The sequence below is a fragment of the Prionailurus viverrinus genome, chromosome B2 (genome assembly GCF_022837055.1).
Source record: "Prionailurus viverrinus isolate Anna chromosome B2, UM_Priviv_1.0, whole genome shotgun sequence".
Classification (NCBI taxonomy): Eukaryota; Metazoa; Chordata; class Mammalia; order Carnivora; family Felidae; genus Prionailurus; species Prionailurus viverrinus.
The window spans coordinates 5,210,133-5,498,490 of NC_062565.1; the positions used below are offsets into that span (position 1 = coordinate 5,210,133).

General features: G+C 44.0%; 2 protein-coding genes across 3 annotated transcripts; one reads left to right on the plus strand and one right to left on the minus strand.

The window, feature by feature from the left end:
• The first annotated feature begins 14,239 nt into the window (after positions 1–14,239).
• Positions 14,240–180,944, plus strand: DCDC2 (doublecortin domain containing 2). Its single transcript, XM_047859342.1, has 11 exons — positions 14,240–14,387; positions 15,138–15,529; positions 20,254–20,308; positions 65,285–65,361; positions 65,508–65,639; positions 71,075–71,221; positions 73,317–73,371; positions 79,640–79,802; positions 153,592–153,692; positions 174,357–174,659; positions 179,241–180,944. The coding sequence occupies exons 2-11, from the start codon at positions 15,237–15,239 to the stop codon at positions 179,343–179,345; spliced, it is 1,431 nt and encodes a 476-aa protein (XP_047715298.1). The 5' UTR covers positions 14,240–14,387; positions 15,138–15,236; the 3' UTR covers positions 179,346–180,944.
• Positions 180,945–212,068: 31,124 nt separating this feature from the next.
• Positions 212,069–231,746, minus strand: NRSN1 (neurensin 1). 2 transcript variants are annotated; one of them, XM_047859766.1, is made up of 4 exons: positions 231,642–231,746; positions 229,807–229,885; positions 222,813–223,010; positions 212,069–213,509 (listed from the first exon to the last, which is right to left on the minus strand). In XM_047859766.1, the coding sequence occupies exons 3-4, from the start codon at positions 222,999–223,001 to the stop codon at positions 213,111–213,113; spliced, it is 588 nt and encodes a 195-aa protein (XP_047715722.1). In that variant the 5' UTR covers positions 223,002–223,010; positions 229,807–229,885; positions 231,642–231,746; the 3' UTR covers positions 212,069–213,110. The 2 variants fall into 2 exon arrangements, with proteins under 2 accessions (XP_047715722.1, XP_047715721.1); XM_047859765.1 differs by lacking the exons at positions 229,807–229,885; positions 231,642–231,746 and having other exon boundaries at positions 222,813–223,025.
• Between the last annotated feature and the right edge of the window lie 56,612 nt (positions 231,747–288,358).

Here is a 288,358-nt window from a genome sequence, read left to right on the forward strand (position 1 = left end):
ACAATCCCAACCAGGCTCTGCACTGTCAGCGCACAGCCCGATGAGGGGCTTGATCCCACGAACTGGGATATCATGACCTGAGCCAAAATCAAGAGTTGGATGCTTAACCAACTAAGCCACCCATGTGCCCCTTATTTTTTATTTTAGTTTTTTTTTTTTAGAGAGAAAGCGAGTGCGTGCAAGAGAGTGTGGAGGGGCAGATGGAGAGGGAGAGAGAGAATCTCAAGCAGCTCCATGTTCAGCCTGGAGTCCGACAAGGGGCTCAATCCCATTACCCTGGGATCTTGACCTGAGCTGAAATAAAGAATCAGACGCCCAACCGACTGAGCCACCCAGACGCCCCTGCAGAATTTTTTATTGTATTAGTTTTCAAATGTATTGGTATAATGTTGTATATACATGCTCTGATTTTCTTTTCAATATCTGGAGCAACTTCAATTATCCTCTCCTTTTTCATTTCCAATTTAATTTATTTAACCTATCTCTTTTTGTTATGGGGGAGTAAAATACCAAAAATATCCTTAAAAAAAAAAAAAAAAAAGAAAAATGTGTTAGGACATGCCTCACAAAAATATCAGGACTTCTTATAAGCCATAATACTTAAGATGGCATAGTTTTACTGCAAGCCTAGCTAATTGGACCAATGGAACAGAGGAGAAAGCAGACACAGATCCACATTATATTTGGACAGTTGGCATATGATAGAGGTACCAACATACTATAGAGGTAGCAGCATATTATATTGGACACTATATAATAAACTATGGCAACAACTTTTTGTCCATGTGAACAAAATGAAATTTGATCCCTCTCTCACAACACACAAAAATCAATTCATGGTGAATTAACCCTAAATGCCATAGCAAAACTGTAAAGCTTTTAGAAGGTAATGTAAGAGAATATCATCCTGATCCCAAGATAGAAAGAATTGCTTAAATAATACACAGAAAGCACAAAGCTCAAAGGAAAATATTTACACATCTAATTTAATTAAAATTAAGAACTTCAGTTCCAAGAAAGCCATAAATAGAAAACAAAAACTCCACAAACAAGGAGGTGATATTGGTAAAATATATAACCAATACAGGACTGCATATATTGAGAATATCTGAAGAGCTACTCAATATCCAGAAAGTTAAGGAGAAAAAAATACCTCACAGCTCCATTTTTAAAATAGGCAAAAGGTTTGAACAGGCTCTTAACAAAAGAGGAAACTTAAGTGACCGATAAATACATGTGAAAGAATATTTAACTTCATAGAAATCAAAGAAATTCTAACTAAACCCTCCAAGATTTTGCCTCCACATCGGCAAAAATTAAGAGATGACAGACTGAGGTCATGAAGGATGTGGAGCCCCAGGAGCGCTCATCCACCACTGGTGAGACTTTAAACTAGGACAACCACTCTGGAAGTCATTTGGCATTTCTGTAAAGTTGTATATGTGTGTACTCTTAGAACTGGCATTTCTAATACTTTGTGTACATATCTTGGAGAAACTCCCACACAGATGCATCAAGAGACATCTACAAGAATGCTTATAGAGGTATAGCTCATAATTAAGAATACAGACAATCCTAATGTGGAAGAACAACAGAATGGATAAACAAATAATGATGCAGTCATCCCAAGGACACCATACAGCAGTGAAAATGAACTCAGCAGCATGCACCAACATGGAAGGACGTTCGCAAACAAAATGCAGAGTCCAAAAAATAATGCACAAAACAAGTACCTATAGTAAAATTCTACTGGTGTAAAATTGAAAAGCATGCAGAACTAAATCATTCACTGGTTAGAGATAGAAAGTGGTGAAACTACAAAGAAAAGTAAGGGAGAATGATAGACACAACGTTCGGGATAGTGGTTACCTGTCGCAGACTATGAGTCTGGAGTTCTCTCTTGTCCAGCAAGAGAGCATGGACACAGAATTGAAAATGAGAGAGGCTAATGTCTGGGAGGAGGCAAGAGCCCCCAAACAGGCTTTTTGTCTCTATTTATTGAGTTCTTAAGATCTTACACACGTGATGAATGTGAAGAAAACAATCAGATGGTAATCATTAACTTGTGTGTGCAAGAAACAAAGGGTCTGGGGGACAAGTGGAGCTTGTAATTAAAGCATATTGGCACCAGATGGCAAGTCGTTGCCTGCAGGTGATATAACAAGTTACCCGTGATCCAATCATAATATCTCACTAACTAACCTTGGGCACTTTCGCCCTGTGGTGGCAGCTTTCCACCCTAAGCTTTTTTTTAACCCATTTATGTAAGTATAAGGAATTCTTGAACTTATTTCCCCACAGTTACCCATTGGGGTAGGGTGGGCAGGAAAGCACTGAGATATCATGGGAAATGGTAATATTTTGTTCTTTTTAAACATTTTTAAAAAAGTTTATTTAGAGAGAGAGCAAGTGAGCGTGAGCAGTGCATGTGTGTGCACGAGTGGGGGAGGGGCAGAGAGAGGGAAGAGAAAATCCCAGGCAGGCTCCCTGCTGTAAGCACAGGGCCCAATGCGGGGCTAGAAGTCACGAACCATGAGATCATGACCTGAGCCAAGATCAAGAGTGGGGCATTAAAACTACTGAGCCACCAGGCACCCCTGGTAATATTTTGTTCTTGAGCTGGTGTGTGGTGGGGGGCATACATATCTTTGGATTATTGGTAATGTTCTTTAAGCTTATTTATTTTGGGAGAGAGAAAGAGAAAACAAGTGGGGGAGGGGCAGAGAGAGGAAGAGAGAGAGAGCGAGACAGAATCCCAAGCAGGCTCCATGCTGTTAGCACAGAGCCGGAGTTGGGGCTTGATCCCACGAACCCTGAGATCATGACCTGAGCCGAGATCAAGAGTCTGACACTCAACTGACTGTGCCGCCCATGTGCCCCTATTGTGAATGTTTTATACCCCTCACATATGTTTGAAATGTTATCATTACACATTCCAAATTTAGTAATAACTTTTTTCAAAAAGGGTTGAGATGAGTAAGTTTATTATTAAGAAGGAAGGAAGGAAGGAAAAGAAGAAAGTGGGGAGGGAGGAAGTGAGGAAGAGAGGGTATGAATAAGAGGGTATGAATAAGAGGGCATTCAGCCAAGAAGACATTAATGAAGTAACAGCACTCAGGGAGGGCCGCCCAGCCGAGGTGAGTTCTGAGGTGGGTCTTGAAGAACTGATTGGATATGATACCCTGAAGAGATGGGAGAGGAAATGGAAGGAATCCTCATGAGGAAAAGAAAATGAGCAAAGACAATCTGGAGGAATGAGCCCAGGAAGAATCCAGAAGGCAAATAGTCCTCTCTCCCCATACTCAAAAGACATCACTGCAGAGATGGCTAAGCCCCGTCAGGGAGGGCCCTGAAAGCCAGGAACGATCAGTGAGGCTGCCTGAGAGGAGGCCCAGCCGGTGCTGACCACTGTCCCCTCTGACCCTCGTAGGGGCACAAGAGCCCTGAGTCCCTTACTCCTCTTGGGGAATCCGGGTTTTATGCTCCTGCTCTATCAGAATGTCCTCCAGGGATTGGAGAAATTTCCACTCTTCGTCTTCCAGAGCTTAGATATGCAGAGTCTGGAATTCCCTAAAAGCAAGGGAGGAGGGCTTCCTGCTGGCTTTTCCTTGCTGTGATTCTGCACCTAGGCTGGGATTTCCCTGAAGTTCCCCTCCCTGTGGAATGAGGTTAGAAACCCTGAAAACCATATGCCCAGAGGCCCCATGAGAGCGTGCAGTAGGTTGGAAATATGGCTGTGCCCCAAGAGGGATCTGGTGGAGGGTCCCCACAGCTGAGGGCCCTGTGAGTCGCGGTCTCCCATTTGGGGTGCCGCTCAAGGTGGATTCCAGCATCCTACCTGGGTGAGTGGAACAAGCCAACCAGGGATGGGTTCTGTGTAAAATCCCACTTCTTCCATCTTTAGGGGTGAGGGAAGCTCTCAGATTATGGCATATAATATATAAGATATAACATGTACACTGCTGTTTTCTTTGTATGGAATGCTTACATGCCAGGTTTTTGCACAGCTGAGTATCTCTTGTCATTTAGCCGAGCTGAATGTTCACCTCATCAGAAAGACCTTCCTCAGGGGCACCTGGGCTGCTCAGTCAGTTAAGTGTCTGGCTCTTGATTTCTGCTCAGGTCATGATCTCATGGTTCGTGAGTTTGAGCCCCAAGTCAGGCTCTACACTGACCATGCGGAGGCTGCTTGGGATTCTCTGTCTCTCTCTCTCTCTCTCTGCCCCTTCCTCACTCACATGCGCACTCTCTCTCAAAATAAATAAATAAACTTAAAAAAAAAAAAGATCTTCAGTGGCTGCACGAGTTTGCGTTCCCATCACCAGGTTTAAGGGGTTCCCCTTTCTCCACATCTTTGCCAACCACTGCTATTTCCTGTGTTCTTAAGTTTAGCCATTGTGACAGGTGTGAGGTGGTATCTCATTGTAGTTTTGATTTGTATTTCCCTGATGATGAGTGATGGTGAGCATCTTTTCATGTATCTGTTAGCCATCTGGATGTCTTCTTTAAAAAAAACGCCTATGCATGTCTTCTATCCATTTTTTAACTGGATTATTTGGTTTTTTGGAGGGGTGTTGAGTTTTACACATTCTTTATGAACTGGTATAGCCACTCTGGAAAGCAGTATGGAAATCCCTCAAAAAGTTAAAAATGGTGGCTCAGTCGGTTGAGCATCCAGATCTTGATTTTGGCTCAGGTCGTGATCCCAGGATTGTGGGATCGAGCCCCATTCAGACTCTGCACTGAGTAAGCCTGCTTAAGATTCTCTCTCTCTGTCCCTCTGCCCCCCTTCCCTGCTCACGCTCTCTAAAAAACAAAAACCAAAACAAAACAAAAAACACAAGTAGATGGGGACTAAGGAGTGAGTACCAGATGATGTATGGAATCCAAAAAAATCCAACTGTACACATGAAACTAATATTACACTACATGTTAACTAACTGGAATTTAAATAAAAAGAAAGAAAGGAAGGCCTTCCTTAATCCACGTAAAGTATCCCGTAGTCACTGTCTGTCACAACCCTTTTCCTGTTCATAGCACTTGCCATGCCATTCTCTAAAATGTCCAGAAGGGTGACACATTGTCTATTTTGTCACTGCTCCAAGTGCTTAGAACAGTGCTTGCCAAATAGTTGAGCAAATGAATGTTATATGTGTGTGTGTGCAAAAGGAGAGACACAGAAAGGGGGAGGAGGAGAGAGAAGGGAAGGGAGGGAAGGAGAGAAGTGGGGGTGGCAGGAAGGCGTCCTAGCTCAGGTCTCAGCTATGTCCACTACAGGGATTCACATGCATCTGAACACGTCTGCTAGACTGTCAGGTGGACCTGCTAGGAATGTGTTCTTATGAGAAACTGAGGCATCACCAGAGAAAAACACACACCGTAGAGTAAAGGTGGGAAGGGAAGTAAATTTGGTCCCAATAACAAAGGCTGGAACACGGGGCATGGGACAGTGTGAGGATTAGCATTTCACTTGTCAGCTTCCAATTCCCATGTAAATTCAAATGTGGTATCCCCACTCGTCAGCTGATGGTGTTGTTTTCACTTTGAGGCTGTTATAAACGCTGTTTCTGTGAACATTTGTATACACATTTTTGTGCCAACATATGTTTTCAATTCTCTTCGGTATATGCCTAGAAATGAAATTGCTGGGTCATATGGTACACTATGTCTAACTTTTGAGTAACTGCCAGACTCTTTTCCAAAGAGGCTACACCATTTTGCATTCCCCCCAGAAATGTATGAGTGTTCTAACTCCTCCACATACTCATTAACACTCATTTTCTTTAAAATTTTTTTTAACATTTATTTATTTTTGAGACAGAGAGAGAGAAAGCACGAACAGGGGAAGGTCAGAAAGAGGGAGACACAGAATCGGAAACAGGCTCCAGACTCTGAGCTGTCAGCACAGAGCCCGACGCGGGGTTTGAACCCACGGACCGTGAGATCATGACCTGAGCCAAAGTCGGATGCTTAACCGACTGAGCCACCCAGGTGCCCCCCAACACTCATTTTTATGTGCTTTAAATTCTCACAACCATCCTCGTGGGTGTGAAAGTTCTTATAATACTTAAACTTTTGCCGCCACTCCCCTCTCTATTTATATGCAATTATTTTCCAGTATGTTAGTTCAAATTGTGTCGTAAACACCATACATCAGACATTGTTCTTACTGTGTTATGTAATTGTTAAAAATGTTGACCACATAGTTAATGATGTCTTTGTCTTTGTTCATCAGTCCTACTTGCCTTTTGGACTTTTATTCAAGATCATTTCTTTTATGCTTGAGTTAAGTTCTTTGAAATTTTCTTCAGAGAATTCCTACTGGTGGAAAATGCTCTTAATTTGCACTCATTCTTGAGAAAGATAATTTTGCTGGGGGAGAAATCTCATATTTAGAATTATTTCCTCAACACATTGAAGATCTTAGTTCACCGTCTTCTTATTTCTATTGTTGCTTTTGAGAAGTCAGCCATTAATGTGTTTCATTTGTGGTAATTTGTATTTTTCCACAAACCGCTTTTAAGATCATATTTTGTATATTTTCTATGGCAGAATCACTTCAATGTACCTAGATGGTGATTCTTTGAATTTATCCTACCTGGGACTCATTTGACTTCCTGAATATGAGGATTTATATCTTTCAGCCATTCTGGAAAACATTTCAAATAATGCCTCTGTTCCATTGTATCTATTTCTCCTTCTGGAACTTTGATCAGACATGGCAAATAGTCTCAATTTGGCCTTTGACTGGGACGCCTGGATGGCTCAGTCAGTTAGGGGTCTAACTCTTGATTTCGGCTCAGGTCATGATCTCGGGGTTCAAGTCCCGAGTCAGGCTCTGCACTGGTGTGGAGCCTGCTTGGAATTTTCTCTCCCTTTCTCTCTGCACCCCCCCCCCCCTTTCTCTCAAAATAAATAAATTTTAAAAAATTGAAAAAGAACATGAGTCTCAGGTCACCAGGGCATGGGCAGGTGTTCTTAGGGTTGAAGCTGATTTCAGTGCTTGATTACCTCCGCAGCTTTCTGTTTTCACTCAGCTTTTGGCTTTTCTGAATGATTTTCATTCTTGCTAAATTGGCAATGCATTTCGAAAGCCTTAAATATTTTTAAATCCAGCATTTTGTAATTGTTTTACAAGGAGAGTGATTCAGGATATTTAGCTCATGTTGGAAATGGGATTCTATAAATATCCTTTTTAAGGGATCCATAAAGGCAGAAATCATCTATGAACAAATACATTTCACATTAGCACCTAACACAACATTGGGTTTATCATAGTAGCTGTTCGGCTCTCCTCAAGATACCTTGGTTCTTTCTTATGTCTGCATCACCCTTAACTCTTAGATTAATTCAGGTAACAGGTATTTATTAAATACCTGCCTTTACCATGATGCTAAATGCCAGAAGATTCCGGCAAGATAATATTTCCTTCTGCAGTTCAGAGAAAATAGAAACCCTCTGTGTGAATTCTCTCAACTTCTCTCTGCCTCTAAACTTGCCATTTTACCATGGGGCTTGCAGATCATACCCTAATGAACTGAAGCTTTTCACTGATATTAAATCTCTTGCCATGAAATTGTATGTTTTTCAGAAGAAGAAAATAGTAACTTAGAAAAATGTGACATTTGGTTTATATAGAATTAAAATTTTTTAATGTTTATTTATTTTTTAAGAGACAGAGAGACAGAGTGTGAGTGGGGAAGGGGCAGAGGGAGATACAGAATCCGAAGCAGGCTCCAGGCTCTGAGCTGTCAGCGCAGAGCCTGATGCGAGGCTCGAACCCACCAGCCATGAGATCATGACCTGAGCTGAGGTTGGATGCTTAACCTACTGAGCCACCCAGGTGCCCCTGGTTTATGTAGAATTTAAAGACAAATTGCTATAGGTTTCTGTGGGTTTGCATTATGACAGGAAGCTACATAAAAAATGAAGGTTCAAGTTTATTGTTTCAGGAGATTGTGATTACTCATCTTATACTCTAAATGGCACCAAATCAACTAAAGTAGGAAATGATTACTTTTTATTACTCATAACTCCTTAAATACATAGTGATGTATAGAGCAAGCATTCTTACTAAGCTCTAAACCTCGGTAGGGCGAGGGGGTAAATGAAAAGGGGAAGGCTTAGGGCATGTTAAGTAGAATCTACATGATTTGGCTGTGAATAGGAGGTAAGGACAGTCCTTCTTACACTTTTGGGTACTTTAGATACAGCCACCTGGGGTAGGCAACTCAGTACACAGACATGAAGAAGAGTTTGGTCATTACTGACATCAGCTGAGTTAATGGGACAAGAGGAATGCATGGCTTATCAGAAGCAGCCACCGTTATTCAAATGCATGTCCAAGAAACAGTCTCAAGAAGCTGAAGGTGTTCGTTCTGAGATTGAGATGAGAACACCAGTTGTAACGGTGAGGACGTTCTTCAAAGGAAAACTAGCAGAATATGTTCCACATGTCATAAATATCTCTATTGCCTTGACAGACTGTCAAAACTCAGTGGTGGGTAAGAGTCTGGCATCCTGTGCAGGTGCATTCCTCCCCATCTGGCTGTGTCCATCTGTCCTTCCTTTCTCCCTTTCTCCCTTTCTCCCTCCCTTCCTTCCTTCCTTCCTTCCTTCCTTCCTTCCTTCCTTCCTTTCTCCCTATATTTAATTTTAAGTGAGCAAAGGTCTTTGTACCATTGGACAAAGAGGAAATTCAGTTCTTTACTAGAATGGCACTACCAACTCACTTAAAATTTTTTAAGTGTTTATTTCTGAGAGAGAGGAGAAACAGAGTATGAGTGGGGGAGGGGCAGAGCGAGAGGGAGACAAAGAATCCCAAGCAGGCTCCAGACTCTGAGTTGTTAGTACAGAGCCAAGGTGGTGCTTGAACTCACAAACCTCAAGATCATCACCTGAGCCAAAGTTGGATGCCCAACTGACTGAGCCATCCAGGCACCACAAACTTACTTTTGCATCATAATAATCAAGGCACTACCCCTCAAGACACAGGACAAAAAGAAAAGAATGCAGAGAGTAATACATACTTGCTTCTCTTGAACGTGAGCAGCAGAAGCAGGACTTTCTTACAATGCTCTTGAAAATACTTATGCAAAAAGATGTTTAGGAATCCAGGGACCTGACACATCAGCTTTCAAACACTCCTCAAGTTGTTTCATCTTCTCAGATGGATAAGGAAAAATGCTCACTGTTCCAAACTACTCCTCATTGAGTGAGGGGTGTGGTGGAGGAGGGGAGGTGCTCGCAGCCTCACTTCTCAGGTGGAGACTCTGAAGCTGAGACCCGGACATAGCGGTCACGCCGCGGTGACGCCAAGCTGAGGCTGCGTGGGTAGTGACGGGCCTGAATGTGTCAGATCTGTTTACTTTCCCAAGGTCCTATGTAGACTCCTCTCGCTAAGGGATGCCCAGCACACTGCATGCATGCAGAACACTTTTGCTAAGGTAATAAAAGCTGGAAGAGAGGCAGGTACGGTGGTTCGTGGGTGGCTCCCTCCACCTGCAGGTTTTCAGAGACCCTCACCTCAGGCACGATGTTTCTGGTGCCAGTTTGCCAGGCTCAGGAACATGCTCTTCACCCGATTCTGTACACGGGGGCTGTCCGAAGATGGTGATTTCCATCAAGTCCCCAGAGTTAACTATGTCCACCGTCAGCAGGACTTGGCTCATCCACTCCATTTCTGGAACTACGGCTCGGTCGGGGCTTAAGCAGCAGAAGAGAGACTTTGAGGGGAAACATACATGGTGGGAGGTCAGCGGGAGCTAGACGTGAAGGGAATGTTGGCCGGGACAGAGAAAAGCTGGAAGGTGGGCATCTTGGCGTCAAATGTGGACTGCAAATCCGGCAGAGAGTGCACAGGGTTGCTCTGCGGGGTCCCTCTCGGACTGGAGGGTTACAGCACCAGCACACGTAGGGTGTTAAGGTGGAAGATGGAGTCAGCCAGCCACGTCTCGACGGAAAACACAGTTCCTGCACAGGAAACCATCAGAGCCGGGTACAAACCCCGGCGGTGAACGTGGTAACCTCAGAGCCTGCCGGGGACTGGAAGGGAGTCCACTGGTCCCCCTGGGCCTCGGCAGCAGCTACGTCATCTACTGTGCTAGGTCCAGGAGCTCAAGAAGAGCAAGGGCCAGGGAGCCCCGGCAGAGCTCCGGGAGGCACGAAGCCTGTGCCCCTTGTAAGTTTCCTGGCTGGCCCCGCCTCTTCCTGCGACTCCACGTGGGGGTTCCGGGTGGGTCCACCCACTTGACACCGGATGCTCTTGCCTGGTGGCTCTGAGGGGCCGGACCTCCTGCCCGGATCCGGAAGTGGCATTTAACTCAGGCATCAACCCGAGTCAGACGCTTAAAAAATGGTGCCCCAGCTTAATTTATAAACTGAAAATTATTTAGTACTTACTATTATATATATATATATATATTACATATATATCAGCCTCTGTGCTAGGCACTGGGGATATATGGATGGATAAAATGGACACAAGTCTTTTCCTTCAGGGTATTTATAGGTCTACACATATAATTATAGAAAGACTAAACATCTAATTATACAAAGACAAAAATTAAACATGTAATTATACAAAGGTTTATCATTACAATCAGTAAGAACTGTGGAGGAAAATATAAAATATGTGCAGAGCTATTCTGATCTGGGAACTGAGGTAGTAAATCTTTCCTGGGGAAATAACATTTAATTGGGACTTGGTTGCAAGGAGCCAAAAAGGCAGTGGGGGATAATGAGCTGTAAAGTATGTGCAAAGGAATATTCAAGGACGTGGAAGGATAAGTCTTGACTTTGGGAAGCTGCAGGGAGAATCGAGCGAGAAGAGAAAGGGATTCAAGCATTATAAGCCAGCAAAGCCAGGCTGTTGTGATCACTGTTGGTGATATTGGATATTATCGTACAAAAAATGGGGGACATCCAATAAGTTTTCAGCTGCAAAGTGACATGATTAGATGTGTGTTTTCCAACAGTCTTCCAGGCTCTTCTGTGGAGAATGGATAGTAGGGAAACACAGGTGGAGACAAGGTGACATTTTAGGTGATGACGGTGCCCTGAATTCAGAAAGTGGAAATGGATTTGGAGATGTACGAATGGATTTACTCATCAAGAAATATTTGAGAGGGAGAATGGATAGAACTTGGTGACTAAAGAAACATTATGTAATTTTTTTAAATGTTTATTTATTTTTGAGAGAGAGAGGGAGAGAGAGAGGGAGGGGCAGAGAGAGAGGGAGACACAGATTCTGAAGCAGGCTCCAGGCCCTGAGCTGTCAGCATAGATCCCGACCTGGGGCTTGAACTCACAGACCTCGAGATCATGACCTGAGCTGAAGTTGGATACTTAACCGACTGAGACACCCACGTACCCCTGAAGAACCCTTATAAAACTCGGGATGCAGTGTGGTCTGGTTTCAGCACAGTATTACATTGAAATAATAATTTATTATTTTTTAAATTTTATTTAAAAATGTTTTAATGTTTATTTTTGAGAGAGAGAGACACACACACAGAGTGTGAATGGGGGAAGGGCAGAGAGAGAGGGAGACACAGAATCTGAGGCAGGCTCCAGGCTCTGAGCTGTCAGCACAGAGCCCGATGTGGGGCTCAAACCCACGAACCATGAGATCATGACCTCAGTCAAAGTCGGACACTAAGTTTACTGAGCGACCCAGGCTCCCCCTTAAATTTTTATTTTAGAGTGAGAGAGAGCATGTGCACCTATCTGTGTGCACATGAGTGGAGGAGGGGCAGAGAGAGAAACAGAGGGAGAGAGACAGGGAGAGAGAGAGAATCCCAAGCAGGTTCCACAGTCGGTGAGGAACTGGACCTGGGGCTCAATCCCATGACTGTGGGATTATGACCTGAGCCAAAATCAAGAATCAGACACTCAACCAACTGAGCCAACCAGGCGCCCCTACCTTGAAATAATTATTATTTCCACAGAAAGACAGAATCAGAAGCATTTCAGAAATTTATTCAGGCTCTTGAAGAAACGCCAAATACCTTTATGGCAATATTTTTGATGCACAGTAAAACTTCTTTGAGAATCTCTTGCCATCTCTCACTCCCGATATCTTTCTCACACTTAGGAAGAAGCATAGAAACAAAACTCTCCTGTGTGTGACCGCTCGAGCATTCCCCAGCATCCACCTGAAGTGGCTCCTCATTCCACCTCAGCCCTTCGTGATCAGGGTTTCTGTAACCTTTGTGGCTTCTGAAATCCTCCCTTGGCTCAGTTTTGGGTTTCTGCATAAGAGAGGACAGCTCCCAAACAAATTCAACAAACAGAAGGAGCAGAGAGACTGAATAGGTGGCTATGTTGTTGTGTCTCTGCAGTTAAATGTGTTCTGTGAGGAAGAGAAATGTGCATGTTCAGATGGGTAGATGAGGGTCCATTTATGGAGACAGAGAATATAGGAAAAGAGGTGGTGTTGGTGAAAACATGCGATCATGTCAACGTGTTGAGTCTAGACTGCCTTTTGCTAGCATAGGGTAGCTGTTCAGGAACATGGCTGCTGAGAGCTGCCTTCTACTGCCTTGTGAGAGGCAGTTGTTAAATTTTCAAAAATCTCAAACATAGCCACTAAAACAATTAAATTGTAGAAATGTACAGTTAAATAAGTTATATTAAAAACAAAGGTAATAGACGCTCAAAATTCATCACCACCTAGATTTTACTATTTTATCTGTGAAGTTCCATGTCTACTGTAATGATATGGTGGAAATACCAAATAATGGCATGCAACCGTGCATCTCTTGCCTTCAGTGACCACAAATTGGTAGCTGGAAACCAGCCACATTTGCAGTATTTTAACCACAAAAATTGGCAAAAGCTATGAATCAAGGCCTTCCCCTCCCCAATAGCCAGTAATTAGATACTAAGTGGTCCAAAGGTTGCTCGGTTTACTGCCTTCCATCCCTCAAAACAGGTATTCTGTCTTACTTCTCACTTGGTAGCATATTTGCACAGATATTTTCCCTGCTCATTCCTGCAACCTGTACATTGTTTATAACTGGTTCAAAGAATTCCTTTCTCTTTTTTTCCTCTGCATTATTCCCTTGTCTTTGGTCTTCTTTTGAAAACTGTTAAGTTTCAGGGCGCCTGGGTGGCTCAGTTGGTTGAACCTCTGATTCTTGATTTTCGCTCAGGTCATGATCCCAGGGTCATGGGATCCAGTCCCCCAACAAGCTCCTCGCTGAGTACGGAGCCTGTTTGGGATTCTCTCTCTCACCCTCTGCCTCTCCCCTGCTCACACTCTCTTTCTTCCTAAAAAAAAAAAAAAAAAAAAAAATAAATTAAAAAAGAAAACCTGTTTACTTCCAAGGAATTAATGTATTAGGAAACTTTAATAAAAATGTTTCTGCTCCCCAGACTGCAATGTTTTACACGTTCACTTTTTAGATTACTATGACACGGTGGTCAAAGTAGTTCTGGAATCCCAGAGAACCAGGTTTGAATTTTTGTGTGTGACCTGAGGTAAGCTTCTTTGGTATCTCTACCTCTCGGTTTCCTCATCTGAGCAAAGAATAATACTTACCTCTGAAGGCTATTGTGAACATCAGGCAGTTTACTTAAAGTCCCTAACACAATGCCTGCTACATGCAAAAACATTCAATTAATGGTAGTTATTATCAGTATTACTTTTACTCGTATTTGATGCAAGAGCAACAGCGGGTGATGAAATTTGCACATGACAGGTAGCAGCAAGGTCTTAGGAGAAATAAAGGGAATCCAGGCAGGAATGAGCTGAAAGAGTTCAACTTTTTAAAGAGAATTTTCTTGGTCCCACAAGACATATGTCCCAGAGTGCACTGGACAACACCTCTTTCCTAGAATTCTTAAAGCTCCCCTCCCCTGTCGCACCCAGGCACTGATGCAAGGATGTGGGGTCTGGGGCACACACAGCTGTTTAGCCATTTAGCCTTCTAAAGTAGGCGGTGGTAGGCGCGCAAAACATCTCAGGTTGTCCTCTTTACCGCCTTATCGCCAGCTTCCAGCATAGCGCCTGGCACACAGTAGGCGTCCATTCGGAGAATGACCGCCCGATAACCCAGACTTTCCCTCCACCCCCGCCCCCAACCCTCACTTCTCCACTCTCTTCCCGGAGCCTGCGGGCAAAGCCCAAGGGGCTCGGGCGCGCGCTTGGACTCGTTCGCGGACTCGGCTCCGCGCGTGGCTGCAGTTGCTATGGAAACGGCGAGAAGTAACAAGTCCATCCCCCCCGGGGCGAGGGAGGCCCGCAGAGACAACGGCAGCGGAGGAACAGCGGGAGTGCCGCGCCACCGCGGAGTTGAGGGCTGTGCGGGCGGAGCCGCCGCGCTGCGCCGCCGCCGGGCCCGCCCGAGCCGCTCCTCCCCCAGCCGGCCCTCCAGTGTCGCCAGGTACCCCAGCGGCGGGCGGCCCCACCCCACCCACCGCCTCCCGTCCTGGGACTCGGTTGCGCGCCGCTGCCCGCAGTGTTCAAACGGTGCCCACGGGACCTTGGCCGGCGGCGGCGCGGAGGGTCGCGGGAGGGGGCTAGGGGTCCCGGAAGCTCGAGCCTCCCCCCATAGCCCTCAAGTCTTCTCTCTCTCTCTATCTCTCTCTATCTCTCTCTCTCTCTCTCTCTCTCTCTCTCTCTCTCTCTCTCTCTCTCTCTCTCAGTGCACGTTAGGCTATTACTTTTCAGCAAATAAGAATCTGGGCAATTCCAGGCAGAACTTAATTGCTTTCATTTGGGGGAGCAAGCAGGAGACAGAAGTGAGGAAGCAAGGCGAGAAAAGCCTTTTGGAAAGAGTAACACGAATATGATATTAGAAATGGAGCTTGGGCATCTTTCTAATCCGTGTGTGCGTGTGAGCGCGCGTGCCCACCTCTCCTTCCGGCGCCCTCTCCGCTTGCCTGCGTAAAGCCCCTCGCGCGCTCCTGTCCCGCGGCGGCTGCATCTGGGCTCGGCCGGTGGCCTGCGAAGCAGGTGTGGTGCGTGCACGGCGAGCGCTGATTGGCTGTCCAGACTTTGGTGAAACACCTGGACGTGGCCCGCGAGTCCGCAGCCCGCAGGGTCTCGGCTGGGTGCACGCCAGGCGCCCTGCAGCTGCTCCTTTTTTTTTTTTTTTTTTTTTTTTAACCGCGGGCTTGTCTGTTTCGCGTAGGTTTCAGGAAGCGACCCCCACGGGGTGCGTGCTGTGAGGCCGCCGGGCAGCAGAGGCGCCTCCCCCGAGGAGCCAGCCGGGCGGCGTCCCGCGGGGAAGATGAGCGGCACCGGCGCCAGGTCCAGCCACCTGTCCCAGCCGGTCGTGAAGAGCGTGCTGGTGTACCGCAACGGGGACCCCTTCTTCGCCGGCCGCCGCGTCGTCATCCATGAGAAGAAGGTGTCCAGCTTCGACGTCTTTCTGAAGGAGGTGACGGGCGGCGTTCAGGCGCCCTTTGGAGCCGTCAGGAACATCTACACCCCGCGCACCGGGCACCGCATCCGGAAGCTAGACCAGATCCAGAGCGGGGGCAACTACGTGGCCGGAGGCCAGGAAGCCTTCAAGAAACTCAAGTGAGTCTGTCTGTCCCCACCGTCGCCCACCACTGTATGTTGCGTGAAAGTGTGGGGTTGGCTTGGGGGAAGCAGTGAGCCCCGCCTCGCCCACCCTCGGCGCGTCCAGGGACTGTGACTGCGCGGAGCCCCTGCTGCAGGTGGGGTGGGGGGTTGAAAGTGTGACTGGAGAAGGAATTTCACTTGGGCAGCAGGAGGAACAGGAATCTTAGAAAAGTATTCAGTGACCAGACTGGTAATTTAGCACTTTCCGTTCTGTTTATCCTTTCCTCTTTTTTCCTTTTTCTTGGAACCTGCCCTTTTGAGTTTAAAGATTTCTAGAGATTATTTAGAAGTATTGGATAGTGTGTCACCAGAGGAGAAAATTGTTTTCTGCATTTCACCCCCCTACTGTTTAAGTTCTTCCAGACTTGCATTCCGAGTAGAGCTGACCACGCCCCCACGGTTGTGACCCTCTCCAGCCCGCACAGCCTGCACGTTTATGCTATTAGCCTTATGTTTGGAAAAGCTTATTGGCTTACTGTGTTTGTCTACGGGTCTGTCTCTAGGTACTTGAGGGCTAAAACCTTCAAGCACGGGGGTCAGTGTTGGTGCTTATTCCCAGGTCCTGGCAGAGAGGTCGCTCATAGTAGGTGTTCAGTGAGTGAGCAAACTGCTTAGGTCTGTGAAGAGAAGGATGATAAGCAAGATGTGACTGCTTGCCTTTAAGAGTTTATGATCTAACAGGAGAGAGACTACATGCACTCAGGAGTAACTGCGCTTAGAAAAAAAATAAAGTCCTGTGGAAGTTCACAGTTGAGGGAGATTATTCCTGGTGGGGGTGGGTATTGCAGGGCAGGTAGATTTTTAATAGTGCATAGTTTTTTGTTTTGTTTTTACTGTGTTAATTGAAATATATTTCACATAGCATAAAGTTCACCTATTTTAATGTTAGGTTCATGGAGTTTTGCAATATCACTACAGGCTAATATTAAAACATTTCCATCAGTCCAAAATGAAACCCCATCCCAATTTCCCTTTCTCCCCATCCTCTTGATGAGGGAACTTCAGGCAAGCTGAGGGCAAAGGACAGACTAACAGTCCTGCCCCTTCCTCCCCCACCCCCAGGTGGAATATGTGTGATATTCCTCAGACACTCCTGGCTACTCAAGAACAAAGGAAAGGGGTTTAAGTGTTTGCCTTGGTGGTGGAGGAAAGTAAGGCAAATGAGAAATTAAATTCCCTTACTGCCTACAGCCCATTGACAAGTCCTTGAAACTAACAGAGTAACCTCCTTCTAGGAGCTCAGCTGCCTGGATGATGACACTTTGCTGGGGGCAATAGGGAATCTTGGCTTAACAGTATCCTGACCACCCCTCCCCCCAGCCCCCCAGGATCCTGTAAGTCTACTTTAACATATAAAAATTCCTTTGGAAACGTCCTTTATCTCAACTCTGCCATAAAATATATGCTGACAATCATACTTCAAGCTTATGGCCCCTCATATACATCTGAAGGGCCTCATGACTTGAGGTTTTACTAAACAGCAGTAAATGGCATTTTCCTAACAACCGCTAGACCCTCAAAGTTCTGGAAACCTTGCGTCCAAAATATCTTAGAGACTTACTCTATCCCTAACCCCCTCCCAACCTGAGGGCATATAATAATCGGTTACCCGTCACAACCCCAGTGCAACCCTTCCTGCCCACGGGTCCTGTCCCTGTGCTTTAATAAAATCACCTTTTGGCACCAAAGACATCTTCAGGAATTCTTTCTTGGCCGTCAGTTCCGACCCCCCCCCCCCCCCCATCAGCCCCAAACCCCATCCGTCTGGCATCTGCTTATCTATGCTCTGCCCTCTATGGATTTGTCTGTTCTGGATATTTCATATCAATGGAATCACACAATATGTGGCCCTTTGTGTTGCTGGCTTCTTTCACTTGGCCTGAATGTTTCCCAGACTCATGCATATTGTAGTGTGTATCACAACTTCATTCTTTTTATTGTTGAAGAACATTCCATGGTATGGCTGTGCCACATTTTGTTTCTCCATTAATCAGGTGATAGATATTTGGGCTATTATGAAGTGATGCTGCCAGAAAAAATCGTGTGCAAGTTTCCACTTTTCTTGTTTATATACCTAGGAGTGGGATTCCTGGATTGTGTGGAAACTTTATATTTCATAGCTTTTAATATATTTTAATTGAAATTGAGCTTGGGCCTCAGGATAGCAAAAACTATCTTCAGCGTAAAGTGTGTGCTTGTGAATTCTGGTTTTAACTGTATAGAAATATTTTCCCAAATAACACTAGTGTCGTCAAATACCATTTTTCTTTTCCTAAATTTGCTTAAACTGAGTTCTGAATGTTCTGCCTTTTCTTCTGCTGGACATTCTTTTTATGCGAGGTGAGGGATACATTTGGATTTCGTTTTCCCTTCTTGGAAACCTCCTTTACTCCTTTAGCACGCTTTGTCTAACTTCATAGAAAAGAACTAAGTGAAACGATGTTCAAGACACTTAGATCTTGAGTCTCAAAATCAGACCTGAGACTGAGCTGATCATTAGCTGTGTATCCTTGAGCCACAGGACTCAGCTGGTGCCTCTTCCTGATGCGGACGAGGAGTGTAAACCGTTCCTACCTCCCAGGGTTGTTAGAAAAGCGAATGGTGCGGATGTCAATGTGCTTTGTGAACACCAAAATGTCGTAGAAAATGCAAACCATCTGTACATCCAGTTCCTTCCATCACGTACTTTGTTGATTTTTCTTTTATTAAATAATTCCTGTAAAAAGCAATGTCATGGGAATGGAAGTATATTTCAGAATCTATTAACAGCTCAAAGTTGCAGACTCACTTTTGTAACTCCCTGTTTTTTTGGTTTACTTGGCCCTGCCCACTCAAAAGATAAAAAGAGGTCCAGTCAGAGTCATTATGTATAGGTAAGAGATCTGCATGGTTGTTTTTGCTTTTAGTTGACATACAAAAAAACTGAGTTTGTCATGACAGTTTCCATTGCAAGTTTTCCATGCTGACGGATGAATAGTGGATTCATTTCAGTTAAAGGAGTAGTATCTATGGTTATCATGATTAGAAGCCAAGAAGATTTTTTTTTTTTAATTTTTTTTCAACGTTTATTTATTTTTGGGACAGAGAGAGACAGAGCATGAACGGGGGAGGGGCAGAGAGAGAGGGAGACACAGAATCGGAAACTGGCTCCAGGCTCTGAGCCATCAGCCCAGAGCCCGACGCGGGGCTCGAACTCCCAGACCGCGAGATCGTGACCTGGCTGAAGTCGGACGCTTAACCGACTGCGCCACCCAGGCGCCCCCAAAGCCAAGAAGATTTAAGTAATGAATATATTTGAAGCCTAGCAGTTGCAAGTTTACCTAGCGGTTGAGGCAACTGGCAGAACAAAAGACAGGCCAGAAGATATTGAGGGTAATTTGTGTCATTTAGACCCTAAATGATGTTGGAGAATTTAGCATTGGTGGAAAAATAGTCCTCAAATGAAAATGATCATCTTCCTTCTTGAATTTCTTTTACTCAGATTTTTCCTAATATTGTTGAAACCATAATTAAACTCGAGGTAGTTATTAAACTTTTATTGTATAGCACAGGATTGTAAAGGTAGTTATTTTCCCCAAAGTTTTCCTATGCATTTTTGGAAGTTGACTCTGCTTCATTAATCTTGTGGATCCAGGATCGCTTTTCTTCACATGATAGTTAACATGTTTTGCTGTTATGTCAGAAAGCAGTCCCTCCCTGCCGATTTGCAAAAGAGCCATTTTATTGCTAAGCAAAGGGAGTTCTGCACTGTTCTATGTAAACACTATTCATGTAAGAAAAATGTAATTTCCAGTGGTATTGATTAACTGAAGCATCCTATCCCCAAATGGAAGCAAAATAATAAAACATAGCTATAATTAATCCTAATATAAACTTTTTTTTTGCAACTCAGCGATTACAGTAATTGAGGTATCTGTCTTTGTATTTATGGTTATAAATTAAATGCTAGATTTATACTTTTTTATACTGAAACATTTATTTAGCACCTGCTCTGTATGAATCACAGTGGGGACCAGATCACAGTGGTGGACTTAGGGCTTGACGTTGACCAAAGTATACAGTGTGTAGAATGATCACTAGTTAATATCTATAGCAAGTAGCAATGGAGCAATAGGGGTCTCCAGAGGTTAACTAGTCCAGCGATGTGCATTTTAGCCGAACCAATGCCTAAACCATCCTACATGGCTGAGCATTTCTGTATCATGAAGGTGCTTTCAAAGGGAAGAAGATTCCCCAGCCTTTCACAGATGGTCTAATGCCGTGCTATAGCAGTACTTTCTTTGTTTTGATCTAAAGGCTGTGTTTAATGGAACCATTAAGCACCATCACAGGCAAACCACTCTTTATGTCAAAATTGACATAAGAATTAGAAACACCACATATATAGTCAGGGGCCAAACATTGTTGGGGGAAAATGTCCCCCCTAAGAAGTATGTATTTCCAAGCCTTCAGTTTCATTGAAGTTGAGACCAGAGGACATATATCTGCTCTGGTTGTTGATACTGAAAGCAGTTCCTACCACCACAATTGCTTTTAATTAGTAGCCACTGATTTTTTGCTTTAGGCGTAAGTATTTCCTATGGCTTGCTTTGCTTTTTAAAAATTTTTAGTAAGAAAATTATATAACTGACTCAAAAGCAATAAAAGAAACCCTTATTGTTTTTCTTTTTCTCCCCCAGTTACTTGGACATAGGAGAAACCAAGAAAAGACCTATGGAAGTTGTTAACACAGAGGTAACCTAAATCACATTTTGAAGGTTCAAGTTAATAACAGGTGCCATGTTTCTGGGTCTTAGAATTTGGATGACGCTCTAATCGTTTATAGACAAAGGTATAAATTTTTCAGGTTTTGCTTATGTTCTAGCTAATGAATGACCACTAGAGTTTAGTATGTGTAGCAAATACAAAGTGCATTAGTGAATTGGTTCTGGGTGTAATTTTGTTTGAAGGATCCACGACCGTTCAAAGTAGGCTGCCTTGCTTGAACTTGGTGACCGAGGCTGAATTTCTGGGCTAGAATGTGAGATGTGTGAATTCTTTAAAAACGAGCATCTATTTGCTCTGGATTCTGGGTCTCTGATGAAGACATTGTGCCTGGCAAAGTGCAACAGGTGTGCAATGAATCTTTCTAATATACTTTTTAAAAAACAATTGTCCTTAATAAGGGAAGCATTCACCAGGATTCTCATTAACTTAACTTCTAATTGTTCTTGCACTTCGGAGCAGTGGCTGCTGTTTTCTCTTTAGCAAGGTCTGTGCCCCAGCCACACAGACCAGACTCTGATCTAGCAATGCACATCTTCCCTGTGAGAAACTCACCCCTTCCCTTCAGCCAGGAGACTATATCTCTTTCATTCTAACTGGTGACTCCCTCCGCTTCTTTCTTCTTGCTGCATGGACCCTGCTGTGCTAATAACCCACAAAGACTTCCAGAGGGGATAAAGAGGAAGAAGGAGCAGAAATTTGGGTTTGCAGAGGAGTTGGGAGAGGTGGCAAGAAACAGCGTGTCTGTGCTCGTGGACTACCCAAGTCCTCCCCTTCCACTTGTTCCCCTGGGCCCTCTGCCCCACTTCTGTCCTCCCCCGCCCACCTTCCTGGTCTGGATGAATAGGTCTTCATCCACTGTACTATGCATTCCCAGCCTCATCTTCAACACAGAGACCTTCCTCCCCAAAGTCCACACCATGACCACCCTCAACGCCTGCTTTGAGCAAGGGGAGTCCCTACTTTCATTGCCAGAAAGGGAGAGTTTTCTGTTCCTGCCCCCCCCCCCCCCAAAGGGAACCGTGAATGTACTTTGCTGTAAAGGTATCGCTTCAACAGTTGGTTCTACAGTGTTCTTACTGTTGTTTTGAGGTAACACGCAAGCTCTTGTGAGTTGTTCTGAGAGCCTATTACGTGTGTAGTTCCTACTGTGGGGAAGTACCTCTCTCTCTTCCACAGCCAATATACAGGCAAACTTTTAGAATTCAACAATTGGGAAAGTTAGAGGATGATCTATGTTCAGAATTTGACAACAGACTATCAATAGACACTGGCCTTTCACAAAAATTGTAGATGCTGTTTTCTTGCTCTAAGGGGGTGATTCCATTCAACATTCGTGTCTTTGGAGAAAAGCTTGCACACTATGTTAAAGTCTATTGGTGACCCCTGTTCTTTGGAGGAAGATAGCCTGTCTTATTCCTAACCACAGGGAGGGGTTCACAGAATCCTTGAAGTCGGTCCAGAATATGAATACCTAGTACCGGAGGGTAGCGAACAGTTTCAAAGGGGAGACGTTTCAATGCGCATTCAAAGATGTCCCAGTATGAAGGGTGAGTCAAATTGCTTATCGGAATTGGGGGCATTTCCCTCAAGTCTGAGGTCATGCCATACTGTTAGAGTTGTCTGGGTTGGGTACGTAATAAAGGCCATGACACTAATGCACATGATTCAGTTATCATAATTGCTTAAAACATATTGGTTCTAGGAATTCCCGGTACGTGGTACTCTAGGAAGACCCCTGTAGTTCAGTTGGATGTGTAGCACTGTGTCCTAGCCACCGTGGTTCCATTTGCACACGGCGGCAGGAAGCCCAGGCAGTGGGCGCTGGGAGTTAGTGGCACTCCTTCCCTTCTCCCAGAGCGTCCTCACCCACGTCCATGATATGACCTGGGTGCTCTTTAGATAGTTCAGAATTCAGACACCATGGTATCCACTTGCTGACCGCAGGTCACGGTAACAAGAAGGTACAGGTCACCTTGACATTGGAAGTCCTTTTGTGGTTTCTGTCATTGCTTTTCTGTTCCACGAGGCTCATCTTTGAAGAGACACTGACAGGACAGCCAGGCCTGTTCTTGGTGGCCATATCACTGGGGCGGAGAGAGGCAGACCTCTACTGGACCTCTTCTGCTAACCCCGAAGAAGTCCATGGTCTTATTCAGCCAACACTTAGGGCAGCAGGAGGAAGTGGGGGTGAAATAGGAAGAAAGGGGAAGAAAAAGGAGATAGGAATGAGAAAATGACAAGGTGGCTGTGTGGTGGTTTGCACCTGCTCCAAGGTGAGATAGCACTGTGGGCTCAGAACAGACTTCTAATGCCTCCCTACGTGCAGGTCTTGTTTTTACTAATATCCGGGTAACGAAAGCTCCTGGACTCTGCTTGTACTCTTGCCCCCAGTCCTCAGCCACTGAGGACCTTGGTAGCCTATCTCTTATTTACATTCCCCATCTTCTCCTTGCTTCCTTCTCCCCTCCTCTCAGCCCAGGTACAGATCTCTTGTGATGTGTCTACGTTCCAAGTCAACTCACCAGTGTCTCTCTTTCCTCTGTCACCTAAGCAGAGGAGTCCTCTATCCTCCAGTGCTAGAAGCCTCTGGTCTGCATCTGGGACACCTTTTCTCTCTTCCTTACCAGCCTGCACTGTGCTCTTGCCTTTTTGCTTTACCCGAATGAGCTTTTTCTTACTTTCCCAATAACTGCTTTGCTTTCACGGGACTGGATGCCGATACCGAGCAGCATGGTGGCCAGAGCGCTGGGGGGTGGGGTGGGGTGCAAAACTCAAGAAGACCTGCGTAACCCCTCACCCTGAGGAACAACAGTCTTACCGAAAAGACGGATATACAAACATCTCTAGTACCGCCTGATAAGCGATTTCATTTGTTAGGGATTCAGTCCTGTTCGTGTCGCGTGTCGAGCTGTTTAAGTGCTTTTGACTCCATCCTGTTGTGACAAAGCCATTCATGAGCACTTCAAGTGGAAGCTTCCTTCTTTGACGTAGTGTTGTAGATCGTTCCAGTCCTCCTGTGCTGTATTTCACCCATGTAGTGGCATCCTGTAGATTGTGACATTCTTAATGTCACGCTGTGTTACTGTTTGGGAGGCCTTGGTGTATGTTATATAGGAGGGGACTAGCAGACAAATGGCTACAGAACACAGGTGCTATGCTGGGGGCCGGTTGGGGGGGGTGTCCAGGCAGAAGTGAAGACTTCCCTGCTCTTTCTTTTGGGGGATTTGGGGTCCAGGGGAGAGGACGGGGGATCAAACCCACCATTGTTACCCAGGGCCCGGGTGCTGGGCTAGAGGTTTGCTGGGAGGACTGTCGAGTTGCAGGTGCTAGGTTTAGGGTTATGGGTCAGGGTCGTTTCTTTTCCATCTGCTTCTCTTAAGGTTTTGAGAACGTCTCTTCCTACAACTTGATTAAGGGAGATTATTTAATGCTCCCGTCCGTGTAAGAGGCACAGCGTGTCTCCCACTGAAAGAGTAGAAGTCAACCGGGGATAGAAGAGAGCGGACCCACAGCAAGGCGGCCGCAAAGTGAGCGCACGATGTGGCTTCTCCCACAGGTGTGCTGTGCGCCAGCCGTAAGATGCCAAAAGGACCCCTCTTTCAGTGATTCCCGCCCTTTTACCGCTGACCTTCCAGACCTGCTTTGCGGTGCCCGTATTTTCCTGGGGATCTTGAATCGCTGAACCGCCTTCTCCTCATCACCACCCCCGCGTTATTCTCCGCTTCTCCTCATCTCACCTCCAGACCGCGATCCATCCAGAACTGAATCTGCTTCCCTGAGACACCTCCTCGGACTCCTCCGAGGAGGACCCGAACCTTACCTAAGATGCTCCCCCTCCCCCCGTCTCAGCCTCCCTGCGCTTTCTCCAAGGGCCACCCCTTGCTGCACCAAGTCAATGAATGCGGTTTCGTGGGACCGCAGGTGGGTTCCTGTTCTAGCTGCTTAGGCTTGGGGGGGGGGGTGGTGGTGTGTGTGTGTGTGTGTGTGTGTGTGTGTGTGTGTGTGCGTGTGTGTGTGTGTGTGTGTGTGTGTGTCAGAGCTGAGCGTTCGGTTGTGAGTCTCCGGGAGGTCTGTGGGTTCTGCGCCGAACCCGGCAGAAATGGGCCGGTAATGGTTGTAATTCCCTACAGTCTGCATACTCCTTATCAACAGTTAAGGGAGGCGTCTCGTGCCTCCTGCGTGCCTCCTGCGTGCCTCACTTCGCACGTGAGTGGGATGTTGCTAATGGCTAAAAGGTCTTACCAGCCACCATCTATTTCGATTTTGTTTCAGGGATAAAGTTAGTTGCAGGTAAACCTTTGTTTGTGTCCTAAGACACATTTATTGTCTCTGGAGCGTAATTTGGAGCTGTAGTAAATGAACGTTATTCAAGTAGCCAGGGTTGATTGTGTGCCCGCTGTGTGCCAGGCGGTGTGCTCCTGACCCACGAGCCAAGCCACAGGGCCCCTGTCCTCATGGACTGGACGGACGCTCTTTAGCTTCTCTTGCTTGCTGTGGTTGACTTTAACTCTGTAGACAGTGATCTTTGTTGAAGAACTTGTACATTTCCCTGGTTGGGGGGGGGGGTCCCTTGTTTGGTGGGCTAAACAGTTTTTGCACTGAATATCAGACTTCCTTGTCCTTTTTTTTTTTTTTAACTTTTTGAACGTTTTTAAATTTATTTTTGAGAGACAGAGAAAGAGCATGACTGGGGGAGGGGCAGAGAGAGAGGGAGACACAGAATCTGAAGGAAGCAGGCTCCAGGCTCTGAGCGGTCAGCACAGAGCCAGACGCAGGGCTCGAACCCCCGAACCATGAGATCATGACTTGAGCCGAACTGAACCACCCAGGGGTAACCGACTGAACCACCAGGCATCCCCAAACTTCCTCATTCTTAAAGGTACCTTGGTCTCATGTTCCAGTTCAGGCTCTGGCCTTTGACCTTCCTTGTTGGCTTCCTCTGTGGGATTCTCCCTCTGTGGGCTCTTCTCAACCCCCAGTGAAAGTTTCTATCGATGCCTAATACAGAAGAACTTGGAGCTTTATTTTATTTTCTTGAATACTGCTCATGTGTGTTCTCAGAGTCCTCAGAAAAGATCATTTTTACCCCCTTCCTCACATTTATATTTTTTAAAAAATCAAGGATCAGTTTGGTTTTCTTCTTCTTTTATCTGTTCTTTCTCATCTGCTAGTGGAGGTGCCAGAACACGTGCAGTGACAGGCAGAGGTCACGCTCGCCTCATTCTATATGATCTATCCAGGAATGAGTGTGCCGTCTGTAGTTCTGAGAGGTGGTGCCTTAAAAAGAAATCTGCAGATTCAAATCTGAGAGAAGATCCCAGTGAATGCCTTTCCAGAGAGATGGGAGCCTCCTTGTTGGATAAACCGTCAGGTTGAATCCTCCTGAGTATGTGTCCCTCATCTTTAGACTGTTCAGTTATGCAGAATTTGAGTAAACCTTGTGTCTTCCTAGTGGGGAGGAACCCTTGCAGGACCACCTTGGAGAGGAGGAGAGGTAGGGAGAGAGTTTTCTGGAACATCAAAGCTTTAGCTCCTCTGACAAGTTTGCGATAATGGGGGTTGTCTGCCCTTCAGGTCAGCTACCCTGGTGCACGTCTTTAAGGTTTTGAATATAACCTTTAAAACTTCATATCTCAGCTTAATCATTAATGCATACTCTCTAATGAAACATACTATGAAATTTGCTACTTAAAGGCTCTTGGTTGGAAATGGGATTCTAGACATTAAATTGGGTGTAATTATTAACCATACTGTGGGGAAGGCATGGGGCTCTGTGGTTTAACTCACTAATCGTTAGCCTGGGAATTCTGGGTTCAAAGGGGGAATGACTAAATAGTTAAAGTCCTAAATATTTCTTTAACTTAGGGAAAGATTTCCAGATTATGGTAGACAGGTTTGCTGACTTAATGAGGAATCAAAGAAGATAAAGCCCACTTCAGTGAGTTCTTTCCACAGTAATTGAAGCCCCTCCCCGGTCTTTTATTTCCCCCCTTCCCCCACTTCTCTGAGGCAACTGCTAAGTAAGAGGCATTTTTTTCCCAGGATAGCTAGTTCCCATCATGGTCATGGTGACTATGACCTTGCCAAGGCTCTATGAAGACACAGTTTTCTATTAAAGCACAACTGGCTATATTTCATTTTTCTTTCACACTTTCTTGTGTTACCTTTTTCTCAGTATTGAGCTGTGTGTGTTTGAACAAGAGAGACATGTGTTTAGGTCAATCTGGAAAATATTGGTTTAGTGAAAACTGTCTGTTAATAACCCTAATCAGCTCTGATCAAAAGCTGAAAGGTTGGTCTATTAGTTGGTTAGTTGGTCTATTAGCATGAATCATGACATTTATTCCAAGTATTTTGTATTCTGTCTATCTGGTATTTAATTTTTTTTAAGTTTATGTATTTATTTTGAGAGGGGGAGAGAGAGAAAGAGAGAGAGAATGCTCATGCAGTTGGGGGAGGGGCAGAGAGAGGGGGAGAGAGAACCCCAAGTAGGCTCCTCACTGTCAGCACAGAGCCCAGCGTGGGGCTCCATCCCATGAACCCTGAGATCATGACCTGAGCTGAAACTAAGAGTCGACGCTTAACCGACTACCCAGGCACCCCTTCTTCAGCTGTCATTTAGACATGATTTTAGGAAATTGAATGTGAAAGCATAAGACATGTGAATTAGAACATGTATCATTTTAAAATTTCTAGTAATAAGCTATTATAAGCAAGCACAAGAATATAATGAACATTTACAAAATAATTATCAACCTTTTGAGAGGAAAACAGAAAAAGTATCTCATAAAATAAATTCCTAACCAAGTGTGTATGTTTAAAAATACCATTTGGATGAGGTATCAAACTATTCTCAGTAAGACATTTCATGTAAGTCCCCACTAAACAGCAAAACCTATTGAACAGAGAAAAACTTCTTGTTCTTGACACCGCATGGGACTCAGACACACACAGGATGAGATTTTCAAGTTCTGTCAAAGCGTGCCAAGCTTTCAGTTGTACGCTTACCAAGAGGAGCTTTTGGAGTTGTCTGGAAAGGTCAAAGGGACTATTCAGGATGAAAGCATGATGATTTCCATAAGGCAGGAATCATAGGGAAATGACGACCAAATAAATAGCCAAAGATAGCCAAGGTAGACAAATGAATCATGCCCAGCCATTTATTGATTACTGCTCATGTGCAATTTCACATTCTCTCAAGACTATTTATCAAGAGCCAGGCAGTGGGCTAGATTCCAGCCATATGGACATAAAAAGACATTTGCCAGGTGCCAATCATAAAGTACAACAAGGTAATGTTGTAGGAAGACTCTAGAAAGAGTCTGAAGAGCTAAGCTACACCAGAAAGAATAAAAAAATTGAAACAATACCAGAGGTTGTTACTCCGAGGGGATAAAACGATTTACTCAGACCTAGTCAATAATTGGCTTCGGTACCTACAAAGAATATGGTGACTAGCTCTTCTCCATCACAGCTGGTTACCAAAAAGGGAGAGCCAAAATTATAACGTGAGGGTTGAAGAGTTTGGGTCAGATTGATTGAAAGAAAACTTAAAAAAAACCCAACAAACCACAACATTGGTGAAGACTACTAACCACTTATTGAAAGTCATGTCTCCTTTCTGTCCATTTCTAATTATGAACCCAGTTCTTCCCACTTGCATATTTCAGTTGCATAACCAAGATGGCGGAGCTGGATTGAGGTTGACTTGAGTTTCAAAATGCCCTTGAATCCAGGGCTTCGTGGGAGGCTTCCTGGGAAGCCTGGGAAGACCAAGTGCTTGGGCTGTCACACCCCCTCCACGGAGCAGGCGGTATGTGGGAGAGAGCTGCGCGAGTGACTGGCAGTGACCTATGCTGGTGCCGTGTGCCAGGATCTCTCATTTCAGGGAGTTCTTCGTTGTAAATAAGCGTGCAGTGCTGTGATGGCACTGGCACTTCCAGTCAGAATTTTTGAAAAAAGCAACAAAATTTGAAGCAACATCGTGAAAGTAAAGGTTTTGGAGAATATTCCTGATTTGGAGTGTGGCTTTTGTATTTAGAACTGAAGGTAGCCTAACATCCTCGACCAATGCAGCAACCATCCAGATCGATGTTTCAGATTTTTTCCACTCACTATACAGATCGATGTTTCATATTTTTCCCACACACTATTTAAGTCCCTAAAAGAAGAGGGTGACACGTTAGAAGAATAACAGAAGTGAAATCCAGAGGAATCGGTACTAAGAAACAGGCACGTAACATCATCTGTGATCATAACATTGATTTTTGGTTATGATATTGAAGCTTCATCGGTGTAGGTCTAATTTAAAATTTTATTTCGCTTTAATTTAGAACAAATTTTCTGTGTTTACTGTTCCCATTTTACTTTTACACGCGCTACTTGTAAAAACTTTGTTTCAAAGATCCAGAGTTGTGTAGAGTAGCAATAAATCCTTGGACTTTAGCTGGTGGAATAGAATGGGAAGAATGCCATGCTAGTGAAGCTAAGGGGTTTGTGCTTGGACCCATGGGTCTTTTGGTTCTGCTAAGTCCCTGGCCCCAGACTGAACCTGAAGCATCACCCTGCCTTCTCGAGTGCAGTGCTGGTTAAGACGCGGGTGAGAACCTACACGTAACGTGGCTTACCTGTATCGCGGTACTGAAAAAACGACTTTCAAGGTCTCTGTCTAGTAGGTAGGTAACAGGCTAATATGCTAGTCTTATCCTTTTATACAAAGGAACAGATTTCAGTGTACTTCACAATGAGTGGATAGAAGTGTTTTTTGTTGTTGTTGTTGTTAAAGATAGGGCTGTTTATTTGCATTTGGTTGATTTCAGCAGGAAGCATGCAAGTGTCTGGCTTAGTCAACAATGAAAATTCCCGTTTATCATTGTGAAAGACTCCTTTATAAGCAGCCAGCCACATCAAGCTCAGATGTCATCCCATGATTACGTAGTTTGGATGTTTGGTTTGTTGGAACAAGGTTTATTTCAGCCCACCTGCTAGCTGGGGGCAAAGCTCTCAGTGGTAAGGGATGGTGGGAGAGTGAAAACTAAATTACTTGGTATATTTGCAGTGTCTAATGTTTAACCCAGAGCATTCTGTCCAGGAAATTTCTTATGGCAGTCTATGCCGCTTTGTATTTTTTTCCTCACCTTGTAGCAGTAAGTATTATTGAGTTTCAGAGATTTATGGACTTCCATGGCCATCTTTTTCAGATTTATTTTTTTAACATTTATTTATTTTTGAGAGAAGAGAGAGACCGAGCGTGAGCAGGGGAGGGGCAGAGAGAGACGGGGAGACACAGAATCCGATGCAGGCTCCAGGCTCCGAGCTGTCAGCACAGAGCCTGACATGGGGCCTGAACCCACGAACTGTGAGATCATGACCTGAGCTGAAATCGGATGCTGAACCGACTGGGCCACCCTGGGGGGCCCCTCCAATTATGCGTCCTAATGTAACTCTGCTGCTGACTTTTAGAAATTTCTGTGAAACAAGTCACCTGATAATCACCCAACTTGTACTTTGTAGAGTGTATGTTAATTGGTAAAAACTCCATATTCACAGCCTGTTTTTCTAGAAACAGATAACTCAATTTCCAGTGCTACAAGTTTTGCATTAGCTAGTATGGGCTCTCCCACAGCTGCTTTTAAAAACTGGATTAAAAGAGTGATTGTAAATATCAATTTAAAATTATATGTCTATTTACTGTATTACTGTTTCTATGTATATATAGATATATATGTATATATAGATATATATGTATATGTATATACATACATATATATGTATATATGTATGTATATGTATGTATATGTGTATATATATGTATATATATGTATATATATATGTATGTATGTACATATTACTATAAAAAGAGATTCTTTTTTAAAAAAAATTTATTTTCAAGTAATCCCTACACTGGACATGGGGCTGGAACTCACAACCCCCGAGATCAAGAGTCCTCATACTCCTCTGACTGAGCTGGCCAGGCTCAGCACCTGCCTCCCGAAGAGGGATTCCCTTAGTATGGCTTTTGGAGCTGGATATTGTGTTTCTCATGAATGCTCAATTGGCTGATACTTAATTTACTCAAAGAGTATGTGGAAATTGAATTAAATTACCTTTCTGCTGGCTGGTGCTTCTCCTGGTCAGGTTGCTGTTCCCTTGTGCTATTCCTGTGTCAATTATTTTATCAATAGTATTGATTAACTCTGGCTCTTCTCACCTATTAGTCTATGTAAATGGGTGTACATAGTTATGTATATAGTGAAGAGAAGGTGATGTCATTTGTCACTGGAAACTTTCAGCATTTTTACTCATGATTGTAGTTTCTTTTCTTTCTTTTTTTTTAAAAAAAATTTTTTTTTTCAACGTTTATTTATTTTTGGGACAGAGAGAGACAGAGCATGAACGGGGGAGGGGCAGAGAGAGAGGGAGACACAGAATCGGAAACAGGCTCCAGGCTCTGAGCCATCAGCCCAGAGCCTGACGCGGGGCTCGAACTCCCGGACCGCGAGATCGTGACCTGGCTGAAGTCGGACGCTTAACCGACTGCGCCACCCAGGTGCCCCTTCTTTCTTTTTTTAAATTAAAGCTTGTTTACTTATTTTGAGACAGAGGAGGGGCAGAGGCGGGGGGGGGGGTGGGGTGGGGAGAGGGACTCCCAGGCAGTCTCCACACTCGGCACAGAGTCTGATGCGGGGCTCGATCCCACAAGCCTGGGAGCATGACCTGAGCCAAAACAAGAGTCAGATGCTCAACCCAGTGAGCCACCCAGGTGACCCTGTAATTTATATCTAAACTCTCCTCCCCTCCCCACTTCTCTAATTCACTTGCTTCCATATAACCATGTTCAGATTGTGGTTCCCCCTCTGGGCATTCTCTTTGCTCTGCCTTCTGGTACAAAGGTAGTGGAGTCATGGGCGTCAAATTTGGTATCAACAGCACATGCCCAGTGCTTCTCATAAATGCATTCATTCATAGAAAGACAGTTTGGGCTCGATGTGTGCATTTTATTTTATTTTATTTTATTTTTTCAACGTTTTATTTATTTTTGGGACAGAGAGAGACAGAGCATGAACGGGGGAGGGGCAGAGAGAGAGGGAGACACAGAATCTGAAACGGGCTCCAGGCTCTGAGCCATCAGCCCAGAGCCTGACGCGGGGCTTGAACTCACGGACCGCGAGATCGTGACCTGGCTGAAGTCGGACGCTTAACCGACTGCGCCACCCAGGCGCCCCTCGATGTGTGCATTTTAATCTGTGGCAGTGTCAGTTTCACTTGTGTGTCCCAGACACCGTGAGACGACGCTGAGTATACAGGTGGAATTAGGAATGCTAATGGTGGTCTTTGTGCGCTCCACCAAAGCCGTTCTGCAGAATTAAAGCAGATGGCTTGGGGTAGGGCAGTCTGGAGATGAAATGCTCTGTGTCTGAGCCATTATTTTAGGCCATCTTTCATGTAGGAGGGTTTGGAGCTTAAGGGAATGACACGAATCACAAGTTTATGGCTCTTTTTGGTAGTAAAAAATTAATACCACAATTTTTTTTTCATAAAAAAAAAAGTTTTGAGCACCAGGCATCATGCTAATTGGATTTACAGCAGCAAGGAAGCCAGGCAAGGGCACGGCCTTCATGAAGCTCACTGTTTAGTGGAGGCAGACAAGCCGCATAACGAAGCCTGTGGCACAGGTGGTACGGGGGCCTGGAGGGGCAGCTCCCAGAGCCGGGGCAATCCTGGAAAGCCTCCTGGAAGAAATGGCGTGTAAGTTGAGCCCCAAAGGGATGAGGGGGTGTCAGGCAGGCCAGCAGGGGAGGAAGAGGTCCCTGCACACGCAACAGCGTGGGTGAGCATCTGCAGATGAGACAACATAGGGCATTGTTCACAAACTCACACAAATTGTGTTTGGCTGAAGAATGGGAAGGCGCCCGAGTGGAGATGTGTGACAGACCAGAGGACCCAGCCATAAAGGGATTTTAAAGGTGGGGCGCCTGGGTGGCTCAGTTGCTGAAGCAACTGACTCTTGATTTTGGCTCAGGTCATGATCTCATGGTTCGTGGGTTTGAAGCACAGAGCCTGCTTGGGATTCTGGCTCGCTCTCTCTCTCTCCCTGCCCCTCCCCTGCTTATGTTCTCTCTCTGTCTCAAAAATAAATAAATGTTAAAAAAATTTTTAAGAAAGGGTTTGTATTTATTTTATTTAAAAAAAATTTTTTTTAATGTTTTATTGTTGAGACAGAGACAGAGGATGGATGGGGAAGGGTCAGAGAGAGAGACACACAGAGACTCCGAAGCAGGCTCCAGGCTCTGAGCTGTCAGCACAGAGCCCGACGTGGGGCTTGAACTCACAGACTGTGAGGTCATGACCTGAGCCGAAGTTGGAAGCTCAACCGACTGAGCCACCCAGGCTCCCCAGTATTTATTTTATTTAAAAAATTTTTTTTTAATGTTTACTTTCGAGAGGGAGAGAGAGAGAGATAGAACATGAGTGGGGGAGGAGCAGAGAGAGAGAGAGAGAGAGAGGGAGACACAGAATCTGAAGCAGGCTCCAGACTCTGACAGTGAGATCATGACCTGAGCCCAAGTCAGATGCTTAACCGACTGAGCCATCCAAGCACCCCAAGAAAAGGTTTTTTTGAAGGAGTTTTGACTTTCTCCTAAAACCGTTGGAAGTTCCAGAAAGGGTTCAGCAGGGAGCTGGCATGGTGACTTTTGCTGTCACAGCAAGGCTGGAGCCCGGAGACCACTTAGTGGGGAGGAATGTGGGGCTCACGGGGCGCGAGGCTGAGGGGATGGTGGAGGGACCAGACTTGAGAGGCAGGGCCTAGTGGCTGGTTGGGTGTGGGAATAACAAGGGGAGATCAGTGGGGTGACTGTGGGATTTCTGGCCCCGGCAGCGGGATAGATGGTTCTATCATCACTGGGCCGATACAGTCCCCTTTGTGGTGACAGGGAGAACACTTTGTTTGTTGTTTGATAACCGTGACCGTCAGAAGTATTTGAAGTCTTAACTGTTTGGATATCAAGCCAACCCAAGTGTTGGAAGTTTAATAAAACCAGAGACCCACACTGGGCAGGGAGCAGGGGGAGTGGGGAGTGGAGAGAGAGAGAGAGAGAGAGAGAGAGAGAGAGAGAGAATTTAATCCTTATGCAGTAGGGTTGTCAGTATTTCCATTTTGCAGAGGAAGACACTGGTGACCAAGACCTGGGCCTGCAGAGCTCACGGTGACGGGGCACGAACTGTGCCCCCTGTTGGTTTTGAAGGGGCATCGAGAGGGCAAAGGGCCTTATTTACTTTTTATACTTTGATTTAACGATGATAGGAAAGAGAAGACACACAAAGAAGCCTCAAGTTTGGAAGTGAATCCAGAAGAGGGGCACAATTTCCTTTTAATATCCTTAATATTCTTTTTTCAAAAAAATGTTTATTTATTTTGGGAGGGGAGGAGGGGCAGAGGGAGAGAGACAGAGCATGGGCAGGGGAGGGGCAGAGAGAGAGACGGAGACACAGAATCCGAAGCAGGCTTCAGGCTCTGAGCTGTCAGCACAGAGCCCGACGTGGGGCTCGAACTCACAGACCGTGAGATCGTGACCTGAGCCGAAATAAAGCCACCCAGGCACCCCTTTATCTTTAATATTCCTTAACCAGTTACCATTAGTCACAAAACCTAGAATTATTTTAGTTATATTCTCAATTGACTTTTTCTTTTTTTTTGACCTTTGCTAATATTCCCTATAGGACAGGATATTTATGCTGAATGTTTCCAATACAGCCCTCGAAGTGGCTTTGGCATGTATACTAACAGCTCCCACAGGAAGTCTAAGAGACTTTCACATGGAAATTTACTACAGGGTGTGAAGAGGTAGAGGAGGAGACACTGAACCAAGAACCATGCGTGAATATTTAATTGTCATCACGTTTACTGTCAGAGGGCCATTTGGTTTCTTTAGCCGTTTCTGACCAGATGTTTTGAGTGACAGCTGCCAGGTAACCAGGCAGACAGAGCGACCTTCAGGATCCGAGGAAGGGAGTAGGGAGGGCATCACGTGCGGGACACAAATTGCATTTGCCTCGCCCAAGGTCTCAACGTTTATTTATTTTTGGGACAGAGAGAGACAGAGCATGAACGGGGGAGGGGCAGAGAGAGAGGGAGACACAGAATCGGAAACAGGCTCCAGGCTCTGAGCCATCAGCCCAGAGCCTGACGCGGGGCTCGAACCCACGGACCGCGAGATGGTGACCTGGCTGAAGTCGGACGCTTAACCGACTGCGCCACCCAGGCGCCCCTAATTACACTTTTAAAGTGACTCCCATGGGGCACTTGGGTGGCTCAGTTGGTTAAGTGTCAGACTCTTGCTTTCGGCTCACTGACAGTGTGGAACTTGCTTGGGATTCTCTGTCTTCCTCCCTCTCTGCCCCTCCCCTGCTCATGCTGTTTTTGTCTCGCTCAAACTTTAAAAAAATAATAAAATGATCCCCTTTTCCCTCTATCCGGGTTAACTTATAAGTGATACATTCTTTTACAAGAAAGTGTCAACTAAATAGCCTGCTCCCTCTTTGTAATTAACAATATGGATTAGCATATTCAAATCTCTAAAAATATTCACATAAAAAAAAAGACCCGTTTGACATAATTTAATCCAGTGATTTTTAAAAAAATTTTTTTTTAACGTTTATTTATTTTTGAGACAGAGAGAGACAGATCATGAACGGAGGAGGGTCAGAGAGAGGGAGACACAGAATCGGAAACAGGCTCCAGGCTCTGAGCCATCAGCCCAGAGCCCGACGCGGGGCTCGAACTCCCGGACCGCGAGATCGTGACCTGGCTGAAGTCGGACGCTTAACCGACTGCGCCACCCAGGCGCCCCTCGCCCAAGGTCTCAAAGTGTAACGCACTTGATCTCTGTGGGCCTCACATTCTTCATCTGCAACGTGGAAATTATCGTACCTTCTCCTAAGAAGGTCAGTAAAGGCCCTGTGAGTTGAGTAGCTGGTAAGCGGAATAAGAAATCACATTGGCTGTGTCTACAGGCTGTGGCCAGAAGGGGACAACGTAAACGCGAACGCTCTGTCAACTACAAACCCTGTATGCGTGCGGCGTGCTACTTCTCGCTCCTTCTGACGGTGGTGACCACAGAGTAAGGGCTTGACAAGTGGTAGGTGAAAAAGGAAATACGTCAGCACATAAAATAACACACGGTTAACTTCTTTGTGCGACTGAATCTTGGAATTGTTCTTCAACGTCAAAACTTAGTCATGGAAAACAATGGTGTAGTTTGCTTATGGGTCCTGTGTGTTGGGAACTCAGGGAGGGAGGGCACGGCAGAGATACTTTTCTCGGCCTCACGATGTCCGAGAGGCTGAAGACTGGCTGAGTCCAGGCTGAAGACTGGACCCTTGCACCCTGGAGTCCTTTGAAGGCTTGTTCAGGCACGTGAGTGGCGACTGCTGTTGGTCATCTGCTGGGCGTTCATTCCCCCCTCACCTGCCCGGTCTCGTGCGGTCTCTCCGTGTGGGCAAGACGGAGCATCTTCACGGTATGGCGGTGGGGTTCCAGGGGCAAGTGTGGAGAGAGCGGGAGGGAGGCAGTGAGGTGGGGAGACAGAAGAAAAAGGAGGAGAAGAGGAAGGAGAAGGTGATGACGACGATGAAGATGATGGAGAAGAAGGCGATAAAGATGATGAAGAGGAGGAAGACGAAGATGATGAAGGGAGAGGAGGAGGCGATGGCCACAGTGAACAGGAAGAAGAAGGTGGTGATGAAGATGAACAAGAAGATGAGGGAGAGGAGGACAGAGAGAGGACAGAGAGAGAAGGGGGAGAGAGGGAAAGAGGGAGAGAAGAGAGAAAGGGAGAGAGGGAGAGAGAAGAGGTGGAGGAGGAAGGGACAGAGAGAGAAAGGACAGAGAAGGAGAGAGAGGGAAAGGGAGGGGGAGAGAGAGATGGGGAGGAGAGGGAGAGAGAAGAGGAGGAACAGGTGGAGGAGGAGGGGACAGGGAGAGAGGACAGAGAAGGGGGGAGAGAGGGAAAGAGGGAGAGGAAGAGAGACAGATGGGGAGAAGAAGGAGAGGAAGAGAGAAAGGGAGAAAGAAGAAGAGGAAGAGGTGGAGGAGGAGGGGACAGGGAGAGAGGGAGAAAGACTCAGAGTCACTTCCATTACATTCTTATCTTCCAGTTGGTCCAAGGCCCTGTCTGGGATTTCCGGGAGGGGAAATAGACTTTATCTCTTGGTGGAGAGTGGCAAGATTCTAGCAAAAGAAGTGGGCCAAGTATATTTTTGTGGCCATTTTTGGAAAAGATAGTCTGCCACACTGAAAATTTCTTTTGCTTACAACATTTAGGTATGATTAATGGCCTACCTTCAGGGGTCAATAGATTTGGTGATAACTTTGTGAATTAGCCCACAGGCTCTCCTCTCTCTCTCTGTATCTTTTAGCATACTGAAGAATTGATTTTTTCACTTAATTGCTTCCAGAACTAGCTATACTATATGTATGGTTTATTCCATTCCATAAACACATTCTCATTGTTGGTGTTCTGGTTCCCAAAGAAGCACCACACTGTCCTGGGAACTTTTTCCTGTAGAGTATTGCCAGTACAGGGCAGAGAACATGAAGGAACCATTTAATTTGATCTCCCGCAATACAATTTGTCACTACAACTGAGTAGAAACATATTATTAATATGTAGAATTTAATCTGCTAAATTTGAACGTTCATCCAAAAGAGTGACTTCATATGATTATGGCAAAAATATTTGAAAGCATTTAGATAATTCTCAATATATCTAAATATTTTTATTCTGTCCAAATAGATGTATTTACATCTAAGAAATAGAGAAATGTTGGGGTGCCTGGATGGCTCAGTTGGTTAAGTATACGACTCTTGATTGCGGCTCAGGTCACGATCTCAAGGTTCATGGGTTCGAACCCCGCGTCGGTCTCTGTGCTGATGGTGCGGAGCCTGCTTGGGATTCTCTCTCTCTCTCCCCCTCCCTCCCTCTTTCTCTGCCCCTCTGCTGTACGTTCTCTATGTCAGATAAATAAACATTAAAAAAAAGAGAAAGGATAATTCTAAACATAATTATTTAATAATTTTTTTGCTTAATTAATTTTTTATCAGACCACATTTACTTTTTTTCCAAGTATTTTTTTTCTCTCCTTTGTTCATATATATTCAGCATTTTGGATATCTCCATCCAAATTTATGTTAATCTCTTCCAACTTTTCTTCATTTTCTCCCTTACTTTATTCATTGATCTTTAAGCTGTTTGCATGTTTCTCTTCTAACCTTTACTGTGCTTATTAAACATGATTTAAAAAAAGCACAAAAACTTAAGGCACCTTCTCACTTCATCTCTTTGCAGTGTGTCCTGTGCCTTATTTTTAAAGTTAAAAATATCTATATGCCATGATGTCTTGATTAAATGCAATTCTTTTGGCCAAGTACAAGCATTGTTGACTCCCCTCCCCCCAGCTGAGTTTTATTTCTTAATAACAGTTTTATTTACATGTTAATTTTGGCCAAAAGTACTCCATGTCATTCCAGCAAGTGGTCTTTGAAGTTGACATGAGTTAATGATTAGAATAGAAAAAGAATTAAAACACCATGAGTAAAAATTTTAGGTAACATAAAAACAAATTACGATTGGCCAAAATGAATGAATGAAATCACTTGAATGAATGAATGAGTGAATGGCGATTAGGTAACCCTTGATAATCCCATGCTGACCCGACGGTCCTCTGTATGTCCCTAAATCTGCACCAATGTTCAGAAAATTGTCATGATATCCAATAAAAAGTGTTGGATTTAAAATATTACCAATTTGTATATGCTCAGTGGTCCATCCTGATTAAAGGCAATAGTTATCTGTTGATGCATATGGCAGGTTTTGGAGTCTTAAAAAGCACGTCCAGAAGTTATATTCAGCCCAGGGTTGTTTGGTTGTCGGTAACCTGGAAACCTAATTGCAACAACAAGCCAGCCAAACACAGCTATTCTGAGTGCTGAAAGCAATACCGGGAGGGATCAGCCAGGAATTGACTCCCCTGTCCTCGCAAACAAAACCAGCTTCTAGCTTATGATTCTTGCTAATTGGGGTACAGTAATTCTGAAGCATGTGTAGTGGAACTTCTTTTAAAAAACATAATGAATTCCACCGTCCCTGGTAATATGTTTGCTGAAGACTTGATCAGGGACTGAGACTGGTTGAAGTGTCCTTTTTCATTGGAAGGTTAATGCAGCTGTTTTTTCTCCATATCCAGGAGAAGCGGGTGAGGCTTTGCTTTCTTTAATAAATGCGCTTTTTTCCCCCCCTTCGGTATTTCAGATTAGGTGAGCACTACAATTAAATGGAAAGGAACACAGCATGGAAATTTGAGTACAAGGAACCCCTCTCCATTTTATTCATTCACGTCTTCAATTTGGCGTTATGAATACAGACGCTGGTGGACAGCAGATTAGTGTGGGGAAGATTCAGTATTTCACCTGGGGCTGATTTTGTGTCGTGGCTTTGGTGCCTTGCATTATTTGTCCTGAATGTAATTAAAGCACCAACTGAGCTGGACCGCTGGTAAAAACCTAGGTCAAGCATGGGAATAGATTGCTTCCAACCTGGGGGCCGCTGGAAGGACTCCCTCCTTCATCTCGCGTTCTGTTTGGGAGTTAGGCGGCTGCTGCGGAGTGCTGCCCGAGCTGCCTCCTCCATCCAGCATCTCTGTGGTTCCAAGTCGCCACCTTTTTCGTTTTGTGATTGCAGGGCAAAGATGAGGAGTTGAAAGGAAGCAGAAATGCAGTGGTCATTGTGTCCAACGAGTGTTTCCACAAACCTAAGTTGATAAAAGGTTTCACTGATTTTTTCTTAATATGATGCTTTATGCTCAGGAGAATAAAGTTGGTAAAGACTTTCCAAGAAATCTATCTTTGGGTGAAGGGAATAAGAATTCTTCGAGCTTTCTCAAAGGAGAAAAGGAGAACAAGCTTTCTCCTTCAGTTACGTCATTTTTTAATTTTGCACGTCTCCCAGCTTACTCCCCACCTACGTACGTTCTGGGTAACAAAGCATATCTACGCTGAATTATGTCGCCAGGCCTTAATTTGTATGCTTCCATCAGTAAGGGAATGGCCGTGTGTGTTTTTGTTTTTGTTTTTGTTTTTTGTTTTTTGTTTTTTTTTTAACATTTATTTATTTTTGAGACAGAGAGAGAGCATGAACGGGGCAGGGTCAGAGAGAGAGAGGGAGACACAGAATCTGAAACAGGCTCCAGGCTCTGAGCCGTCAGCACAGAGCCCGACGCGGGGCTCGAACTCACGAACCGCGAGATCATGACCTGAGCCGAAGTCAGACGCTTAACCGACTGAGCCACCCAGGCACCAAGGCCGTGTGTTTTTATGTGAATGTCTCAGGTTAGCGTTGTTTATCCTGGAGAGATGGCATGGAGGAAAGAACGTGAATTTTGGAACCAGACAGGCCTGGGTTTTAATCCCAATTGTAGGCTCTAAAGTAGTTTCCTCATTGGAAACTGAACAAAAGTTTTATCTGTCTTGGCGCTCAGTTATTAAGAAACATTAAGTGGACATCTGCCATGTGCTAGCTGCTGAACTGGGTGAAAAATGAAAAATATGTGGTCCCTATTGTCCAGGCATTATCCTTTTTTAAGCAAGAATAATAGACATGCGGACAAGTGACAGTCATACCTGTGGTAAGCGCATCACAGGTAAGCCAAAGTTGATGAGTGTTCCGAGGGGAATGTGATTAAGATTGTATAGCAAGGGGATCAGAGAGAGGACACTTTGGACAGGGGCTCGGTCTTAAAAAATTAGTAGTAGTTCAGTAGACATACTGAGGATGAGATAAGAATCCGGGAGCGAGGACACAGAATCATGGCTGCCACGGTCACCTGTTTGTTCAACAGACCTTTGGGGTATTCTAGGGTATTCTAGGTCAAGGGTATTCTATTCCCTTGATAGAAATGCCCCCTGGCTATAACCTGTCCTCAAAGCAGTGATTCACGATTCCTAGGACGTTCAGACTCTATAAACTCCCCCTGTGCCCAGAGATGTTCAGATAGAAGTTGTGGCCTCAGTTCGTCGAATTTGCAAGCATTGCATATTTATTTGCATGTCCAGAGCACAGCCAGTTTTGCATCCCTTATGGTGTGCTTTACAGGAATCTAAGCCCTCCCTTACCTGGAGATCAGCTAACTGCAAAGGTAAATCTACACAGGGGAATCCACTTTAAAATCCTCAGTTGGCGACAACTCCATGCCAATAGGCAGGGGATTTAGAATTACCCTGTGACCCGAGCAGGAGAGCTTCTGTATATACAGAGAAAGTGTTCCTCTGTGGTTCTTGAACAAATCCCGCGTATTAGACATCTTTGGACACATTTACACCATTTTTGTTCATTGTCAGGGAATTTATCCTTTGATCAGAAAGTAGTCTACATCATCTTCCTTGAAAGGGAAGAACATTCATCTAGATCTCATTTTCTTGTGCGTGGCATTTTAGCCATCTGTTGGAGAGCAACCGATGGTGGTCATTAACGTGTAAATCGAGGGGCACCTGGGTGGCTTAGTTGGTTAAGCATCCAAACTTCAGCTTGGGTCATGATCTCAAGGTTCATGAGTTCAAGCCCCACATCTGGCTGTCTGCTGTCAGCATGGAGCCCACTTCAGATCCTCTGTTCCCCTGTCCCTCTAGCCCTCCCCCTCTTATGTTTGTTCTCTCTCTCTCTCTCTCTCTCTCAAAAATAAACAAACATAAAAAAATAAAGTGTAAATCGAGCTAGATACATATTAAGCGAGACTAATAAATTCAAGGGGAAAGACCCGTTAGCATAGAGACTAGGCTTTCAAAAATTCTGTATTTAAAGAATATTCATTTTGCTTACTAGAAACACCCCATTTCTTTATTACAAGTTTATAACATTAGAAGATGGATTACGAGTGGATTGCGGCAGTGGAAGCTAATTACATATATGTGAGATTCAGACCCATTACACGCTGAAGACTCTGAAGATGTTAGCATGGACTGGTCTCGAGTTAGTGGGTCAATAAAGACAGTGTCAGTAGAAACGAAAACAAAATGCTTGTGTCACGTCGAAGGATCTCAGGATTAGTAGTCCAAGGTCCTGGCCTGGGTTGCCTCGTGTCCTCGGTTTCCTCAACTGTGAATTAGTGATGTGGTATAAACCTTACCTTTCCTAACCTAGGCTACACATCGTGCTTGGTTACTTGTGAGCTCTGCTAGTCCAGGAGGCCTGACTGGCTTGTTCGTAGCCCGTGGACGGCTCCGTGGACGGCTCCGCAGGTGTTTGCTGCTGTGGCTGGCAGGGCACCAGGCACTGGATGCACCGGGTGTGATAGAGCATCCCTGGGCTCACGGCGTGAGGTCTGGGGAGACAGCAGTCAACAAACACTATAACCACAGTGCATGGTGCTGCGGGTTAAATGAGTCTGGAAGTGGGAGTTCTTCATACCTTCTTGTGGTTTGTTTTTGTTTTTCATTCTTAGTTTTTATTGATTATGGCCACTAGTGGGTATTGTTTTGCTTATCACATGCTAGATAAACTATGGCTTCTTTTCTATGTTTTCTTGAAAAAAATTTTTTTTAGGTTTATTTATTTTGAGAGACAGCATGAGCAGGGGAGAGGCAGAGTGGGGGTGGGCGGAGAGAATCCCAAGCAGTCTCTGTGCTGTGAGGGCAGAGCCTGATGCAGGGCTTGATCCCACCACCACAAGATCATGACCCAAGCCAAAACCAAGAGTCAGATGCTTCACCGGCTGAACCACCCTGGCAGCCCATGTCCACCAACTCTTAATAATCTTTGTGCAATTTTTTTTTTTTTATGGATCGTTCATAGTACCCTTTAAAATTTGGACTGATTTTCTACTATCATGGAAGCATTTGAGGGGATTTTCTTTTGGTGGTTGATATGTTCTAAAAAGGAAGACTCGTTTAAACATTAGCTTGAGCTGAAAAGGGAGATAGTAAATACATCGTAAATGCTGATTTTAATGAGTTTTAAATTTTTTTTTTTTATTTAAAAAATTTTTTTTTCAACGTTTATTTATTTTTGCGACAGAGAGAGACAGAGCATGAACGGGGGAGGGGCAGAGAGAGAGGGAGACACAGAATCGGAAACAGGCTCCAGGCTCTGAGCCATCAGCCCAGAGCCCGACGCGGGGCTCGAACTCCCGGACCGCAAGATCGTGACCTGGCTGAAGTCGGACGCTTAACCGACTGCGCCACCCAGGCGCCCCTAATAAGTTTTAATTTTAAATGACTCTTGGATTAGTCAGTGTTTTGATTATCTGTATCCCTTCTTTTTTTCCATCAATAGAGAGAATTGGAGGTTTTGGGAAGGTGTGCTTACTAACAAAATTGCAAATTATGTGTAGGTACATATGCTTCTTCAGTTACTTCATTTGGTCAGAGCAGAAATTTTCTTTTTTTCCTTCCTCCCTTTCTTCCTCCTTTCCTTCCTTTCCCCTTCTTTCCTCCCTTTATTCCTCCCTACCTTCATCCTTCCTTCCTTTTTCTTCCTTCTTCCTTGCTTCCTTTCTTCCCTTCCTTCCTTCTTCCCTCCCTCCCTCCCTTCCTTCCTTTATTTGGAATTTCCTGTGAAACCTGATCAATAATTTCAACTCTCATATGAGGTTTCCACATAGGATGGCATTAAAGAAAAATTATACTGGTTTCTGGTCTGGGATTCAACAATGGGAGTGGGAGAAGGAGGCCAGAAATAATGGCAGGAAATATGTGGTAGTAAGAATGGTGAGGTTGTGTGACTGAAAACAGCTTTTGGTCCTCTCACTTTTATTTAAAAAGCAGAGACATGGTGAAATAAATGGGACTCATCTGACCCTTAAAGGTATGCATTTGTTTTCTGAAAACCTTGCTACTATGCTAAGGAATATACCCTATTGTGGTCTGAGAAAGTGATGACAGAGGAGAGAGACAGAAAAATGTTCTCCAGTAATTTATTTTTATTTTTAATTAATTTTTTAGAGAGAAAGAGAGAGAGTGTGTGAGTGGGGTAGGGGCAGAGAGAGGATCTCAAGCAGGCTCCACACTCAGCACAGAGCTCAGTGTGGAGCTTGATCCCACGACCCTAGGATCATGACCTGAGCAGAAATCAGTTGGACACTCAACTGACTGAGCCACCCAGGCGCCCCCACTAATTTATTTTTAAAACTAATAAACCAATAAACTAATAAAACTAATAAAATTAATAAAACTTAATTTATAAAAATTTATAATTTATAATTTATAAAAAAACGATTATTTATAAAAAATAATAAAATTATTTAAAACTAATAAAACTAATAAAAATCCACACCACCTGCTTGGGATTGTAGACGATTTTGTGGAACACATTTGTTGAAAACTCCCGGACAAGGACGCGGTGCTGACGTAACTGAAATCTTTAATTTGCTCTTTGTACAACAGCCTTGCAGAAATGGCCTCTGGTGTGACATGTGAGGGACAGTTAAATTAGCCCTCAGTGTGGAGGGCACAATGTCCCCCTGTCTTCGCAGTGGGTGGGAAGGTCCAAGTTAATTACCCTTCCAAGATGGCTAGTTGGTTAAGGCATCAAGACTTCCAGAGTTTCTCCAGAGGGTGCAATAGAAGCAGAGGACCCTACATGCCACACTGCTTTTCCTGTCCCCAGGAGGACCTCCTGAGCCGCCTGCTTGCAGTAATGCAAAAGCTGTTCCTGCAGTAGTCAAAGATGGTGGCCTGCGAGAGCTGTTATCTGGAAAGAAAAGGGGGCGGTTTGGGAGGAAGTGGTGTTCGGTGGGGTGTTGGGTGTGGACCAGGCAGCTCTGGAGATGCTGGTTTGGGATTATCCCACGAGGTGAGGTTCACTCCAGGGACCCCCTGGTTCCTAGGCTTTCCCTGGGATCGGCAGACTGGGAGTGAGAAGAACTTGGCCTCCCTCAGTTGTGTTTGCTGTGAAACTCTTCTGTCTGTTGTCTTCTTTGATTCCGTCAAACATATTTTAGATGCCAAAGTGCCCAGGCTCTTCATTGAGCCACCTTCACCCAGGCAATCCAGATGGAGAAGGGACAGAAATATGAAAAAGTGGCAAGTGACGATGATTCATGAGTGAGACACAAAGTAACAAAGTATCGATCAACTTTTTTTTTTTTTTTTTAACAAATCTTAAGTCTTTAATGGGCCAAATACAGAGTTTATTTCTTCCTGCGTCTTCCTTAAAAGGGTTGTTGCCCTGTCATTAATCTTCTGTTCTTAGGTGAAGGTATCTCATTCAGGTGGGCAGGAGGTAAGCTCACAGTGGGCTAATTACATAAAAGGGGGCATCACTGGGCCAGTGATCATTTTGAACTGTGACTTTTTGAGATTTTTTTAATGCTTTTAATTAAGAAAAAAATCCTCACTGTACCTTCTGGACATCATGTGCTTTGACCTCCTGGGTGGTGCAGTTTTGATACAACAGTGAGGTTCTTTTGACCTAGCTCTACCCTAAGGGAATGCAAATATATTTCCAGTTAAGCCAGGTTCACTGGTTCAGACAAACCATTGTTTGTAAGCTGCTTTGCATATTGGTGACCAAACCCATGACCTGACTGATCTTTGGGGGAGTAACTGTACTTTCTTCCCTGATTTAGGAGTGCCAGAAATAAGTAATTTCATGTCAGATATAGCTTGGCTATTTTTTTTCTTCTTCTTTTCAACTTGTCTCTTGGCTTAACAAAGTGATAAGAGGGTCAGCTTTCTCTGAAACTAGAACGAAAACCGAATGTAATCACATGACAGATGCTTAAACTTAGTCTGAGTACAAATGGAGGCTATTGTTGGTTTTCTCAAAAGGTATTTATTTTTACTTTCTGTTACATTTTAAATGCAGAGTTGTGGCTGATGATTGGGGGAGGACCGGGCAGGGGAGGTGCAGACAGGGTGGGGGAGGCCTACTATATGTTAGATTTTTAGTTATGATAAGGAGTATTAAACACTACATTTGTTTAGCTTTCTATTTTGAAGTTGTTTTAGACAAAAGTTGCCAAATAATACAGAGAATCTTTTATATGCTTTACTGCATCTGGCTTCCTTTGTGAACACCTTACACGACCATAGTATAGTTATTGATAGCAGGAATTTAAAAAGGATACAGTCTCCTCTTTTACAGATTTTATGTAAATTTTGTCAGTTTTGACGCTGATGTCTTTTTTTTTTCTGGTCCAAGATCCAATCCAGGAGCCCCCACTGCTTTTAGTTGTTATTATGTCTCTTTACTTTCTACTAACCTGGTACTGTTCCTCCATTTTTCATGACCTTGACCACTTTGAAGGTCAGTTATCTTGTAGAATGTCCTTCCGTTTGGGTTTGCCTGATGTTTTCTTGTGATTGAGTTGAGGTTGTGCCTGCTCAGTGCGTATCAGTGGATACTGCTGGAGAAATATATTTAAAAGCAAACATTTCTGGGGCACCTGTCACCTGGGTGACTCAGTCGGTTGAGCACCCAGCTCTTGATTTCAGCTCGGGTCATGATCTCATGGTTCGTGGGTTCAAGCCCCGCGTCTGGCTCAGCACTGACAGTGCGGAGCCTGCTTGAGATTCTCTGTCTCCCTCTCTCTCTGCCCCACCCCTGCTCTCTCTCTCTCTCTCTCAGAAATAAATAAATATTAAAAAAAACCCACAAAAAAATCCCAAATCTCTTTTTAATCCAGAAATCCTCTTCACAAAGGTAGTAGAGAAAGAAAGCACTAATATTATTGAATATGCATTAAACCAGGATACGATGTGTATCACAGGCCAGAGATTGCAAAGACAGAAGGAAATCTGACTCTTTCATATACCCAGGCAGATGCAGGCCCTCACACACATTTTGAAGATCAAAAATAACTGGTCTTTAGGCAGAGGACTTGAGAGCACAATTTGTCACACATGGTTCATCCTAAATTCACCTGGTAATTGGGGTGACCAATCTGTGTGAGCTCGTTGGCCTTACTCAGAAGAAAACCAAGCTATCTTTATAATAGGAGGTAGTTTTGCAACTTGGAGCAAAGTGCCCAGAGAATTTAGGCTCCTGTCCACCTACTTGAAACCGGGAAATAGTGGTGCTGTGTGGCTTGATGTTGACATTCTTGGTACCTGAGAAGGACTTGGGACATGAAGTGGACTAAAGGGTACCTAATCTTTAGAAACGTTTCGCGTACGTTTCAAAGCCAGGAGAAAGTACTTGCAAGTGCAGGTTTTCTAAAGTAAATCCTCTGAGAAGAGGTGGGGAGGAAAGCTTTTATTTTCATGGGACAACTAACCCTCTTGTTTTGTACATTTAGAGTACATGACGGTGATAGGCCTTCTCGTTAGCGATACTTGTTTTGGGCACTTGACTAAGGTGATGTCCTGTCTACGGTGCGCGGTGTAGATGTAATTTTATCTTTCTCCCAAGACACCAGGGTTACCCAGTTCTCAGTATCATTTATTGAAAATCTGTCTCTGCCCCCGTGATTTGAGATCCCAATTTTACCATATACTAAACTGCCAGTATGCTCACTTTGGTTTGTTTTTGGACTTTGTTTATTCATGCACAGGTACCACCTTGCTAAAATTAATTTTTAAAATAGCAGCTTAAAAATGATCAAAATACTAGTTTAGAATAAGTAAAAAACAATTTAGTGAAAACTGTATTTTCCCTGGGACTGTCACTGAAACAATTGGATTTCATTTTTGTAAATTCTCTTCCACTTTTTCTCCATACATACGTCTGTCTTTTATCTACTTATGCATAACGTTGTAATCACAGAATACATCTTACACAAATTTTATACGTATCTTACATACATTTTATGCATACCTTATGTTATTCACTGTATTTTACTTATATTGTTTCTCTTATATTTTTCACATTTACATGGTGTTTGTCATCATTTTTGATAGTTAATATATACTTTTATTGATGCAATCCATTACAGTTATTTTTGGATAATTTCTATTTGCTCTGTAATATTCTACTTAACATCTTTAAGTTATATAGTTTTTTCCTACTTCTGAATTATTCTCTCAGAATAAATGTGAGAAATTCAGTGCCAAAGGGCACACACAGCCCATATTAGAGCTCCGGATATGAAATTCCACAGAGTTTTGAAGAACTATTCTATTAATTTAATGTTATCAGTAACGTAGTTTTTCCATACAGTTCCTCGCATTGAGAGAATGGTATTTAATTCATCTCAAGTACATGCAGGAGTTTCGATTTTCTTAAAGCACTCTGAATTTGGCAGTATTTTGGCATGTGTTTCTCTTGTTTGTTGAAATGCTTCAAGAAGTCCCTTTGGAAAGAGGAAAGTAGGGTACTAATTTAGCACGAATTCTCCAATTTTAACCAGTTTTATCGGATGAGCCTGGTGCAGATGTGATGGTTGCTTTTCTGGGACTCATTCTTCCCTCTCTGTTGCCCAGGTGACCTCTGTGCCTCTTCTGGCCAACAAGGTCCCGTGTGTCTTCTTGAGGTCGGGCTTAGCATCTGCCTATTTTATGACCACACATATGTGAGGCTCACAATTGTGTGATCCCAAAAGTCTCCCTGGGTCGGCTTCTTGAGTTGAGCTGCTTCTGTGTTTCCAGGGAAGCTGGAAATTCTTTCTTCCCTGTTCTAAATGCCTTCTACATGTCCCGGCTTTAGCAGATACAGATACTGGTATGAATAGTAAGGAACGTGTCCTAAACTTGCCGTGTTTCCTACCGACGCTGATAATACCAAGCAGCAAGAGCCCTCTCCACTTCTTTACCCCCTTTTCAAGCCCTGAACTCTTCAGTAGAAGCCCGTGTCTTGCTTTCCTCTCCGGATGCTCTCGTCAAGCTCTCCAGTGGTATCTGTGTTGACCAATCCAGTGAGCATTTTTTCCTGTCCCCCTCTTCATCCGTCTCTGCACACCTGGTCCTCTCTCTCAGCTTCCGGAACATTGCACTCTCTAGGTTTACCTGTTACCTGTCTGTCCACTTTTCTCCCGTCTCCTGGGGAATTTTTTCTCCTCCGTCATCCAGTCCCCAGCCTGGGTCCTGAGCCCCTGTCTTTGCTTTCCGTGCCCTCCCCTGGCGAGTGCACTCAGCCTCATGGCTTTAGATGCCACGCACATGCTGATCGCCCCCAGTTTGCATCTCTTGTGGCTTCTTCCATGAGCTGCAGCTCGCCTACGTGGTGACACGGAGGTCTACTCGGAGGTCTCATGGACATCTCCGGCGTAACGTCCCAAACGAAACTCTTGATTCTCCAGCCGGGGCAAATCTTTCTTGTCTGCCTCAGATGCAGCACCACTGTATGTCCAACCGCTCAAGCCCTCTTTCCCTCACTCTCCACACGCTTCTTCCGGGAACTTCTAATTTCTACCTCCAGTGTGTCCTGGCTCTACCTCCTTTTTTCTTTCCCCATAGTCATCCCCTCGGAGGAGCCACCACCGTCCCTTACGTGGACGTAAGTAAGTAAGGTCTCCTTGCTTCCTGTTTTGGTTTCTCCACTTACTCTCCACGTGGCAGCCAGAGCCACCCTTGTAGAAATCTGTGGTCGAGACTCATTGCACTTAGGCTAACATCTCGCCTCCTTTCCTTGGCTCAGGAGGCCCAGCATGTGCCTGCGGCTTGCTCTTTTCCCCTCTTACCTTCCACACTCCTGCCTCCCACCTGTCGTATCTCGCGACTACTTCATTTTCTTCAGAGCACTTTCCGTAATTTGTGATTATGCACTTGTTTGTTTTATTTTATTTTTTTACTTTTTGTTTGTTACCCCTGCACTATACCGTGGGCTTCACGAGGGCGGGGACCTGGAGTTATTTACCGGCGAATACTCGACACTTACCCCAATGCCTGGTGCACAGTAGATAGAAGTCACTGAATGCGTGAACCCTCTTTGTTGAGAGTAAACAAGATGGATATTTTCTGAACAGTGAGAGTCAGCGGCGTCGTTGGTCTTTCTGTGAGCAATATAAAGTGTCATGACCAGCTCAGGGAGTGGTTGTGGTCTTCACGACCACTGGTCCGTCACTGATTCTTGAGAATTCAGATTTAATTACCGTCATACCTGTTTTGTGAGGTGCACGGCTGCAGACACGCCATCTTGTCCGCAGTTGAAGCTGAAGTTGATGGAAGATTTTATCAAAAACCCACCTGGGTCAATTTTATATTAATTTTTCTAACAGTTACGAGAGGATACCTGTAATGGGTCCCACTTGGTGTACATAATGACGTTTTAATCCAAACCATGGAGATCTCCATTGCCTTGGCAATTCTTTGACACGTAGGGTTAGCAAATGATATTTGTAATAGCTTAAGTTTAAAAGCTTTACTTTTAGTTCAAGATAGGTTGCATTTTAATAATACTTGAATACTTTTGGATACTGTGAGAATTTGAAGGGAACCGAGAGAGGCCCAGGATGGGGTCCCCTCCTCCTACGGCCGGGTGGACGCTACCCAGGTTGGTGAGGTGACCTGCCTCAGTGGCTCAGGTAGGAGTTGGGCCGCTAAGGGCTTGAAGCCGAGGCCCAGCTCCGTGCTTCTCAGTAACGTGGTGCCGCCTTGTTCACTGCCCCACCGCACCCCACCCCGCAGGCTGCTCGGTGAGAATGGCGGCCCCTGTCTGCCCTCCTCGGTACTGCATCCCCAGCAGGGAGCACAGTCAGTGCTGCGGCCCTCCCCTGGCCGTCTGCTGGTGGGTTAATAGCTTCCTTAGTGCTGATGAATGAACGACCGTACATCATGGACCTTTGGCACATTCTTGAGTGGGAGTCTTGGGGACTCGGTGACCTATTTAAATGCAGGTGGAAGCTGCACTCTGCCCGCCCACAGGGACCGCGCTGCATACTCAGCATTGCTAACTTTCATCTCGCATTGCTCTGGACACACTTCCCCCTGCCCTGCATTCCTAGTGGAAATTTTACATTCCATTGCCTGGATTGGTTTGGGAACTGAAATCCCAGTTGGGAAAACAAAACAAACAAAAATGACTGTGGTAAAATAGTAAGTGTGGTGGAATGAGTTAAGAAGGAATACAAAAGAAAAGGCAAACAATGAAAAAAATAAGTTTGCAATGCTTGGCTGGTGGTATTTCCTGTGATTCCTCCTGAGTTCTCTTGGGTTAATTGGTTATTTTTTAACTTGATGGGGGTGATATTATCCTCTTCTGCACAGCATTAGGGAAACTCATGCAGACCTACTTATAAATGCCTTAAAAATGACTCAAGGCACATTCAGTTTTCCTATAAGGTAAAGTGCCCATTGTGGGTAATATTTTTAGAATAAAGGTAATAAATGTGAGGTTTGATATTACATATTCAGAATGTTTAGGATGATCTAAAAAATATTCCACAAAATGCAATAAAGAGAAACTTTAAACCAGAATGGCAGTAGTTTAAAGATTTGTAGTATGCTGGGAAATTGATTTGACTGTTCAAAATTTGACAAAAATTGATGGCATTCTGCTTTTTAAATGCAAGAAGATTTAACAACCTGGACACTTTATTTTTTAAAGTTATTTTTATTAGATACTTTTTATTTTTTATTTGTTTTTATTTTTTATTTACTTTTTGGAGAGAAAGAGAGTGTGAGCTGGGGAGGGGGGCAGGGAGAGAGAGTGAGAGCAAGAGAGAGAGAGACTCTTAAGCAGGCTCCACATTCAGTGCAGAACCCGACATGGGGCTTGATCCCACAACCCTGGGATCATGACCTGAGCCAAACTTGAGTCAGATGCTCAACTGATTGAGCCACCCCGTGCCCCTAGATGTTAGTTTTTAGAGTATTTTCATTTTCACAGCAAAATTGAGGGGAAGGTACAGAGATCATGTGTTCCCTGCCCCCACACATGTATATAGCCTTCCCCATTATCAACATCAATCTGTTCAAGTGGTACATTGAGACGTCATAATCACCCAGAGTCCATATTTACATTAGGGTTCACTCTGCTGTACGTTTTGTGGGTTTGGACAAATTTATAATGACATGTCACTTTCAGGTTACTTTTAAGCTAGAAGGAAATCCTTTGCCTTGCTACTGTGGTTTTGAATGGCCATGTCATTTATTTGTGACTTTGTTTTGGGTGGTTTTCCTGTTTCAAAGAAAGGAGGCATTCATTTAGAGAGTAGTTAAAAAGATAAATCTGCAAACCAGTGCCAAGGTATCCTTTACTGGCAGAAAAATAACCCTCTGCATAAGAGATACTAATTCACACCTGACAGATGAATCCAACTCCTTCCTCTGGGAATCCGCCCCTGGACTGGTTACAACAGCATGGGGACCTGTAGAGGATCCAGGTAGAGATGAGTGGTTTCATCAGCTCATGGAAACTAATTGGACCCTTCTGGGAATGTTCTAACCAGCTTGTTCATTATAATTAGAGACATCTTCTATAACTAGGTTCTCAGTGAGGTTAGAGTAGTTGGAATTTTTCATTATTATATAGCAATGAATATTTTCTCCCCAAAATATCTCCGTGGCTGGGCTGATTTTGCCACCATGCCTATTTCTAGAAGTTTGGGGGGTAAAAGATTTCAATGTTCATTCTATTGGGGTTCTATAAATTGTACTGATATAATCATGTAAAGAATATTTGATAGGTAGCAGGCAAAGGGAAAGAAAGTTGAGTGGTCTTGAGAAAATATGGAGACCACTGAATAAGGGCATTCTGGGCTTGCCTATATATAAATATTTATATATATTCAGTGGTAGATAATTCAAGAAAGATCTTATTTAAATAGGTGTGAATATGTGTCTACTATTGGTGGCCCACTTCTGTCTTGGGCACCATTAGCATTAGGAATGGATCCTGCATGGACTGGGAAACAAGACACGGATTCATGGGTCCACTTCTTTGCTTACTGTGTGACCTTGACAGATAGAGAGGTTCGTGTTTTCCCATTTATACAATTGGAGTAATACTAACCCTATAATGTGATTTTGAGGAACAAATGTCACTGTAAATGAAAGCATTTTATAAATTCTGGTGTGTTTTACAATTGTAAACTTACTGGAAAATAACTATCATATGAAAATGACGTAAAAAGTTAAGGTAACGTATGGAAGGTGTTTGATACAGTTCTGGGCATAGCATGTGCTAAAAAAAATGGCTTGGTGTCAGGAGAAAGATCTAGACTAAAGATAGATATTTGATCATTATCAACAAAATGATGTTAATAAATAACATTGAGTTGGATAAATTTGACTAGGGAGAGTGTTTGAGTTATAAAGAAAAGAGTACAGGGGGGCACCTGGGTGGCTCAGTCAATTGGGTGTGCAACTCTTGGTTTTGGCTCAGGTCATGATCTCACGGCTCATGGGTTCGAGCCCTGTATTGGGCTCTGTGCTGATGGCATGGAGCCTGCTTGGGATTCTCTCTCTCCTTCTCTGTCCTTCCCCCATTTGAGCTTGCTCTCTCCCAAAAAGAAATAAACGTTAGGTATGTAATACGTATTTACAGTATGTACATAAGAGTGTAGAGTGCATGGATGTAACTCTGGGGGAAGAACCAACATTTAGGTGTGGACAGAAGTATTCTTTAGCATAGGAAACATGAATCACATGATCATTAGCATGATCACAGAATGATGGAGTTGGACAATGTATTGACATATTGCTGAATTATGACAGATTTTCGAGCTACACATTCCATGTTTGTTTTTCTTCACTCTCAATAGAGGATCATACCCCAAATACCTAGGAGCTATAGTATTCCAGATTAACGGTATTTTTTGGAACTTAATTTTCTTAAGTCCTGGAGAGCTCAGTATGAGAAAAAAGACATTTTAGTATGTCAGATATCATAAAGGATATGTTTTGTAAGAAATATCCAAGGTTAAAATCTGTATTTGTTTAAAAAAAACCCTTTAAATCTGTTACGAGAATGAATAGAGCAGATGGGCATTATGTATATCATGTAATTTTGCGTTGACTGAAAAATCTGGAGGAGGTTCAAGATGGCGGCCTAGGAAGACCCTGAATTCACCACCTCCCACAGGCACTCCAAATGTACAGCTGTCTATAGAACAATTCTCTCTGAAAGAGACCTGAGAACTAGCTGAATGTCTCCTTGACGACAAAAGATAAAAAGGCCATGTCAAGATGTCTAGGAGAGGCAGAGGCATAGTCTTGCAAAAAACCCCACTCCCAGAACAGCTCGCTACAAGATGGAAGGGTCTTGCAAAAATGGAGCACATCCCTGAGGAGCAAGGGGTGTGGGACCCCCAGTCCTTGGAACCATGCTCTGGAGAGACGAGCCTTCCAGATGTCTGGCTTTGAAAACTAACAGGGCTTATGTCCAACAGACCCAAACGGCTGTAGGAAACTTGGCTCTCAAAGGGCTTGTGCATGGACTTGCTCGCCCCAGGACCCAGTGCAAAAGCAGCGGGTTGAAAACTGCCCAGACCTGGACATCACTGGAGTCTTCTGTCTGTTCTCCAGCCCCACCTCTAGCCTTCCACGCCATGGGATTGCTTCCTCTGCTCTTTTACCCTGCTCTTAGCTTTTGTTACACTTCTGTGCACTTAAAGGTCTCGTGGGGAAGAATTTAGTGGATGATGAGGATGTGTGCCCTACGTCTCGGTCTTCTCTGTCACGTCAGCCCATGGACTGGCTGTCTCTGGAAGGTTTTTTTTTTTTTTTCTGCCTGTTGTGCCCCGGGGGATGAAAGCAGCTATAGATTTCTTCTCATTTAGAAAAGGCTCATCCCTCTCTGGAATTTAGTTCATTTAGATTTCTTTGCATCCTAAGGTCTTTGATGCATTTAAAAAAAAAGATGATGGGTTCCAGTTTAAGATGGCGACAGAGAAAGATCCTGAACTCACCTCTTCCTGTGGACACCCTGAGTCTACAGCTACATGTGGAACAAACGTTTTAAAAAACTCTAAAGGCTGGCTGAGTGGCAACTACACATAAGGTAAACGAGAAACAAGGTGCATCAAAGCAGGAAGGAGAGGCCGGGACATAAACTCCCCACGTTTAAACCCCACCCTTGGCCAAGGCAAACCCACAGGTGGGAGAAAACTCAAAACCTGAAATTCCTTCCCGAGGAGTGAATGGTTCAAACACCACACTGGGCGCCTCAGCATTTAGAGCCTGTTCCTGAGAGATAGACCCCCTAAATAGCTAACTTTAAAGAGCAATGGGGCCTGCGTCCTAAGACCCACAAGATAGCAGTGATCTGGAGGACATCTCTTAAAAGCCTTGCGTGGTTGGACTCACCTGCTCCGAGGTCAAGCTCAGAAGCAGCAGATTGTGCTCACACTCAAAGTGAAGGAGGCTCACTTCCTTCTACTGAAGTGTCAGCCTGAGAGGCAGATGTCTAATTTAATGCTGACATCCAAGGAGCCTGCTGGAACACTATCCAGGGATGGACACTGGCAGGTGCCACCTTTGCACTCTATCCTTACTGGGCTCTAGAACATCAGTATCTCCTGGAAGGAGGCTTTTGTATGAGTTTGGTCCCTCAGTCTTTGAGGCTCCCAAGTAAGGGACACCTCTTGACCACCTGGCTTTGGGATTGTAATAGTTGGTGTCATCCAGAAAGGAACTTCTATATCCCCATCTCACACCTCCATTCTTGCAGTTACTGCCAGGGAACATTGCCGCATTGCCTGGCTCTGGCAGCCAGTGGGGCTTATGCTTGTGGTTCCCACAAGACTGTAACCAATGGAGAAAGAGTGCTTCTGTGAGCTACCACACCCCTAGGACCAAGCAAAAGGCAACAGACCCAGGAGCTCTGTCTTTCTGTGAAGGAGGTCTATTAGCTAATCATGATGGCAGCCTGAGAAGCAGGCTTCTAAATTATACGAGGGGCTAACTCCAGTCTTCTCCAGAGACTGTGGAAGGTGGGTGCTGTCTTCACATTCTCTCTCTGCCATGCTCCAGAGCACCAGTGTCTCCTAGACGGGAACTTTACTCACAGCTGGTACCCTTGTTTTTATGTCTAGAGCCCTAAATTTTGTGACTGATGCCCGTGGGACCCTGCCAGATCTCCAGGCCAGTGGGGATTATGCTTGTGGTCCCCAAGGGCATATGTAGGACTGTATATATTTATACATACTTTTAAAAGCTGCTGCCTGAGGCTCTGGCTTCCCAACAGCCTGAGTCTAGGTGCTGAGAATCTCCCCTTAGGGACGCTGACAAGTCTTGGCACTTCAGCTACTGGGAGCCGTTAAATATCTAATAGGCTGCATGGGCAAGCTCAAAGGTGTGGGAGATGACAGAGGGCTAGGGCAGGGTTGAACCAGGATCATTTGCTACACAAAACCACTTCCTCAAGACTGGGAGGCTTGGTTGTTTCACATACTGTATGAAAACCAACACAGCAAAAAAAAAAAAAAAAAAAAAAAAAAAAGAGGAATCCATTCCAAATGAGAAAAAACCTTAATGAAATAGAGATAAGTAATTTACCTGATAAAGAGTTGAATATTTTCTGGGATAGATCATAATCCTTTGTTAGGCTACAAAAGTCTCAATAAATTTAAGAGGCCTGGAATCATGTCAAGCATCCTTTTTGACCACACTGGTATGAAACTAGAAATTAATTACACGAAGAAAAGTGTAAAAGTCACAAATATGTGGAGATTAAACAACATGCTACTGAACCACCAGTGAACCAAAGAAGAGACCAAAAGGGAAATGAAAAATACCTGAGACAAACAAAAATGAAAATACAACACACCAGAGTTTATAGGGGGTGGCAAAAGCAGTTCCAAGAGGGAAGTTTGTAGAGATAAATGCCTTCCTCAAGAAGCAAGTAAAGTCTGAAATAAACAACCTAACATTATTCATCCAGGAACTAGGAAGAAAAGAACAAACAAAGTCCCAAATTTGAAGAAGGAAGGAGATAACAAAGATTAGAAGACAAATAAATGAAATAGAGATTAAAAAGACAATAAAGATCAGTGGAACTAAGGACTGGTTTTTTGAAAAGATAAAATTGACAACCCTTTTAGTTAGACTCACCAAGAAAAAAGAGAAGACTCAAATCAGAAACGAAAGAGGAGATGTCACAACTGATACTACAGAAATATAAAGGATCATAAGAGACTACTATGAAAAATTGTATGCTCCAAACTGGACAACCTTGAAGAAATGGATAAATCCCAGGAAACATACAACCTACTAAGACTGAATCATGATGAAATTCAAAATCTGAATAGGCGGATCAGTAATCAAAAACCTACCAAAAAAACAAAAGTCCAGGGCCAGATGACTTCACTAGTGAATTTTACTAAACATTCAAAGAAGAATTAATATGAATCCTTCTCAAAGTCTTTCAAAAAATAGAAGGGGAGGGAAAGCTTCCAAACTCATTTTATAAGGCCAGCATTACCCTGATACGAAAACCAGACAAGGAATGCCACAAGAAAATAAAATTATAGGCCTGTGTTCTTGATGAACATAGTAAAAATCCTCAACAAAATACTAACAAACCAAAGTTGACATTTGAAGGATGGCATACCATGATCAAGTGAGATTTATTCTGGGGTTGAAAGGATGGTTCAACATCCTCAAATCAGGGTGATACACTACCACATTAGCAAAATGTGGATAAATGAAATCAAATGAAGGATAAAAATCATATGGTCATCTCAATAGATGCAGGAAAAGCATTTGGCAAAATTCAACATTCATTTATGATGAAACACTCTCAACAAAGTGAGAATAGGGGGAACATAAAAAAGGCCATGTATGACAAACCCACAGCTAACAGTGAAAAAGTGAAAGCCTCCTTTAAGGCTAGGAACAAGACAAGGATGCCTGCTTTCATTATTTTTATTTAATATCATATTGGAAGTCCTAGCCAGAGCAGTTAGGCAAGAAAAAAAAAATAAAAGGCATCAAAATTGGAAGTGAAGAAGTGGAACTGTCACTGCTTGCAGATGTCATGATATTATATATTGAAAACCCTAAATATTTCACCAAAATACCCGTTAGAACTAGTAAATGAATTCAGTAAAGTTAGAGGACACATAATTAAACACAAAAATCGGTTGTGTTTCTACACACTAATAACAAACCGTGAGAAAGAAAAAGAAAGCAATTCTGTTTACAATTGCCTCAGAAAGAGTAAAATACCTAGGAATAAATTGAACCAAGGAGGTGAAAGACTCATATACTGAAATCTATAAGACATTAATGAAAGAAATTGAAGAAGACACAAATGAGTGGAAAGGTATAACATGCTCCTGGATTGGAAGAATAAATATTATTAAAATGTCCTTACTACCCAGAGCAATCTACTGATTCAGTGCAATCCCTGTTGTACATTCCAGTAACATTTTTTTTTAAAGAAATAGAAAAAAAAAATCATCTTAAAATGTGTATGGAACCACAGAAATCCCCAAGCAGCCAAAGCGGTCTTGAGAAAGAAGAACACAGTTGGAGGCATCATACTCCCCAATATCAAACTATTTTACAAGGCTATAGTAATTAAAACAGTATGGTATTGGCATAAAAGCAGACATATAGATATCAATAGAACAGAACAGAGAGCCCTGAAATTAACCCATGCACATATGGTCAATTTATGACAAAGGAGGGAAACATATACAGCAGGGAAAGTCTGTTCAATAAACAGTGTTGGGAAAACTAGACAGGCATATGCAAAAGAATGAAACTTGACCGCTATCTCTCACTATATTCAAAAGTTAACTCAAAATGGATTAAGGACTTGAATGTTTAAGACCTAAAAGCATAAAACTCCTAGAAGAAAACATAGGCAGTTAAGCTCCTTGACCTGAGTCTTGGCTATGGTAATTTAAAAAAAAATTTTGTTTTTACATTTATTTATTTTTGAGAGACAGAGAGAGACAGAGTACAAGTGGGGGAGGGGCAGAGAGAGCAGGAGACACAGAATCCAAAGCAGGCTGCAGGCTCAGAGCTGTGAGCACAGAGCCCGACGCGGGGCTCAGACTCACAAACCGTGAGATCATGACCTGAGCCAAAGTAATACGCTTAACCTACTGAGCCACCCAGGTGCCCCTTGGCTATGATAATTTGAATCTGACAATGAAAGAAAGCAAAAACAGCCTACTGAATGGTAGAAAATATTTGCAAATCCTACATCTGCCAGGAGGCTCATCTCCAAGATATATTAAGAACTCATACAACTCAGTGGCAAAAAAACCCCAAGCAATCCCATTAAAAAATGGGCAGAAGATCTGAGTAGACGTTTTTCCAAGGAAGACCTACAGATGGCCAATAGGTACATAAAAAGATACTCAACATCATTAATCATCAGGGATATGCAAATCAAAATCACAAGGAGATACCAGTTCACACGTATTAGGCCATTATCAAGAAGACAAGAAGTAACAGTGTTGGTGCAGATGCGGAGAAGTAGGAACCCTTGTGCACTGTTGGTGGGAATGTAAATTGGTGCAGTCACTGTGGAAAACAGTATGGAGGTTCCTTCAGCATCATAGGATCCAAAAATTCTACTTAGGGGTATTTTCTAAAGAAAATAAAAACATTAATGAAAAGATACATGTATCCCCATGTTCATTGCAGCATTGTTTACAGAAGCCAAGATATTAAAACAGCCTAAGTGTCTATCAGTGTGTGAGTGGATAAAAATTGTGAGATATATATTTGTATATATAATTATAAATATAAGGGAATATTATTTAGCCACAAAAAAAGAATGAATTCTTGCCATTTGACAACATGGATGGGCCTCAAGGGCATTATGCTAAGTGAAAAAAAAATCAGAGAAAGACACATACAATATGATCTCTCTTCTGTGTGCAGTTAAAAAAAAACCCCATAAAACAAGCTCATAGATAGAGTGCAGATGGGTGATTGTCAGAGGTGAGAGTGTGGGTAGGAGAAATGGGTGAAGGGGTCAAAAGGTAAAAGAAATTATATAGACAGAATTGAAGTATAAAAGGAAAGTACGCTTATTACATCCCCTCACTTATCCTACTCCAGCGCACCCTCCAAGACTAACCACACTTAAAAATTTCACTAAGCCTGAGTGGCTTAGTTTGTTAAGTGTCCGACTCGTGATTTCTGCTCAGGTCATGATCTTGCAGTTTGAGGGTTTGAGCCCCGCATCAGGCTCTGTGCTATTTTAGAGCAGAGCCTGCTTAGGATTCTCTCTCTCCCTCTCTGTTCTTCCCCCACTCACATACTCTCTCAAAATAAATAAATAAAACTTAAAAAAAAGTCACTATGTGTTTATGAGGGTGTATACATACATGTACAGGTTATGCATGTACATAATGACATGGGATTTTTACATATAAAAATCATGATATTTAGCGTATCTTTCAGTTTTTGTTGTCATGCTGGGAACAATAGTTCCCTACAACCTTCTACCTTCTTACCAGAAGCAGAACTATCCCTGGGAGGGGGACGACCTTTAATAATAGAAACACAATCTTTTTTTTTTTTTTAATTTTCTTTTTTTAATGTTTATTTATTTTTGAGACAGAGGAAGACAGAGTGTGAGTGGGGGAGGGGCAGAGAGAGAAGGAGACACAGAACCCGAAGCAGGCTTCCAGGCTCTGAGCTGTCAGCACAGAGCCCAACGCGGGGCTCGAACCCACGAACCGTGAGATCATGACCTGAGCCGAAGTCGGATCCTTAACTGACCGAGCCACCCAGGCACCCCAGAAACACAATCTTGATACAAGCACGGAAGATGCATTTTCTTTATCAAAATATGTCCCAATTATTAGAATTTATTTCCTCAGATATGAAAAAGGGACACATAGTGATGGGAAAAGGGTGCAGTTTTTGTGTCTCAGAAGGTCTCTGTTAATCCGTAGGTTAGAATGTGGCAAAACTCACAACTGAGATGCAGTGTAAGACCATTGGTAGAAATCCAAGGAGAGGGTGAGTCAACTATTCTTTAGGAAAGTTTGGTTATTGTCCTCACATCTTGTTCTGCGCCTTTTCTTGTCCCATTTCTCTTTTAGTCCATGTGTCTGGAGTATCTCCATGAGAAATGGCTTCATTCCATGAAGCTTAGGAGAGATTCCCAGCATGAAATCCCCTCTGACAGAGGCATTTTCCAGTTATTTATTATCATAGAAACCATCACATCATACTGTCAGCATCCATCAGGCATCTTGGCCAGTCTTTCTTCAATATTATTACTTAAAAAATAGTAATATTGAAAAAAAAGGATAATTATTTTAAAAAACACTTCTTTTTTTTAATGTTTATTTTTCAGAGAGAAAGAAAGACAGTGTGATCGGGGGAGGGGCAGAGAGAGAGGGAGACACAGAACCCAAAGCAGGCTCCAGGCTCTGAGCTGTCAGCACAGAGCCTGATGCAGGGCTTGAACTCAAAAATGGTGAGATCATGACCTAAGCTAAAGTCAGATGCTTAACTGACTAAGCCCCCCAAGTGCCCCTGAAAAACTTCTTTAGGACAATCCCTAATTAGCCTAGTTTGGACATGTCTGCTATATTGACTCCTAGGCGAGTTATTTTCAACTCTGGTTGAAACTCTGGTCTTTTTTTTTTTTTTAATTTTTTTTTTTTAACGTTTATTTATTTTTGAGACAGAGAGAGACAGAGCATGAACGGGGGAGGGGCAGAGAGAGAGGAGGACACAGAATCGGAAGCAGGCTCCAGGCTCTGAGCCATCAGCTCAGAGCCCGACGCAGGGCTCGAACTCATGGACCGCGAGATTGTGACCCGGGCTGAAGTCGGACGCTTAACGGACTGGGCCACTCAGACGCCCCGAAACTCTGGTCTTTTATAAATGTTTGGCCCTTTCTTCTCATTTATCAAAAAATGGTGAAAATTAGGGGCGCCTGGGTGGCTCACTCAGTTGAGAGTCTGCCTTCAGCTCAGGTTATGATCTCGCAGTTTGTGGGTTTGAGCCCCGCATCAGGCTCTGCATTGTCAGCATGGAGACCACTGTGGATCCTCTGTTCCCCTCCTCTCTCTGCCCCACCCTCCACTTGTTTTCTCTTTCTCTCAAAATAAATAAATAAAAACTTGTAAAAAATTGGTGGAAATTGATTAAATATTTTTGTAAACGACTTTGTTCTCCTCTTTGATGCTGTGTGCCGTCTCTGCAAAGAAGTTAGCAAAGTTTCCTCAAAGATTCCCATTTGGAGAACCTACTTTTTCTTCAATCCAAACAATAAGGAAAATATAGAGTTGAGATCTCTTTGTGTGGGTTGGCCTATATTTTTTTCAAATAAATAGCTTCATTACGTTCCTCCCCCCCCAAATGCCTAAGTTTATCCTACGGATAGTCATAAAAACCTGGTATGTGTTCTTAAAAGTTATTTAATATTGACTTAAAAATTTTTATAACGGGTGTTCACGAGAGGTCAGTGGTCGCTAGATTTTTGGGATGGCATCTATTTAACAGCATTTCCTTAGGTCCTGAGACTGTCTTTGATTTTCTCGGGCTAGATTTCAAGAGGTTTCAAGAGGGTGATGTATCCGTGCTGAGATTTGAGGCAGGTGGATTCTCTGAAGCATTCAGCCTAACAGCCCGAGGGAGTGGTATTGCCACTTAGCTAATTAGTTCATGCAGCATCCCTTTGGGCTAGTTTAGCAGGATTATCACTATTTTTGCAGATTAAGAAAATGAGGCGTGAGGCTTTGAATTGGTTCACGTCAAAAGTTTTGGCAGTCAGTGCTGGAGTTTCAGAATTGTAGATCTTTACTCAGTTACTCCGTTTGCAGACTTTGGTGTTGTTGTTTCAAATATATATTTTCAAAGCAACAATTTCATTTTCATTGAGTTTATTTTTATAACAGACTCATACTTTTTGAGTCATGTAGGTTTTAACTTGAATGTGACCCAGCTGTGATTATCGTCCTACTAAGTGTGATGCGGAATTTGTGAACTTGAGTTAAATGACAAATAGACTTACCAGGTTCACATAAGCATTGTGGGCATTAAAAATTGTTTGATATGGCCATCTGTGACATAAACACAATCTAAATAAGAAATGAGAGACGGGCACCTGAGTGGTTCAGTTGGTTGAGCGTCTGATATCAGCTCAGGTCATAATCTCACGGTTCGTGAGTTTGAGCCCCATATCGGGCTCGCTGCTGTCCGTACTGAGCCGTCCTCAGATCCTCTGCCCCCCTCGCTCTGCTCCTCCCTCCCTCACTCATGCTCTCTCTCAAAAATAAATAAAAACATTAAGGTAAAAGAAATGAGAGACACAGGGATCTTTTGGAAAGCACCTGTGATTTCTGTCTGAAGACTAGAGTCCTGGCTCACCTCATTCTAACAGAGCGGACATGTCTAATGCCACTTTCGCCATCTTTCTCTTTAGAACTAGTTTCGAGAAAAATGTTAGCCAAATATTTATTCAGTTAATACTTACCTACCCACCTGTTTACCTGTCTAACTTCCACTGAGGGAATGACTCTTCTCTCCAGTCAGACTCTACTTGTCAATATCCAAATACACTGGTTTTTCCAAGACAGTGCTGAACTCAGTGAAGAATCCAGGCAAGAGGTCCGCTGTAAGCATGTGGGTCCAAAAGGAAAACTCATTTTCCTTGAGTTTATTTTTATAACAGATTATAACAGTTTTGAGTTTTGAATTGATACCTTTTCACTTGACTTGATTCCGTAGTCGTGGATTTGACAACTAACGTTGTAGCCAGTGGTCAGTCACTAATGAAAGCTGTTCCTGGCACCCAAGGGTCTGGGTTGCGAGTACTTCACATTCCATCCTGGGGTATCCATCCCCCCATAACTAGGTGTGTTGATGCTTAACATTATAATCATGTTTCAAATACTGTTTAAAGGGCAAGGGAACTTGTATGGGCTAATAAGAAAATTTACAAATTTAAAAACATATTCTAACTTATTATTATGTTTTCCATTATCTAAAGCCATAATTCTCTAGATTAGCACCAAGCGACCAATATTTCATTCCTGTTAAGGGTTCTGGAAAAGCTTCCCTTGTGTGCAGTTGATTTGACTTATTTTTTTGTGTGTGATTGAAGGTATTATTTGAAAATGCGTTGTAAATTAAAAATCGTACTTTTTCCAAAAAGTTTGAATTGCTTTATACAATGGTCTTTTTTCTTTTTTTTTTTTTCAGTTGACATATGTTACTTGGATTATATTTTGAGATTCTTAGTATATCTGAAAACAGCCTAGTTAATTTAATTATAATGACTCAAATATCTCTTTAAGATTAATCTTTAGTTCAACTGGCTACTCATGAACATTTGGGGAAAAATTTGCCATGCAGAATGAGGAAAACAACTATTATTCAGAACAGTGGTTTGATTTAATTCTAGTTAGAACTTATATACTCAGAACTATATAATTATTTTTAAATCATGTGTTTATGAATTTCTGTATATATTATAGATATGTATGCTCTAAATAAAAATAGCGTATTTTAGTCAGTTTGATGAGAGTTTTGAAGTTATTTGTTTACATAACATATTCACCTTCACCTTCAAGAGTCCAATAACGAAGGTCTTTATCAAGGTTAAGAGGCAAGACATTTGGGAAAAAAAAAAAGTATGAAGTACGTGCTCATTCTATTACTAGGTAATATTGAGAGTAACCCAAAAGGGACACAATAGGGGGCAAGCAGTTGAAAATCAAATACAGTAAAACTTGGATTGCGAGTAACTTGTTCTGCCAGTGTTCCGCAAGACGAGCAAACCTTTCTGATAAACGAGCTGTGTCTTGCAATAGGAGTCATTCAGGACGCTGAATGTCACATGATCACAACTGAGCCAATGGTTCTTGAAATTCAGTTTGATGTACAAATGCTTTGGATTACAAGCATGTTTCCAGAACGAATTATGCTCACAAACCAAGGTTTTACTTTAATAAAATGTGTCCCACGTCAGACGATGGTAAGTGCAATGGGAAAACTGCCGGGAGGGGCAATAGGGAACCAGGATGTGGCGGCAGCTTTAAGTCAAGCAGATGACTAGTGGATGGAGTAGAGGCAGCTGGGGACAAAATCAAGGTCAGGGTTAGCTCTATAAAGGGTCCTCATGAGACAGGCAGGAAAGGAGAAAAGTGGGAGAAGACGTGGATGAGGTGAGTTGTGGAGTGAAGGCAGCTCCAAGGGCTTCATGTCTGTTGGCCCCAATTTCCTTAAGTTTGGAAGAAAATGATCTGCTAAGTGTGTCTGGAATGGAAGTTTAGAGTTCAGAGTGAGAGGGAGGGATTTGGACAGCTCATTGCTGGAAAAAACACAAGTAGTTGACGGGGAGGAGTGGGCTACTGGGAGCCAAAACCTGGGCTCAGGAGCAGGTGTCCTGGGGCAGGGGTGGGGTGTGGGGATGGGGCTCCTGCTTCTCACCAGCAGCAGCCATGAGCCTGGAAGCAAAGACCCAGGAAAGTGGGCTGTTGGAGAGGGGAGCAGTGGAGTCCTTGGGGAGAATGTGATGGTGTCACATGCCCGGGGGGCCCCAGATTCAGCGCGGGAGAGAAGTATGCTGTGACTGGAGAATTACTTTGTTTCTGTTTTATGGAAAGGAATGTATGAGGCCCCTGGGTGGTTCAGTCAGTTAAAGCATCTGACTCTTGACTTTGGCTCAGGTTGTGATCTCACAGTTCTGAGTTCTAGCCCCATGTCAGGCTCTGTGCTAATGGTGCAGAGCGTGCTTGGGATTCTCTCTCTCTCTCTCTCTCTCTCTCTCTCTCTTTCTTTCCCCCTTCCCCCAAAATAAATAAATAAACTAACTTGGCCAGTCACTTCTAGAATGTGTCTTTAAAAAAATAAATAAAAACATATAAAATGTTACCTTAAAATTCTCACAATAGGCCCAATTGTGAGGCAGTGTGCCAGAGCTTAAGGCAGATTTTTCTTGAGAGCTTTGTTAAGGGCAGCTAATATTGCAGGGCAGGTAATAATACCCACTGGGCTCTATGTAAGTGGGGGGAAAAACAACAACAACAAGATCTTTAACAAGCCCATTCCTTGGACACCTGTAGTTTTAATTCCTAGGGAAAAAAAAAAAAAAAAGAAAGAAAGAAAACTGAAGCTCAGTGATTTACATGTGTTTGTTTCTAAAGGTGAAACCGGTGATGCACAGGAGACTCAACGTGTCGGCTCGCTTCAGAAAACCGCTGCAGGAGCCCTGCACTATCTTGTAAGTTGGAGCCCTTTCCTATTGAGGTTGGCAGCTTGGTTGCTCTCCTTGTGGTTTGGAATTTGTTCCGTGGTGTTAAAAGTGTGACCGTTTCCGATGGTGTGGCTCACTCATTTTTTTCTCTCTCTCTCTTTTTTCCCCCCTAGCTTGATTGCCAATGGAGACCTCATAAGTCCGGCTTCTCGCCTCCTCATCCCTAGAAAAACCTTGAGTCAGTGGGACCATGTCCTACAAATGGTCACGGACAAAATAACTCTGAGGAGCGGGGCTGTCCACAGGTACATCAGGGCAATCTGACGGGTTTCATAACTGTTCAGGGTGACCCCAGCAGGCTCCGGAGTCACTGGTCCCCAGATTGTGAATTTCAGCTCTCCGGTGAGGCTCCATTTATCTGCCTCTGTTTCCCTATCTGTAACATAAGTAGTAGTACTTACCTTATAGAGTCCTGTTAGAAGTGAGCTAACCCACATAAAGAGATTAAGATAGTCCTTGGTACATAGTAGTGCATCCTCAAGTATTAACTGTTTTTGTTCTTTTAGTTTAGAGCCAATAGGTAAATGTCAACTTTCTTTTGGTTGAGAAGGAGTTTTTATTGAATGAGCTAGCTTCTTGGCTCTAATTAGCTGTCCTTTTTTCCAGGAAGATATTTTTGATTCCTTGATGCTCAAACCTATTTGCCTAGCATAAAAAGTCAGAGACAAGCAGGTTTGAATGGGTTAAGGCGGAAGGAGGTAGGTTAGAGAGGTAATTAAGTGGGGTCATTTAAACTTCAGAAATCAAGAGCATTTCCTCAAGTTATGAAATTCAAAAAGAATTTTTTTAATGTTTTATTTATTTTTGAGAGAGGGAGAGATAGAGACAGAGCATGAGTGTGGGAGGGGCAGAGAGAGAGACACACACACACATGCACACACAGAATCCTAAGCAGGCTACAGGGCCCCAGCTGTCAGCACAGAGCCTGAGGCGGGGCTCAATTCACGAACCGTGAGATCACATCCTGAGCCCAAGTTGGACGCTTAACCAACTAAGCCACCCAGGCACCCCATGAAATTTAAGTGAAGATTCAAATCGTGGCTTTTAAATTGTGAAGCATAGGAAATTATCCCTTGATGAAGGCTGACGTATTTGGTTTCTTTTTGGTGGGAGAGTTACAAATAATATGTGCAAAGACAGAACATATTAAGAATCTATGTACCGTGTGACACACAATGTTTGAAATCCAGTCCAGAGTTTTCTGGTATTCTCAGATCCTGTCTTTCTCTCAGTCTCTCTAACATACTCTGCTAGAGGAGTGTACTTTTACTTTCAACTTCCTGTGCCTGTTTTCATATCCGTATGTCTGCATATCTTTTTATAGACCTATCTGATAAAATAAGTTCTCAGAATATTGCATATTCTTTCAGTTAAATTTGTATACAGATTAATACATGTATATGCACCTGTTAATATGCATAATTTCACAGCCATTGGGATTTTAAATATAATCAGGTATGATATATAAATAATATAAACACGCATACACGTACTTAGATGCAGTTGAAAGTAATACTTTAGATGCGGTAAGAAAAAAATTCAAACAGGACAAAAGACCTAAAGGTGTTTTGTCTCACTTTGTCTCTCCAGCCCCCCTCTCTAATACTTCTCTGCATTATTCCAGAAATATTTTGTGCATTCAGAAGCACGTACATCTTTTATTTCTTAAAAACAGATGGGCGCGTGCACACACACACACACACACACACACACACGTGACGCACACACACACGTATGAGTAAGTATATAAACATACCTTGATGTTTTTCCTATAACAGGAAATCTGGGAGCAGGAATAGCTCTCTATCTTACAATTTTTAATGAGTACAAAATGTTCCATTTTAAGTATGTGCCCTAATCTGTTTTAAGAGTCTCCTCTTGATGGAAATTTAGGTTATTTCCAATCCTATACTATTACATGTACATGTCTTTGTGTGTAAGCAGAGTTTATCAGGAGACTGAAGTATAGATGTCTAATTGCTTTCTAGTTGTAATGCATTTAAAATTTTGCTAGAGGGGTGCCTGGGTGGCGCAGTCGGTTAAGAGTCTGACTTTGGCTCAGGTCAAGATCTCACGGTTCGCAATTTCGAGCCCTGCATCGGGCTCTGTGCTGATAGCTCGGAGTCTGGAGCCTGCTTCAGATTCTGTCTGTCTGTCTGTCTGTCTCTATCTCTGCTCCTCCCCTGCTCATGCTCTGTCTGTCTCTCTCTCTCTCAAAAATAAATAAACATTAAAAATGAAATAAAATTTTGCTAGATACTGACAGCTGTCTTCCAGAGAGTCTGTGGTGATTTGAACTTTCACTGAAAGTACATGAAACGGCCTGGTTCTCCTACTCTCATCCATACTGTAAAAGTATCAAACATTTTGTCTTTTCGTTCACGTTGGGTAAACACAGTATTTCGTCGTTTATTGCTTTTTATTTATTTAATATACAACAGTAACAACCGAAACAGCATCTGCTGCTCCTTTCTTGCATGCAAGGTATTCTTCTAGGTGTTCTACGTTTTAAACTTAATTAAGTCAGCAACCCTGTGAGGTAAGTAGGGTTATTATTCGTTTTTAGTAAACATGAAGCACGAGACGGGGGGTGGGCGTGGGGGGCGGAAGTTACTTCTCCAAGATTAGGCAGGTAGTGGTTAGCGGAGCTGGGATTCAGGCCTCCTGAGTAGGCAGTCTGGCTCCAGAACCTGTGCTCTTAACTTCTAAGTTATTCTCTAAATAAATGCCACAAATTTATCTTCCATTATATATGAACTGTCTGTATTACGTTTGCATTTTTATCTTATTGATTTAGAGACACTCTTTACATAGTAGGGAGATTGGCTCTTTCTCATAATGAGTTTTTAAAATTTTTTTTTAATGTTTATTCATTTTTGAGAGAGACAGAGACCGAGCATGAGTGGGGGAGGGGCAGAGAGAGAGGGAGACACAGGATCCGAAGCTGGCCCCAGGCTCTGAGCTGTCAGCACAGAGCCTGATGTGGGGCTCGAACTCATGAACCCTGAGATCATGACCCGAGCTGAAGTCAGAGGCTTAACTGACTGAGCCATCCAGACGCCCCTCTCATATGAGTTTTAAATATATTTCCAGTTTATTTCTTTGATATTCCTTGTGTTTTTTGTTGTTTTTTTTTTGGGGGGGGGTATATAGTTAAGTTGAATTTTGGTGCAAATTTTCAATCTTACAATCATTAAGTTTTATGACTAGTTTAGGTTTTTCCCATTCCAAGATTATAAAAATATCCTGTAGTGTTTTCATTTTGTACTTTCAAATTTCACCTAAAACTTTGATCCTTCCGGATTTTATTTTGGTGTCAGGAGTGAAGGCAGAACCCAATAGTTTTGTGTGTGTGTGTGTGTGTATATATATATATATATATATATACACACACACACACACTTACATTTATATTTATATTTATATTTATATTTATATTTATATTTATATTTATATTTATATTTATATATTTGTTAGATATACAGTTGTATTTTTTGACATATACATAACTGTAAACCCGCTCAATAAATAATATAAAGCATGCAAAGATCTGTACACACAATTGTATGCCCAGATACACCTGTTCATACATGTACTGGTATACACAAATAAAATATATGTGAGTATAAATGCAGAAATGAATATATATGTCCCCCCCCCTCCGCCCCATACTTGAATACTTGGAGAAATTTAATTCTCAGTGCGATGCCAGATAGGAGTGAGGTTTGGTTGCTGGTCACTGGGGACATGCCCATTTTTCTTTAACAGAACATTAAAAAGTCTCCTGGTTGGACCCTCCCTGTGCTTCAGTATATGTATATATCAGAAGCATCCCATTAAAATTGGTTCAATTCCTTGTGTATGTGTCTTGCCTTTTGTAACAAAGGGAAGAAGCAGGTTAACGGAAGTCCTGTAAATGAAGGCTAAAACGTGGGTTAGAATTTACTCACACCTGTAACTACCTGCAGAAGAAATCAGTCAAATCTTGGCTACTTCCAGATCCAGAGTGAAGCTGCCTTTTAATTTCAAGCCATAAAAGTGAACTACTGACTCAGATCTTCCTGTTGTGGAGGAAGATGAAGGTCTGGGTCCAGGCCAGTGGTTGTCAGCCAGGGGCGATTGTGCCTCCAGGGGCCATTTGGCAGTGTCCAGAGTCCTTTTTGTTAGTCACACCTGGGGACAGGGCAGCTACTATTCCATCTAGTGGGTGGAGGCGGGTGCTGTTAACATCCTACAGTTAGTTCACAGGCAGGCTCCCCTCACCCCAACAAAGAATTGTCGGGTCCAACAGGCCAGTAGCATCACTGCTCAGAAATCCTGGTCTGGGTTGAACGGCAGGAAAACCAGAAAATCTGGGTTAAGTGTTGGTATTTAGACTCGTAGGGATAGAATTACAGTGCTCTAAAGAAGGAGCATCTTTATATGAAATCCATCCATACACATTTTGGGGGTTCTGTGGCTGTTTTCTTTGTACTTTCTGGCTCCTTTTGATATGGCCATTTACAGAATCAGTAAAGAAGCAGACAGATCATTGCCTTTTTTTTTCTTTGCAAATGTCACTAACCTTTATTAGGTAATATAAGAAGTCTGAGAATTTTCTTTAGTGATTATCTTGAAATCCTTCCAGTCACTAACTCCTCTGTTTATAACCTTCAAGAATAGGCATTACTTCCCTGGTGTTGTTTTCTAATAGTCTGCTTTTTCTTGTTCTTCAGGGGGAGAAAAAAAGATTCTGTGGACACGTTTAAATCGTCTAGCAGAGTTATCACTGTTCTTTTAATAAGTAACATATTCCTTGTAGTTTGCAGCAGTGGTTTTACAGTAAAGGGAAGTCCTTGTGAAATCCCTTGATTCTGGGAAGATGAGGGGAGGCCAAAAAAAAAAAAAAAAAAAAAAAAGAAAAAAAAAACAACAACCCAAAAAGGAAGAGGCAGGAATGCTATGTGGTTCTGCACCATTAATCCTGGTAATGGGCTCCTTTGCCTCTTGTTGTCTGACCCCATTCTGTGTGTGTTTGGATGTACGATTTTGGCTGAGGGCTCTTGCACAGAATGCAATAAGTTTGTCAACCTGACAAATAAGTTAAGAAAATAAATTTAAAAAATTTTTTAACGTTTATTTATTTTTGAGACAGAGAGAGAGCATGAACAGGGGAGGGTCAGAGAGAGGGAGACACAGAATCCAAAACAGGCTCCAGGCTCTAGGCTCTGAGCTGTCAGCACAGAGCCCAACGCGGGGCTCGAACCCACGGACCGCGAGATCATGACCTGAGCCGAAGTTGGCCGCTTAACCGACTGAGCCACCCAGGCGCCCCAAGAAAATAAATTTTAAAAGTGCTCGCAAAATAGAAATAGAAGAATCGATCTTCAGCGGGAGTGGAGCTCCATTTAAAGCCCCGTGTCCTGTACAAGTTCGTGCTCTCCGTCCCAAATCTTACTATGGCAGCAAGACGGGATCCCCCTGTTGGACGGTTAAGGTTTCTTGGGACGATGTCCTGTGTGGATTATAACGCTGGCATTTAATTGAAGCCAATGACTTTGAGGCACTTGTAATTCAATAATTAGAATTAGTAACAAATGAGCCAGCATAAGAGCAGAGGATTTTTACTGAACTTTGTAATGTTAAGTAGCTCTCTCATGCTTGTTAAGAGCTGAATTGTTGGCATTCATATTTTTGGCAGACTCTACACGTTAGAAGGAAAACTGGTTGCGAGCGGGGCCGAGTTGGAGAATGGGCAGTTTTACGTGGCGGTCGGCAGGGATCGGTTCAAGAAACTGCCTTACAGTGAATTACTGTTTGACAAGTCAACAATGAGAAGGTCTTATGGGTGAGTGTTCCCCCTCATTCGTGTCTCCTACTTTAGTTACCCCTTGAAATAACCAGTCTAATGCTCACCACTGGTCTATTTTATATAATCTTACTGATTATCAGTTAGAATGGAAAGCATGGGGAAGATATCTATATCTATATCTATATCATCTATATCTATATCTATATCTATATCTATCTATCTATCTATCTATCTATCTATCTATCTATACATATAGCTATTGTTTTTGCCGAGATTGGAGATTTATTTTTTTTGCACAAAAATACAATTTTGGGGAATCTATGAAAGACAATCTAGTATTTTTTAACCATTCACTTATGAAGTCATAGTAAATATAAAGGCTTATTTTTGTGAAGGAGACACGGCAATGGACTTCTTTGTGGCATACATTATTAGACATTTAATAATGTCTCCACTGTTTAGCTGCACAAGATAATTTTTTAGTTGGTGGATATACAAGCATCTAAAAGTTTAAAACATTTAAGTTTAAAAACAATATTTTGTACTCCTTTTAATTTTTTTTTAAGTTTATTCATTTTTGAGAGAGAGAAAGAGCGTGAGGGTAGGGGCAGAAACAGAGGGAGACACAGGATCCGAAGCAGGCTCCAGGCTCTGAGATGTCAGCACGGACTGAAGTCGGACGCTTAACTGACTGAGCCACCCAGGTGCCTCAGTCCTTTCAATAACAGGAAGAGATAAAAGCGATATAATTCCACTTGCATAAGTAAATAAAGCAGTGATACAGAGTCTAATTATGACATGCAAACTTGTAAATATACTTAAAAATTTTTTTTAAATTTAATTTTAGAGCAAGCGAGAGCTTGCGAGAGTGAGAAGAATCCCAAGTAGGCTCGGAGCTCAGTGTGGAGCCCCATGTGGGGCTTGATCCCACGACCCTGGGATCATGACCTGAGCCAAAATCAAGAGTCGGATGTCTGCCCAACCAACTAAGCCACACAGGCACCCGTAAAGATTACCCTTTTAATTGCATGCAATACTCTGTTGCCCCTTTTTTTCTCTATGAGATGTCCTGTGTCTGTGAAGGGTGCCTCACTCCAGGTGAGTTGATGGCTGGCAAAGGCATCGGTTCAGAGCCCTGGTGGATGCAGGCGCCCCTTGGTTTGCCCGTGGTGCTGCTTTTTCCAGTGGTTCTGTGGCCACTTCGCTATCAGAAACGGACTCTTTGTGGTTGTCCTCTGCTAGGGTGTGTGACAGACACTCGTTCAGACAGAGCACAAGCTTTATCAAGCTATCAGGAGAGACTGGCCGAGGGTTTCTAAATAAGTAAGGGATGAAATAGAACTTCAGGGGGCAGTGTTTGGGGTGTGCAAGAACACGTGGTTTTCCAGCACTTTAGAATTCTTTACCAGCACACTGATCAATGGCTGTCCTTACCCATCTATGAACTCAAACCCAGCAACACTGGGTTCGCCTGCCATGAGCCTCAGCGTGTACTTGAGGGCAGTGAGAGAGCTGTAGCTCACAGGTGGCCTCACTCAACCGAACGAGTAAGACCTTTATGGACGTGTGGTCTTGTTTTCAGAGGTTCACTGGGTTCCGAGACGCTTCCTAACAACACAGACATCTCTGAAACCGCATTCTTATAGCCAAGGAGAACTTTTATTTTTTTTGTAGAGAATGACTAGTTTAGCTCCCTGAATGGAAGCAAACACCAGTGTTTTGCCGTATCTGAGCTTCTGTGGTCGACCCTGCAGACATTATGAAAAAAATGGAAATTTACTGTTTTTGACTCAATCTGGCAAAATTACTCAGCTTAGGAAATGACTTTTTGAAATGCATATAGAAAATTGGGGGATTTGAATAAAAATGCCATGAAACAATTTAAGGTGGTACTAAAAGTATAAGGGAGCATTGATTAAAATAGTTTAAAAATCTTTTGGAAGGCAATTTGGAAACTTTATGGTGGTCTTTGTGAAATTGGGAAAAAGTATGTGGTACTTTTTGTGAGACACCGATGTCCGTCAACAGTTGACTTGCAGGTCAGGACGACAAGTTGGAATGACAATTATCTGGCATTACGTGTTATTTGTAAATAACGTTCAGATTTCTAAATTGCAATTTGTTTCTGCAGTCAGAAGTCTTCTTCACTACCTCCTATCGTAGGATCCAGAAAGTCTAAAGGGAGTGTAAGTATCAGATGCTTTACTCATTAATGTTCTATATCTCTATGTGATACAGAGAGACTGTCCCCTGGGTTTCAATTAAATTTGAAGAAATAAAACTTTACCTGCCTTGTGGCATGTGAGCACTTATGTGAAACAATGCTAGAACATTAGTGTTACAGCTAAGGTCTTCAAAGTGAACCAGCATTTTAATTTTTGTTTTAAGTTCGTTTGTTTATTTGTTTATTGTTTGTTTGTTTATTTTTGAGAGAGAACGGGAGTGGGGGAGGGGCAGAGAGAGAGAGAGAGTATGAATCTCAAACAGGCTCCAGGGGCTCGAGTCCACCAACTACGAGATCGTGACCTGAACTGAAATCCAGATTCGGCCGCTTAACTGACTGAGCCACCCAGGTGCCCCTTGAAGTAACATTTTTAAAATACAGATTTCTAAGTAGGCAATCTTTTTCCTTGTGTACAGGCCTGATATAACTTATCCTGCAGTTGAAATCTGGGAAGTGATACGTAAAAGTAGGAGAAATACGGGGTGCCTGGGTGGCTCAGTCCATGAGGCCTCTGACTTTGGCTCAGGTTGTGATCTTGTGGCTCATGAGTTTGAGTCCCACATCGGGCTCTGCTCTGACAGCAGGAGCCTGCTTGGGATTCTCTCTCTCCATCTCTCTCTGCCCCTCCCACACTTGTGCGTGCTTGCTTGCTCTCTCTCTCTCTCTCTCTCAAAATAAATGAACTTTTAAAAAAAACCCAAAAAGTGGTGCCTAGGTGGCTCAGTTGGTTATGCCTCTGACTTTGGCTCAGGTCATGATTTCACGGTTTGTGGGTTCGAGCCCCATATTGGGCTCTGTGCTGACAGCTCAGAGCCTGGAGCCTGCTTTGGATTCTGTGTCTCCCTCTCTCTCTGCCCCTCCCCTGCTCATGCTGTGTCTCTCTCTTTCAAAAATAAATAAACAATAAAAAAATAAAAGTAAAAAAACCCCAAGAAGTAGAAGAAATGCTGTATTATGTCACATTAATGGTCTTTCTCAGTCTGGTTTTCTGTCTCTGGCAAAGATTAAAGAGGAAGTCTTTGTTAAAAAAAAAAAAAAGATAATCCTGTTCTATTTCTTTAAAAGATTGAGAAGCACTCTAAATATTTCCCTATCCATCATTCATCCACTTATTTGTTATTTAACAAATAATTATTGTTTATTATTGTTAACAGTAATTATTGTTAATTCAGCAGATGTCCATTAAACTGCTCTCCTGGGGGAACTGTGACCAGCATTTAGTCCTAACTTCTTAGCCTGTGGTACCTCCTCACAGTGATGAGTCTCATCCCAGCTGGAGTGCTGCTGGGGTGGCTTTTTCTGGCTGAGGCTTCTCTTTCTGCTCTTTTGATTGAATTGCCTGACCGGCAGTGATCAGAATGGATTTGACATGTCCCCCTGTCTGAACATTTTCCCCTGATTTAACTACGCAAAGTTTTTCTGTTGATATTTTGTGAAATAAGCTAATGCTGGGTACTGATACTGTTTAGGTATCTCCCCTCCCCTTCACCCCATTTTTGTGTATCATGCAAATCCTGTCAGTACAGAGCTCGATGTGGGACTTGATCTCATGAACCGTGAGATCGTGACCTGAGCCGAGATCAAGAGTCAGATGCTTAACGGACTGAGCCACCCACATGCCCCACGTTGGACTTACTTATTTGAGAAATCACTCTGCGTGTGGTGTCTGCAGAGAAGTGGGTTGGGGAAGAACAGAGGCAGTGGGTGGCTGGACCCAGGCATGTGATGCAGGTGACCTGGTCAGGTGGCTGCAGGTGACATGGATGTCTGTGACCATTCTTCCTTGAGTATATTGTAGCTGTTGTCACTGGATGATGCATTCATTCAACAGGCATCTCTTGAGTGCATGTTATGTCCTGGGTATTGTATTAGTGCTTGTGCGGAGAGGGAGGCAGAGATTCTAGAGAAAACACGAAGTGTGTGGAACTTACATTCTAGAGGAGGAGAAAGAGAAACAAACAGACAATGCATTTGGTATTAAGCTTGAGGATAAGGGATAAGCTTGAGGAAAGATACATCAAGGAATGGGAAGAGCAAGTGAGAGGATGTTGCAGCATCTGGGTGGTCAGGACAGCCCTCCTTTAGCGGGTTGTATTTGAGCAGAGTCATAACGTGCCTGGCACATAACAGGTGCTCACTGAACCTGTCTAGGTGTGTGAATGACGGGCAGTGAGCTGCATGGAGAGAACGTCTTTGGTCAGTAATTCCAAAGTCACAAACTTAGTTTTTAACAGAAGGATTCATTTACTCCTTCCTTTAATTAATTGGGTCCCTGGAGAATGTACATGTTTTTAAGATCATTAGCCGCTTGGCACTGAGTGGGGGTGGGAGAGAAGCAGCTAGGGGAGACCCAGCTCAGGGCTTTGGGAATCACTGCGGAGTCAGCGGGAAAAGCACCCTCAAATTCGTGATACGGATCAAAGGGGATGCAGAACTGGGTTTTTATGAATTCATTTCTCACCAGGCTTTCTAGGAATTGCTCTACTGCATAAGGAAGGGGAGTGCGGGAGGTGGCCTGATAGAGTTTAGTAAAAAAAAAATTAAAAGCGGGACGGAAAGCTACCAGAGTCTGCACAGGGGGCCCCTGCTGGTGTGTAAGTGCCTAGCGCAGCCGCATCCACCCTGTGGTAGGGAGTGCGAGTGGTGAGGGCTTCTGGGCTCATGCAGGCCCTTCCAGAGCCCCAGAGGAATGCCCCGTGCAGAGCTGGAGGAGACCAGAAAGCCATTCCTTACACGAACGCCTAGTGCTGGGAGAATCACAGATGCGAGCAAATGGAGAGTAATTTTAGCGTGCAGTTCTAGCCTTGAAAACAGAAGGAAGATATGCGTGGATGATGTTAAATTCTGTTCACAGTGGAAACACACCCCATCATATGGGAGGCTGTGGTGTAGCAGCCGGGACGCCCCGCGTAGTGTCAGGGTGCCCCCTAGTGGCAGATGTGCGAACTCAGAGATTTGAAAACTAAAACCAGAGGCTAAAAGTTGTTCTTGTTTATTATTACCATGTGGCTATTACATCTTGTGATGAGTAGTTTACAGATTTCAATATTATAATTGGTAAAGTTCTGGTAAAAAAAAAAACAATACGATTATCCGTGTATCCCAAAGTCATCGTGAAGCAAGATAAGGTCCAGATGTTTCCAAAGCTCTATTTTGCCTTTTGGGAAACTGAGTCCAGGATGGATAAAAGGGCTTTTTTTTTTTTTTTTTTTTTTTTGGGTGGGGGACACTTGCCATCACCAGATTCACAAGTGAGAGAAATGCCAGCCTGATTCTGGGTCTACTTTCCTGCTTAGAAGTCTCCCTTTGGGGTGCGTCTCTGAAAGACACGCATGGCAGAGGCTGTCGCGTGAGGCAGATCCCTCGCGAAACTTGGTGTTTTATGGCCTCTGTGCCTTTGGCACCTGTTCATGGGGACTGGGAATGCGTTTCCTGTGGTCATGAGTTGAGTGGCCCTTATTGGAAAGAGCCGAGGGAACTATTTTAAAAAATCCCAGTTTCAGTAGAGTGAGGGGAGATGGAAGGGTTCTTTTCAGTTCTTTTGCTTATTTGAGCCAGCAGATTGCTTTTCCTGTTGGATACACTGATGTGTGTGGGGGCAAGAGGCAGGGCAGTGGTCGAGATACCGCACGGGATCCAGTGTTTGCATAGGACACGCTGTAAAATCAGGCTGCTTCTTGACTCCTTGTTCTCAGGCATGTTGACCCAATTTGTCACTTGCAGGTGGTCTTTTCAGGGAATCATGCCATATTATAAATATTTGTAGTGCCTTGGCATCTGGCAGCTTCGTGTAGAAAAACCAGACCTGGGTAACCGTGAGAGAGTTAATCCCCTTTATCTGTGAAATGGTGACAGTGATACCATATTTGCGTCAAGTGGGTACTTAGAATGTAAGAAAGTACTCAACAATACTGCTTTTTCTGTACAAGATAGCAAACCTCCCCTCTTACCTATGCCCCCCCCCCCAAATAGCCACAACTCTATTTATGTATCTATGTTATAAGTCACATGTGGAAGTCTCAGAAAAGAAAGGAAGATCCCTGAGAATGCAAGCTGGTGCTTCCATAATTGGATACGTGGATGTCGGTTTCCAAAGCTGTGCCTTATATTGTTGGAAGTCACCAGCCTTTCTTGATGCTCCCAAATCGCCCTTTTGAGTGTCCTGATCAGTAACGTAGTATATCAGAACTTCCTGTATAGTTTACAAGAGAGCTGGTTTTTAAAATCGTGTGAATCTCAGGCACTGCAGGATGGGGCTTCTGTTTCCCCCTTGTGAAAATGACTCCTCCCAGACAGCTGTAAAAGGCCGTCCTGCCAAGATTCAGAGAGGTTCTTCTACATTCAGCTTCGTTTTAATCCCCAGAAGTTCAACAGCATCTCTGAACATTCTAGAAGGGTTACTTCACTCATCCAAGGCTTTTAAAGTTTTAAAATCTCGGATGGATGGACTCGATTGAAAATAGGTGGGATATGAGGCCTGGCTGATGGTTTCGGAATCTCTACTTAATCATGTTACCTGTCTGTCTCTCTGCCAGGCAGCCTATGGCCTTGTGAGAAAGAATCATTGGAGAAAAGGAAAGAAAAAAACCAACAACTCTGGTTGCTGTTAATGCAATAATTAAATGGAAACGTATGTTTGAATTGCAGCTGGAATAGGAAATTAAATTATGCAAAGGAGTGTTATAGATTTGGACAAGTTTTCATACTGTTAATAAATCTATGCATAATTCATTTTCTTGTAGGCTACGACAAAGTAGCATAAATAACTTCATTTGTAAGGCTGTGAATATTTCTACCCATAATTGGGTGATGGCTAAAACCATTTAAATGCTTCTGGATGGCTGAATATATAAATGTTTAAAATGAGCAGTTATAATAGGTTTCTAGGCAGATTTGTTTATTTAATATTACTACATTTATTTTCAGATCCTAGCATGGTACAGATGTTGCATAAAGATTTCACCCAATATGGTGTGAGTTCAATACGATTTTTAAGAAAAAGAGACTAACTCTGCTCTTGGAAGAAGCACTCTGATGCTCACTGAGTAAATACTGCCTGACAGGCGCTGTACTAGTTATTTTATAAGTGTTACCATTTCCTTCTCGTGATGGACCTGAAGGCAGGTACGTTGGCCCCACGCAACTGCTGAGGAACCAGGATCAAAGAAGCCAGGAGTTAGTTAGCCCAGGGTCCCCTCGGTGGTTAGTGGCAGAGCAGTGGCTCTGAGCCAGGTGCTTTGGTCTCTGGAACTTTCATTCTTTCTACCACCTGCAGCCTCACGCTTTCTGCATGCAGGTGGGCTTAGCACCTGAGCACCGAAGGGACCAAGGTGCTCTTGGTAGGAGGGAGTTTCTTGCCGTAGGCATGGCCAAGCAGTGACAGAGTACGAACACAGCTGTTCGGTGGGTGCGTGTGGTAGCCACCCCTGTGGTGGGTTATGTGCCCCTGTCCCCCCGCCCCCGCCCCGGGAGCCGTTCTCAGGCCAGTGACGGGAGCCCTCGAAACTCAACCTCACCTGCGTGATAAGGAGCCTGCTTTGCAGATGCAGAGTCTTCATCTCCAGAGGCTCCGCCGAATGTGTGACAGTTGGTGGCTGCCTTTGCCCAGGTGTGGTCTTAAGCCGCTGTGTCTGTGTCACTCTGGATTTGTGATCTCCAGGGAGCGTGGCAGTCGCCGGCGGATGAGTACGGATTTGAGGATTTTTACAAGCATAGTGTGTGTGTCCTTGGATGATGACACCTGCACATTCACGGTGACCGCTGGTTGAGGAGGTGTCTCTAGACCGGTGAATCAAACTGAAGGCTGTTGCGATTCCTCAGCCAACAGATAGCTGCTGCTTTTTCCAGAAGTCACAGGAGGGAGAGGATGGTTAAGGCAGCGGCTTGCTGGCTCCATGACCTCATTGCTTCCTCTTTGCAACGGCGCGACACAGTGCCTGTCTCCCAGGGTTGTGAGGATTGAAATAATTTTCTGGAATTTCTGGTACATGTTAAGTATTCAACACTTTTTAGCTATTATTTTTGTTCTCCTGCCTCTGTTAGACCCTTCCTGTGGCATTTGGAGAAGTTAACGTGGATATTAAGGTGGAGAGCAGGGACTCAGCAGAAGCCATTCGTCTCCCGCCCCTGCCCCTGCCCCGTTTACTGCTGGTTAATGACTTGTATGGACTAGGAGTTGCTTTGGGATTTCGTTAGCCAATGGTAAGGGTCTTCAATCTTTTGCCACTTAGGGAAATGATCGTCAGTCCAAGTCAACAGTTGGATCCAGCGACAACACATCCCCTCAGCCCCCGAAGAGGAAAGGGAAAAAAGAAGAAGTGAATTTGGAAAAACCCAAAAAAGGGAAACAAAATGTAAAGTTAAAGAATTCACCACAGGTAGTTCCAGACAGCGGTAAGTTTGTCCTTCCTGCTATTACATTGTTTTTATTGTTTATCCTCTCAAGGCTATGATACGATTTTGATTCTTAAATAGATCTGTTTCTCTGGACCCGCAGAAGATACTCCTGACCATCACGTGGGAGAGTTTTCCAAGGAAGAATCTTTTTGTGTACAAGATTCTTCTGTTTTTCCTGCTAAGTTTCTGTTTATAGTTAGAGGTCGTGTACAAGGACACGGGTTCTGAGATAAAATATTTCTTGTGGTGGTCTTAAAGAAAAAGGTAAATTTTGTCATCCTTTTCTTCTGTTGAAAGGGCTTGATTGACGTTTTGACCAACTACTGTTGACATTGGTCTCTGTCTCGTGTGTCTACAACCCTCATCCACATCGATCATGAGTTACTGTCAGTCACAGCTTCCTTTCTCCGAAAAGATGTTTTACTAATTTTACTGATACCCAAGAGGATACTACAAAACTTTGCCAGTAGACAGTATGTACCCAAACTGGTTCTGTATCTTGCATTAGCAGATACAGAAATAATTCTAAAATAAATTCTAAAAAAATAAATAATTCAAAAATAAAATAATTCTAAAAAAATTCTAAAAAATAATTCTAAAAAAATTTTCATCGGTACGAAATTTGTGCAGTCAGATTGTGAACTTTCACGGTGGTTTTGGGAAGGTGGGCTCTTTTTGGCCTCATCCCATGCATAGTGTCAGCGGGGTGAGCCTGCGGGCGTGGAGGGCTGGCCGGGCCACTGCTCCCCACTCACCCCGGGATCCACTCACATGCCCGCAAGGGGCCGGGCTGGGCACCCAGGAAGACGAGGGATGGGCCGTGGTTTCGAGTTCCTGGCCAGCGCTCTGTCTTCCACCTGGGAGCTTCAGCTTATTTTGAGGTCGACGCGCAGAGTCACATTAGAATTCCGGCTAACGTGGGCCCCACAGCTGAGGGGACGCGGGAACTTATAGGGGTCCACACGATGTGGTCCCCGTGGTGGAAGAGTTGTCGGGAAGCCGCATGAGACTAAAGAAACAGGCTGCCTGAGTGAGCCAGTGACAGAGGAGACAATGGAGGGGGCTTGACCTCTTGAAGGTTTCGGTGACAGAAGACCAGCTGGGGACGGGGAGTCCTAGATTCTGGTTACAGTTCTGCTATGGACCTCGGCCAAGTCACTTAACTTTTGGGGGCCCCATCAGCTATCTACAAAATGTGGGTTCGTGATAAGGTTTTGTGTTAGGGGCACCTGGGTGACTTAGTGAAGCATCTGACTCTGTTTTTTTTTTTTTTTTTTTTTTTAAGTTTATTTATTTATCCTGAGGGTGGGGGAGGGGCAGAGAGCGAGGGAGAGAGAGAAAATCCCAAGCAGGCTGCGCACTGTCAGCGAGGAGCCCGATGCCGGGTTTGAACTCACACCGTGTGATCATGACCTAAGCCAAAGTCAGACACCCAGCTGAATGAACTACCCAGGTGCTCCAAGCATCGACCTCTTGATCTCAGCTCAGGTCTTAATCTCAGGGTTGTGAGTTCAAGTCCCACATTGGGCTTCACACTGGGTGTGACACTTACTTAAAAAAAAAAAAAAAAAGGATCTTGCTTTCAAATTTGCTTTTGTTTTAAGTTTGTATAATCTCTTTTGGTGACAATGAAACAGGGGAGGCCAAGGTAAAACATAGTCAACAAATGTTTAGTGAATGTGTGCTTGATGGCAGGCACCAAACAAAGAAAGCTAGCCTACAAACATGGCATTCCATGTTCATGAGCATTAAAAATAAGAGGCTTTATGTCAGTCATTACACTAGATGGTGAAGCCCCCTGTGCTGTGTCTTCCTACCAGTTGTATTGTTTTTATTCCTAACACCAGGCACAGATCTGATAGGAGACAGTAAATATTGGTGAATGAACGTTGGACATCCCAACATAGATCAGTCTCTGTAATACTTTGAAACCCATGATGAAGTAGGACCTCTTTTAAACTTTCACAGATATTTTTTACTAAAGGCTTTTGGAAAATGTTACTTGCTTATTTTCTCAGAGGCTCTTTTTGGCTGTGAAAAATCCCAGTTCCTCCCTCTAACCTACGTCTATTTTTATGTTATTTTAAATATTTTTAATGTTTATTTATTTTTGAGACCGAGAGACAGAGCACGAGTAGGGGAGGGGCAGAGAGAGAGAGAGAGAGACACGGAATCCCAAGCAGGCTCCAGGCTCTGAGCTGTGAGCACAGAGCCTGACGCGGAACTCAAACCCACAAACTGCGAGATCGTGACCTGAGCTGAAGTCAGACGCTTAATCAACTGAGCCACCCGATGTATATCCATTTAAAGTCTTTCAATTTAGTAGTTGTTTCTAAGAAGAAAGGGAACTTTTACCTTGTTTTTCTTCTGTGGGGAGACCTGGAATCACAAGTCTGTGTCAACAGTTCCCTCTTTCACTGGAAAGTGACCTTTATTAAAAAGTTAGATGATCGGGATTTTTGCTTTTGTAGAAATTTGCGGTTTCTAGCAATAGCCGTATCGGCATGGGGATGAAAATAACCCGTTGAACGTTGAAGCGCGTCGTTTCTTTTTAAAGCGCCAAGAGAAGGTAGAAACCCATGGTTGTTCTCCTGTGTTTGGAGAGCCTGGCTGGTGTTTTAGATAATTGCCCATGGTAAGTGTGTGTGTTCCAGGGACATGTTACAACGTGTGGGCCATAGGTTTCTAACCGCCAGATCTCACTGTTCCATGGAACGACGGCTAGTGTCTGTCAAGTGACGGTTTTGAGGAGTGGATTTTTTTCCCAGTAAGAAACTTACGTGACCCGTTTAAGTTTCTTCAGTACATATAAGCGTATATAAGAATTGAGATGAAGCATTTTGTGTCTTTTCATCTTGATAGAAAGAACATGTAACCTGGAAGATGAATCTTGGCTTCCCAAAACAATTTTTTCCAAGGAAAATGAAAAAAAAAAAAAAAAGATTTTGTGCAGTTCACTAGATTAAATCATCCCTTGACAAGCAAAAGGATATTTGCATCAAGTCCATGCTTTTGAAAGTTGAGCCATTTCCCCCTATCAGATCTCCCTCCAGATGTCTTTGGCTATCAGAATTTTCCAGGTTATAGTAGTCAATCTCTCTCTCTTTTTTTGATTCCTTAAGTCAACTTTCATATTCATTTTTTATTGCTATGGCTTTTTGCTTTAATGTCATTTGTCCTAGTAGTTAGAGCCAAGCCTTTGGATAGTCCTATCCCAAGGGGGCTCTTACTCTTTAGAAAAGTAAAAGCAAGAGGCACGGTAAGCAAAATGTACGGGAAGGTATGTGGTAAGTCAAGATGAGTGCAAAATGCAAGAATTTAATGCCATGTTGCATATTTGAAAGTTGCTGAGAGAGTAGATATGAAAAGTCCTCATTACAAGAAAAGTGTTTTTTTTTTGTTTTTTTTTTTTGTAACTGGGTATGGTGACAGATGTTAACTACACTTACTGTGGTGATCCTTCTGTAGTATATATAAATACCGAGTAAAACACGCAAGCGAGAGTTTGATGTTAGAGATGAAACATTTTTCCCCCTACTTAGAGGTATTTTAAATTTGGAATTAAGTAATTGACTCAGTTTTCTTTCAAAGTGTTAGTTTTAGAGCGAGGATCAATGTCTAGTTCCTCTCCTATCATATGTTAAATTGTGCAAAGTTTTGATCCAGTGATGGTCGCCTATATTCTATTCTCATGTTAGTTTCAAAAAAGAGGCTTGGTAGGCTGTCTTGATTTTCATTGTGATTAAGACTGTAGTCATACGTGTTGTCTTTTACTGTTGGTATTTGCTGATACTCGGGTTTCTGACGCTGTATGAATGAGCATTGCTAATGTCTGTCTGTAGATGGCAATCTGCCTCTAATTTTAGGTCTTTTGCTTTTGCTTTTCTTTCTCTCTCTCTCTCTCTCTCTCTTTTTTTTTCTTTCTGACTCTGTTTCTTTCCGTAATAGTAAAGCTTAATAATTCAAGCAGAGCTGTGACATATTTCTTCAGGGAAACAAATCCCATTTTCTTTTGGTAGCCAAGATGCAAACTAAGATTGGTTGGTGATTGATGAAGTTGGGTGTGAAATGTATTTTTAGTGCCGCATTTAAATACGAGCTTAACTGGCCGGCGTGATTTCCTTACACTTTCCACTTGATTTGCAGTGCCTTGAGATGCGTTTTAGAGGCAGTTAACTAGCTACACTTTCCACCATGAGCAAAGTAGTAATGATGATTGTTTTGAAATAGTATTTTGGGATTGATGATATTCATTGATATTTTAAATATTTTCTGCGTGAGAAAAATTACCGTCTTTAGAACCACTGGAACAGGAAGTATAGTGAATTTAGGGCTCCTTAGAAATCTCGGACAGGCTGCAGAGAAAATAGCCTGGTCTGTGTTGCTGTGGCTTATGTGGTATTGACAATCATAAACACTTTTTTTAAACGTTTATTTATTTTTGGGACAGAGAGAGACAGAGCATGAACGGGGAAGGGGCAGAGAGAGAGGGAGACACAGAATCGGAAACAGGCTCCAGGCTCTGAGCCATCAGCCCAGAGCCTGACGCGGGGCTCGAACTCACGGACTGCGAGATCGTGACCTGGCTGAAGTCGGACGCTTAACTGACTGCGCCACCCAGGCGCCCCTGCTTTTTTTAAAGCAGAGTTTTAAAATGTAAGCAAAAGCCAGACTTCTTGTTTCCTTCAAAGGATGTTTGATTCTGTTTGCGTGCACTCTCTCTCTCTCTCTCTCTCTCTCTCTCTCTCGTATCTTCCTTGATGCAGCTCCTGGCTTATTCCCAGCATCATTCGGTGATCATTCCTAAGGAACTTGCCGTGTGGACTCCTGATGCATGATAGGGAGCAGGTGCGGGGCCGGGAGGAGATGTGTGAATGTCATGACCTTGCTGGCTGACTGCCCTTGAGCGGTCACACTCCTGAGTTTTCTAACAGCTACAACCTGCACACGGCTTGCTGTGTTGACCGGAGCACACAGCGTTCGTGCGGTCGGTCTGTCGTCCTCACGGTCTGATCCCGGGGCATGGGAATTGAGCTTTGGTCCAGCTGATGAACCAGCTCTGGCACTTGCGTGGTGGCTCCCCGTCACAGGGGCCTTTGGAGATGGGACAGGAAGCACGTTTCCGAATGTGCCCCCCCCCCGCCCCCCAAGCCTCACCCTCTGTGGGGGATCGTGTATTTGAAGAACGCACGTGAGAAGGCGCCAGGGTGAGTTTGCGAAACAGGGCGCCGGTCACGTTTAAGAAGCTGTGCTAAGGTTCAGGATTGCTTGGTGTCTGGCTCTGTCCACTCCCCTTGTGACGGGGAAACGCAAGCTTTTCATTCCCTCGCTGACCGTGACTTACCTTGTGGACAGTGTGGACTGTGGGATCCGGGTCAAAGTTTACTACGTCCAGTACTCCTGTGATAAAGATGTGTAAGCAAGCCTTCTCCACATCTCAGTGACCCTCGTTGGGATGGCCTGTTGTCCGACGGAATTCTAGCACAGAGAGGATTTTGGTAATTTCTTGGAAGTCTTGTTTTGGGCCCCAAATTCTAATAAACTAGTTTGGGAATATACATTTTGCTGTTCACCTCAGTACTGAGAGATTGGAAAATTCGAGGCTGGCTGAATACCAGTAAGATGTTTTGTCTTGGAGAGGAGAATCATTTTAAAAAAGAATCTTTTCATATCCTGCTTTCTTTCTTTTTAATGTTTATTTTTGAGAGAGAGAGAGAGAGAGAGTGTGTGTGAGCAGGGGAGAGGCAGAGAGTGAGGGGGAGACACAGAATCCAAAGCAGGTTCCAGGCTCTGAGCTGTCAGCACAGAGCCCAACGTGGGGTTTGAACTCACAAACCACAAGATCATGACCTGAGCCAAAGTCAGACGTTCAACCGACTGAGTCACCCAGGCGCCCCTTAATTTCCTGCTTTCTTACACACCTTATACACTGGAAGGAAAATCACTCTGAGAGAAGCATTCTTTCACAGCTCATGGAGGGTTGAGGCCTCTGCAGGAAACCTCTTTTGGGGACTGTTTTCTTTTCTTTTTTTTTGTAGCCCAGGGATGGGGTGTGAAGTTACTTTTTTGTTTTCACAAGGAAGAGTCTGTAAGCTCTTGAGTTACATAGATGTTTCCAAACCTTTGGAAGATTTTACTCCACAAAGTTGTGTATAACCCGTAAAGCACTTTATTTCTCGCTCCAGACTCCTGTGTGCGTGCAGGTTCCCTGCCGTGTGCACTAACGTGTCTAGTGGGAAGGCGAGCTAGGAGATCCGTTTCAGAATGCCAGGGACCCATGTTACCCTGCTGCTGAAGCATGGAGAACTGCCCTCAGTCAAATTTCTGGCGTCCACCAAAGAGGGTGAGGGCAGGGATCCAGCTAACTGGGTGTGGGTCTGAGGAAGAATGCAAAGTTTGGGGGGCGGACACTGAGGCCTGGGATTAGGTGCTTTTATTATCTGATCCTCTTTGAAGAGGAGGGTGTTGGGATTGCGTCATCTTTACTTTTCCCTCTAGCTTCAGGCTTTGGCTTACCAACCTCCCTTCTCGTAGATGCCGCCCTTTATTGTAAGCAGGGCTCATTTCTTCTTGGCCCATCAGAGGCCCCAACAGATTCACAGTATTTCCTTGATTCCACTGCCTCCAGAGTTAGCTGTGAACGTTTCTGTAGCATACTCTAGAGAAGACGTGGGTCTTCACCAATGGTGAACTTTTGGCTCACAAGAGACTCCTGCTTTTCCAGAAGAAGCTAAAATTGGGTTACCCCTTCTGGGCGTTTCATCACAAGTCTGTGGTAGGGCCCAGCCTGGGGCTTGGCTGGGGGCAGGCCTCCTGTCAGGAATGTCTGTGCTGATCGCTGGGGGTGACAGGGAAGGTGGGGGGAGAAGAAACAGCCACTGCTCTTCCCAGCTCCCCATTTCTTCTGCTAGTGTGTAATGAGGCAAGACCAGGAAGGGCCTGGTCCTCGAGGGCATCAGCAACTCCTCAGCCTCCAGTCTCCTGTGAGGCACAGACAAGCACCCAGAGCAACACTTAGCATTAGTTGTGTGTGTGTGTGTGTGTGTGTGTGTGTGTGTCCATCCATTATGCCTACATCCGTGGTAACTATTGCAATCAAAGCCTACACGTTCCAAACCCTGATTAATGGCCCAGTTCTGACACCCACGCTTCTGAAAATCTCAGTAGTAGATTTTAACCTGATATTATTTATAAGCTTCATCTACAAATCCTCAAAATTAAATCAATGACATGTCCCTAGTTTTACAAATGGGAGAAGAAGAGGAGAAGCCCATTTGCCCAGAGTCAGAGTCTTACCAATGCCCAGAGATTTCTGGAAATTGCCACGCTGACCCACTGCTGGCTGAAAGGCGGGCGTACCTGTGGGGTTATGTGTGGGACCACGACGCCCTGTGAGTCTAGGGGGAAGAGTGAGGGGGCTTCAGTGCGGAGGGGCTCTGACTGGTCTCCCTTCCATTTGGTGGTGAGAGTGTGCATGGATGGCAGTTGACCTTGAAGCTTACCTGAGAGAATGTGAGGGATTCCCACCTTTCTTCACTTCCATTCCTCAGTATTTCACATCCCCTTTGTAAATGGGAGTGGCTGATTGGAGCCCTTTTTGTTTTGTGGGTGGGAGGAGCGAGTTATTATTAACGAGATTTTTAGCAACATGGTGTGATGGTGGGTTTTCCCCACCACGTTCAGACCTACTTCTTCGGGGTTTGGGAACCCTTTGAAGCTGACCTCTAGTTTATGTATCAGATGACCAAATATTGTTATTATTATTATTATTATTACTATTTAAATATTTAGTTGGTTTCTGGGACTTAAACTCTTGCAACCCATGCCCTTCTTAGCATGTGAGTTTCCTTCACCGGGTTTCGTGAACACCCTGCCTGAGGAGCCCCACCCCCTTTCCAAGAATACGCAGTTCCTTTCTTGAGTAAACACTGACTGAGTGCTTACTGTGTACCACACATTTTCCAGTCAGCAGGCCCCCTCCCTTCCCTGTCCTCTGTGCTAACTGCTCAGCACTAGCACATTTTCTTCCAGGAGCCATAATTATACCTGTACCAGGAAATTGCTCTCGACAGAGTAGAAGCAATTCCCTTCCCCCTTTCAGTGACCAAGCTCCACTTACCACTAGTAAATGCCAGAATATGTTTATGTCCTATGCATTGATGTGCTTTTCCATCTTGGTATCAAGCCTCTGTATCCATTTTGTCCACGTAGAAGATAGCGTTTTTGCGTAAATGCGTTTAGTATGGTGACTGGAACAGTGGCTGAATACTACTTGGTACCACAAGATGGGGGAGGGACCTTTCTCCACTCCCATAATACACTGGGACTCCTTTGTACAATGTGGCCTGTTTTATGTATGAACTCTATTTTTAAAAAAATTTTTTTTTTTTAACATTTATTTATTTTTGAGACAGAGAGAGACAGAGCATGAACGGGGGAGGGTCAGAGAGAGAGGGAGACACAGGATCTGAAACAGGCTCCAGGCTCCGAGCAGTCAGCACAGAGCCCGACGCGGGGCTCGAACTCACATACCGTGAGATCGTGACCTGAGCTGAAGTCGGACACTCAACCGACTGAGCCACCCAGGCGCCCCTGAACTCTATTTTTATGCTTTCAGTTACCCTCCTGGTTTTCGAAATAAGACATAGCCTGTGTTGCAAATCACCATGTAGCATGCCATCACCATGGGGACAAGGATAAACAGCAAATGCCTACAAAGTACTTTTGAGGTCTGTAGGTTTAAAGCTATCCATTTAGTCTTTTTCAAAAAAATTTTTTTAATGTTTATTTTTGAGAGAGTGTGAGCGGGGGAGGGGCCAAGGGGGAGGGAGACACAGAATCTGAAGCAGGCTCCAGGCTCTGAGCTGTCAGCACAGAGCCTGACGTGGGGCTCAAAGCAACAAACTGCGAGATCATGACCTGAGCTGAAGTTGGGCGCTCAACCGACTGAGCCACCTGGGCGCCCCTCATTTAGTCTTATTTTATATAACTGGATGGTGATACCAAATTGTTTCTATGAAATTGGGCAAGGTGTCCTCCTTTAAAAAACTTTATCTTTTTTAAGTTTATTTATTTTGAGGAAGAGTGAGTGGGCAGGGGAGAGGCCAAGGGAGAAAGAGAATCCCAAGCAGGCTCTGCACTGTCAGCACGGAGCCCATTGTGGGGCTCAGACTCACAAACGGGGAGATCATGACCCGACCTGAAATGAAGAGTTGGACGCTTAATCGACTGAGCTACCCAGGTGCCCCATCCTTCCTTTTAAAATGCTGTACCAAAAGCCGCTTTCCGTGGGGAGCAAAGCTGGCAGGTACCCCCCGCCCAAGTTAAAAGCACACGTCTGTCACCTTTGCACTGACTGCAGCTGGCTTCATCCCAGGCTTTATTGTGCTTAATGGTAAGGGTACTGTCCTAAAGGGGCAGGCATTTTATGGAGGGTGCCTGTGCCGCGGTGAGAAGCAGGCGTCCTCCACCCAGATCGTCGAGGACAGCTCCTGTAGCCTTGGTGATGCAGCCCACCGCTTCATGACTCCTCTCATCGCCTGGAGCTTCTGGGTGACTTTAAGGTAGGGGCTCTTACCCAGGGAAGTTACTGTCACTTCGTAAAGTGGGTTCCATGGAACAGTTCAGGAGCCCATGAACTGGGCTTCTAACCGACGCTTCTTGTAGTAGGAGTTCCAAGCCCAAATATCAATTCGGGAGACGTTGGATTATACAGACTTGAGCCATCGTCTTGGCTACAGGATTCCACAGAGCCCTTCTTCCGACTTTGGATGCCGTAGGGGAGCACACAGATCTGGTGGGAGAATTGCTCTCCAGGGCACAACATGGGGAGCACGGGGGTCCTCGGACAGGCAGTGTTGTCACCCGTTGCAGGGCAGAGGAGGATTTCTGAGGAGGAGTCAATGAGACCCCTTCTCTTGGTGTGGTTCTGATCGGAGCAAGAGCTAACGTAGGCGGCTCAGGTTTTCTGAGTGTTTACTCTGCGCCAGGGACGGGACTGAGCGCTTCAGGTTTGCAGTCTCATTAATCTTACCATCAGCCCCGTGACACAAGTGCCGTTGTTATTATTACCATCATCCCCATTGTACTGATAAAGGAGCCCAAACGCCGAAGGGTTAAGAAGTTTGCATGCGACCACACAAGCAGCCCACGGTGGAGGCTCGGACCCGCTGCTGGGTCTGTTGTAGGATGCCGTCTGGGGGCCTGCGTGACCTCATGTCACGGCAGGAAACCCTGGATCCTGAGCTCCTCAGCGCTATCGTCTGCTGTCCCATCGAGTGTGAGTTCACAATGGCGTGTGTGCACATAGGGCCAGCGATGTTTACTAGCGATGGGAAAATAAAATCGACAGCACGCTTTCAAAAGCGCTCGTGTTCAGACAGATGGAGGAGCTGGGAGCAGGGGCCAGGCCGCTGTTGTTTCACACCCTGCCTCACCATGTTCGCTTCCCTTACTGATTACGACGGAATTTAATGTGATTTCGTGGCCGTGGTGGAGAGGGTGCCACACCCTCACTGACCAGGATGGTGGCTCCAGGGTCAAAGAAGGGACATCCCATGCCCGATTCAAGTCCGGCTGTAGACTGGAGGTTCCCGTGACCCTTCTGTGGGTTTGACGGTTTGCTAGGGAAGCCCGCGGAACTCAGGAAAATGGTTTGCCTACCAGCTCACTGGTTTATTGTAAAGGGTACGACTCAGAAACAGCCAGATAGAAGAGATGCACAGGGCAAGGTGTGAGGGAGGGCGTGTGGGGCTTCTGTGCCCTTCTGGTACCTCCGTGGTTCACCATTTGGGAGCTCTCCAAATCCCTTTGTGTGGGATTCTTTTAAATAGAGGTTTTATTATGCAGGCATGATTGCGTCAGCCATCGCCATTAGCAATGACCTCAACCTCCAGCCCATCTGCCCTCCCTGGAGGTGTGGGAGTAGGGGGATGGGACAGAAAGTTCGCAGCCCTGTAATCACGCGGTTGGTTCCCCAGCAAGGGGCCCCCGCCCGCAAGAGCTTTCTGAAAGTCACCTGAGTAGCTTAAAGTCAGATGTGGTTGGAAGGGCTTGTTATGAATAGCAAGACACTTTGTCACTTTTGCTCTGGAGCTGTTTTAGGAACAGGAGCTATTTGAGGACAAAAAACAAATATTAAAAGGTGGTCACATTCCTCTTTATCACTTAGGAAATTAACAAGCATTTTAGGAGCTCTGTTCCAGGAACCACGGACAAGGCCAAAGTGTATTTTTTAGTCATTTATTTTATTTGAGAGAGAGTGCACACACGCATACACACGTACATGAGTGGGGAAGGGGGCGGGGGGGAGAGGAGGAGGAGGAGGAGGAGGAGGAGGAGGAGGAGGAGGAGGAGAGAGAATATCCCAAGCAGGCTCTGTGCTCAGGGTGGAGCCTGATGTGGGGCTCAATCCCTGGGATCATAACCTGAGTGGAAATCAGAAGTCGGATGCTCAGCCAACTGAGCCACCCAGACGCCTCCACCCCAAAGTGTATTTCTTACTATATGACAGTTTTACATTCAGCGTGTCTGAGAAAGTCTTCATTATACTCTCACATTTAATTTTTCGTTTGGACTGATGTAGAATTCTTGGCCGGAGATCCTTTTCACTCAGAGTTCTGAATGTATTTCTACACTTCCATTTTACTTCCATTGTGGCTGTTAGGAAATCTGATGCCATTCTCATTCCTGTTTATCTGGATTTCCCCAAAACTTTGCTTGCTAGGTGAGGATCTAAGAAATGGACTTGACTGCAAGTAGGTCATTTGGGAGGTTTTCACAGAAAGCATGGGCAGGTCTTACAGAAGAGAGGAGAGCTTATAAGGGGGGGGGGTGTCACTCTTAAATAGGGTCCTTTGTGGGCAATTAGGGCTCAGTCCTGCCACAGAGAGTGTATGAGACACATCTCAGAATTGTCGGTGCAGGGGTAAGGACGCTGAGATGTCTGTCTGCTAATTCCTGTCCTTCATTGGTTGATGGTGGTCCTTGGAAGACTGACTCCCTGGTGCTCTGACCTGTCCACACTCAGGCTGAACGAGCTTCTGTGGCCAGAGAAAGGGCTCAGGCAGTCAGAAACTTGAGGTAGAAAGGCCTGGAAGTATATGGGAACTTCTCACCTAAGTGCAGCAGACTCCCGGGTTGGGCCAAGAGGATGAGAGCAGGGCAAGAGGAGGATTTCCTGGAGGTATGGGAATCTTCTAGAAGGCCTGCCGTGGACTGGGAGCAGGAAAGTGTCACACTTGACGGTCTCTGATGGTGGACAGAGGAGACAGTCTTGAGAAATATGTAGGAGACAGAATGAATGTGACCTGAGGTCGCGTGGGAGGGGGTGAGAGTCTAAGTGGGGCCCAAGGGGGCACGGAGCATACTGGCCTGGGTAGATGGCTGTGTCATTAACTTTTGGGGAATTCGCTCACGAGGAGCTGAGATTAAAGGGACCCGTTTGGCAGCCGGTGGAGGTGTGCATGGTTCAGCGGGAAATGGAAAGACTCTGCGTGCAGAGGTCCCTCTCGGGGGGGACCCCAAGGACCTAGAAGAGACGGGGAGACCTTGGCAAGTTCAGAAAGAGGGTGGGAAGAAGTAGGAAGGAACAGACACCTGTATGGCGCTTGCACCGCTAATTAGCTTGCTCGTCTTACGGAGCCAACACTGAGGGGTGGGTGGTGTTTGCAGACGGAAATCCTCATTTCCATTCGACAGACCTGCAGATTAAGTATGGAGAGATTCAGTATCCCACAGTCTGCAGCAAGCCAGAAGGCGTTTAATAAATGAGATTTAGTTCCAGGGTGTCACAGCATGTGAGCCAAGGTCCTGTGCCCTCCAGTCTAGAGTTGTTCCCGTGATTGCAACGGCCTTCATCAGACTTTGTGGTTGTCTAGAGCCTAAGTGTGTTGGGGAGATTTCTGTGTAGGTTTTACGTGAAGCTAAGACCAAGCAGAAGGCGCAAAGCCCGACGCAGAGCAGTGCGGTGTCTTCCCTACAAGGTTCCCGGTGCGGTGTCCTTAACCTGTTTGCACAGCACCGGTACAAGAGAACAAGCACTGCCATCTCAGATCGAAAACAGAGACGGAGTCGTTATGCACAGTAACTGAACACCAAAAAATGAACACCAAAAAATAGTAGCAAGAGAATGGATTCAAACTGTACTTAATGAGGGATGTGAAGGAGATGGGAGTCGAGTATCCTGAAATTGTTTTCCGTAAGAGGTGAAAACGCTGCCATCTGAATATGAATGAGCACTCCTCTCTGACTGTAAAACTACCAGAAAGATCCAGCTCAAAGTTCCCATGTCGGAATAGCCCAAGAATGTATTAGGAGCAACAGGAGACAATGGCTGATTTTCTTCATCACAAGAAGAAAACCACCATTTACCCCTCACTGGTGCCAAGGTTCTCAGTAATTCCCTCTAATTTTGGAGTGAGTGCTGTGGGCTATCACTGCTCTGGAAGACAAGAAGTGTGACCATGTGGGACAGAAACAAAGGAACCGACGGGCACCATTGCTGATAGACGGTCTTCAGATTTTTTTCAGATGCTTTCTGACCTAGTATGCTGGGGATTTATCACACTTTCAATTTGGTAAGTTTTGCTACCTAAAACCGAGTTCCAGAGATCTCACTTGTCCAGCACTTGGTAACCTTTAGATGGACAGGTTCACCCTTTAGGGATTTTTATTTTCTCAGCAAGTCTCAGACAGAAGGGACAGAGGAATAAATTTTCTTTGGTCGCTAGGTGGGTATAAGGCAGTTTTTCATTAGTGAGGCAGGTTTTTTGGTTTGACTTTTAGAAATTTAGTTTGGAGGACAGTCAAACTCTCCTTGGACTTTATTCCCAGGGCCACCCCAAGGTTATCATTTAGAGGCATGATTATGGTTATTTCGCGTTTTTTAATGATGATGGAGCATTCACGAAAATGAGGGAGGAAGCACTTGTGTAAAGTAGCAAGTGCCTAAAGAGGCGACGTCTGTGTAAGGAGACGTGACTTCATTTGGCCTGGTCTCCGAGTCAGAAGTGAGGGGCTTGGGTACTTGGAATCTGGGAGCCTGGAGCCGGGGAGCCAGGACACCCCTAGTTCACACACGCTGCCCTGGGAAGTCTGCCTTACTGCTTCCCTCCCTCTCCCTTCCGAGACCCAGTCGCCGCTCCAGGCTGATGCCCAGAGCTGGCGTGTTTGAAGCGTGATGAACGTCAGTAGGGTCAGAGAGGAGTAGCGGGGGGGAGAGAGGAAAAGGGTCAGCTGGGCAGACAACATCATTTTTTCCAATAAAGTTAAAAACAAAACTAAAAATGACATTCAGCATTCATTCTCCTTCACTCCAGTAAGCTTCTGAAGTTAATCTTTCTCTGCTCTGTTATACAATCAGCGTTGGTGAGTGGTGTCCTGGAGGAGAGGCGTAATCATGGGGGAAAACATGATTTTCTTTTCAGGAAGGTTAACATAGGGTTGGAGAGGAGGCGCCTGGCCAGCTCAGTCAGCGGAACAAGTGACTCTTGACCTCAGGGTGGTGAGCTCAAAGTCCGCGTTAGGTGTAGAGATTACTTAAAAATAACATCTTTAAAATAAAACAGGGTTGGAGACTCAGAAGCATGTCTAGGTCACAGTAAGATGTGGCGGGACAGAGTCCATGTCAAAGGCTTCGAGAACTGGGGAGGGGGGCTGAATCTAGTCACTGAAGTTGGGAGTTGATATTTATTTGAGAGAAGTAGTTCTGGACAGAGAATTTGAGGGGGGCAAAAAAAAGTCAGGACTGAGTTTGGCATTTAAATCTCTAGCGCATTTTGGGGTGCCTGGGTGGCTCAGTCGGTTAAGCGGCCGACTTCGGCTCAGGTCATGATCTCGCGGTCCGTGAGTTCGAGCCCCGCGACGGGCTCTGTGCTGACCGCTCAGAGCCTGGAGCCTGTTTCAGATTCTGTTCCTCCCTCTCTCTGACCCTTCCCTGTTCATGCTCTGTCTCTCTCTGTCTCAAAAATAAATAAACGTTAAAAAAAAAAATTTAAATCTCTAGTGCATTTTAAAACGAGAGTAGCTAAATGTTAATTAATCTTCCAAATTAGAATAGTAACTTAATATGAACAAGGAAGAGGAGGGATTGTTCAGGAATTGGTTTATTGGATGGTGGAGAATTGCTGTCATGTTGTTTGATTGGTGGTGGGAGGCTTGTCCTTCCTTGATGGTTTAATCTTACAATGTTATTTTTATATCCTTTCTCAGACCAGCTCAGAAGTTCCTGTGTACTTTTCTTAAACGTCATAATAGTGACAGTGAACATCATTGTTTATGCTAAAGGCCATTGCTTCCCGCACCAACCTCCCCACCCCAGCTCAAACAATGAAAAAATTGTGACTTTCCCTTAAAAGTGACTAGGAGGCTTTAATTTTTCACTATCATGAATCTCTCACTAAAAGGCCCTTCACACACGGTCCACGGCAACCTTACGGACATGACATAGGAAATTGTTTGCAGGCTCAACCACTTTTCTTACGTCAAGGCCCATATTTCCATCTGTATTAGACCCTTGAACAGTGCAGGGTCTGGGACTGTAGTTGAAAATCCGAGAACTTTGGACTCCCTAAAACCTTCACCAGTAGCCTACTGTTGATTGGAACCCTTACCAGTAACATGAAGAGTCAGTCAACACATATTTTGTATATGCATTGTATACTGTATTCCTACAATAAAGTAAGCCTGAGAAAGGAAAAGGTTATTAAAATCATAAGGAAGAGAAAATATTTATACAGTACTGTACAGTGTTTATCAAAAACAAAAGTCTGCGTATAAGTGGTCCCGATGCAGTTTGAACCTGTGTTCTGCAAGGGCCAACTTGACTTCAAATTTCTTTTTTTTTTTTTTTAAGTTTATTTATTTATTTATTTATTTATTTATTTATTTATTTATTTTGAGAAAGAGAATGAGAGAGTTAGAGAGAGGGTGAACGAGCAGGAGGGGCAGAGAGAGGAGAGAGAGAATCCCAAACAGGCTCCCTGCTGTCAGCACAGGCCCGACACGAGGCTTGAACTCACAAATCTTGAGATCGTCACCTGAGCCAAGATCAAGAGTCGGATGCTTAACTGACTGAGCCGCCCAGGTGTCCCTGAACTTGAAATTTGTACCCTTGATTTCCCCACAGCACCCCTCTCCCTCTGCACCGTCCCCCCTGCCACACGTGTTAAACAAAATCTTATCCAAACCCTGAATTGCCTTTATTTGTTTAGTTGCTTAGTTTTCCCTGCATTCTCTGTCTCAGGGTATCCTCAAGCCAGAACCCTGGGGTAATCCATGTGTGTGGGTGGGGGTCCAAGGGAGCAGTTACAGTCTGTCAGTTTGCAGTGATAATTCAGGGCAGGAGTGGTCCCCGCCTGTTCTGTGGAAGGGAGGTCTACACAAAATAGCCCCCAAAAGCCCAAGGAGTCTGAAGACCAAAGGAAAAGGCTGACAAATCCAGTTTGAGGAGAAATGGCTTATTAAAGGGACTTAGGGACAGAAGCGTATCTTGGGTGACCCCACCTCCTGTGAGACCTGCTTTTATAGCCTTGGAGGCTGGGAGCACACAGGAGGACTTCCTAGAGGAGATGTTGGAGACTCACAGTGGTCCTATCTCCATCCAGTGCAGATGGAGGGCGTTGTGCCCCAATTGTACTTGAGGGTGTGGTTAGACAGAAAGAATGTATGTGTTGGGGGCTGGGGGTGGGGGCTGTGCTCAAGAAGACTTCAGGTCCCAGAAAGACACGTCCCAGGAAGGCTTCATGGTCACCATGGTGATTTGTCCAAGATGGTGTTAGTCTGCCTCCTGCGCTGCCCATTCCTTTCTAATGCCCTTCCTGTTATTACCCCTCCCATCATTTTAATCCTGTTGACTTTAGAGTCCACCTAGATTTTTCCATGTTCCTCACCCTCTCTATCCAGTCAGGACCAACTGACATCGATTCTACCTTCTCATAATTTCTGGAACCAAGCCTTCCTCCCCATTCCATTCCAGCCCCTTATTTTCCACGCAGATGACTGCAGCCTTCTAGATGGTCTCCTGAGCTCCCTCCTCGACGGCCCTTCACGGTTCTGCCAGATGGGTGCCCTTGAGACACAGAAACTCTTCTGACGAGATTCCTTTGGAAGTTTATGGCCTTCACAGCCTCTCTTCCAATCTCCTCTTCCACTGCCCATAGAGAATTTTTTGGAGTTTGATTGTATGAGCCTTTTCCAAGTCCCTTTGTATGTGCCTAGAATGTCCTTCCAGTTTCCCATCATCTGTGTTCTCCTGGGGACTCCCTGTGGAATCTTCTCTTCTGTAAAATCTGCCTGCCATGCCATTGTCACATCACAGCAGAACCTTCTGTCCTCGTGGCCTTCTTCTCTGCTGGCCTGTGAATGGTTTGACAGCCAGGGCCCTCCTCACCATCGCCTTACTCATCTTTGTGAGCTCATGGTGCGGTCTGGTTTCTCACACGGAGTTAGGTCTCTGTGAAGCTGGATGAGAGAATGCCTGAATTTTCTGAACGTTGTGTGATTTTTTTTTTTTTTTTTTTTTTTTTTGCTGGGCTTTTATTTGAACTTGGGCATTGCAGTTATTGATGGATGATATTTCTTAGCTTGATGAAATCAGATTGCGAATCAAATGTTTCACAGTGGCATGGCGGTAAGCAGGGTCTGAGCCTGCTGCCCTGGTGAAGCAAAATGCATCTATAGCCCTGGAAGTGGAGGCGTGTTATTCAAATTCAAGGTGAAGTAATACGTTGGAGACAAGACTGCTTACTTGACTTCAGAAATCAATATTAGTGCTCAGGTACAATATATGGCTGTGTGTGGGGAAAACTGAAAAATTTATCTTGCTATAATTTAAAAAAAAATCACATTTTTCAGGGTTGAATGGCCCCTGAATTGGTGCCCTGTGCTGTTCAGAGAACAGCCCCAAGAAGATGCCACTAAAGAAACAAGCAAAAACAAAAAAAAGGGGCTGTTAAAACCAGAGTTGATGAATTTTCTTCAATTTATAATGTGAAATTATTCTTTGTGTAATGCTGTCTACAGGCTATCGGATTTTCCATTATTAGAGGATTTAAAAGCCACTTTGGACTAAAGATTATTTACATTTCTAATTTCCTGCATTAAGTGATGGAGCATAACTTTAAATGGTGCCCCCCAGCCCCCAACAAAATTGTACAAAGGCTGTACGCTCAGTCTCTTGATGAACCCCTCTCCTGTCCACCACAGGCTTGGGCTACTCCCTCTGCTCTATTTATTTTTCTCTTGGGCTCTATTCTCTTAGACTTTAACCAGCAGAAATATCCTAATTTCTGGAGATCCTTATCTAAATTTTTAAAAAATATTTATTTAATTTTGAGAGAGAGAGACAGAGTACGAGTGGGGGAGAGCAGAGAGAGGGAGACACAGAATCCAAAGCAGGCTCCAGGCTCTGGGCTGTCAGCACCGAGCCCGATGTGGGGCTGGAACCCACGGATTGCGAGATCATGACCTGAGCCAAAATGGGACGCCGAACTGACTGAGCCACCTAGGCACTCCTGGAGATTCTTCTCTTTAAGTGAGCATCCAACTACCTACCCTAAGGGCAAAGGACCCCACAGACCCACACATACAACGTGGGCATGTTTTTCCTTAAATTTTAAAAAATGTTTTATTTATTTTTGAGAGAGAGACTGAGCACGAGCAGAGGAGGGGCAGAGAGAGGAAGACACGTCATCTGAAGCAGGCTCCAGGCTTTGAGCTGTCAGCACAGAGCCCGATGCAGGGCTCGAACATTTGAACCACGAGATCATGACCTGAGCTGAAGTCGGACACAACCGACTGAGCCACCCAGGCGCCCCTAACACAGACATGCCTTTTAAACATAAACTTTGTATTCACGTGCACATACAGAAGAGTGCTCAGATCATAAGTACACATCTCGGTGAACCTGGACAAGTTGAGTAGACCTGGGTAGCCAGCATCTGGCTCGGGAAATAGAACGTTGCCAGCGTGAGGTTGTCTTTTCTTCTCGACACCTGGTACCCGGTGGCTTTCCCAGTACCAACTGGGTGTCCTACAATTGGTCCCGTTGTGGCACTGCCTTCCAGAATCAGTGCTGGGTTCCACCCCACCAGACAGCCCTCATTTCAGATGCCAGCTGCAAACATCCAACCCCAGGGTACTCTCACTCCTGTCCTACGTGGTACAAAGTCAGGGATTTTGAAACCCGCCCTTCTCCCATTTGTAATCTTGCTAGAACAACTCACAGACCTCAGAAAAGTACTTTACTGGGGTGCCTGGGTGCCTCAGTCGATTTAGTGGTTAAGCACCCGACTCTTGACTTCGGCGGCTCGGGTCATGATTTTATAGTTCATGAGATCAAGCCCATGTGTCAGGCTCTGTGCTGACAGTAAGAAGCCTGCTTGGGATTCTCTCTCTCCCTCTCTCTCTGCCCCCCGTCACCCCCCACGCTCACACGTGTGTGTGTGTGTGTGTGTGTGTGTGTGTGCGCGCGCGCGCGCACTCTGTCTCTCAAAATAAATAAGCTTCAAAAAAAAGGAAAAGTACTTTACTTACCAATGCAGGTTTGTTATAAAGGGTACAACTCTAGAACAGCATCTGGAAGAGATCCTTAGGGGAAGCGCATAGAGCTTGCCCCTCTTTATGTGACACTTTGCCAGCATTTTGTTGTATTTACCAACCTAGAAGCTCTCCAAACCTTGTCATTTAGGGTTTAAAACATTTTTTTAAAAAATTCATTGTCAAGTTAGCTGACATACACTGTAGTCTTGGCTTCAGGAGTAGATTTCTGGGATTCATCGCTTACATACAACACCCAGTTCTGGTCCCAACAAGTGCCCTCCTTAGTGCCCATCACCCATTTTCCCCACCCCCCACCCCATCAACCCTGTTTGTTCTGTGTATTCAAGAGCCTCTTACGGTTTGCCCCCCTCTCTGTTTGTATCTTATTTTTCCATCCCTTCCCCCATGGTCTTCTGTTTAGTTTCTCAAATTCCACATGAGTGAAATCATATGATATCTTTCTCTGACTGACTTATTTCACTCAGCATAATACCCTCGAGTTCCATCCACGTTGTTGCAAATGGCAGGATTTCATTCTTTCTCATTGCCGAGTAGTATTCTATTGTGTATATAAACCACATCTTCTTTATCCATTCATCAGTTGACAGACATTGGGGCTCTTTCCATACTTTGGCTCTTGTCGGTAGTGTTGCTGTTGGGGTGATGTGGCCCTATGAGTCAGCACTCCTGTATCCTTTGGATAAATACCTAGTAATGTGATTGCTAGGTCATAGGGTAGTTCTACTTTAAAATTTTTGAGGAACCTCCACACTGCTTTCTGGAGCGGCTGCACCAGTTTGCATTCCCGCCATAAAACTTTTTTTTTTTTTTTAAGTAGAGTGGATACACAATATTGCATTAGTTTCAGGTGTCAAACAGCGATTCAACTTCTCTGCACATTGTGCTGTGTTCACTGCAGCTGGAGCTACTGTCTGTCACCACACAGTGCTGTGACAATATTGTCACTTAGGGATGTTTGTGGAGGTTTCATGATGTAGGCATGATCGATTAAACCACTGGTCACTGATGAGTAACTCAGTTCCCAGCCCACCTCCCTTCCTTGGAGGTTGGGAGATAGGGCTGAAAGTTACAAACGTTTTTTAAAATTTTCTTTTAACATTTATTTATTTTTGAGAGAGAGAGTGGGGGGGAGAGGGGCACAGAGAGGGAGACAGAGGATCCAGAGAATCCCAAGCAGGCTCCGCGCAGTCAGCACAGAGCCCGATGTGGGGCTTGATCTCACGGACCGTGAGGTGATTATGACCTGAGCTGAAATCAAGAGTTGGATGCTTAACTGAGCCACCCAGGTGCCCCTGAGAGTTCCACACTTTTTTTTTTCTTCAGTGTAGTTAGGAGATTAATTTTATTACCTAGTTGGAGGACTCTGAGCTTTATTCATCCATCAAGTACCTTTAAAGAAAGAATCATGTCCTGTGTTCCCATTCCTGAAGAAGATGTGATCCCTGGCCTCAGGGATCTGCTGTGTCGTGGCAATGAGATGTTAATAGCATTTCCTGGGGGTGATTCACGTACATGACGAGATAGCTGACTACCGGAAAGCATTTGCCAGTGCTATTCTGTGTCCGCTGTTTTTCCTCATGTCCATGCCAGTCCTGTGGGGGTACACAGGAAAGGTACTATTTACACTTGGATCCTGAGCCCGAGACAGCTAACTGAATACCTAAGGGCACTACCTAAGGTCACACAGGTGTAAAGTGGCAGAGTTAGAAATCAAACCCAGGTCTAGACCCTGCCCGTTTTTAGGAGTACATGGCCCCTTGGGAGTGTTGGTAGAGGGTCTATCACCCAGCTCACCTGAGGGCCTTTGAGCTGGCCCTCATGGTGAGGTAAGCCTTTCCCCAGTAGAGCTTCCTCAGAGAAGGTGATTTTCTGACTATGTCCCATTCCAGCCTGACTACAAATGGCCCCTGCGTGACTCTGTATTTCCACTTCTCTGTGTCTTTCCTCATGTTCTTCTCTCTAGCTCAGACAGCTACTTCCTTTTTTTCCTAAAGATACTAGTTATTTATGTATTTATGTATTTTTAAATTTAAAGCCAATTAGCATATAGTGTAATAATGATTTCAGGAATAGAATTTAGTGATTCATCACTTACATACAACACCTAGTGCTCATCCCAACAAGTGTCCTCCTTAATGCCCATCACCCATCTAGCCCATCCCCACACTGAACACCCCACAAGAAACCCTCAGTTTGTTCTTTGTATTTGTCTCTTATGGTTTGTCTCCCTCTCTGTTTGTATCTTATTTTCCTTTCCCTTCCCTTACGTTCATCTGTTTTGTCTCTTAAATTCGGCACATGAGTGAAATCATATAATATTTGTCTTACTGACTTATTTCACTTAGCATAATACACTCTAGTTTCATCCATGTTGTTGGAAATGGCAAGATTTCAGTTTTTTGATTGCCAAGTAATATTCCAGTGTGTGTGTGTGTGTGTGTGTGTGTGTGTGTGTGTATATATATATTCCACGTCATCTTTATCCATTCATCCTTCAATTGAAAGTTCCAAACTTTTAATCAAGGCTTGGTCTTTCTGTTGACCTGCCTCCCTCCTGAAGTCTAGGTGTCTGTCAAGAGTCACCTCATTAGAACAAAACACACCCCTCTTAACTCTCATCACTCTCATCAATTACAAGGATATCAGGAGCTCTGTGTCAGGAACCGGGGACAAAGACCAAACACTTCCCATTTTACCATGACTAGCAACATGGAGACCCCACCCCCTCTATCCTGCCAAGGATCACTCCTTGAAGAAGACCATTATCCTGAATTCTCTCGTCATAGATGAGTTTTTCTTGTTCTTGAACTTTTCAAAATGGAATTATATACTATATTGTAACCATTTATGCATGGCTTTCATTCAAAGGTACATTTGTGAGATTCATTCATTTTGTTGCACTTAACAATAATTGCCCTGCTTGCAGTGTGATATTCCGTGGTGTTACGTGGCACTGTTTACGGGTTCCGTGGTTGATAGCTTTTTGTGTCTTCCCGGTTTGGGGCCTTAGAGAGCAGTGCTCCTATAAATATTTTTCTATTTATCTGTTGGTGCACATATGTAAGTACTTCCGTTGAAGTGCTGGGTCACATGAGGTGTAGATTTCATTTTTAGTAGCTATTGCCAAATAGCGTGCCAAAGTGGTTGTAACCAGTTCATGTCCGCGCTAATCGTGTGTGAGAATTCTGCTTGCTACACAGCCTCCCTAACTTGCATGATTGTCAGTTGAAAAAAAATTGTAGCCATTCCAGTAGATGAGTAGTGGTATTTCATTGCAATTTTAGCTTGCATTTTCCTGATGACTAATGAAGTTGACTACCTTTTCGTACATCTTTTGGCCATTTTGATATGTTTTTTAGTAAAGTTTCCCTTCAACTCTTATGTCCATTTTTCTGTTGCATTGTCTGCCTTTATTCATATTGACGTGCAAGAGTTATTTATATTTGACTCATTTGTTGAATATGGGTATCAAAAATACCTTCTGCCATTGGGTGAATTCAATGATTTCTCTTGTAGAACAGAAGTCTATAATTTTGAAAAAGTCTAATCCATTCATTTTTTTTTTTAGTGTTATTGTCTTCTTGTTAAAAAAAAATCTTTGCATATCCCGAGGACCTCTATGTTTTCTTTTGCAAGCTCAATTGTTAACCTTCTAACGTTAAAGCTACATTCTGTCTGGCATTGATTTTTGTGTATGTTGTGATGTAGGAGGCAAAGTTAGTTTTCCTCCATGTGGATAATCTAGTTGATGCTGTACAGTTTCTTGAAAATTCTGTATCCTTTCCCTTTGCCTTGAGTTATATGTTTATCTATGTATGAATTTGTTTCTGTGTTTTCTATTCTGTTCCTTTGACCTATTTATTGTCTATCTTTGTGCCACTGTCTTGACTCTTTTCGCTTTATTGTAAATCTTCATATCAGGTAGTATGAATCCTTCCTTTAGCTTATGTTGTTCTTCTTTGAGACTGTCTTTATTCTAGGCCCCTCATTTTATAGCAGTTTAGAATCAACATCCCAATTTACACAAAAACTTCTGCTGGAATTTTGATTGGAACTAAATTGAATATATAGACCAGTCTTCAAAATACTGAGTCGCTGGGGCACCTGGGTGGCTCACATGGTTATGTGACCAACTCTGGATTTCAGCTCAGGTCACGATCTCATGGTTGGGAGATTGAGCCCCGTGTTGGGCTCTGTGCTGAGCATGAAGCCTTCTTGAGATTCTCTGTCTCTGTCTCTGTCTCTCTCTCTCTCTCTCTCTCTCTCCCTCCCTCTCTGCCCCTCCCCTGCTCGTGCTTTCTCTTTCAAAATAAATGAATAAACATTAAAAAAAATAAAATATTGAATCTAATAGTATATAAGCATGGTTATATCTCTCCATTTGTTTAACTCTTTCTTATTTTTTTCAGTTATGTTTTATGTATGTTCTGTATTGCATCTCTTTTATTAGATTTATTCACAGGTACTTAATAGTTTTAGGTGATATAAATTATATTGTTTTAAATTTTAATTTTCTAATTATTAGTTGTTGATATATTAGAAATACACTTGATTTTGTATATTTGACATTATTTCCAATGGCATTACTAAATTCAGTTATTACTTGTAATAGTTTCTGTGATTTCTTTTGGATTTTCTAAATACGGTATCATTTCACTTACAAATAATGACTGTTTTACTTATTTTCACTCTCACAGCCTTTTCCTTACTTTTTTGTACTTCCAGTAGAAAATTGAATAGAATTAGTGAGGGCAGACATCTTGATCTCATCCGTGACTCCAGGGGGAAAGTTTTCAGTATTTCACTGTTAAGAATAAAGTTTGTTCTAAGTTTTTATGTATTTTATCAGATTTAGAAGGTTCTATTTATTAGGGGAAGTTTCCTTTTTTGTTTGCTAAGATTTTTTAAAATTGTAATGGGTTTTAAATATCAAATGACTTTTCTGTTTCTGTTGAAATGATTTTTTATGATTCTTCCCCTTTTTTCTTTATGATGTAGTAAACTACATTGATTTTTAGCTATCAAACTTACTTGGAATTTCTGGAATCAGTGCAAATTGGCCAGTGATGTTTTATCCTTCTGATATCTCAGTGCTGCAGTCACTTAGACCCAGAGATTTCTTTATGTGAAGGTTTTAAATTGCAGGTTTGATTTCTTTCATAGCTTTAGGGATATTTATGTTCTTTATCTTTTTCAGTGTCAGATTTGGTAAGTTGTGTTTTAAAAGGTCACTCCAGGGCTGCCTGGGTGGCTCAGTCAGTTGAACATCTGACTCTTGATTTCAGCTCGAGTCATAATCCCAGGATCATGGGATTGAGCCTTGTGTCAGGCTCCATGCATGAAGGCTGCTTGAGATTCTCTCTCTCTCTGCCCCTTTCCCCCATTTGTACTCTGTCTCTCTTTCTCTCTCTCTAAAATAAAAAAGTAAATTAAAAGTTTACTTCACTTAAATTTTAAAATTTGTTAGTGCAAAGTTACTCCTTATATCTTCTTTTATTTTTTTTTAATTTTTAAAACATTTATTTATTTATTTTGTGTGTGTGTGTGAGTGAGTGAGAGAGAGAACACAGGGGAGGGGTAGAGAGAAAGAGAATCTGAAGCAGACTCCATACCAGCAGTGTGCACAGGGCTCAGACTCATGAACTGTGAGATGATGACCTGAGCGGAAACCATGAGTCAGATACTTAACCTAACAAGCCACCCAGGTGCCACCTTGTATCTTCTTTCAAAAAGTCTATAGGGTCTATACTAATGTACTATTTGATATGTACATATTGTACATATTGATATGTACATATTGATAACTTTATGTACATATTGATAACTTTACTTCTTTTCTTTTTCCATTATCAGTTTGGCTAATTGTCCATTAGTTTTTTTTGTGGGTTTTTTTTTGTCCCATCAATTTTGTTGGCCTTTCAAAAAAATAACTAATTTTGACTTTGTTGATATTTCTGTATTATGTTTTATTTTTTATTTAATTTCTGTCCTCCTCTGTATTTCCCTTCTTTAGATTTCTTTGCATGTAACTTATCATTCTTTTTCTAACTTCTTGAGATGGATATTTAGAACATAGGGTTTTCAGTCTAATATATGCACACAATCCTATAAATTTCCCTCCAGGCACAGCCTTAGCTGCATACAACACACCTGGTTTGTCATATTTTCATTATTTGTGCAAATTGTTTTAAAATTTCCACTGCTGTTTTTTCTTTGATACAGGGTTGTTTACCTTGGTATGACTTAATTTTAATACCACATTTTTGGATTATGCCAGTTGTCCCGTTTTGATTTTGAGCTTAATTTTACTGTGGTAAAAGAACATACTTAAGTAAATCCACCTCTTTAAATTGGTGAGGCCCACTTTGTGGCTCTGCGGAGGGTCAACTTTGTTACCAATTCCAGAGGTACTTGAAAATTCTTGCGCACCATCACTGCTGCTTGCCGCGTGCCCTGTGTGTGTTAGTTAGCTCAGGTTTCCTAATTTTGCACTTTGGCGTGGCTCCAGACCCTTCCTCCCTTTACCATCTGCTCTTTCCTTTCTAGCTCATTGAATCTCTTTCCTGTCTGTGGCTTCCTCTTCTGGCCTAGCTGTATTTCAATCCGTACATGTTTTTTTCACGTGGTTTCTTTTGGCTCTGACCTGTCTTCTGTTTAAGATTCTTTCTGTTACTGCCCCTCATCCCTTTGGTTCCATGGCTTTGTTCTGTAGGCTGGCATGACACTCCCCTTCCTTTAGATTCTATGTGTTAAAGATGCTGAACAGACAGCTGTCAGCAGGCATTCGTGGAGCACAGGTTATGGGATTCCAGAAATATTTGACATAGTCTGTGCCCTCAGGAGCTTGTGATCTGACTGGAATCAGGACCCCCACATACAACAAATACAAGAATGCATCTAATAAAAATTATGTGAGCGGAGTAGGAAGGAGGCAGTCATGATGGCCTGGAATGGCTTTCTAGAGAACCCAGAATTTGTTCTGAAATGAAAAAATGAGAAGACAGCGATGTGAACCACAGGGAGTTGAGTGAAAATCCAGAGGCAGGAAGACCTCACTACCCTGTGTTTGTATTTCACAGATCACACTAGTCAGAGGGGACAGTATCAGTTAGCAACATTACAGTTACCTGGTCCAGAAAGGTGGGTTGAGGTCAGATCCCAAAGGGCCTTAACTGTCACGCTGATGCATTTAGACATTATCCCGCAGGTACAGAGGGATGATGTTGGAGATGATATGTGTACGGTGGTCTGATGTGGGAAAGTAGTGTTTTTAGGGAGAATGATCTGGTGGTTGTGACAGAATGGAACTGGAAAGAGTTTAGAGAGACCGTGCAAAAATCGTTTGATTTGAGATGGTAACGTGCATAGCAAGATAATAGCAGATTACTAAGGAGTCTTAGGGCGAGGGATAAGGTGGACTCGATGATAATTCAAGAAATCCAGCATAGGTTTTTAAGAGACCGGAGGTGCTGTTGACCAGAATCCAGACACAAGGCATCAGAATGGTGTGGGAGACCAAGGAGGGGGAAGCAGTGTGGTGAGGGGAGGATTAGCTGAGGGCCCCGAGAGTGTTGAACGCAGGTGTCGACATGGGCATTGGGAGCTGGAGAGGACGGTGGGTGGAAGGAGCTCACTTAGACTTCTCGTGAAGAGAGCAGAGCCTCACAAGATCTGCAACGACTTGTGTTTAGTCGCAAGGGCTGTGGAGGCCAGCGTAACCCAACGCTGCCGTCCAGATCCCCCAGCCTCTGAAGGCACAGGCTGCAACCGGGTAGCAGCAGTAGAGGCAGTAAGTACCAGGGGAGAAAGGTGATAGTAATAAATAATGGTAATCAGGGAAGAGCCCAGCCCTCCTGAGCCACAAGTGAGTTTCATCTGTGACCATTTGGGGTTCTGTTTTTAAAGGAATAATCTATTCCGTGTGCATCCTCCCGTCCTGAAGGTTCCAGTTTTGCCGTAATAAAGACAGCTTGCTAAGGACACGAGGCAAAATCCTAAGTTCCAATTAGGCAGTGCTATCAGAGATTAATAACACTTTAGGCCTGCTGGAGGCGACTTCACATTTGAGCCTCTTCCTATGTATCACGGCAACAATTTACAAATTTCAATAATGGTTGTCCTCTTTGAGAAATTGCCTTTCCTTCTGCTATGGGAGGTTTTATGATTAGAACTATACTTCTTTCCTTGCAGTTGTTTTTCAGGCATTTAGGTTACCGTTTTTGCTTATCAGTAATGGTTCAAAAATTTTCTAACACAGAGCAATTAATATCTGTCAGCAGAAATAAATTACATTTTTCATCGCTTGTGACACGCTCTCAAATGCTGTTTGAAAGTGCCATAATTATGCATCATCATGCCATGTAATTTTGGTGCCTGATGTATTAGTGCTTTAGGGGGTTGATTTATATTTTGGGTTGTTTTTTTTTTCTTTCTTTTCTGTTTTGTTTTTTTTTTTTTTTTTTTTTTTTTTTTTAGTACCAAATTAATAGGATGGGTGTAAGGATCAGAATTTAAGTTGGGAAATGACACTTGGCAGAATACGTTGTAGTATTTCCGTTCTTCTAATGTAGTCTCTTTTTAGGAGTTGTTCACATATTTTACATGTTTAGTGTACGCAGATTGTGAGTTTGCGGATTGTGCCGCTGAGAGCTTTTGCTTTACAGCACCGGAAGGCTCCATATGCTTTCAGAAATGGAATGCACGGAATATCTGCATGTTCAGAACATGGTTTTTTATTGCCCCAAGGAGGAAGTGTATGATATTTGTAAAATCGTGACCCTCTGGGGGGTCCCTTTGGTCCTTGACCTGTAAGCACAGTGGGGCCACCCTGGTGCTGCCCCTTAGGCAGTTACGATTACTTGACAACAGTCAAGGGCCGGTGGTACATGCCGCCCTTGGCTTACCCTGGGCCCTGTTCTCTCCTTTGGCCCCATAACCTGGACTTGATGATCTGATTTTTGGCCTCTCTGCTTTTTTTGGTCACCTGTCTGCACTCACCTGTGACTTAATGAATTCCGCCTGCCTGGTGGTTCTTCTTGCCAGTGAGTATTTTCCAGCGCTCACCCCTCACCTCTCACTGCCTCAGGGGAGAGACTATCAGACAAGGTCAGGGAGACGGGGGTGGGGGGGATGGGTGGGTGGCAACTCCCAGGAACAGGGGTAAAAGCCTACAAATCACAAAGGACTTGACCTCTCAAATTGCACTGTGCTCTGAGCGTAGACCACCGCCATCAGCAGGGGTGAACGCAAGCCCGTGTTGTCTTCGCTCATCGCTACACGCGGCCATTCTCAAAGTGCGTGGAGACGATCAGATTATCCCACCCCCAGACCTGCCACTCGTAGAGCTGAAGGCAACTGAGAAGCAGCAGGTGCCAGAGGAACTCACTGCCCTTTGCCTTTCTGCCTAATATCAGAGTGTACGTTTCCATTTGTACAAGTGTGTCTGTCCCATACCAGTGAGAGGACAGCCCTTAATCATTGGAGACCTTGAACATGACCTGAGACTGCATAAAGGAATCTCGTGCAGATAACCCTTATCTTCTGTTTCTCCCATATATTCCCCTGCCCACGGTTTACTCTCCCTGCTTTTCCTAGGCCTGCCTCCCTCTCCACAAATTCTCCATCTTTGTTAAAACGGTTAAAAGCCCCCAGGCCTTACCACTTTTTTTGCGTTTTTACTTTTTTGTGAAACCCCCTTCGTGCATGTGGGATAATCTTTTTCTCCTGTTGACCTTTTTGTCAGTTTAACTCACACGCCTTCATCGCTAAAACCTCAGAAGGTGGGCCAAAAGTTATTTTTCCTCCTCTACGTAACATATTTCACCCTGTTAGACTGTAATCAGTAATTCTGTTATGAAGTAGAAAAGAAGACCTTTAGTTCTTAAATTTGCAATTCAGAGGACATTGCAACCTAAATGTGTAAATAAATAAAGGGAAATGGGGTTGGGGAGGGGCTAGAATCACTCACTCATCAAGTCCATGGGGGTTGTTTATTCTGAAACACTGAATCCAGGGGCATGATAATCCTGATGATTGCAGTTTTCAAAAGAGTTCGTAAATTGCAGTGAAGTCTGTCTTCTCTCTGCATCCTTTAACATTTGCATTTTTTATTTACACCCTTTTGGTTGGGTTTATTTAAATTTGGATAAAATACACACTAAGGATATGGTGGCAGAAACCTAAAATACAGGCGTTTTGTGACCAACACGTCCACACCTTATGGTGAAACTTGGAAATTGTCTCTTCAGGAAAGGCTATGCTACCGTTTGTGTCAGCAGCATAGCTGTGAGCAAAGTTGGGCTTTACTGTCTGATAATGTGAGAAGAGGGGCGCCTGGGTGGCTCAGTCGGTTAAGCGTTCAACTTCAGCTCAGGCCGTGATCTTTCGGTTCCTGAGTTGGAGCCCTGCACCTGGCTCCCTGCTGTCTGTGCAGACGGAGCCTACTTCAGATCCTCTGTCCAACCACCCCCCTCCTGGCCCCTCCCCTGCTACAGCTCTCTTTCTCTCTCTCAAAAGTATATAAACATTTAAAAAAAGAAGAAGAAAAAAAGAAAATGTTAGAAGAGAACATGTATTAAATTTCTCAGTTGAATAAGAAAAAGGATGCCTTCCCACACAAAACTCAAACTCTCAGACCCCTTAAGTAGAATTTTAGCAATTTATACTGGTTAAATAGGCTTTAGCAAGTCAGACGTCTCCATGGAGCTGCGATTGTAGTGTATTTTTAATTATGGAGGCACTGACAGTGATCAGCTCACATTAACTTCCTTTAAGTAGAATCCATAGAGCAGAGCGGTTCACTCTGCTAATTCCTTTGTCTCGGGGTCACCCAAGTATTCTTCCGTGAGTCACTTCAGAATGAATGGTTCATTGTAGGCTCGAGTTTTAATAGAATGAAGAAGAACAACAGAAATCAAAGCCGAAGGGACCTTTGAGATGATGGTCTCTGCATTTGACCCCTTTCTGTTTCACTCCTAAGAGCAAATACCTAAAATGATTTAGTGCCAAAAAGAAACCGATGCTGATCACTAGGCAGGTAGCACGTTGGTAATTGGCAGCTGGCAGTTTTAAAGAAATAAGGGCTTTAGGTTAATTGGCATAATGTGAAGGCAGACGCTTTGTATTTTCAGCATCTTCCTAGTCACTCCCCGGTGAGCTCCTGTCCCAATTTAACATTTCTGCAGAAGCTCATATTTTGAAAATGTTCACGGTCGTTTTTATTTGTTGTGTCTTCTCTGTGAAGTGGGTCAGCAACGTATCTTTCTAGATGGGTGCGTCATCGACGTCTACGAAGTAGACGGGGGTGTTCCTGCCCTTGATGAAACATGAGAACGGCAAAGCAAAATTTACCTCTTAGTGTCTTAATACTCCACAGGTCACACAGCGACCCTTGCTTAATCACGCCTTTCCTGCCAGTGAAACTGGTGTTAGCAAATTGTGCCTCAAAACAAGAGTGCCTCCTGTGGGTTAAGGGCTTCCCATGTGCCACACACTATACTCAGTCCTTTATACGTGTTGTATAATTTAATTTTCACAACAGCGCCGTGAGGCAGCCACTGTCTCAGGGTTACGGATGAGAAATCAGGCTCGGAGGCATTCAGACCACGCATTTTGTGTCTGAAGTCCTAGATCTGGTGGGTGAAACGGTTGGGGTTGGAATCCACGGCGCGGCTCCCTAGGACTGAACCAGGTCGCGTCTGGCATTGCTGAGGGTGGCCACGTTTTTTGAGCAGCTAGTTAGTGCTGGTGTCTTGCAAAGTGCTTTCACAACAGATTTTCATTTAATGCCCACCACACCTGAAGGCATTTTATTCCCAACCTGCCGATGCAGAAACTGAGCTGGAGAGAAGTTCGAGAACCTACTTAAGATTTCGGAGCCGTTAAGGGGCACAGCTGAGGTTCAGGACAGATCACTCTGGTTCCAGAACCCATTGCTTTGACACCCGCAGCCAGTCCTTGCTTGAATTAAAGACAGTCCAGCATGTGTCTGAGGGACCGAGTGGTTTAATTTGCCAAGTTTAGAGCACTCTCCTTCCCGTTTCCAGCATCTGTTCCCCTGAGCACACCCCATTTTTGGAGCTCATCTTTGGGTGACGAGAGCCCCTCGTCCATCTCTGTCCCTTCCTCCCCAGTAAATGACGTGTTGTGAAGATGAAGTGAGCTCCTTTGCACCAAGTTACAAATAGTGGTGCCTTAATGTTTGGCCCTTCCCAGCGTATGGGCACTTGGCAGGGTAAATTTTTGTAGAATCCCAGACAGCAAGCGCTGGCTGGGAGATGATTTTTTGTGTGTGGTTTTCTTGGGATTCTTCAAAACCTAACAGTAGTCGACTCCCTTTGCATACACTAAGACCAGTTGTTTTCCAAGGCCTTTTCATCTCTTTTGAGGTCACCTTTTCCTCTGGGGACACACTTCCGATTTTAGAAGGAAAACCAGTGAGGAAGTGGGACCCGTTTTCACAGAATGTTCCCCTTCCCTTCATCACATTTGCACCATGAAGCAAAGCAGGGGAAGCACATGTATGAATCCAGGAAGAAGAAAAAAGAGAGTTAAATAGATAAAAACACAAAAATAGATAAAAACACAAAACCGACTCTCTCCCGTTTACCAAGTTAAGACTTGTCATCACTAAGACATAGTTTACAGTCTGGTTCAGTAAGTGAATACCTGTAAGATGGCATGCAACTAAATGGGTTAGGGCATTTCTCTAAATTTCTCTAAATTTTCACCACGAAACATCTAGTCATTTGGAATGATACATTTTTGTATTCTTTCTTTATTTAAGTTTTTTTTTTTTTTTTTAATTTTTTTTTTTTTTTCAACGTTTATTTATTTTTGGGACAGAGAGAGACAGAGCATGAACGGGGGAGGGGCAGAGAGAGAGGGAGACAAAGAATCGGAAACAGGCTCCGGGCTCCGAGCCATCAGCCCAGAGCCCGACGCGGGGCTCGAACTCACGGACCGCGAGATCGTGACCTGGCTGAAGTCGGACGCTTAACCGACTGCGCCACCCAGGCGCCCCTATTTAAGTTTTTTATATTGGAGAGAGAAAGAGCATGTGCAAGTGGGGAAGGTGGGGTAGAGGGGGGGGGGAGAGAGAGAGACAGAGAGAGAGAGAGAATACTAAGCAGGTTCCATGTGGTCAGTGCAGAGCCCAATTTGGGGCTTGATCCCTTGAGCCATGAGATCGTGACCTGAGTGGAAATCAAGAGTCGGATGCGCAACAGACCGAGCCACCCAGGTGCCCCTTTTTACGTATGTGTGTGTATATGTGCGTGTGTGTGTGTGCGCGTGTGTGTGTGCGCGCGTGTGTGTGCACGCGTGTGTGTATGTTTATCTATATATATACATATGTGTGTGTATATATGTGTGTATATATATATACATGTGTGTATATATATGCGTGTATGTGTATCTGTGTGTGTGTATATATATGTATATACACACACACACACATACACACATATGTATGTATACATATATATGTGTAAATAGTCCTTGGGAATAAGCATATCCTTTCATGATGTAACTATCTAATGGGAAAATATTCAACTTGCTTTCTTGGTGGAATTTGATCTTTCATGATTTTCACTCTTTTGTGTATTGTATTCTGGTGATTTCTTTAAAAAATTTTAAGTTTATTTATTTGTGTTTATTTATTTATTTATTTTGAGAGAGAGAGCATGGGGAGGGGCAGAAAGTAGGGAGAGCAGAGAATCCCAAGCAGGCTCTACTCTGTCAACACAGATTCCAACATGGGGCTCAGACTCAGGAACCCTGAGACCATGACCTGAGCAGAAACCAAGTGGGACCCTTAACTGACTGAGTCACCCAGGCGCCCCCTGGTGATTTCTTGAGGTCCATCTTCCAGATCACTGATGCTCTCTTCAGCTGAGAAAATCTCCTTAGTGTATTTGGTATTTAATGTGTCCATTGAGTTATAATTTGAGTGACATTGTTTTTCATTTCTGGAAGTTCTGTTTGATCCTTCTCCAGATCAGCCAGGTTTTGCGCATACTTTTCTTTCAGCATGGTTTCCATTCGCTCGTATTTCTCTAATCATTTGAAGGTGCTTTAAAAAAAAGTCATTATTAGAAAGGATATACCATTTGGCCTATAGCCATTCTAACTTCTGCAAACTGCTTCTGCACATAAATTACCACATGTGCCCAAAGATGCATGTTCCAGGATATTCAGTCGAGTATCGTGGGGAGGGCGAAAGATTGTGCATTGATGCATTTCTAAACACTGTTTTAAAGTTGTCCTAGTCTCTCCTGCCCTTGGGAGTTCCAGTCCTGTTTGTTGTGGGTGCTGACCTTCCCTCATGGCAGTTACTTTCTACACTTGGCTGGTAAATTTTCGTGCTGAGTTGATCTTCAGTGGGAAGGTTGTTCTGCTAAAGGCAGCCCCCATGTGCCTGGGGTTGAGGAAGAAGCTGCCCTTCAGAGTGTGTTGGGTTGTGTGTTTCCTTTCGCAGAGGCCGTGGAAATTGTCCTGGTTTTGGACCAGTTTCATGGTCCATTTCCTGGCTGGAGATTTCTTCACTACTTGAAGAGTATAAATGTAAACCTTTTAGATTTCTGCATAATACATGGTGGGAGCTTGAATTCATCCAGGGGCCCCAAGGGGGTGCCTGGCTTCCTCGCTGCTTTCTGGTCTAGTGCACGGTTTGTTTGTTTGTTTAAAGTTTATTCTGAGAGAGAGAGTGAGTGGGGGAGGGACAGAGAGAGAGAGAGAGAGAGAGAGAGAGAGAGAGAGAGAATCCCAAGGTGGCTCCACGATGTCAGCACAGAGACAGACACGGGGCTTGATCCCACGAACCATGAGATGGTGACCTGAGCTGAAATCAAGAGTCAGACGCTTAACTGACTGAGCCACCCAGGCCCCCCTATTACACAGTTTAAATCCCACTTCTCAGGAACTGGGAATCTCTGGAACGGTCCCCATTGTGTGTCACAGACTCGATTCCAGCCCTCTACCTTGTGGGCGTTAAAATCCTGGCTCCAGGCCGCTAGAGCCTACATCTCCGTCTGTCCCCCCTTGAAGCACAGACTCGGCCTTCTTTACTTACACAACCTGGGGACTGCCCTCTTGTGGAGCTCAGGTATGGCTGAAACTTCTGAGTCACGTATGATCTGCAGTTTTGTGTGTTCGAAGCAGGAGAGACCTTGCGACCCTCCCCAGGCATCACGTCACTTTAAGTCCCAGCTACATATATTTGCACTGAGGGGCTTTGTCAGGGTTTGCGGACTTGGGGACACGGAGCACCGCCAAGCAAGGTGGAGCCGGGGGCACCCTGAGGGGGTTTGCCAGGAGCGAGAGGAGCGTCGGTCTTCTGGGTACAGACTAGAGAGAAGTGGGTGAGGGCGCAGAGAGGGAGGCTGGAAGGCAGGGGAGGGAGACCAGCTTCCTGCTCTTGCTTGGGGGCCACCCTGCCCTCGCCCTCCAGATACACCATCTGTAGTCGCTGAACACAGCGACCTTCATTCCACCAGATCAAGCGAAGGAGAATCTAAGGCATCAGAGGCAACCCTGTGGCGAAAGGTCAGGGTGATTTCTACTCATCTCGTGATTTCACGGTGGATAAGCTTGCTCCTTTTCCCACCAACTCTGCTTTGTTTTCAAACCAATCTCACGTGCTTCTTTCTTTCTTTTCTCTCTCTCTCTTTTTTTTTTAACGTTTATTTATTTTTGAGACAGAGAGAGACAGAGCATGAATGGGGGAGGGACAGAGAGAGGGAGACACAGAATCCGAAACAGGCTCCAGGCTCTGAGCGGTCAGCACAGAGCCCGACGCGGGGCTCGAACTCACGGATCGCGAGATCATGACCTGAGCTGAAGTCGGCTGCCCAACCGACTGAGCCACCCAGGCGCCCCAGCTTCTTTCTTTTTTAAGGAAAGTCTTTTGATGAGGCTTCTTGATTCCAAACCATTCTGTACCTCTTCCATTGGGACTGTCAGAAGCAGGTGCAGGGGGTCCCCATTTCTGAATTTTCCTTCAGTGGCTTTAGGGAAAGAAGGAGACTTTAATTGTTAGCAGTAACGTGATCTGTTCCTTCTGGAGTCTTCTGGGCTTTACTCTCTGGGTTGAAAATGTTCTGTTTATGGCAGCCGTTTGCTTCTAAAACAGAAGCTTTGGTATCTGCTCAGACATCCGTTGGATGATACTATATACGTAGAGGTGAGTTCTCTTTAACAGGAGGCCTCACCGTAAGCCTTATTAACAACCAGTCGGGTGAATTCTGAAAAACAGGCACTGTGCCGGGAAGGTAAGCATTAAGTTAGGAAGTGGGTGGGGAGGACATACTGAGTTCTGTCTTTAGTCTCTTGCTGGTCTGTCTCTCTCCTGACATCTCTTCACTGCCCACTCAACTCTCTGCTCCCCTCCCTGTGGCATTTAGGTGCTGCTGTCTGTTTAACTGGTCCTGAAGGCCGGAGCCAGACTCGCTCCAGAAGTCAGGGTCCCCGCGGCTTGCCGAGCCAGTCATGGGATCCAGTCATGGGAGCCACAGGCCCGACCTGGGCCTTCCTTCCAAACTAGCCCCAGCAGCCACAGGCAAGAGAGGTGTTGTCATTCTCTTCACAACGACAGTGATAATAATAATAAAAAAATAGTAATTATAATAATGGGGTAGCCCACACTTGCAGAGGCCCCACGCCCCCTTGAGGTGGGACTCTTCCCGGCCTCCTCTGACGAATGGGGAGGCTGACGCAGAGGTGGGTTCAGTGAGTTGCCCTGAACCACGCGCTTGCTGGTGGAGTGGCCTGGATCACACGCGGTCCGTATGACTCTGGTTCTGTGTATGTGTGGGGGAGGACACGGCTCCCCGGCGGGTGGAGCTCCCCCAAGACCCCCTTTTTCCAGACGAGGAACTCGTGGGCCGTGGTTTCAGCCCTGCTCAGCGCTCTCTTTCTCTGATCTGTTTTTGATTCCTGAGAGGGTTATCTTGTTTCTGAATCTGGCTGTGTCGGTTTCATTTTTCTCTTCTGTTTTCTGTCTTTGCTATGTGTTTGGACAGAGGAGATACCTCGGAGAAGAGGCTTCCAGGCTGTGTTCATTGGGAGTGTCCAGTGCCTTCTCCGTGGAAATTTCCTTCCTGCCTGCCTGCCTGTCTTCCCGCCTTCCCTCCTTCCCTCCTTCCTTTTTCCTCCTTCCTTCCTTCCTTTTCCTTCCTTCCTCATTTCTTCCCTCCTTCCCTCACTCTCTCCCTCTCTTTCTTTCTTTCTTTTCTTTTTCTTTCTCCTTCCTTCTTCCTTCCTTCCCTCCTTCCTTTTCCTTCCTTCCCTCCTTCCTTTTCCTTCCTTCCTTCCTCATTTCTTCCCTCCTTCCCTCAATCTCTCCCTTTCTTTCTTTCTTTCTTTCTTTCTTTCTTTCTTTCTTTCTTTCTTTCTTTCTTTCTCCTTCCTTCCTTCCTTCCTTCCTTCCTTCCATCCGTCTTTCCACATTTATCAACCACCTGCCTCTGTCAGGCTCCATCTGGGTAGACATAGTGCAGTGTTGGTCTTCAGGGAGCTCAGAGTCTCTGGTGAGGAATTAGATGTGGCTTCTGTGCTATGGTTAGTGCTGTCACACAGACTCCACTCTTCCTGGGAGTGAGCCGTGACGGGGAGCGGTCAGGGAAGACTCTGGAGCAGGGGTCGACGTAATCCTTCTCCAGGCAGACAGAGGAAAGCTGTCGCGCCCAGGCTCTGAGGCGTGGGCGAACGTGGGGGGCCGGAGGTTGGCCAGTCCGATGCCTGGCTGGCAGGGGGTGGAATGAACCACAGCTGGAATGGAGCCCAAGCACAGACAGCCCTGGGGGACCCGGCTGCAGGGTCCAGATTTCCTTTCGCAGATGATACAGGTGCCAAGAAATAAAAACAAACTAGGAATTTGCTATTTGGGTCATTTCTTTTTGAGAAAATTGTCTTCTCCATTTGTACAGCTACTGAAATATGAAGTCTACTCCTATATCCTACTGTCCTTTAGGAGTAAGATAGGAAAATCCAGAAGATGTAAAGTAAGCAGTCACAGGCTTGTACACCTTGGGGAGGGTGGCCTGTTTAAATACGTTCTTGTTGAGATTACTCTCTGAGTCCTTTTTAGGCCTTCAGAAACACTGCCAGCAGATATTTAAATATTCTCCCTAGTGAACTTTTCATGAGTGTAGAAGAGCAGTTCTTTGTTTGTTGGTTTGTTTGCGCCAGAGTTTTTGCAGTTAGGGAATATTTGAGAAATTGTTTTAAAATCCCAGGAAGTACATGCATTTTAAAAATGTGGTTCACTGCCTATTTTTTCCTCCCAACTCTTTAAATTTTCACTTCCTCCTTGAAGTCTTCCCATATAAGTATGAGGAAAGGCGTTGATTGTTCCCTTTATCGTGACCTATAAACAAGAGCTGATCTCAAGGCACAGTCAGGTTTTAGGGTGTGAAGACGTGAGATTTTGTTTATGTAGAATGTCCTGTCCTCCAGGGCACGGCATGTAGAAAAGTGCTATCATTGTGAAGGTTTGGGATTCATGGTTCTTTGTATTCTGCTTGGTCATAGTTTGGAAGGGACTGTAAGGAAACTACCAGGTGAAGAACAAGAGCCATTTTTCTTTATTGTTATCATATTTTTAAAATGTGTATTTATTTATTTTGAGAGAGAGAGAGTGAGTGTGTGCAGGGAAGGGGCAGAGAGAGAGGGGAGAAAGAGAATCCCAAGCAGGCTCCACACTGTCAGTGCAGGGCCCGACGTTGGGGCTCAGTCTCACCAACTGTGAGATCATGACCCGAGCCAAAAGCAAGAGTCAGACGCGTAACCGACTGAGCCACCCAGGTGCCCCGATTTTTTCTTCTTTAAATGCTTATTTGGGTTGACTGTGCCCTGTGCGTGGCTGTAATGGGTCATTAAACTCTGCCAGCTGGCTGAGGGTCACAGGTTTCATAATCCGATGGTAAAACTTCAGCTTGCACTCTGTTACAGGGATTGACAAGTCCTTGAATCCCACAACCAGCGAAAAATGATTTCACCCGAGGAGGCATTTACAAATGGCTTCCACTGTTACTGGTCTCTCTTGACAGCAACATCAGGCGCTTTGTGAACAGACATTCTGACTTCACACAAATAGTTGTGCACAAGTAGGAGCCCATTATCTTGTTATAATATTCAATTTCCTTCCCATTCTCTTAATTGAAATGAAGTTGCCCCCGCTGCTTTTGGGCAGTGGAAGCTTGATGAATATTTTAAACTCTCAGCTGCACCAGGAATCGATTCTTTGTTTTCCCTGCTTTATCTGGTCCTTCTGTGTGTGGGCTATCTCTTGTTTCTGGCCCCAGCATGATGCTGTTAACCACACGCTATCAATCCAGGCCGTGTGCAGTGGTAGTGTGCTGATTAGCCTCCCCGGATTACTTTGATTTTGAAATTGACTAGTAAAGTCATTTATTCCAAAATGGTAATCAAAAGAATAACATGAATGATTTTCCACTACGGAGGCCTGCTATGTAAATGTTAGCTCGTGGAAGGAGCGAGGCAAGCCATGTGGCTGAATGGGCCTGTTTTTACCTTGTTGACCAAATAATTTCATAAAAGTCCACCCGTTTCAAATGTAGCTCCAAACCCCCATGGAAAAAACTTTATAGTTCAATTAGTGGGAGATAAATTGCATGATGCCCATAATCAGAAAAACTGGCATAAATTCAATGTTCAATTACTCCCTCTAACCTCTCCCTATTTCCTGATGTATCCCCTTAAAGCCACTGAGGATTCAAGGATGATAATTAATTTTTAGGGTGAATTAAAAGAAGTCACTTGACCATCTCAGGGCTGATTTTCAGCTGGGGCTTACCATTATGGTTGAGAGCCACAGTAGTTGTTTGGGATTTTCCAACCAGTCACTGCCACTGGTCATTTGTTTCAAAGTATTTTGACTTTTTAACTTGCACATAATGCCACCCGTGATTTGTGTGTGTGTGTATGTGTGTGTGTGTGTATTCTAACTACCTTACATGTGCACCCAAGTCTACATGCACTTGTGTTGTATGTACCCATGCTTGGCTGGCGGGCACACCTGGGAGCTCTGTTCTGGCCCCAGCACTCACCCATTGCCTCTCACGGTGTTAGTGCCCAGTAGTGTCCTTAGTTGAACAAATGGAAATACGTAATCTCAGTCTCTTTTGTTTCTGTCTTTTGTATATCACACACCAGCTTGGATTGGTGACATCTTTTTCTAAGTTTTAATTTTACAGAGTCATGCCATTGTACGTGCATTTTTGTTCAAAGTGACTTTGGCATATAGGGGATCAGGATTAGAAAGTAAGAGAAGAGACCTCAATCTAGGAGGTCTGTGTCTGGTCAAAAGTAAGGTATTGGTTGGGGCGCCTGGGTGGCTCAGTCCAGCTTCAGCTCAGGTCATGATCTCATTCTCATGAGTTCAGTGCCCCGCGTCGGGCTCTGTGCTGACAGCTCAGAGCCTGGAGCCTGCTTCGGATTCTGTGTCTCCCTCTCTCCCTGACCCTCCCCTGTTCACACTCTGTCTCTGTCTCTCTCAAATATTAAAAAAAAACATTAAAAAATAATTCTTTTAAAAAGTAGGGTATTGGCGCCCAAGAGAAATGTGTTTCCATCGTGGATATTGTGGTTCAGCAGGGGAAGGATAATATCCTGACTCTGTTCTTTTCTGATCTGAAGAGAGCGCCATTCATGTTCCCTCTTCCAGGTTGGTGCTGTAGCATTGTCCTTTCCTCACTCATACTTCTCATACATGCTGCGATGATATGTTCACCAACCTGCCTCCTCCACTGGGCTGTGTACCCCTCGAGGACTGGGACCATGCTTATTCACGCTTGAAAATATTCCTGTTCAGACATGAATGCCTGGTAACTCACTACAGGAATAAACTTGGGGCGGGGGTATAGCAGCCTAGCAGAGTTGAGGCACAGAATATAGTTGGATTACACACGTCTTTTATTTTAGGATTGCAAAACGAAGCTGTTAAAAAGCTGATAAACTTTGGCACACAGAGTTGCCTGCACACCGTCGGGGAGCTCGAGTCCTCACAGGGCAGCCCTTTCTGTTATTCTGAATGTGACCAGTCCCTTCCTGTGCTGACCCATCGCCCACTTCCTTATAATCTGTGCCCTTTGCTCCTGGCGGACCCATCAGAAGGCTTCTTCTACTTGACAACCCTTTCGATATTTGGAGGTAGATGCTGCCGTTCATCTCAGTCTTTCTCCAGCGAACACATCTTGGTTCTTTCAGCCATTCTGTAGAGAGGAGGATTTCTGAACCCCCCTCTCTCCACCCTGGTAGCCTTCTACCTATAAACTTTTGGGTGTGCCAGCGGGCCACCTTAATCCGATCTGCCTGGAAGCAAGCACAGGCATCCAGGGTGTGGTTTGACTTGGTGCAGAATTTATTGTGAGATGATTGGACCCCGGGTTTATAATCTGCCCTTGGAAGTGGAACACTTTCAGTAAAGGAAACGATATGCAAAGTCCAGTTTGTATAATAAATAAAGGGGATCTTTTCTGGTGGAAGGGAATTTTCTGGATGCTTGCCCATGTTTTCCCCTCCTCAGATACTGTGGTGGCCACTGAAACGTGTTGGTGGTCCATCTGCATCTGAAAAACATATTGTTAGAAAATGTATTGCGTATTTTTACGGAGCAGAAGTTTTGAGACTCAGTATAGGTTATGTGATGTTTAAGTGCTGCTAAAACTTCCATTTTTCTTAACATGAATATCTGTCAGGTCAAATCACCTGATCCCTTAAGGCAGGCCTCCTTATGTTTTCCTATCAGATTTAATTTTGTCGATCTGTGTTTTAGCCTGCCAGGACCATTTTGGGTCTTGAATTTGTTATTTATTTATTTATTTATTTATTTATTTATTTATTTATTAATTATCTTTTCCATCATCCCTTGATCTGGACATTTTACACTGGGCTCTCCATATGGTATCCAATTATTTGGGGAAGTTTGCTGAAACAAACAGGGGGTCAGTGAGAGTATCTGCTCTTCTCCAAACTGATACCCGGACACTGGTGAGCATTTTCGGGGGGGGGGGTGTTTCAAAGACATTCTTGAAACCAAGCCACCATCTTCCACCCCAGAACTTTCCATCTGGATCAGTGTCATCATCCATCTGGACCTGTGCCTGACATCTTAGCACAGTCTTGACTTCTTCCTTCCCCTCGTCAGCATGCTTTCCCAAGTTGTTCGCCATGTTGTGCTGATTTTACTTACTCAGTGTTGGGCAGGCACCCCGATTTCCTTCTCTCCCCCACAATGCTTGTTCAGGTTCTGCTCTGCTCTCCGCAGGCAGTAGTGACCTCCTAACAAGTATCTTTCCTTCTGGGCCTTCTTTCCCCATCGATTTCTGCACTCCATTCCAGTGTCACCACTCTGAAACACGACTTGGCTATACGTGGTTCCCATACCAAAGACCCTCCAGGGGCTCCCTTGTTCCCTGCGTGACAGAGCCCTGGGTCTTCAACACAGCACTCGAATTCATGGTCCGAATCTTCTGCATCATCTCCTTCAACACTCCCCAGACTGGGCTTGATGCTTTCATAGCATCTTGTAATTCGCTCTATGCCCCACACGCTCTCTTGGTTGTTTGTTCTTCGTATGAGATCCTCCCCACTCCTGTTGCCGACCAAACTACTTTTTCTCAAAGCTTACTTGTTTTAACATTCAGAGATGCTCCCCAAGCCTTCTTCTGTGACTACAGGAGCCACCTGATCCCTTCCAAGTCTGGTTTATTAGTCTTCACCTGGGTACCTTTGTATAGAACTCTATCCACATTTTATGGCTGTCCCTCACCGGATAATGAGTTTGGCAAATCAGGCTCCATGGCTCACTCATTTTGGTATTATTTGCGTTTCATCTGGTCTTTCATGGATACTCAGTAAATATTTGTTGAGTAAAGTGATGGATGAATGAACCTACTTAAACCCATATAATCATCTTATTCCCCACCCCACATCTTCCCATCGTATACACAAAGCTCTGTGGGCTAGTGAATCCATTAATTAGTATGTTGAAATGCAGACACTCTATGTTTGATATTTTTTTCATCTGTCAAACTAGCAACCTGGTTAAAAAAAAAAGAGAAAGAACAAAAAGGAAGGAAAGGAAGAAAGAAAGAAAAAAGGAAGGAGGGAAGGAAGGAAGAAAGAAAATGAAGGAAGAAAATAATGGAAGGAGGGAGGGAGAGAAAGAAAGAAAAAGAAAGAAATAAAAAGAGGGAGGGAAGAAAGGAAGAAAGAAAAAAAGGAAGGAAGGAGGGATGGAAGGAAGAAAGAAAAGAAGGAAGAAAATGGAGGGCGGGAGAGAGAGAAAGGAAAGGGAAAGAAAGAAGGAGGAGGGAGAGAAGGAAGGAAGAAAGAAAAAAAGGAAGGAAGAGAGATAGAAAGAAGAAAGAAAGGAAGGAAGAAAAATGTTCTCATTACTGACATGCTAAGTGAACTTGTTTTGGACTTTTTTCCTTTACTGCGTCTTTTCTTAGATGCACAGAAACAATTCTGGAAGGAGTGTACTTCTCATTAAACTGCCTGAGTTGAGAGCTCTTTTCTCATGGCTTTTTCTTTCCGGTAGCTTCAAACAATCGAACCTGAGGTAGAATAGCACGGATTTATTGACTGCTCCCTGCGATACGCCCTGTAAGATGTGCCCCCTGACACGGAGCACTTTATAATCGCGTTGAGAGAAGGAGGTATAAATATGAAAAAGGTAGCGGTAAATTCAGCAAGTGGTCAAGGATAGACTAGCCCAGATGAGAAGTGTCTGGCATTTTTATGGCAGTGATTGAGGCAAACAAAAAGCAAACAGACAACCACCCCACATAATCGATGGGCAGAGACTCCAGGTAAAAGGGATAAATTAGCTACGAAGGGACTCAGGCAGCGGTCCAGGAGACAGAACCTCCCTTGATTGTATGTTGAGCTAATTGTGAGGCTGGTGGCGTTAGTCTAGAGATGAGCATCACAGTACAGCTACATTTAAAAACGACGTCACGTTTGGAATAGTGGCACACTCTTATCAGAACTTTCCGACGAAGTCAGATAGCTGCTACAATCAGATGGGACGCCTTGCCTACTGATTTGGTGTCCCCTGAAAACAAATTAGACCTGGGGGAGGGGGTTGGGGAGGAAAAAGAATTCCACACAGGAAGAGCATGGCGTGCTGCCCAGGATAGGTTTTATCCTGTCTTCTGTGCTTCAGGCTGGGAACACGATTCCCCACGCTGCTCCTAGGCAGACACGGACAAGAAACTTCGCTAGGTTTTCCCGTGGCCAGCAGGAAGTGTAATTTGAAGCAAACACGGTTTTTTCAAGACCTCCGTTCATTCATTTACCTTTAGGAACTATTTATCGAGCACCGAGTCTCTGGACGGTGGTCTGTTTAGCTCTAGAGGCAGTTCCGTGGTCGCTAAAGCAGTGTCACCAACTGACCGTCCATCTTCAACACCGCCCCTCACCCCCGCCAATAATCGTTTGCCTCCCGACCGACCGGATAGCGCGTACGGTAAACTAAAGCGCGTTGCCTTCGCGAGTGAGAGAAGTGGGTCTACTCACGCCTTGGGCAACTTATTCAACCATTCTGTTCTCAGTTGGAAAATGAAAGGGTCGAACCATTTGCTTTCGACAGTCCTTTGAGGCTCTAAAATATAATGATCTAATTAATTTTGACGGCCTTCTGGCTCGCGCTTTAGTATTTGTGAGTTTGTTTAGTGCCTGGGCGTGCCGACTGAGTTGCCTTGGCGAACTTGCGGTGGGAAACAGAGTTCCGAGATGCTTAAACGAGGAAATAACCCGCTTGTAGGGGAGTTATAAACTTTCACGGCTCAGGTGTTTGAAAACTTAACGAGTTCATATTATGCTGTGGGAGGATAGTTAAAATATTTCCGAGCCTGGTTAATTGAGATGCGGTGCTTTGCTTTTATGGCATTTTATAGGAATACGTTTTTAAACGCGCTGCTTGAGAACATGGGTATTACTGATGTTTCAGACATCAGTGATTTGTGACACAGACATAGATCTTTCCATGTATGTTACAGCAGACGAAATTGCCGTATAAAGTTTAAACCATTCCATCAACAAAATTGAGCATTTAAGTAAAAGAAATTTATGTATGTGTGTATAATTATATATATTGTAATATAATTTTATGTATGCATATATGTAATTACCAAAGTCACATAACAAATATTATCTCAGAGTCGTTTTTGAAAGGGAGTATTTTAATGTTCTCAGTGAATAATTTCTCTCTGCCTGAGAGCTACTGTTGTATCCTGGGAAATATTCAGAGGAGAAGATAAAATTATTTAGATTTGCAGCTTCTTGTCATGGGAGGTGAAGGCCTTTTTTATTATTATTATTAATGTGATGGGAATAGCTTCACCACATCGTGTCTCTGCACAGCATCCTGAGAGCAACCTTTTTCTCGCATAAATAATTACACTTCTGGTTTTTTATAATGCCTCCTGCCATAACTTCCCTCCCCCTCTCCCCCTCTCCACTGCTTTTCATTCGAGTGAGGAGACCAGCACTCTATCAGATGAAGGTGTCCCCAGGTAGTGACAAAGGTAGGAATTCGGTGGCAGACGCTTGCCCCAACAAGATCCAGGTCCAAGCTGGGTGGAAAGAAGTGTATCAGGACTCAGGTGCATGTTCCTTTAAAAATTTTTCAATGTTATATTCATTTTTTGAGAGAGAGAGACAGACAAACAAACAGACACAGAACATGAGCAGGGGAGGGGCAGAGACAGAGGGAGACGCAGAACCCAAAGCAGGCTCCAGGCTCTGAGCTGTCAGCACAGAGCCCGATGTGGGGCTAGAACCCACGGACTGCGAGATCGTGACCTGAGCTGAAGTCAGACACTTAACCGACTGAGCCGCCCAGGTGCCCCAGCTGCATGTTCTTTTAGCAATAAACTTCTTGCATGGAGAAATTGCAGTGTTTTTGTAGAGAAAAAATCGGCTTCTGGCCTGGTACCTTCTCTTTCCTCAGGGGCCTGCTTCTGCAGCCAGATCCCCGCCTGTGTCTCACCAGGGACACCCCACGTATGATGGTACCGAAGGCTGGGCCATCCTCTTGGGTGATATGGGGCAAGCAAGTCAGGCAAGATCCTTGCTCTTAGGGAATGAGAGCTCTTGCGATGGCACAGCAGGAAACAGATGCAGGAAATCAGGCAGGTCAGGGACCAGAGATGCTGTGGAGGGAGCATGGGGGCGGGGGGGATGGAGAGCTGTGCCCTGAGGGTACATGCTCTCCATGTTTCCTCTTGTGCACCTGGAATTCTCTGAATGGAGGGCACATCATGGATCCAGTGAAACGTGTCTCCTGGACGCTCTCTTTTCCAGGTCACTTTTGACCCTCAGCGGTGACTTCTTCCCATTTCTCTTGGGTCCCCGGTCCTGGCCCCTACTGTTATTGAATGGAGCATGGCCTGTGCAGAATATTTGGTGATAAGAAGAATAGATTAGGCATAGTCTAGTCTAAAAAAAATGGAGATGGTTGTAGAGAATTTTTTAAAGACAGGATCCAGTCTTTTTGCAAATCATTGAATGTTAGGGGTAGCTTTGTAGTGAAAAGTCTATACCCTCCTCATACTTGGTAACTTTTTCTTTGTTTGCTCCCTCCTCAGGACCTTTGCACCAGCCATTCCCTCTGCCTGGAACTTTCTCCCCTCAGATAGCCATTCCTTGTGCTTTTCACGTCTTCATTAAGGTGTTATTTTTTTCAGCGAGGCCCTCCCTGGTAGTCTCTTTAAATTGCACCCTCTGGCAGACACTTCATGGCACTTAGATGACATCATAGTCTTGTTTGATGTGTTTTTGTCTCTCTCTCTCCATCATCCCTCCTCCATCCAAGCCCCATGAGGGCAAAGATTTCTGCTTTTGTTCATGTCTGCATTCCTGGTGCTTAGAACCACACCTGACACAGAGCAGGTGCCCAGCAAAAATTGTTTAATTCATGAAAGGTTGAAAAATTATTTCTTGGGGCGCCTGGGTGGTTTGGTCAGTTAAGCGTCCAACTTTGGCTCAGGTCACGATCTCATAGTTCATGGGTTCGAGCCCCGAGTCGAGCTCTGTGCTGACGGCTCAGAGCCCGGAGTCTGCTTTGGATTCTGTGTCTCCCTCTCTCTCTGCTCCTCCCCTGCTGGCACGTGTTCTCTCTCTCTCTCTCTGTCTCTCTCTCAAAAATAAATAAACATTAAAAAATTATTTCTCAAGTGAGATTTAAAAAAATCTCACTAGGGCTGTTTGCTTTCAGGACTTAGTGGTTAGGACAGAAGTGGTAATCGTGTTCTGGTCCAGAGAGGAGGGGGAGAGGGAGGCCAATGGCCAGACCACGGGCCTGTCAGAGGGGAAGACGGTGTCACTGGGAGCTGGCTGGCAGCGGGATGTGGGCTCAGCACCCCCGACTTCTCCTGCAGTCCTGAAATTAGTGGCTGTAAGCGTGGATGTGGGGGTTCTTCTCTCTGGTTGTGTGGTCCTAAAGACACACGTATAAAATAACGTAACCGGAAGATATTTACAATTCATCTTCACTTACTGGTTGTTTGACTACATGGTCATAAGTGTTTGAGATTTAAAAAAAAATCGTGGGGGCGCCTGGGTGGCTCAGCCGGTTGAGCGTCTGGCTTCAGCTGAGGTCATGATCTTAAGGTTTGTGAGTTTGAGCCCCACGTCGGGCTCTCTGCTCTCAGCACAGAGCCCACTTCTGATCCTCTCTCCCCCTCTCTCTGTCCCTCCCCTGCTCACTCTCTGTCCCTTTCTCTCTCTCTCTCCCTCTCTCAAAAATAAATAAACATTAAAAAAATCATATTAGAATGCCAGTGTTGTGAGGAAACCAGCTTCTCTATTTGACTAGCTGATTTACTGTGAAAACCTTTTCTCGAAAGATTTAATGGGAATGCGGTAGGCAAAATAATAGCCCCCAAGGAGCCACGTCCTCATGCCCAGGATCTGTGACTGTGTTATGTTATAGGGCAGGGGCGCATTAAGGTTGCTGATCAGCTGACCTTAGAACCGGGCGATGGCCCCGGATTATGCTGGTGGCTCCAGTGTAGTCCTAGGGGTCCTTCAAATGGGAGAGGAGGCGGGAGAGTTGACATGCGAAGAAACCCCAGGAGGATAGGAGGGGGCCCTGTGCCCCAGACCACAGGTGGCCTCTACCAGCTGGAAACCGCAAGAAGACTGATTCTTCCCCAGAACATCCAGGAAGGAAGGCAGTGCTACTGACACCTGGATTTTAGCTCAGGGAGACACATTTCAGACTCTGACCTCCCGAACCGCGAGACAGTAAATGTGTGTAGTTTTAAGCCACCAAGTTTGCGGTAATTTGTCACAGCCACGATAGGAAACCGGTGCAGGGAGAGAGGGGGTGAAACACGCCTCCGTGTTTCCACCACGTGTCCACTTCACGATGTTGTGATTTCCAGGGGAAATTAAAAGCCAAACGCAGAACCACAGAGCACTTGAGGAGTCGGTGGCTGCCACGCCTGGCCGTGGCCACCGTGGACCTCGCCCAGGGATTGGGATCCAGGCGCCTCTCTCCTCCACTGCTGCCGTGTGCCTTGTGAGTCATACCCTCACTTAGGGGCAGCGACCAGAAGCTCACAAAGTGAGACCCTCCCCAGGGAGACCCCAGGCGGTGACCCCCACCCCCCCGCACCCCAACAGGGCCCAGGCCAGGCGAAGGGGCGTCCGCGCGAAGTGCTGAAAGTGAGTGCGCACGGCTGCTCTTGGAATTCTTCATTAGCAGATGTTTAAAAGTCAGCGCTCTAAAATTACTCGCAGAAGCTTATAAATATGAATTTCCTGTAATTCGCATTTTATAAGAACTCCTATCAGCTGTATCACAGCTTGAAAAATACCAAAAACCCATTAGAAAAATCTTTCTGTTTAAAACTAGATTGATCCCACATTTACACGGCAAAAGAAGGCCATTACACGGCAGGCAGTAAAAGCTTCATTTCTGAGAGTTTGAGAAAAAACTCAAAATAATTCACTTCTACCCAGGCCATTTGACAACGCTTAGACTTTTCCTCACAAAATAAAATGAAATCTCACCACCTGCTGCTTAAAATCTCCAATTAATGCTACAAAAAGTGCCTTCATTTGAAAAGCCAATGTGTAAATATCTCCAAGCTGGGTGCAGACATGTCTTCACATTTACTGTAACCTTTTGATCCTGTCTGCAGTAGGAAGAGGTTCCCAGATTCCGAATAGAAGCCAGAATTGAATTTTCACCTAATTATTGACACCCCTTTCTGTTCACTGAGTTCAGTTACTTGAGATGCTGATGATTCCCATATAATCTGCTGCTATGTGTGTTTAATGGAAATTAAGAAAGAAGCCGGCCAGGATCCCACCTGTGAACTGAGACAGGCGTGTGTTTTTGCACAAATCACAGAAGAGAACGAAGAGGGTGGGAGAAAAAGTGAGCAGTGTTCGTTTTTTTTTTTTTTTTTTTCCCCTGCCTTGAAAGGCTCTTTTGAGATGGAATCAGCAGGTGTCAGAATCACCACCTTTGAACAATTTTTAAGCAGTGAGCAAGTCCCGGTCTCTTAGCTCTTCCTTCCCACCCTGATAGTCAGGTTAATGAGAATTTCTGAGGGGTAAGCCACCCGGCACCTTTGACATGCCCCCTTTGGTTTACCAGATTAAGCGCATTGGGCCGCGGTGCGCATTGGGCAGGCAAGGGCAGCCGGAGAGTGGACAGGCGGGGGCGTTGGCAGCCTCTGCTGATAGAAAAGCAGCAGGCCACTTCTGTCGTTCTGCCTTCCTGTCCGGCCTGTTGTGAGGGCAGGAGGCTGGTACCGAGAGAGTTGCCGGGAAGAATTGGGGGCAGGGGCACCTGGGTGGCTCAGTCCGTTAAGCGCCCGAGTCTTGACTTTGGCTCAGGTCGTGATCTCACAGATTCGTGAGTTCGAGCCCCACGTCGGTCTCAGCCCTGACGGTACAGAGCCAGCTTGAGATTGTCTCTCTCTCCCTCTCTCTCTGCCCCTTCTCTGCTCGCTCTCTGTCTCTTTGAAAATAAATAAATAAACTTATACAACTAAAAAATAACTAAATAAAAGAATTTGGGGATGTCATGGTCAGGTTTTGTACAGAGTGGGGAACTCCTGGCAGGTGGGACCCGTGGGAGGGTCCCCACATCTCTGCTGGACTGTCCGGGCTCATCAATAGCCTTTCAACGGGTCCAGCTTTATCTTACAACACCCCTCAATGGGAATCCAAGGGGATCGGTCCCTTTCCTTAGGTCCCTTGATGATACCTGCTCCTCCAATGCTCTGTTCTTGCCTTTTTTTTTTTTAATGTTTATTTGTTTATTTTGAGAGAGAGAGAGAGAGAGAGAGAGAGAGAGAGAGAGAATCCCAAGCAGGCTCCGTGCCAGCTGTCAGCATGGAGTCCTACATGGGGCTCGATCTCATAAACCTTGAGATCATGACCGGAGCCCAAGCTAAGAGTCGGATGCTTAACCGACTGAGCCACCCAGGTGCCCCGTTCTTGCTTTAAATTCCTGCCTGGAATGTCCCAGTGTTCTTTCTCTTCTTTGTAGTCGCATGCTCTGAAAGTCCAAGGGGCGGGGGACAGCCACGTCTGGAAGACCTTGTGACCCTCACCCTCATGGACCTGAACCTTTCGCATTTACTTGCTGACTCACAAACGGGCATCTAATGTGGGGGTTTACTTTCAAAAAGGAATCTGTGTTATTTATCAGCTAATGAAGTCCATACACGGCGCTGATGTTTCCTGGGCACTCTGCCATCTTCCCTTGGATCTCGTGACGCTCCTGCCTGCTGTCTTCCCCTCTACCTTCGTGTTTCTTCTCAGTCTGAGAAGAAAGCTCAGTCCGCCTCTCTGTCCGCCGTGTAGTGTGGTGTCCCTCGGTGAGGCCAGAGTCTGCATCTCGAGCCTCCGTTTGTTTCTTCCTGGCCCTCCAGTCCTGCATCCCAGCTACCTGCTGTATCCCTTCACCGTTGCCACAGGATTTTCAGACTTAGAATCTTCTGAATCAACCGATTCGTTGTGGCTCCCCTTCCAGCTACATCTTCCTTACATGTCCACTGAGGTGGCTTAAGTGAGAAACCCCAGCCTCGCCCTTCGGCTGGCCTTCTTCTTGCTACATCCCACAGGGCACCGTCTGGTCCATTTCCAACACATATCCTGGAATCTCCTCCATCCTGCCATCACCCTGGGTCATATTCTCTTGACCTGTGAGCAGCCCTGCCTCGTATGTTCTCAGCCCCCAGTCTTCTTCCCCTTTATTCTTGATAGCCACGAGTTGGCGTCTGAAACACAGATAGGATCATGACTGTGTCCTGGGAACCAGTGGCATCTTGCTCCCCAGAGCCGGGCCTGTGTCTCTTGCATAGTTTGTGAGTCTTGTGGGGTCTGCTCTGGACTTTCACGGTCCACGCTTGCTTGTGCAGGGGATGGTCCCCCCACTGGGCTTGCAAATGCCTTGCCGGAGCTAGCTAAGATTGCCGTTTTTCTGTGAAAGCGGCATTAGACCCTCGGTCAGAAATAGTCACCCCAAGTTTTAAGGATACCATTAACTCTTTGCATACACCCTCATATGGTATGTATTATATAAAATGTTTTTTATTGTGGGGCACCTGGGTGGCTCATTCGGTTAAGTGTCTGACTTCAGCTCAGGTCATGATCTCACAGTTCATGGGTTCGAGCCCCGCGTCGGGCTCTGTGCTGACAGCTCAGAGCCTGGAGCCTGCTTCGGATTCTGTGTCTGCCTCTCTCTCTGCCCCTCCCCTGCTGGCACTCAGTCTCTCTCTCTCTCTCTCTCTCTCTCTCTCTCTTTCAAAAATAAATAAACTCTTAAAATTAAAAATATGTTTATCATGAATATGATCTGTTTGAGGCCAGGTCCATGTCTTTCGTTCGCCTTTGTGTCCTGAATGCTAGTCCAGTACCTGCCTGTGTCGCGGCGGGCTGGGGGAGGGGATCAATAAAAGTTTGTCAGTCAGTGGGTGTTCACTTCCAGTTAGAATACAGCTCCACAGCTGGGCGAATATTGTGTGTTAAACTTTTAGAAATCCTTATACAATGGGGAACAAATGTGACAAAGAATAAATGCTTGTTGGCTACTCTGTGATGAAAACTGTAAGCAAGAGAGAAGGGACCAGCAGGAGGCAGGCATGTGGTTTGAATATCAGGTGCAAATGTTTCACCGATGCGTGCTAGTGGGTAGAGTCGTGCTGCATCGTGACTTGGTGTGATGGGCTGCTTTTACTGTTCCGGGGCTGATGGGAGCACATGATTTCCAAGTGGGAAATGAATTGCCAGGATTGGGGGTGGGGGATATTTATTCACATTGAATTAGGTAGTCAAATTACAAAAGAACAGGGAGTTTCAGACTTCCCAAAGAGCTGTTGTCTCAGAACATGCATATCCGTGTGTGTGTGTGTGTGTGTGTGTGTGTGTGTGTGTGTGTGAGATCGGATGCATGGGACCCCCTGTCTGAGGCTCTCTTTTGTATACAATATAAATAAATCAGGGGCTGGCCAACGTTAGAGGTTACCTACCATTTAAATGAAGAGTTAAAATCTGACAGGCTGGTGTTGCTGACATGTTGTGAAGGGGAACCAGTTGGTACATTCAGCATGGTTGATGGACTCTGCAGTCAGTTTACTGCTCAGTTTGTAGCGCTCCTTTGTGAACTTCTGTCCATCATCGTGTGCACGAGTATGCACACCCACGTGTGTATGCATGCATCGATGTATACACGCACACTCATCTGTTTGCGTGCATGTTTATGCACTTAAGCTGCGTACTCTTCCACATCAGGGACAAACTTGTTCATTTATTTGTGTTTCTTCGCCTGTTCTAGACACATCACGTGTAACAAGCTGTTCAGCGCACAGCAGATAATGGAGAATTTCCTACTGACAGCCTGATTATCTTTGTACATCTAATTAAAATGGTGCAAGCATTTAGTTCCATTTAATTTTTTTAAGTTTATTTATTTATTTTAAGAGAGAGAGAGAGAGAGAGAGAGAGCATGCGCAAGCAGGGGACGGGCAGAGAGAGAGGGAGGGAATCCCAAGCAGGCTCCACATTGTCAGCGCGATGTGGGGCTGGAACTCACGAGCTGTGAGATCACGACCTGAGCCGAAACCAAGAGTCAGATGTTTAACCGACTGAACCGCCCAGGTGTCCCTCAATTTAAAAATTTTTTGAAAGCACCCAGAGTCCCCCAGCAGTGATGCACTTACAAGTTTCTGTTGGGGCATAGACGCAGTGGACACTTATAAACATTTGGGTGTGGTAGGGACCCTCAAATTGGAGGAGGAAACCTGAGGGCAGAAAAGGGCATTTATGACATAGAAGAAAGGTCTTTGTCCCCAGCGGTCTCCGTGCCATCTACTACATGGCTCCAAGAAGAATATTTCTAAAACACATACCTGCCGGAAATACTTAGACACACGTTTACTTTTTTCTCAGTCTATCTCATGGCTCCGTTAGATGCTAAGGATACAAAGACGAACAGGATGTGGTCCCGTCCCTGAAGATATCCACAGTCCGGTGAGCCAGTTAGTCTGCACGGTCTGGGTGGTCAGGGCTCCCTGTGACAGAGGCAGGTCCGGGGTGCTGTGGGGTCACAGAAGAGGAACAGCCAAAGCCAGACCGAGGGAAGTCTTGCGGGAAGCATGGAGAGTCCGGTCGTCGTGAGTGGCTCCCTGACATCCTTAAGACAGTAGTCCCCAGAGGGGGGCTCACAAGATCTTCACCTTCTGGCTGCATCTGTCTCCTCATTTTCAAGCATCAGCACCCACTGCACGTGTGGGTACACACGTGTGCACGTGCTTACACACCCACCCGCCCAGTGCCTCAGCTAAACAGAACGGAGGTCATGTTAGTAAACACTCAGGTGTCCCTGACTCCCGTAAAAGAATACTTGACCCCCGACGCCCCCGACGGCTCACCTACAAATCATGCTTCGTCATAACAGAAGCTTTCTTCCTTTTTCGACTTCCGGTGAACACACGGTGGCAAAGCCTGGCCGTGGCCTCCGGAAGGTCCAGTCCGGCGTCACCCCACGTGGTGTCTTTGCCTCCTGCGTCACTGAACACTTGTGGGATCTCGGACAGGTTACTCAAATGACACCTGTGCCGATTGCCTCCAGTATGAAACGAGATGACAGTGGTATCATTATTATCACAGCCCCGTATTAGCTGAGCTAATTTATGCAGAGTGCGCGGTACAAATCAGGCATGGTGCAGTGTCATTTAACTCCTCTGAAAGCTCTTAAAAAAATTCTCTCCAACTTTGACAGCCTCTTTGACTCTCCTCCTTCGCCTCTGTGTCCTCCTGCCTTCTCCATGGGCTTGCTCGCACTTAGTCCGCCTCCCCTTTGCTCGTAGAGTCTCTAGGTTCCTCAGCTGACCTCCCAGGCGGACACACTGATCCGCCCCCCGGGCTCTCCTGCCCCCGGCTGTCCCCCAGCACAGCTCACATCCCAGCTGCTTCCAGAGTGCTCTTTCTAAAACTCAGACCCTGGCAGCCTCCTCGTCTGCTTAAAACCCTGCCAGGGGCCCCCCTTGACAGGACGGAGCCCCTCTCCCTGGCTCACAAAACCTCTTCCCCCGCGGGCTTCAGCCGACCCTGCACGACTTCTGTCTCGACATTTCTGGCACGTCGCCCGCAGGCATTTGTCACAGCTCCTCAAAGGAAGCTGACCCGGTGGGCTCTGTACCTTGCGTGCGCCTCTCCTTGAGTGTTCGATGACTCTGTCCTCTGGTACACCACTGTCCCCCGCGTGGATGTCCATCAGATCCCCAGGGCACCTGGTGTGTGGTTTGCATGTGCTGGGGCGAGGGCTGTCTTCTTCCCTGCTTCCTCGGTGCCCGAAGGACAGCCACAGCAGTGGGTGCAGAGTTGGTGCTCAGACAGTGGACAAGTGAGTGAACGGATGCCCCCTCGGAAGGGCTCATGAGCTGCAGAGCCATTCCCAGGGGACTCTGGCGATGCCCCTCCCGTCGCTGCCCTCTCCCTTTCAGGGAGAGACCTTGCCGCAGTCTTTCTCCTTCTCTTTGCTGAGAGGGCCGGTGGGAACCCGCATGCTGTGTGGGCATCTACAGATGATCCAGACTGTCTCCATCCTCTGTGTTAAGAGGAACGTAAGGGGTGAGGTCAGGATCACTTGGCCCACCAGACAGAGCCATGTCTCACTTTTATTTCCCACCGGCGGGAAAGCTCGGTACAGTGAAGCTTAAGAACAGCTTTCACTCTTAAACTCCCTCAAATGAGTAGTGGTTGAACCGTTTCCTCTCTGTCACTTTTGCTTTCCTTTTGTGAGTGCCGGGGTGATGGTTACCTAAGCGCGTATGGTGGGCAATGATAGCCGCACATCCTCAGGCACAGCATGATTTATGAAAAAGCCTGGTTGGGGGAGCCTGGGTGGTTCAGTTGGTTAGGCTTCCAACTCTTGATTTTGGCTCAGTTCGTGATCTTGGGTTCATGGGATCAAGTCCCACATTGGGCTCTGTGCTGATAGTGTGGAACCTGCCTGGGATTCTCTCTCTCCCTCTCCCTCTCCACACCTCCCCTGCTCATGCATGTCTCTGCCTCTGTCTCTCTCTCTCTCTCTCTCAAAATAAATAAATACTCATTTAAGAAAACAAAACAAAACAAAACAAAACCTGGTTGGCGTGATCCCTTATGCAGTACAATTTATAGCTTCCTTTTGCACCTTGATAAATTCAGGGAAGTTCATCTGATGTGCAACAGGTTTATGTAGATGATTTATTCAGTGCAAGAATTTCTTTCTTTATGCATTTATTTCCTCAGTTAATTAACTAGCCAGTGTGTTCCATCTCCGACAATTCAGTGACCTTTCTGAAGTTAAGGTAAAATTGTTGCAACCTGCGTGAATGTTGTAAAGTAAGTAAGTTGGGAAAGAGAGGGCGAGCTGTGCAGGTGCCGAGTCAGCCCCGCCCACCTGTGCACACGACGGCTGGTCTGCCTCTGCTTCCTTGGCGTGTGGTTCCCTCTTCTGGCTTTGAAATTTGGTTATTTATTTTGAGAGAGAGAGAGAGAGCCAGAGAGAGAGAGTGAACAGGGGAGAGGGGCAGAGACGGAGAGGGAGAGAGAATCCCAAGCAGGCTCCACTGTCAGCAGAGAGCCCAATGTGGGGCTCGATCCAATGAACTGTGAGATCGTGACCTGAGCCGAAATCGAGAGTCGGATGCTCAACCAACTGAGTCACCCAGCCGCCCTCATCTTCTGGCTTTAAAACGTGCCTCTTACATTGTCTGTAAGAACAACGTGTAATACATTTAAACATAAAGTTGGACTGTTGAACCTTTTTTTGAAAAGCATTCAGAATGAAGTCAATCCAACTAGACACATTTTCAATATTATGAGCTCCCTCTTTATTTAAAAGCTTTTTTCGAATGTTCTCTAATAGAGGTTTGCCAGATTCCATTTAAACCCAGCTGTGGGAATCATCAATGTGTGCTAAATTCATTTGGCCACTGACTTTTCGAAAAGAAATATGTTGATTTTTTTTTTTTTTGATATACATACATAGGAGCACTCCTGGGAAAATACACACTTTCATCATTACCGTTTTTTCCTTTTTTTTTTTTTTAAAATTTTTTTTCAATGTTTATTTATTTTTGGGACAGAGAGAGACAGAGCATGAATGGGGGAGGGGGAGAGAGAGAGGGAGACACAGAATCGGAAACAGGCTCCAGGCTCTGAGCCATCAGCCCAGAGCCTGCCGCGGGGCTCGAACTCACAGACTGCGAGATCGTGACCTGGCTGAAGTCGGATGCTTAACCGACTGCGCCACCCAGGCGCCCCTACCGTTTTTTTCCATAAAATGTCAGCTTCCTGTCCTCCCCCCCTCCAAAGGAACATATATTCCAATAAGCAAATATGATTGGAAATAAAAATAGCTTTGATGATGATGGACCTTTGTGACTTCGCTGTTGAAACAGGTGTTTAGTATTTTGATTGTTTTCATTGCGTAGTCTTGCGTTATTCTGTTGCTTGATGGGCTAGTTATACACTGCTACAGCTATAGCTCAAACTTGTTACGCTCTCCTTATTTTTAACTCTCCTTCCAGTGAAAAAGAATATATATATCATCATAGGAACATCTAAGGAAAACAGATGGTTTTTCACAATTTCTTGACTCTGAAATTAAATCTCCTGCTTTTCACTTTGGAGCTAAGAATGAAATTGTTACAAATGTTCTCATATGGGTATCCGTGCCTGTAACGGTCCTACCCCAGGTTAGTGTTTTTATCAGCACCAGATTTCCGATACCATCAGGTATTAAATCTGTGGTTATTTTGGCAAATTAGGACTTTGATGGAAGGGTTCCAACAGTTAAGTCAGGAAAATACATAGTTTTACTCCACATGGAGGAAGAATTATCCTGAAAGATGGCTGGAAGATTCAATAATAGGTTACGATTTTTTTTTTTTAAGTTTTGAGAGAGAGAGAGTGTGAGCAGAGGAGGGGCAGAGAGTGAGGGAGACACAGAATCCAAAGCAGGCTCCAGGCTCTGACCTGTCAGCACAGAGCCCGATGTGGGGCTTGAACCCATGAACCATGAGATCGGGACCTGAGCCGAAATCAAGAGTCAGACTCAAGCGACTGAGCCACCCAGGCACCTCAGATTAAGATGTTTAAAAGAAAAGCTCACAGAGAGAGTCTTCAGCTTTCCATCCATGAAGGTGAAAGCAGATGAAACTTCTTTCTTTCTCCAAACTGCCTGCAGGGCCACACATCAGACTCAAACTCATGCTTTGCTTTCTATGCCTGAATTGCCAACACTTTTAAATCGACACCCCTCAGTTCCCTTTTGTTCCTGCAAGGGTTAATGGCTTACACCTTCCTCCAGGTCTGATTTATTCTCCAAAGAGTATTCTCCCTCTCATTTGTTTTCCCAGAATGGTCTCAGGAACACTCCCCTTCCCCCCTCAGGCCCCTCCACCTCCCCCCCTGCCCCCCGCCCCCCCCCCCCCCCCCCCCGCCAGGCCTCTATTTCCATTCTTGACTCTCCACTGTGACTCCTAAAACATTTGTTCCGGGTTGGTCCAGTGGGTGTGATTTGCAGTTGATGACCTTCATGGTGGCAATGCTTCTTCCCAAGGTGGGTGTCATTTACAAGGCACCGTGATGGGTGACACTTGGGCCTTGGGCCTGGCTCTGAGCAGCCTTGGGCAAGTTATTATTTAAACCTCAGGTTCCTTACCCATAAAGTAGCATAAAAGTGCTTACTTCACAGGGTGGTTGTGAGGAATGTGCTCTGCGTATATGTTAGGCGTTCAGAACAGCCAGGTCCCTTGCCCTAGTCCTGGCTCCATATTGAGCTCTGTGTGCAGCCCAACCTTGTGTTGTGAGTATGGGAGGCGTGAAGTGAGTTTGAAACCCTCTCCTCTGGGTGACACTAATTGCCTATCGCGTGGTACTGTTAGGATAGGGAGTGAAAGTGTGAAACGTTCAGAGAGGGGGAAGACTTCTGGGGAGGTGGCCGTTGACTTCCATCTTGAAGGGAAGGGTGGGCAGGCAGTGTGGCCGTGCAGAGGTGATGTGAACAGAGGTGCAGAGGTGAAGAGGAGATGGGGTGCTTCAGGTGGGGACAGGGGCAGAAAGGATGGGGAGCCCAGAGCCACGAAGGCTCTTCTGGGGGTGGCTGGGGTGAAGAACCTGGTGGCAGAGCTGTGGGCCATGTTGGAAAGTCCAACCTGGGTCAAGTTGTGGTGGCCTCTGGAAATTGGGCAGAGGCGTGTAGAACATAGTGGGGAGCAGGAATTCGAGAAACCATGTTGCCCTGTTGCAGTGGATTGTCTTTCAGGGTGGCAAGGAGAGAGAGTTTTTATGCCTTTGATTTTCTCCAGTGTAGTGAAGGGCTTCCTAAGTTTTCCGTGACCCACAGTATGAAAAACACTGTACGTCGTGATCTAGTACACGCACATACGCTTATACGTATTTGTCTCGTGAAACAAAAGTTGTGTGAAATAGCCATGACCGTTCCTCTGCGTCCCGCACGGGGCCGCCTAAGTGTGAGGGTCCAGTGCACGACGAGAGTGCAGCGCCTTTTGTCCAAAGAGCAGCACAAAAGTGCCGTGGAAGATCCTTAAACATACTTTTCCCTCGTCCCCGTGGTCTCTCTCCTTCTCGATGGCGTCTTTCATTTGCTGTCATTGTCATCCTACATGGACAAGGAGCAAAAATTTTAACTAAGGCGAACGCCCCCATTTGTGTTTACGTCGCTCAGTGCCGTTTATGTGCAAAATAGAAGAGCACGTAGCTCACACGTGTTGTCACAGTCACGCAACTTGTGTTTCGGGGCTCGTCCCTGCATGTGCATTTTGCTCTTCTCAGGCGGGTGGAAATACCGTGTTAGGACGCACTCGGCTGCTCACTGCACTTCTCATATGCACACGTCGCACCAGTATGCCCTGCCTTCGGTGTGCCGGGGAGGAAGGAAGGCCGGACGAGAAAGTAAACCAGGGTCACCTTCCATTCCCTGCCACCTCCTCATTTCGGCAGAGACGCGTGGCTCCTACAGGGAGGTCCCACAAGGGGGAGCACGCCAGGATGATCCCTGGTCTTGCTTATGTCTCAGAGTGCCACCAGACTCTTTCTTCCCGGGAAGCAAGGTCTGGTTTCAACGGAAAGTGTGGCCTCCGGGGGCCGTCACTGAAGCCAGGTGGAATGTTCTTCCTCTGGGGCCCCTGTGCGCTCGTGAAGCCCAGCCTGGAGGCACAATCTAGTTCCTGTTTTCTTCTGTTTTACTTGAAAGACACTAGCTGCAACCCAGCAAACTCATGTTGCAGCCCACGAACGGGTCATGACGGGCACATCAGAAAACCTGAAGCCTGCCATTAACCACGGGGTGAATGCATCTCGCTCCAGTCGCTGTATCTGAGCCTTGTTTCCACCACTTGCTGTCTGTGAACTTCAGAACACCTTTGCTTTCTGTCTGTAAGATGCGGGTAGCGTTAGCAGTCATTCCTAAGGTTGTTTTGGGCATTGAATGAGTTTCACGGGTAATGTGCTTAGAACAATGCCTGTCACAAACTAAGCATCCAAGACCTATGAGCTAATGATCATCATTATTAATATTGTCACTACTGTTATTAATTTGCATCTTGCTGTAGGTAAAGGCTGAAGAAAAAAATGTTTCTTGGCTAGATAATAAGCATTTCTACCCTATTCCAAAATAGACATTTTCTTAGGCTTACCAGTATTTTTGTTTTATCTTGATTCCAAGTATGCAAAACATCTTAATAACCAACCAAAAGTTAGTTCTTACCGACTTAATGCAATGAGAATACATAAAAATTACAGGTTAATGAAAATCCAATGAAAGATTACTTTATTTCTGTTTTCCCCCTCCCCAAGATTGAAACAAGTAGATTATTGGTATTTCTCAATTATCAATTAAGAAAGAAGCAAGGATATTTGAAAGATACCATTCTGGGGGCACCTGGGTGGCTCATCAGTTGAGCCATCTGACTTCCGCCTAGGTCATGATCTTGTGGTTTGTGAGTTCAAGCCCCGCATCGGGCTCTGTGCTGACAGCTCAGAGCCTGGAGCCTGCTTCAGATTCTGTGTCATCCTCTCTCTCTGCCCCTTCCCCACTTACGCTCTGTCTCTCTCTATCTCTCTCAAAAATAAATAAACATTTACAAAAAGATACCATTCTGCAAGCCCAAGGATCCGGAATTATTCCATTTGGAATGAAACTGTTAGCTGATGAACTTCAGTCACAGGTAAAAATGCTAGAGGTGAGTGTTTTCTATTTTTGCAAAAGTACAGCATCAATATATTAAAAAAATGTTTTTTAATGTTTATTTTTTGAGAGAGAGAGAGAGAGAGTAAGTGGGGGAGAGACAGAGAGAGGGAGACACAGAATCTGAAGCAGGCTCCAGGCTCTGAGCTGTCAGCACAGAGCCCGTCGCAGGCTCTAACTCGTGAGCTATGAGATCATGACCTAAGTCAAAGTCGGATGCTTAACCGACTGAGCCACCCAGGTGCCCCATAGATTTTTATTATAATGCACACTAAGCCTCTAAGTCTCAATACCAAATGAAAGATTATAGAATCTGGCAGATACTCATTCAATATCTGTTGTTGGAACAGCATTAAGTCTAAGTGAGCAAAATGCAGACTGATTTGTTTTGATCTGTTTTCTTTTGTGGTCGTTTTGTAAGAAATAGTACTATTTTGTACCTAATCTGTTTATTTCCCATCATTAATTGAAGCTATCAAGATCACTTTTCCCATTGATGGTGTGACATTTTATGTTTCCTTGGTTCTCTCAAATTTTGTACTAAGTGAATATATAGTCACTTTATATCTGAATGTCTATATCACTTGCTGATATGTGGGCGTATTTGTGGTTATATAGTCATCTTACGATAGAATTCAGTAGACTCCCATAAGTGCATTTATCTCAGACTATTTTAAATAAAATTTGGAACGTGATAGATACTGCAGAGAAAGACATCTCATACAAAAATTTGTTTTTGTCTACTATTTATTGACGGCAGCTCCTTGAATTATAGAGTTTACTCATAAAGATAAGCTGAATTGAATATATTGTAACTTACCACTGCATGTTAAGGTGGAAGGGTAACCATCAGTCAAAGCTAAGTTACATCTTTAGCAGGGCATCAATTCTGATCAAAATTTATCATCCTCTCCAGGAATTCCTGTGGAGCGGATATAAAACACCTGAAATGCTAAGTGTTTAAGAGATCTCACTTCAGTTGTCTAAGGCAAATGGAAGCATGCTGTCTGTAAAATGTTGGAACGGTTAAATTGAAAATGCCCTCACTCAGATTTAGTGAACAGTTCAGGCATACTACCTGCGCCAAGTAGATTAGATGACAAATTATCCGATCCCTTTATTCAGAATGACTGATTTGGGCTTATTTGCACATTGCGCTGTGTATCTCCTTACCCTGAGTGAGGACCACAGCTCACAGAATCTCCAGTGCCCGTCTCAGGATTAGATGACTTTGGAAAGCGGTGATAACTTGCTTCATATAATTACAGTGGTATTGGCATTGTTGAGCGTAGTATTTTAAAGCATATTGTTGCTGGTAGATGAAGGCATATGTTGGAGTCTTAGATTCTCAAAGGAGTAATTTAGTAATAATTGGGATTAGTAACCAACTTTTTAAAATGCACAGTCCAGTTTTATGTTTGGGCCAGGTATTAAGTCCCTTAAGTCTATACCGTGTTTGTAATTTGGAAACAAATACCTAGAAAAGTTTTTCGGTCTTGCGTCTCAAGTTTCGTTGACTGCAGATAGAGTTTGAAAATTTCAAATCCTGGGGCGCCTGGGTGGCTCAGTCTGTTCAGCGTCCGACTTCAACTCAGGTCACGATCTCGCAGTCCATGAGTTCGAGCCCCGCGTCGGGCTCTGGGCTGACCGCTCAGAGCCTGGAGCCTGCTTCGGATTCCGTGTTTCCCTCTCTCTGCCCCTCCCCTGCTCATGCTCTGTCTCTCTCTGTCTCAAAAATAAATAAACGTTAAAAAAATTAAAAAAAAAAAAAGAAAATTTCAAATCCACGTTTCTCTCCGGTCTTGGGTTTTGGGGATTCCTTGCATGAATTCTTAGTAGTTTTCTGAGGCTAAGGAGTCTTTTATTTCTTTGTCTGAAGTGATTGTTAATGACCATGCTAATTAGGCACGCAAATTGCAGGTGCCTTGTTTCCTGGGATGGGTTCTGCATGCAACCTTCTGTACGTCTGGTCCTGCTGCCTCCTCACCCCAACTCCTTGCAGACAGATTACCATGTTGTAATTCATTCAGGCGTTTTAGCTAAGGTGTGAACTCCAGTAAATGTCTGCATAGCAAGAATGATTGGTATCTTCATGACATACAGTTTCTAGTTACATTTATGTCATCGAGAAGAAGGTGGTCCGCTTTGGTTTAACTTGGGCATGAATGGATGAACTGTTTGAGTTTCTGCAAGAATGCTTGGATTTCATTAGATGTGCTCATGCATGGGGGACATAGGCTTAGCAACAGCTTTATGGTGCTGACATCTGCGACAAATTCATTGGAAGGCGAGAGTCAGAAAAGAAGGGATTTGACCTCCGTTCAGCCCTTGCTACCTCCGTGGCCTCTGTTCGGTTTTATAGGACCTCTCTGCTTCACAGGGAATCATCTGGGAAGAGCGGTCCACACGCCTGTCTTCACTTCTTCACCGCTCTTTCAAACCACACCCCAGTGTAAGCCGGTCTTCATGCTCTGCTGAAGTTCCTCTCACCTCGTTGACGGATCACTGGCATGCCAACGTTGGAGGACACTTTACCGATCGCTCCTTTGTTGTTGCTTTCGTTTTCCCAGGGCTTCCTGGACAGCTTGCTCGTTTGTTTGTTTGTTTGTTTCCTTCTTTCCTTTTCTGTTCTTTTCTTTTCTTTCTTTCTTTCTTTCTTTCTTTTTTTTTCAACGTTTATTTATTTTTGGGACAGAGAGAGACAGAGCATGAACGGGGCAGGGGCAGAGAGAGAGGGAGACACAGAATCGGAAACAGGCTCCAGGCTCTGAGCCATCAGCCCCGAGCCCGACACGGGGCTCGAACTCACGGACCGCGAGATCGTGACCTGGCTGAAGGCGGACGCTTAACCGACTGCGCCACCCAGGCGCCCCTCTTTCTTTCTTTCTTTCTCTTTTCTTTTCTTTCTTTCTTTTTCTTTTCTTTTTTCTTTTCTTTCTTCTTTCTTCCTTCCATCTTCCTTCCTTCCTTTCTTCTTTCTTTCCTCTTTCTTTCTTTCTTTCTTTCTTTCTCTTTTCTTTTTTCTTTTCTTTCTTCTTTCTTCCTTCCATCTTCCTTCCTTCCTTTCTTCTTTCTTTCCTTTCTTTCTTTCCTCTTCCTTCCTTCTCCCTTCCTTCCTTCCTTCCTTTCTCTCTCTCTCTCTGTCTCTGTCTCTCATCCCTGTCCTTATTTGTTGTCATTCTTTGCACATTCCTCCTCTTCCCATCCCTTAAATGCTGTCTCCTTGAACTTTAGCCCCCAATCATCTTCTCTTCTCATTGCAGGTTATTGTCCAGACCCGTGACTTTACATTTTAATTTTTTTTTAACGTTTATTTATTCTTGAGAGAGAGGGAGAGACAGACAGAACATGAACAGGGGAGGGGCAGAGCAGGAGAGGGACACAGAATCCGAAGCAGGCTCCAGGCTCTGAGCTGTCGGCACAGAGCCCGATGCGGGGCTTGAACTCCCGAGCCGTGAGATCATGACCTGAGCTGAAGTCGGACGCTCAACCGACTGAGCCACCCGGTGCCCCTAGACCCATGACTTTATTTACCAACTGCATTCTGACTGTTCCCAGATCAATATCCTCCTCCTAGAGCTTTATCCTAGTTAACACGTTTGTATTTCCAGCCACTTACCTTGATGTGTCTGTGGAGATGCTTACCAGGAGACTCCAGCCAGTACATCCAGTTCAGAACTCCTCGCCTCCCTTCTCACCACCCACCCCCACCCCCCTTGTCCTCTGGCCCTCATCCTGGTAAATAGCGCTACTAATCGATTATGCATCCAGGCTGTAAACCTGAGTCCCCTGTGGCTCTTTCACCTCATCCCTTTCCCTCCAGGCAGTCACGGAGCCCTGCCAGGACAGCCTTGCTTCCCTTGTGTCCACTCTGCCCATCCCTCTGGTGCTGCCTTCACGCAGGACCTACAGGACTGTGCAGACCACGGTCCCCAGAGCAGTGCCTTTCCTGCCACCACAGCAGGTGCTGCGGGTTCTGTGCTCTGGACCTGGGGACCCGTCATTCCCTGCCCTAGCTCCCATCCCATTGTGGGAACTCTGCAGGCTACCAGCCTGTGGTAGCTTCCATCTGACCCACATTCCAGCCTTTCCTTCCTGCATCTCAGCCAGTCTGCTCACTCTGACCTGATGCCTCCCGCTCGGCAGTGACCTGCCAGAGCACCTTGAGTGGTACCCTCCCCATCTCCTCCCTCCACACACGCCCTGCCCGGGGTTCCCCAACCCCATCCATCGAGGCAGCCCTCTTTCAGGACAGCGCCCCGCCCCCAGTCCCCCAGAGAGTCTTCATCATCTTTAAGATCAAGTTCAGAGTCTGTTCTATGAGACAAAGTTTTCTTTTTCTTTTTTAATTTATTTTTTGTTTAAAAACATTTCTTTTAATGTTTATTTTTGAGAGAGTACTCTCTCAGTCTCTCCCTCTCCTTCTGTCCCTTCCCTGCTCCTGCATGCTGTCTCTCCAAGATAAAAAAAAATTAAATAAATAAACCACTTATTTAAAAAGTCATGAATTCTATATATTGTAAGTGCATGCTTCATTCTTTGTAACTCTGAATATTAATTTTTTGATTTTTATTTAAAAAATTTTTAACATTTATTATTGAGAGACAGAGAGAGACGGAGCATGAGCAGGGGAGGGGCAGAGAGAGGGGGAGACACAGAATCCAAAGTAGGCTCCAGGCTCCCAGCTGTCAGCACAGAGCCCGACACGGGGCTGAAACTCAAACCGCGAGATCATTACCTGAGCCGAAGTCAGACACCTAACCGACTGAGCCACCCAGGTGCCCCTGAATATTACTAATTTTGATAAAAATCTGAAACATATGTATCTAAAAAAGATTAATGCAGAAATGTAGGGATAAGAACAAAATTGTCTGTGATCTGGGGCGGTCCACGATAATGATCCTACTTTTAAGTTGTGCTTACACTTGGAAAATTGTGTTGCACCCATTTAAAGCCAAGGTAAAATAACCATGGTGGTTAAGATCAACTCTATGCAAAGAGTTACAGTTGCTTAATAGATGCAAACAGATTTAAACATCAATTACAGAGCAGATGATAGTTAATGCCCTGGAGAAGAAGTCAGGGAATGGAAAGAAGTCAGCTATTTCACCGCGGTTGAGAAAACTCAGCTTCTGTAAGTGTATGGATACGGTCATCGTCACGTACTATTCTGAATTGCCAAAGAAGATGAAATCTTGTGATATTCTGGTTTCTGTAAAGAGTTTCCAAGTGAGTTTGTGGGACGTGATGAAACATAGGGAGAAGGTCAGCGATTAAAAAACATTTGGGTTACGTGGCGGTACCATCTCAGGCGTGCTCAGAACATTAGCTGCCGTTTGATCTGATTCTTCCCGATGATAATATGCTTTAATCTGGGGAAGTGGTGGGAGGACATGGGCTACGTCCCACCGAGGGTCAGGGGCGGGTTGGCCAACGTCCTCTCACGAGGACACGCCGTTGCACGTGGGCCCATTCTTCGTCTCTGCCTCGCTGCTTCCTGAATGTAGGGAGACGGCTTCACCCTGGGCCAGCTTTCCGGAAGCACTTTCTTTAAATTTCAGTAAGATATGATGACAAAAATCTATCTCCACGAAGAGTTACGTATTAGAAACTCAATACATTTTACGTATGCGTGGGGATCCCATTAACGTTAGCTAATGAAGATAACTTCTGTGTCTCCTTGCCAATTTTGATCTTCATTCTGCCTCTGGTAACTGATGTGATAACATAGAAAGAGTGCATGATTTTTCTTGTAAGTAAGCCTAGATATTTTTTTTCTTCTTAGAGTATTGTCTTATACACTGAAAGTTACAGACTCCTTGTTTCCCACATTTTTTTTCTCTACTGGGTTTAATGAGCTACATTTTAAAATCAATGTCTTGTTTCTAATTGAGCATTTCTGTATGAGGCAGTCTCAATAGTAAATCATAGTAAAATGTTTATAGTCACATTAAACTTTTCTTGCTTACATGTAGAACTTCCACTTAGTAGATATCTAATATTTCCATAAAGTACTCAGAACCAGGCATCACTCCATTATTTTTCTTCTTTGCCCCGATAAGTTTCCGTTGATTTCAAACACGGAGCACATCAAAATATGGCTTATCATGCTATTTAAAAATAATTTTTAGTAATTCTGGTGAGGAGGTATGCCTTAAACAAGACGGTTGGGCTTCAACAGTAATTCTCATCAGTTACTTGCGTGTGTCATTCATCACTTGGTAACTTCTCTTACTCAAGAACGTTAGAGTATTGTGACATTACTCAACTGAAATATCGACACACCCTGAAACTGGGAAACCTCTTCATTTCTCCTGTTCTAGTTGTGGAAACTAAACAAACATGAGTGTCTATTTTCCCTTTCTGCAGGGAAACGGATTCCTATTTATTATGAACTCCACAGTGGTGCCGTTTCATTCTTTAGGCAATAAAATTCATAAGGGACAAGTGAAAAATAATTGAGGAGCATTTTTATTTTTTACCAGCGTCTTTGCTGTTGCTTTACGGTGTAATATACACTAAAAATGTCTCTTTGCGATTCAAACAGGAGAGATTAGAGCTGAATGTGGGTGTGTGTGCATCCGAGCGTTGGATTTGATCCTTAATGTAGTAATTGAATGGGAGCAGTATTGTGTATCAAATTTATCCCTGCTCTTTAGTTTGTTAGCGAATGGCTTTTATTACAGATGTTTTCGGGTAGGGGAAGACATTAAAAAAATTGAATCCCCTTTCTTCTGGCAGATGGGTGGGTGTCTGGGGGCTGGTGCTGGTTTTTGCACCTTGTAGAGGAGTGAGAAAGAGAGGTGATAGCAGGAGAACCAAAAGCAGTGGGTTTGCAGGGGCTTTTCTGAACACCCCATCCAGCAGGTGCCTGCAGGAGTCAGAAAGGGGATTTGGCATGGCTACTGCCCTGATATTCTCTCTAGACCGTGACTTTTATTTATTTATTTACTTATTTGTATTTTTTAATGTTTTTTTTTTTATTTTATTTTTGAGAGAGAAAGAGCATGAGCAGGGGAGGGGCAGAGAGGAGAGAGAGAGAGAGAGAGAGAGAGAGAGAGAGAGAGAGAGAGAGATGGGGACAGAGGCTCTGAAGCGGCTGTGCTGACAGCAGTGAGCCCAGTGTGGGGTTTGAACCCACGAACTGAGAGATCATGACCTGAGCTGAAGTGGGGTGCTTAACTGACTGAGCCACCCAGGCGCCCCTAGACCATGACTTTTAGACACATGGTGTATTAGTTTCCTATTGGTGCTGTAACAACTCACCACAAACTGGGCACTTTACGACAACATACAGATTCTTGATATTACAGTCCTGGAGGTCCGATTTCCAAAATGGTCCTCATTGGCCTATAATCAGAGCCCTGGCAGGGCTTTGTTCCTTCTGGAGTCTCTAAGGGGGAAAATTTGTACCCTTGCCTTTTTCAGTTTTCGAAGGTCGTCTACAGTTCACTGGTTTATGTCCCCCTCCATCTTCAAAGCCAGCCATGACCTGGCGAGCCTTTCTCACACGCTATCACCATGACCCCCATCCTCTTGCCCCTCTCTCTCATTTATGAGGACCTTTGTGATTACACTGGGTCCACGAGAATAATACGGGACAGTCTCCCCATCTCGCGGCCAGGTGATTAGCAACAATGATTCTATCTTGAGCCTTAATTCACCTCTGCCATGCAATGTAGTGCAATGACAGTAATAGGGGATTAGGACGTGGGTGTCTTTGGGGGGCTGTTACTTTGCCCACCACGATAGCGTACATAGTCGATCCCTGTGTTGGCCACACTCCAGCCTTCTTTCTCTTCAGCCTTCATTATCCCCCTCCTCATCCAGATGCTGTACTGCCACCTGTTGGCCAAATGGGGACATAAACCATGTAAGCGCATAAAGAATTAATCCACTGGCTCCTGGCTTCTAAATGGCATGCTCCTGGGGTACTTGGCTAGCTCAGTTGGTGGAGCATGCAAGTCTTGATCTTGGGGTGGTGAGTTTGAACCCCACACTGGGGGTAGAGATTACTTAAAAACAAAGTCTTTAAAAATAGTGAATGAGTAGATGCTCCTTACATTTTATTTCAGTGCAGCAAATATCTTCATTCTCTCAACAAATCCCTTTTGAACGACTGTGTGCAGAACTCTGTTACACGTGGGGGATACAGCATTAAACGACATGGGCATGGTACCCGCTCTCTTGGAGCTTATGGTTTGGTGGAGACTGGCAAACACTAAAACAGGAAAATAAACCAGAGAAAATGTCAGCTAGAAGTAGGTGCTAGTCAGAGAATTAAAATACAACAATATTGGGGCGCCTGGGTGGCTCAGTCGGTTAAACGTCCAACTTCGGCTCAGGTCATGATCTCGCGGTTTGTGAGTTTGAGCCCCACGTCAGGGCTCTGTGCTAATGGCTCAGAGCCTGGAGCCTGCTTCCGATTCTGTGTCTCTCCATCTCTCGGCCCCTCCCCTGCTCATTCTCTGTGTCTGTTTCTCAGTAATAAATAAACATTAAAAAATTAAAAAAAAACCCAACAATATGAATGACTGGGTGGCTACTGGAATAGGAAGGAGGAGAGTTTCCTGAGATCTGTGCAGTGAGGAGCAGCCAGTGTTGTGAAAAAAGGGGAAAGAATATTTCAGGGAGAAGGCATAAGAAGTACAAAGGTGGGAATGAACTTTCTGTTGGAGAAGCAGAATGTAGCTGGAGTTTCATGGGCAAAGGGAATGTGGTAGGAAGCGTGTGCCAAGAAAGAGGTAAGTACCAGATCACACCCTTGTGAGCCATGGTAAAGACCTTGGGTTCTATGCATGATGGAACGACGTGAGAGAGTTTCTAAATATTTTTTATCATCTGTTGAGTGCACTTGGCTACTTTGTGGGGGATGAATTACAGGATAGCAAGAGTTGAATAAGAGAGATGTTGATGTGTAAGCTTTCCAATTGCCCATCCTGCAGATAATGATGATTAGTCCAAGTTGATAATGGAAAAAGGGATAATATTCACAGATTGGGATATATTTAAAAGGAAATTGAATTGACAAGACAACAATGGAATGGATACACGGAATGAGAGCAAGAAGGAAGTCAGGATAATTTCAAGATTTGGGGATTGAGTGGTACTGACATTTCCCGGAGTGGGGAGTAGAGTTGATGGGCAATTGGCCGGCAGAGGAACAGAGTTCTCTTTTGATGATGTTAAGATGCCCATTTGATATCAAAGGTGAGATGTCAAGTTAGGTAATTGGAGATACAAGTTTGGGGATCTCTGAAGAGGCTGGTACAGATCAGAGAATCATTGGCCTATGGCTGGTGTTCAAACCATGATCTTGGTGAGCTTGTCTAAGGAGAGTGTGTGAGTAGAGAATAGTGGTCCACCACTTAGAGGGTGGACAGAGAAGGCTGAGTTGGCCAAGGAGACTGAGAAGCAGCAGCCAGCAGTGCTGCTGAAACCCGGAGAGCGAAATGGAGAAATGGAGAGAGAGAGCGCCAGACTCCTAGACTCCCAACAGGCAGCTGCACAGGGACAAGGCTGAAAGGCATCACCTGGATGTTGAGGGCACAGGCATGAGATGTGAGCTAACACCGTGGGCTCTGCAGGTGGGCTGTGATGGCAGTCCCTGCACGGGATGAAGAGGACGTGTGGTGAGGCGGAGTTGGAGATCTCAGTGGAGTTGAGAAGCCAGAGTATTGAGGCCTGGGTGTGGAACGGTTCATCACCTGAGTATTGAAAGCACTCAGGTGATAGATACAGGATGGAGAAGACCGGATTGGGGAGGTTGCCTCTAAAATGAGACATTCAGTGGAGAGACTGGGGATTTATATGAGTTAATCACATAAGTCAAAATTGTATCAAAACCGGGATGTCCACATGCTCAGGGGACATTTTGGAAGAGAAAATTCAATACTTGGCCACGGTGCAGGAGACAGGGTTAAAGGGGCGTAGAGCCAGAGGGGACTCAACATGGGAGAGAGAGATCAAACCAGGAACTTGTCTTTTGACTTAAATTTCAATAAGCATTTCCCGAGGACTTAGTGGGCAGGGCACTGTGCTTATTCCCGGCAAACAAGGACCCATAAGGCAGGAAAGGAGCTACAAGGCATGTACTTGGAAAGATAAATAGCCCATGACTCTCTGACCTTTCCACAAGATGCTAAGCCTGTAAAGAGCAACCCTTTCAGGTGTCCCAGGGTGACTTTTGTGTGTTGGACCTTGATACATATTTACCCATCGATCAGATGAATGAAATGCACCCTGTTCGTTTAAAAACAATTTTTCGTCGTTCAGTATTGTCCCTTAATTGCAGTGTGGTATACTGTGTGCAGCACCCTGTGTTCAGATAACATTTAGTGATACGGGAAATGCTCAGGACGTGATTTTAAAGTAAAAAACAGCCTTAGAAAATTATATGTACAGTAAGATTCCACTTTCATGAATGAGTGTGTGCGCACGCGCATCTGTGTGTGTGTGTGTGTGTGTGTGTGTGTGTGTGTGTGTAAGGAGAAGGAGGGAGAGAGAAAGGGAGGGAAAATCTGTTGTCAAATTACTAGAGGTGATTGTCTCTGCATCATGAGGTTAGAAGGATGTTTATTTTCTTCATTTTCCACGTTTTCAAAAATGCATACATATTATATAAACAGTTTATAATCAGCGCATGCTGTGTGAAAATGTTTTTTCTCTAGAAATTCCTGTTTCTCTATTTTTAATTGTATATAACATGTATAGTAAACGTTGAAATCCTAGTAGGCTGTCTCCTATCACAGAGTAATTTTCTAGCTGTTGTTCCTTTTTTTTCCTTTTGTTGCCACTGTTCCTGTGACTTCCCTTCTGACCTTCCCTTCTTGCTCTGCTGCAGGAGACAGACATCAGTTTGCTGATGAGCAAGGCCCTCCGCCCACGCCACAGACGCACACTTTTCTCTTTCTGTTCTCTGTGTCGCCACACAGGACACTGAGTTTTCTTGATTTGTCTCTTTGCCTTTTCTACCCTGTGGCTGCCATTTTCCATTCCAGCGCCCTTTCAATTTTATTTTATTTGTTAACATTGATTTCATTTTTCTTTTCCGGTGAAATGTTTATTCTGAAACACATCGGTAAGTCATTTGTAGTTCTGGTTGGATACAGTTAAGCATTTCGTTGAATGTGAGTATTTAAGAATATATTCCGTTTGTATCTGTAGGTTGCTCTTGGGAGTGTCTTTGAAAGCAAGTGCAACACATGAATGCTAAAATGTCACCCAAAAAGTCAGGTACTTAGGTCATCGCCATAGTGTAGCATCCTTCTCTGCAGGTTTGACTCCAGGGATATTTCGTGGCTGAGTGTGATTGTTGTCTTCTAAAGTAATCCAGAAGGTAGCAATGAATGTCACACATGCCTGGTTTTCCTTTTAAAACCATACTGGAGATAACATTTGATAAATTGTGCGGCCTGTGTTTCGAAATCTGCCTGTGAACATCCACAAGGTTACGAACTCCACATGTGAATAAGACAGTATTTATTTCTGTTGTTTCCACCATTGTTGCCTTGAGTTCCAAGGTTCAAGTTCCAAGTCCTTGAGAGACCAATAGCTTACCTAGTCTCTGTTGCCTCCACTTTTGTGGACTGGACTACTCCTTTCCACTTTTCCTCCTTTATGACAGAATGATTGTAAGTTATTTTCCTAGCCCCTTGCGGTGGCTTTCCCTGTACTTTTGTTAGGTGAAGGATGGCTTTGTTCAGTGCACGACCAGAACTCTATGCATTTATTCCTACATCTGTGAGGACGTCATCACATTCTCTGTTTCACTTTCTATATTCTTTCTTCTGATGTGGCTGGGATTTTGGCTGAGATTTCATTGTGGATCCGTGTTCTCGGTTGCAAGACAGGACAGAGTCAGGACATAATCCTTAGACATGCCGTATGGTACATGTCTTTGGGGGAGGATTAGTACTAGTGGTGATGACAATGCTGACATCATCATTGGTAATGGTTTTGTAAGGATTCCTATATACGTGTATATTTTTAATGTTCATATACCTATAGATGATTTAAGTGAGAAAACCCATGAATGAAAAATTACTCTGGATGGCGTAAGCATACAAGAGCTGATGGAAGAAGGGATCAGTGGGTGGAAAGACTTTGTTGAGTGATAGGAAGGACCAGCCTGGGAGTGAATGATTGCTGTAGATAATCCTCAAAATGAGTTAATCCATGCGAATTAATCTTAGGTATATAATCAGCTTTGAGGGCAGCTGTCTCCTTTTTAAAAAGGAGAGTAGAGCAGCCAATGTCTAGTCAAGGTACAAAAAAAAGTAATTAAAAAGGAAAATGGTTTCTCTAGGAGAAACCAGAAGGGCTAAGTGCCCGCAGCCCTTGGCTACACCCCCTCTTACAGCGCTTTGTCAGGGAGCCCTACTGGGGGCATGTGTGCATGTCTACAGACGTGCATTGGTCTGCAGGCAACTTGAGAGGACAGTCCACACCTCATTTATACCTTAGGTGGCCACATCGACTGGCACAGTGCCTTTTACATCACTGAGCCTCCACGAATGTAAGAATCTGTTTCACGTTTAATCAAGACTGACTTTATAACTTGAACACTATGGAGTGTTTTCATGTGACACGTGTCCAGTCACTGTGCTCTGGGAAGCAAGCTTCTATTGGGGAAATAGAGGGGGTTTCAAGACAAAAGGTGAAACCGTACTTGGTACAGTGCAGGGGGTAATCTAGTCCTATAATAGATTAGCAGAGAAGGAGGTGAGTTCTCCATTCCTGGAGATCCTTAAAAATTGGCCAGAGGAAACCTCTGTGAGAAGGACCGAAGCCTTAAACCTACTTGGGGGGCACGCAGAGAGAATGACAGACGGTTCTGGGATTCTTTGATGATGGGGCCCGGAGGAGACAAGACTGAGGGGAAACAGGAAAACGACTTCAGATACGGAAAACAGCTATCGCTGCTTTCAGTGGGGAAAACAGGTCACGGGAGCTTAACCTAAAGTCTTAGAGATTTAGCTTCCATTTTACACGTAAGGATTTTAAGACCTAGGTTGTGAAAATCCTGCGGAAATCTGCAAAATAAAAGGTTGATTTGTGTGAGACCCGGAGTCAGCTCTGTGATTTCTCTTCGGAAAGGAGAGCTTCTAAAACTAGTGTTTTCAGGCACCAAGCATCGTCACTGCTTCCTGGATAGGAGTGGCGAGCAGATAATAGGTGCGAGGTCCTCTCTGTGTAAATACATCTGCAGGGTTGTGTTACTAAGTCAGCAGCCAGAGGGTGAGAGAGGGGTCTGGGACGCAGCTCTGCCCTGCTGGGTCCACCTCGTCTTGGCCACTGTCCCTCTTCCCAGTGTGAAAATGCAGAAGAATTGGGGGGGAGGGTACAAAGGGAGCCAAAATACCTATTAGAAAACATGATCTTCGTTAGGTATTTGATTGTAATTTCAGCATTCAGCCACACGATGTCACAATTGGATTTTGATTTTCGCTGTGCATTTGTCTCCAATAATAGATGAAGGCGTCTTCAAAGCTGGAGCAGAGAGGTCTGAGACACAGGGGGCAGCAGAAGTCCAAGAAGATGAAGATACTCAAGTCGAGATCCCAGTTGATCAGGTAGTCTCCGTGTCTTTTTTTTTTTTAATATGAAATTTATTGTCAAATTGGTTTCCATACAACACCCAGTGCTCATCCCAACAGGTGCCCTCCTCAATACCCATCACCCACCCTCCCCTCCCTCCCACCCCCCATCAACCCTCAGTTGGTTCTCAGTTTTTAAGAGTCTCTTATGCTTTGGCTCTCTCCTTCTCTAACCTCTTTTTTTACCCATGTCTTTAAAAATGTGCCTAAACCAATCGCCACTTCTTTCTTTCCAGTCCCGCGTTACCGGCCTCAGGCTGTTCCCACGCAGGTGCTGGTTAAACCCTCTCAGGTAGTCAGGTGGCCAAACAACGTTAAACGCAAGACAACACAATACACCTTCAGGTCTTCCTGGTACTCCTACAAAGAGAACAGCCATTTGGACTGTCTTTTTTTATTTTTTGTTGTTTTGGTAATTCTGGAAAAAGATGTAACTTTAATAAATAACATTGAAGAATAAGGTGCATTGGGGGTAAGCCAGGGGATGCAAAGAGGGAGAAAGTTTGATACAGAAAAAAAAATACTGACTTGGGGTTTTTATCTAGAAAAAAATTCCTCCATTTAGAAAAGGAGTTTGCCTATCTTTCTTCCTTTCTTTCTTCCTTCCTTCGAACTTCCTTCTTTCTTTTCTTTTCTTTCTTTCTTTCTTTCTTTCTTTCTTTCTTTCTTTCTTTCCTTCTGTTTGTTTTGAATGCTGTGATATTCTCTCCTGTAGGGTCTTTGAAATTGCTGTGGTTGGATTTTGGTTTTCATAGAAGAATTGCCTATACAGATGCAACTCAAGTATTTGCTGTGTCTTCTGTTGATTTTCCTTTTAGGCCAACGGAATACTGTATTTGTAGGGGGAAGGGGAGAGGGAGAGAGAGAGAGAAAGAGACAGAGAGAGAGAGAGTCTCTGTGGATGTGTGTACATGTGCTTGTGGAAGGGATGAGGGAGTGTTAGTGTTCACTAAATGATGCAAGAAATAAGTCAGGTAGGTTTTTTAATACAATTCAAGCAGATTTCTTGCATTTCTAAATGGAGGATTGGAATTTAGGTTGGGGAGGGGGAAATCATACCCCTGGCTAAAGGGAACGAGAAGTCACTAGGATTTGCCACTTGTCCTTGGACTATTATGTGATATTTCCTTTTCAGAAAGCAAATTTCACAATCCAGCAAGTTCCATAGATGATCTTCTCAATTGTATTTGTCCTAGCAGTGTGGCAGTGAGATTGCTACTTGATTATTCTGCAGGCATTTTCTGTAAGCATCGCCTTCCTGATGAAAAGCCTAATGTGTTAAAAATCACACAGATTTCAAAAATCCAATTTATTAGCCAGGATTAGCTACAACTAATAATTTTTCGTAAACTCCAGTTAAAGGTATTTTTTTCCCCTGAGGGAAATGGAATTTGAAGTCTTCTGTGAAGCTATAATTAAATGTTACATTTTAAGACAAGGAAGAGTAATCATCATGTGTATACAGCACCTAACAGCTGCCCCAAACCAGACTCATTTCTATTCCAAAGCCAAAATGTCAAAAATCAAACCAAATCATACCATTATTACCAGAAGAGAAATCTCCTTGTTAATCACTTAATAAGTTTCAAAACCTGTGATAGGTATTTCTTTATTTAAAAAAAAAATTCATGTTTATTTATTTATTTGAGAGAGAGAGAGAGAGGACCAACAGGGGAGGGGCAGAGAGAGAGGGAGACAGGGAATCCCAAGCAGGCTCTGTGCTGATAGCACAGAGCCTGACGCGGGGCTCAAACTCACGAATCATGAGATCATGACCTGAGCCGAAATCAGGAGGCTGACAGGTAGCCCACTGAGCCACCCAGGCGCCCTGGTATTTCTTTCTTTGTAAGTTTGGTATCGCAAGGAGCCAACAGAGGGAGCTGGTCTCTGAAACTACCTGAACGGCCTTGGATTAGTGTCCACAGAGCTTGATTTCTCATTCGACTGGAGAGGGCTAGCCTATTGAAATAGAAGTGTGCAGAGAGACTGAGTAAACAGGTTGGTAAAAGCTGGGCACCGTCCACACACTGATGTCGGTTTGAAGGAAATAAAAACCAGGTAACAGAAGGTCAGGCTTACTTTCTTCTCTGACCCTGTTAATAATAGAGCTGGACTTAGCTAGCACACGTGGTTGGCGAGAGATACTTATGGGGTCGGGTCATAGAGTTATTCTCTCCATGGCCCGGAGACCTCTTGCTCCATATCCTAAGCGGCTGTGTTATAAATACTGTGAAGGGCCAAACGAGGGTGTGGAGACCGTTACAGTAAGAACAACTCTGAGGACGCACCCTTGTGGTGTGCCAGGCACTGTACTAGGTGCTTTTGTATTCATACAACTGTGATGACAACCCTGAAACATCGGTCTCATCCCACCTACTTTATACGTAGAAAGAAAATGAGCTCATGTAGATGGGATTGCTTGTCTAGGGTTGTACCGCTATGCAGAGGAGTTGGTATTTGAAAAAAAAAACCACAACTTTTTAATGTTTACTTATTTTTGAGAGATAGAGAGACAGAGCGCGAGCAGGGGAGGGGCAGAGAGAGAGGGAGACACAGAATCCGAAGCGGGCTCCAGGCTCCCAACTGTCAGCACAGAGCCCGACGCAGGGCTCAAACCCACGAACTGCGAGATCATGACCTGAGCTGAAGTCGGACGCTGAACCGACTGAGCCACCCAGGTGCCCCGGGAGTTGATAGTTGAATACAGGTCTGTCCAATTTCAAAGCATCTGAGTGATCTGGGGGAAGAGTATTAAATGCAAAAAAAAAAAAAAAAAAGTCAATTATTGGCTTAAAGAAAGAAAAAATTCCTTCGTAAGAAAGGAAATGTAGTCATTGTATATACTACTTGGTTCAGCTGTGAGTGACACTAACATACACTCTCTTTTGGGCCATAGCTATTAACTTCTTTGGACTGATTTCCTATCATCTAAGTGGTTCCTATTAAAGCTTTAGTCAGAGGGCCATGAACAAAGGTGTGCATGTGTGCACGTGTGTGTGGTGGGGGGGTGGGTATATAGTTATCATCCGTAATCGGCCAAGTAATTTGTCTGTGCCTGAAAACCAGATCAAGTTCTAGAAGTAAATATTGAGGCCTCTGCTGGAAGCCAATTCTCCCTGGGTCTCCTGTGTTTGGGCCTATATTACGAGCAGAGGCACAGAGTGCCTTTGTTCTGGACTATCTTTTCAGGGGTGTTTGAACAACCTTGAAAGACCTAGTGACTTCCTCTGGAACAGTCATTCTCAGTTGGAGGCAGTCTTGCCTCTAAGGGCTGTTTGGCAGTTTCTGGGGACATTTGATTGTGACAGCTGAGGGACTACTGGCATCTGCTGGGAAGTGGCCAGGGCAGCTGCTGAATTATCTTGCAATGCAGCCCTCACAACAAAAACCTGTTCAGTCCAGAATGTTAATAGTAGTGAGATGGAGAACGCCTGCCTTGGGGCAAAGGCCTGGTTTGTTTATTGTCCGGTATAGTAAAGGTAATGTCTTCCCGTGGTGCAAAGGGCAGGCAGGTTTACTATCTATCATAAAAGACACGGTGCCATTGAACTGGACGTTCAAAACTAGCTAAAACAGTAAATTTTATGGGATGTATATTTGAGCACGATGAAAGTATTCAGAAAAAGATTTGGGTTCCCTAAGCTGAGAGTTCTTTCCCTGGAAGGTGAGCCGCTATGTGTATCACCAGCCCCCCTTCCCATTGCCCTGTGGGGGTGAGGCCTTGGGGAGTGGGTGCAAACGGGGATCCTCTGCTGTTGTGAGCAATAAAGTTCGTTGTCCCTGACCCAGAAGTCTTCTGTCTTCTGCCACGTCCGTGAAACCAACGACAGGCTAATGGGTAAGCTTTTAAAATTTCAGACCTCCTGTCGTCCTTGATAGCCTCTGCTGGACGGTGCATGGTGTTTGTGTGCTTAAGTGTGTGTGTAACTGCGGACTAATTCCATCCAAAAGCATGGCTGAATTCTGTTCCCATGTCCAGGCTCTTGTCATTTTTTAGAGACAGGTTAACAATCCTGCATCTAGTGCTACTTCCAAACCCATGGAAAACTGAAGAATGGCACATTAAAAAAAATGGGGAGGCCAGAATAAATATCTTTTCTCAGGACAGAGTTTAGGTCTAACAGGAATAAAGTTTTCTTTTAAAAATTTATTATTATTATTTTTTTTTGTATGCACACTCCAAATCAGTCTTTTTTCCTAAGCAGTAGAGCAAGTGCCTGACTAACCAATACCTGTGTTAACACGCTGGCACTGATGACTCATGTGTCCTTTGTAAATTGATGCTTTTCCAAGCTAAAGAGGCGAGGAATGAGCCTGCTCCTTTATACTGAAGTCCACTGCCTCCGGTAAGTAAAGGCCGGATGGGAGAACCCACCGTCTCAGGAACACAAGCAAATAAATACGTATAAAATAGGCAACGAGCAGTTATAGTTTCCATTTTGTTCCATTTGAGAGAAGAAGGCAGAAGATAGGGATAGCAGCTTTGGAGTGGTTTTGGATTCTTTTGTAGCTTTCCTCACCCATTTGCAGTTGATTTTGAATAGTCAAATAATGAGAATTACAAGATGTTTTTATGCTAAGTAGTTTCATTAAATATCATTGAACCTCTTTCAGTAGAGCAGTGAAACTGTTTCTTGTTTTTTTTTTAATTGGAGGTTGTGATACACAGTCTTTCTTTCTTTATTTAAAACTTATTAAACCCTTAACAGTAAAGTTACACATATAATATTTTTTTGAAGTTTAACAAAGATTATAACAGAAGTAGCAACCACGTGCCTCACCCCTCCCCAGCTGGATTCCTGCTCCACGCAAGTAACCCGTTTGAACACAACACTTTGTTCAGAACTCTTTGGTGTCAAACACACTGCTGTATTTTTTTTTTTTAACGTTTATTTATTTTTGAGACAGAGAGAGACAGAGCATGAGCAGGGGAGGGTCAGAGAGAGAGGGAGACACAGAATCTGAAACGGGCTCCAGGCTCTGAGCTGTCAGCACAGAGCCCGACGCGGGGCTTGAACTCATGGACCATGAGATTATGACCTGAGCTGAAGTTGGCCACTTAACCGACTGAGCCACCCAGGCGCCCCTGTATTTCTAAACCATACATCCTTCCTTCCCTTCCACGGTAATGTCTCTGAAATCTTTGGGCCTTTGGGTCTTATAGGCGATTGTATATCATAGTTTAATTGGCTTTTTTTTTTTTTTGTTAATTTTAAGGGCACATAAAATAATGGAGATCCTTTTCCTAGGTGCTATCTCAAATTTGGTATAAAGTTTTGTGATTGTTCTTTTCAAATTTAGGTATGATTAACTTTATCCCTAATGACCGTGGAAGTCTTAGTCTCATCCCCCACCCCACAATAAGGCCACAGGCGTACAGACACACACACACGTGACCCTCTTCTCTCTCTGCACGTTGATTTCATGATGATTTTTGGCTGAGTCAGTATTTAATCTGTACATTATCTTTGCTATATTATTTGAGCCACAGAATGGATTCTGGTTCCGTTTCCTTTCTTGTGCGACCCTCTTTTCCTCTTTCCCACTTCAGTTACCTTTTTTTTTTTTTTTTTTTTCCAGTTGTATAGTTTTCTGTGTAGCTATTACCAAGTGATCTCTAAACTGCCAGGGGTTGATTTCCTCTTGGTATACTCAAAGCATGTGCAATGATGATGAAATTTCAACTTCATTTTTTTCTCAGACCCTTCATCATCTGCCTCAAGCTGGGTAGGTATTCTCTGGCTCTGCTTTTTCAAGTTATCTCACTATTGTTTTGGGAATTTCTTTCACTTCTCCAGGGGATAGATCTCCTATTCCTTGGCCTCCACATCTTCCTCTTTCTTGGACTCACCTTCATTTTTTATGGAACTCACTCCTAGTAGCCTCCTGGGAACAGCTGTGTGGGAAGAACATTGTTTTTGAGACTTCGCATGTCTGAATGTACCTTTTCTTCTACTCAAACTTGACTGTATGGCTAGGTATAAAACTTTAGGTTACATAATGATTTCTCTCAGAATTTTTAGACCACTGCTTAGTTGTCCATCCACAATGCCGGTTGGGAAGTTTCATGCCATTCTGTTTCCTGAACTTTTGTAAATAATCCTTTTCCCCTCTCTGGAAGCTTTTAGGCTCTTTTGTTCCTGGTGTTCTGGAAATTTCCAGTTATGTGCCTTGGTGAAGCTCCTTTGCTTATTGGATTGGGTACCCAGTGGACTTTTAAATTTTAGAGATGCTTATTTTTCAGTCTGGAAAAAAATTATTGAACTATCTCTTTGACGATTTCCTTCTCCCCTCTTCTCTCTTTCTGGAACTGCAAGTATTTGGAATTTTTTTTTTTTAATGTTTACTTATTTTTGAGAGAGAGAGAGAGAGAAAGTAAGTGTGAGTGAAGAGGGGCAGAGCAAGAGGGAGAGAGAGAATCCTAAGCAGGCTCTGTTCTGTCAGCACAGAGCCTGATGTGGGGCTTGATCTCATGAACCTCAAGATCATGACCTGAGCCAAAATCAAGAGTTGGATGCTTAGCTGACTGAGTCACCCAGGCGCCCCTGCACATATTTTGGATATTGGCCTTCTTAGACTGACTCTCCACTTACCTCTCCTTTGTTCCATCTCTATAAATTTTTTCTTGTATTTTCTCAACTTCTTTTAAAATCAAAAAGCCTCAGCGTTTATCTTCCATCTGTTGATTTTTTTGTTACCATATTTTAATTTCTAAGAGCTCTTTCATTTTCTCTGAATGTACATTTTTGTAGCATCTTGTTTTATGGATGTGGTATCTTCCTTTATATCTCCAAGGATTCATCTATTATTTTAAACTTTATTTTCCTGTAATATCTCTGTTTCTTCTGGGTTTCTTTCTTTCTTTCTATGTTTTTATCTCTGTCTCATTGTTAGAGGCTTTCCTTGGCTCTCTGGTTAGATTCTTTTTTTAATCGAAATATAGAGGTGCCTGGGGGCTCAGTTGGTTAAGTGTCCGACTTTGGCTCAGGTCATGATCTCACAAATTGAAGTTTGAGCCCCACATTGGGCTCTGTGCTGTCAGTGTAGAGCCTGCTTGGGAATCTCTGTCCCCACCCTCCTTTGTCTGCCCGTCCCCTGCTCACTTGCTCTCTCAAAAATAAATAAACATTAAAAAAAATTTTTAAAAATTTGAAATATATCTGACATCCACCATTGTATGAGTTTAAGGTGTGTATCCTATTAGATTTTAGAGTGAAGCATTGAGGAAACCGTGCACAGATGTAGCTCCTCAAGTTGGGGGCGTTTCACTGTAGGGTGATTGGTTTTTGCCATTTCATTGGCAGACTTCCATTTTTCAATATCTGTGTTCTTCTTTTGGGCCAGTCTATTTTCTTTGAATGGAATCTTTCAATCTGTTGCCCTGGCGGTGTAAGCCTGGCGGTGCACATTTGGGGATCTGACTGTGGGAAGGGGGCTCGGGCACCTTGCCATGAACCCAAGAGATTTATTCCTCTTGGTTCCGTGACTGTGCTCTTGCTGCCCTTGTTCTCAGCTCGGCTCAGGTCCAGCTCCCCTGTAGTTCAGGATCTTCAGAGAGGAAGCCTCCTGCAGTTCTCACGGGCGGGGAGGGGATCTTGGGAATCTGTCTGCTTCTCCTAAAGACCCTAAACCAACCCCCCCTATTTTTAGCCACTTCCCTTCTTCCAGAGATTGATGGTGCCTCCAGTCTCTCGGCTTTCTGTAGGTCTTCCGGCCTGCACAGGTTTGCTTCTTGGCTTCCCCTCCCGCAAGAGCACATTTTAGCTGCCTCAGTTCTGCTGTTACTGGCCCCACATCCTTTGGCTTTACTGTTTCCCAAGTTTTGTGGCTGTGATTTCTTTTCAGGCTTCTGTGCCCTTACACATTCATCCCCCCCCCCCTTTTTTTTAATTGCCTTTACTGGCAGTTTAGAGTGGCATTAGAAGGGAGCTGAGAAAAAAAACAACAACCCGACATTTGTTCAGTTTGCTGTGTTTAACCAGAAATCGCCTCCACACTAATTCATCACGGGGAAAATAAACCATCTTTACAGAATCTACACTAGATGAGAAACCGGCAGCCTGTGACCACATCCCCTGGGAGAGAATCCTCTTTGGCTGGCACAGGGCTTACAGCACCTCCTTCAGAGCCGCGACACTCTTCTGTCCACCAGGTGGCAGCACACCTGTGTCATTCACCCAGCCCCTGGGGGCATTTATCCTGGTGATCATTGATCTACACGTTCAGAACGAATGCCATTTAAGGGGCGCCTAGGCGGCGCAGTCCATTAAGCTTCCTACTCTTGATCTTGGCTCAGGTCATGATCTCATGGTTTGTGAGTTCGAGCCCCATATAGGTGGTGTCAAGCCTGCTTGGGATTCTGTCTCTCTGCCCCACCCCTGCTCGTTCTTCCTCTCTCAGAATAAATAAGTAAACTTTAAATAATGCCATTAAAAAAAACAACAACAAACTGTAGTCTAGAGGCTGTAACTAGAAACAGGAGGTCTGAAGTCCCGCGATGCCCACTGACATCGTTCTGTTCTCTGAGCCCTCGTGTGGTCTCCCCACTTACCCAACCTGCCACCTGTGGGGGGGGGGTCAGCCGCCACTTGTAGCTTCTCCTGCGACCCGCGAGCTAGGTGGAGAGCTTGCCTGTGTGACTTACTCGTGTGAAGGAGGCTGCTTTTTCTGACCAGACCCATCCATCTACTTCAATGGAATGTATTTGTTAAAATCAGAATTATAAAATGTTTAAAACCAGGAAAGAAGCTCGTGCAAAGTGTTTTGCCATCAATGACACGAGCCCCGTTTTCCCACAAAGGCATAGCCTATTGATGTCCACACAGGCGCCCAGGCTCCTGGCTTCCAGCCTGGATCTCTGTCTCTCTGTCTCTTTCTCAGAATACCTAGCAGAAGGGCATTGGGGGAAATTACGGACTTCTGATTATCCCACACAGCAACATGTTCCATCTGCGTGGAGCACTCCTCAGCTGTCACTGCCTTCACTGAAGGGAAAGGCAACAGTATTTCCACATGCTTCCTTTTCGAGTCCTGTCCTCCCCTCGAATCCTGATCCATGTTGCCACAAGCCTGGCACACAGCTGCAGGAGTTTAGAGGGGGATGTTCTGGCTTCTTAATTTCCCTGTGCATAAACAACGAGGGTTTTTGTGACATCCTGTCTATGGATTTGTGTTTACTTGATGGAAATGGTATAAAACATTAAAATACAGCCTTCAGGGATTTCTGATGTAAGAGAAAAATCAACATTTACTTCTAAAGGGAGAGAACTTAATGGGGATTTCTTCTTTCTAATGATGACTAGAATACTCTCATGCTATCTAGATGTTTTCTTTTTTAAAAATATGTTTATTTTTGAGAGAGAGAGAAGGAGGAGGAGGTGGGGCAGAGAGAGAGGGAGACACAGAATCCGAAGCAGGCTCCAGGCTCTAGGCTCTGAGCTGTCAACACAGAGTCTGAAATGAGGCTCGAACTCATGAACTGTGAGATCGTGACCTGAGCCGAAGTCTGATGCTTAACCTACTGAGCCACCCAGGTGCCCCTACATACGTGTTTTCCGTGTGTTTGTTATACCTTCCCAAATGGGTGTTGTGGAAACATGGGGAGCATCGTGGGGCTGGGTGAGCCAGCTCTCAGCTGGTGGCTGGCCAGAGCTTCTCTTTGCCATATCCTCACGGGGGTCACATCTGTGAACATGAGCATCCTTTCTGTAGGTCATGGTACTTTAAATGATGTCTAAACGTTTTTTTGTTTTGTTTTTTGCCTTTTCCCTCTGTGAAAACTGAAAACAGGAAGCTGTTCTTTGCTGTCATGAAAAATTGAAACTGATTATTTCAAAACACATCATTCAACTTGGGTAGGAGATGACTTTTAGTTTCCATGGCAGTGGAAATAAAAGCAAGTGAGGTGACTTTTGTATTTTTAACACCAGTGTCCGAATTCTGTGGGTGAAATCTGCAGAAACACCTGTCCACGCGGGAGCCGGAAACTAACCCTCTCTCTTTCCCAACGTGCAAATGTAGCAGGTGTTACCTGAGAAGCGGACATATCTAAGGTGGTCATTTTTGTTTCTTTTTGGTTCTGATCCCCGGTTCCTGGTGGAGTGTGTTTCCGGGAGGGGGAATGAGAGACATGCATGGTGGTTAGGTAGGATACCTGGACTAGAAAGTTCTAACTTGCTCTGTTGTCTCAGACAGCGAGGTCTTAAACATTAACACACGTTCCTCAGGGATTCCAATGTAAATATAAGAATCAAATTTACTTCTTTTTTTTTTTTAAGTTTATTTATTTTGAGAGAGAGAGAGAAAGTGGAGGAGGGGCAGAGAGAGAGAGAGAATCCCAGGCTGCCAGCACAGAGTGCCTGCGAGGGGCTCGAACTCACAAACCATGAGATCATGACCCGAGCCAAAGTCTGATGCTTAATTGACTAGGCCACCCAGGCGCCCCAGCATTTACTTCTAAAGTGGACGGGACATTCGCTATAGGTCTCTGTTTAGATGCCTTCCCCACATCGCTTTTAGTGATGCCGTGACTCTCAGAGATGTGATGTGAGTTTTAAAGTGCAAATCATTTGAGCTGCCTGGTCTGTCTGTGCGAACGCCATCCAAGTAATTGATGCTTTCGATATTTTGTGACTTATTTCCATATGATTTCCATATTTCATCTTCATTCCTCTTACCACTCAGGAATCCTGAGTTAACCTTAGTAAACTGCATGCATATTCTCTAGAAAGCCTGAATACTTGTGGTTTCCCCTGAGCCGTCCCCGCCAGGACGCAGACGGCCGTCGTAACTACAGACCTTTCCTGACTTGCCACACAAATCAACCATTATCTCAGAATGTCCATTACGAAATGAATAGTGAGATGTGCAGATGAGCAAGTGCAGGCAAAAGGCACTAGGAGTACCAACACTGGTGTCCTATTAAGGAGAAACACAGAACTTTTCTAGTGGGACTTTTCTAATAAATGTTAAGAGCCGTTGCTTACGGTAAATAATGTGCTTTTTGAAAGGTAAGAGCTGGGGTGCCTGGGTGGCGCAGTCGGTTAAGCGTCCGACTTCAGCCAGGTCACGATCTCGCGGTCCGTGAGTTCGAGCCCCGCGTCAGGCTCTGAGCTGATGGCTCGGAGCCTGGAGCCTGTTTCCGATTCTGTGTCTCCCTCTCTCTCTGCCCTTCCCCTGTTCATGCTCTGTCTCTCTCTGTCCCAAAAATAAATAAAAAGTTGGAAAAAAAATTAAAAAAAAAAAAGAAAGGTAAGAGATCTCGGCTTTTTTATAAAAATTTCTGTGTGCGAGGGTACCTATTGTGTGTAATTGTGCATATATGTCAACATGTCTATTATTCTAGCTGCGCTGAGGATGTTCTTGATGTCAGAGAGGCTGAGGGGCTGGAGTCATTTGGATGACTTCTGTGATCCCTGAACCATCATGTACATCGGTTTAGTGAGTATCACGGAGAGGGTATAATCCTTTCGTGACTCTGCTGAAACATAGGAACTGTACTTTATACAGGATAAAGGATTCCGCAGCTACTCGCAGGCATGAGCTAGTCCTGAGATTTTAGGATGAATGAACTCTGGAGAAACCATTGCTACCAGAAAACGGGTTCTCTTGAAACGTTAGTCACAAGTTGTGTAAAATTTGAGGTAGATTTTAAGGGAGAAGACTTTAAGCATAGGTAATAGTAGCTTTCTGATTTATTGCCTTTGTAGTGCTGTGTTTCCTTTTTATAACGTGACTCTCATAAAGGATGGCAGGGTGATGTAATTAGAATAAACCTTGTAGAATTGTCTTTATGGCTAACCATCATTCTGTCAACAGTCAATCCTGTATTCTCCCAACTTTCTCTTTTTTAATTTCTAAAAAGTTTTTTTAATGTTTATTTATTTTTGAGAGAGACGCAGAGTGTGAGCGGGAGAGGAGCAGAGAGAGAGGAAGACAGAATCGGAAGCAGGCTCCAGGCTCTGAGCTGTCAGCACAGAGCCCGATGTGGGGCTTGAACCCACAAACTGTGAGATCATGACCTGAGGCGATGTCAGATGCTCAACTGGCTGAGCCACCCAGGCGCCCCAGATAGTCTCCCAACTTTCAATAAAATGGGTATTTTTTACACTGGTATTTTTTACAATAAAAATACTATTTTCCTTTAAAGGGGCATTATTTCAAGGTAGTATTTACAATTAGAGTGCCTTTCCGAAGTGGTGCACTTGTGACTATATTGTGACCAGGTATCTAGACAAGGCTCAGTAAATGTGAGCCGTGTTACCATCATCTCTGCCTTCCCAAAGGGACATACTGTGCCGGCTTTTACCTGTGGGAGGCACATTTGTGTTTAGGTCAAGACAATGGACATATAATACCATGGCAAATGTGGTGATGGACACAAAGATGAATAAGAAAGAGCTCTTGCTTCTAGAAACTTCCAGACGGCCTCTGTAGAGCCACAGCGGATATTTCCCCATTATTCCATACTCGTTCCAAATACTGTCAGAGGCATCTGCTTGATAGCAGCTCCTGTCCACTGTTTTCATTTCACACATCTCACACATACCATGGCAGAGTGTACTGATGCATTTGACCCATCCCAGCCCCATGAGGGCACAGGTAGGGTGTGCTGGCTGCCTGAGGGAGCCAGGAAGGCTTGGAGAGAAGGCGGGTCTAATGGGAAGGTGTGCTAATGGGCTTTTTAAGGAAACAGGGGAAGGGAGAGGGAGAATGAAGGAAGAGTATGAATCTGAACGTGGATGTACGTGGGGCTGGGGAGGGAGCAGCAGGGAGGTCAGGAGGTACTTGCTGAGTGTAGTGGTCTCAGCTGCCATAACAAAGTACCACTGACTGGGTGGCTTCAACAGTGGATGGTTCTGGAGGCTAGAAGTCTGCCATCAATGTGTCGGCAGGTTGGTATTTTCTGAGCTCTCTCTCTTTAGGTAAAAGTATCTTCCTCATGTATCGCCTTTGCAATGCCGTGTTTTATACAGTTTATCTAGCTTGTAGATGGACGTCTCCTCCCCATGTCTTCACGTAGTCTTGACTCTGTGCATGTCTGTGTCCTAATCTCTTCTTTTTTTTCAATGTTTATTTTTGAGAGAGAGCGAGGGTGAGCAGGGGAGGGGCAGAGAGTGGGGGAGACACAGAATCTGAAGCAGACTCCAGGCTCTGAGCTGTCAGCACAGAGCCCGACATGGGGCTCGAACCTCATGAACTGTGAGATCATGACCTGAGCTGAAGTTGGACACTTAGATCTAATATAAGTGTCCCAATATCTTATAAGGATGTCAGTCATGTTGGATTACAACCCACCCTATGGGCTTCATTTTATCTTAATTACTTCTTTCAAAGCCCCATCTCCAAATAGTCACATTCTAAGGTAATGGGGGTTAGGACCTTAACATGCAAAATTTTTTTAAAGTTTATTTATTTATTTAGAGAGTGAGCACAAGTGGGAGAGGGGCTGAGAGAGAGAGAGAGAGAGAGAGAGAGAGAATCCCAAGCAGGCTCCATGCCATCAGCACAGAGCCCAATGTGGGGCTCGAACTCAGGAACCATGAGATCATGACCTGAGCCCAAATCAAGAGTCAGACGCTTAACTGACTGAGCCACCCAGGCGCCCCATCATGTGTAAATTTTGAGGTGATACAGTTCAGCTCAAAACAGTGGGAAAATGGGGTTTGTCTCTGGCCTGATGCTGCCTAATAGATCAAAGGGATAATATTCAGGGAACACAGCTTTTGAAGTCTTGTGTCTGTAAGATAGATGCCTGGAGCTGAGGAGAGACATGGAACCCACTCAGCCAGCCAGTCCCTCTGTCTTTCAGTTTGTTTGTCACACTGTAAGGGTGGGGCTGAGCAGGTGCCTGGTTACCACGGTGACCAGTTTATAAACTACTGGGAGCCGTGTCCCTCAACTGGAATCTTTGTCCATTTTTTGTTTTTTTCAGTGCAAATGAAAGGTACCACCCACTGGTCATGTAACCCTTGGCAAGATGCTTGACTTTTTCTCAGGCTCAGTTTCCCACCCTGCCTGCCTGCTGCTTGGGAGATGCAGTGAGAACCTATTTGTGAAAGTGCTCTGGGAAGCCTGAGATGCTACTGCCTGCCTGTCTGTCATTTTTGTCCCCATAACTGGCTCCTGCCGGCCTGCCCTCCACCCCACAGCAAAGTACGCGACCCGCGTGTACATACTAATTCATGCAGGTCAGCTTTGGGTCTTGGTACCTCTTGCTGGGCACATCTGCATGACTTTAGAGAGTGGCTAGCAGTTGAGAAACAAAGCTACCGGGTGGCAAACTAGTTGTGAGAAATGCAGGCAGGGGACTCTGAAGCAAAGAGTAATCAGCCGTAACTAAGAGCAGGGATCACTTTTTTTGTGGAAATCACACCAGACAGTCTCACTGGACCAGACGTACACACATCAGCCTGCCTTTTAACTGCATTAACCGAGAAGGGCAAGACCATCGCTAAGTGTCTCGATCTGATGTTTTGTTTGTTTTCCTTCCCCGGAGGTTTAGAAGGGAGACGGTCCTGAGGGGCCCACCCGAACTCACTTCCGTTAGTTGCAGACCCTGTACTTTACTGTTTCATCGGACAACCTCCCAACTCCCTGCATTCAATGGCCAGAAAAGTGGAGGGATAACAGTAATGAACATACAGATAGCTTGTTAAGTTTGCAGTGGTCTTTTACGTGCATGATCCTGTTTCCTCCTTATGACAGCCCTGTGAGGTCCTGCGATCGTCCTCGGATTCCAGAGGAGGCTCAGGCGAGGTGAGGCGAATTTGCTGGCCTGAAGCAGCGGTCACAGCTGCCTCACCCCTCACAGTGTGTATTTCACATTGCCGGGCGATGCCAGCATTGCAGAAAACATCAGCAGTCATAGACCTCGTGCAGGAACCCCCTGTGATCTTTCTCAGGTATGGACACGGTCTCTGGGGATCACCTGAGCACTGCCTCCTGCCCGGTGGAGTGGCGAGGGGTCACGCACAGGAGTTCCGCTTCCTTCTCTGCAGGAGGGACCCTGTGATTGGACCTTGGGGAAAAGGACCTTTCCCCTTCCTGTTTCCCTTCCTCCTTCCTCCCCGTCTCTCAAGATGAATTGCTATTTCTTTGTCTTACTTCTTCCTTTGGGATTGCTGCTCCGTCCTCCCCACACTCCCCAGCCCCTCGCTTTGGCTGCTGTGTCTACCTCTCTGTATCTGAGTTGTTGACGTTATCAGGGTCTTTGTCCGGCTCTTTGAGGTGGGGGTGGCACAGGGTCTCCACACACCTGACGGCCATGCTCAGTGACCTCATGCCGGTGTCTGGCTAGCCGTGACAGGGGCCGAGTAGCCCGCAGTCAGGCAGGTCCAGCCAAGTGGGCAGAGGCTGAGAACAACTTGGGGAGTTTGAAGAAATTAAATAGTTCCAAAGACGTTTTTTTGTTGGGTATCGGGGGAGTAGGGATATTTTTCTAGTACTTTCTATATTTTAATTCTAAGTAAGCTGCTGGTCTCAGATGTGTTTGTTAGTTTCTTCATTCAGCTTTGTTATTCATTTAACACCGCCAATGAGGACCTACCAGGCATCCCCGAATGTTCTGTGAAAGGAAGCTTTTTATACCTGAGACAGGGAGGTGTCTGCCCAGAGTGCAGTTACAGAGTAAAGCAGAGGTTGGTCCCTTAGGTGGCACATTCTGGGGACATCTTAGCAGACACACAGAGGTGGCCACATAGCTCTACCTGGTGGTCAGGAGTTGGGGCATATAGTTTCCTTAAAAAGCGAAGCAAGTTTCTCATAACATAAAATTAACCATTAACCATTGTTTTTTTAAGTTTGTTTATTTTGAGAGGAGGGGCAGGAGGGGCAGAGAGAGAGGGAGAATCTCAAGCAGGCTCCATATTGTCAGCGCAGAGCCTGACTCAGGGCTCGAATTCATGAATGGTGAAATCATGACCTGAGCTGAAATCGAGTCGGACGCTTAACCAACTGAGCCGCCCAGGTGCCCAGCGTTAACTGTTCTTAGATACACAGCTCTGTGGCCTTCAGAACACTCACAGTTGTGCCACAGTCCCCTCTGTCTAGTTCCAGGGCGTCTCCTATCCCCCCAAAAGGGAACCTCGTGCCTGCTAAACACTCTCCCCATTTTCTCTTCTCCCCAAGCCGGGCAAGCACGAATCCTCTTCCTGTCTTTGTAGTCAGGCCCGTGAGCGTTTTGTGGAAATGAAGCCCTACAATGTGACTTTCTGTGTCTGGCTGTGCATAGAGCAGCCTGCCCCCCAGGGGAGTGCCGTCCTAGCTGTGAGATGACATCCCAAGACCTCCTAAGAACCGCATTCTGCTGAGTCAACTCTCCTTTGTGGGCGCCCACGGCTAGGGCTGCACGCCGGGTCAGGGTTGTGTGTGGGGAACCAGAGTCGTCCTGGAGAGTGTCTCTGTGCAGGAGGAGGGAAAGGATTGAGGACAGGTGCATCTTGCTGACCTTGCTTTTCTCTTCCTGGGTGTCCTGTCCTGGAGGGACCGCTCTCACTGCGAACCCCCTCCCTCTTGTGGAAGGACTGTTCTTTTGTTTCTCTGCAGGCCCTCACCATGGTATAGATTTTATGTGTGCGCACGCGTCTGTGTGTGTGTGTGTGTGTGTGTGTGTGTGTGTGTGTATGGGTGTGAAACCCAGTGTTCCTTCTGGGGATGATTTGATTGATGTGTGCACTGGAAACATCTTTAATAATTTAATGCCTGCTTCAAAGGAGATTACACCAAAAAGCACACTGCTTTTCATTTATTCATTACAGATCTGTCACGGCGGATTTTTTTTTGGGGGGGTGGTGCTGAATTGTAGTGTTGTAGTAATAATAAATTGTGTTCTACACTCAGGATATTTAAAGGATTATAAACCTTTTAACTCATGCTGCTGTCTTATTTAAATTGATCAAATTGGTATGGTATTGCGCCTTAATCTTTTGCATTTCGAAAGGTTGAGCTAACCGGTTGTGGCTTCATGCGATGACTGTAAAGCAGCCATGTTGGGGAAGTCTAATAGAAATAACGGGACGGAAGCGTAATAGTGTGAGTGAGTGGTGATGCTGATGGTGGGGAGGGGAGCCCAGGGCCTCAGTTCAGGGCTGGGCATCTCCTCCTTTGTAGAGAGGTGGGAGTCTGTCCCGTCTGCTTGTATCAAAGGGAAGGAAAAGTGTGAATGCGTTTGGGAGTTGGGAGTGAAGAAAAAGGATAAGATGAGAAACACAGAACTAAAAACTGAAAGCCAACTCCCACTTGTTTTGCAACATTTAGGTTATAAATCCCAATTTCAGGAGAGGAAAACAGACTTTTCCCATTTACACAGAAGTCAGTCACCTCAACAGACTTTATCAAGCTCTTGGAATATATTCCCACAGAGACCAGGGACAGGTCCGGATTCCTACACGATCACAGTAATTTTGAGTTTTTTTCTGTTACTATTATTAAATATTTTTTTATTAAAAAAACCGGTATCACTTCCCTTTAAAACCAAAACCATTGCTCTGAATTGGGCACGTTCAGGTCACTGACAGTTTCTAGGAGGGTGAAATGCAATTACCCAATTCTCAGAAATAATTGAAAAAGCAGTCTGTTTCTGCCGGCAGCCTATGCAGGTCGTGTTTCTGGCTTCTTGTTTATGTAATGGCTTTGAGGACTCTGCCTAAAAGTCTTTATCATGTTCCCTCCCTAGATCACAGCAAAAGTCTTTAACAGAAATCCAGAAATGTTTGTGCTTTCGGGTCAGTAATTACTTAGACACTAAAAGCAGTTTTGCCTTGTAGCGTCCTGCCCTCTGGTCGTTGAAAGTGCACTTGAGAGTGCTTGCCTTAGTGACCAGGTGAGACAACGGATTATCGAGTTATTTCTCTAAGGAAGAAAACCGGGACTCTGGGGCAGGCTATTGCCTTGGGTTCAAGTCCTGGCCCTACCTGTCTCCCGCCTGTGCGATGCAGATGCGAAAGGCGTTGAGTGGTTCCTGGTTCTCCTTCCGCGTGTAACGGGGAATAAGCAGTGGACCCCGCAGGGCTGTTACGAGGGTTTCGTGGAAGGATGAACAGATAAGCCCAGAGCGTGACCTTTGGCACTCACGGGAGACAGTGCTCCATGTACGAACCGCATCTGTGAACGGCGTTCACGTGGGATTTCAGTCACAGCGACCAGAGGCCGCCACACCTAGCGTGAAAGGTCCCTGTCCTGACGCGCTAGTGCCACCTGTTCCCACACTGCTCTGAGCTCCTTGATTGCAGAGTATTTGTCTGTCGTATTTGTCTCTGAATGCCCAGAGTCTAGAGCACTGCTCAGCCCAGGGGGGCGCTCCGGGTCCACTCACGCGCGTCATGGTGACAGAGCCCTCCTCCAGATGTCTCGCAGGGTCGCACGGCGTGTACCACTCGTGTCCTTCAGAGTCACTAAGAAGGGAGCTTGCTCTCTGTGCTCCAGACCCCTTGGCCTTTTCTTGGTCTCTTGTGATGTGTGAGGGGGAATGAGGGGGAAGCCACCCACAGTGCTTCTCTGAATTGGTCCCTTGTTCTGGTTCTTTTTGCCCAGAGTCCCCTCTCCATCATGGTGTCCTGCTGAGGAGGCCACCATGAAGCCCTTGCTCTTCAGGGATGTGGACCTGCCACCTTTGGCCCGGGACATTCCCCTTCTTCTGCTTTCGTGATGACAGAGCCCACCCTCTCATTGACCGGACCCTCCCTCTGCTCATCGCTTGCCCGGGGCTTTGCTGTGTGTGTTCCTGTGCAGAGATGGGAGATTTTTCTCACCGTCCTTCCTTTAGTCTCCATTTCATAAGTGTGTGTCGTGCCTCTTAGCACCACTGGCAGATTCACCATGTTTTGTTCCCTTTCCATCCAGCACTTGGCCTTCCCGAGAGCCTCACCCCGGACAGCAGCTCAAGGATCGTGGGGCCGCACGCTATTTAACTTTAAGCATCTGCATGGAAATAGGAGAGGCACAGCCTCACTGTACTGTAATTTAAGCTGCGTGATGACGAACACCATGGTTATGGGGATATCTTAAGAACAACTAATTTTTTTCCTTCATTTTTTTGAAGTGCATCTTTCGGAGACTCGATTGACCAGGTTGTTATGACTTCACAGTTCCAACTCTTTCCTCTTGAAAACAGCGTGTGGAGTTTTGCCCTGAACTTTCAGCCCACTCTGTTCTGTATCTCTTCTCTACTTTAGAAATGGAGAGCGTTATGTTAACTTGTGCAAGAAGACCGTCGAGACCTTGTAACGAGCATTTGGGCGGTTTGAGAATGGTTTTCCAGAGCTGGAAGGTGGGGGGAGAGAATCAGGGTTGATAGCAACTCAAACCCTCATTTTATTTTTTTAAAAGTTTATTTATTTATTTATTTTGAGAGGCAGGGAGGGGCAGAGAGAGAGAGAGAGAGAGAGAGAGAGGGACAGGGAGAATCCTCAAGCAGGTTCTGCACTGTCAGCACAGAGCCCAATGCAGGGCTTGATCTCATGAACCATGAGGTCACGACCTGAGCCTAAATCATGACCTGAGCTTAACTGACAGAACGACCCAGGTGCCCCTCAAACCTGCATATTATTATAGCTGTTGAGGGACTACACAACCTGTCCGGTATCAGCCAGAAAGAGACAGGTCTAGGGTCCTAACTTGGAACAAATCCTGTCTATACTTAAAAACAAAACCGAACAACAAGCTTATTTTATTGGAGACAGTGAAGAAATAGGAGTGTTCCAGGACAGAACGCATCATGCAAACAAAGCGACTCTAATGTTTGCTTGGCATGTGATGCGGTGGATGTGGTAGGCACTGCATGTAACTTCTCTCACTGACTCCCCGTGGAGGTTTTATTACACTCGCATTTTACCAGTGGGGGTTTTGGCGCTCACAGAAGTTAGGTAACGGTAAGTGCCTGGCCAGGGCTTGAACCTGGGTCTTTCTCCAGGGTCTTAGCTCTGGTCGTTGGCCCCCTGCTGTCTTTTGAAGCAGATTTACATGTACCAAAATAACAGTAAAATGCTTCATTTGAGCTTATACATTCTTGAGCACTTACTATTTTTACAGAAAGGACATACATTCTGACCTTGGATCTGTGTGACTGTTTTTGTATTTAGAGATAGGCCGTCAGCGCCCAGGCGTTGTGCGGAAAGTGGTCCACAGCTGGTGTTAGAAAGCCTGGGCTCCCGTTCTGGTGCCACCACCATTGCTCTCTTTTAGCCTTTGGAGATGTAACTACACACCTGGCAGTAGCCATGAGGATGATGATTTCTCCACAAAGACTCTGGACCAGACGCTCTGCTAGATATCGGCCAAGGGCCCTGCAGTCTGGCTTCCTCTCTGCCACGGGCCTTCAGAGCACTGGTTCTGGAGTTACATGCTTCATTCCAGTTCGGGCTCTACCACTGATACACAGCGGGATCTTGGGCTACACATCTGGTCTCTTTATACCTTCATTTCCTCACCTGTAAAAAGGGAACAATAATTGTTGTGAGGAGTAAGTGAGGAAGTCCTTGGGAAGGGTCACATTCAGTAGGTACTCAGTAAGGGTTAGCACACTGTGTGCTAAGTAAAGGATGTTTCACTTGACGGTAGCAGAATAATTACTACGGCATTATACTGTGCAGTGGAAAATCTCTGTCACACTTCTCTTACCTGTCACTCGTTCTGATCCACCAGAGGCCAGCAGAAATAGTAGGTGAGGAAGAAGACGGAGAGAAAGCCAACAAGGAAGCAGAGCAGAAAGAAGATTTTTCGGGAGTGAATGGCCAAGTTGAAGAGGGAGGAGGTGGGGAGGCTGCAGACGCCCCCGAGGAAGTCGAGGAGGTCCCCGATCCCGGCGAGGGGCAGGCGGGTCCCACTCGCAATAACGGAGGCACCGATGAAGAAAATGGCGAGGAGCTGAATCAGGTTAACACGGAGCTTCAGGACACGGTGGACGAAGAAGTAAAGTCTGAAGGAGCTGGCAGAGGACAGGATGAGGTATTTCTATTGCTTTTGCTCACTTGTGTTCACGCGTGAATGTGTGTGTGGTACACCTGCTCACGCACTTAGGGAATTATTCAGGCACTTGAGACTTGCATCGAAACACTTATTGTTGAGCAGGGAATGACCCAATACCATTTACTTGACTGTATTATTTCAGTCAGTTAACAAATATGTCATCCACCAGATGAATCATCCCCAGAGAATCCGTGCATCTCTTCTGTCATCCACCCATCCATCCTTCCATCCATCCATCCATCCATCCATCCATCCATCCATCCACAAACCCATCCATCCATCCACCCAGTCAGCCATCCATCTGTCCGTCCATCCATCTATCCATCCATCCATCCACAGACCCATCCATCCATCCACAAACCCATCCATCCATCCATCCAGTCAGCCATCCATCCATCCATCCATCCGTCCATCCATCTACCCATCCCCCTGTCCATCCATCCATCCATCCATCCATCCATCCATCCATCCATCCACTCACCCACCCATCTACGCAGCCAGCCACTCACCCATCTATCCATCCACTCACCCATCCATCCATCCATCCATCCATCCATCCATCCAACCACCCATCCAACCACCCACCCATCCACCCAGCCAGCCACTCATCTACCCAGCCACCCACCCATCCAGTCACTCATCCACTCATCCACCCATCCACCCATCCGTTATCTCATTCTCCAAAGTTTGCAGAGGCTCCTGAGAATGTATATAACACATATAAACAAATGCAAAAAAGTTAAGACTGGGGAAGGTACAGGGCAGAAATGAACATCAAGGTTATAAAACCTAGGTATGAAAGAAAGAACATCACCTCTGTCATGGGTGACGTCTTTGTTCTCTAGGGATGTTAAAGTTTAGCTTGTTTACCCACGTTAAATGGATTAATTGAATTAAGTGTTCCATGCACCAGGCACTTAATAATATATAGTTCTATTTATTATACAGAGAGGGTAAGGAAACATGTGGTAAGGCCTTCTTTCCCAGCCTGTGTTCACCCCACTGCCCCTGCAGGACGATAGTCTCAAGTGCTGGCATTCTACCAGAGGATAGATGATTAAATTAGAGTCAAATAAACAGGCTAAAGTTCAATGTCCTCATATAAGAGGAAGGATGAACCCCACAGCAGGCTCACTACCTGCTTGTGCCCTTCCTTCCTGTCTGTCCTTCTTATCAGGGCCCGCCTCCCTCCAGCTATAACCCCCTCTCTTTATTCCTGATGCCCCATATGATGAGTGGGCTTTTCTTGATGATTTAGTATTTTCACTCATCTGTTTTATTTCACTGGGGGGGGGGGGATAGAATTTAGTCATGGTAAAATGCAGGTCAGGTTTCAGTAACCAGGACAGAGTTAACTGGAATCTGTTGTCTGGCGTCTACAAAAAACATTGTCAACTTAATCTAAATGAAAACATTCAGTGTGTCCCCCGTTTCTTCTTTCCTCAAGATGAGAGAATCCCAGTGGTTGTCAGGAAGAACCCCCCCCCATCCACAGTTCTACAGAGTTACTAAAATTTAGCTAAAATTTGTGTCCTGTAGTTGTTTGTAGCTGACATTCAAAGAAGAATTCAATTACATGATTTCCTTTCCCTCAATAAGGAAACGAAATGAACTTCCCAAGGAATGAACATACACACATGCGCATGCACGCGTTCTCCTGGGGGAGCAGGATGGTTTATCTGAGGGCATCCTATGGAAAGCATGATAATGTAGAGAAAGAACAGTGTCCTCGTTTATACGGCAGCTATAATAGTAGGCTTCGTGAAGCTCTTTGTTGTAGTTGCCTTTGCTGAAAGTTCGTAGCGTGAAATCAAAGTGTAAATCGTTTGTGAGACCTAGATAGTAAGATCCAACTCTGCACTTTTCCAGGGCTCTAGCTTTCCATTCAATGTTATAACCTACATAGATTTGACAGAAATGAGTGGATAGGGGCACCTGGGTGGCTCAGTCAGTTAAGTGTCCGACTTTGGCTCAGGTCATGATCTCACGGTTTGTGGGTTCGAGCCCTACATCGGGCTCTGTGCTGATGGCTCAGAGCCTGGAGCCTGCTTCGGATCCTGTGTCTCCCTCTCTCTCTGTCCCTCCCCCACTCATACTCTGTCTCTATCTCAAAAATAAACATTTAAAAAAATTAAAAAAAAAAAGAAATGAATGGATTACCTGTGCTTCCATTCTATAAATTTAACTTTTAAAAATAGGCCTTTTAGGGCACCTGGGTGGCTCAGTTGGCTAAATGCCTGACTCTTGGATTTCAGCTCAGGTCATGATCTCACAGTTTGTGAGTTTGAGTCTCACATTGGGCTCCATGCTGACGGTGTGGAGCCTGCTTGGGATTCTCTCTCTCCCTCTCTCTCTGCCCCTCCTCTGTCTCTGTCTCTGTCTCTCTGTCTCTCTCTCTCTCTCTCTCAAAATAAGTAAGTAAACATTAAAAAAAATAGGCCTTTTATAAGAACTGGGCCTCAGTCAAGATCAAGTTTCCATAATTTGAAGTACAGGTGTTCTGGTATGTATTGACAGTGAATCTAAATTTGTGGAATTGCAAATGAACGAGTACCTGATATGTGATGAGTTAGGGATTTTAAGAACTATGCAAATGCCAAAGCAAAGCAATTCCCCACAAAGAGATTTAATCCTTTTTGACTCATCTCTCTTATAATGGCAGTTACGTGTTGTTTCCTTCTCCCCAAAGTGCTAGTTCAGGTACGTTTTAAGCATATCGAATATATGCATAACAAGGTGTATATGAATTATAAATTACATATTAAAAATTAACTTTTTCAAAAGGATTCTTTACTTCTGCGATGACTAAAGATTCAGTTTGTTGTGTAACATTTCGTTCCACCTAAGAGTTCTTAGGTTCACTGTGTGTTGTGATTTTAGGAAGACATCGCGAAGCACATGTCAAATACACAACAATCAGCTGACATGTTTTTATTTATTTAAGTTTATTTATTTATTTTGAGAGAGACAGAGACAGCGCAAGTGGGGGAGGGGCGGGGGGGGGAGAGAGAGAGAGAGAGAGAGAGAGAGAGAGAGAGAGAGAGAGAGAATGAATCCCAAGCAGGCTACACGCTGCCAGCACTGAGCCCCATGTGGGGCTGGAACCCACGAACCATGAGGCCATGACCTGAGCTGAAACCAAGAGTTGGATACTTAGCCGACTGAGCCACCCAGGCACCCTCCAGCTGACGTTTTTATTGAGCTTGTGTTATATTCAGAGTGCTACTTGAGACACTTCATGACATAGTAACGTGAGATAAGAGACAGTCCCGGCAATTTTTTTTTTCTTTTTTAGAGCATGTATCATGGCTGTAGGGGAAGGGGCTTGGAGCTCTTCCTACTCTCCCATACTGGTGGCCCCTGTGGGGGCTGTCGAGCCTCCAGGAGTCCATAGAGCAGAGTTGGAAAGCCAACGGACTCTAATCTCATCCCCTCGGGTTTCAGTCTAGTGGGAGAAAGACTGTACTGTACACGAGGCGGTATTGTTAATACCATAAAAGAAGTCCCAGTGGCACAGATGCCATTGCTGTTGGAGACACACCGTCCCTGTACTTGGTTTCCTCTCCTGCTCTTGTCTTACCTGGTACCCTATTCACGAGGAATTTGTGAGCTCTAGTAGGAAACTAACAGAAGAGCATCTGGGGTGGGGCTGGGTTAATGTGCCACGAGGGCAGTATTGCAATTGGACTTCTCCCCTTTTCTCCGAAAATGTTAAAATGAAGAGTATAAACATGCTGTTGAAAAGAACTTAAAGTGAAATCAAGAAAAAAAAATTGAGAAAAATAAAGCCTGCAGCACAAGAAATGAGTCTGTGCTTTTAAAGCACATCGGGAAGGGCTTTTTTTTTTTTTTTTTTTTTTAATTTTTTTTTTTTCAACGTTTATTTATTTTTGGGACAGAGAGAGACAGAGCATGAACGGGGGAGGGGCAGAGAGAGAGGCAGACACAGAATCGGAAACAGGCTCCAGGCTCTGAGCCATCAGCCCAGAGCCTGACGCGGGGCTCGAACTCACGGACCGTGAGATCGTGACCTGGTTGAAGTTGGACGCTTAACCGACTGTGCCACCCAGGCGCCCCTTTTTTTTTTAATTTTTTTTTCAACGTTGCGAAGGGCTTTTGTGCAAGTAAGGTATTGAGAGGGATGTGTCCACTGGGTACTGACCAACTGAAAAACAAAAGGAACCCGAGGACTATTTTTTGTTGAATGTTTATATGGTTGCATGAAATACTGAGTAATTTTTTTCTTTTTAAAAAAATTTTTTTAACATTTATTTATTTTTGAGAGACAGAGGCAGAGCATGAGCAAGGTTGGGGGGAGAGAGAGAGAGAGAGTTACAGAATCTGAAGCAGGCTCCAGGTTCTGAGCTGTTTGTTAGCACAGAGCCCAATGCGGGGCTCAAACTCACAAACTGCAAGACCATGACCTGAGCTGAAGTCGGACGCTCAACCGACTGAGCCACCCAGGCGCCCCCTGAGTAATTTTCTTTTTCCTTGTGAACTTGATGACGTTTGTAACTAAAGAGCTGATAAATATCTTTGTTTTGATCTCTTTTCTTCCAGGCTGACTTAGACCCTCAAAGACCACCAAGACCAGAAGTAAAAATCACCAGTCCACAAGAAAATGAGAACAATGAACAGAACAAGGACTATGCCGTCGTAGCATAGATCATTTCTAAAAAGAGAGTGCATTATCAGAAAAAATGAAGGGTTCTAATACTTGAATGATAAGTATATAGTTATTGCGGAACATAATGTGACAACATGGTTGACTGCTACCTACTGAATTTTAAGATTAGAGGCTTAATGGAAAGATTACATGATTTTGAGTAGCTACTAAAGGACAGTGGCTTCTTTTCATGGGATGTGTTTTTAAAAGTCATTTAGAAAAATTAAGAGGGATAGAGGGGCATTTGCACTGGATGACAATTGGCCACTTGTCTTTGTAAGCAATGAGAAAGAATAGGACCACACTTCTTGTATACTTTTCCATAAATTTAGAAGTGAGGTTATTAGATGGGAGCTTATTCTAAAGCACTTATCTAGGAAGGCATAGAATTTTAAAGAAATGATAATAGGAAAACCTGTACTATTTTTTTTAAAGCAATAAACTCTTTAATAACCACCAATTTTAGTGTAGTTTTAGGCAGTAGATCGAAATGTTTCAATGACTTGTTGACATTCCTTCCTTCTTCCTCCTTGTCCCTGATCCCATCTCACATGAATTAAAAAGGCTATAACCCAGTTATGTCACCAAGCTTGGTTGGATGGTTTAAAAATTCTGATTACGTTAGAAGACTCAATATTGGCTAAAGATTGAATTCTCTCCAAATAGTTTTTTTAACAAAAAAAAAAGCCAAAAAACAAACAAACAAAAAAACCCCACAAAGCCAAACAAACAAAAAACGCCCAAGAAAGCATAACAGGAAAAAAGGAGGAGGCTATATGGGGAGTTTGTCACTGCTTGATCTGACTTGCTTTTTGGATTAGGATTTCTATTTTTAATTATTTCTATTAGGATTAGCTTTGTCATATTTTTGCCCCAAGGGGTATTAGCAAGTGTCTATTTTAATGGCCAGTTATATTTAGACTTTCAAGCAGCTTCCTCCCTATATAATTAGAAGACATGTGATAGAAATTGTTGAAAAATGTTTAAATTGTCATCATGAAACCAGTTCCTTATTAGAATTTTGTGGGCTAATTAAATCAACTTGCAATGACCTTGCTGGGTGTATATGGGGAGAAAGACAATTGTATTAGTTTTCTTAATTTTTAGGAGATGACACAGATCTTCCTTAAATGTAAAAATAATATATTTTGCTCACGTGAAAGACTACTTTCATTAGTTATGTAGATGTTATATATTTGAAATGTAAACTTCTAGTGCTTTCATAGGATTCATTATTAATCTTAGGTTTAAAAGATTTTCTTCCTCTCCGGATTTCCTAACCGATCATTTAGAATAAAAGTAGTTGTATCAAGCACTTCAGAATACTACAGAAGATGAATGTATTTTTCCTAGAAGCTATTTTAATATTTTCTACAAATAGGAAGCATAAGCAGAGACTGTAATGTAACAGTATTGGAAAGAGAGAGTGATATAAGGGCATATTAATCTGAGAAGATGAATTGTAAATGGGGGTTCTGTATTTCTGGTATAAAATGTAGGTTGCACTTTTTACTAGTAGGCTTGTTTTTTTTCAAGTGGGATGATACAAAGCGTGATATACTACAAGCGACAGTCTTGTGTTGTTAGGGAAATAGACTAGGCTGTTTTTTAATGTTAAATTCCCATGCTACTCCTGGGCCTGGGGTTAATGATTTTAAATAGTTTATAGAAGTCAGGTATTGAATGCAAGAAATTATAACTGGTTATCAAGGTGATTCTTCCACTTTTCTTTCTGTTTCTCTTTTCCTTCTTTAATAGAAATATCTTCTTTTCCTTTCTCATGTTCTTTTCTTCATTATACTATAAAGCTTAGGTTTTCAGGAAGTTTTTTTTTTTCAATATAGGAAATTTATTGTCCAATTGGTTTCCATACAACACCCAGTGCTCATCCCAAAAGGTGCCCCCCTCAATACCCATCACCCACTCTCCCCTCCCTCCCACCCCCCATCAACCCTCAGTTTGTTCTCAGTTTTTAAGAGTCTCTTCTGCTTTGGCTCTCTCCCACTCTAACCTCTTTTTTTTTCTTCCTTCCCCTCCCCCATGGGTTCCCGTTAAGTTTCTCAGGATCCACATAAGAGTGAAAGGCTATGATATCATCTGTCTTTCTCTGTATGGCTTATTTCACTTAGCATCACTCTCTCCAGTTCCATCCACGTTGCTACAAAGGGCCATATTTCATTCTTTCTCATTGCCACGTAGTACTCCATTGTGTATATAAACCACAATTTCTTTATCCATTCATCAGTTGATGGACATTTAGGCTCTTTCCATAATTTGGCTATTGTTGAGAGTGCTGCTAGAAACCTTGGGGTACAAGTGGCCCTCTGCATCAGTACTCCTGTATCCCTTGGGTAAATTCCTAGCAGTGCTATTGCTGGGTCATAGGGTAGGTCTATTTTTAATTTTCTGAGGAACCTCCACACTGTTTTCCAGAGCGGCTGCACCAGTTTGCATTCCCACCAACAGTGCAAGAGGGTTCCCGTTTCTCCACATCCTCTCCAGCATCTATATGATCTTGTCAATCGATGCAGAAAAAGCATTTGACAAAATTCAGCAACCTTTCTTAATAAAAACCCTCGAGAAAGTCGGGATAGAAGGAACACACTTAAACATCATAAAAGCCATTTATGAAAAGCCCACAGCTAACATCATCCTCAATGGGGAAAAACTGAGAGCTTTTTCCCTGAGATCAGGAACACGACAGGGATGCCCACTCTCACCGCTATTGTTTAACATAGTGCTGGAAGTTCTAGCATCAGCAATCAGACAACAAAAGGAAATCAAAGGCATCAAAATTGGCAAAGATGAAGTTAAGCTTTCGCTTTTTGCAGATGACAGGATATTATACATGGAAAATCCGATAGACTCCACCGAAAGTCTGCTAGAAATGATACATGAATTCAGCCAAGTTGCAGGATATAAAATCAATGTACAGAATTCAGGAAGTTTTTAAGAGGTATCTCAATGAAACACAATGTTGCCTTACATGAAGAATAAAGTATACAAACACTTGAAGAAGATGATAGGCCATAATAATGGCAGCAAAAACGTTGAACAGTCGGGTTAGAATTCTTGTCTTGGATGGGCATATGTTACCACCTGGTGACAAGATGTAATTGTGACTTAACTTGAGGGGAGGAACCACAACTAATCACTTTAAGATACTTTGCAAACATATATTACTAAAAAAAACCATGAATGAAATAGCATCGTCAGATCAGGGAAGACACCATTCACAGAGAATGGAAAATGTGGACATCATTTTGGAGATGATGTCAACACAAGTGACAAAAGTTGATTCACCTCCCACACGTGGACATTTTCTCCATGGGAATGGTGGCCTCTGTGTCATCACAAGTTAATAAGCTGGACTCACTGACAGATTTGGGGACCATTTATGTGAGTGAGCAGAAGACGCTTCGGTTAGACGTCAGGTATTGTTTCCGAATTAGAGGATGCTGTGAAATACTCACAAGAGCTTTGATGTGATTACCAGCGGAATGCTTTGTGCTGTCAGTCCTTTGTGAGGCTGTGTGTACAGACTCCATAATTTCAGTTGTAAGGGACTCTTTTCTCAAACTTAATTGGGTTTTAAGACATCTATAAACAACTTGTTTCTCAGTTGAAGTGGAACATTAGAGTTTCGCAGAGCAAATACAGATTTTAGCTAACATCATTTTCATGCTAAGGAGATTTCATCTGGCGGTAGTATCTGTTAAATAGCTACTGAGCATCGATCACTAGTTATAAAACATGATATTATGGCCATACGGTAACCTTTTACTCACTATTTTTCTCCATAGCCATAGAGTAACTTTTCACTTACTAAGACATTTTTTTGCCCATATGTGTTCTGGGGGAATAGTCAAATGTCAGACTCACAGGAAGAGCATGATACTCTCATGCCTCCTGTTTTATTCTGAGACCTTTGGTTCCTACAGCGGTCTGTAAAGACAGAACCATCCTACGTATATCTGGCTCGGAGTCCATTAGATATCTCTGTGGGTTTACGATTGTGAAGCCGTACCAATGCGAAATTGTTCATGTAATTTCAGCTTGTAGCTCACACACCAACTTGTAACTCATACACCAACATCCTCAAACATTTCATTATGTGACCTATCTTATACACAAAGGAAGAAGTTCATTCTCCTAGGAAACATCTGTGTATTCAGAATTGCCACAGAACATCGGGAAGGCTTTTTTATGTTATTAACTGACTCTCCTAAGGAATTAGCTCTGTACTTTTATTTTTGCTCAGTAAGTATCAAAAGAAACATTTTTAAAGGACGATTGAGTTGCTAAAGAGAAAGCATCACATCTGAACTGTTGCCAATCTGAACAGAAATAGAATATATATATAGATATTCACATATACATATCAAATACTTATACAGATGCACTCACACACTTTAAAATCTTGAAAAGGACTCCTCAGGCACACCATTATTAATAGAATAAGGCTCTTCTGAGAGAAGCAATGTCTAAAAACACGTGGAGAGGAAATGCTAAGAAATGATATATATCGTGGTGCTTTAAAACTTGTTTCCTAAAGGCTTTAAGAGAATTAAATTTTTCAAACTAAGAAAGCTACCAGAATTTTAATGAAAAATTTATTCTAGGGAGAGGTGATTGCAGGTGGATGATATATAGATAGATAAATACCTAGAAAGATAGGTGATAGATGATGGATGGATGGATGGATGGATAGATAGATAGATAGATAGATAGATAGATAGATACTACATAGATGATAGCTGGATGGATGGCTGGATAGATAGATGATATGTAGATGGATGGATGGGTGGATCGTGGGTAGGTAGGTAGGTAGGTAGGTAGGTAGATAGATGATAGATAATCTTGTTTTCCTGAAATAACTAGAGAGTACAGTTCCTTAGTTCTTTGTTACCAGCCTTAAGTACCATATGCTCTAGGTGCAGAATCTTTCATACTAACAGAGGCTCTGTCAAATGGTTGTCCCTGTTTGTGAATGTGTGTGTATGATTTACATGAATGCATAGAGGACTGTTTTTGGTACCAAGTAGCCAGGTCCACTGAATAGAATAGATAGATATGGATAGAGTACTTCACCACTCTATCCATAATGTTCTAGTTCAGTGCTCGAGCTTTGTAGCCTCTTTAGGTGACTATAATGTCCTGGAATGGCACCACTTTCTTTTATTCTTTCTTTTTTTTTTTTTTTAAGGTTAGTCTGTTTTTTCTAAAGTGATGAGCATATAAGTTCTTTGTTATTAAATATCAGTTTTGTAAATACTCTTAAGATTCTTGCTTTTCAGAAATTACCCTGGACTGGAAATAGGTGATTTTTGTTCTTCCCACATAAAATTTGTGTATTTCCTACCAAGAAGTCTAAGTGACTTGGGTAGAGAATGAAAGTGTGCCCCCACATGTTGATGAAGAAGGAAATACGATTAAAAAAAAATTTTTTTTTAACGTTCATTCAGTTTTTGAGAGACAGAGCGCAACCGGGAGAGGGGCAGAGAGAGAGAGAAGACACAGAATCTGAAGCAGGCTCCAGGCTCTGAACGGACAGCACAGAGCCCGATGCGGCGCTCAAACTCACGAACCGTGAGATCATGACCTGAGCCGAAGTCGGACGCTTAAGTGACTGAGCCAGCCAGGCACCCCAGGAAATACTGTTTCTGAAGAGGCAGAACATCCTGTAAAATGGGAATTAGGAAAGAATTTAAAAATGTCTGGATAACCATAAAGCATTTCTAAAATCAGGAGGTAGGTAATGGAGCTCCATTGACTTAAGCCAACAGCAGACATAGCTTCAATCTGTGAATGGGATCAAATCAATTCTATGTAGTTCTATCAGCTCAGAGCACACAGGTTAATTGAGTGATGTATGGCCACTCACTGGCTTTGTCATGGCAAGTGGGAAGAGGGAGTGACCGTAGTCAATTTCAGAACACATTTAGAGAAAAACAGCCTGGATTTTGCTTTGCTACTTTTTTTGTGCCTTAAATCTTTACTGTGTACAGCGATCATGGGTGATTACTGATGTTGTAAGTAAAGGTTAAGTTGAGCTTATTATTTTTATGTAGATTTATGTTTAGAACTTCTCTTTGTAAGGAAAATTATTTGTACTTTGATCAAGTTATGAGCATTCTTTTTTGTTTGTTTTTTTACTTCTACATCAGTGCTCACTCTGAGATTAAAAAAAAGTGTACTGTATCTTTTGAGTAAATATATCTGTGTTTCATATAACCCACATGTGTCTGGGCAATTTGTTGTTTGTGTATGATGTCGTGTTGCTAATATTGCATGTATCAATTCTCTGCATGACATTTTCCACAAATGGCAGTAGAAATTTTTTTTAAACTGTGTGGAAATTCAACACACCAAATGATACTTCTGTTTCTGTTTAGCATGGATATTAAGCTTCATTATGTAAAAAAAATTTTCTTTACATCTTCATGTACATGTTTAGTTGATAGAGTTTTCAGGTATATTAAAAAAATCATTATTTTTTCTTTTATAAGATAGTCTTAGGGAAACACTGGTCCAGAGTTTTTGTTACGATAAAATAAAGATATCTTTAAAAACGGAACAAGTTGCACAAATTACACATATTTTGTGTAGATAGAACTATGGGAAAAAACTTACAATTTTTTTTAAAACTTAAAAATTTTACAGAGTGATCAGCTAAAATTCTGCTTCAGTTTGTGGGTGAGTCACTGCCTTCCTTCATTCTAATGAATTAAAGTCGTTTTGTGTTTTCCCCTTCGTGTTTGAGAAACAAAGGCAGTTAAGCCCAAGCATTTTGCCTTCTCGGTGTGTGATAACAAACACGTGATGTGGATCGGGGCCCCGCAACGGAGGAGAATGCATTAACGCTTCTGGTGCAGTTGACCCACGTATATTTGTTACTCCACACGAGTGAAAAAGCAAACCTCACCAACAAAGAAGGCATCTGGATTGCCAGAGTCAAATCTCTTTGGAAACCTCCCACGCCCAACAATGACTCTGATTTCTATAAGGCACTGTGAAGTGATGAGTGTGCTGTGGTCATGAGATTCTTATTTATGAAAATAAACATACAGCCTTTCTGCAGGTTTCCAAGTGTTTTTTCCTCCTGCTAATGGGACCTTAATCTATTCAGTGATTGTACAGGCTTCTCAAATGCCCTCATAAACTCAGTCTCCCATTAAAGAGACAAATGACACGGGGATGTCCTGCACTTCTCTTTCCATTTATTATTGGTTTAATCATCACAAAAGTGATCTTAAAATGCAAAAAGAAAACACACATTAAGTTCAAAACTCAATGAGGCAACACCTCTTGGTTTCACTGTATTTATTATTCTTTGTGGATACAGAGAAGCATGAGGATTATTGCTGTTTTCCCTGACTCTGGCTTCTAATTTATTGGCTTTTCTTCCTTTATTTTTTTCTCTTTTGTATTTTAAAAATTTGTATTTATATTTTAGTTAATTAACATACAGTGCAATACTAGTTTCAGAAGTAGAATTCGGTGGTTCATCACTTACAACACCCAGTGCTCATCACAAGTGCCCTTCTTAGTACCCATACCCCATCTAGCCCATCCCCCACCCACCTCCCACCAGCAACCCTCAGTTTGTTCTCTATAGTTAAGAGTCTCTTCTGGTTTGTTTCCCTTTCTTCTCTCCCCCACGGCCTCCCCCTTTCCGTATGTTCATCTGTTTTGTCTCAAACATCACATAGTAGTGAAATCATAGGATATTTGTCATTCTCTGGTTGACTTATTTCGCTTAGTATAATTAATATATTCTAGCTCCATTCGTGTTGTTGCAAATGGCAAGATTTCAGTTTTTTGATGGCTGATACTCCATTGTGTGTGTGTGCGTACACATCTTCTTTATTCATTCAACAGTCACCGGGCATTTGGGTTCTCTCCATAGTTTGACTATTGTTGATAATGCTGCTGTAAACATCAGAATGAATGCACCCTTTTGAATCTGTATCTTTGTATCCTTTGGGTGAATACCTAAGAGTGCAAATGCTGGATCGTAGGGTAGTTCTATTTTTAGTTTTTTGAGGATCCCCCATGCTGTTCTCCAGAGTGGCAGCACCAGTTTGCATTCCCACCAGCAGTGCAAGAGGGCTCTCCTTTCTCCACATTCTCGCCAACACGTGTTATTTCTTGTGTTGTTAATTTTACCCATTCTGACAGTTGTGAAGTGGTATCTCATTATGGTTTTGATTTGTATTTCCATACTGATGAGTGATATTGAGGATCTTTTCACGTGTCTGTTAACCATATGGATGTCTTCTTTGGAATAGAGTCTTTTCACATCTTCTGCCTATTTCTTTTTTTTTTTTTAATTTTTTTTTTCAACGTTTATTTTTGGGACAGAGAGAGACAGAGCATGAACGGGGGAGGGGCAGAGAGAGAGGGAGACACAGAATCGGAAACAGGCTCCAGGCTCTGAGCCATCAGCCCAGAGCCCGACGCGGGGCTCGAACTCACGAACCGCGAGATTGTGACCTGGCTGAAGTCGGACGCTTAGCCGACTGCGCCACCCAGGCGCCCCATCTTCTGCCTATTTCTTAACTGGGTTTTGTTTTTTGCGTGTTGAGTTTGATAAGCTCTTTATAGATTTTAGATACTGACCCTTGATCAGGTAGGTCATTTGCAAATATCTTCTCCCATTCCTTAGGCTGCCTTTTAGTTTTGTTGATTGTTTCCTTCATTGTGCAAAAGCTTTTTGTCTTGATGAAGTCCCAGTAGTTCATGTTTGCTTTCTTTTACCTCGCCTTTGGCACTTGTCTAGTAAGAAGTTGCTCTGGCCAAGGTCAAAGAGGTTGCTGTGTTCTCCTCTAGGATTTTTACAATTTCCTGTCTCACGTTTAGATCTTTCATTCATTTTGAGTTTATTTTTGTGAATGGTGTAAGAGAGTGGTCTAGTTTCATTCTTCTGCATGTTGCTGTCCAGTTCTCTCAGCACCATTTGCTAAAGAGACTTTTTTCCATTGGATGTTCTGTCCTGCTTTGTGGAAGATCAGTTGACCATATAGTTGTGGGTCCATTTCTGGGTTTTCTAATTTGTTCCATTGATCTATGTGTCAGTTTTTGTGCCAGTATCATACTGTCTTGATGACTACAACCTTGTATTATAGCTTGAAATCCAGAATCTTGATGCCTCCAGTTTTATTTTTCTTTTTCCGGATTGCTTTGGCTATTCGGGGTCGTCCGTGGTTCCATACAAATTTTAGGATTGTTTGATCTAGCTCTGTGAAGAATGCTGGTGGTATTTGGATAGGGATTGTATTAAATGTATAGATTGTTTTGGGTAGTGGAATGTTTTCTGTTACTTTGTGTCCTGTCTAGTATCTTTCATTAAGCCCTTCTATAGTTTTCACAGTACAGATCTTTTACCTCTTTAGTTAGGTTTATTCCTAGGAATCTTATTGTTTTTGGTGCAGTTGTAAGTGGGATTGATTGCTTGATTTCTTTTTCTGCTGCTTCATTATTGGTGTATAGAAATGCAACCGTTTTCTGCACATTGATTTTATACCCGAAGGTTTCGCTGAATTCATATACTAGTTCTAGCAATTTTTTTGGTGCAGTCTTTCAAGTTTTCTACATAGAGTATCGTGTTGTCTTCAAATAGTGAAAGTTTGACTTCTTTGCTGATTTGTATGCCTCTTATTTTTCTTTGTTGTCTGAGAAATATTGCTGAGGCTAGGACTTCCAGTACTATGTTAAATAGTCACGGTGAGAGTAGACATCCCAGTCTTTTCCTAACTGTAGGGGAAAGGCACACAGTTTCTCCCCGTTGAGGACAATATTAGCTGTGGGTGTTTCTTATCTTTGAATGCTTGGTGTTGCCCTGAGCAATCTTACACACAGTCATGATTTTAACAGCTACCTATGTACTTTGACTCCTGAATCTGTGTCCCCAGGCCAGGTACCTTCTGTAGGGGAGCTGTAGACCTGGGCATACAGCACTTAGTTGGATACCCTATAGTTGCCTCAAACCCAAATGTTTCATTTTATTGAAAAAATATTTATTTTTTTATTGTATTTTGTATTGCTTTTGTGAGTGGCCAGCAGGTCAGAGGAGAGGAACTAATGTATTTTTTTTATTAAGTTTTTAATTTTAATTCCAATATAGTTAACATTCAGTGTTATATTAGTTTCAGGTGCACAATATAGTGATTCAACACCTCCAAACATTACCCAGTGCTTATCATGAGGAGTGTATGGAATCCATATATTCCTATATTTCCCATCTTGGAAAATGCTGTCAGTCACCACCTGACTAGAAACCTGGGATCATCGTAAATTATTGCTACTTTGTCACTCTGTCGTATCAGTCAGTTCCTTTTTCCTTTGTTTGCTTGTTTATCTGATGCCTGGAAATGTTAGTTCACTGTGTATTAATAGGCATTTTCTTGACCTTGTTTATTGGCTATGAGGGTTCTTCTTCACTGACTCTCATTTTTTCTACTAGGTGTTGGACTTTTTGTTATTACTTTGGAGGGCATCTTATATATTATTTATACCTTAGGTGGTTTGTATGCCATATATATATGGCAGCATATATATGTATATATGTATATATATGTGTGTATAGTATATGTATATGTATATATACATACACACATACACACACACACACACACACACACACACACACACACACCTGTCAGCTTATGGTTTGTCTCTTTTGGTTTTCTAAAAATGATATCAGCCAGAGAAGTTTTTAATATTAGTCAAATATATTAATCTTTTTATTTAATTGTTTGGTTTTTTTGTGCTTTATTTAAGAAATCTGAACCCTGATGTCAGTTATATTCTCTAATGGTTTTTAAGTTTTGCTTTTTGCTTTTAGGACTTTATCTACAAGGAATGTATTTTGTGTGCTTTGGAGTTAGGAATTTAATTTTATTTTTTCATACAGATGATTGTCTTAGCACAATTTATTATTATTTTGCTTTGGAAAAGATACTTTTATTCTTATTTATATTTTTATTAAAAACATTTTTATCACGGAAATCAAATCTTCAGTGTATGGAAAGACTAGTGTGGGTGGGGGCCAGGGGTCACTGGAACAGGTCAAGGTCAGCCTGTATATGATGAGGGGCTAGAAGTCTGCTAATCTGCATTGCAGCTCAATGGATGCTTTTAATCACAAAGCCAATATCACCAGGTAAACAACAGTTGTGTTTTTTAATTGTTTTTTGTTTTTAAATTAAAGTATACTTAACATATAGTATTATCTCAGTTTCTAGTGTATGGCATAGTGATTTGATATTTGTATACATTACAAAATGCCCAGCACAATAAGAGTGGTTGCCTCTGTTGTCATATGAAATTATTACAATAATATTGACTATATTCCCTATGCTCTACTTTACAGTCCCCATTAGCACCATTTATTGAACAAGCTGTCGTTTACCCTGTCGATTTGTAGCAGGAAGTATATCAAGTTCCCGTGTGTTTTAGGATAATTCTTGGCTCAAGATCGGGGAGAATCCTATTAACAGACTGAATTATGTCGCCCCCAAATTTGTATGTTGAAATCTCCAACCCCCAATGTGACTGTATTTGGAGATAGGGTCTTCTTGGAGGGAAGGTCATAAGGGTGGGGCCTAATGCTATAGGACTGGTGACCTTACAAGAAGAGGAAGAGACATGTGAGTTTCCCCTCCCTGCATGCATACACAGAGGAAAAGCCATGTGAGGACACACGAGAAGGCAGTCATCTACAAGCCAGAAAGAGAAGGTGTGGTCTCTCCAGAAACCAAACCCACCAGCACCTTGATCATGGACTTCTCCCTCCAGAACGGTGAGAAAATAAATACCTGCTATTTAAGCCACCCAGTCTGAGGTGTCTTATTATAGCAGCTGAGTGATGAGTACAAATCCCTTCTTTCTGGGTCCTGAATTATGTAATAGGAATTTTTTAAAAAACCGGTGAATATATAGAAGATACTAGTTTAGAACTGTCTTTTTTTCCAACAAATTCTTTTTATTTTATACTCAAGATAACATTAATTTTGTACCCTACATTATCCACATTTGTTTTCTAGTCTCCTGCTAATGAGCCCCCTTCTTTAGAAGAGGATTAGAGACTGCCTCCGTGGAAAAGTGGACCCAAGGAGATTTGCCCAGGGTCCAGCTCCTCAGCTAGAATCTGGACACTGCTTCTCCATTCATGTGGTGACTATTATTTTCTTTTATATCCAGGATGGTTGACAATAGCGAGATACAATGGGAAACCTGTCTTATCTAAGGTATCGGAAGACAGGGTTCCTCTCTAAAAAAAAAATTAGAACAAGCATGCAGAGATAGTCATGACAATGTGCTGCGTAGAAAGGCATGTTATAGTCCATGCTTGATTCCTTTCCTTTCCTAAAACCTGTAGATACGATCTCTTGGGACAGGAACGGCCTAAGCCTTGGAGGTACCCGGCTCTCCTTGTGGTAGTATATTAAGTTCTTGTATTCATAGATGAAGGAAGTCTGTTCATGACAAATGGCCTAAAGAAGAGAGTTTGTCCATAGATTGTCCTCATGTTCCGCCTCCATTCTGTTTTATAGGACTCCTTATGCCAAAGTTTCACTTTTAAATTACTATAGCTTTATAATAAGAAGGGATATTTGGTTGTATGAATGCCCTACTCCATTCAAAACATCTTGGCTCTTTACTGTTCCATACATATTTATAGGCTAAACTTGTCAGGATCTGTGAAAAGATTTTGATTAAAACTGCACAGGTCTTTATAATATTGAGATATCCTCTCTATAAATTTGAAACTTACATGTATCCAGGTCTTAAAAAAAAGTCTTTCCAAAAATTTGCATAATTTTTATTGTGAAAGTCTTGACTATCTTTTAATATATTTAATCCCAGATATCTTGTCATCCTATGGCTATTGTGAATAGAATAGTTTTTTAAAATTATGTTTTCCGATGATTTATTCACTATATTGAAGATGTCATTGATTTCTGTAAATTGCTTTTGTATTTAGCACTTTGCCGAACTCCCTCATTAAAAGTTTCTGTAGGATTATAAGTTTCTGCAGGATTATTTTTAGAGAGGGAGAGGGAGCATGAGCAGAGGAGGGGCAGAGAATCTCAAGCAGACTCCATGCTCAGCATGGAGCCCCGCGTGGGGCTCAATCCCATGACCCTGGGATCATGACCTGAGCTGAAATCAAGAGTCAGGTGCTCAACCAAGTCAGCCACCCAGGCGCCTCTCTGTAGGATTTTTTTTTAAGTGTATTTATTTATTTTTGAGAGGGGGGGGGAACAGGGAAAGAGGGAGACTGAGAATCTCAAGCCCCAATGTGGGGCTCGAACTCCCTGAACCTTGAGATCTTGACCTGAGAGGAAATCAAGAGTCAGATGCTTACCAACTGAGCCACCCAGGTACCTCTCTGTAGGATTTTTTTATGAAAGGCTGTCATGCTGTGTGCAAAAGTAACACTTGTTTTTTACTGTTCCAATCCTTAGAAATATTTGTTTGTTTGTTTGTTTCTAATCCTTAATGAACTAGCTAGAACCTCCAGCACATCTTGAATGGAAGGGGCAATAGCAGATATTTTTGTATATTCAGGGAATATATATTCAGGGATATTCAGGGAATGCTTCTAGTATTTAATATTAAATGTAATGTTTGTATTTTTGGTATATACCTTTTGTCAAGTTACATTTCCCTTTCACTTGTACTTTCTAAGAGGCAGTTTTATTTGCAAGCTCTGAATGAGTTTTATAAAATTCTCCATCTAATAAGATTTTCATTATTTTTTCCCTTTAGTTTTTTTATGTTGTCAATTACATTATTTTTTTTCCTGATGTTAAACTATTACTACATGCTTATGACGAACAGTAACCAGTAATATGTACCTGCATTTTTATATGTTGCTGGACTTGATTTGCTAGGATTTTTATATCTATGTTTGTAAGTGGAATTGATCTATTTGGATCGAGTCTCACATGATCTCTTTCTGGTTTTCCTCTCAAGGTTATACTTCTTTCATAACATAAGGAAAGGTTTCCCTCCTTTTCCGTCCACCAGAAAGTTTGCAGATATGCGTCATCTCTCTCTTAAGGGCTTGATTGCTTATAAAACTGCCTTGGCCCGGTATTGTGTGTGTATATGTTTGAAGTAGTTAAAAAAAATTAATTTTATTTAATGGTTACATGTGTAATAGATTTTCTGTTTATTTAATCAAATTGGCAATTTATAGTTATCTAGAAATTTGTTCATTTCCTTTGTGTTCTCAAGTTTGCCGAAGCTACTTATAGTATTCTTTTAAAACATTTTATTTATTTATTTATTTAGAGTAGGGAAGGGGCAGACAGAGAGGGAGAGAGAGAATCCCAAGCTGGCTCCGTGCTGGCATTGTCAGAGCCCAATGCAGGACTTCCTCTTCCAACCGCGAGATCATGACCTGAGCTAAAATCAAGAGTAGGTCGCTTAACCGACTGAGCCACCCAGCCGCCCCAAACATTTAAAAACTCTTGACTAAATGCATGTAGTCATGTTGTCTGTTTTGTTTTTTTCATTTCTAGTCATGTTTATATTTACTTTTCTCTTTCTTGTTCAGTATTGCCAGATATGTGCTTTTATTAATATTTTTTGTTTTTTTAATTTTTAATGCTTTATTATTATTATTATTATTATTATTATTTTGAGAGGGAGAGAGACATTGTGCAAGCAGGGAAGAGGCAGAGAGAGAGGGAGACACAGAATCAGAAGCAGGCTCCAGCTCTGAGCCGTCAGCACAGAACCCAACTCGGCACTTGAACTCTCAACCCGCGAGATCATGACCTGAGCTGAAGTTGGCCACTTAACTGACTGAGCCACCCAGGTGCCCCTTCATATTTTTAAAAAATACCCAATATTCTGGCCCTCTATGCTCTTTCTCTATTATTCTTATCACTAATATTTCCTTCCCTCTGTTTTCTGTGTGTTTTATGTAACTACTTGCTAATTACATTTTGGTTTTAATTAATTTCTAACATACTTCTGAGGCTATCCATTTACCAATCTGTGTCATATTAGCTATAGCTGCAAGTTCCAATATAGGTTATTTTTTATTGCCATTTGTCTCTGAATAGTATTTGTAAGTTTCTCTATTTCTTCACTGACTCACGGGTCATTGGGTGTGGGCAGGGGATGCTGTTCGTGCCCACCCGGATCCCATTTTATTTGGCCAGTGCACCCATCCACTAATATGCCATGAGTGTTGACTTTCTCTCAAGTCGGACGGAAGCTGCCTTGCCTGGGGCAGTTCCATTCTCACAGCGACGGCAGCCAATGACTGGGAGCAAATAATGTCAGCCCCCTTGTCTCAAGATGACACCAGCTTGATGGTGTGCTGTGTGCTACAGACCTCCCTGTGGGATCAGGCTGCTTGGAAGCTGGGCCACATTCTTTATTTTCCCCATCTGTCCTCTCCTATTTCTCTCAATCTTCTCCCCTCCCTCCCTCCCCCCACCAACCCTCATCTCAGGTTCTGCCTCTATAGGATACAACCTAAGACAAGGGTACCAGAAGAGCATGGGCGTTGGAAATAGATTTTTCGGGTGGAATTTTAGAGGTAGAGAAGTCATTAGCCAGACAGCAATGGGCATCCCATCACTGGATGTAGGTGGAGCTTTGATAGCCTCTGTTGTACTGCATCATCCTTGGTAAACTTGGACGGCACACAGGTGGATGGGGTGCCCTCAGTGGTGCCATGCCACTGAGATTTGAGAGGTACGTGAAGGAAGTGGTTATCCTAAGGAGGACTGTTGGAATTAGGTTGCACTTGCTAAGTGCTCTTTAAACACACAAGAAAGAAAATGACGGGTTCAGGTCTATTAATCATCAATTTAAAGTAGAGTGTGAAATTCTGAGGGCCTCACTGGCAGTCAAAGAATTCTTTTCTCCTCTGTTCAGAGGCACATAGAGCTGAAGACCAAACCTAGGATAAATTAAGGGAGGAAGAACCCAAAGAAGGCTGAATTCTCAGCCTAGGCAAGTCCCTTATGGCAATGCCAGATCCTTAAATGGGTGAAGGACTGGGACCCCAAGACTTGGTGTGGGACCGTCTGGTTGAGAACTTTGAACCTGCTCTAGTTTCTCCTGAACCATCTGGATCTGAAGAAATCACTCACTCCCTCTCATTGGGAATTAGAGCCCCCTCCCCCACTTTTGCTTGAATACTATGCAGAGGTCTCAATTGAGGGCAAATCACTTAACTACTAGATTGTGATTCCCACCCTGCAAGAATCAGGTTGGCATGGCCACAGTGGAGCCTAAGGGTGTTGGATCAGGTTAGGAAGAATATACAGCTCGAGGGAGAGCTTGCCAATGTGGAGGCGTGCTCTGGTGACACAAGGTTGAATTCCTCAGCAAGGGCCCTGGGGCCCAGTTCCAATGTGCTACTGGGATGGCTCCTGGGAGATTGGAAAACGCACTGGTTCCAGTGATATGAAGTATAGGTGTCAGATAGTCATGGCCGACTATGGAGGAAGAGATCAAAAAATACCTTGAGGTGAGCATGCTAGAACAAGTCTCCCACGTAAGACAGGAAAGTGTTAGGAGAGCTTGGAAGACACACCATTATTAAGGCGATGAATGTGCTGGTGAGCGCCAGAATGTTTTAGAAGCTCAGCAGTAGCTATATTTTGTAGGCTGGAATGGATGGTAGGAGACGCTCTTGTAGAACTGGACTTTCTAGCAACAGTAAAGATGATGGGATCCCAGAATAGCATTTGACCAAAGCAGAGTTGGAGTAGTTACTATTATGGACACCAGTATTGGATTGGCAGCCACAGGGCCCTGCCTTACAGGATCTGTAAGGATGGCCAATAGGATATGGTGCTCCTAAAGGCAAGATACATAGGCAGCTGCAAGGGTGTTGCTTAATATGTTACCAAATGGAGTAAAGAGTGATTGAGCAGAAGGTTGAACTCAGTTGCCCCAATAAGAGGTCACAATCCTTTCCCTGGTTTTCAGCCTGAGCTATTTTTTTAGTCCCCAAACCAATTAACTACAGAAGCCAAGTGCCCATGAAGAAGGGCCCTGAAACAACATGACATGGGCATTTGAGTAATTTCCACACATTCTTTCCCAAAAGGAACTATAGCCATTTACTTGGATAACCATATACTGAGGAAAGGGATATGCTAGTTTTTTGAGCACTGTTGGATACAGGTTCCAAGTTGACACTGATTATTGGGGACCTGAAGTGATATCATGGCTCCTCTATTACTGTAGAGACATATGGGAATGAGATAGTACATGGAGTCCTGGCCAAGGTCCATATCACAGTGGGTCCAGGGAGGTACACAGACCCACCCAGTGTCATATCCTCAGTCCCAAATAAATAATTAGAATGACCATTCTTAGCCCTCACGTTGATACTTACGAACTGTAGAATAGGAGCCATTATAGTAGGAAAGGCCAAGTGCAAGCCCCTGAAACTTTCCCTCCAGGCCAAGAAAATAGATATCACATATTGAGGGAATGGCAGACGTTAGCGCTATTCGTAAACTTATAAAGGATGTAAGGGTGGGAGTCCCCATCATATCCCCCTTCTAATTTACTAGCTTGGCTACTGCAAATGGTAACAATAGTATAGTACCACCATTTAACAGAGTAATAGCCCCCGTTACAAAAGCTTGTGTCAAATGCTGTTATCTTTATTAGAAAAGATTACCACAGCCCCGGGTACATGACATGCAGGTCTATTGAACAGGCATATGTGTTCTTTTCAATGCTGGATAAAAAGGAGAACCAGAAGCAGTTTGCATTCTATGGGCGGACAAGAGTATACATTCATGGTCTTACTAAAAGGCTGTGTTATTTCTTTGGCTCTCCATGCCTCTGTTACAGCTCTTTTTGGTTAGTATTTGATTGGCCATTTCATATATCATTCTTTTTATTTTCAACCTGTTTGTGCCATTATAAACTATGTCTTGTAAATGGCATATAACTGGATTTTAAAAATTCAGTCTATGAATCTTGGTGTTTCAAAAAGGGAGTTTACTTAATTTACATGTATTTTTATGTAAATAAAAATTGTTTACATAAAAAGGAAATATGAAAAAGATGTATCAAAATGAGATCTCTGTTTCATATTTACTTTTTCTCTTTTCTAATTCTGGAAAATTCTCAAAGAATTTCTAGAAAATTCTCAGGTTTACTATTTCAAGTAATATCTAATCCCATTCTATTTTTTCTGTCCTGTAACTTCCTTTAAATATGTGTTGGTATTTGGGGTGTCTGGGTGGCTCAGTTGGTTGAGTGTTCGACTTCAGCTCAGGTCATGATATTGCAGTTGGTGGGTTTGAGACCTGCATCGTCAGGCTCTGTGCTGACAGCTCAGAGCCTGGAACCCACTTTAGATTCTGTGTCTCCCTCTCTCTCTGCCTGTCCCCCTGCTGGCACTCTGTCTCTCTCTCTCTCAAAAATAAACATTAAAAAATGAAAAAATATGTATTGGCATTTAATTAATTTTCCAAGTCATGATCTTTATTTATTTTTTACTCATTTATATCTTTATGCTGGTTTATAAGTAATTAGTTCAGATACTTGTTCAGTTCCCCAAATCTTTCTTTAGCAGCATCTAACCTACTGGTTTTTTTTTTCATTTTGTTTTCTAAGATTAATGACTATGGTTATAACAGTTATTAAGATCCATGTACCCAACATAGCATATGAATATACAAAGCAAATATTAACAGACTGAAGGGAGAAATATACAGCAATAAAACAACAGTAAGGGATTTTAATACCACACTTTCAACAATGGACAGATCATCCAGCCAAAAAATCAACAAGAAAACAGCGCACTTGAACCCTACTTCAGACCAAATGGAGCTAACAGATACATAGAACATTCCATTCAGCAGTAGCAGAAATCACATTCTTCTCAAGTGTGCATGGAACTTTCTCAGATCATATGTTGGGCCACAAAAAGTCTTTTTTAAATTTTTTATTTTAGGGAGAGAGAGAGAGAGAGAGAGAGAGAGAGAGAGAGAGAAAGAGAGAAAGAAAGAAAGAAAGAAAGAAAGAAAGAAAGCGAGCACAAGTGAGGAAAAGGGGCAGAGGGAGAAAGAGAATCGTAAGCAGGCTCCATGCTCAGTGTAGAGCCCGATGCAGGGCTCTTTCCCCACAATTACGGGATCAAGACCTGAGCCAAAATCAAGAGTAAGATGCTCAACTGACTGAGCCACCCAGTACCCCAGACCCCAAAACAAGTCTTAAGAAGATTGAACTCCCAACAAGAATCTTTTCCAACAACAATGGTATGAAAAACTAGAAATTAATGACAGGAGGAAAGTTGGAAAATAAAAATGCATGTGGAAATTCAGCACACTGATAAACAACCAATGGGTCAAATAATAAAAAGGAAATCAAAAAGTATCACAAGGGGCACTTGGCTGGCCCAGTTGGTGGAGCGTATGACTCTTGATCTTAGGGTCGTGAGTTCAAGCCCTATATTGGGCATGGAGCCAACTTAAAAAAATTACCTTGAGACAAACAAAATGGAAATACAGCATTCTAAAACTATGAAATTTAGCAAAAGCAGTTCTGGGGGGGGGGAATTTTACAGTAATAATTGCCTACATTAAGAGAAAAGAAAGATCTCAAACAACCTAGCTTACACGTCAAGGAACTAGAAAAAAGAACAACATAACCCAAAAGTTAGTGAGAAGGAAGGAAATAATAAAGATTAGCATAGAGATAAATGAAATACACTAGAAAGACAATAGGAAGATCAGTGAAACTAAAAACTGGTTTTTGAAAATATAAACAAAATTGGCAAACCTTGCTAGACTAAGCAAGAAAAAAAAGAAAAATAAGGTGGTGAAAGTGGAGACATTACAAATGGTATCACAGAAGTGCAAAGGATCATAATAGACTACTCTGGACAATTATGCGTCAACAAATGGGGTTATCTAGAAGAAATAGATATAATCCTAGACACATATTATCTATCGAGACTGAATCATGGAGAAACAGAAAAGTTGAATAGATCAGTAATGAGTAAGGAGGTTACAACAGTAATCAAAGCTCTCCAAGCAAAGAAAAGCTCAGAACCAGATGGCTTCAGTGGTGAATTCTACCAAATATTTAAATAATTAATGTTAATCCTTCTCAAACTCCTCCAAAAAATAAGAGGAAGCACTCCCAAACTCATTTTATGGGGCTAGCATTACCCTCATACAAAAGCAAAATAAGAATAGTACAAGAAAAGAAAATTATAGGTCAATAATTTCTGGTGAGCATATATGCAAAAATCCTCAACAAAATATTGGCAAACTGAATTCAACAACATATTAACAGGATCATACACCATGATCAAGTAGGGCTCACCTTTGTGATACAAGGATAGTCCAATATCTACAAATCAATAAACATGACACACCACATTAACAGAAGGAAGGATAAGAAGCACATGATCAATGTCAAAAGATACATAAAAAGCGTTTGACAAAATTCAACATCCTTTCATGACAAAAACTTCAAGTTAAGCACCTCAGTATTGTAAAAGGCATGTATGACAAGCCCAAAGCTAACATCATAATGGTGAAAAGCTGAAAGTTTTTCCTCTAAGATCAGCGATGAGAGAAGGGGTTTATTTGCCACTACTCTTCAACAAAATACTGGAAGTTCTAGCCAGACTAATTAAACAAGAAGAAAAAAAAAGAGGCATCCGTATCAGAGAGAAAGAAGTAAAATTGTCACTATTTGCAGTTAACCTTATATATTGAATATCCTAGGGGTGCCTTGGGTGACTCGGTTGGTTAAGTGTCTGACTTCACCTCAGGTCATGATCTCGTGGTTCGTGTGTTTGAGCCCTGCGTCAGGCTCTGTGCTGACAGATCCATACAATGAAAATTATAAGACTATAAAAGCGTAAGAAAGAAATCAAAGAAGACACAAATAAGTGAAAGCTGTCCAGTGTTCATAGACGGAATGAATTAATATTGTTTAAATGTCCATCCTACCCACAGTAATCTACAGATTCAATGCAATCCCTATCAAAACTCTAGTGACATTTTTCCCCCCACAGAAATGGATAGGGGCGCCTGGGTGGCTCAGTCAGTTAAGCATCTGACTTCGGCTTAGGTCATGATCTCACGGTTTGTGAGTTTGACCCCGTGTCAGGCTCTGTGCTGACAGCTCAGAGCCTGGAAACTGCTTCGAATTCTGTGTTTCCCTCTCTCTCTCTGCCCCTCTCCTGCTCGTGCTCACACTCTGTCTCTCTCTGTCAAAAATAAACATTAAAAAATGTAAAAATTATCATGTTCATCATTTATGAAATGTTGATGGAGCTTCCTGCACGTACAGCACTGTGCCTCCAGACTGCATCCCAGCGTCTGCGCTCCTGTTCATGTACATGACCCCGGGACAATGAAGGAGTCACTGGAGAGCCACCCGTTTTCCCAGTGCGATGTCTGGTCCTTCTATGCATTTCTGGAAGGCAGTCTCCAGTTAGAAAACAAAACAAAATTGTGATGATGGTTTGGGCTATCCAGATGAGAAGTACAACTTGCCTTTCATTTCTAGGAGTGAACTTCTTAAGTCTGCTCAGATTTTTTTCAACGTCTGTGTTCATCGTCTCCGTTTTCTGAAGGGAATTTCCTGGGAAGAGTCTCTGGTTTCTTGATGCGGATATTGCTTTCCTCTCTGGTGGAGCCCATCATCCTCGAACTAATTTCCTGTTTAGTGTTCAATGTTTGAAAGCAGGAAATTGTCATAATAAATGGGAAGCTTGACATGAGGGTGGAAATGCATTCAGAAATCTGGTTGCTAGGGAAATCACTCTTGCCTATTTTAATTTATTAAAAACCTAGACCTTATTCCCCTCTCATTGTTATTCTCATCAATAGCCCATTATCAAAAGAAATGTATTAAATATTGATCCCTGCTTGGCACTATAGGTGATTGGGCTTCTGCCCATTAGCACCTTGTAACAACAAAAATAATGAAGAACCGTATGAACAAAATGACAGTATTAATTTGATACTGAATTATCGATAGACATTCTTCTAGAAACCTTAGTTGGCTTTTTAAAAATGTCCTTAAAACAGGCATGTGAGGAACGCAGTGTTACTCCATTATATTGATGAAGCGTTGAGACACAAAGTCAATAATTTACTCAAAGTCACACAGCTAATCAATAGAAGAGTCTGGATTCGCCCCTTCCCAGCTCACATCATTAAGCGACTACGTCCTAGTGCTTTTAATCCAATGAGAGAAAAAAAAAAAAACTAGAAAGAATAGAGAGAATGTACATATAGGACAAAAATGCAAACATGGACTTATTCTTGCATGCTAGAGGTTAGCACATTTTGCAGAATGGGGGTGAGAAGAAAATTTGGGGAACCGGATACTGAGGAGAATTTCTGCTCTTCAAAACAGCTTCCGAAAAGGAGACGATACATTTGTAAGTTGATTGAAAAGATGGGGGGAGGCAGGTGGGGAAGCAGAAAGGTTATGTTTCAGGGGTGAAAACAGCCTGATGGGCCAAATGGAGAGCGGAGTAGGTTAGCGTAGGGTTAGTGGGCTCAGGCAGTCGGTCTGCAGGAAGCAAGGTCAGCGCATCGAGAGACCCAGCTCCTTGGAGGTAGCTTGCCCCGTCCACTCGGCCAGCTCCCCTCTACGGGGAGGAGAAGCAGGGTCTCCTGATGTGGCCTCATGACACGTCCACAGCCTTTTGCATGTTACCAGAGGCAGGTGAGTTTTAATCAACCACCACACTTGTTTAAGCTTTTTATCCTAATGTTGGAGCAACACGATGCCCATCTAGGAAGTCAATAAAGTCGGGTTCTGTTCTTGGTGTTTTCTGGGATAAGTAGCTGGCTGGAAGTGGCAGTCATTCTGAGCAGCTGAAAATAACTAACAAGACATTTTAATGAGTTAGTAAATCTTTCTTACCGAACTACACGGAAAGGCACGAAGCATTACACTTTAGCTACTCACCAGCCTTCATTAAACTTGATGTTGGAAAGGTCAGTGCCCTGTCTGGTGGGTTTCAAATCACTTCAGACCCGACAGTAGGGGTGGTTGTGGGGGTGAAGGCAAAAGTGTGCACAGGTGCATGGGGGTCTTGTGCTGACCACTGGAGATGTCACCGGGTGCGTTGTAAACGAGCCACATCCCAGCCGATGACATTAGCATTTATATTGAGAGCTGGCTCTGTGGAAGTCATTGCTTCAAGTGCTTTAGATGCATTAATGTGTTTAATCCTCAAGAGCAACCCTAGTAGGTACACACTGTTATAATTCTTGATAGATAAGGAAACTGAGGCACAGAGAATTGTAATGACTTGGCCAAGGTCCTGCAGTCTACAAAGTGATACAGCCAAGATTTGAACGCATGGGTTGTGACTCCAGAGTCTGTGTGCTTGACCACGAGGTCAATACCTTGCTCAATCAGGGATTGGGTTGTGTTCGTGTAGTTAAAAATGCGCAACCCCCCTCCCCCACCCCCATGGGTTTTGAGCCACTTCTACCTTCCAGTAATTCCAGCAAATGCATTTTAGGATAGGTCAAAACATGCAAGGCATGTGATTCTTACCAATAGCATATGGATTGGTAGAGGTCACAGGGAGATTGGGTTGGTAAGAACAATTATTGCAGGTTTTTGAACCAAAATACCTTGATTGAGCAAACATTTCCTGAGCTTAGGTGTCGGGGAGAAACAGGAGTCAGACACGGTACTGACCTTCAAGGCACTCAAGGGTTAGCAGATCTGCCTTTTATAAGATCTCTGGGAAAACACAAAAATAGCAGTGGGGACAGATCTTCTGTAAACTCAGCACTCGAGTTCTGAGGGGGTCCTGCCTTTATCGCTTGCACTGGTTTAGGCTGAATTCCTATGTAGTGGTAACATGTACATAATAGTTCCTGCCCACATGTTTTTAAGTTTATTTATTTTGAGAGAGAGATAAAGAGGGAGAACAAGTGCGGGGTGCGCAGAGAGAGAGGGAGAGAGAATCTAAGCAGGTAGGACTTGAACTCGTGAACCATGAGATCTTGACCTGAGCTGAAAACAAGAGTCAGATGCTTAACTGACTGAGTCACCCAGGCACCCGTCCTGCCCATATTTTTATGGTCCATAGAAGCACAGAGCTCTGTGGTAAAGGACATGTTTAATCTGGGAAATTTTGAAGAGAGATGAGATGAAGCTATTTTCTCATCCTTTCCAGAAGAATCTATTCCCCCGGAAGGGCAGTCTTTGGGGCAGGCTACCTGGGTGTAAATGCTAGTTTGATCACTTTCTGGCTTCATGCTTTTGGGAGAATTCCTTCCTCTCTCTGAGCCTAGACTTCCTCATCTGTAAAACAGAAGAAATAAAAGTAGTCACCCTTAGAATTCCTTCAAGGATTAATTAAAAGCAAAAATGCGTAACAGCGCTTATCACGTCGCGGGCAGCAGAGAAAGTGCTCGGTCAGTGGCAGCTAGCTTGATTACCTCCTCGGCATCGTTCCGTTTCTGGGTTCCATCTGGCCACGCAGTGCTCTTGACCAGACGCTCTAGCAAAACAGCAATTACATTAGTCTTTCTTCTTCCCGTCAGAGGGGATAGTAAATTGGTGAGAGCAAGATTCGGGAGTAGCAAGCCCCTCATTTCTTGCTGACACTTTATGTTTCTCAGAAGGCACAAGAAGTCGGACGAGGGAGCGACTCCCCTGGACCAGACCGAGGGTGGCGATGCTCCGGAGACGGGGACCTGGAGAGTCGGGGCGCAGAGCGTGCGCCGCCCTCGGCCGCGTGTTCACCTCTGATCTACGCCCTCTGCTCGGCCGCCGATGGCTGCCCTGAGCTCTCCTGTTGTCACCTGCCCTTTCTCCTCTGGCCCCTTCCTGGCCTTCTGCGGAAAACCTTTGGTACTCAGCCTCATCCTCCAGTCTGGCCTGTTGCACATCTCTAGAGGGCGCTGGTCACTTTGGAGTCACTCCGCCTGGTGGCCTTGTTGTCCCAGGTGCCGTCCCCCAGCTCACGGGCTGCTCGAGCTGGAGCGCACCTGATATGGGTCTCCCCTCCTGCCGCACTCAGCTCGGCTCTGATAGTGTGTGCTGTTGCCTCGCCTTAAAAGTTCTCTTTCTCTCTTCCCAAGTCTGCTCCTCCACAACCCCGCCCCCCCCACCCTCCAAAAAGAACAAAAGTGCTCCTTAGGTCATGATCATTCTGGTCAACTTCTCGTATTTTAAGGCACAGATTAAATGTGACTTCCTCAGGGAGGCCATCCCAGAAACTTAATCTAGGGTAGATCCTTTTGTTTAAACAGGATTCCTCGATGCCCCTTTCTGGTAAACTCTAACACAACAGTGGTTTGCTTAAAGGCTATCAAAGCCACATGGACAGGAACGCTGTCTGTCCTGGTCTTCACTGTGTGGCCTAAAATAGTCCTGCCTCCACCTCTGGCCTCTTCCCCATGCCTCTCTGAGAGGAAATCTCTTTTAATAATTCCTGCTTGATGCTCTTCTTAGTGGATTCTTCCACAGTGGTAAATAACATCGCCATTTATGATTTCTTGATTTATTAACTGACACAATAATGACTGATTTCCTATCGTTGAAAGATGAGGGTTTCATTTACCTTCTATGGACCTCATTTGATTTCCTCTCTTCTTTCTTTCTTTTTTTTAAAAATGTTTATTTGTTTTTGAGACAGAGAGAGACAGAGGACAAGTTGGGGAGGGTCAGAGAGAGAGGGAGACACAGAATGGGAAACAGGCTCCAGGCTCTGAGCTGTCAGCACAGAGCCCCACGTGGGGCTCGAACTCATGGAGTGTGAGATCATGACCTGAGCCGATGTCAGAGGCTTAAATGACTGAGTCACCCAGGTGCCCCTCCCTCTCCTCTTTCTAATGTTGATGGTTCATTTTTATTTCTTCCGTTGGACTATCTTTATCACTGCAAGTTATAAACTTAAGCCATTATACCTCTTTTTAAAATTTTTATTACAATTTTGATTTTATAGCCCATTTCTTCTTTCCCTGAACTTTACAGACAGTGACCCTTCGTTCCTCACTAGATCAGATGATGCTGTCAGTACTGCGACCATTATCTCCCCTTATCTTTTCCCTTCTGCTTTCCCAGTCTTGCCAGCTCTACCTTTATTACTGCATCGTCAGATTCATCACATATAGTCCGTTTCATAATCCTATTGTAGGCCTTTCTTTTGTCTATAGTTTGATCCTGAAGGTGGGAAACAAGTAACCAGTTCACATTATTTTGGCTTTGTAAATGTTAGTCCTGGCAAGAACCCCTGGGGTGCAGGGTCCGGTGCTGTCTCCGTGGGTTCATGTCAAGCTCCTGTCCTGCCTGCAATAGACTGTGCCCAGTGGGAAGGTCGGATTTCACGTGGTTTGCCTTCTCTTAGACTCTTATCGATTCTTCCTCACGATTCCAGAATCATGCTTAATATTTGGACCATGATTTCATTGTGCAGTTTATTTTCAAAGTTCCTTTCTTTCTTTCTTTCTTTCTTTCTTTCTTTCTTTCTTTCTTTCAACTTTTATCTGTTTATTTATTTTTAAGTAAGCTCTAAGCCCAACATGGGGCTCAAACTCATGACCATGACATCAAGAATTGCTCACTCCTCCCACTCAGCCAGCCCAGCACCCCTATTTTTTTAATCATTTTATTTTATTTTTTTTATATGAAATGTATTGTCAAATTGGTTTCCATACAACAGCCAGTGCTCATCCCAACAGGTGCCCTTCTCAATGCCCATCACCCACTCTCCCCTCCCTCCCATCCCCCATCAACCCTCAGTTTATTCTCAGTTTTTAAGAGTCTCCTATGAAATTTAGCAAAGTTTCAGGATACAAAATCAATGTACAGAAATCAGTTGCATTCTTATACACTAATAATGAAGCAACAGAAAGACAAATAAATAAACTGATCCCATTCACAATTGCACCAAGAAGCATAAAATACCTAGGGATAAATCTAACCAAAGATGTAGAAGGTCTGTATGCTGAAAACTATAGAAAGCTTATGAAGGAAATTGAGGAAGATATAAAGAAATGGAAAGACATTCCCTGCTCATGGATTGGAAGAATAAATACTGTCAAAATGTCAATACTACTCAAAGCTATCTACACATTCAATGCAATCCCAATCAAAATTGCACCAGCATTCTTCTCAAAGCTAGAACAAGCAATCCTAAAATTCATATGGAACCACAAAAGGCCCCGAATAGCCAAAGGAATTTTGAAGAAGAAGACCAAAGCAGGAGGCATCACAATCCCAGACTTTAGCCTCTACTACAAAGCTGTCATCATCAAGACAGCATGGTACTGGCACAAAAACAGACACATAGACCAATGGAATAGAATAGAAACCCCAGAACTAGACCCACAAATGTATGGCCAGCTCATCTTTGACAAAGCAGGAAAGAATATCCAATGGAAAAAAGACAGTCTCTTTAACAAATGGTGCTGGGAGAACTGGACAGCAACATGCAGAAGGCTGAAACTAGACCACTTTCTCACACCATTCACAAAAATAAACTCAAAATGGATAAAGGACCTGAATGTGAGACAGGAAACCATCAAAACCCTAGAGGAGAAAGCAGGAAAAGACCTCTCTGACCTCAGCCATAGCAATCTCTTACTCGACACATCCCCAAAGGCAAGGGAATTAAAAGCAAAAATGAATTACTGGGACCTTATGAAGATAAAAAGCTTCTGCACAGCAAAAGAAACAACCAACAAAACTAAAAGGCAACGAACAGAATGGGAAAAGATATTTGCAAATGACCTATCGGACAAAGGACTAGTATCCAAAATCTATAAAGAGCTCACCAAACTCCACACCTGAAAAACAAATAACCCAGTGAAGAAATGGGCAGAAAACATGAATAGACACCTCTCTAAAGAAGACATCCGGATGGCCAACAGGCACATGAAAAGATGCTCAACGTCGCTCCTCATCAGGGAAATACAAATCAAAACCACACTCAGATAATCACCTCACGCCAGTCAAGAGTGGCCAAAATGAACAAATCAGGAGACTATAGATGCTGGAGAGGATGTGGAGAAACGGGAACCCTCTTGCACTGTTGGTGGGAATGCAAACTGGTGCAGCTGCTCTGGAAAACAGTGTGGAGGTTCCTCAAAAAATTAAAAATAGATCTACCCTATGACCCAGCAATAGCACTGCTAGGAATTTACCCAAGGGATACAGGAGTACTGATGCATAGGGGCACTTGTACCCCAATGTTTCTAGCAGCACTCTCAACAATAGCCAAATTATGGAAAGAGCCTAAATGTCTATCAACTGATGAATGGATAAAGAAATTGTGGTTTATATACACAATGGAGTACTACGTGGCAATGAGAAAGAATGAAATATGGCCCTTTGTGGCAACATGGATGGAACTGGAGAGTGTGATGCTAAGTGAAATAAGCCATACAGAGAAAGACAGATACCATATGTTTTCACTCTTTTGTGGATCCTGAGAAACTTAACAGAAACCCATGGGGGAGGGGAAGGAAAAAAAAAGAGAGTGGGAGAGAGCCAAAGCATAAGAGACTCTTAAAAACTGAGAACAAACTGAGGATTGATGGGGGGTGGGAGGGAGGGGAGGGTGGGTGATGGGTATTGAGGAGGTCACCTTTTGGGATGAGCACTGGGTGTTGTATGGAAACCAATTTGACAATAAATTTCATATTTTGAAAAAAAAAGCAAAAAAAAAAAAGTCTCCTATGGTTTGGCTCCCTCCCTAACTTTTTTTTTTCCATCCCTTCCCCCATGGTCTTCTGTTAAGTTTCTCAGGATCCACATAGGAGTGAAAACATATAGTATCTGTTTTTCTCTGTATGACTTATTTCACTTAGCATAACACTCTCCAGTTCCATCCACGTTGCTACAAAAGGCCATATTTCATTCTTTCTCATTGGCATGTAGTATTCCATTGTGTATATAAACCACATCTTCTTTATCCATTCATCTGTTGATGGACATTTGGGCCCTTTGCATAATTTGGCTATTGTTGATAGCACCGCTATAAACATTGGGGTACATGTGCCCCTATGCATCAGCACTCCTGTATCCCTTGGATAAATTTCTAGTAGTGCTATTACTGGGTCGTAGGGTAGTTGTATTTTTAATTTTTTGAGGAACCTCCACACTGTTTTCCAGAGCAGCTGCACCAGTTTGCATTCCCACCAACAGTGCAAGAGGGTTCCCATTTCTCCACATCCTCTCCAGCATCTGTAGTCTCATTTTAGCCATTCTGACTGGCGCTAGCACCCCTGTTTTTAAATATTTTTGGGGGGTTTCTATTGCTTGTCATTTTTTTTTCTCCTTGATAAGAGTAAATGCATATATCTGTAGACTAAAAGTAACCTTACCATCTATTGTGTGAAATCACAGCCCTACTCTCTTCCCAGTACAATTTTCATTATTTTGGAGATGTCTGGCTGTTCTCTCTGGAAGCTTCCTGGATCCTTTTTTCGTTTTTGCCCTAAACTTTCACAAAAATGTGTCTGACCCTTCTTTCACCATTCACAGTGCTGAATATTCTGCAGACACTTCCAATCTGAAGATTTCTGTGTTCTGGAGCCGTGAGAAAATCTTCTATTATTTTATTGATCTTTTTCTCTTTTTCCCCCCCCATAACCTTTTAATCTTTGATTGACTATGTCTTTTACTCTTTATCTCTTTGTAAATTTTTATGAGGAGGGATTTTACTTTTGGGGAAGTGCTTTCAAATTAAAGTGGGTGATGGGCATTGAGGAGGGCACCTGTTGGGATGAGCACTGTGTGCGTATGGAAACCAATTTGACAATAAATTACAGTTAATATAAAAAACAAAACAAGACAAATCATTCATGTAGTAAATTGTTATTTTAAGACTTTATTTTAAAATAAGTATATAAGGGGGAGCTTGGGTGGCTGTCGGTTGAGCACCTGACTTCGGCTCAGGTCATGATCTCAAAGCTCATGGGCCTAAGCCCCGTGTCGGGCTTTGTGCTGACAGCTCAGAGCTGGAGCCTGCTTCGGATTCTGTGTCTCCCTCCCTCTCTGCCCCTCCCCCACTCACATCCTGTCTGTCTGTCTCTCAAAAAGAAACATTAAAAAATAACAATAATTAAAAAAACAAGTAAATAAAAATAAATAATAAAAAATAAAATAAAAATAAATTTAAAAAAATGAAAACTATTTGATGTTCCTTTTTACAGTATTCTGTTTTTGTCTTATGGGCGCAATTTCTTCTTGAAGACTGGATTTTTTTTAGAGTTCTCCTGTGACTTCTGAAATGCTCATGTTTCCCGTGGACTCTTATCTCTGTGTGTATTCTCTTTCAAGGTGCTGATCTGTCTGATGATTCTGGCTATACTTTCATATTTAAGGATGAAGGACCGGGTTGTGGCGAACTGTCGGAGGCAGTGACTGTGCTCTTGACCAGGCCATTTTACTCCTCCATCCGTCTCCCCAGGAATGGGAAGTGTGCCTGGCAGCTTTGTGTCAGTGAGTAGGGCTCCTTGGCTGGAAGATTGTGCATTTAGATGTAGTAATGGCAAGTTAGCCGTTGGACTGGGCTCCCCCAACCCAAATGTTGAGGACAGCTTTGTTTTGAGGCACCCACATCCATACTCTAGTTTTGGTCCCATCCAGAAGACCTGTGATTTCCTCCTGTACACACACGTGTGCACGTGCACACACACACTCACATGCACGATGGGTGTACAGAAACTTCAGTGCCCCTATCGATCATCTCTTCGTTTTCTATAATGCAAGTGCAGTGAATGCCTGGCTCTAAGTGAAAATGCAACAGTTGTTTTAAAGGACTATATCATAGCACTGTATAGCTTTACATATTTACTCCTGAGGATTCACCCTCATTAAGATATGGTTTCGGTACCCAAGCAGCTAATAGCCTACCTTCTAATGGCAGATAACACGTGTGTAAACAAATCGCTGTAATAAAGAGAGGTGAGTGCGATAGCAAGTGTTTCTACAAAATGCTGGCTGTGCTGAGGAAGAGACATTGAGTGTAAACCAGGGGTGGGGGCAGGGAGAGTGGAAAAGCTGCAGAGAGCATGAGACCCTGGAGCTGGATGATGAGATCTGAATCCTGGGTCTCCTTGGGCAAGGACTTTGCCTGCTTCCTCCCCTGTAAAATGGGCATATGACCCTAGCTCTGACCTCACAGGGTTTTTGTGGGCATTAGATGAATTACTTACATACGATAGTTGAACTCAGTGCATATTAGGTCCTGTTGTCATTGCTATTATTTCCTGTTGTGGCCTTGATGGGTTCAATAGCCACTGAAAGGGCAGATGGTTATTGCTGGGAAGGTCATCCCAGTGAGTAAGGGCACACTTGGGTGTCCCTGTGGCTGGGGTACGGGGCTCTGGGGCGTGATTGCATCACGGGAGGCCCCGGTGCAGGCCGAGGTGCGGCTACATTCTCCTGCCATCAGTTCTGCTGGTCTTGCTGTGCATAGAGTGTCAGGGGGTCTCTAACCTACATACACTCTAAAACTTGTAGGGACCCCATAGATGGCATGGACAAGATAGGAACAATAACATACACACGTGTCTCCCTTCAGAAAACAAGGTGGGAGGGGATGGGATGGAAACAGTTGAATGACAATTGTCCTGGCCTGGGACCAGGCTGGGGTCCAGAATGGACTAATGGGCCATTGCAAGAGGGGTTCAGCTTGTAGGTAACTTTGAATTATAGGATTTGGTCCGATGTGTGGAAGGTTTAGAAAGGTAGATTTTCGAAAGAATGAGGGTAAGCTTACTAACCACACAGAGCCACCGTAGAGACACGGGGGGTGCCCTGCGAGGCCGCAGGGCCCATCAGTGGGGCACCTGTGCACTTGCTGGAGGGCCCGTATCATCTAGGGCTTGGACCAACTGCACACGTCTGGGCCAGAATCCATTCGGTCCCTCTGGTTACAGAGTGAGCGTGGCCTTCCCGGCTTCCCTCCCCAGCAACGGCCATGCACTTAATGCACTGCTGTGGGAATGTCAATACTGGGGACGAGAGGCTGGCTCCCAGCAAGAGCATCACACTAAGGCTCTAAGACCATTCTGCTCTCTAAGCCCACTCTGGCTTTAAAAAGTACCCGGGCTGCTCTCCGTGAGTACACATGGTCTACGCTCGTTTCAAAGATAAAACTGTGCCGCTTATTCTTCTGCTTCCCGAGAACACCTGCAATCCCTCCCGAGGGCATCGTGAGGGGCCTCGCAAGTACCTGCCCCCCAAAAGCCTGGGCAGGACAGGAAAGATGGGGCGTGTGTTTTCGGGCTCATCTGCTCTCTGTATCCTGGTTTCTTTTAGGTCTTTGGGGGGGGGGGACAGAACCGCTGTTTTATGGCTTTTATCATGCTTGTACCTACAGCTTCCCAAGCCCCACCGACATGATTTTTCTTTCTAGAGGCTTTTACAACTCAAGTCTCCAAGAATCATCGGTACGAGGCTTCAAATGATGTTGCCTTGAACAGATGCTTAGGGCTTGTATAAGGCTTCAAAGAATAAAAGTAAAATGCTATGTTCACAGCAAGGTGAGAACCTGAGGAACCGGGATGATCTCTCCCCTATCTGGCCAGCGCCCCTTGTTGACGATCTGGTTCGCCCTGCGTTTCCTGCTGGACTGTGCACAAGAACAGCGTGCTCCCAGAGCGCTAATCGCTTCGTTTATTCTTCCATGCCGCCGGGGGAACCTGAGCTTGTTCAGCCTCAGGATAGAAACTCTGAAGGAGTGACAGGTGCACCTCAGATTCCGCTCGTTCACATATTTTATTTATCCAGTGAAGGGAGACAGAAAAGAGAGACAGAACTGGAAGGTGGCACAGATTCTGAGAGAATACCGCGGTCGCGCGTCCCTCCATCCGGTTTCGATCCACAGATCCAGCGAAAGTGCATAGGGACGAGACGAGCATCTTGCCGCAGCGTGAAACATCTTACTTGAGAGAGAAAACCCTTTTAAAAGTTAATACCGACTCACCTTGAGGATGGCTTACTTTTGTCTTTATAAAAACACGACAGCACTGTGTAAACTGCTGGGTTGGATACTGACAGGTAAGTAGGTGCTGACTCAGAGTTTTCTGGGAGTGCAGATCTGAAACGGTCCCACTGAGGAGAGAGCCACGGGGACATCGCAGACATGTCCTTGGAGAGACACGAGGACACACAGGAAAAGGGGAATCTCTGACACCGCAGTCCGGGATCTCTGTCACACAGATGGGGAAACTGAGGCAGGGAGGTTAAATCCCCCAAGGTCACACAGCTAGTAAGTCGTAGCATCTCGTTCCCTGGCCCGTGGACACTGCATAGATACCCCTAATGTTAATTTCTTCCCCAAGATTCTAAAGTTGGCAATTTTAGCTTTCCGAGTGCGGAGACAAAGAAAGAAAGAAAAAAACTGGAGAAAACAAACAAGCAAAAGGTTTGTGGAGAACTCCAGTACGTTCGCATCTGATCTCAGTAACCTCATGTTAAGATGTGGTTAAAGGACTAACGTTTGGGTGACAATCACTAACGCGGGAGATGACAGAGTCACGATAACTGGGGGAGCTCCCGAGGGCGCCCGGGGGACACACGGAAGCACCCTTTCGGCAGCTTGGTGCAAGCAGACAGGTCGCCTCACCCCCACCTGAACCACCTGAACCACCTGCACGGAGCACAGGTGAGCTCAGCGCCCGGGCCGCCCGTGGCCGAGCCCCGGCGGGGGGCCAGTGAAGCCCAAGCCCCATCATCTCAAAGCCCGCCCCCGCCCCCTGTGAACACCAAGTGACCAGAGAGGGGAGCCCGGGGTGGGACGCCTTTCAGGTTGCCGCTACAGGCTGCACATTTTGAACCCTGGACAAAGTGACCGGAATCTTGGTTTCCCCCGGGCCCGGAGCTTTTGTGATGGGCTGGGCGTGGGCCTTGATGTCTGCAATTCGCTCTTTAAACTTCTGCTGAAGGAACTTTTCTTCTTGGGAGTAGCTCTTGGCGAACACCGACATCAGCAGGCACCCTGCCATGGACGTGCCCCCGAGGCAGAAGAGAACGGCCCCCGCCAGCTTGCACACGTCAAGAGCGCTGTTAAACTGGACGGCATGGGTGTCGACCACCACAAAATCGGCTTCGCCGAAGGCTTCGATCTTGGGGGGCACGAGAAAGCCCGCCGCCAGGACAGTCAGTCCAAGGATCACGAAGACCGTGCCGGAGATGAGTCCGACCTGGAGAAAGACACAGCCAAGCAGGACAGGGTGAGCTCGGTGCTTGGGCTCTCCTGAGCCCTCCCAGGGCAGGCCTCGTTGTTGGGGGGAAGTTAATATTCCATTCCCACTCACCCCAAATTTTAGGAGAAGGCTACATAACTTCCCAGTTATAAAAGAAGGTGAGGAGGGACCTTTCTGATTTTAATACCGACTGGAATCTGCAGCACTGCCCTGATTTTCCCTCTGAGCTGTTCGTACGATGCTTTGCAGCTGACAAGGCCACCTTTGGCTTACGTGGTCTTCTTCGGTCTTTGTTTGTTTTTTTGAAATATCTGGGTTAAAAAAATTCTTTTTAAGGTCTTATTTTTGAGAGAGAGACACACACACAGCATGTGAGCAGGGGAGGGGCAGAGAGAGAGGGAGACAGAATCTGAAGTAGCCTCCAGGCTCTGTCTGAGCTGTCAGCACAGAGCCTGACAGGGGGCTTGAACCCATGAACTAGGAGATCATGACCTGAGCCGAAGTTGGGCACTTAACCGACTGAGCCGCCCAGGCACCCCTCTCCTTTGGTCTTTGAAGAAGACTAAAGCAGGCCTGACATCCAGGAACTAGCCTAACTCTATCCACTAGACCTTGATGCCGTGGGAAGCTGGCCGGGAGCTCCCAGTGATGCCACATTGTTCTCCTTTGACAGGATTTGTGTCACAGAACATCAACATCAGACAGGCTCCCTCTGTACCCATGACGAAGTGACACAAAACAAGTCTGTGTCATCATTTTGTCTAAGCGCAGACAAAAACAAGGTCATTGTGCAAACCACAAAATATCAAATGCCTTCCCTTCCCCCCATTCATATAAATGACGGCTGCTTCATTACCAAGTACAGCTTTAGTCCCACCCTGGTCTGCCTTCCCTATAGATAATACTTATTAATTATTTATTATCCAACCATAGAATCATTCCTGACAATCCAGAGGGAACTCTGGCTCCTGTAGACCCCCTCCCCCCAAATTGCCCACCCAAGGCCCACATCCTATAATATATTCTTCCTCATCCTCTTACTGAAATACCCTAGGAGACCCTCTGGTATCACCTCTCTCACTGTGATGAGTGATAAACTCAACTCGTCCAACATATAGGTATCTTCCTGGTGATTTGGATGGAGGTCACTGGCGATCGTATAACTATTCACCCATTTCCCAAGTTAGTGGGAAGGAACCATGACTGCTAGTTTGCAGGTCAGGAGATGTAGCCTTGAGGAGGGTAGGTCACTGCTAGCAAGTGGATGGAGGGATGGATGGATGGATGGAGTGGGGGAGGGATGGAGGGAGGGAGGGATGACAGCTAGCAAGTTGCGGAGTCAGGGCTAGAAGCCACAGATGTGAGCTCCAGACCAGGGTCCTTTCTCCTCTCACATGTAGTTATTTGGGCTCCCCTTGCAGATGTTGAGAAGCTCTAGGAGTAGCAGGTGGAAGATGAGACTGCGTCAGCTCAGGTTGGAACAGAATGGAACACACTGAAGAGGGAGAGTATTGTTCGCTGTTTGGTGGCTTGGAGGTTGGGAACGAACAGATCCAGGCTTGGGTTCCAGCACCGCCAACCGGTACTTGAGTCATATGAGGAAACTTACTTAAACACTCTCACCGTTAACCTCCCCATCTACAAAATGATAAATGATAATCATACCTACTGCCTCGTGGAATTCTAGCGAGGACTAAGTGAGGCCATGCTCAAAGGCACTTAGCCCAGTGCCTGGCTAAGCAGTAAGTAGCTATTATGGTATCTACTTGGAAATGCATTCTTGTGAAATGTTGGCCACGGAGCTACAACAATCTCTGGGCACTTGGACCCCAGAACAGCTAATATAGTTACTTATTTTTTAAACACATTTTCATTGTCTCCTATTCCTAGCCAAATGCATAACACCATTTAATCTAGAGCTTTGAATTTAAACTATATTTATTTAACTTATTTATTAAGTTTCAGGGTGATACATCAGTAATTCTTTATTACTTTGGATAATAGAAAGAAAACATATTCACAAATCTGTCGGAGAGCTAGCTAGTATTATTGGGTGTCTATGAAGACCTAGGCACAGTGTTTGATGTTTTTCACTTGATCATCGCCAGCATCTTACAAAAAGTAGGTATTTTTTTTCCCACCTCACCTGTAAGACCCTGGGGTTTGTAGGGTCGAAGAAGTGGAGGTCAAAGTCCTATAGCTAGCAGGTGGTGTGACTGGGCTCGAACCCAGGTCCCCTGCTCCACTTCTATTCTCCCCACCATAGTTCACCAGTTACTATTTTGTATATTATCTGCTATTATTATTATTTTTAAAATTACAACAGAGTTTTAGTCACCATATAGGGACAGATTTCCATGATTGTAAAGAAACTGGAAAAGAGTCAATATAATGTCTTTTGGAAAAAAAAAAAACCCAGAAACTATTCTACATAAGATTTAAGCACTATAGGAAAAGTTGGGTCGTAAAATATAATATTTTGGATGGCTTTCTACATTTTTCTAAAAATGGAGGCAAATTCACCTCCAAAGACTAACCATTATTTATAACCTGAAAAATGAGTCACATTGGAAAATTCTGAATGCATAAACTAACTTAAATATCCGTGGTGACATGCTTCATATGTCACTAAATCACCTTCCTCCTTGAGAACTGGCACTAATTCTCAAACACTCAGGACTCTGCAGGAATGTATCCATCTTGGGTTCTGGGGTTCTGAAGAGCACCTAAGGTCAGTGCTCAGGTCTTCTATTTCTGTCTTGATCACCACATCTCGCGTTCCCGCCTTCAACTCTATAAATATTCCTAACTGACTGGCTTGAACCTCCAGGCTGCTGACTGCAGAGCCAGATGACTGATTCTCAGAGCAGCGCTGCTCCCCAGCTGAGCAGTGCTTTATCGATTAAAATCCAGTCCTGGAAGCTCACTCAGAAGCTACAAGGCGAGCCACGCTTTGCAGATGGCAGAGCTCTGATCACTTGCAGAACTGGAAAGTGGCTGGCCTCCCTGAGCCTTCTCCCTTTTCCCTGTTGAGTCAGAATGTCAGAGAGGGGCCTGCCCTCCGTGGAGGGGGGCACGATGGTGGCCAACAGCCAACTCCCAGGATCTGGAAGGTGCCGTCCACGCAAGTCTAAAGGGGACCTTCAAGACATGTGGCCAGAGAGGACCCTCAATGCTGTGAAAACACGCCAGGAAGAGCCAGGGATGGTAGGACTGGAGGGGCAGCCATGGGATCTGAAGAACGCTATGTCTTAACTGAGAGTCTGACAGCGTGACAGGGGATGATGGGATGCATCGGAAGGAAGAAAGATTTGGGGAGTGATGCCGTACAGAGCCGTAAAAATGGTCCCGGGACACAGTTCCAAGTTGAGGTGGTCCTCGGTCTACAGGGAAGGGGGCTCTATTAAATAGAGTTTTAAAAATGCAGTGCAGAGGTTCTTGGGGGCCTGGCTTTATGCAGAGAACTGGAACACCATGGGGTGAGGGGACCCTGGGACCTGGCGGGGCAGCCTGGTGCACCTGGTGGTTAGCTCAGCCCAGTGCCAAGAGAGAAGGGCCTCTCTCAGCTGTGACAGACCTCACAGATGGCCACAAGGACAGGGACTCCTGGCTGTGGGGAGGTGGGGGATGTGTGAAAATCCAGTGTCTGCGGCTGGAAAGGGGGAACGGACAGGGAGGAGGACCTGGATTCCAAAGATCCTGCTGCTGGAGGCCACCAGCCAGAGCCTGCTGGAGCTCTGACCAACGTCCCCGTCACTGTCTCTGTGCAAGCCAATGAGGTCGGAGCACACCTCTGTTTACTCCTCAAAGCAGGCTGGCAGCCAGAGCGGCGGGTGCAGATGTTCGGGCAGAGAGGACGTGGTAATGACCACTGGAAGCCAGAGCTAGCAGGGCAGGAGGAATGGGGAGGAGCCGGACAGAGCTGAATGTGGAAAGAGCCAGCTGGCCTCCAGGTAGCGCTCAGGGGAAGTACAACAAGACAGAAGTCAACCCCGAGGGATGTCCTGGCCTGACCTGCTTGTGGGGACCCTGGGCTTTACAGAACAGCAACCCCTGCCTGGCTGTGGTCCAGGTCCTTCCTCACACTTTACCTGGCCACCCACGTGGTCTTCTACCCTATGGAGGCTCTGTCCCTCCAGCCCGTGAACACAGTCACTTGTTTCCATCTTCCAAAGCGATTCCCGATCCTTGAGTCTCCCTCTAGCTACTGCTTGAACTCATACATCCCGAGCTCAGTCCCACAACTCCACTGAAACTGGTTTCTCCGAAGTCACTAATTGTCCCCTCATTGTCAAAGCCAATTCGGTTTTTCTTTTCTTACTTCATTTAAATATTCTGTGGCCATTGATGTTAAGCACTGGGGTCTTCTTAAAACCTTCACCTATTTTCTCTGACACAACTGTCTCCTGTTTCTACATCTTTAACGACTCACTCTCAAACTGTTTTGCCAGATGTTTTAAAATTGTTGGCGTTCCCCAGGGGTCCCCCTTGACCCACATCTCTTGTTCAAGATGATCTCTCTAGGGTCGAGTCTCTGGCTGTAGTTTCAACTCCTACTGATACACTGATGCCTTCCAATCTCCAGCTCTAGTCTGGATTCCCTTCCTGGGCACTAGCCCTGTATTTCTGACAGCCAATAGGAGGACTGACACAAAAATGTCCCAACGGCTCCTCAGACCCAAAATATTCAAAATGGTACCCTTTACTTTCTTTTCTTTCTTCCTTCCTCCCTCCTTCCCTCTGTTCCTTCCTTCCCACTCTCTCCGTGCTCCTGCCATCCACCCATTCCCTGAGTTTCTCTCATTTATTTAAAAAAAAAATTATTTCTAGTGTTTATTTTGAGACACACACACACACACACACACACACACACACACACAGAGTATGATCGGGGGAGGGGCAGAGAGAGAGGGAGACACAGAATCCGAAGCAGGCTCCAGGCTCCGAGCTGTCAGCACAGAGCCCGACACGGGGCTCGAACCCAGGAACAATGAGATCATGACCTGAGCTGAAGTTGGACGCTTAACTGACTGAGCCACCTAGGAGCCCTGAGCTTCTCTCATTTCTAGTGTAAAACCAACTCCATAATATCTAGCAACGCTTTGAAGAAAAAATCTAAGACAGAAGTTTCAACTCTGACTTAGCTCAGGGGGGAAACCGGAGTGATTGGGACAGATGGGAGGAGGGTCTTGAGAGAAAAGAGAGGGGCCAGAGTCACCCTCACGGCCAGTGAGGCTGCGGGGGTGGCAGTCTTACTTTGCACCTGCACGCTGAGTGGAGCACCCTTTGAGAGGTTTCTGACGTGGGCTGAGGAGAAGGTAAGGAGGGAAATGGCCCTGAAGTAAGCAACGCATGATCTGGGGTGAGCGGACAGCTCCCATTCCTTTACACCTGCCTTACTGAGGTGCTTGGCCGCACAAGCAGGTGGCAGCAGCCTTAGTCAAGGTCAAGTGCAAGGGTAAGAAAGAAAAGTGCCACCACAGCCTGATGGATTTCTGGGCAGCACCGTGAGTGGTAGGGAGTAGGTGGGACCAGGTCACAGGGGCTTTTGCAGACGGCAGGTGTTGCAGGCACTGGGATAAATTGGTTGTGGCTGAGGCAACCATGTGGTGATCCAGAAAGCCTAGATTTATGAACTTGCCCCCTTGCTGTACTCAAGTTGGAAGGTTCTGGAGAAATTTATATTTTTTAATTTTTTATTTAGAGATTTCGATTTCAGAGCCTTTCAAAGTCATCTGTGATCGGGCCCTAGTTACACATTCCCCTGTTCACCTCTCGACCCCTCTCCTCCAACTTCTGAATGTTTGCTCCGGGCGTACTGAGCTGTCTGTGGTTTCCTGATCGTGCCATCATCTCTCACGACACAGCTTTTGGAATAGATTTCTTCCTACCAGGATGCCCAGTTCCCACTTGTGTACGGGTGATCTCTCTGGGGAGCCATTCTCCAGGCTGCATCGGATCCTCCCTGCCCCCAAGTCCCTGTGCTCCGGGTAAGTACTGCTTAAAAGTACTGCTTAAAAGTACTGCTTTTAGGGCCATGTTTATCATGTTGGATCGTTAACTGTCTGTGGACATGTCTACCTTCCTTATTTGTCTGTGGACTCCTTCAGGTCAAGCGGTATCTAAGTCACAAGTGAAGAGTAGGGTCTTATTCACAAATGAATCCCAGAGCCTACCACATAACCTTATACATAGTGGACATATAAATATTCGTGGAAAAGGAAAGAAGGAAGGACGGAAGGAAGGAAAGAAGGAAGGAAGGAAGGAACAACCTAAGGAAGGAAGGAAAGAAGGAAAAGGAAGGAAGGAAAGAAGGAAGGAGCAAACTAAAGGAAGGAAGGAAGGAAGGAAGGGGAAGGAAGGAAAAGGAAGGAAGGGGAAGGGAGGGAGGGAGGGAGGAGGGAGGATAGCATTGTGAGATACAGGTTGTGTAGATCCACGTGACAGGGCAAAGATTCTAACTCGGGCCCATGTGACTCAATCTCCATGCTCATTAACCCCTCCATGTCATTGGGAACGGGGAAATGGGAAGCCCATAACTTGAACCACCTACAGATGCAGTTTGAAATGAAAGAAAAATACCATAAAAAAGAATCATAATGGAAACGTGCACAATCGGTGCTTTTCTCTATATTGATACAAAGCACTTCATAAACCCGCTGGAATACATTCACTCGTATTCCCCAGGAGGAAACAGAAGACCAGTTTGTTTATTCCCTTGGTAGAGGTGAGTCTCTAAGACCGTGAATTCCATGTATTCTTAGGTGATTCAGGTTGACTACAAGCTTCTGAATGCCCAGTCTGGTGTTTTGTGATTAGGATCTGGGTCTAGGATTTGGATTATGCTGAAATATCATCCGGCACAAGTCCAGGAGGCCATGGACTTTTGCCTGTTTTTAGACTCTGAAGTAGGTCCAGCACAACAGGGGGACAAATACTCGTGAATCTTGTTTGTGTAAACTAGAAGGGAGAAAGTCCTGAAATTCGAGTTCTGGGGTTGGTAACTTACTGCAGGTTCTTTATTTTAAATCCATACCTATATCTTGTCTGACAGATTTACAGCTTCTCCAATCACACCGCAAGTGCTTTGGAACCATGAGAACACTTTCAATATCCTGTATGACAGTGGCATTTTACGCTCTTGGCACAACAGATCTGTCAGGCAAATATTTGTTTTTTTGACACATAGGAAAGCAACCACCCACTTAACTGGGTAAATACAAGATGTGCCAAGCTTGGCTATGTATTTCATCTGTCCCCGCCAGTAAGGATTCATCAGAGATGACATTTCTACAGGGCAAGGATGCGGGCTCAACCAATTTGAATACAGACTGCATGACAGTAGTGAGATGTTAAATTAACGCAGGTCTTGGGTAATCCGTATTAACAACTATGTTACCCAGTACTTTCTTTACTAACTAGATTTCAAATTTTATTTCCACTTCAGGACCCAGTGTGCCATATGACATCTGATAATAGTAGCTAATACACGAATGCTTGAGTGAATACCAGACATTGTGCTGAGCTCTTTGTAAGTATTATCTTAATTACCTCTCACAACTTTACCCAGTAGCATCACCATGAGGGCCCAATAAGGTCAGACAACTTGCCCAAAGGTACAGCCAATTAAATGGAAGAGCGGAGGTTTGAACCCATGTAATCTGGGGACAGAGTCTGTGCTCATAACCAGTATGTGACACTGCCTCTTATTAAACTGTATTGCCAATACATTGTAAGTGTCAGACAATATCAAGGTAAAACACTCTGGGATCTCCTGGGAGAAAGGTGAAGATGATCGGGATCCCCGAGCTGGAGGGGACCAGAAGCCCCGCCTTTACGGCTGTGTCTTCTCAGCATCACTTCCTAAATCCTTTCCCTTTTCTTGATTTCTAAGTGTTCAGACATCCCAATGCCCTCTTCTCCTCCATGTCCATATTCTCTTCCTGGGTCATCTTGTCTAGTCTGGCGCCTCTTATAAATTCTGTATGTCAGGGATTCCCAATCCGTGAGCTGCATTTCAAGTGCCACCAGAGAGCCCCACTCGTGTCTGATGTGATCCCCACAGGAAGCTCTGATGTATCATGGCCATGGTCAAACTCTTGGTTCCCCACCGTCCCCACTGCTCTCCCTGTGTTCCTCATCCCGGAAAATTGTAACACCGTTCTCTAAATGGCTCAGGTTGTGTGCTTTGGAGTCATGCTTGACTCTTTTTACTTTCGTCTACTTCACCGCACGTCCTGATGGCTTGCTCTTCGAACTTCGTGCTAATTCGGACTACTTCTCCCCATCACTACTACCACCATCCAAGCCATCATCATCTCTTGACTGGATTCTTTTATAGTGTCCCCTATACCCTTGTCCTCCTATAACCTATTTTCCATACTGTAGTTAGAATGATCCAGTTAAAATATCAGTCAGATCATGTCACTCCTCCACTTAAAATGCTCAGGTGGGCTTCCCATATCTCTCAAGGTAAAAGCCAAGGTTTTCATTATCATCCACAAGGCTCTAAATCATCTGTGTCCTGTTATTTTTCTGGATCCTTTTCCCCCCTCTCAATCCACTCCAGCCAGACTGCACCTCTTTGTTACTTTTCAAACACCAAATTTATTCCCATTTCAGAGCTTTGGACTTGCTATTTTCCTGGCCCAGAAGGGCCTTCAGCCAGGTAATAGGTCTGTTCCCTGCACTCATGCTGTTATTTGCTCAAGTGCCGTCTCCTCCAAAGGGCTGTCTAGGATCAGCACACTAAGTTCCAGGCCTCCATCACTCCCTGCCCTCTTGTCCCAGTTTATTTCTCTCCATAGCAGCTGTCACTACCTGACATTCTCTCATGTGGTTTATTTGTTTATGGTCCGTTCCCCACAATGGGTTGCAAAGGGCTTTCCTTTCTGTTCACCCCTTTAACCTCTAGCACCTTGCAACTTCTTGGCACGGAGCAGGTGCTCACCGATGACACGATGAGTGACCGAATGCACTGTCTGGTGGGGCACCTTCATTCAAAGAAGCTGGAGCTCACAGCCTCATGAGCACGGGTCTGGCAGAGGCAGGGCTGGCATACTGACCACTGTATTATGGCTCAGCATTAACTCTCTCATAGCACCCAAGGATTCCTTTTTCATAATTGCTGTAAATTGTTAAATGATAATTACCAAGCCTATGCAGGGGGGGCTGGAAGTATATAATGTTTTGCCTACGGAGGTCCTCACGGTTGATGAATTTAGCGGCACATGAATAACAGTAGCAAAAATAGTTAACGATGACAGTGATACCTTATTTATGTTTAACCTCTTTCCTTACCTTCCAGAATACTGAGCTCCACCTGTTAGGTGATCTCTGGATCTGGAAATCATCCTCATACTCCCAGATCGAGGTGGTACAGTCCTCATAAAACTGGTGCAGGTAGGACCGGACTCCGTAGCGCTGGTGCCCGCCCTCAGGAGCGGCCTGTGCTTGCTTGGTGCCACAGATGTTGCTGCAAGAACTCATCCTTCCCAGCTGGAATGACAACATCCACGGCCATCAGCCCTATGAGCTCTGGCTTCAGGATTAAAAGGCATATTAAAGGTGCGAACCAGGCTGAGTAACGTTAGTCTACTTGGAAGTCTATTTGAGCTTTTCTTAAAAGCTGCTCTGCTTTTCTACTTAATGCAAAATTACCCCCAAACACTCAATGACTAGAAACTGGTTCTCCATAAATGAAATGAGACATAATAGCACAGCTCGCTTAAATTATGCAGAAACTTAAGCATGAAGCACACGAACGAAGGCAAGAAGCTGAGATTTTTCACTGTGTTGACAAGAAATCTTTAATCCCTTAGAATCCAGTCGTCTTTACACTCACATGTTAAAGAATTAGGCAGGTCCTCTCCCTTGCTGCAGATGGAATTTGTCTTGGGTTGTCCTCTCGGATGCTTAACCATGTTCCCTTGTGGAAAATACATAGTTTACTCTTAGCAGTTTGCAGTTTTGCTTTTAGATCTCACGGATCGTGTTCTAACATCTTAGCTAATGGTCAGGTTGTACAGAGGCTGTGTTTGAAAGCTGCTGAGGAGCGACGCTTCATGCTTTATTAATCACAAATGGCTCAGCCAATAATTTACACCTCACTGACTCTAACGCTAGATATTTAAGTCGTTATTTGTGGATACATCTGTCCATGTGGGATGATAGAGCATAGGGTAGACCCAGCCTTTCACTGTGTTGCATGAAGTGGCTAGTATATGCGAGAAGCCAGGGGATTGTTAATGAAAGTACACACTGGGTGGGCTGTTTGGGTCTCTGTCTTCTTAAAGATGACAATTTCTGGGGTTCCAGTGTGGCTCAGCCGGCTGCGCATCTGACTTTGGCTTAGGTCATGATCTCACGATTTGTGAGTTCAAGCCCCACGTCAGGCTTTGTGCGGACAGCTCAGAGCCTGCTTTGGATTCTCTGTCTGCCTCTCTCTCTGCCCCTCCCTCACTCTCTCAAAAATAAATATTAAAAAAAGATGGTAATTTCTACCTGATTTGACCTAATCAATACCCTTGGAGAGAAGCATTTGGTTATTAATTCATGGGGGAAAAAAAAGGAATTGTTGAGAGACAGCAATTTTGGTGAGTGAGGGAATTCTCAGTAATTCTCTGTTTGATATTTGGTTTCCTTCTCTCCATATAGGCAGATAAATATGTAGCTGGAAATGCGAAATACTTGTTTAGATTTTCCAGTTATCCTCCAGATGGTTTTCCCTGTGTGGACATAGTCTCAAAATAACAAAGTGAGGAACGATGTAGAAGGGGTCTCTCAGAGCCTGCCTTGTAATCCAGGCTAACAGAAGACATTAAATGTTTCTAATTACTTATCAAGAAACCACATGGTGATATGTATCTATCAACAAGGAAAAAATTAACCTAAAGGTCCGGCAAGTGCCCCTGTGTGGCCACTTAGTTTGGTTGGATAGAATTATGGGGCAAAAATCAAAGTTGAAGCTAGAGATAGTTAGCATTTTCCTGCCCCATGGCCACAAAGAGAATCCATAAGATTATCTTGTAAGGTGTGCTGTCAGCCAAAAACAGGTTCTGGTTAGAAAATGTAGTCAAATTCATGAAGAAAATGGCCCCGATCTTAGAAAAATGATGCAGACATACACTACTGATGGTGACCTCATAATTTTAAGTGTTGGTCACTATGTTTAGTGACTTTCTCCCTGTTTCAGATATGGCAGCCAGGAGAAATCACCCAGGAAGAGAGGGCAGGGGGGGAGATTAAAAAATTTCTTTTCTAACTTTTAAACATTTCAGAAGGATATTATTTCATAAAAAAATAAAGATTTTAGAATGTACTTTGCCTGATTAGAGCAGCAAAGCCTTATGGATCTAATTCTTTTGTTAACCTAGTTTCCATATTTTAAATGTTAGGATGATCTCTTCAGTACTTTTAACTTGATGCTTACACAATGAAGATGATTAATAAGGGCCTATTACTAATGATACATAAGTAGGATAATTTTAAAGGCACTTTCTTTTAAGACATTGTAATAAAATTTCGGTCAAGGGATGAGATGAGAGCCATATGTTACTAATTCTGCTTTGTCATTGAAGAAACTGAGGCACAGGAAAGTCATCTGCTAAAGGCCACACACCATGAGTCAGGGAGGAGACGAAATGTGACAATACCGAAAGCTGGAGTATGGACTGAATCATGTACTTGCATCATCAGACCAACTCATCCAAATATGTATTTTCAGGTTTCCTACAAAGCCTCAGAGACTTTAACATGGAAAAAGGACAAAAATAGGACAGGAGCAAAAAGAAATCCCTCATAGCAATAGTAGGAGTTATTTTCCTTCGATGCTGAAGTCATTTTTTCCCTCAGAGTTGAGCTTCGATGCAGAGCAGGGCTGTGACATATTGTGGTCCTTCCTGCACAGCTGTTTCCGATACACGAGGTCGAATGTTTCTGCTTTATAGGACAAGACTCAGTAATCCAACTTTGTTAAACAAAATATGGGTAAAATCATAAAAGAGACAGGAAGTGTCATAAAACAAATGTTCTTTGGGCTTGAGTGATGGAAGGCTCTACTCTAAGTAGGAATGGATTTTCAGTGATGTTAGATACATTCCAGGAAAGGAATCCCAATGAGCCTTATTTACTTCTCCAGACATACAGAGCACAAGAACATGGCCTATGCTGTGCTAACCACACAGGACACAGAATGGGTTCTAATCCTTGTTCTTGATCTACAATGTATTGGTCATGATATGGCAGGCAAACTCATTAACCTCCCTGGGCTATGGTTTTATCCCCCTTAAAATGAGATGGTTGAGCCAGATAACCTCTAATTCTTTTGAGATACTTTTCTAGGAGTCTTTGGTCATGCATTTACAGAATGAGTCAATTATTTTTGTGGGATAAACACCTGGGTCTACTGTTTTCCCACCTCCTCCCATACTCTCACTGATGGATTGTCAGATTGTCCCCAATTCTTGACCATTATAGTACACGTGAAGCTTCAGTTTAAAAGAGCGTATAAGCTATTAGTAAGGCCAATGACTTGGTATTAAGTAGCCTAAATGGCTGTGTATTGTTTGTCTGTTTAACAGCTTACTTCGGTATTGCGTATGTTGCCTAAATGGTACAGGTGGATCGCAGGTATTACAGGTTAGGCTCCAGATGCCCAGAAGAAAGCAAACATCGTATAAAACAAGTCAAATGAAGGTTTTGGTTTCCCGGTGCATATAAATGTTATTTTTACATGATCCCGTCGTCTATTAAGGGTGCAATAGCATTATGTCTAAAAACATGCACATACCTTAAGTGAAAAAAAAAAAAACTTTATTGCTAAAAAATGCTAACCGTCCTCTGAACTTTCAGCGAGCCATAATCTTTTTGCCGGTGGAAGGTCTCAGCCTCAATGATGGTGGCTGCTGACTGATGAGGGTGGTGGTTGCTTAAACGTGGGGATGGCTGAGGCAATTTCTTAAAATCAGACAACAATGAAGTTTTCCACATCAATGGACTCTTTCTTTGAGTTGAACTCTAGTGACCTCTCCAGAGGTGTTGATGGGCCTACTTTCAATATTGTTGTGTCTCAGGGAATAGGGGGGCCCAAAAAGAGGGAGACAGATGGAGGGACGGCTGTCAGTAGAAGAGTTAGAAGACACAGGACATTTATTGGTTAAGTTGCTGCCTTATATGGGGATACTTCCTGGCACCCCAAAACAGTTAGAATAGTAGCATCAAAGATCACTGATGGCAGATCACTGTAACAAATAGAGCGGTAATGAAAAAGTTTGATTAAATCTGACAAGAATCACCAAAAATGTGACACAGAGACAGGGAGTGAACAAACGTGTTGGGAAAATGGCGCTGATAGACTTGTTTCCCCACAAACCTTCAATTTGTAAAAAAACACATTCTCTGCGATGCATCTTTAAGCAAAGCGCGCATGAAATGAGGTGTGCCCATAAGTCCCTGGGGATCTTAGAGGTTCCATACATCTTTCCAAATATGTAACTTATTGGATTCATTCTTAGAGGAGAATGATCACGAGAAAGAACAGGAGTTTTAAAAGATATCATGTTACAGTGAGGATTTTGGTACAAAAACCTTACATTCCTCATAAGGAAGCCAGTAACTTTTTGTCCCAATAAAGAAAATGTTACACCTATTTGTTTATGTATGTAAAAAAATTTTTGTTTAAAAACATTTATTCATTTTTGAGAGGCAGAAACAGAGCACGAGCCGGGAAGGGGCAGAGAGAGAGAGGAAGACAACAGAATCTGAAGCAGGCTCCAGGCTCTGAGTTGTCAGCACAGAGCCTCAGAGCCCGACGCGGGGCTCGAACTCATGAACCGTGAGATCATGACCTGAGCTGAAGTCGGACACTTAACCGACTGAGCCACCCAGGTGCTCCTAATGCTACGGCTATTTAGAATCTACTTGGTTGACTGACACTTCTACTATCATAAAGAGGATATATGGTGTCACTTCATAAAGTCACTTGAAAAGCTGGGTAATTAGTATGTAATAAACTTGGGCTGATAAGGAATGGAAGGTATGTACAAAGGCTTTTTAGCTTGGCTCAGCATGTACTTAGTGAGCAAGCTTTCATGAGAAATCTGGTGTTTGCAATCTGGATAGCTAGAGTAGCAGCTGCAAAAACAGTAATGTCGTATCTGTGACTGTCGTTGAGTGACGGATTCTGGAGGGCTCTTTTCTTCAGAGAAAGCCTTAACATCCCAGGAGGTGTGTGAATGGGGGGCGTGGGTGGTGAGTGGAACTCTTCTCCAGGGTTGTACTTAAATGAGTCCATGTGAGTATTCCTTTTATAAACACCCCAGGGAGCCTGTTGTGTCCTGGATGCCAGCATGGCCATCATGATGGAGAACAGGCAGCCTTAGCATCTGGCTGTTTGGTCATCTATGAAGACGGAGTTATTTTCATTCTCCGGGAAGGACGTTCTAGGTGTTAATAGGTGAGGATCCATCCATGGGTTTCTTCCTTTTCTTCTTCTTCTTCTTCTTCTTCTTCTTCTTCTTCTTCTTCTTCTCCTTCTTCTTTATTTCTTTTTTAATGTTTATTGATTTTTGAAAGAGACAGAGGCAGAGTGCGAGTGAGGGAAGGGCAGAGAAAGAGAGGGAGACGCAGAATCTGAAGCAGGCTCCAGGCTCTGAGCTGTCAGCAAAACTGACTGAGCCACTCGGGTGCCCCTTTGGTTTTCTTCTTTTTATAACCTGTCTGTGGTATCTGTCTCAACTGTATGCAGTTATACATTAAAATGGGTATTCAATTCTTGGCAGTACAGCTCACCTATCATGTCCCCCAGACCCACAGGCAGAGACAATCAGACCTTCACTCCCCACCCCAACTCTTCTGAGAGGCCTCCTGGAACTAGCACATTCAGTGTCAGCCCTCTATTACTCTTTATCTTCTCGTCCAAATTTCTTTCTTTTCATAGTGCTTGTTACTATCTGGTGCTCCATTACGTGGTCTATTTGTTAATGGTCTGACAGACTGTGTACTTGATAGACTGTGAGCTTCATGAGGGTAGGGGCTTTTCCTGTCCTGTTGACAAGCACTTTGAGTTGAAACTTCTTGGCACAAAGCTGTACATGGGTTGGTGCGGATGATGGCCTGAGTGGTCCTTCCTTTTTCATTCCTCCCTCCCTTCATTGTTTTTACAGCACTAATTATGTGCCAGATCATGAGAGGATAATAAGATGAGTGGGGCAGTCTGCTCTCAGTGGACACTTAGATTAGATGGAGAAATGCTTTTGAAGCAAGAAATGCAACAAAAGGGGGCACCAAAACCAGGTATTTGCAGTGATTGGTGATTTCTCTGTGCAAATGCTAAGAATGCCTTGAACAATTCCTCTGTCAGCAAGTAAACCCATATTTGTATTATTATGATCTCTATGTCTACCAATACATTACAGTACCAATTTTCTGGAAATTTGAATTTCAGTCAAGTAAATGCAATTACTTTTTATTTTATTTGGAAAAGGTTCATAGCCATGGAAATAGAAATAAATCTTTATGCCTCATGAAACTCCAAGAACACCACAGACTTTATAGTATTTGTCTTCATGGTCTCCTTGAGAGAAGAGAGGCAGAAAATTGAGGCGCCAAAGAGATTAGTGTTTTCCATGGCTCCATGTGTGAGTCAGTGGTGAGGCCAGGCACGGGCCCTGTTCTATTTATTCTCTTTGAAATATCATTCAATTTTTCATACTGCTTTTCTCTCCCATAAAATCATTCTGAGATAATGAGAGTGAAGTTGCCATTAGAGCCACTTTTCCACAGAGCCAGTGCTGCAAGGTATAGGCACAGACCTGATTTAGATCATCGATCCAACACCAAACCAAAAGGCCAATTTGCTTAAAGGACTCAGTTAGCCTCAGTGTGGACGCAGGAAGGCATGAGAGCCTGCTAACAGGTTTTTCATTTTTAAATCAGGCATTCTGGAATTGCATAGGCATGACCTTAAAACTTGAAAATGTGTTTCTACCAACAGATCATTTCAGAGGTATTTTATTGTCTTGGAACAGTACCGGTAGGGATTGAGGCTCCTTATGATGAACTTTTTAATACCTTCTAAGTCAGGGGATATGTAGCACTTCAACAATTTTTTAAAAAGGGATAATGATATGCAATAATCTTATTACTTTACTTCTTCAAGATGTGTTTTTAAGTAAGGCACACAACGTCAAAAACCAAATGGAGAAGAGAAAACCTATAATCTCCTTAAACCTCTTATCTACATGCAAACCAGCAGGTGCTTATGAACTTACATGTGACAAGGTTTGAGTCTCACCTTTGAAGTTTTCCTCTTCCTCTTCTCCTTCTCCTTGTTAGTCTCTGACCTTTCTTTCTTAACGGCACATCCTTCAAACCTATTTAAGGAAAAAAAATCTCTGCAGAATGCGATACAGATAAAAATCTAAATTTCATAAGCCATTCTTATGACCTGTAGAGAGTCATTTTAATGTTGACAAACATATTGATAAAGGACTTCTTGTTGAAGAGTGGGGAGATACTTGTTTTCACAAAAGTATTCATATTTTATAACTTTTCAGGGCGTTCTCATGAGACTTTTACAGGGTAGATGAGACAACATAAATGAAAGGGCTTTGTAAACTATAACACACTATACACATGCTATTCTTTTTTTGGTGCAATTCTATTCCACTACTCAATAATACCAACTAGACTAATTCATGTGTATTTTAAAAATTCTAAATACAAAGTTTGTTTGCTCCCTGGGTACTCTAGAACTGATTTGTTGCCTGTTCCATTATATTGTAAAATACATTAACCTTATAGCCATTGTATTTTCTGATCTGTTTACATGCATTTTAGACTTCTTAAGGTTCTTTAGATAATTTACTCATTGGGTTGATTTTTACTCCTATATCCATTTCTTCCTATCAGGATCATTTCACTTTCCATCTGCCTAAGAAAAGCAGGTGCCCATGCAAGATTTAATTAAAAAGCCATTGCCAGCTATAGAACTATTGGCTTCCTACATTACTCTAATCATGAAATAAAATAATAGCTGGGTGATGTTTTTCAAGAGGTCATTAAAAATTCTTTCTGAAGAATACTTCTCCATCCATTTGCAAGAGAACCTCAAAGACTTGAGGTGAGCAAACCTAGGTGAGGCCTGACAAACTGTGTTTAGTATTTCCCAGTTTGAGTTGATACGAACCACAGTCAAACCTTCTTCAAGACTCATTTCTTTGCTCTAAAATTTTGTTTTGCAGGTGGTATGTGAGCAGATTTTGGTGAGAAAAAGGCAAATTTTATTAGAATCCTGGATCTGGATAAGTAAAACAAGTCCTCTCCCCCCCCTCCACTCCCTGCCCTCCCTCCCTCCTTCTCTCTCTCTCTTTCTCTTTCTCTCATCAGTGCCTGTCTCTCTCATTTAAACGTCCTTTCATTTTATCTGTCGCCTTCCCCTTTTCTCTGAAGGAAGTGACTCCACACATGCCCTTCACTAAAGGCTGGCCTGGTCTGGAGCCCAGGGATCTCTCCAACGTGCTGAAAACATTTCTGCTACAGAGCCAGGAGCCAGTAATTAAGTCGACACCAGCTGTTTAACTCCAGCTCTGTTTTCTTTGAGGTCATCAGCTTTGGTCTCACCCCCACCCAACTCCCCTTTCTAATTAACACAAAGAAGTAGGTCCTGAGATTATATCGAAGTACTCACGTATCTTTGAATATGGCAAAGGAATGGGGAGGGCAAGTGAGGGTTAAATTCAGCTCGGAAAACAAATCAAACCAGCTTTGCAAACTCCAAATACGTACATTTGACTCTTACCTAATATATAACTTTTCTTTTCTCCCGGGAAAGTTTTCCCTGTATACCTCCCCACTTCTTACGTAACACAAACCACAAACCACCAAAGCATGGAGTTGGCGACCCCTAATTTGCATGTGTGCACGGATTTTAACGTGCATGCTTTTTATAGAGATGTGTCCACAAATAATAGACGTGAATGAGTAAGGAGTGCGTGTGACAGACACAGAAAGAACATGAATATTTGTGCGCGAGGAGAGAGGAAGGAGAGAGAGAAAGGGAGGAGAGGGAGAACCGGAGAAAGGCGAATGGAGCGTAGAAAATCGCTCCTGGGGTCCGCAAGGCTTTACCTGTCCCCTCCGATCCCCTGACCCGTGGAGCAAGTGCAGCCAGCTAGCCGCAGATCTCTCGCTGGGGTCCCATCATCGCCGCCGCCTTCGCCGCCGCCGCCGCCGCCGCCGCAGCCGCAGCTCCCGCCTTGCGGAGCTCAGCCCGCTGGTGATTGACAGCTGGGCGGCCCGCGCGCCCGAGGCCCGCGCAGCTGCGGCGGCCGCCGGAAGGGCCACGTGCGTCCGCCGGGCGCGCTCCGGCGGCGCGTGGGCGGGGCCCCGCCGGGCGCGTGCGCCGTCAGGTCCCCGCCTGGTCGCGCTCTGGGAGGGAGCGGGGGCGGGGCGGCTGGCCGTCTGGGCGGCGGGTCGCTGTGTCCTAGGGAAGCGTCGCAGCACCCGGAGCATGCTGTGCCTTCCTGCCCTCCTGGTGCCTTCTCCCGCCCAGCACAGCGCCTGGCCACAGCAGGTGCACTGCACGCTTATTTTTAAAGTGAATGTGTGCGTCTTGCGCCGCCGCCCCATTTGGGATACATTTGGGGGTGTGCAGAGGCTTCTCCGGACTCTTGAGTTTTGTCCTTGGTGAGACATGAGGTGAGGAGCCCCTCTGAAAGAACCTTCTGGCAGTGTCACCGCTGGGCACATTCAGCCCCTCACCTGGTCCCCTGACCCCAAGGTCATGGGGCGAGATGGAAGAACGGTCAAGAGAGTGAATTCAGTGATGCTCTGCAAGGAAAACCCCACACACAGATGCGGGAAAGCAAGAGCACACTAGAAATTACCTGTGAATAGCTCGGGAAATGTGTGTAGGTGTGGGCGGGTTAGCATGTAAATACAATGACCCCTGCTTCTGGAGACTCTGCAGACCACTGGTAAGTGGCATTTAATGAAAATGATCGCTGAAATAGTTAATACTTGTGCAGCCATTCTGCACATACAGTAACAACACGTTACATGTATATAGTGCTTACTGTGTGCCAGGCAGGCATTGCTATAGGCACATTAGTTATATATTAATTATGCGTATTAAGTCGTTAAATCATCACATGAACTCTATGTACGGGGGAGGCGTATTCTTTGTTATTCCCATTTTTCAGAAGAGGAGGCCGAGGTATAGAGAGAAGCCACTTGCACCCACCATGACACAGACTCACAATTACCTGTCACAGGTCACACAATGACTAAGTGGGAGATAGGACTGGAATCTATAGATTTATCTCCTGGAGGGGACGTAGGGTATACGTGACATGGTGTCTGAAAATCACTACGAAGCAACTCCATCTTCATGAAACGGTGAGCAGAGACCAAAGCAAATGCTGAGCAAATGCTTGGAAGCAAAGCAACCACAGGGATGGCCTTGTTTCCTCGGTTCTTCTGGTTCTCAGCTCTTGCCCCAAGTTTCAACACTACTTTTCAACACTATTCAAACCGACAGGCACTGCTTACTTTCTCCCTTTCCAGTCTTCAGAAAGTACATCTTTCAGGACTTTTGGCAGGTTGCTTATTAGCTTGCTTTTCTCATTTTCAGTGAGTAGATTTGGCGAACAGTTGTTTATTCTTAGATTGTGACATGGCTGCTGGGTTTTCCTTCCTTGAAAGTGAGTGAGAATCAGCACACATATGAAAACCCAGGGATTCTCAGTTACATGGCTATCAGAGCTTAGGCTTTGGAAGGGCATGACTGGCTTCCAGTTGTCTATGGTGTTGGTTTCTGCTAAGTGTCCAGGTCCCCTTTGGCGACGCATGAAGAATCTATCATCCATTAGACATTCAGAGGGCTCGGAATTGGACCGACCTGGATTTTAATCCTGGCTCTGCCAACTCCTGCTATTTAAGCTGGTCCTGTGGCTTTGCCACTGTATGCCTCATTTTCCTCAGCTCTAAAATGATTATAGGAGTATCTACTTCATATGGTATTTAGGAGAATTAATTGAAATTCTAATTATAAAGCATGTATCACAATGACTGGTGCATATCAAGTATTCAGTAAATTATAGGTCTGATGGTATAAATTATAGCAATGATGATGATGGTGATTTAGTTGAACATGTTGGGAGCTTATGAGTATTTTCAGCTGGACGTCTCAAGTCTTCTCAATTTCCCAAGCATTCTCCATTCCCTTTATCTCCTCTCAACAGACCTATTTCCAACTGATGCTATCTCTGGCTTCTCTGTGGACATTTCTGATAAAGCGACCCAGGGGTGGGTATGCCTATTCAGGAGCCCCGGGGGCAACCCAGGTCTTCCAAGTTCTTCTAGCACATCTGCCTTTGGTTCCTTCTCAGTCTGAAGTAGCTTGAGGTAAAGTAAGATGCTTTACACATCCCCAGACGCCCTTAAAATGTGAATTATCACAATTATCTTGCCTTTCTCAAGTCCATAGCTTTTATTTATTAGTTTTGCAAACATTAGGGAACAAAGACGATCATTTAGAAGCAACTAAATTTTCACTTAAACCATGCTGCACCATTTCCCCGGGTTGTATTACATAAAAACATTTACCAGGGAATGTCTTAATTCATTATTCAGCACACATTTGTGGAACGGCTGCCGTTCAGAGCACGAAGGGTGAGATGCAGGCAGAAGCATTATGGAAAGTCACAGAGAAAAGGGGTCAGGAGAGGTCGTAGCTGCCCGAGTTGTTTTCCAGAAGGGATGCTATGATTAGGCCTTACCCTGTCTTTGTGGACACTTCATGATTCCCTTCTAAGTTCATTTCTCATCTCACCGAATGTATCCAGTGTTCTGTAAACACAACTCACACGTTCTTCCTTCCCTTTATTTCCTTTGGTGCTTCTTTGTGCTGTTTCCCCCATATCTGTGTCTCCAATTGCTGTGCATTCTTCAAGTCCAAACATCATCACCAGCTTTTCAATTAAGCCTTCTTTGGTATGCTTGAATAGGAGTCATTCTTTATTTTGAACCCATACAGCCTCTCGTCTTACCCGTCTTATGGTAACACCGTGCTTTTTTTTTTTTTTTTGGCCTTGTATTGACATTATTTATCTATTTATTTGCTCTCCAGGCTTGTAAACATTGTCAAGGAAGGATCTACCCACAATTCACTTTGAATTCTACACAATGCCGAGTCCATCACTTTGTATAAAGTAAGTACTCAGTTTTGGTAAATGAACCCATGGGTGAGTGAACGATGTGGATCTGGAGATGAGATGTGGATAAAAGGAGAGCAGGGGGTATTGTGGCAGGCTGGGGGAAAGAGGAGTGCAAGATCCAGCATGCAGTCTCCGTTCCCAGATTTGCCCCTGGAATCCCCGATTTGCAAGGGGAGGAGGGGCCAGCGATGGAGGAGAGGCTCCATATAGTTTGTGCACTCACGGATGGGGGGCGGAGTCTGGGGCGGCAGGACACTGGGGTGGTGGCCTGCATTGCTCCTGGGAAGACTTCAGCCTGTCCATGCTGAGTCCAGAGTGTTCCATACCAGGCAGTAGCTTGTGATTAGTATGCTGTCTGTGTTCCCGGACAGAGCAGATGTCTGTCTGCTTTCTTTCTGTTTAATGATGATGGCAAGTTCCCAATGATCAAGATCCCGTTTCACATTTTCTGAAATGCCTTGGCTGAGAAATCCTGTTTAGCCCAGTTCTGAGGCCCAGCCTCCTTCTTTGCAGGAATCTTTGCAGATTCATGTGGACTGAGTGCCCGGTGGGGTGGGCAAGGGTGGCCTCATCTAGCCTTGCTCAGATGGAGCGGGTAGTGGGCGGGGGCGTGTTATAGGCACTGTCTCTCGGTAAGGATATTTGTTTGTTCTTCTGTATTCTTTTCCTCCAGCAAGAAGTAAAAGGAAGACTTCTGCAGATCTTATAAACCAATTGGTACAAGATAATATTTGGCATTTGAAATAGTTTCTTTTTATAAGTTTATTTTTGGAAGGGGAAATATATTAGCTGCTACTTTAGTGATTAGTGAACAAGTCAATTAGATCCTTTCCTGTAACAGATTGATTTTAGGGGTCCGCTGGTAATACAGATTGAGAACCTGAAAAGCTGCCCCAAGATCTCAGAGCGATATATTTCCATAATTTTTTTTCCTGTGTTCCGTCCCCAGAACTTTACTGAGATATAATTGACGTGTTACATTGTTTAAGATGTACAACGTGTTAAATTGTACACTTACATATTGCAAAATGATTACCACCAGAGCATTAGCTAATACTTCTATCATTTCACATAATTACCATTTCTTTTTCTGGTGAGAACATTTAACATTTATTCTCTTAGCATCTTTCAATATACATATACAATATAGTACAGTATTATTAGCTATAAACATCATGCTGTGCACCAGATCCCAGAACTTATTCGTCTTATCACTGGAAGCTTTGAACTTTTTACCAGCATCTCCCTATTTCCTCCACTCGCCAGCCCCTTGTGCTAGGTTTTATTGAGATTCACAAATACATAGATTCTGTCCCCCAGAGCTTCCTAATCTAATCTGGCCCTGGAAATAAGTCATGCCCATAAATAATTATGATACAACTATCCTAGGAGAGAAACAGGTAAGTTGCTGTGGGAGTTGAAAGAATTGAGAAATTACTTCTGATGTGTCGATAAATGAGGTAAATCTTAGAAGACTTTGAAAATGGTATGTCCAATGACCTGGATCTTGAAATACAAGTGAGATTTTTAAACTTTTGACTATAGGGAGGGAACGCAGAGATGGGACTGGAAAAATGCCCAGTGTGGACCCCCTTGTAGGTCTAGAAATCAATAAAATTTTACTTCATTTTCCAATTAGATTTGAAGTTTCTGAAGTGTTTGTAACTCTTGGTCCTGGCACATGTTGGTGCACTATAAATGCTTGGTGATCATGGTAGTAGCTGCCTTCTGAAGTTTTATGTTCTTCATGAAAGTGGAGACAGGATGTGTCAAGACTTAATCTTGAGTCATGGCTAATATTTGGAGGGAGAATCTTTTGAATCTTTTTTTTTTTTTTTTTGAAAGAGAGAGTGTGCGAGTTGGGGAGGGGTGGAGGGGAGAGAGAGAGAGAGAGAGAGAGAGAGAGAGAGAGAGAGAGACAATCCCAAACAGGCTCCAGTCTCAGCTCAGAGCCCACAGGGGTCTATCCCATGACTGTGAGATCATGACCTGAGCCGAGATCATGTGTTCAAGAATTGGACACTCAACCGACTGAGCCACCCAGGCATCTGGAGACTGTTATAACCAGTTGGTATGATGTGAGAATGGGCTGGAGTGTGTGTGTGTGTGTGTGATATACACACATGTCGAACACAAGGATTCAAGGTTTTAAATGTGGAAATTAATTTCAGGTGTGCTTTGTGATCACTACAGAGAGGTCGTCATCCTTTGGCTTCAGTATCAAGGATGAGGTTATTATTTGAGACAGAAATTAATAAATAGGTAGATGATAGATAGACTAAGCATAGCAGCATGTGGGTATGGATATGTTAGAGATACTTTGTAAGTAGGACCCTACTTTGTAAGTAGGTTGATTCTCAAAGAGCTAAAACCCATTCACTTGCCTTCTGGGTAGGTCATGGCTAAGCAACTCAGCATTGCTTCGTGGGTGGAAGAAAAGTGTTCATTCCCTTTATTCTAAACCTTTGCTAACCAAGCAGTCTTCTGATTTATGATGAAGGATAACCTGAGCCAGGTACACATCTCTCAGGCTCACTCCTACAGCCTTAGGCAGCTTCTAAAATCACTTCAGACTTAGGTGTTCAATTTTGAACCCTAAGAAAAACTGACAGGGCCTGAGCTTACTTATAAGTAACTGGTTCATGTTTAAAGTTGCTGGTGATCCATAAAATGATGCCTGTTTGGCATCTTGCCTGCTGGAAGGGATTTTATGTGACAGGACACAAAATTGGCTGACATGTAGGAATACTGTGATTTCAAGGGCTCTAGGGAAGATCGTTGCTCAAAAAAGTCTTTCTCCAACTTCTACCTAATTTCACAAATATTCCAAAGTATCTTTCTTCATGTTAAATTCTCTAAGAGTGGTTGATAATTACTTATATCTGTTAGTCAATAAAGGGTCTGGGATCATTGAAGAGAATGGCCACAAAATCAACAGGACCAGAGAAGAAATTTTGGGTTAAAGGTAGATAACTCCTCTGTCTTTTTTTCGTGGTAAATTTAAGACTGTCAGTACCAACCATATCCTATTTATACTATTTAACGGTGTTAATAGTGTAGCTCAAAATGCTTGGTAATGTCCCTACCTCTTCGGGAACAAGTAACTAAGGACTCTTTCTAAGTTCTGTCTTACAGTATTAACCTGACAATCTAATGAATAAATTCTTTGAGCTCTTCCAGGAGAAACGAAACATAGTTTTATCATTTAAAATGACTAAATGTGTGCTATAGCTTCTTTCTCTCAGGGCTCCAGCTTTGCTGGCTGTGCACACACGCCTTAAGAAAGTCCGCCTAATAAAATGGCAGACTTTGTATAAGTAGCTTCTCTAAATTCTGGAGGAATCAATGCCAATGCTTTAGATTGTTTCTGTTGAGACAAGTCTTGTGCATAAGCTGGATGGTTTTTTTTTTTTTTTTAAGCAGGTGTCCAAATATCTGAATAGAATACTTGGTCCTTCAAAATATTCAGACAATGAAAATATCAAACCTATTTCATAATAAATAGCAATTTAATTAGATTTTAGAGGAATAGTCAAGAGACAAGGCTGTTAAATTTAATGGGGACACATTTTCAAAAGGAGGTAATCAGTGATGCCTAGAGAGACATCTGTAAGATTTCATCACTAGTTAGAGAGAAACCTTTACCTAAGACCCACGATTCCTGATTCATAGGCTAGTTCTATTTCCACTGCTTCCTGGTGTGGTGTCTGATTCATTTGTGTCACACTGAAGAGGGAGAGGGTGTCATTAGTCATGTTTTTCCCAAGGCCGACTGAAACCTGATGTAATAAAAACAGTACAGGAGACTTATGTGTCACTATTATGATGCCCGTATGACAACCAAGCCCATAATGGAGAAATGGAACTTTGGGGGACTGTTTCCTCTGTCTGGAAGCAGCAAATTTGAAGAGCAGTTTGATTTGCACGCGTTAGAAACGGTGCTGTTAACTTGGCTTGTCAGAAATAACGACTGTGGATACATAACGCGATCTAGCTTGGGTACTCTGGTTTTCACAGGCCCAGAACTTGGACACTGAATTTTGGAAGTTAGAGAAGAAAGATTATTGTGATTTATTTATTTTTTTTAATGCTTTGAAATTCTATCAACCTAATTTACCCAGTCCTGAGGAGTTAGTTTAGCTGCTTTAACAACCGTCCCACTGGAGAATCATTTGTTCAAGATTGAAAACAGGTAATAGGTTACTTGTGAAAAATTACAGCTACAGATTACACTTAGAAATCCCTACATATGAGAAGGGTGTGTGGTTTGATGTTACCCAGTAAGCGACTGATGCCATAATGTGACTCCTGTAAAATGACCATGCCCTACCCCCTCATCACCAGCCTTGCTTCCTCTGGAGAGGGACAGAGCCTGTGGCTTGCTCTTGATGGGGAGGAGGACTGAGGGAGGAGAGCAGACTTCAGCGTCCATGCCTATGAATTCCTACTTTGCAGTGTTGGAGTTTTGAGGGTAGAGGGTTTGGGTGAGGGAGAGAAAGCACATGGAGGGAAGATGTGTCCTGCCCTGTTGGGCCTGCCTTAAATTCCAGGGATGCTCAGTCAAGAATTTGACAATAGTAAGAGCCCTGGGCAGGCAATTATGCAATATCTAATGTTCCTAAGCTATTGTGCTTATGTTAATCATATAGTCCTGGAACAGGAAGTGTGCTTGAAACGTTGGACATAATTTAAGCTAAGTAATTTTGCATTCAGTCTGTTCTCTGCCAAAGAGGAAACTCAGGCTGGTGGCCAGACCAACCCTTGGAAGGGAACTAAGGGACAACTGAGGGGATCAGATTTTAACTTTCAGTGTGTTAGGTTCTTCCTCTGAGTGGAGAAGAGGAGACGTGGGGGGAGGGGGGAGCGGTCAGCTCCGGAGCTACCCAGAAAGTAGAGTGAAAGCTATTCAAAGTAGTAAGTAACCCCCTGTCCATTCCCACTCCAATGTCAGAGCATCTAGGCCTGAAGATGATTCCTTTTATAGGCGCCACCAGCCCTGGGCAGCACCTCTGTTTGCTCCTTGCCCACCCCTTTCCGGGTGCTCTGAGAGTCCAGACTGGCAGCTCCTTTGTCACTGGATGTTGCACACAGCGTGACCTTTGGAACCCAGCTTGAACCAGGTGAGCAGAAGGGATACAGGTGGCCTTCTGACATTAGCTTGCCAGTGCCTCAAGGGTCAGACCTGTGCTGTGCTCACTTTTAAAGACTCCGTGTTAGGATGATCTACATGTTAGTGGAGCGAATCAGACACTTCTTTGTTGGCCCTTCTTGAATATTCCTGGGAGACTCTGGGTTAGCAGACAGCTCATCTAGAGACCACTGGAAGGGGCCACCCAGGGTTCCTGTTACCTAATAGCCAACCCTCCCTCCCTTCTCACTGCCTCCCACATCTTATGGCTCTCTGTGTTTCTGCTATGTGTTGAGTCCCAGGGTCTCTGGCATCCTTAAAACAAGCAAATGGCCACCTGACCCCACATCCAGGCTGGACCATCCCTGGGAAAGGATGGGCACCCTCCAATCAGTGCAGGCTGTCCCCAGGGGAGCTTACCAGAATTTTGGAAGCCTGGGGTGGGGAGTATACCAAAACTGCTCTCTTTGCTCTTCTGGAAAGAAACAGCATGGGCAGTTTTGCCGGGGGATTGCTCAGTTTTTGAGCAGGGGTTTGTGTGGAGTTGTGGAGACACCAGATTGTTCTGGAAAAGCCTTCCCTTCCTCTTTGTTTCCTGTGCCACTCAGTGATGTTTCTTTTTTAAAAAATTTATTTTTATTTTTAATGTTTTATTTATTTATTCTGAGAGAGAGAAGGAGGGGCAGAGAGAAAGGGAGAGAGAGAATCCCAAGCCGGCTCTGCACTGTCAGCATAGAGCCTGACGTGGGTCTCAATCCCACAGACTGTGAGATCATGATTTGAGCCCAAATCAAGGGTTGGATGCTTAACTGACTGAGCCACCCAGACGCCCCTCAGTGATGTTTCTTAAGCTCTTGCGTTAGATGGTTTTGGTGGGAAACATGGCCCAGCCCAGACTCTGCCCTCTGGTGCAGCCTGCATAGAGTATCTCGGTAACATGGCCGGTAGGAGGAGTGTGGCTGGGTTCCTGGTATTGGTGCTGCTCTGTTAGCAACAGAAACGCAAACGGTCTCAGGTGGGAGATGAGAATGGTAACAGGAAAGCTATTTCTTTTCATTTCCCCAGGAGTTACAGATTCTGAGCAAAATTGCTAAAGGCCTCTCCAATTTGGAGGCATAACACTTTGGTAACATGTTGGAAGAGAGCCTATTGATTAATGAATGTGATTGGGACACAAAAGCACAGAAACCTGGGTATCGCTTTCATTCCTCACAATAATCACATAGCAAAACATCACTTCTTGGGGGACCTGAATGCTGAAGCAGCAGGCTTCCAATTAGAATGCGTTCTTACAGCTTCCACAATGGTACCCGTGTGTGTGGAAGGACGTTGGCAGGGCTGCTTGGGCAGGGGAGGGATTCCTGGCGGGGTTCCAGCCTTTGGTATGGGCCTGGGTCTGGGTGCTGTCCTCATGGTTTTCCAAAAGGGCAGGAGCACAGTTTGAGAACCCCTGCTTTTCACAGTGCTTCCTTGAAGTAGCCTCTTTCCTATTAATCAAAACATGAAACCACCTGTGCTCAGCACCCAGGCTTGTCACTGTCCTTAAACACACTTGCACACACTCGTGCACACACACACACATTTGCATGCACACACCTTTGCTGAAGGTGTTCTCTGCAACCATTCCACGGTCATACTTCTGATGTTTGTCCCACTGTGTGACAATTAGAAACTAATAGCAAACTGTTGACTGTCAGCCAGGTTATCAGATGCTGGACTTTATCTACATGAACCCATTAATTCTTCACATTCTTGCTAGGTAGCGACTCTTAGCATCCCTCCTTTACAGATGAGGAAACAGAAGCTTAGACAAATTACATGATTGGCCTCAGACCATGAAGCTAGTAAGGGGCTGAGCGGAGTTCTGAAGTCAGGTCTCTGTACCACTCCACCGTATTTTGATGTAAGAGACTTGCAAGGGTGTGAGGGGTAGACCTCCCAGGGTCTGAGAAGGTAGCCCCTTCTCAGGGACTCTCCTGGGCTGCACTGCCGGTAAGTCTGCCCTCAGAGATGCTCGTCTGTACTGGGTCCCATTGCTGCTGCCCTAGAAAGTTCTAGTTCCATGACTGTAGACATTGGGGCATGGGGCTGCTGTATGTTTTGGTTTGTATTCTTGAGATCTTCTTGTCTCGTATGGGTCACCCCCTTCCCGCCTATCTCTGGCAGTGGTGGAGATGAGTGGAAAGAGGTTCTGTCTACAAATGGAACCAAATCTGCTCATTGTCACTTACTCACCCACCCACTCACTCACATATTCATTAAATACATCTTTGGGCCCCTTTTTCCTTGGTGTGTGATGCACTGTGGATAGAAGCCTGGAACTCTGGGAGAATCAGTCAGACTGGAGAGGACATCCGTTATTCATGTACCCTATCTGAAGACTCCCTTTTCATGGTTTGAAGGTGACAATGCCAACCTCAAGAAAGAGATGAGAGAATTAAATGAGAGAATATACAGTGAAAGTAGTCCATAAACTCTAAGTGCTAAAGCAATAGAAACCATTGCTTCATTTGTATCTTAATGTGTTACCAAGATGGGACCTTGTCTCAGCTCCCATGATGCCAGCCAAGAATCAGCATCCACTCTCCTTGCTGATGGCAAGAGCTCCTGAACTTCAGGAGCTCCTGAAATTCAATACATTAGAGCTCCTGAAATTCAAACCCAAATAGTATTTGAGTTCCTAGTAGGCTCAAATACGCAGTCTTAATCCGTGAAAGTGCACAGAATGACGAATCAGTGCCCAGGACCCAGTTCGGCTCCTGCCTGCCTTCCTCTAGAGCAAAAATGGCAACATTTTTTTTTTTCCAACGTTTATTTATTTTTGGGACAGAGAGAGACAGAGCATGAACGGGCGAGGGGCAGAGAGAGAGGGAGACACAGAATCGGAAACAGGCTCCAGGCTCTGAGCCATCAGCCCAGAGCCTGACGCGGGGCTCGAACTCCCGGACCGCGAGATCGTGACCTGGCTGAAGTCGGACGCTTAACCGACTGCGCCACCCAGGCGCCCCAACATTTTCTATATATTCTATGCAGCTTACCTTTTCAACTTAGTTGTGTTTCAAGGACACCTTTCCAAGGATAACCTTTCCTTTGCCACTGTAAAACCATTTTATTCTTTTTAACAGTTACGTAGTATTTTGTTACATGGTTTAGCATCCTGTATTTAATCAGTCGCCTAGTCTTAGGTATGTGTATTGCTTCTGACTGTCCCCATTGAAAATGAGGCTTTAATGAAAATCTTTGTACACATATTTGTGTTTGTATCTCTGTCAGATGCAAGTGAGATTATGAGTTGGAGGGAATTTACGTTTTATATTTTGTGCGATGCTGTCATTTATCTTCCAAAAAGGTTGTACCAAATTATACTATGTTACACTGTATGTAGGAGTTCTCCACATTCCTGCCGACACAGGCTATTATCGGTCTATAAAAACATTTGACAGATTTATGGACAAAGTTCATATTTCATTATTTACTTTGTGTTTAATTGTTAACAAGACTGAGCGTGGTTTCTTTTTTGGCATTTTTATTTCTTCTGTAAATTGCTGCTTTCTGATCAGCTATTTTTCTACGTGTTGTTGGTATTTTTCTTCACTGCGTTACTGGAGGTCTCTAGATGTTTTGAATGTTAAGATTTGTTTGTGAAGTGTATTACCTGGGTTTGCCTTTCCGAATTGTTGAATAAATACTTGTGTTAATAGGTATTAACCTGCCCTCCCTGACAAGCTCTTTGGGTCATAAGATTCCCTTCTTCTTTTGGCATGGGAGATACAGAGTCTTGGCACTGAAGTTTTGAGAGGTATCTACCCTACAGAATGATGCCACGGGACTTTGGAAAAAGCATAAACTTTAGACACAAGTAGTCTGATGTTGAGTGTTGATCCTGTCATTTACCAGCTGGGTGACCTTGGGAGAGTTGCTTAACCTCTGTCAGCTTTTGCTTCCTTATTGTGAGATGGGATATCTGCCTTCTCTGAGTACCATATCTATCCCCAAAGCCTGGAGACGTTTAGAAGTCCCTCTTCTTAGAGGTCTGTGGCATATGAAGGGTTTCAGAAGGACAAACCTCTTGCATAGACCACTGAGATCTGGGAATGTTGAACTCCTTTTGCTAAATTGGCAAATTAGGCTTTTTCTGTTTTTTTTTTTAATTGAGAACTGATTAACGTAAAAGAAAACTTACAGGTTTTTTATGAATTTTGACAGTTATATGCAGTTATATGACAGTTTTATGTAGTTACCACCCAAAATAAGATATGTAAAGCTTCTGTCTCCCTCAGAAAATTCTCTGTACCCTTTATACCCTGGAGAACTTTCTGGTTGATCACAATGTATTCATTTTTCTTATATTTGGATTTTTTATAAATGGAATCACACCATAGACGTTCATTTGGGTCCGGATCCTTTCACTCAACATGATTTGAGAATCATTGATGCTGTTGCCTATATCAGTATCTTGGCCCTTTTAATCACAGAGTAGTAGCGTTTCTTTGCAGGGGGATGCCACAATTTACTTATCCATTCTCTTGCTGAGGGACGTTTGGGTAGTTTCCAGTTGGACTAGTATGGGTAAGGCTGCCGTAAACACTCTCATACAAGTCTTCTGGTGGGTATATGTTTTCATTTATTTTGGGTACTAGAGTGGACTGTTTGAGCCAAGTATGTGTCTAGTTCCATCGGAATCTTTCCAACGGGTTTTCGGAAGTGCTGCTACCAATTTTACAGCCCCACCTGCAACGTTAGAGAATCCCACTTGGTGTTTTGAGCCTTTCTGATTCTAGTCCTTCTAGAGGGTGTGGGATTCTACTCCTTCTAGCTACCACAGTGGTAGCTCCCTGTGGTTTGGCAAGTTGAGATTTAATGTCAGTTTCCGTGGTGAGATCTCTGTCCATACCCGTGTGCCTTTCCCTTTTTCCATGTGTGTTGGCTCTCCAGTGAGATTCGAAAGTCTGTGAGGGCAGAGGCTCAGCCTAACATACGTTCCTCAAATTCTGGACTACACCAAACACAAGGCAGGGAACAGAGTGGGTACCTAATTTCTTGTCGGTTGATTTCTTGCTACTAAGAAACACGTGTAGACTGTTTTGTAAGGAAGGCAGATGAGAAGGGCTGACACCACCAACTGCTTTCCAAATGCTTGCAACTTGTTGGTTTCCTTGGAGGCGGTTCTCAAGTATCTTAGGAGAGACTGGTTCTGAATCTCTCCCCTCCCTGTCCCATCCTCTCTCTCTGACAATCAGGTAATTAGTCAGGGCTTCTCAGTAGCTCCTGGGTGTGGGTGGCAACTTTCTGTGTCAAGGGCTCTTCAGCCATAGCAAGTTCAAGAAGGCAGAGAAACAGGTGAGTGAGATCTCTTATCGGTCAGCTTCCCTTTCCTATCTCAGTTGGCCTCTTCCCTGCACTTTCCCCTTGATTGATGCTATAGAGTGCCATGAAAGTGGTTCTTTCTTTTTGATTTTTAGAGGGTTTTTTTTTTGGTCCTCTGACCTAACTATATTCCCATTTAAAAAATGGAATGGACAAATGAAATTATCCACAACGTGAATTTTTTTTCAAGAATTTGAAAAAGATAGAAGACTACAGGTAATGTAAAACTTTTCTGAAGATGGTCACAGATTGCATAATCACTTCATTCACTCTCTCAATGTTGTATCAGAGAATCCCTCCCACGAAGCTCTTTTCTTTGTTAGAAATCAGACTTCTTTTCCCCCGTGAAAGTAGTGGGGGTGCCTGGCATAGTGGAGAGCATCTCAGCCGGGACTCTGTAGTGCAGGCTTTGGCAAGACCTTATGTCAGGACTTGGGACAAGGTGCAGACCTCCCAGCTTTCATGGCTTCCTGTTGGAGGAGGTCATCAAGAAGAGGACGTGACCACAGGTAGACCAGAAAGCTGGCCCCAGGCAAACGGAGGCTCTGCAGCCCCTTCTCTGCCCTTGAATGTATCTTCTGCCTACTATTCCCACAGTGGTGACCATTTTCAAGGGCACAGTCTTGAAAGCCAGGTGTTGCTGGGACCATCTGGACTATACATGTGTCTGTATAAACTTCTAAGGTTCTTGCGGGCAGATGGGGAGGTTTACTCGTCTGTTGATGAACCTCCTATGTAGGTTCCTTTGCATATTAAAATCACCACCCACAAACCTGCAGAGAGCTGCCTCTTTCTGAGGATCCAGTTTCGGATTTCACCCGGGAGATCCCTGAGGTTGCGAACCAAGATCTACCTGTCAAACCCTAATCTGACAGTTGGGAGGGGCTCAAAGATTTGAAAAAAAATAATCAGAGATTGAGGAAACACGTTACGGTCACTGTCTTTAATTTGCCTGGGATAACACATGTGAAGTATGTTATACTTAGTACTACTTCTTTCCTTTCATTTATTCAGTAGCTACCGATGGTATAACTTGTGTGGGCAGGCTTTATGCCAGGTGCTGCAGGGGTATCTGTGAACCACCCAACCCCTGTGCCTGGCTTTGCAGAAGGAGGTCAGACAGTGTAGCCATGACCAACAGACAAGCAATCAGAGCGTCACAGTGAGTGAGTGATAGGCAGGTGCTGGCCAAAGCCATTGAGTTCCTCACTCAGGGCTTAGGGTCAGGACAGGCTTCCCAGAATAAACTGCGTCCAACCTGGAATGAGTGAATGAGATCGAATTGGGCAAAGGGACAAGAGGATCACTGTTTCAGCCAGAGGGGACGGCAGATATGATGGGAGAGAGAAGGGAGAGAGGGGTTGCTCCAGGACATGAAGTGTGCTGTCACTGGAGCATGGGGGTGGGGGCATTGTGGTCAGGACAGCGGTGAGGGATGGAACCGGGGACGGAGGGAGAGGCCAAGGCACATGGGGCCTTCTGAGTCATGGTAACGGTGTGTCCTGTGTCGTAAGAGCGCTAGGAACCTGTTGTGTGGTTTTCAACAGAGCGTTAGTATAGTCAGACTTGTTTTCTAGCAGTCTGTCTGGGTTGCTATGTAGAAGTTGGGAAGGGGTGAGCTGGATGAAGTTGGGAAGGGGTGAGGCTGGATGTAGCAAGACTCCCTACAGGAGCTGGCAGGAGAGGGGCACCTGGGGCTGGGAGGAAGTGGTGGCTTTGAGAGATGACCTCTTCCAGCCCCCACCGTGGTGCCATTTCTGAGCTCAGAATCAGTAATTTAGAGCTGAGCGAGACTGGATAAAATCACCAAGATGAATTCCAGGGTGTATCTGGCTGTGTGCGGTTCTCTGAGCGTGCAGGCGGCATGCTAATTGCCGCGTTCCCTTTCTGAGCGCCTTGATGCTAGAGACCAACAGAATTTTTCCCTATGAGAAAAATGTGCCGGTGTTCCAGAACAGTCCGTTTTCTCCTAAGTCTGTTGCATCCTAGTTCATTTTGCTGTGTGCGTCGGGAACAGAACCCCCTCCAGAGCCCCCTGGTGATATTCCTGGTCTACAGTGGAGCTGCTGAGAGTGAGTGGGCTCCTTGGGTGTCTGGTGATCACTGGTGCCTCCTGCTTCTGTTTTGCTGGTCATCAAATTGTCCATTAAAATATTCCTCTCCTCTCACCAAACTTGTTTTGTTGCGCTTTCCTTTATGGTTTCTGAAGGCGAGGGTCAGTCGCCCAGTTTCAATCAGCAGGCTCATGGTGCAGGGATGAATAAAACTGACCAACTGTCAGGAGCTTCCTTGGAAAACTGGCTTCCTGTGGAAGGAAAAGAGACAACAGATGATAACTTATCCATCTTTAGTTTTTTTTTAAATATAAAATTTATTGTCAAATTGGTTTCCGTACAACAGCCAGTGCTCATCCCAACAGGTGCCCTCCTCAATGCCCATCACCCACCCACTCCTCCCTCCCACCCCCCATCAACCCTCAGTTTATTCTCAGTTTTTAAGAGTCTCTTATTCTTTGGCTCCCTCCCTCTCTAACTTTTTTTTTCCTTCCCCTCCCCCATGGGTTTCTGTTAAGTTTCTCAGGATCCACATAAAAGTGAAAACATACGGTATCTGTCTTTCTCTGTATGACTTATTTCACTCAGCATAACACTCTCCAGTTCCATCCACGTTGCTACAAAAGGCCGTATTTCATTCTTTCTCATTGCCAAGTAGTATTCCATTGTGTATATAAACCACAATTTATCCATCTGTAGTTTAATCAACAAAGTCGGTAGCCTGCAGTGTTGATGTGTGTCCCGAGAGCAGAGCTGAGAGACCCTTAAAATCACCAGCAGGTTATCAGCTGTAGCCACAGGCCACGACCTCTGCCTCTTCCCAGCAGGCATGGCCACAGCCTGGCGTTTGCTCACCCTGTGAAGGAGGGGACCCCTGTGCCTGGCCGCAAGCATGCTGCTGTCCTTGTGACCACAGCCCACTCCTGAGGTGCCCCCTGGGGAGAGCTGGCCTTCTAGCTCCTGAGCCATTTTTCGGCTGCCTGGCGTTGCCCTCTGTCGTTGGCTCACTCAATTTGTGTCCAGCTCGACTGTATTAACCTTCTGGGCACAGAACCTTCCTTGCCCATTTGGAAAATTCTTCTCTTTCTCCCTGATGTATGCTCCCCTGTGGGACTTTGGTTCAGATCTGATGTTGTTCCGATAGCTGCTGAATTTCATTCTCTGCTGGGTTTATGTCTAACTCTGGAACTTTGACTCTTCAAGTCTGCCCCTGTGTGTGTGATATCCACGTGTGTCTGAAACGTGATACGTAAAGGCAAAACAAGAAGGAAAGCAATTTGAGTCTGTAATACTCAGATGTCCCCTGGAGTCACCCTGGCTTCTGAAGGTCACCTGGAACCCACGGTGACATGCCCCCAGTCTTGCTGGGGGACTTCTGGGAGATGCCGTGAAATGGGCTCTTTCCCTTCATCACCTTTGCTTATCTTTTCCTCCTAATCATCCAGTTTCCTGGGATTGTCTCAGCCTTGGTGCCCAGCCTGTGCAGCTCTCTCTCCTGACACGATTCCATGTTAGATGCCTCCTGGAATGCTTGCTCCCAAGAATGCCATCCCCACGGGACTGAGAGGGACCCTCGCTGTAATGGAAGCTTCAGAGCTAATGAGGGAAGTTCTATTACAACATTGCAAACCACCTAAATCAAGGGGACATATCCTGTTGGACTGTGAAAAGTCTCTAGGGGACACTGTTTGGGAGCTTCTCATTGGCCTCTTCTCCCCACACTCCTCTGCTTCCTGCTTTTGTTGCTTGAGCCGGCGGCTAGCTTCAGTGAACAGATAGGAAATCCGTTTTTATTTGTTTGTCTGCCTTTGGGGGCTTACCTTTCCTATTTGGAGAATCCATTAGAGTCCTCTGTATGCTGGAGCCTGCCAGGGCTGGCTGGAAAGAGCTGATCTTTAAATGTTCAGGAGGGGCGCCTGGGTGGCTCAGTCAGGTAAGCGGCCGACTTCGGCTCAGGTCATGATCTCACGGTCCGTGGGTTCGAGCCCCGCGTCGGGCTCCATGCTGACAGCTCAGAGCCCGGAGCCTGTTTCGGATTCTGTGTCTCCCTCTCTCTGACCCTCCCCAGCTTACGCTTTGTGTGTGTGTGTGTGTGTGTGTGTGTGTGTGTGTGTGTGCGCGCGTGTGCGTGTGTATACGTGTCTCTCTCAAAAATAAGTATTTAAAGGGGCGCCTGGGTGGCTCAGTCGGTTAAGCGGCCGGCTTCGGCTCAGGTCATGATCTCGCGATCCGTGAGTTCGAGCCCCGCGTCGGGCTCTGTGCTGACAGCTCAGAGCCTGGAGCCTGTTTCGGATTCTGTGTCTCCCTCTCTCCACCCTCCCCATTCATGCTCTGTCTCTCTCTGTCTCAAAAATAAATAAACGTTAAAAAAAAATTTAAATGTTCAGGAATTTGGAGTCTTTCGGTAGCTTGCAATTGGCCACAGCAGGAGTCTTTACACCACAGAAATTAGCAGATGCCAGAAACCTGTTGTTGGTGTTTGGTTTGTGGTTTTTTGTTTTGTTGTTTGTTTTGTTTTTTGTTTTCTTGTTTTGCTGGTTTTTTTGTTTCGTTTTGTTCTTCTGTTGTTTGTTTGTTTTGGGAGAGCCGTTTTAGTGGCAGGTGGCCACTTCAGAATCTGTTGCCGGGCTCGGTTAAGATCTGTAGAGCATGTGCTGGGCTTTTAGATCTGGCACGTCTGGGCTGGTGTTGGTGTGAGGTCAGACCAGTTTCCACAGTTCAGCCTCCTGGGCAGGGGTCATGGGACGCATAGTGCCAGCGGGGGTAGGCTCTTTAAGAAGATACCTGAAAAGCTCAGAGATTTAGCCGCATCCTGTTTCTGTGGGAGAATAAGGGTAGAGACCAGAAAGGGATGCCCAGCTGAGGGGCATTATCCTCATTGCCTGGGCTAGTGAAGACCAGGGACAAGTTGGCCAAAATGGAATTTGCCAAGATTTTTCTTGTGAATCGGGGCAGGATGGATTGGGATGGAATGAAGGAGGTTATGTGGAGAGCCGCAACTCTCCACCCCAGCCCCCTCTTCCATCCATCTTAGAGCATGTGTTCTAGGCGCTCTTTCTCTACCTTGGATGAGACTGGCAGCACTCGTGGTTTCTTTTTGCTGGGCCCATGCTAAATAATTCATTAGTCTTTCTAAATGAGATTTAATTGTTTCATTGCTTTATGATAAATCCCTGAGGACAAAATTGTTTGAATAGAAAACCCAGTTAAAAATCCCCTGCCAGTAGCTCCAGGGTCCCTTCAATGGAAGATGAGCACTGTTTGGCCTGTCACTGTCCCGTGATGGGTGTAGCCACGGCCCCATTGACTCCAGCGTTTGTGACACGTTAGTCTGGTAGTGGAATGAAGTTCCGTGACAGGATGTAGCATCGTGGGGGAGCACACCGACCTGGGATGTCGAGACTAGTCTTCTGGTCCCCGGACCAGAGCATCCTTGGGAAAGTGAAAGGGTTAGCCTAGTGTAAATGGTGCAGCAACCCTGGGGGGTCAGTTTGATCAAATGTGTTGAAGTTGGATCTTGGCCTACTTTATGACCCAGAAATTCTCATTCCTGATATCAGCACAGAGCCTGATGCGGGGCTTGAACTCACGAACCGGTGAGATCATGACCTGAGCCAAAGTTGGCCACTTAATGGACTGAGCCACCCGGGTGTCCCGAGACGTGTTACTTCTAAGCACCCTTCAAACTCACTCCAAGGCAGCAAACTGTAGATAGTGAGGCCAGGCAGACCCATGACTTCCTATCTCTTGGACTCAGCTTTCTCATCTCTAAAATGGAAATAATATGTGGAGGCTTGTTTTGACTTTCAGATGAAATAATGCCCATAAAGGTCTTTGCACAGTGTTTGACACATACATTTTCAGTAAACATCAAGTCATGGTTTTAGTTTTAAATTAAATTTTAATTACATAAAAATATGTTATTCCTGCAAAAATACTGAAATACTATAGAGACAGCCAAAGTACCCTTGAAGCTCTTCATCCTCCCCAATTTCATTCTAAGACTCTTACCCCACTTTTGAGAGGTAACTGCTCTTGCTACTTGAGTTTGTGGGTACGTGTATGTGTATTTTATCTGGACTTAAAAACAATTTTTTTTTGATGTTTATTTATTTTTGAGAGAGACAGAGACAGAATGCGAGTGGGTTAGGGGCAGAGAGAGAGAGAGGTACAGAATCCGAAGCAGGCTCCAGGCTCCGAGCTGTCAGCACAGAGCCCGGCTCAGGACTTGAACCCACGTGCTGTGAGATAATGACCTGAGCTGAAGTCGGACGCTCAACTGACTGAGCCACCCAGGTGCCCCTTATCTGGATATATATGTGTATATATATATATATATATATATATATATATATATGTATATGTGTGTACGTATATATATGTACATATATATATATATACGTACATATATATATTTCTCCCTAGAAAATACGTACAGTATTATTCTACAGCTTCCCCCCCCCCCCGCTCGCTATGTTTTCAAGATTTATCTAAGTTAATAGGTCTGAATAACCTCATTAATTTTAATTATGGCAGAGTACCATATTATGTGTGCATCGTATTATTAAAATCCATTTTCCTATTGATGGATATTTGCATTAGTCCTGCTTTTCCACTTGCACAAGCCGTGTTGCAGCAAACACCTTTACAGCTCACTTTGCAAGTATTTCTCTAGGGAAGCTATCTGGAATGAGATATATACGATCGTGAAGTACATATATTTTTAGCCTCAACCAGTTCTGGACGATGATCAGCTACGTGGCTATGCCAGTTTAAATGTCAACCACAGCAGGTGAGAGGAGTCTCTTCCTTAGTTTCTTGTCAAACTTGTCAGCACTTGAAAAATTTTGGATAATCTTGTGTGTGAAAAAAGAAAAGGTATATAATTTGTGGGTCTGATGCACTAATTACCAGTGGGACTGAGTATGTTTATTGTGTGTTTATTGGCCATTTATATTTCCTTTTCTGATAATTGCCTGGTAATGTAAGTTGCCCATTTTCCTGCTAGCTTGTGTGACTTTTTCTTATTGGTAGAGAATTCTTTGTTTTCTATGTTGCAAATATTTTATCCCTTTTTGCTTATGTTTTGATTCTGTTTATGGTGTCTTTTGATAAACAGAAGTGTTAAGATTTGATACAGCTAAATTGTCATTCTTTTCATCATTTTTGCTTTTTTAGCATCTTGTTTAGGGAGAACTTTTGCTACCCTCAATGTCACAGAGATATTCTTTAGTATTTTCTTTCAGCACTTTTATAGGTATATATTTTTTATTGTATTTAAAAAATTTTAATGTCTATTTTTGAGAGAGAGAGAGAGAGAGAGAGAGAGAGAGAGAGAGAGAGAATGGGGGAGGGGCAGAGAGACAGGGCGACACAGAATCTGAAGCAGGCTCCAGGCTGTGAACTGTCAGTACAGAGCCTGACCTGGGGCTCGAACTCACCAACTGTGAGATCGTGACCTGCGCTGAAGTCAGACACTTAACCAACTGAGCCACCCAGGCACCCCTATAGATATATATTTATATTTCTGTCTTCAATCCATGTAGAATCTTCACGTGAGCAAATTTTATTTTGTTTCAAAGGGAAGTCTGTTATTCCCAGTATCAGTTATTCACCAATCCGCTCTTTTCTTCATAGATTTGAAGTGTCACCTTTGTGAAATATTAAATTCGTATCTATATATGAATTAACTTTAGTTTTTAAGTGTTGTCAAGTAATCTATTCCTACACTGCTGCCATGTAATTATTATAATTTTTAGTCTGACCCACTGGGAGGGCTGGTCCCAGTTCTGTTCTTTTATAAAATTACCTTGGCCATCCTGGCCCATTAGCTCTTCCAAATGAATTCTAGAATCAGTTTGAATGTTCTGTGAGGAAACTCATTGGGCTTTGGTGGAAGTCCTATTGAGTGCATGGGTTTAATCAGGAGAAGTAATGACCATAAGTATGCCATCGGTGGGGGTGACAAGGATCGCTCTCTGATTTCTGCCAGAGTGCTCTTTGGAGTTCCAAACAGGATGAGCTGGGACTAACAAAGATTATGATGATAGTGTTGAGTCATCTTCTCTGTTTAATCTTTTCCTCCTTAGCTGAGAGCTTTTCCCTGAGTTAAGTCTCCTTAGAACACAGCGCAGATAATATCCAAGGAGACCGTTAACTAAGGATGTCACATATCACTCAGGTGTAGTTTTAGTGAGCTATGTTATGTTATGTCCTCTGATGCATCACCTCTCTGCTCACACATTTCTTGAGGATCATATGAGACTCGGGAACCCAGGGTCCATTTCAAGATCTGACCCCGTGAGTGAGACCAGCTACCACAGAAGGGCCCCTTTCCAATGTGATGGCTCTCCCGCAAAAGCAGGTGTTCATCTCGTGACTGTTGTTTAGCAATGCATGTGATGAAAAAAAGGCTACTGTCAGTGAAGTCGTTCTTGTATGTGATTTGATCATTCACAAAATAGGTATATATGGATGAGACATGTTCCTTCAGCGATAGATGGTGCTTGTCGTCCACAAGGATTGGAGAACTGCTTATTCTGGAAGGTAGGGAGCTTCCCTTCCAGGGCATTCTGGAACTTTCTCAACTGGATTTCCTGGAAGACCAAGAGCCTATTTCATGTTATCCCATTTATCGCCACATCCTTTCATACTTCAGAGATTTGTTTTTTTTTTTTTTTAATGATTATTCTGGAGAGAGAGAGCAACACACACACACACACACACACACACACACACACACACACACAGAGGAAGGGCAGAGAGAGAGGGAGACACAGAATCTGAAGCAGGCTCCAGGCTCCAAGCTGTCAGCACAGAGCATGACACGGGGCTTGAACTCACAGACTGCAAGAGCATGACCTGAGCTGAAATTGGATGCTCAACTGACTGAGCCACCCAGACGCCCCTCTTGCAGAGTTTTCTAAACTAAAACCTATATTCCAAATTCTGCAAGGATTTAACTTGTAATATAGTTTGCCACTCACAGAATTGTGTATGCTTTTCTCTCCTATATCTAGGTTGTAGGTACCCAGTGTATTAAGAAAAACATACTAGCCTTTTAACAAAATGGACTAGCCATTCACAGGTAAAGCAACATCCATGTGTATACTTAAGTCTGACCTTGTAAAATAAGGATGATAATAGTCCCCAATTCTCAAGGTCATGGTGAAGAACAGGTAAACTAATGCTCAAGAAACCATTTGTAAAGTCTAAAGCTTTATACAAATGCCGTTTTGCTCCTGGGCCCTGTAGGAAGTTATAAATGAAATCACCATCTGGGTTCATGCCCTTGAGGCATTTGAAACCAGGCTGTTCCAGGTGGAACAATTAGGGAGAAATTGCAAGGTGACTGGAAGCAAGCCCCTGCCAAGAATGGGCTGCTGCGTCCGGAACCAGCTCTGACCCCACGCAGGTACAGCAGCCCGTTACTGGGTCCCCAGCAAAGGTAGGGCGCTTCTCCGTGACATCAGCTTCCTGGGTCTTCCTCCTCCTCTTTGAAAAGCTCTTCCTCCCCTGGAGAACTTTCCAGGCTGAGCCTCCTGATTGCTCAGCTCCTTTGCCTCTGTGACTCTTCCTTCCTCCCACGTGGCAACACTCAGTCCATTGTGCCCGCGGGTGCTGGGATTTGTGCTCTGTGGTACGTGATGCTGATGAAAACAGTGTCGGAAAGAACCCTCAGCAGGCTTTCTGTCCTTGGCCCCACGGTGGAGCCTGATGCTTTCATCACTCCGTTTATTATGCTCGCATTTTGAAACGGTGAGCACAGGTACCCGCTGTTCTTTCATCTGAGAAAGTCTGGGGCTGCTGCGTGGTATTCAAGGGTAATTAATTTGTCAGGGTGGAGGAGCAGGCTCTCCCGAGATGAGCAAAAACCTCAGATTCACACCGCATCTAGCAGTTGATTAGTTCTACAAGTGGCCATGAATAGCAGAAAAATGGGGAGGGGGAGAGGTAGGGGAGATAGGCCTGCAAACGGATGAAGCTTTGCCGCTGTGCTTGATGCTTGATGTGTTCATGTGTTTTGCTGCTTTGAGGCTGGAATTTTCTGCTTGTAGGTGACTCCCTTGTGGCTACCACATCAGTCTCCTGAGTAAATGAGTGTGCCATGTGCCTCATGTGGTCCTTGTGTGGTCTCCTCTCCTCTCCTCTCCTCTCCTCTCCTCTCCTCTCCTCTCCTCTCCTCTTGTAGCCCCTCCCCTCCCCTATCTCTTCCCCTTGCCTCCCCCCCTCACCCCCTTCCCTCCCCTTTCTTTTCCCTTCCTTCTTCCTTCCTCTCTTTTTTCCTTCCTTCTTTCAGAGAAATCCATGCTTTAAACTGGCTCTAAATTAAAGCTACCATGAACGAATTTTCCAAACTTGGCGTTGCAAGACATGGTCTGATGACAAGAAAGAGTATTTGAAATCAGCTGGAAAACCCAGGTCATTCTGTGGCCACTGTACTTACAGATGAGAGAAAGCTCTGCAGGTAGATCAGTTATCCCTCCAGGAGTTGAGATGATTGACAGTCTGGAAGTATCAAGAGCGTGGTGTTTGTGAACCTTGTGAGTACAGCTGCCTGGTGACACTTTCGTAGCAAAGCCAACACGTGATAGACGCGGAGTGCATTCTATGTACTTTGCAAGTCACCGTTGATTTGAATAATAAGCAACGGAGTGATTACATTTTATAAAGTTTCTAATGACTTGTTTCAAAAGCAGTTTTTAAAATCTGGAGATGCAAGGAAAATTTAGTCTCTCCGTGACTTTGCTTCAGTACACTTTGTCTGATGAAATCAACGTGCCTGAGAAGTTGTATGAAGCTAATATTTGCAAATCAAATTACATTTTATGTGCATTAGGAATATTATTCTGTGAATGATACCCTAGAAGAATCCTTTTCTTTGGGGATGCAAATGAAAACATAAGTTTGGTAAATTCTGATTTTTGTCATCTTACTTCTGGTTTTCTTGGTTTTTCAGTTCAGCTCGCTTTAAATGAGAATTTGTGTGCTTCGTATTGCACGCTCAGGTCGTGTAATCTTACGGAATTCTTTCAGAACCACCTTCATGACGCACATAAGGGCCGTGTGCCTCGTGACTAGCTCAGGACTCACAAAGTTAGCAGGTGGTGCAATCAAGACCCCAGGACCCGCACATTGCTATGTCGCCTGGCCACCAGTTACAGGGTCTGTGATCAATGCCTTTTTTTATTTAAAAAAAATTTTTTTTTCAACGTTTATTTATTTTTGGGACAGAGAGAGACAGAGCATGAACGGGGGAGGGGCAGAGAGAGAGGGAGACACAGAATCGGAAACAGGCTCCAGGCTCTGAGCCATCGGCCCAGAGCCTGACGCGGGGCTCGAACTCCCGGACCGCGAGATCGTGACCTGGCTGAAGTCGGACGCTTAACCGACTGCGCCACCCAGGCGCCCCCCCCCCTTTTTTTTTTTAATTTTTTTTTTCAATGCCTTTTATCTTAAGTCGGAGCAGTCTGAGACTTTTAGGAGGCTGTCATTTTGGGAAAGTTTCTAAAGTTCTTGGCGTTTTGTTCAACTTCGCTGTGAAATGGGGCTAATCACACCTGATGCAAGAATATGTGTAAAGACTGGAGGAAATCAAGTACCAGCCGTGTAAAAGGCAGTCCTTAAATGTTAGCTATTACTATTGTCATCAGTAGTAGCTATGGCATTTATTTCGATGCTTGCCCATCAGCCTTCACTGTGGAACCCACAGGAATGGGGACACATCCTGTTCACCCAGGGACCTTTCTGCGGGACAAGTAGAATGTGCTGCCATTGGTTTAATTATGCTGTGTCCTAGAATCATAGAAGATGTAATAGTTTTTCAAATTTATTAAAAACTCCTTAGATTTCCCAGGCACCTTCCTTCCATCCCCAGAACCAAGGAGATGCTTTTCATCATGTTTAACAGGCTCAAAGGAAAAGGCTTATTAACATGTGGTCTGTACCTGTGTTTAGGTTCTGACTCTGCTACCCTGCAGGTGGGTGTGACCTTACTTCCTATTTCCAGCTTAGACTTTTCTCGTAGTCAGCTCTATCCGTGGAAATGTTGTAATCTCTCTACTCACTTTCAGATCACATTTTGTACACATAGTCTAGATTACACTAGATTCCTAATTATTTTTCCAATTTGTTATTTAGGGCACTGATAAATGTCTGTCTCTTCTGAAAACAAAAGTATTTTTGGAGCTGCCTGGATGGCTCAGTAGGTTAAGCATCTGACTCTTGATTTCTGCTCATGGTTCATGAGGTCGAGCCCGCATTGGGCTCTGCACTGACAGTTCGGAGCCTGCTTGGGATTCTCTCTCTCCCTGTCCCTGTGTCCCTCCCTGCTCTCTCTCTCTCAAAATAAACTTAAACAAAAGGATTTTTTGTAACCTGTATTCTGGTATTCCAGATAGTAAAGTCTTTGTTTTATAATAATTTTTTTTTTAATTTTAGAGAGAGAGTGTGTGTGAGTGGGGAGAGGGGCAGAGGGAGAGAGAGAATCTTAGGCAGGTTCTATGCTCAGTGCAGACCCCAGCGTAGGACTTGATCCCACGACCCTGGGATCATGACCTGAACCGAAATCAAGAGCCAGACGCTCAACCGACTGAGCCACGCAGGCACCTCGATAGTGAGTCTTGGGGTAACAGGAAATATGCTTTGATCAGAAACCTTTTATGCCTGCTTTCCAGGCTGGGGCAGGAGGAGAGCCCCACGTGGATTTGAGCACTGAAGGAGGAGCTAGCCTGCTCAGCCCCTTACTCGAGGTCCCTGGAGCTGGAGCCTGTTTTGGAATCTTGTTTGTACCTATAACCGTGCCTAGTCCGGTGCCTAATATGGTGCCTGTTCCAGAGTACACACCCGATAAATACTCCCCGAGGGGAGCAGATCAGCTGTCCCAAACAAGGAAATGGGAGGTACTGGATTTAAGTAGCTGTCGATGTCACTGGCCTCCATCGCCCAAACCTCAATAGCGAGCATTGCTCCTTAAGCCGAAGTGCCCTCTGTGCCCCTGCCTTCCTTCTTTATGAATCCCCCTCTGCTCCAGGGTCACCTGCTCTCTGAAGCTTCCACTGGTTTTCCAGGTGGAGTTAGTCCTATCTTGCTCTTATGTTTCCTTTTCCAAAGCATTGAGCCAGGCGTCTCCGGTGGCTGCAGCAAGCATGCATCGTGCACTCTGAGCTACAGAACCGGTTTGGCTTTGGACTGACCTGGTCTCAAGTCCTAACTTCCTGAATTATCAGCTGTGGATTCACAAGTCACTTCTCTGAGTCTCGAATTCTTCATGAGTGTGGTGAGGGTAAGAACACTGAACTCATACGATTAACGGAAGGATTTGAGCGAACACCATCCCTGTTTTCATGTACTTTCGTCACACCAACAGCTTCACAATCAGTTTAGTTTCTCTTTATTTCTGTAGCACCTGCTTCAGTGCTAGGCATTTAAGGGATTCTCAATAATTTGTTATAGTGTGTGGAAATATATAAATGGATGGATGTGGTGCCAATAATTGTTCTGTAATAATTACATAGTACTCACCATATGTCTGGCATACTTCTAAATGCTTTGCATATATTAGCTTGTTAGCCACATAGCAGTAGCAGTGATGGGTGTCACAAAGTGGAATATTTTCTCTTCCCTGAATGCAGAGCTAAAATGGTAGGAGTGTGTGTGTGTGTGTGTGTGTGTGTGTGTGTGTGTGTGTGTGTGTAAGGGAGAATGAGAGTGAAAGAGGGAGAAAGGGAAGGATTGGGACTTATTATTTCAGAGGTCAGTTCTCAACACACATTGCTAACTAAGGAAAATTTCTTTCTGGAGCCTTTTTAGGACTGTGTTTCATTTCACTCTAGTATTTTCTCTTTTCTTTTCTTTTTTTTTTAATGTGAAATTTATTGTCAAATTGGTTTCCATATACCACCCAGTGCTCATCCTCTACTATTTTCTAACCCTGCTCCCTGAGGTTAGCCATGCTCGCTTTCTCTGAGTACCCATGGTATAGATTCTGTATCAGCACGGTGTTTAGTGACTGGTGGCTCAACTTGATAAACAGTAAAGCCACAGGAGTCGTGGCTGACAATGGCACAATTCATAGACGTCCCTTCCTGACTGTGTGCACATTCATACAAGTTACCAGTGCTTCAGTCTGAAACAAGGAATCATTTTCGAGTATTTTCCAGAGAGATTGTCGGTATCTCTAATAGCGAAGGGAACTGAAGAGATCTCAAGTGAGAATGAAAGTGGGATGGGAAACTATGTATTCACTTGGTATTGATCCTGAAGCTTAATGAAGGAGGTCCAGGAAAGAAGACTGGAAACAGGAGTGGAGGAAAGTGTTGGGCCTCAGGTGTAAACCCTGAAGTGGAAGCTAGACTTCTGTTTCTAGGGCTGAGCCCTGGATTGCTGTTAGCCACGGTAATTACAGAGAGGCTTTTTAATGCCTCTGAAGAGCAGTGGAAGATTTGTGAATGTTGCTACTCATCCTGCAACTCTGGAAAAGTTCTGTTGAATTCTTATTTGAGTTTACTCTGGATTGAACAGGAATGGTATGCAGTGACCCTGAGGTGAGAGTTCTCATAATCAGCATTTTCCCCCCACAGTGACAATGCAATGTATATTATACGAACCGAGAGCCAGTTGGACCGGAAAACTACGCCACGATCATAAAACCTGCCCAATTGTGTGATGCCTCTTGCTTTCAGAGCACAATCCGTGAAAGAATATTTGTCTTAGGAATGATAAAATAGGGCGTTTATGCTGTTCTTTTTCTTTCTTTTTCCTTGCATTGTCTCATACACCACCCCTATTTCTCCTCTCTCTTCAGGGACCCTAATATGAACCAAACAGTTTAAAAAAAATTTTTTTTAATGTTTTTATTTATTTTTGAGACACAGAGAGACAGAGCATGAGCAGGGAAGCGGCAGAGAGAGAGGGAGACACAGAATCTGAAACAGGCTCCAGGCTCTGAGCTGTCAGCACAGAGCCCGACGCGGGGCTTGAACTCATGGAGTGTGAGATCATGACCTGAGCTGAAGTCAGATGCTTAACCGACTGAGCCACCCAGGTGCCCCGAACCAAACAGTTTTATAATATGAAGTTGAATGCCCATTCTTTTTCTAAAACACCAACAAATTCAACAATTTTGGAGCGTGTGTGTGTTATACTGTCTGTGAGTCCTTCTTCAAGTTTTCTGAAGGTTAGTAGCATTCAATCACAGAAATATTCAACTCAGCTCTCCAGGGTGAAAACCTGTGTGTGTGTTTTGGATGATGCGTGCTCTCTGTTTGGTCACAAATTGGTGGAATGTTTTGGAAAATTTACGGCAACCCGCTGGTTGAATGCATTTTATGGACATGGAGGTCTGATTGAGTGCGTTGTGTGGATGCTGAGGTCTGGTTGGGCAGCCCCAGCACAGGACCCTAGGTACTCACATACCCTGGCCAAGGAATTGTCATGGAAAACCATGTCAGTGTTTCAGGGCTGTCATAACAAAATGGGTGGCTCTAAAACAAGCTCTCACAGTTCAGGAGACCTGGAATCCGAAGTCACGTTAGCAGCGGTGTTGGTGTCTCTGAAGGCTGGGAGGGGGGAACCAGCCCGTGGCTCTGTCCTGGCTTCTGCAGGTTGTAACAAATCCTGGGTGTGTGTTGCATTTCGGATGTGTCACTACAATCTCTGTCTCTCTCTTCATGTTGCCTTCTGTTCTCCTGTGTATCCTGGATCTCCTCCTCCCTCTCATGAAGACACCAGTCATTGGGTTTGGGGCCCATTTTAACCTAGGATGACCTCATCACAACCGGTGGTGTCTGCGAAGATCCTGTTTCCAAGTAAGCTTGCATCCTGAGGTTCTGGGTGGACATGAATTTTGGGGAGACACTATTCAACCCTGTAGAGTGCAAAATTCTGAGAGGAAGGAGGACAAGATGGCCACCCACAGCTAGACCGGCTCTCTTGAACCTGGAGAATAAGACCTACTTTAACATGTGTTGATCTAGGTACACATAACAATGGATATTTTTACAGTACTTTGCATGTTACCAATGTGTTTTGCATACCTTTAATTACTCAATGATTGAATATCAAAAGGGATAATGGTGAGGGGTGAATGAGAGGCAAGGAAGGCCTCTGGCACCCTGGGCCAATGCTTGGAGGTTTGAACAACCAGCTGCCCATGGCAGTGGCTGACGTCTCCATGCTGACTGGCCCTCTTCCCTGCTTTCCCTTCCTGCTCTTGGAATCCCACTTGATAAATTTCTTGTACACGGGTCTGTCTCAGGCTCTGCTTTCTGGGGAACTGAGGCTAAGGCAGGGCTCTTGGAAGCAATTGCTTCCTGGCTTTACCTGACAAACATGTGCACTTTGTAAACGTGTGTCACTTGAAAATTTTTGGCCTGACGCTGGTTGACTGAGGTGGTTCAGGTGAGGCCAAGCTAGTGAATTACGGACCCAAAGTGACCCACTTAGCTCCATTTTACTCTATGACTTGCACACTGTCATCCTGAGGGTACGCACCTTCTCCATAAAGGAGATGAGGGAAAGCCTCATCTCACTTGCATTCACTCAAAACTTGAGAGGGCTTCTGTTTCCATCCCTCCCTGCTCCGCGGGATGGCTTTCCCCCCACTCATCACTGGGAATGTATTCTTAACTTACTCCCTTCCTCATCCTAGACCTCCAGTATCACTCGTTTCTTGGGTTTGCAAGTCCTAAATGCCTTTTAAAATGGTCTTCTCTTCCCTCTCCTCTGCCTACATGCCCAGCCTTTCCTCCCTGGACTGTCAAAACCACATCCTGCTTCGCTTCACCATCTCCATACCCTTCCTTCCTTCTACATTCTCTGTACCTACTGTGATGTTTCAAAATGAACAGCTCTTTGTACACTTCCTTATCTTGAAAACATACCTGGGGGCGCCTGGATGGCTCAGTTGGCTGAGCGTCCAACTTCGGTTCAGGTCATGATCTTGCAGTTTGTGGCTTTGAGCCCTGCTTTGGGCTCTGTGCTGACAGCTCGGAGCCTGGAGCCTGCTTCTGATTGTGTGTCTCCTTCTCTCTATCCCTCCCCCACTCATGCTCTCTCTCTGTCTCTCCAAAATAAATAAATGTAAAAGAAAAAAAAACAACGACCTGAAAACAAAAAACAAAATTGAAAAACACAAAACTCACGATTGGCTCCCATTAACTACAGGATTAAATCCAAACGCCTAGGTTTCTTTTATCATAATCCTCATGTCACGTTTGCCTCAATATCTCTTGCCTATGTCTCCAACGTCACACCCCCAACTCTACATCACACACAATAAACCTCAGTTTGCTCACACGTGCCAAGTTGTTATGCACAGAATTCGTGATCCCCAAAGTCCACCAGGGAGCCGAGTCCGATGCAAAAGCAAAGAGCCTTTATTCGAGCTAGCTCGAGCTCAATCCCCTACCTGCACCGATGCAGCGGTGAGATGCTGGGGAGAGAGAGCGAGTTTCAAAAGCACAAAGGTTTTATTGGGGTCTGGGGGCAGTTGGTGAGGTAATGGCTGTGGCCTCAGCTGATTGGCTGGGGAAGGGTCGGAGTCCTGTTAACGCAGGTCGCCGGGCATGTTTTGTTTTGATCGGGAAATTTGAATGGGTGAGTGGGAGGTTACTCAAGGGGAGGAGGCATGGTCTGAGGTTTCTGCAATTTTCCCGGAAAGGGGGCATGTTGGGGACATAGTCACTCAAGGTGGAGGACACAGAACAAGATGGAGTCGGCCGGCGTAGGTCCGCCCTTTCAAAGTCTTCTATTTTCCTTTCTTTCTGCCCAGAATGCCTTTCCTTTTCTTTCTCCTACTTTTGAGATGTGACATAGATAGCATTGCAGATTTAATTTCTCTGCCTCATGTGTTTGCACAATGTTTTTTTTTTTTTTGGTTGTTGTTAAACTTATATTGAAAATCTTTACCTTCTCTGTTAGTCTTCCATGTTAGAATTTCATATTAGAGCTTCTCACGGGTAGGAGCTGTTTCAGTCATCATTACGTCCCCATCAGCAGGTGTCTCGTTTAGATACTGAGAAAAAAATTTTTTTTCCCAGAAGACTGGAGGGTGAGGAATTTATCATCCCACCCAGAAAAAAATGTTGGTGAATCACTAGCATGGCTTTGCACCCCATGTGAAGGAAAATCTAGGTTTGGAATCTCAGGTTGTATTTTCTTCAGTGTTCATGACTGCTGGTATACAAGACAGTTTAGAAGGAAATCTTGGATTAAATCATCCACATTTTGTTTGGTGAGAATCTGCTGAACTGCAGGCTAGATCCAGAAGAGAGATGATGTTTTACTAGTTAACTAGAGTAATATTTTACATCTCTTGTTTCTGGCTCCTAGATAGCCAGTGCCCTGTTGAATGATTGAATATGTGGCTAAGCACCAAACATTTCCTGTGTAGCTGGGAGGTTGCAGTTCACAATTATCTAGTCTGGACACCACTGAGAAGTGATAATTAGGTGCTAAATGTTAATTGGATTACAGCAGGGATCACTCCCACTGGCCACTTAACACCTCACTGGGGGTTGGACCTTAAGTCTTCTTTTCAACGTACCCTTCCTGTGCAGCTGCCTCTTTCTGACCTTTCTTCGACAGTCTATATTTTATCTTTCTGTCCAATTTTGGGACAGCTACATCTGTTCACCTATTTTATAGCAGTATCCTTAGCACAAAAGTAGAGATCTGTGGTTCCTTAAAGCGGGTAGGAGGAGCCAAGAGCCTTGGGGTGCCTCTAAATTTTTCCCAGAAAGAGAATTCACTGTAATCACAATGGCAACCATATGTTGCTGACTTCCTATGTGCGAGATAAACCCTAAGTTCTGTACAAGGCTTATTTGTTTTATGAAGCGATATGTGTTATTGCCATTCCCATGGCACAGATATGGAAACTAGAGCGATAGGCAGTTTTCACTTAGGTTGGATGGACTCAGAGCCCTTGTTCTTAAGTACTGTGCTGCGACTTATTTTATCCCAGGCACGTCTGTGTTCTCATTTGGCACCAAGTGTGTAAAGAGAACCACCACCATTCCATTGTTCCTGTTCGGTGCTTCAGGAGTGAAGGGTGTATGTACTCACCCCCAGGAGCACATATCAGTGTATGATGACTCTGAGGACTATTTCTGTGAAGCCACCTGGGGAAGTTTCCCAGGCGGAAATGCAGGTTGTAGCAAAGAGCTACAGACCAATGGGATTAAGTTCCATGGAATGTGAGCTGATTTAGAGAAGATGAGACAGTCACAGACAGAGAGGTTTGAGGGTATCAGTTCAGAAACCGTATTTATTCATCAGTGTCTCAGATCACTTTAAACATCATTAAAGGCAAAGGGATATGTGATTTTATTTCTATATTCATTATATACAAAAAAAATTGCAAGACATTATTCATACGGTGGCTGCAGATTTTTTTCTCGTGGTGTTTTATTTTTTATTCTATTATAGTCGTAGTATATGGTAAATAATAAATTTACTTTCATTTTGGCTTTTGATTGTAGATTTTTTGGGAGAAAAGCTCTACATGACTCAAAGCATTTTTATTCTTTTATAGTAGCAAATCAACCAGTTCCAATAGTAATTTTTGGTTTCCAACTTATATTTTGTTCTGAAATTTGTCAATGTTTATTGTGTCAAAGAAATAGAATTTTATTATCATACCTTTTTTTCTAAACCGTAGGGGAGGAAAAATTTTCCTCTACTCTTTCAAGTTCTTTTGGCTCCTCTAGTCTTTCAAGTTCTTTTGGCTGGTCTGTTAATTAAATTGACATTCAAGACAGAGCAACAGGAGAAAAACAAATTTAATTTCCTACATATGGGATCCCCAAAGATGTGGAACTCAGGACAAGTTGGCTTATATGCCATCCTAAACTAAGGAACAGGATAGGGGTGTGGGGCTTCAAAAGGAAGGAAGACAATTCACAGGAAGATAGGAAAAGCAAATGTTTGGTAAACAAATGTTTGCCATGCCAGTGGGAGAGAAGAGGACACAGAGAGTATTTTGAACATATAGGCCTTTCCAAGCTCCCTACAGGTTACTACACCTGGCCCAGACTCTCTGTGGTTGTCTCTGATGACAGCTGTCTTCCTGGGTCAGTCCCTCTATCTAAATTCTTAGAGGTAGTTGAGAGTGAAGTTAATATCTCTCCCTGGCTTTTATGGCCATCGATTGTCTTTAGCTTAAAATTATCCACATGCCAAAGTGGCACATGCCCTTCAGAACCAAATTCACTGTGAACATGCATGTTGATTAAGTTGTTTGGTTGGCTGCATATTTTTTCTAAACATTGCTAAACAGTTGTACTTTCAGAAAGGTAATTTCAGCCCTCGCTGGCGTACTTGCCATTGAAGACACTTTCTCTAGTACAGTTTGTTATTCTGAGGTTTTCTCTAGGTGGTTGTTTTCACACTTCTTTTTCAGCATGTATTTTCTTAGTGTTATCTATATATCTGGCTTGATCTTGGGACTCACTCACTTAGCATTTTAATCTGAGTCTCACTTAATCCTTGTCACTCAGCTGATACAGACTATACATTTACAATGCTAGTTTAATCACTCTGGAAACATTTGGTCATGAATAAGAGAACGCTGCCGCTCAGCTTGCAGACCCTTCTTTACAGAGTTGTTCCAGGGGCCACTGTACATTCACAGTAACCTTGATTCCTTGCTTAGGACAGAGACAAATATCAAATCGGTTGGGCTTTTATTTTAAGGTGGTACATCTCCAAAGCTCAAAGATTTTATTAAAATGCTTTTATTTGCTGAGCCTCGCCAGTCAGCCCCAGGAAACTTTTGGGGTCTTTGAGGGTCATTTTATCTTTCTTTCTTTTCCTCATCCTTCAAAAAGAAGCAATTGGCACTTGCCGAGTATTTGAGAAACAAAATGACAGGCATGGAAGAACATGCAAGTTACATCAGATTTTTTTTTTCTGTGATACAAATTTACTTGTTGTTGAGACCATTACAAATGAACCCTGCAAATGTTGTATTTTCTGTGGTTCCATGGTGACTAGTTGGACTAAATAAATTAAACCATAGCCTGTGGGCTTCTGCCAATCCTTCATATCTTTGTGTGGGAGTCTTCCTCTTCATTATCAGAAACATTGTTGCCTTGCACCTTGCTCCTTTTCCCCAGCTTAGTCTCTGAGTATAGCAAAGGATGCCTTAATAATCTGTGCATGATCTTCTGTGCGCATCACGATAGGCTACATCATGGGAAAAAAATAACCCTACAATCTCAGTGGCTTCAATCCACAGTTTATCTTGCTCATAGAACGTGTTTATTGCAGGTTGTCTGAGGGCTCTGTCTCTCTCAGGGACTCACCCAGGGAAGCTCCATCTTAACTACCAAGGTAGGGGAAAGGGCATGTGGCAAATGGAGTACTGGCCTGGGTACTTTGTGACATCATCATTGTTGCTCACATGTTTTCAACAGAAAGTTTCAGTCCATCCTACCTATGTCAGGAAGCAAAACCCAAAATTCTTGATTGGCAGTATTCATGACTACTACCGTATCCCTGGGGTACACAATCCCTGTGGAGGTTACAGTCGGTTTGCTGTGACCCACCCTCACATACTTCCCAAGTTGTGCTCAAGACGTACACCCATGGATGGTTACACAATTTATGAGGGCCAGTGTAAAATGAAAATATGTGTGTCCTTATTCAGAAATTGTTGAGTTCTAAGAGAGTAGCATCCGAGGCCCTTCTAAGTGTGAAGCAACTTACTTGCCTTTGTGCAACTGTGTAGGTCACACGTTCACAAAGCCAGACCTGCATACATCCCAGAAAGGGATGCGGGAAGACAAGTCCTCTAGGAGAAACAGCAGAGGATGCTAAATTAAAAGTGTGTGCTTGCCCAGGAAGACCACATACACTACAGCAGATTGTCTGCCTGTCTCACAGGAGGTGCTGTCAGGATGAGTAAGACAATGTAGGGGTGAGGATTTATCCTTCGCGAGTCCCTATGGGGAGGTGACCTCTAAATTCAAGGCATAATCATCCCCTAACAGTGATTTAATAACACTAATTACACTCCTGTAACTGACTGTCTCACTCTTATAATTTCCACAAAGAAGAAAAGTCAGGACCACCCTTCCCTACCCTGACTTTCTCTGGGGGAGGGAATATGGTAGCCTGCCCATAAGTGTTATAAGTGATTTCCTTCTGCCTGTGTCCATTTCAGCAAAGCTAAGCCAGAAGAAAAGGTTTATTCAGGGGGTGGGCAAGAAGCCTGTTAACTGGAACTTCTTGTTGAAATCAGCCCCAGCCAATTACATCCCCGCTACAACAAAGAACCCTGGGGAGTCTGCCTGACATGGGTTGATCTGTGAGATTCAGAGATTTAATTTTGATTGTTTTAAAATATAAGAAGGAAAATTGGCCATTTAATCTCTTGGATTAAAGTCTTTCTTTATGGAGTCATCTGCTTGTGTAAAGGGTGTGAGGGGCAACTACTTGGTTTGTATAGTTCTACTGCGTGATGGACTACAGTAGGTGTTGTTGGTGCCCTGTCCAAATCACCCAGGTGCCCTGGGGATTGGCTGCCCAAGGCTCATCACCTGCCCCTCTGCCCCTCTTGTGGAACTGCCCTTGGCTGCCATTCACCCTGGAAGTAGCCGAGGGCCAATGGCTCACTGATAGGAGGGTACAGACAACCAGACCCCTTGCCACAAGGCAAGGACAACTTTGTGGTGGGATTTATATTCTAGAATCCTCTGTGGACCAGGTTTGAGGTTGCCGTTTGTCTGAGACCACATCCTTGCTCAATAATTTTCCTTTCTCTAGCCTGATTCTCTCTCTCTCTCTCTGTCTCTCTCTCTCAGGATTTTCCTGAAGAACACCCCCTCAATAAATCATGTTCACCAAATCCTTGTCTCAGGCTCTGCTTTTAGGGAACCCTAGATAAAATAAGAACTATGTCTATCTTGTTGAGGGAGATTCATTCTAAGAGACAGTTGCCACTGCCTCAAAATTTGAATGTAAGGACTGGAGCTGTGGGTGCATTCTTTTCCCAGAAGCAAGGGTCTGGTTTTAGTGATATTAGAGAAATTTCCTCCTGTTGCCTTTTCCCGGTCTGTCGATGGCTAAACAAGCAGATGAAGGTTGAGGATCTGTGTTGACACCACTGATGAGGGCTGCCCCTCAATGGTAACCATCCTACTAGCAGTGCTCCTTCAGGGCCAGTCTCGGGAGCCATCATATCACCTGCTGCTTCCCTTGTCCCTACTCTGTGGCTCCCAGTTAACCACCGATGGCGTGACAATAATCCTAGCTAGGCTGCATGTTGCTGAGTGCTTTCTACAGGTCAACACCTTGAATCACAAAAACCTCTCCATGGAGCAGGTCCAAGGTGATAGAGCTAATAGGGGACAGAGCCTCTTAGCAGTTTGGCTCCAGGTTCCATCTCCTTGCCGTTTTGTGCTACCACCTCACACGTAGGAACAGAGAATGATTCTCTCCCACTTCATAGGGTTGTAAGAGAAAGTGAGATAATGTGAATGAAACACTGAGTGTAATGCCTAGCACAGAGTAAGGGCGCCATAAGTAATAATAACAATTGTGGCACAGTTTGCAGAGTTACCAACATTTGTGAGCTGCAATCAGCATCATCTTAGTGACCCCCCCTTTAAAATACAAATATTCCTTGTCTGGAGTCCCGTTTCTTACTTCACTGACCTCTGTTCCTTCCGATCCTGGGGGACACAGGGCAGAGATGGTTGTGGTTTCGTTTATCATCCCATCTCAACAAGGTGGTGGGGACGAGCACAGAGTGTCACCATGCTCCAGGTGTGTGTGTGGTTCTGGCAGCACCTGCTTGGACTCAGTGCCTGTTATGGTCGTGGAGTAACATAAGGAAGGATGGAGGCCAGTCTGGTTAGAATTGACTTGGATATCTTTATTCTTTTCAGGCAGAAACAAGAGCCACACAGGAAGCCACCAACCTTAAAACTGAGTTAGCAGGTTGAAAAAACATGGCAAGACAGGGTCATCTGCATTGGTAGTGTCTTTGGCTTTCACGATGAATCACCTGCATCCATCACCGGGTGAGTCAGCCATGCCCTGCCGTGCACTGAGCATCTATATTTTGGTTGAGTGTAGAGACTGCGTGATGCGTGTCCTAGGAGATAGCAAATTTGCCATTTATACCACTTATGGTGACAGTTCATTGAATGTCAGCTGAATGGATTAGCAGCTAGATAGAGCTTTTAACTGACCCTGAAAGTCATGGAGAAGTGGGAGAAATCTACTTTCTGGGAAGTGGGTAACAATGAAGTCATACTGATGAATGAGAGCCAAGGTGTTTATGAGGACACAGAAGTACTCATTGTTGGCTTCATTGTTCACGGATGCAAATTAGCTCGAGAGAAATAGCTGGATAGTGGGCTAATTTTAAAGTATTATGCTGCCTCAAGTTTACATTCTCTTCTGGAATATATGCATTTTATAATAGGCTGGGAGTGAGGAATGGGTGTCAAGGTAGTAGGGTGGTGATGGGGACAAACAGGTGAAGTCATATGTAGTACTTTATGGGATTTGGATCTTAACTGTGAATTCATTAAAACACAGGTCAATAAAAACATTAAGATAAAGTGTTCAGGACGCACAGACACTAGTTTAACATCTTTCTTTTTTGTCGTCACAATCAGAAGACCTAATTTTTTAAAGTTATTTATTTATTTTGAGAGAGAGAGAGAGAGAGAGAGAGAGCGCGCACATGCACACACAAGTGGGGGAGGGGCAGAGAGAAGGAGAGACAGACTGTCAAGCAGGTTCCATGCCATCAGTGCAGAACCTGATGTGGGGCTCGAACTCACGAATGTGGGCTCACGACTCCAGCTGAGATCAAGAGTCGGACACTTAACAGACTGCACCACCCAGGTGCTCCTGGAAGACCTAGGTTTTGATCACAGGACAAGCAAGACAGTGCAGCTAGAGCAATTGAAAGTGATGATGGGAGTTAAGGAAAAAGTCAAATCTGATGTTTGTGCAGTTTGCTTATGGGATTCATGTTCATCGTTCACTCTTGGAGAGGAGACTGTTAGGTAGAAAGATTAAAAAGACATCACACGTGGATTGGGCCAATGACTGAAAATTTTTTAGGTCATTAGATTTTGTTTTTATTTGTTTGTTGGCTTTGTTTAGCTGCATATGTCGGAGCCAATCATGGCTAGTTTGCTTCGACTCTGGAAATATTCTTTTGTGGGTGGTTTGAAAGAATTAGTTTGTCTGTTATTAAGGTGCCCTATACAAGGGTAAGTCATAGAACAGACACTGTTCACTTTGTGCAAGTTGGAACATTGGTGGAGAGGGCATTATCAAGTAGCAGCTAAGTGCACAGCCTTTGTAATAAAACTGGTTAGAATATAGTTGGAATTCATCCTCTACTATGTGGCCTTGGAAATGTTATTCAGTCCCTTGAAGTTTTACTTTCTTAGTCTATAAAATGCAGATTATACTTCAGGGTTTTGTTAAAGGATTAATTTTGAGAACATGAAAATTCTCTGGTGTGTATTTGCAATGTAGGTATTTATTGAACAGTAGCCACTGGGGTATGATGACCACCATGGTGTTAGCAAGAACTCTTGTGTCTTTTAATCACTGAGTCCATGTAAGGCATGTTTCCATCTTTTCCCTCTCTCTGAGTGGAAAATTCCTTTACTGTGGGATCCCCTTTACTGTGATGGCTGAGCCCTCCTTGGTCTGAGGGAGAGGCCTCCATAATGAGTGACGATCTGCCTAGTTATACTGGGCTCTTTCCTTTCCAAAATGGCCTGAGTATTCAGAATCTGGAAGCTAGAACTACTAGTGTAATGATGTTCAAATTTGCAGTATTCATAGCTAATCGATTGATCTCTTACTGTGTGCCAGGCATGATGGTGAGCCTTGAACAATCCTTTTCTCAGCTGCCCATATAAAACAGCTGGGCACAGAACCATTTCATTGAAACCAGTAGGTGTGATCTGGGAAGGGGGTTGCCCGGAAGGTTGTTGTTACCTACCCTTTCTGTTCTCTCTCACAACATCCTCCAGGCTTGGAACTCTTGGGCCTGATGGAGAGCTGCCAGGTGTCATGGTGGTCAGTTGGAAAACAGGTCCAGTGAAAAGTAGTGGTGTGGCCTTTATTCACTTACTATGATAGTGAAAGCAAGAGACCAAAAAGAAACAGTGTTAATTCCCCAATGTCCCAGTTTATGAGTCAGACGGATCAGCACACAGGGGAGCAGGGGATGGTCTCACTGCTAAGGGAGACTCAGATTAAAGCCTCCTGCCATTTGATGGACCGGGGGTCTAGGGGAATGGAGAGCACCCCCTTTCCCCAGCACACACCAGGAGGCTTCTGAATGGAGGTGCCTAGGCTGGGAATGCAAATGTGTATGCGTATGGCTGGCGGGTAGGAGTGCGAGGCAGGCAGGGCCCCTGATAGTCACTCCCTCTGGAGACTGCGGTGCACTGGCTTTGCTCCAAGCTAAATCTCAGGAGAGCAGTTTTCTCTTTCTTTTTTTTTTTAGATTTTTTTTAACGTTTATGTTTTGAGAGAGACAGAGAGCAAGTGGGGTAGGGACAGAGAGAGAGGGAGACACAGAATTTGAAGCAGGCTCCAGGCTCTGAGCTGTCAGCACAGAGCCCGATGTGAGGCTTGGACTCATAACCGTGAGATCATGACCTGAGCCAAAATCAGACGCCCAACTGACTGAGCCACCTGGGCGCCCCAGGAGAGCAGCTTTCTCATTGTGAGCCCCGCCCCCCCCCCCCCCCCCCCCAAGGCAGAACCTGTGTTTGTACTGGAAGGATCACGTGTAAGATTCTGACCTAGAGCAGGACTCCTCAGGACCCTTAAAATAGTTTGAAAACTACTGGAGTACTTGATGGAATATAGGGTTCCTTTATGAAGGAAAGATGTAGCCATTTAGCTTTTGGGGAGATTGGAGTTTAATGTATTCTGTGCTAACAAATTGTGCCTAATTGGCTAAGTGAACTCACTTTAATATACCAGTTGATCATGCTTTTGAAGGCAGGCTCTTTATCTTGCTGATGGAAACCAAGTTGGTTTTCTACTTCCTAGGAAATATTTTTGCCCTTCATTGTCTCAACTTTTACGACTCTTCCATGAGATATACTAAATAAGAACTGTCAATATTAGCATAAAATGTTATAGCATGAAAATATGAAAGCTTTTGTAAATAAGATGCCAGTCATTGTTTATAGTTAATTTCATGCTTGCTCAGTAATTAGGAGTAGAGGATAAATCTTGCCAAATATAGATGCTTTGCCTCTCAAATCAGATTTGAAATAATGACTTATAATTATTCAGCATTTACATGGTATTTTTATATGAATGAGTAAAATGTATCCTAATCATTTTTATTTGTGACAATCATGTACCGCTTGGGATTTCAGTGCATTTATGTTGGTTGATGACTGGATTGCTCTGTCTATGTAAAAGAAAAGAAAACAACCTTAGGATAGAACATTCCATGTCCAATTTTTAGGTGCAAGGTTAGATTTAAGTTGAATATCTTGACTTGATCATTCATTTGCATACTACAATCAGTAGATTCAAATAAACCTTTGCTATTTGTGTGTTTCAGAAATACATTTGACATATCGTTAAAACGGGTTATCAATTTTGTTCCAGGACAACTGAATTAAAAATTGCATGTACAAATTCTTAGGTCTTTTGATTCAGTGGAAGTAAGTCTAAGTAGCTGTCGATCTAATTTTTTTGGTAGTGTGCCCTTTAGTCCCCACTTTTGTGTTTTTGAGGGATCTGATTCTGTACCTAGTTCCAGTGTGTTGTGCCCCCTCACCCTCCACACCAGGCAATTCTCTGACACCAGCTGAGTATCCTGCAATTCAACTCAAGTTTGACACCGCCCACCTGGAGGTGGTTTCAGGTCCCACAGGGTCAGGGCTCAGACTTACAAGACTCCCTTCCCCACTGCAGGCACCTATCATAAATGCAAGTTATTACCTATGCTTTTGACTTGCTGCTTATAGATTGGAGGTTACAGCAACCTTGCGTTCCATGAATTTGTTAGAGTGGATCACAGAACTTGGAGAAACACTTTACTTGTCAGATTACTAGTTTATTATAAAAGGATGTGACCCAGGAACAGCCAGGTAGAACATCCGCATAAGGCAAGGTGTGAGGGAAAGGGCATGGAGCTTCCGCGACCATTCAGAGTGTACCAGCTGTCCCCAAATCTCAACTAATGTGTTCACCAACCTGGAAGTGCTTCAGCCCTGTCCTTTTTAATGGAAGCTTCTTTATATCACCACAATTGATTACATTGTCGACTGTTTGTGACTCAACTGGCAGCTTCTCTTCCATCCTTGGGGGTTGAGGCGCACAGTTGAGACTCAAAGTTCTCGCCTTCTAATCACATGGTTTTCCCTCCTAGCAACCAGCCAGCCCCTCTCCTTAGGTTACCCAAGGGCTTTCCAAGTGTCACTTCATCGACGTAACAGAAGACACCTTTAATGCTCTCATCACTTAGTGAATTCTAAGAGTGTGTGTGTGTGTGTGTGTGTGTGTGTGTGTGTGTGTGTATAGATACAGATATAGATATAGAATAGGCATAAAATTTATTTATTTTTGAGAGAGAGAGTGCAAGCAGGGGAGGGTCAGAGAGAGAGAGAGGGAGACACAGAATCTGAAACAGGCTCTAGGCTCTGAGCTGTCAACACAGAACCCGATGCGGGGCTTGAACTCACGAACCATGAGATCATGAACTAAGCTGAAGTTGGAAGCTTAACCAACTGAGCCACCCAGGTGCCCCTACAAATTCTAAGAGTTTTAAGAGATGTGTGCCAGAAATGTGGATGAAGACCAGATACATATTTTTTATTATAGATCACAACTTCACAATGGGGATATTGTAAGTGATAATGCATATTAATGGTACCTCTCAAGAATTTCTTTCTAAAAAAGGGAACCAATATTAGAATTGTAGGCTTCTGTGGAATACTTGGAAACCACTGGCAAAGATTTGATTTCTCCTGGGTAATTATATCACAGGCTGGAGCCATGGTCATGATAGGTCATGCCCACAAAATGGCCATTGATGAAGCACTTTCAGCTTAGAAGGAGATGATAACTACTCTGCTGGTCCAGAAGCAGTTAAAATATTAGACAACCAGTAGTTTGATTTTCTGTTTCTGAAATAACTGGTTCTTTGATGTCCAGATTACTTGTCTCTTTTATAGGTAAAGCCAAAGAGGAAGGTTGAGAGTTACTCCTTGGGTTCTGTCTTATTTATCTAGTTGGTTGGAGAACATGAGAAAGGGAACAGAAAGTACAGTGTAAGTTGGCTGAAGACACCAGCCCTCTGGAGGGTACGATTAGCATTTGAGGATAGAAACAAATAGAACTAAGTTCAGTTCCTGCCAAGTGTTACCTTATTCATATGGAAGGGATCAGCAAGCTTTAGGAAATGAAGTTCAGAAATACTCAGGGAAGATGCAAAGGTTGAACAGTTCACCATTTTATTTATTTATTAAAATTTTTAAAAATGTTCATTTAGTTATTGAGAGACAGAGTGTAATTAGGGTAGGGGCAGAGAGAGAGGGAGACACAGAATCTGAAGTGGGCTCCAGGCTCTGAGCTGTCGGCACACATCCCGATGTGGGGCTTGAACCCACGAACCTTGAGATCATGACCTGAGCCAAAGTCGGATGCTTAACCTACTGAGCCACTCAGGTCCCCCTGCTTCACCATTTTAGAAAAGCAAATGTGAAGGGACTGGGTGGTCTAGTCGGTTGAGCATCCATTTTGGCTCAGATCACAGTCTCACGGTTGGTGAGTTCGAGCCACGTTGGCCTCTCTGCTGTTAGTATGGAACCTACTTCAGATCCTCTGTCCCCGTCTCTCTCTGCCCTCCCCACACCCCCCACTCACACTCTCTATCTCAAAAATAAATAGAACGTTTAAACAAAGCAAGAAAGAAAAGCCAATGCGAGTTTGGGCTGGTAGGCACTTTAACGGGGACACAGTATACACTGCTGTTATCTAGTTCTGCTTATCGTTGGTCACACCCGGATTCAGGGCTGGGTTTTGCGCTACACCCTACAACTGGGGAAGTCAAGAGTTGGAGTTTGGAGTGTTCAGAGAAGGTCAAGATTGCTGCCATGTTAGATGATAAAACTATCAGTAAGGATAAAAGAAGCCAACGTTCATTGGTCTGGAAAAGAGGAGGTTGAGCAATAAATGAATACATCTTCCGATGTTGTAGGATAGGAGTTTGCCTCATTTCACTCTCCTCGTGGCGGTAGAATTACACAGAATGATATTTGAATGGATCCTTGGGCTTCTTATCTGTTACTTTCTTCAGGAATCCCCCAGATAGCATTCCCCAGTAGGTATCCATTCATTCACCCCTCAGGTGCCAGGCGATGCTGCAGCACTCAAAAATTTGAGGCTTTTAATTTGTGGAGCCCAAATCTGCATCCACACAGCCTCTCCGTTGGTCCAGGTACCCATCTTTAGAGCCAGAGAATAGCACCTCTTCCCTTTCCCACAAGAAGGTCTTCTGTGTGGTGTGAGGACAGCTACCATGTTCCTATAAAGTGTTTTCAGGATATTCACTGACAGTACTTAGTTTTTTTCAGCTCTTTGTCATAGGCTTGATTTCTCTTCTTGGTCTTTTTCCTTTAAACAAGTTTCATTATGCCAGTGTGTCTTTAAAGTTGTACCGTGGAGGACTGGGCATAGCACTGTTGAGTGAACACTGTAGGGAAAACGGGACATCAGCTTCCTCATATTGTGTCTTTTGTTAAGGAAGGCGACAGCCATGTAACTGAGACCTCAGTTACTTTAGTTATATAAGTTATTTGCTGTTATTACATCATATCTCCCCATTTTATTTTTCGAATCATAGAATATTGTGTTAGTTTCCTGTAGCTGCTATGACTAATTAACACAACTGGAAATTTATTCTCCTATAGCTCTGGAGGCCAGAAGTCCCAGGGCTACACCTCCTCCAGAGGCTCGAGGGGGAAGTCTACTCCTGGCCTTTTTCAGCCTCCAGGGCCATTGGCATTCCTTGGCTTGTGACTGCGTCTCTGCTTCGTCTTTATATTGCCTTAACCTCTGTGGGTCTGTCTCCAGAATCCCTCTGCATCTTCCTTATGGATGCGATTGCATTTAGAGACCACCTGGATAATGCACGATAAGTTCCTCTTCTCAAGATCCTTCCTAACAAACTGTTAGTTTCCCATGGCTGCTGTCATAAATCACCATAAACTCGATGGCTTAAAACAGTGTATTCTCTCGTGGTTGTAGAAGCATGGAGTTAGTAAGTTTGGAATTAGTAATCCTGGATCCAAATCAAGGCACTGGCATGGCTGTGTGCTCCCTTCAGAGGCTCTAGGGGAGAATCCCTTCCTTGTGTCTTCCGGCCTCTCGTGGCTGCTCAAATTCCTGGATTGTGACAACATCCTTCCAATCTCTCCCTCCCTGAGCACGGTGCCTCCTTCTCTTCTGTGGTGCCATTTCCCTCTGCTTCTTTCTTATTAAGACCCTTGTGATGGCACTTAGGACCTACCTAGATAATCTGGGGTAACCTCCACACCACTATCCTCAATTTAATCACATCTGCAAACAGCCCTTTATCCAAACATGGCTCCAGGGATTCAGGTGTGGATATCTCTTGGCGGGACCAGTTTCCAGCCTATAATAAAACACGGCCATGTTCAACCTCCTTTTTCATACAAAGAAAGAAACAGAAGCACTGAGAGATAAGTCAGCCTGTGGGAATGGGTTTATATTCTTAAAATGAATATCTGGAATAAGAAGACTCCTTCCAGGCTCTACTATAGTGGAAGGAAGTGACTCTTAATTCCTTGCCTGTGACTTATACAGTCGATAATGGGAGGAAGTAAATATAGAATACTATAAAGATCTTTATTAAATTTTGCAGTATTTGACCCTTTGTTCTAATCGGTTCACTAGTGACATTTGGATTGTCTCATTCTTTCTTGGTTGGTGGAGGCATGGGTGGGCTTTCCTCTGTATTATAGGTTATTTGTCAACATCTCTGGCCTCTACCTACTAGATTTTAGTAGCACCACTTCCTCCCTCCCTTCCCCCAAGTTATGAAAACGAAAAAATACCTTCAGACATTATGAAAACGTCTTTGGGAAGAGGTGCCAAATCACTAGTTGAGAAAATATGGACTTGTGTGGAAACATTAGGATTCGAGGTATCCTTTTTTCTTTTGATCTTATTATCTGCCACTTTTACCAATAATCATTTTCCATAGCCAGATGTTAAAATTTGAATGTTGTAATCATGTTAGAAAAAGAACAGGACTATCATCAAAGCCCTGCAGACCACCATTACCTTTTTCCTGATGGACCATAAATCTGCTTTTGGGAGCCAGCTGTCAGTCCCTCTAACATTATCACTACCCACCTTACGTTGTTCCAAAGGGTATTTTGAGAGTGTTTGTCAAGTGACTTGCTGAAATCCAGGTCCTAGTTCTCACATATTTTAATGCTAACTTTTAATGCTAACATTTTAGGCTAATTTAACGTTAACATTTTAGGCTAATGAGATAGAATGACTTTGACTAACCTTTGACCTGTTTTGGCACTTGGTAATTATGGTTTTCTTTTTGAAGAGCCCACAAATATTACCGTTCCTCATCTGTTCCAGAGTCCTTTGGTGCTTATCTTTGAACTCACCAGTTTATCTTTGTGGAATCAACCTTTCTCCCTTCAAATTTTTGGCCATTCCATTCTTTTGGTACTTAATCCTTTAATGCATGATTCCTAAACGATTATGAAACATAGATCCAAGATTCTATCTACAGTTTCTCTTGACACCTGAATATATACTATGTATGTCTCTCTATCTCTGTCTCTATATTAATCTCTATCTGTGTGTAGGAGACTAACATCTTGGGATCAGCAAAAAGCTTTCTTAGAATCTCCTCCATGATTGAAACCTTGCCTCTAGGTGCCAGAATCACACATCCAGTCGCCAATTTGACATCTTCACTTGGCGTGTCTCAAATGTAATTCAAATTGGATTGAACTCTTGATTTCCAGACTCAACTGTGGTCTTCTTTGCTGTGTCTTAGCTTGGTGAAGGGCACCACCATCTGGTCAATTCAGCCAACCGGGACACTAGAAAACAGTCAAGAACATCTTACTCCATTTCCAATCCATCAGAAAATTCAATGGATTATATTTTCTAAAAATACTCTTCACATTTTCCACTTCTAATTAGCTCCACTTCTCCCCCACCAGTTCAAAGTACATCATTTTTCACCTCGGCCAATGCAGTAGCTTCCTAATTGGGCCCCTGGGACTCCTCCTGATAGGTGTGGTGGTCTTCTGAGGTATGAGTCTGATTATACCATCCCATCAAAAAACTCCCTTTGTTCTGGGATAAAGGTTAAAATCTTGACCGTGGCTTAGAAAGCACAGTCCAGGCTGACCCTGCTCACCTCTGCAGCTACGTTGCACCCTGCCTGCATCGTCATGCCTGACCACACCGGTCTTCTTTCTGTCCCCGAGCACGTGCACCTTGCTTCCTTGATCAGGCACTGGTAATTCCCCCTGCCAGGCAGGCTCTTTCCTAATGTAGCTCACTGTCAACTTCAGATCTCAGCTCAATCATCCCTGTCTAAGGAAGCCTCTCCTAACCGTCTCCTCACACACTCCTTTGTTCCTGTCAATAAGGTCTTCCCAATGCGTGCAGTCAGAGCACCACATGCTTCTCCTCCATAGCACTTTGGAAATCTGATTTTACGTTTGTTTGGGCGACAATGAAGTTAATAATGTCTCCTGCACTAAATCAGTGAACTTTTTAAGGAAGAAGGTGCCACCTGGTTTTGTCACTTTTAGATCCTTGTCACATTTTTGTCTTCTGTGCCATGCTTATGGCACTTTTCACTCTTTGAAAAGCACCTAGCAAATTGTGTGAGCCTGAATAGTTTTTAGGGGGGAGAAGGGGTGAAGAATAGATGAATATTGGGCCCTGTTCCCTTATAACATGTTTGCTGTATGCTTTTATGACTAAAGATGCATGTCTTCAACAAAGAATGCAGATATTCTCTCTCTTTTTTTTTATTTTGACCTTATTATCTGCCAATTTTGTCAATAATCATCTATTTTGCTTCTCTGGTCAAATTAATATAAAACCAGCTGCTTTTGGAAATGGATAAAAACCTTGTTCTTTTTTCTCATGGGACAATTTAAAAAATCGCTTTATTTTGCTAACTATTTGTATTTGAATTTTTAATTATTCTTATTGCTGATTTATTTTCATTTTGCAGGTGGTTCCGGGGTCCAGTCCTTCTGACCTTACTCACATTACAGGATGATAGGATTGTGTCATTCATTTGGTGTATAACGTTGATGAAGTCTTTCTCATTCTATCTGTTGTATGTAGTCTTTAAGAGTATCTCTTCATATATCTGTGTAATCATCTCTCCCCTAATATGGGCCTTTACTTGCTCTGCTTTTAGATAGCCTTTCTGATTTTTTTTCGGGGTGGGGGGGAGTGGCAACTTTTCCAAAATTTCAAGTCTGTCTCTAATGTGGCTCAGAATTCCCCTCTTTGGACATTAAGGACTCCAAGATACGTTTGGTTTCTCCCAAAGTTACAGTCACTTCCATTTTACCAACTAGTTGGTCGGCCATATCTGATCTGCTCTCTGTTCCTCCGTCTATCTGTGTGGCCTCAGGTACGTTTCTTACCTGTCAAAGTTCAGGTCTCCTATCTGTTGAAAGAGGAAGTTGACTCGGCAATAGCCCATCATATCCAAAACCTTTAAAGCAGTGAAAGTATATCTTAGTGGAAGAATCCATTTTCTTTTACATCTATTGAAGTTGGAATGTGATGAAAGTTTTTGTCAATATTGATAGTTTTTCCCAATTATGACTGAGCAGTATTCCAAGATAAGTATACACCAGAGTTTTCTTTTTAGCTCTATTGAGATATAATTGACAAATAAAATTATACTTAACGCGTACAATTTGATGATTTAATATACATATACATTGTGAAAATTCCCACAGTCTAGTTAATTAACACACACCCATCACCTCACATACTCACTTTTTGTCTTTTTTCATGATTTGTTTGATCATTCACCGGTTGAAGCATATTTGGGTTGCCTCAACCTTTGACTATATAATAAATTAAGCTGCTGTCAACATTTGTTTGTGTGTTCTTGTGTAAACATAAGTTTTCACTTCTCTGGGGTAGATGCCCAAGAATTCAATTGCTAGGTAATATGGTAATTGCATATTTAGTTGTTGTAAGAAATTGCCAAATGTATTCCAGAAATATTACAGAAATATAATTTTGTATTCCCATCAGCAGTGTATAGAAGATTGATTTTCTCTGTATCCTTGCCAGCATTTGGTGTTATCATGATTTTTCATTAGCTGTGCTAGTAGATTATAGTGATATCCCATCGTGGCCTTAATTTGCATTTCTTTATTGGCTGGTGATGTTGAACATTTTTTCATGTGCTAATTTGCCATCTGTATATTCTCTATATAATAAGACATTCCTTTATTATCTTTTGTCCCTTTTCTAACTGGATTGTTTGTTTTGTTGTTGAATTTTGAGAGTTCTTTATATATTCTAAGTACTAGTCCTTTGTCAGACATGTGATTTGCACATATTTTCTTCCTGTCTGTTGTTGCTCATCTTTTCATCCATTTAAAAGGGTCTTTCACAAAACAAATAATTTAAACTTTTCATGAAGTTCAGTTAATTCATTTTTTTCTTTTATGAATTTTGTTGGTGGTGTCAAGTCTAAGAACTCTCTCTGCCTCCCCTCCGTCCTGAGGATTTTCTCCTGTTTTTCCTAAAAAATTTACATTTTTTTTTTGTTTCACATTTAAGTCTGTGATGGTTTTGAGTTAATATTAGTGTAAAGTCTGAGGTTTGAGTTGAGATTCATTTTTGACTGATGGATATCCAATTACTCCAGTACCATTTGTTGAAAAGGCTATCCTTTTTCTGTTGAGTTGCTTTTGCACCTTTGCCAAAAATCAGCCAAGCATGATGTTGTGGGTCTGTTTCTGGATTCTCTACTCCATCGATCCATGTATTTATCTCTTTGTCAGTACCATGCTCTCTTGATTACTGTAGCGATATAGTAAAAGGCTTAACATCAAATAAAGTGATTCTTCCCACTTTATTCGTTTTCAAGATTTTTTCCATTCTTCTAGGTCTTACCATGTAAATTTTCGAATAGACTTGTCTGTGTCTGTGAAGTATCTTGGTGAGATTTAGATGGAAATTACATTACATCTATAGATCAAGTTAGACTTGACATCATTACTATGTTGAGTCTACTAATTCATGAACAGTATTTCTCTTCATGTGGGCTTTGTTTGGTTTCTTCCATTAACATTTTGTAATTTTTTTCCATATAGATCCTGTACTTATTTTGTTAGGTTTATACCTAAGTATTTAATCTCCTTCGAAGAGATTTTTAAATAATACTGTGTTTTAAAAATTTCAGTTTCTTCATGGTCATGATAAGTGTATACAAGCGTGATTGATTTTTGTATGTTGATCTTGTAGGTAGACAGTTGTGACAATGCCTTTTTCTGAATTTATGTGTTTTTTCATCAACCAGATTGTGAAGGCCTTTGGACACTATATGTTTCTCTGCTACACAGATAGTAGCGGCTTAACATATATTTATGTGTGAGGGGCGCCTGAGTGGTTCAATAGGTTAAGTGTCTGACTTAGGCTCAGGCCATGATCTCATGGTTTGTGAGTTCAAGCCCCACCTAGGGCTATGCACTGACTGTGTGGAGTCTGCTTGGGATTCTCTCCTCTCTCTCTCTCTCTCTCTCTCTCTCTCTCTCTCTCTCTCCCCTGCTCATGCTTTCTGTCTCTCTTAAAATAAATAAACTTAGATATATATATATATATATGTATGAATATATGTTTATGTATGAATATATATTTATTTATGTATGAGAATATGACAATGAATATATATATACATATATATATTTATTTATTTATATATATTCGTGTATGAGAGGTCCAACACCATTAGTACTGTGATCTGTGACTCATTAGTACTGTGATAAGACCTCACTTTTGTTTTTCCACCTTTTCATTTTTCTTTTTCCTGAAAGAGCTAATTCACAGTGCGTTTGTCCACATGCCCAAACTCCTGTTTTTCCTTGCTGTGCAGTGCGCTGAATCTATTTGGAATAGGTCTCATTTATTTACAGCTTCAAGAGAGCAGTGTCTTAGTACAGATTGAAATTGGGATTTAATTAATGTCTTCACACAGTACTTGGATACTAACCTCTGTAACTACCAGAGAAATACCTATATATCTGATTCCATTTAGAGTCTTTAGCAGGTACACAAAGTGCTAAAGACAGTTTTTTCCCCTTCTGCGTGACACAGGCAATAATTAAAGTTTAAAAGCTGTGTATTGGCTCTTTTTCATAGTTCACTCGGCATTAATTGTGATTCTAGGCTTGTGCTTTGGTTCAGGACTTTGATTTGGCACTTTTTACTACTTGTGCCATGTATTTATACATATATCACATTTTTCAAGCCTTTTTCAAACACCCTGTTTGCCTGGTCTCCGCAAAAGATAATTAATACCTGATGGAATGTACAAATGAAAAAGAAAACAGACATGGGTGAAAAAACTCTATGATTTAAAGTTAATCGGCAGGGGCGCCTGGGTGGCGCAGTCGGTTAAGCGTCTGACTTCAGCCAGGTCACGATCTCGCGGTCCGTGAGTTCGAGCCCCGCGTCAGGCTCTGGGCTGATGGCTCAGAGCCTGGAGCCTGTTTCCGATTCTGTGTCTCCCTCTCTCTCTCTGCCCCTACCCCATTCATGCTCTGTCTCTCTCTGTCCCAAAAATAAATAAACGTTGAAAAAAAAAATAAAGTTAATCGGCAAAAAAGAAGTGGTAACAATCTCTTTAGGATACTTGGGACACCAGCTTGGAGGTGATTAATAAAACCGAATGATACTATCTTCAACTTTACTGAAGCTTAGTGTTCTGCAAGTATGTGTGGTCGAAAGTTAATATCTCCCCATTTTGTCAAAAGTGAGACTGATAGTGTGAGATGACAAAATCTGAAATGTTATTGTGGTTTGCTGAGCCCCTATTAATGTAATAATATATGTGAAGAAATAATAGAGAAGTCAGGGAGTCATAATTCAGAGACTAGGGGGTAGCAGAATACATGACCCCCAAAATATACAACTTTGGCATATGGGTTATTTTGGCTTGAAGGCAATCAAGGCTCAGCAGACTCAGGAAGCGCTTTTTAACTCCTCCTTACCTGCCTGAAAGAATTTAGATGAGGACCTGTACAAGTAAGAGAACTATTACCAGAGGTAATTTTTGTATCAGAAAGGCTTACTGCACAGTGTGGCAAGCATTTGTTCACCAAACATTTGCTTTTCTTGTGACTTGCCTGCCTTCTTTTTGGCTCTAGAACCCTGCCTCCTTCTCCTTACCCAGGATGGCATTCAAGGTTCAGTTGCCAGATTGCCTTTGAGTCTCATGTCCTTGTGGGGATCCTGAATACACACAATTAATTTTGCTTTTTCTACTGTCAATCAGTTTGTGTCAATTTATTGGCCTAAGAACCTGGAAGGGATGAGAGGAACATTTTCCCATCTCTACAAGATCATGCTCCCTAAAATAAGATACTCTTCCTCCAAATAGAGCAAAGTAAACGGACAATTATTTAAATATCAAACATTTATGACAAAGTGTAGGTCAATTCAGTTTGACAAATTGGGTCCTTCGTATATGCCAGGGTCCAGATTATATACTGGAGGTAGATCGGGGCATAAGCCCAGCTCTTCTCTAGATGTGTTGAAACCATGGCTTTCCTTGTAGATTGCCTGGAAAAATGTCTTGAAGGCACGCAGGTTCCAAGCATTTAGAATCTGCATTATCAAGGATAATCATACTGAAAACAAGTCCGCTAAACAAAATCAGATATTCCTGAGATGCCTGGCATTAATGATGAATGAAGGGAAGGTTAAAAAAAAAAAAAACAAGCAAACCAGTTATCACTGTCAACCTTACATTCTGAATATAAACCAGATTGATGTCCTTTCGAGACCTTTGTCGTAGGCACCAGAATCAGCACAAGATGAGCTTGTGAGGGTAAGTAGCAGTTCTGTGCATTCATTTCTGGACCTACTTAAACCAGAAAAGAATTTTTTTTTCAGGGTGGCAAAAAAATGCTATAACTGATTTTTTGGGACGGATCTGAATCAGGTAGATCTTGGCATAACAACATTGTTAAAAATTTATTAAATTTGTACCTTTTAAGATTTGATAGATAACACAACGAGGCCAAGAATGTTCTATTCCAGTGGTTTTCTAATTGGATCCACATGGAGATGCCCACTCCATCCACAAGCTCTCACGTGTGGTTAAGCACCCACTGTGTATGGAGAAGGGAAGATAAGTCATGGCTGATGCCTTCGAGAAGTTAAAATTCAGTCGGCAGACAGATTGATGTGTGAGGAGTCCAGCTCCAGGCTAAAAGCTTGGGTGTGATTTTTCAGGCCCCACTAAAGTCAGTTAGAAAGGCTTTCCATGACCAGCCTCAGGGAGAAGTTTTCCCCGCCGCACTGGGTTTGGGGCCCAGCCGGTGCGCTCAAGTCTCAAAGGAGTTGCAGTCACGATCATTCGCATGTTTACATTCCTGGCTGTGATCCCTGCTTTCCTGGTCCCTTCACTGAGGCCTGGACAGAGCCCTCTGCAGACGCCCACCCCTGCTGAGCTCTCCTTATAGGGAATGAGGGGAAGAACCTTGAAGACACTTTTCCCCACTATGACTTACTTCACTTCTAGCCCACCTTGTTGCCCCCTGCATCCCGCTTCGGAGTCCAAGCAGCAGAGGGACCCCCTTGTCTGTAGCTCTGTCCCCTGGGGTGAAATGGAATGAGAAGAGTTGGTGTTTCCTCTGGTGTGAGACTCTTGACTTCTGTTGCAGTAAGTGATTGAGGGCTGGATTCCCTCATTTTTGCCTTGTTGTTTTCGTGGGCTGCTCTGACATCTGACAGAGCTCAGACACTGTGAAAATTCCCACAGTCTAGTTAAGCTCAGCCGAGCTCCCCCAAATGTGGATACAAAGAGTCACAACGGAGTGAGGGCATGTGAGGGCATGTGCAAGAGCTCTGGTGAAGAGGGAGAGCCCCGGGAGGTTCTGATTCAGCATGGGGTCAGAGGTGGGCACGGGAGGCTAAGGTGCTCCTGGTGAGGAAGCAGCCTGTGTGGAAGGCCCACAGAGAAACTGCCAACAGAGTGTGTGGAAGACTTCAGGAAGCCCTGGTAGCGATGAGGCTGGTCCCGTAGGCAGGGGGCCTCCTGAAGGAACCCAGACTTCATTCCCATGGGGAGCTGTTGGAAATAAAAGAAAAGTAGATTCATCAGGGGAAGGTGATGGTTCATCTACTTCCATTTGAAATAAAATGGTGGCTCAGTCAGTTAAGTATTCATCTTTGGCTCAGGTCATGATCTCGCGGTTTGTGAGTTCGAGCCCCGCGTCGGGCTCTGTGCTGACGGCTAGGAGCCTGGAGCCTGCTTCGGATTCTGTGTCTCCCTCTCTCTCTGCCTTTCCTCTGTTCTCCCTCTCTCTCTGTCTCTGTCTCTCTCTCTCAAAAATACATAAACTTTAAAAATTTTTTGAAATGCCAACATTTACAAAAATAGTATCTCTAGAGGCCACGTTATCATTACCTAAAATACTTTCACCTTCCTGTTATCTTAGATGGAATTGTTTATACTGAATTCAGGAAACGTCAGGGAATAAAGCACTTGCCTGTTGACAAGCTGTTTTGTCTATTTCGTTCTTAGCTTGTCATGTTTGGATCATTTTGCTGATGACCTTATTAAAAATAAAGTGAACTGTGTCATGATTTTATTGACCGTGCTAATTATTAGATGGTCTCGTTAACAGAGCAAAAAGGTCATTCTTCGGGGCAAGCAAAACACTGCGGAAGAACCTTCAGGTCCCAAATGTTTTTATCACCTGTGGCATTGTGCACGGTGCACACAGGCTCATGAACAGAAGAACCCTGTGCTAGCCTCCAGAAAGAGACGATCTGTGTGGTGGCTAAGGTCATGGACCAAAGGTCAGGCTTCCGGGCTTGCAGCCCCACCAGTTACTAGCTGTGTGACCGTGGACAGGTTATTTGACTTACCTCAGCCTCAATTTCCCGCTTTTGTGTAATGAGGATGACAATACCTCCCTCATAGGACTGTTGGGATGATTATGTGAGTTGATAAATGTAAACCAAGTCTTTAGAATGGTCTAGACGAGAAGGGATGGGTGGTTGCAGAAGGAGCGGGCTGAGAGAGACAGACCTCTGTTCGTGTGTTGGATAGTGGCTTAGCACCTCAATTTTCTTGAGTTGGAAAAGTGACAGTGAGGACAGTCAGATTGCCAGGGGCGACAGGAGATAGGGAGGGAGGGGAGGGGAGTGAATGTCGTTTTGGAAAGGCAGAGTGATCTGGACTCCTTTCTTGAAATGTAAGGGTTTCAGGAGAGAGAGGGAGATAATTACAGCTTTCAGAAACAGTGCCGTTTGGAGAAGATCAGGACAGAAGAGGCTTGTTTGAAGACAGAGGGAGGAATGATCAAACAGAGGTAGACTTACCATGTTAGAGAAAGAGAATAATTTTTAAATAGCAGTTTTTAAAAGTTTTTCAGTTGCCTTGTTACTTTCAAAAATTTTAGTGTGTATATTTTTAAACATACATAAGGGCAGAGACAAATCTATAATTTCCCAATCTATAATTCATCTATAGAGACAGTCTATAATTACCCATCACCCAGCTTTGGATAGTTACCAGTATTTTCCAAAATTTGTTTCATCTATCCTCCGACACTGGGAAGAAAATGTTGCTAGAGGCACCTGGTGGCTCAGTTGATTAAGTGTCTGATTCTTGATTTTGGCTCAGGTCATAATCTCACGATCGTTGAGACTGAGTCCTGTGTCAGGTTCCATGCTGAGCATGGAGCCTGCTTGAGATTCTGTTTCTCTCTCTCTCTCTCTCAAAATAAATGAATTTAAAAAAACGTTGTCCAAGTATTTTGAAACTCATTCCAGGTACCATCTATCATTTCACTGGTAATAATTTAGTATGCATCTCTAAGCTGATAAAGACCTTAGTTTTCCTAATCGTAATGCTATTATCAGACTTCCAAAATTAATATCAACTTCTCACTGTTATCTAAAATCCAGCCTACATTGAATTGTCCCCAGTTGTCTCCAGATGGCTTTTTACATATAGGTTGTTTGAATCGGCATCGACATGAGGTCTATATGCTGCATTTGGTTATTATTTCTTTAATAATCTCTTTCAATCTGCAGTAGTCCTTCCCCAATAACCCTTTTCTCCCATGCCTTTTATTAGTTGAAAAACCTGAGCCCTTTATTTACTTTTTTAATTTATTTACTTATTTTGAGAGAGAGAGAGAGAGAGAGAGAGAGAGACAGACAGACAGACAGACAGAATGTGAGCAGGGGAGGGGCAGAGAGTGGGGGGGGGGACAGAGAATACCAAGCAGGCTCCATGCTGTCAACAGAGAGCCTGATGTGGGGCTTGATCCCATGAACCCTGAGATCATGACCTGAGCTGAGATCAAAAGTCACTTAACCAACCGAGTCGCTTAACTGACTGAGTTGTCCAGGTACCTCCAGAGCCCTTTATATTGTAGAATGTCTCACATTCTGGCTTTGACTGATTATTGCCTTTTTGTGTCCTTTAATCTGTTGAAAGGCGATACATGAAGTATTTTTCTCCCCCTAAGATGGAAGAAAGAGAAAAGATGATTGAGCTGAAGAGGGAAAATCTGTGCACGTCTCAGCAATGGGCTTCCCTCACTTGGGTGAAATGTAATGTGAGCTTACTGCTGAGATAAGGCTAGGAAGGGCTTTGCCCAGGAGTTTGAGGGCAGAATGTTTGGAACAGATTCTGGGGAAAGTGACTGTAAATCAAATTGGGATGTATTAAAGGCTTAGCAAGGAACAGTGAGAACAAAACTGAGCTCATTAGCCTTGCTTTGTGTGCAAACAGTCCACAAGCTTTCTTGGCTTTCTTCATCACTG

What these genes read in the sequence shown, in the direction of transcription:
- DCDC2 (XM_047859342.1), top strand. Translation starts at nt 15,237, where the DNA reads ATGAGCGGCACCGGCGCCAGGTCCAGCCACCTGTCCCAGCCGGTCGTG. An exon ending in CAGGAGCCCTGCACTATCTT is followed by an intron (nt 65,362 to 65,507) that starts GTAAGTTGGAGC and finishes TTTCCCCCCTAG; the next exon opens with CTTGATTGCCAATGGAGACC. An exon ending in ACAATGAGAAGGTCTTATGG is followed by an intron (nt 71,222 to 73,316) that starts GTGAGTGTTCCC and finishes TTGTTTCTGCAG; the next exon opens with TCAGAAGTCTTCTTCACTAC.
- NRSN1 (XM_047859765.1), bottom strand. Translation starts at nt 223,025, where the DNA reads ATGTTGTCATTCCAGCTGGGAAGGATGAGTTCTTGCAGCAACATCTGT. An exon ending in GGAGCTCAGTATTCTGGAAG is followed by an intron (nt 213,510 to 222,812) that starts GTAAGGAAAGAG and finishes GTCTTTCTCCAG; the next exon opens with GTCGGACTCATCTCCGGCAC.